The sequence below is a fragment of the Myotis daubentonii genome, chromosome 16 (genome assembly GCF_963259705.1).
Source record: "Myotis daubentonii chromosome 16, mMyoDau2.1, whole genome shotgun sequence".
NCBI classification, from domain to species: domain Eukaryota; kingdom Metazoa; phylum Chordata; class Mammalia; order Chiroptera; family Vespertilionidae; genus Myotis; species Myotis daubentonii.
Window position 1 is genome coordinate 26,906,181 of NC_081855.1, and position 286,729 is coordinate 27,192,909.

General features: G+C 43.4%; 10 protein-coding genes, 3 long non-coding RNA genes and 1 pseudogene across 26 annotated transcripts; 7 read left to right on the forward strand and 7 right to left on the reverse strand.

Moving 5' to 3' along the window:
* Positions 1-17,826: 17,826 nt before the first annotated feature.
* On the forward strand, positions 17,827-64,562 carry SUZ12 (SUZ12 polycomb repressive complex 2 subunit). Of its 5 annotated transcripts, none has more exons than XM_059669487.1 (16): positions 17,828-18,357; positions 20,965-21,011; positions 21,099-21,163; positions 28,067-28,135; positions 39,122-39,171; positions 42,809-42,894; positions 44,901-45,132; positions 46,477-46,570; positions 51,428-51,533; positions 55,220-55,397; positions 57,449-57,540; positions 57,739-57,882; positions 58,762-58,919; positions 59,250-59,448; positions 59,903-59,982; positions 61,999-64,562. In XM_059669487.1, the coding sequence occupies exons 1-16, from the start codon at positions 18,075-18,077 to the stop codon at positions 62,342-62,344; spliced, it is 2,229 nt and encodes a 742-aa protein (XP_059525470.1). In that variant the 5' UTR covers positions 17,828-18,074; the 3' UTR covers positions 62,345-64,562. The 5 variants fall into 5 exon arrangements, with proteins under 5 accessions (XP_059525471.1, XP_059525472.1, XP_059525470.1 ...); XM_059669490.1 differs by lacking the exon at positions 17,828-18,357 and adding an exon at positions 25,938-25,968; XM_059669488.1 differs by lacking the exon at positions 28,067-28,135 and having other exon boundaries at positions 17,827-18,357.
* Positions 53,913-55,189, forward strand: LOC132218350 (small nuclear ribonucleoprotein G-like; annotated as a pseudogene).
* A 6,836-nt stretch (positions 64,563-71,398) lies between the features above and the next one.
* On the forward strand, positions 71,399-74,872 carry LOC132218352 (uncharacterized). Its single transcript, XR_009449162.1, has 2 exons — positions 71,399-74,533; positions 74,770-74,872. It is a non-coding gene; the product is annotated as an uncharacterized LOC132218352 (long non-coding RNA).
* Positions 74,543-112,735, reverse strand: CRLF3 (cytokine receptor like factor 3). Its single transcript, XM_059669493.1, has 8 exons — positions 112,526-112,735; positions 99,342-99,549; positions 94,919-95,006; positions 92,303-92,480; positions 90,624-90,846; positions 89,385-89,517; positions 76,156-76,268; positions 74,543-75,316 (listed from the first exon to the last, which is right to left on the reverse strand). The coding sequence occupies exons 1-8, from the start codon at positions 112,640-112,642 to the stop codon at positions 75,060-75,062; spliced, it is 1,317 nt and encodes a 438-aa protein (XP_059525476.1). The 5' UTR covers positions 112,643-112,735; the 3' UTR covers positions 74,543-75,059.
* A 5,040-nt stretch (positions 112,736-117,775) lies between these two features.
* Positions 117,776-160,414, forward strand: ATAD5 (ATPase family AAA domain containing 5). Its single transcript, XM_059669494.1, has 23 exons — positions 117,776-118,244; positions 122,920-124,820; positions 125,434-125,542; positions 130,303-130,467; positions 131,749-131,875; positions 132,452-132,533; positions 135,239-135,423; positions 137,574-137,728; positions 140,506-140,665; positions 141,324-141,653; positions 143,020-143,116; positions 145,004-145,083; positions 145,351-145,490; positions 145,575-145,725; positions 149,296-149,472; positions 150,529-150,662; positions 151,098-151,191; positions 152,187-152,251; positions 154,191-154,371; positions 156,622-156,803; positions 157,506-158,362; positions 158,806-158,964; positions 159,065-160,414. The coding sequence occupies exons 1-23, from the start codon at positions 118,176-118,178 to the stop codon at positions 159,141-159,143; spliced, it is 5,679 nt and encodes a 1,892-aa protein (XP_059525477.1). The 5' UTR covers positions 117,776-118,175; the 3' UTR covers positions 159,144-160,414.
* Positions 160,415-162,233: 1,819 nt separating this feature from the next.
* On the reverse strand, positions 162,234-167,293 carry TEFM (transcription elongation factor, mitochondrial). Its single transcript, XM_059669504.1, has 4 exons — positions 167,196-167,293; positions 166,001-166,464; positions 164,003-164,152; positions 162,234-163,188 (listed from the first exon to the last, which is right to left on the reverse strand). Exons 1-4 carry the CDS (start codon positions 167,224-167,226, stop codon positions 162,751-162,753), a joined length of 1,083 nt encoding a protein of 360 aa, XP_059525487.1. The 5' UTR covers positions 167,227-167,293; the 3' UTR covers positions 162,234-162,750.
* ADAP2 (ArfGAP with dual PH domains 2) lies at positions 167,085-221,557 on the forward strand. 10 transcript variants are annotated; one of them, XR_009449164.1, is made up of 13 exons: positions 178,671-178,931; positions 179,661-179,791; positions 181,463-181,554; positions 185,942-186,021; positions 186,862-186,974; positions 191,178-191,324; positions 194,403-194,486; positions 197,656-197,718; positions 199,451-199,528; positions 200,546-200,774; positions 213,446-213,589; positions 216,410-216,530; positions 219,474-219,551. XR_009449164.1 is itself a non-coding variant. In XM_059669495.1 (13 exons), exons 1-13 carry the CDS (start codon positions 178,838-178,840, stop codon positions 221,024-221,026), a joined length of 1,863 nt encoding a protein of 620 aa, XP_059525478.1. In that variant the 5' UTR covers positions 178,676-178,837; the 3' UTR covers positions 221,027-221,557. The 10 variants fall into 10 exon arrangements, 8 of the variants coding, with proteins under 8 accessions (XP_059525481.1, XP_059525486.1, XP_059525479.1 ...); XR_009449163.1 differs by having other exon boundaries at positions 178,673-178,931; positions 216,368-216,530; XM_059669495.1 differs by lacking the exon at positions 216,410-216,530 and adding an exon at positions 220,497-221,557 and having other exon boundaries at positions 178,676-178,931.
* LOC132218356 (uncharacterized) lies at positions 167,621-170,062 on the forward strand. Its single transcript, XR_009449165.1, has 2 exons — positions 167,621-169,250; positions 169,521-170,062. It is a non-coding gene; the product is annotated as an uncharacterized LOC132218356 (long non-coding RNA).
* On the reverse strand, positions 205,068-209,348 carry LOC132218357 (uncharacterized). Its single transcript, XR_009449166.1, has 3 exons — positions 209,082-209,348; positions 206,659-206,740; positions 205,068-205,971 (listed from the first exon to the last, which is right to left on the reverse strand). It is a non-coding gene; the product is annotated as an uncharacterized LOC132218357 (long non-coding RNA).
* Positions 221,558-222,021: 464 nt separating the features above from the next.
* Positions 222,022-222,967, reverse strand: LOC132219291 (PRAME family member 15-like). Its single transcript, XM_059671663.1, has 2 exons — positions 222,114-222,967; positions 222,022-222,049 (listed from the first exon to the last, which is right to left on the reverse strand). The coding sequence occupies exons 1-2, from the start codon at positions 222,965-222,967 to the stop codon at positions 222,022-222,024; spliced, it is 882 nt and encodes a 293-aa protein (XP_059527646.1).
* A 9,108-nt stretch (positions 222,968-232,075) lies between these two features.
* Positions 232,076-234,586, forward strand: CCL1 (C-C motif chemokine ligand 1). The gene is given in 3 exon segments (XM_059671664.1): positions 232,076-232,210; positions 233,554-233,616; positions 233,619-234,586. Coding segments are annotated over 3 exon segments (195 nt in total). The 5' UTR covers positions 232,076-232,125; the 3' UTR covers positions 233,666-234,586.
* Positions 234,587-235,634: 1,048 nt separating this feature from the next.
* Positions 235,635-237,390, reverse strand: LOC132218358 (C-C motif chemokine 13-like). Its single transcript, XM_059669505.1, has 4 exons — positions 237,292-237,390; positions 237,146-237,256; positions 236,448-236,562; positions 235,635-236,002 (listed from the first exon to the last, which is right to left on the reverse strand). The coding sequence occupies exons 2-4, from the start codon at positions 237,222-237,224 to the stop codon at positions 235,774-235,776; spliced, it is 423 nt and encodes a 140-aa protein (XP_059525488.1). The 5' UTR covers positions 237,225-237,256; positions 237,292-237,390; the 3' UTR covers positions 235,635-235,773.
* Positions 237,391-250,221: 12,831 nt separating this feature from the next.
* Positions 250,222-252,135, reverse strand: LOC132218360 (C-C motif chemokine 8-like). Its single transcript, XM_059669506.1, has 3 exons — positions 252,000-252,135; positions 251,092-251,209; positions 250,222-250,705 (listed from the first exon to the last, which is right to left on the reverse strand). Exons 1-3 carry the CDS (start codon positions 252,073-252,075, stop codon positions 250,600-250,602), a joined length of 300 nt encoding a protein of 99 aa, XP_059525489.1. The 5' UTR covers positions 252,076-252,135; the 3' UTR covers positions 250,222-250,599.
* Positions 252,136-269,735: 17,600 nt separating this feature from the next.
* On the reverse strand, positions 269,736-272,602 carry LOC132218362 (eotaxin-like). Its single transcript, XM_059669508.1, has 3 exons — positions 272,346-272,602; positions 270,833-270,944; positions 269,736-270,443 (listed from the first exon to the last, which is right to left on the reverse strand). Exons 1-3 carry the CDS (start codon positions 272,419-272,421, stop codon positions 270,338-270,340), a joined length of 294 nt encoding a protein of 97 aa, XP_059525491.1. The 5' UTR covers positions 272,422-272,602; the 3' UTR covers positions 269,736-270,337.
* Between the last annotated feature and the right edge of the window lie 14,127 nt (positions 272,603-286,729).

Here is a 286,729-nt window from a genome sequence, read left to right on the forward strand (position 1 = left end):
TTGTACAGTTGTACTGTACTATGTCGTTTGCATAGTAACTTATTTCTTTAATCTATATGTCTATCCTTCATAATGCTGTGACTTCCATGAAAGAGAGAACGAATATTTTCTTTAGTTCTTAGAACCTAACATTAAAAAACACTAGGTACTCAATAAACATTCACTGAAAAAAATCAACTGTATCATGCATGCCACCTATTATAAGAGTCACTCACAATATTTAATATGCTCAAAACCCTTCCTAAAGGAAAATGGTCTACCCACAGCTACTTTTTCTTACCACCTGACCTGGGCAATTTGTCACTACGAATCAGGTCACAGTAAGAAAAATTCTGACTCAAGGACAACCAATCCATTGGCTGGCAAAAAACCTGTAATATACCCTGGCATGAAAAGATAAACTGAAGTGCCCTAGCCAGTTTAGCTCAGTGAATAAAGCATCGGCCTGTGAACCAAAGGGTCCCAGGTTGGATTGCGGTCAAGGGCACATACCTTGGTTGTAGGGTCCTCCCCGGCCCAGGCCCTGGTCAGGGCGCATGCAGGAGGCAACCAATTGATGTGTTTCTCTCACATCGATGTTTCTGTCTTTCTCTCTGTCTTCCACTCTCCCTAAAAAATCAATGGAAAAATATCCTTGGGTGAGGATTAACCAAAAAAAAAAAAAAAAGAAAAGAAAAAAGAAAGAAAGAAAAGGTGAACTGAACTAACATAACTCTCCCTCTTTGGACTCTGTATTAAGAAGAAAGAGAGAATTTCATGATGGGGACATATGAGTTAAAACTAAAGAGAATCCATGAGTTAGAGATATGAGCTTGAAGAGCTTGGCCAGGCAAAATTGTAAGGAAGCAGACATTATGAGTAAGTAGAGATTGAAATATGAAGTATACAGAGTAACGGTGTGGGGGGAGGAACATAGTAGTCAGGAGAAAATGGAGAGTCACTGAGTCACATGAATAAGAGCCCCCTGGAGTAAGGGTCCACAAATTCCTGCAATTAGGTCCCACTTTGAACTGTCTTTGATTCCGTTCTCTTGAAGCTCTGTGCCCCATTCTTGCTCTCTGTGTCAATTTGCAATGATGCCCAATTGCTTGAGTGTCTCAGAAGAGACTGTGTCAGTTCTAACTAAAATACCATTCTTGGTTCATAAAGTTGCCATCACATGGAGAAGAGTGAGGGTATTGCATTCTCTACCAAATGAAACGTTTGAGATGTTCTTCAAAGCCGTAGCCCGTTGACCCTGGGAGCTTTGATCATTTATTAGGAAGCACAGGGAGGAATGTTCTCTTTGGGGCCATTTGGTTTCTCTTAAAGTCACACTCCTCAGGCAAGCTGGAATCCACTTACGGTGTTAAGGATGGTCTTGCTGAAGCAAAATGGAAACTCTGGATTTACAACAACAGATTGTTATTTGGCCACTTTTAACAATCTTCCATTTATTTGTTTTATTACCAAACGAGTGTACTGTTAGAAATTCAAATGTCATGTTCTTTTAAATAGTGAAGCTTTGTGAACCACAAGAGAGCCACAAACCTGAAGTTCCCCCACTACATTTCAGTGAATAACATTGGCTTGAGTTAACACAAAGCACCCAAGAGAAGGAGCTTTCTGCTTCAAAATTTGGTCACAGTCTTTCTCCTTCTCCATTAGTAGCCCTTCCCTATGGGTCCACACAGCTGCCACTAGCACAGAGGAAGCCAACTATTTTATTTTAAATATATTTTTATTGATTTCAGAGAGGAAGGGAGAGGGAGAGAGAGAGAGAAATATCAATGATGAGAGAATCATTGATTGGCTGCCTCCTGCGGGCCCCACACTGTGGATTGAGCCCGCAACCTGGGAATTGAACCATGACGTCCTGGTTCATAGGTCGATGCTCAACCACTGAGCCACACCAGCAGGCCGGGAAGCCAGCTATTTTAAAATGCACTCACTCATTTGCTGGAGGGGCAGTGGGCCATAACGATTAAAACCACCATCTTTATTGTGAGTACATTTTGGCAGTATCTACCAACATTTTAAACCAGTGGTTCTCAACCTTCTGGCCCTTTAAATGCAGTTCCTCATGTTGTGACCCAACCATAAAATTATTTTCGTTGCTACTTCATAACTGTAATGTTGCTACTGTTAGGAATCATAATGTAAATATCTGATATGCAGGATGGTCTTAGGCGACCCCTGTGAAAGGGTCGTTCGACCGCCAAAGGGGTCGCGACCCACAGGTTGAGAACCGCTGTTTTAAACATACATGAGTTAAGGCCCAGTTATTCTGACATATACAAATCTACAGAAATATTAACGAAAGTGCACAAACATATATGTATAAGGATGGTCACTGAAGTGAAGCAATGTTTGTAATAGCAAAACATTGTAAAGATCCTAAATTGTCTATCAAGGAAGTAGTTAAATAAATTAAAGTACATCCAGGCAATGGTATAATATGCAACTATTAAAAAGATGGAGGAGTGTATGTATATGAGATGGAAATAGGCCAACAATATGTTGTTAAATCTAAAAAAGGCAAGTTAGCCCTAGCTGTTTTGGCTCATTAGATAGAGCATCGGCCTGCAGACTGAAGGGTCCCGGGTTCAATTCCAGTCCAAGGCATATGCCCGGGTTACAGGCTCGATCCCCAGTAGGGGTAGTGCAGGAAGCAGCCAATCAGTGATTCTCTTTCATCATTGATGTTTCCATCTCTCTAGCCCTCTCCCTTCCTTTCTGAAATCAATAAAAATATATATTTAAAAAATAAATAAATAAATAAATAAATAAGGTAAGTTATAGAACAGTAGCTACTGTATAATACATTTAAAACATGTATATGTTGCCCTAACCAGTTTGGCTCAGTGGATAGAGCGTCGGCCTGTGGACCAAATGGTCCCAGGTTCGATTCCAGTCAAGGGCATGTACCTTGGTTGCGGGCACATCCCCAGTAGGGGGTTTGCAGGAGGCAGCTGATCGATGTTTCTCTCTCATCGATGTTTCTAACTCTCTATTCCTCTCCCTTCCTCTCTGTAAAAAATCAATAAAATATATATTTAAAAAGAAACATGTATATGTTTGTGTTGTGAGAAAAAAAAAAAAAAGCTTGGAGGATTGCCCACCCAACCATTCACACATTTAGAAGTGAAATAAAAATATTTAAATGAAACATTTTAATAGAAAAGAAAAATGAGAGACTTCAGAATCAAACTCTAGTTCAAATCCCAGCTGCAGCATCTTTTTAGGGTTAGTTGGGCTATTAAAATAAAAATTTGCTTTATCTTAACTTCTGATTGACACTACAGCCAACTGCTGGAAACACCACCGCTTTTATTTAACACGTTGTTGTTTTTAAACACCAGAGAAGACCCTGCCTTAAGAGACTTGTGATCTGTTTTTCCTGTGAAGAACACTTAACTTTGTAAAGTGAATAATTCCACTCCCTAACCTATCTGTTTGCTAATAAGATACTCATAATAAGTAGGACATATTGTCTCTTTCGCACATCCTGCTCCCTTTTCTCCCCATCTTACCCTAAGCCTCCATAACCTGGGAGCTGTCCAGGTACAAATTGACATTTAAAAAGACCTCAAGTTGTTCACACAAGCAGCGCTATTATTGCTCTCTCCTTTACAGCCTCGGTCTGCTCAAGAACCCACGTTCAAATTGGATCACAGCCACTGCAGCCAGCCCTTCAGCACACGGGTATTGTGGGCGAGAGGCTGCTTTGGGCTGCAAAACCCTTTATTCCTCCTGAAATCACTTCATTCATAAGGCTCACTGAACAACTAGTTTGTGCTCATCACAGGCTCTGGCAAAGCGCTTGGCCTTACAGAGGCTCTGCAGGAGGGTGAAGGTTCCTTGAACAAAGGAGCAAGCCCCCTTCCAAAGGGTGAGGTGACTCGCCCAAGGTCCTGCTGGGAAATCTAGGCTTTGGGGTTCCTCGAGGCCGCTAACGGTTCTTTTATTGATTTTAGAAAGAAAGGGAGGGAGAGAGAGAGAGAGAGAGAGAGAGAGAGAGAGAGAGAGAGAGAGAAACCTCAGTGACAGAGGAACATCGATCGGCTGCCTCCTGCACGCCCCCTGCTGGCGGTTGAGCCCACAACCCCGGCATGTGCCTTGATCGGGATTCAAACCGTGACCTCCTGGTTCATGGGACTGGGACAGCACTCAATCCACTGAGCAACACCTGCCGGGCTCTTCTTCCTTTTTTAAAATTAGCTAATTTTAAAAGCCACGCAGTACTCTAAAGCTTGTAAAGGAATACACATTCCGCCCTAGCCGGTTTGGGGTTTGCTCAGTGGATAGAGGTCGACCCTGGCACTGAAGGGTCGCGGGCTCGATGCCGGTCCAGGGGTTGCAGGTTCTATCCCCGGTGCGCGCGGGAGGCAACCGATCCTGTGTCCCATGTGTGACCGGTGTGTTGCGCGGATTGAACCAGGGCACGTCCCAAACGCCACTCTACCGTCAACGCCCTCCGCTCCTTTGTACTTCACTCACCCGCCACCTCCCTGCCCAGGCGGACACTGGGTCGGATGCCCTCCCTTCGCCCACTCCCAGGGAGTCTCCCGCACCGGGCTGCGGCCGCTATCCTGGCCGGGCTGAGAGCGCCCCACGCGGGACTCCGGGACCCGCTCCACCCGGCCTCGGCTCCACCTCGCGGGCTGCAGGTCGGAGAGCGAGAATCCGCCGAGGACGAGGGTCCGGTGGGGGGTCAGGTTTGGGGTCGCCGGCAAGGGTCGGAATCGGGGTGGGTGGTGAGGATTGAGGTCGGGACAAGGGTCAGAGTCGGGGGTCGGAGGCCAGGGTCCGAGGCCGGGCCGGGGTCGGAGCGGCGGTGCGGCGGGTCCTGGGGTAGCCGGGAGACCAGGGCTCGGGGCGGCAGGGCACGGGAGCGGGCGCCCCCCACCCGGCGGCGGTGGCTGGTGGAGGCGCCCCGCGGGCCCTCGACAGGCGGCCGCAGCTCCCGGGGGAAGGGCGCCCACCTCCGCTCCAGCCCCGTCCCCGCCGCAGCTCGGCGCCTGCAGCCCCAGGCCGACTCCTGCAGCCCCCGCCCGACTCCACAGCCTTCCCCTGCCCCCAGCAGCCGCCCGCCTCCCGGGCACGGAGTCCCTGCGGGAAGCAAGCCAGGACGCAGCACCGTCCGAAGGCGGGGGCTGGGGGTAGCAGCCCCTGCCCCTTTCCCCGGGGCGCTCAGCGGGTCGGGGTGGACAAAACTGCAACCTCGCTGCCTAGAGACCGCTCCACCAACCCCCTCCGATTTCCTCTGACCACCTTTTAATGTCCTCTATCAGGCTGAGGATGTTCAGGACTTGAGCAGCCTCAGAGGGAAATGTCCTTTGTTTCGGGGGTGGAAGCCTCTTTCCCACTAAGTGTAGGATCCCATTTTGGCCTTGGATCAACTCTGTCTCCTCCCCTCCACACTCACTCCCCCATCTTCCCCAAACTGTCATCACAGCTGTGGGTTAATCCATTTTTATTTACTTTTAGTTTTTAAAATATATTTTTATTGATTTCAGGGAGGAAGGGAGCAGGAGAGAGAGATAGAAACATCAACGATGAGAGAGAATCATTGACCGGCTGCCTCCTGCAGGCCCCACACTAAGGCAGAGTCCACAACCCGGGCATGTGCCCTGACCTGGGATCAAACCATGACCACCTGGTTCATAGGGCCACACTCAACCCGTGAGCCACACCAGCCTGGCCAATTTTTAATTTATGTTATGAATTTGAAAAGACTTTTCAGGGTGAGTCTGTGTAATATACTATGATCATATTTCCTTTTTATCAGACTTTTCCCTGTGTTAATCATTGTCTCAATTATTAAGCATTCTATAATACTTATTAATTTTTCCCCAAATGTCCTGCCCAAACTGTAAATCTTATTCATTCAAGCTCATCAAGTAACACATCTATTTAGGCGTGTTTTTTTCTCAGAAATATTCCTTCCATTCCCGTCTTAACTGTTGCTCACTAAGCCAATGACACAGCTGTTGTTCTGGGATTTCCCTTCGTCGTCATCATCGTCCTGGGAATTTTCCTTACTTCTTTGTGAGAGTCTGTCCCCTGTGTTCTAGATCCCATGTCTTATTTTTCTTCCTCATTTGGGTACAGTACACCTTCTAGTAGCTTCTCGAGAAAGGGGATAAAGGAGGTAAATATTTCTTGAGATCTTGCATGTCTGAAAATATCTTTATTTGACCGCCTCACTTGATCGATGTGATAATTTGGGTTTGTAATTCTAGGTTGGAATTCACTTTTCCTTAGAATTGTGGATTGTCTTCTACCATTCAATGCTATTCCTGAGAAGTCTAATGAAATTCTTACTTTTGTATATGACCCATACACCTTTGTGTAGTGCCCTATATGTATCATTGTTTCTGGAAGCTTTATCTCCTATCTGTGATGTTTTGAAATGTGCCATAATATACCTCAATGTGCATCTTTTAAAAAATATATGTTTTTATTAAGTTTTTGAGAAAGAGAGAGAGAGTAATAAACATCGACGTGAGAGAGACATGTCAATTGGTTGCCTCCTGAACACACCCCATCCAGGGCTGGAACAGAAATTGCAACCCAGGTATGAGCCCTTGACCAGAATCAGCCTGAGACCCATAGGTGCTCAGGTGAATGCTCTAATCACTGAGAAACACTGGTCAGGGCTATTTATCTATTTTTTATTAATTGACTTGAGAAACATTGATTTGTTATTTCACTTATTGGTTGATACTTGTATAATCCCTGACCAGGGATGGAACCCCCACCCTTGGCATATGGGGACGACATTCTAACCAACTGAGCTACCCTGCTAGGGCCCTTATTTGTTTATCAAACAAATATTGATCTATCGTGCCTTCAGAGACTGGGGATACAAGCATGAATAATATAAATTTCCCTTCTATGAGGTACAGAGTAGTAAGAGAAGCAAAAACTTAATACATACTGTTGAATGTGATAGGTACTGTAAAAAAGGTATGCACAAGGTACTATAAATTCAGTCTGGAGGGTCTGCCAAGGAAAAACTCAGCATGTCTTTCCTTGTTTTTTAGGTCTACTAGTGGGTTAGGTTTTTTGTTTTATTAAGTATTTTATACTTCTCTCATCACAAGCCCTTAAAGGTAAAGTATAATATTTATTTTGAAGACTACTAACCCACCTTTTTTTTTAAGCTACAAGAGATATCCTCAGAATAAACTGCTGCTTCATTCAGTTAAGTGCAAAAACTTTAGACGGAATGAATAAAGGATTTCTTTAAGCTATTAATGTATGGGAAAGGTAGAAATATTAAAGTATTGCAGCTAAGTTTCTGGAGTATATTTACAAGTATGAATAGAAGGCATGTCATGGAAATAATGTAAACGTACATGGAAGTAATAGAATGTGTGACAATGCATAGAATACACTTGAAAGTTGTAAGGATCCCAGAAATCATATTTCATAGGATTAGCAATCACCTTCTCAGAGGATCACAAAGATTTGTCTGACACAAAATATTTGAGCCTATAATTTTATTCCAGACTGAGAATAATTGATCTAATAGAATCTTCTAGTTGTGTAAAGAAATAGGCCCAGAAAGTTGAAGGGACTTTTCTAAGGCCGAGCTGAGATTGGAGAAACTAGGAGGTGTGGCTGCCACTTCAGTGCATCTTTTCCTCTAAATACTCTGTGCATTTACCCAGGAGGAAGCTCAGATATCCACCAAGCAGCATCGCAGCAACTTTATGTAGGTATGTTAAGTCCTTTGTTAATCAATTCAACAAAAATTTATTGAATGTCTATTCTTTAATAGGCTTTAGAGATGCACAGATGAATTAGACATTAGCTAATAGGGTAGACAAGCATATGCACTATGGGTAATTTTTTCTATCTAGGAAAATTGGGGGATATTTTCATGTGAGAGATGACATCTGAGTTAAAGTGATGAATGTGTAAGCCTTTGATGAGGGAATGGGGGAAGGCATTCCAAACATATTAAGAAAGTGCAGCCCTAACCGGTTTGGCTCAGTGGATAGACTAGTGTCGGCCTGCTGACTGAAAGGTCCCAGGTTCAATTCCGGTCAAGGGCGTGTACCTTGCTTGTGGGCACATCCCCAGTAGGAGGTGTGCAGGGGGCAGCTGATCAATGTTTCTCTCTCGTCGATGTTCCTACTCTCTACCCCTTTCCCTTCCTCCCTGTAAAAAATCAATAATATATATATATATATATATATATATATATATATATATATATATATATATATATAAAGAAAGTGCAGAAAAGTTCATAAAATAATGCTGAAATTAGTATGACTGAAGGGCAGGGAGGATGGCCAGGAATACAAAGACATGAACTAAGAAAGTAGAAAAGACTCTGATTTTGCAAGGCTTTTACCTGAAAAATTGGGGATATTTATTAATTTTTCAAAAGGTTCTATCATAGTATTGTTTGAAACAGGAGTCAGCAGCTTAGGCACATAAGAAGTCTTCAAGATTCATGGCTTTCCAAGCTACTTGTTATATGCCATCATTTTCTCTGAAATAATCCTGAATTCACAACGTCAGGAAACACTGAGCCCAGAATAGAACAGGTTCCCCAACTCTGCTTGGGAGTTTCATGGTGAATTCATTTTCTCTGTTCACAATGCATTCTGTTCCCCTTCTTCTGCTGACACGTTAGTAAATTTAAAGATTTCTAAGAAATGGAAAGTAGCTTCTAATGAGAAAAAAGGAACCCTGCTTTAATTGAGTATATAAGCCACATAATTAGAATTATAAAAATAGAATTGATATTACAATTTTCTGTAAGCCCGTGAAGGGAGAAACCTGATTCATGCCCCTTATGAAGGGCGCTCACATTTAAATAGAGGAAGTCCCCCGTCTGGAGAGTGAACTCTGCTAGTCAAGAAGAGGCATCACGGACAAGCAGACCTTCCATTCCTTGGCTACTCCCATCGCCTCTTTCTCTCACCAGCGTTTCCTGGGATGGGCAACAAAGTTTCTCATCATCTCTCTCCTCCCTAACATTTCAAAGTCCCTGTGAAAATAAAATTAGTTCTTTCTCATGAAAATGTGGTGACACTTGGTAAACATATAAGTAATTGTCTGAACAGCACCTACTGGGGCCCCTTGGCGTAAGTGCTCAGGAAAGAGTGAGGTAGATTGAAAAGAGTATGGCTATTCTCATTAGAAAACAAACAAACAAAAAGGATCAGAGGTGGAGACACCAGCATAAACTCGTGTTTAGTTTAACCTAGGTAGAGATTGATAGGCAGCAATAATTATAGGTTTGTGTTTGTGCATGTGTTAATATACATACACATTTCCTAGCTCAGTCCAGAAACAATGACACCTCAGAAGCAGTGAGCACACCCAGCTCCCACATCTTGGTTTCTCTGTCAAAATAAAAGGAACCATAGCGTCTTGGATAAATGGTTGATCTAGGACTAGGGTAAGGAATATACAAGATAGCACTTCTTGTAGTAGGAGAAAGTAAGGAATTGCTAAAAGAAAAGAAAAAAAAAGGCTCCACAATGATGGGGCCATGTCAAGGGGACAGAGGAGCCAACTAAAAGGTCTCCCAATAAATACATAAATAAATAAATAAATAAATAAATAGTCTCCCAATGGCCAAAGCAGGAACAATTTGAACAACAAAATGAAGAAGATAGTATTGAATATAGCTCAACGTATCAAATAAATCTCTATGAATCCATACAAATAAACGATTCAATAAATACAGAAATAAGGGAGAAGAGAAAGATCTCCTGTACAGAAAAATTAGAAATAATTTACGTAGATACTCCCTCATCAAGGAAGTGGAGCTTAATTCACCACCACAATCGCCCATCACCACACCTGAGTGTGGGCTACACTTGGGGACTTGCTTCCAAAAAGTAGTACGAAAAGGGGTGAAACAGTAACTTTACAGCGGAGAAGCCTGCCAAATCTTAAATTTGTCTGGTGATGAAGTTAGCAGTACCAGACACAATCATGTGGATAGCACGTGGATATGATGTGATGAGAATGGCACTTGCCTACTATGATCTTCCTCCCCAAAACCCATAACCCCACTCAACTGTTAGAAAAACAACAGACAAACCCAAATTAAGGAACCTTCTATGATTTTAGAGAGGAAGGGAGGGAGAAAGGGAGGAAGAGAAAAAGTGAGAGAGAGAGAAACATCAATGTGAGAGAGAAGCATCAATTGGCTGCCCTATCTTTGACTTCCATTTCTATCTCTCTAGGTAGATGTGCCTTCAAAATACTGATATGTGGAAGACTGTCTATCTCCATAGATATATATCTACAAAGAACTTTATTTTCAGTCATTGTAGTGTAAAAGCTACAAATAACTATTTTTGCTTTCCAAAAGTAAAATTATAATGTTAAATATGATATTCCAAAGTACACATCACCCACCCTCAACTCCCAGGGATTCTGTTATGGTCAAAAATCGCTGGCCTAAATCCAAACCTTAATTTTATATTTGAGTAAACTCGAGACCAGAGACATTAAATAACTTTCTCAAACTCACACTGTGAGTTAATGACCAAGTCAAGTCTCGATTCATAGAATGACATTCTTCTAAGTCTGTTGCAAAGTGTAACGTGAGGAAAAAATAGATTTTTAAAGTAGAAATAGAGCCAAAAGCATTTGTCTCCTATTAGGAGAACTCTCTTCAAAGAGTGCTCTCTGAAGAGAGCCCCACCAAGCTAAAATTCCTTGGCCAGTGTGTGTTCATTTGATCCTGATACACCAAAAGTACAGTAACTTAATTTATCTTGATATAAAATAGAAGTCCTGCCCTCCAATCATTCTCTCTCTTTACAGTGCCTTTGTGTTAAAAAAGAAAAATGGTTACAGAATTCTGAATTCTATTGTTGAATGCTTTTATAATCTCAAGGAATTCCTTCCAGGCACATAGAGTACAAACTATCCTACCGGCTAGATGTAAGCCCTGTATTGTCCTATCAAAAAACAGATGTTAAGTCATTTTGTGGTCTATTGGGGCCACCTCTCTTATTCAGCTCAACCATGAAGGTGGCGATTTTCTCAAACTAATCAGATGTATAGTTATTGTTAGAAGCTTCTATGCCAAAAATTGTTAGGGTGCTAATAATTGCAGGTAATATGGAATGGCAATGCCTTTTAATGGATTCACAGCAAATTTCAAATCATTGCAGATTTAAGGGAAACTCTTCCTACAGGTTCAAGTTAAGAGAGAGGAAGCCATGAATATGAAGAAAAAAATTGTTCGACCAGGGAATAATAGTTGAGTTTCACAGGAACTAGTGCCACTGACTAGCGTGCAAGCAGAATGAAAATTGTGAGTAGAGTAAGGTGGATGAGAGTATTTTTGTACAAAGTCCATGAAACATCCCAAAGAACACTGTATTTGTAAGTTAAAAGACAATTCTTCAATACACATTCATCCCTACAGATCCTCTCCCAATATATACTTAACCTCCTGTGTCATCTTGGCAAATGACTTAAAACTGTGGAGTTCAGTTTCCTCAGGTGTAAAAAAGAGGCTTAAATTAGATGCTATCTGAGTTTCCTCTAGCTATACAATGTGTTTCCATGTAAAAATCGATTCCTAAACAATAATTGCTAAATATATTCTTCAAACAAAAATCCTATGAGTATCATGGAAATAGGAATCTTTTAAAAACAACTAGCTAAAAAAGGAAGGCCTGAATCTATTAATTTGTTGTGATTAACAGTAGTATTTAGCAATTATTAAGGTGAAATGAAGATGAACTTATAACCTTGAAATGGAAATCTAGTATTATGGAAGTGGTATAATACCGAGTTATGTTGACATGATTTATGTTGACATAGTGATGCTCTTTTTTCCTCAGAAAATGAAGGAAACATTTATTTGGGAAAAATAAGTTCACAAAGATAAGAGGTAATAACATCAAGACTAAATTTTTTTGGGGGGGGGGCAGGGCATGCATGAGATATGTAGAGACTGATTTTTTAATCTATTTTTCATTGCCATGAAACAGTAATTTTCATTACTCTCCGCATAGGTTTATTTTGATCCTCACCTGAGGAGTGAGGATAATTTTATTTTATTTATTTATTTTGGAGGATATTTTCCCATTGATTTTTAGAGAGTGTGGGAGAGACGGGGCCTGGGGGGGGGGCGGGGTGGAGGGAGGAGGGAGGGAGAGAGAAACATTGATGTAAGAGACACACCGATTGGTTGCCTCCCACGGGGACTGGGAAACCTGTAACTAGCTCACCAGCCAGGGCTGGGTTTGCTTTTAATGCAGTCAAATTTGAAGGTGACATGCATGAGGTGTACAGAGACCGACTGCATTTTCAGTGCCATTTCAGCTCCTTATTCCTCATGATCAGACCTGGGAAGGCAGCAGAGTGTAATACATATACAAGTAGAACCATTACCTTCAAGTAGATTATAAAGCAGAAGAGCTCTGACTGAACGGGGATGCAGAGCCCACCACATCGCACCCTCGCCCCTTCCCTTGCGGAAGCTTCTTGAAACTCTGGGGCTTCCAAGATGCCAATCTGGCTATCTTTGTTGCACTGGAAAACACATGGGTATTTGAGCCCCCTGTACCTGCTTCAAATATCAGTTCTGCCCTTTATAAGCTGGGGGATGGTGAGAGAGCTACTTAATCTCTTTGAGATTCAATTACACATGTGTAAGAGGTTAACTAGCATTGCTGTTTATGATTGTTGTGTGGATAGGATGCTCAATCAATTTCAATTCTCTTCTGATTGTGTTTAAAATTAAACAACTTGTCCCACACTTGGAAAAAAATGGGCATGGTAGCTGTCTCCAGATGTAAGCCCCCCAAATTCAGGTTTAGGCATTTTCAATGTCTCAGGTGGTTTTTCCTTCCTCGGGTTATTAGTGTCAAGTTTCTTCCTGTCCCAGGGGTTCTAACTACCATGCTTATTACATCTAGTTAAGTCTAGATAAACACACACATAAATCAGTGGTTGATTTTACCAAAAAAAACCCCAACCATACTACACCGTGAATATTCCATAGGCCTCATGTTTTTCTTTTTAAACAAAGGAGACAAAAATGTGTAAACTTTTTATTTTACATTTCAAATAGAAATGTTAAGATTGTTCCTTCACATAAATATTTATTAGGAAGGTTATTGCTATTTTTACTTTGGAAGCCATTCTTTTTTTTTTATTTAATTGATTATATTTCTTTCAGAACTTACAGTTTCCTCAAAGCAAGACTTAAACATTATTTTTTGATATACTATTCGTTGGCTTTTTTAAATGTTTTCTTTTTAAATTGATTGTTAGAGAGAAAGAAAGGGACAGGGATAGAGAGATAGAAACATTGATGAGAGAGAAACATTGAGCCGGAAACCCAGGCATGTGCCTTCACCAGGAATTGTGACCTCTGGTTCCTGGGTCGATGATCAACCACTGAGACACACCAGCTAGGCTGTTGGGTTATTATTTTTTAAAATGTCTTTTTATTGATTTCAGAGAAGAAGAGAGAAAGAAACATCAATGATGAGAATCATTGATCCTCCTGCACGCCCCCCGCTGGGAATTGAGCCTGCAACCTGGACATGTGCCTTTGACCGGAATCAAATTCGGGGCCCTTGAGTCCATAGGCCAATGCTCTATCCACTGAGCCAAACTGTCTAGGACTTGGTTTATTTTAATAAACTCAGACCTCAATCTCACAGTGATAGCAGTGAGTGGAGGACAGAAAGACACTGTACAAGTGAAAAAGAAAAAATTGTTATCTAGGTTATTTTCAGCAAATGTATTCAATACTGATAATTATTCATTCCAGTGCCTCAGAGGTTGATCTTTCTTGATCTAGAAACAATATGTACAATATCTTATGTCTCTAAACCTCTTTAGTTTCATAGAATCATGGTCAAGAGTGAGAGTTCTAGAGACACATAGTCTGGGTTAGGATATCAGCTTCATTACTTTCCTTGTGCAAGTTACTTAACAAGTCTTGCCTTTGTTTCTTCATCTATGAAATGGGGACAATAAGGTACCTACATCAGAGAGTTGTGTGAGGACGGAATGAGTCAAAAATATTAAAAACCTAAAATACTGCCTGGCACACAGTAAACACCCAATAATTATTATCATTACTTTTACCTAGTATTTGTGCACTGGTTTTCTTATTCTTTTTCAAAATCCATTGGATGAGCCCCTATTCTATGCCAGACATAGTGATATACACCTAAGAAGTAGAAAGTGAAGTAGAAAGAAAAAGACTTGGTGCTATAATGCAGGGGTTGTTAACTTGACTTTGATTCAGGTAGTGCATGAACTTAGATGAGAAAAAAATTAAATCTTTAATTACATGAACTTCCAACTGAAATTTAGCATTTCCTTTAACTATTAATATAGGCAACATATCACAGTAGTGTTAGCAATGCCTATGGCTTTATTTCCAAGAGAAATTACAGATATTTCTATATGAAGTTACAGTTCTTGCAGGTGTCTCAAAATATTACTTGCCCTCCTCACTGCTTTGAAATTATGATAGTTATCAGACTGACCTGCTGGTAGATCACATTTGGAACACTGAAAAAAAAGATGCACCTGTATTACTACATCACAACTTTATCTTTTACTATTTTGTAATGATATTTTATTATAATTGGCTTCCTTTATAATCTGATAAATTTCATTTTTGTGTATGTTTAAAAGAAGGGGTCCATAGTCTTCATTAGATTGCCAAAGGGGTCCATAACACAAGAAACATTAAAAATCTCATCACAGAAGCCTGTGGAAGGCAATGCGGGGGCATTAATAAAAGAGAGCACACTTGGGAGGAGCACAAAATTATTGTTTAAAAAATATATATTTTTAAAAATATATTTTGTTGATTTTTTACAGAGAGGAAGGGAGAGGAATAGAGAGTTAGAAACATTGATGAGAGAGAAACATCGATCAGCTGCCTCCTGCACACCTCCTACTGGGGATGTGCCCACAACCAAGGTACATGCCCTTGACCGGAATTGAACCTGGGACCCTTCAGTCCGAAGGCCAACGCTCTATCCACTGAGCCAAACGGGTTAGGGCTGATTTTCTTTTTCTTTTTTCTTTTTTGTAAGAGAAGCAAGGTGGTCCTCATTTTTTAAAACAAACGTAAAAACAGTCAACTTGAGGTCCTAAGGATAACTTTTTCTGATTGCCAAAGTGCCTAGGAATTGGAGTTTAAAAACCTGGGTCCAAGTCACAGCTCTGCCACCAGATGAGCAAGTCACTTAATCTCTCTGGGGCTATTTTCTCACCTGGCGAATGAAAACAATGCCAGTTTCATAGGATCATTATGACAATGGTAATGTACGTAAAAGCATATTTATCACTGTAAAGGTTAAAATGATTGCTATTCTCTCCTTGAACACATGTCTAGTCCTGTGTGCTAGGAACTAGAAAAGAAATGGACAACTGCCTTTGCCTTTTAGGAGTTTATCAATTCTAGATATGGCAAAAGCAAAAACCCCAGGAAACAATTCAAATTCAGTGTGCGGTAGGGGACTTGTGAGTTGGTGCCACAAAGCTCAAAAGAGTTGCCATGCCACACTTGGAAATAACACAAAATAAAAAAGCTGACCACAGAAGTCACCAACCCTGTGATGATGTCATTGTCTTACTTATAGAGCAAAATCTGATTAAGAAGACTATAAGGTAACCAAGGCAACCCCTCAATTATTTGTCTGAGGCAATAAGGGGTTTTTCTTTGTTGCCCTTTTGTGTGTGTGTGCGCGCGCTCTACATACAGTCTAGACAAAGGAGAATATAAAAAGTGAGAACTGGGACACATCTGTAATACCTTAATCGATAAAGATAATTTTTTTAAAAAGTGAGAATTTGCTTCTATGCCTTCCCATAGCACGGTTGGCTTCCTCGTGCCCAGTCCTGGGGCTGTTTTCATTGATGCCCAGCACGGGGGCTACTGGACATTAAACCGTGCCCACGCTGACACCTAGAAGGCGACCATGGGCTCTTAGAGGACCTCCCTGCTCCCCTCACTCCACTGCTCTGTTCATCAAAGATTTGTCACATGGTCTTCCTTTGCCTATACCTGTCCCCCCACACTCCCTCCAGGGGGAGTGTCCTGCACAAAGGATGAACACCGGTAGTTTTGCCAGTTAGGTTTGCTGTTCATTAATAAATTAGCCTTCGACATATAACTCGGAATTCTGTGGTCTGCTTAGCGTGATGTGACGCTCCAGCCCCTGATGAAATGGGTGAGACTTCATTTTGTAACCCAGTAAAGCTCAAGACCAGCCTTTGCCACCATCTAACACCCCACATGCCCCTGTGGGGTGGCTTTAAATCAGAGAGGGCTTCCCTACCCGCCCCCCCCCCCCCCCCCCCCCAGAAATCTAAAACAGAAATCCTCTTCTGTGGCGGGAAACCTAAAAAAACAAAAACAAAACCAAAAAAAAAAAAAACCCCAGCACAGGTTAATATATACAAATGATCAAACTAAATAGTACTCTGAACTTTTTGCCTGACGGAAAACCAGCAATAGGTCTACCAAATTTCAGACGTGTTCCTGAAATGCCAGATTCCATACTAAATGTTTTATGTGTAGAATTCACGTTCTTATAAGGAGCAAACGCTTTGATAAAAAAAAAAAAATCGGTGTTTTAGATAAGCAGCCGTTCCCAAGATGCTAGTCTTGCAAACCATGCAAACACCCATCCCAAAGACGCTGGCCTTGTAGCGATGGGAAGCCAACTACAGAGACCAGGGCAAAGCCCTGGAAGGTGCGATGGAAGGCGCGGCGTGGCTGTGTGTGCACAGACCCGGGCTTCGGAGGACAGTGTTTCCTCGCAACGTAGGATCAGGCCACAGCATCGGAATGGGGGGAAACACCCTTGGAGGTCACGCCGCCCAACCTAAAATCCACGTCTTTTCGGAGTTTTAGCTCAACTCCAAACCTGCCGGTGTCTGAAGACTGAACGGGGCCTAGGCATCTCTCTTTTTAAGCAAAACCCGCGAAACACAGGGTTCCCCCTCGAGTGTCTGCGGCGCCAGGTTAATGGTTTCTCAAGAAGGTGCACGTCCTTGCAGGAAATCGCCCCCCTGCACACTCCTATGGTGTCTGGGCGGTCGTCGGGGGTGGGCGGGTGGGAATAAAATATCTAGGCTTTGCTTCCAACCTAACGGAGGTTGAGCAGCCACCACCTCTCTCGTGAGCGATCCTGAAGCCGCACGGACCCCACAAAACATCGTTTCCCCGCTTTATAGTTGACAGGACATTCCTGTGGCACATAAATCGCTCCCTTTGGTGGAGCCCAGTCGCACCACCGACCCCTTGGCTGGCCCCCCACCCCCCGTCCTCAAGGGCTTTGCCGGGTGGGACCCGGCCATGGGTGGCCTGAGGCACGTGGTGCCGAGGGGACAGGGGACTCGATCACGCCCGGGGAACCCCTCCAAGGAGGAGCGACCCGACTCCCCGGCAGGCCCCCTCCTATGAAGTTAGAGACTCGATGATCAGTGATGGATCTCGGTTCCTTTCACAGGCCCCTCGCCCCCAGGTCCTCGGAGGCCCGCCTCCCGTCAGGGGTCCTGTCCTCCCGGGGACGGGGACCGACGACGCTCTGAAGGCGAGAAGCCGCTCTCTAAGCCGCTCTCTGGGTCTCTCTCTCTCCCCACAATGCACCGGGGCCAGCAGGAAGGCCGCTCCGACCCCTAATTTTCCCGCGAATTCAGTTCAAAGAGGCGGCCGGGCCCGCGGTCGGCAGCGCGCACGGGCCAACCAAGCCGCGCCTCCGCGAGAAGAGCCTCCGCGTGACTGACGGGGCAATCCGCGGGCCAACGGGCTGGGCGGCCGGGCGGCGCGCGCTCCCGCCGGCCAATCAGAACGCCGGGCGGGGGAAGTGGGCGGGGCCATGCCGGGCTAGGGTGAGCAGCCTCGGGAACGGAGCGGGGCTCTCAGGAGGAGACACTTTTTTTCCTCCCTCCTTCCCTCCTCTCCTCCTCCCTTCCCTTCCCCTCTCCTCCCCTCTCTCCTCCTTCCCCCCTCGGTCCGCCGGAGCCTGCTGGGACGAGCGGTTGGTATCGCCGGCGCTGACTCTCCGGGGCCGCCCGGCGGGTAGCTGGCGGGGGAGGAGGCAGGAACCGCGATGGCGCCTCAGAAGCACGGCGGTGGGGGAGGGGGCGGCTCGGGGCCCAGCGCAGGGTCCGGGGGAGGCGGCTTCGGGGGTTCGGCGGCGGTGGCGGCGGCGACGGCGTCGAGCGGCAAATCCAGCGGCGGGGGCTGTGGAGGCGGCGGCAGTTACTCGGCCTCCTCCTCCTCCGCGGCGGCGGCGGCGGCGGCAGCGGCGGGGGCTGCCGTGTTGCCGGTGAAGAAGCCGAAAATGGAGCACGTCCAGGCTGACCACGAGCTTTTCCTCCAGGCCTTTGAGAGTGAGTGCGTTTGAGCCTTTGAGGGCAGCATTGCCCACTCTGGCGGCATCCGGGGGGTCGGGACGCTCGGGCTGGGGCCCCCTTCCTCGCCGGGAGCCGACTTCATTTGGGAGCGGAGGGCGAGAGGGTGGAGGGAGCTGTTCCGCCTTCAGGGGTGACGGCTCGAGGGGGCCCGAAGTCTGGGGTTTTGGGGGAAAGTGGAGCAGGAAGTCCAGGTGAGGGTCCCGACTCCCCGGAGATGCACACACAGGAGGTGAGGCAGCGGGGCCTCGCGCGGGGAGCTGGCTGCGTGCAGCTGAGGTCGCCGCCGGGCTGTCGGGCTGCCCGGTCTCCATCTGCAGTCGGACCCCAAGACTAGTTCTCGTTCTTCCCCTGCCTTTCGTACTCTCGGAGCACAAGGGAGGTTTCGGTGGGAGGTTTTGGGGAACAGATGAAGTCTGTGAAATCGACAAAATTGCCATTAGTCTGAAATGCCGACGCAGCCCCTTCCCACCACCACTATCCCATCCCAACCCACCACCACCACCATCCCATCCCAACCCACCACCACCACCTAGAAAAAAGAAAGGGGGGGGAAAGAAAAAGAAATACCGGTGCACGCACTCGGTGTGCATAGTAACATGGCACCTTGGGATGCTGGAAAGCTCTCCCATCTGTCCGCCCATTTCATGGATACGCAGACTGAGACCCGAGTGTTGGAGCGTTTCACTCCCCGTGAGACGCTCTCGGGAAGCTGCCCGTCGTCCTGGCCTTAATTCCGGATCGTTTTCTTAGGTCAGTTTCTGCCTTGTGCTCTGTTTCGAGGGCAAGACTGCGACCTAATTTGGAAAGGGGGACAAACAATAGAATTTATTAAAAAGAAGCACACAACTGTAAATATGTTCAGCTGCCCTGCGATTGGTTTCCATTTTGCTTTTGTGTGAATGCTGTAATTTGGGTGATCTGTAACACCGTCTTACAAAACTTGAATAAACTCCGCTGTGCCGCTGAAGGTCTTTATTTACAATTTTTCCGTGGCATATGTTCAGGGCATGGTATCAGCTGTACTTGGAAAGACATGGTACATTGTGTAATACCTTTCATTCTCGCACGAGTGCTTCCTGAAATTCTAGTTGGAATTTAATACAAGGATTGTCAGTTTTTATTGAGACCTATATTGAACCTTAAGGGAGAGTCACATTTTTATTTTCGCTTAATTTCAAAAGCTGGCGAGGATTTAAATTGGAAATACGGTGGAGAACTGAAGCTCAGTAATGACAATAAACATTCCCATTTGTACCCCTTCTAAAATACAATCTTTTAGTTTTTTTAGAACAAAACTAAACAAGATTAAGTGGATATTTGAAAAATTATTTCTAAATGTTGAGAAGATAAGTCCTCCAAGAAAGTGTTAGCTATTTTTTTCTGGTGAGTCTACCGTGGAGAAGTGAACTGCCATTAAGAATAGATTTAGCCACAAAACAACTTGATTCTTCTCTAATATTGTCCTTCGTTTCAGATAAGTTTAAATGCTTTGATGTATTTAATAATGTAGTCATTTAGTCCATTTTGATATTGCTTTATTTAAAGGAACAATACTAATAGATCAATAATGTAACAGATTATGGTATTGTATATGAAATATTTTCTATCTATAGCCTAAGTCCTTATAACAAATTAAATTTTAATTAAACTCAGAATTAAAAAGCTTTTGGTAATCTGTCAATTACTTTAAAAATGTGTTGAGGTAGTATTTATATGTTGAGATAATATTTATATTGAGCAAAATAGATAAAAATGAACTATAACAAGAAATATTCATTGGAAAATTTATAATTTGCTTTTCAGATTTCTTTCAATGTTATTGACTTTCATCATATGTTATTAGGACATGTAGGAAACAGTTTCATTCTGTTTTGGCTGACTACTATAAATTTTTTAAAAGACTGATAAAAAAGTAGAAACTTCATTTTTATTTGGCATCAATAAGTGGGTTTTTTTTGTTGAATCCAAGCTACCTTATTTCAGCTACTTTTGGGAGGGGGAAATGGTTTATAGTTTAAATTAGCTAAATTAAATTAATGTAACTACTTTTCAATTCTGCATACAGATTAGTTTCAAAAGTACCTACCTTAGTCTGGCTGCCATGGCTCTGGTTGAGCGTCCACCTATGAACCAGGGTTAGGGTTAGGTCACTGTTCGATTCCTAGTCAGCGCATATGCCCAGGTTATGGGTTCTATCCTCAGTGGGGGACAAGCAGGAGGCACCAGATGAATGATTTTCATCATTGACATTTCTATCTTTCCCTCTCCCTTCCTCTCTGAAATCAATAAGAAATTATTTTTAAAAAATAAAAAGTACCCACCTTAGAAATGCAAGGCTTAAGAACAAAACTGTGGAGCATCTTAAATTTCAAATAAATATAGTTGAATTTTGTGAATGTATACCAATGCACTGTCTTTTGAGCTACGGTGCATACTAATATTCTTGATGTAAATATTTAGTACATGATTTTCATAACAGGTGACTAGTTTGTACTGATTACATGGGCTGGATTGGTATTTTCTTAACTACTTGAATAATAAGTAAATTTAGATAATGTTTGGGTTTTGTTTTCTGTCACCCAGAACCAACGCAGATCTATAGATTCCTTCGAACTCGAAATCTTATAGCGGTAAGTTATCAATAAAATTCATCAATATTATTTTTTTCTTAGAATTTCATCTATTTAATTTTAATATTTTTAAAACTTTTTTTATAGCCAATATTTTTGCACAGAACTCTTACTTACATGTCTCATCGAAACTCCCGAACAAACATCAAAAGGTACATTTTATGAGTCTTATTTCAAGTTAACCAAACCATGTTAAAGTTTTGTTTTAAAGTACTATTTATAATTAAAATAATATGAAAACTTAGGTAAAAGAGTGGCAGGTTGAATTGTTTGCAAATTGATCATTTTAGTAGTATCATTTTTGTAAATTTCAGTTTATTACCATTTTTTTCCTAATAGAAATGATTTAGTAGTGAAGTGAATGAAATGATTTTACTGATTTACGTTTTCACTCTTTGCAACTAGTTATTTTCAAGTTTGATAGAAGTTGAGGGTTTAAATATTAACCAGAGGGCTCAGGGTAACTATCTTTGATGCATAAACCTAATAGTTAATTTTTTTAACACATTTCGTACCGCTCAGGAGTTTTCTCGTGTTTCGCGTGCCATCTGTTAAGGACCGCTCACGAGTGTTCTCGTTTTTCACACCCATGGAAAAAGGAGCGAATCTAGATACTTAACGTAAATTTTGTTTGGTCCCTCTTCGTAGAGGAAAATGTTTTACGCAGTACCAAACGTTAAAAAAGTACTAGGAACTTCAATTGTTTAATTGTTTTTGTAAATAAAAATGTTATAATTATTGAAAACAACACTGAAAGTGCATTATGATGATTTAAATAACGTGCAATTTGCCCAAAAACGTGCGGTCCCTGGCGTATGTCTTAGAGATATCTACGCGGTACGCAATGTGTTAATATTTCTTATATGTTCTAGCATTAAAGAATTTGCTTCTATATTGATAAGTTTACAAAGTGTCATATCTTTGGTGGTGGTCTTACTAAAGTGGAAATACTTTTTTATTATTCATTGATTAGAGAGAGAGAGAAAGGGAGAGAGAAATTGAGAATCATCGATTTGTTCCACTTAGTTATTCATTCATTCATTCATTTTTGTATGTGCCCCGACTGGATGTTATTAGGACGATGCTCTCTAATAATTAAGCTACCCAGCTAGGGCCAAGAAATACTTTTGATGTCAATGGGATGAGTGTCCTTAAAAAAAAATAAATCTTAATCACTTAGTCTTAAAGTGGAGTCTAGAAGTATCAGAGCTTATATTTGCTTTGTAATATTTAAGTTTTTTTTAAAGATTTGTTTTATTGATTTCAGAGGGGGGGAGAGAGATACCAACATCAATGATGAGAATCATTGGTTGGCTGCCTCCTGCAGTCGCCACACTGGGGATCGAGCCCACAACCTGAGCATGTGCCCCGACAAGGAATCGAACCGCAATCTCCTGGTTCATAGGTCAATGTTCAACCACTGAGCCACACTGGCCAGGCTGTAATATTTAATATTAACCATATATAATTTAATGCTAGTTTCTTGTCCTATATGCAGGGTTACTTATTAAGCATATCAAGTGAAATAACGTTTTTACTAAGCATTTGGTGTCATCTTGGTAAAACAATTAAGCTATCTCAATAGACTTTATTTTTAAATATATTTTATTGATTTTTTACAGAGAGGAAGGGAGAGGGATAGAGAGTTAGAAACATCGATGAGAGAGAAACATCGATCAGCTGCCTCCTGCACGCTCCCCACTGGGGATGTGCCTGCAACCAAGGTACATGTCCTTGACCGCAATCGAACCCAGGACCCTTGAGTCTGCAGACTGATGCTCTATCCACTGAGCCAAACCGGTTAGGGCTCTCAGTAGACTTTAAAGTAAACTTCTTTTAGGTCTCCTTTGGAGACTCCTACTGGTTATTAAGTAAGCATTATGATGTTTTGTTTTGTTTTTTAATATATTTTTATTGATTTCAGAGAGGAAGGGAGAGGGAGAGAGAGAAAGAGAAAGAAACATTAATGATGAGAAAGAATCACTGATCAGCTGCCTCCTGCACACTCCACACTGGGGATCGAGCCCACAACCAGGGCATATGGCCTGACCGGGAATCGAACCATGAATTCTTGGTTCATAGGCTGACGATTAACCACTGAGCCACGCCGGCCGGGCCAAGCATCATGTTTTTTAAAGCAAGACATACTTTAGCTTTGTAGATAAACCTAGGTGGATTTGAAGGATTGAAATGTTAAAATTATTTGTCTTCTGGTAATGTTTCTGAATATATATAGAGCGAGCATTGCATTTAATAGGTGAAACTTAATTAAATAATTAGGAAGAGGGTGGTGGATCAGGCAACAGAATTAAGTCTGTCCACTCTTTACCTGTCAGCTTCATTATTTCTATGCCTGAGTTCAACAAACTTTTTCTGGAAAGGACCCAGATAGTACATAGTTTAGGCTTGTGGTCTATGATACAGAATTGAGGATATTCAGTGGTATGCAGTACTTACACAAAAAGAGAGAAAACAAATGTCTACAGATTTTTAATTGATGAAATTCAAAATACTTGGAGTTGAGTATAGTGTTTTTAAATATAGGCCTACTGGTGGGCAGTATGGGATTCTTTTATTTTTGTGGGGTGGGGAGAGAGAACAGCTTAATTGGGGTTTAGAATTAGTGTTATCTCATCAAATCAATTGCAAATATTTATCTGTAAAAACCACTCTTAGATTGTGGGTTGTGTAAAAACAGTAGGCTGGATTGATTAACACTAGATTGCCCAAGGAAGTCATTTTGACTGCTTTTTAATTTCAATTAGAAAAACAATTATGTATATAAGGACACAATGTCTTAGAATTTTGTGACTTTTTGTACAACATATAAATGCGTTTATTAATAATTGTAGTTACCTCCCCCTCCTTCATTTCCGGTATATATATATATGTGTTATACCTATATTGCCCAAAAGCAGTCATTTTGATTGCTTGGGAAATTATGACTCTTATTATTGAATTGAGTAAATTTCTTATATGACCAGTTCGGCTCTGTATTGAAATAACAGTTTTCATTTTTTTTCGATTACCGTCACATGATAACATACAAGTACATGATAAATTGTCGATACTTGATAAGTTGCAGTTGCTCAATAAGCTAAACTAGTACTTGTTATTCGAATCTTTATGCAGTGATACTTGTTCTAATAAGTTGTTTATTTTATTTCTTTTGCGCCCTAAATTCATGAAAGAAATGTCGAATAGAAGTGAGTTATTGGAAAAGCTAAGGAACATAAGTGAAGAGTGCTCCGATATTATTCTTTCACAATGCAGTCATTTTGACTGCTTTTGGGCAATATAGGTATATACTAAATTTCAGTCTTTCTAGTGTTAGTGGTTAATTTTTCCCTGTATTTTAAAATATATATATTTTTATTAATTTCGGAGAGGAAGGGAGAGAGAGACAGAGATATAGAAACATCAGTGATGAGAGAATCATTGATCAGCTGCCTCCTGCACATCCCCCACTGGGGATTGAGCCCCCAACCCTGGCATGTACCCTGATTAGGAAATCGAACAACACTCAACCTCTGAACCACATTGGCCAGGCTTTCCTGTAGTATTTTTTTTTTTTTAAATATATTCCATTGACCTCTCTACAGAGAGGAAGGGAGAGGGATAGAGAGCCAGAAACATCAATGAGAGGGAAACATCACAAGGTACATGCCCTTGACCGGAATCGAAACCGGGACCCTTCAGTCCGCAGGCCAACGCTCTATCCACTGAGCCAAACCGGTTAGGACCTGTAGTATTTTTAATATGGAAGGTTGGCAGGGTTATCATCTAGGATGTTGCCTAATTTATATTTAAAAGTGATTAACTATTTTCAAAATAAATTAGAATTAATCCATAAATGGATAAAAACTATATTTATTTAAAGCCTAACTTCATAATTTTCTTGTCATGTTTGTTTATTAGACTATTTGATTGTCTCATTATGGGATATGTTTCTGTTATCTGCTAATGGGTGGGGGCAATTTTTTTTTTTTTTTTTTTAAATATATTTTATTGATTTTTTACAGAGAGGAAGGGAGAGAGATAGAGAGTTAGAAACATCGATGAGAGAGAAACATCGATCAGCTGCCTCCTGCACATCTCCCACTGGGGATATGCCCGCAACCCAGGTACATGCCCCCGACCGGAATCGAACCCGGGACCTTTCAGTCCGCAGGCCGACGCTCTATCCACTGAGCCAAACCGGTTTCGGCTGGGGGCAATTTTTAAACTTGCGCTTAATTTATTGCCCTATAGGTAAAACATTACCTTTTGGGGAAGTTTTGAAGCAGTTTGCCAGCCAAGAAACATAAATTCCACTTAGTTATTTCCATATAAAAATTCATTAGCAAAAAAAATGCATTAGGAATCACTTAATTCTTTTGTTATATCCCTGGCCTATATAAGACATTAAGACTAATTTTTTCAAATTTTTATTTTTTTAATCATCATCCCAGGATATTTTCTCTCTCTTTTTTTTTTTTTTTTTTTTTAAGAGAGAGTAGAGGGGAGGGAGGGAGGGAAGGAGAGAGAAAAACATCAGTGTGTGAGAGATACATTGATTGGTTGCATCTCGTTCACACCCCAACCTGGGCAGATCCAGCTTGCAACCCAGGTATATGCCTTTGACCAGGAATCGAACTCGCAACCCTTTGGTCATTGGTTCGATGTTTGTCAACCACTGAGCCATACCGGCCAGAGCATTAAGACTGATTTTTAACAAATTACACTACAACTTATATCTTCAAATGAATGCTGTCTTGTTCAAAGTAGTTGGTATTTAGCTCAGTAATTGTAGTCTTTTTACAAACGGGTTTTTTTTTTTTTTTTAACTCTTTTTATAAAATTGCTTTTAGTATTACCCCTTTGCTCAAAATGTTTTTGGAACTAGCCTTGTACTTTTCACTTCATAGATATATTCAAACTCTATAGGTTAACGCTACACTGACAACGTGGAATACTGGTGAGGAGAAGGACATCTTTTATGGAATTTATTTTACAGTTTTAGGTTAGCTGTTTTTTAATCCTCCCAAGAGATTTCCTAAAACTTCTTGAATTTAAAAATACTTTTCTTGGATGACTTTTTGATAACTATTTCCCCTTTTAAATCTGACCTAAGTAGTGGTATCTTTCTAAAGAACAGAAATATTTGTTGCCCGGGTGTTGGGGCCGCTTTTATATAGTTGCTTATGTTTTTTTCTCCCCCTCAAGGAGGAATGGGTTGTTTTATGATCTTACCTGTTTCAAATGGTTGTTAATATTCAGTTCTCTTTTGTAGAACGCCGTAATTTTGGAAGAGATGAACCTTGTGACTTAGTCTTTTCTTCAACAGACAGAATTTCATCTTAATTATTACATTAACACTATTGTTAAAAAGCTTTTAGTAGTTTTACAACCCTCCTCAGTGGTACATTTCAGTATTTATTAATTATTATTATTTACATTTCAGTCTTTATACTGAAAAGTCTTTGTGAGTAGCCTAGAGAAATCTTACGTTTTTCTTCTTTCTTCTCTCTTATCTGTGGAGATTGAAAATGTATTGCCCTCCTTCATAAAGTACTTCTTTTTTTTTTTTTTAATATATTTTATTGATTTTTTACAGAGAGGAAGGGAGAGAGATAGAGAGTTAGAAACATCGATGAGAGAGAAACATCGATCAGCTGCCTCCTGCACATCTCCCACCGGGGATGTGCCCACAACCCAGGCATATGCCCTTGACCGGAATCAAACCTGGCACCTTTCAGTCCGCAGGCCGACGCTCTATCCACTGAGCCAAACCGGTTTGTGCCATAAAGTACTTCTTACTATACTCTATTGGACAAAACTTTATTATTGAAGTTTTCAGTAACTCTAACGGTAAAGAGAGAAGCTTTTTTTTTTTTTTTTTTTTTTAAAGAAAGGTCTTTTGTAAATGGAGGCTATTCACCTGAACTATACATTCTATCAATTCTGTTCTTCCTATCAGTATTTTGCTGCAACACATTTACATTAACATTTCTCTGTTGATAATTTTTATTATAGCAGTTGTGTACAATAGCTGATTTTGAGGAATGAAGGTATTAGTAGTTTCTAGTATCTGAATTCAAGCTTTACAAAGTAGTTAATGCAGAATACATTAAACTTTTCAAGTCCTAAATTTGAAGAGACTGTATGAGTATAATGACAAATATTTGTTCCAATTAACATGTTATATATCTAGACTTTTAGCCTCTATTTCTAGAACATTTATAGAAAACAAGCTTAAGATGAGGCTTGTTTTAGAATCCATTCTTAAATTGCATTCTTAAGTTCTTGATTTAAGTTCCTAGTTTGTGGAAAAATTACTCTTTTCTCTTAAACTTGTCAAGTTAAAAGCTAGTAATATTTTTATGATTTGATGGGTATGTTCCTTAAACTTCAAAATTTTTTCATGATGACGACAACCATCTCTTTAATATGACATTGTGTAATGTTAGCCATTGATAATAATCTTTGAGGATATTGTTAACTTTATATATTTTTTTATAGAATATTCATTTTTATGTGATAGTGCTAGCACATATTTGTCAGGTTACTTAATAAAAGGATGAATGTTTCAAAGTATACATAATTTGCATTTGTTTGGCTCAGTCCAACAGATGCTTGGATATCTACCAAGTATAAGGCACTATGCCAAGAATTATATGACTTTCCTTGAAAAAAAGCAATCTCTGTCCATCAGGAGCTTATAATATAGCAGGAGAAATAAAATATTTATACAAATTTCACATTTAGGAAACTAAGTGTTAAAATAATTATAAACCTATGTGCCATAGGTAAGGAGAAATAATCCCAATTAAGGTTTGGGAATAATTACAAAAGGTTTCATGGAAAAATTAGCATTTGAGATGGTACTTGAAGGCTTGTCTGCTGTATTACAACATACACTGTCTCAGGAATATGCGTTGTTATGGCTAACCATAATTTACCTTATTAAAAATAATAATCAGATTTCCAACTTGCCTATTATAGTGACAATAAAGTGTAATCTGTTTGTTTTTCCCAGTTGAGAAGTGATTATTTTGTTTATCTGTTTCTTCCAGGAAAACATTTAAAGTTGATGATATGTTATCAAAAGTAGAGAAAATGAAAGGAGAGCAAGAATCTCATAGGTAAGATAACCTACATTAAGTGACATACTTGAGGAAAGAGTAAAATGATAGTGATTTTTTTCCCTAGTGATTACCTCAATATTATAAGGAGTTAAAAGGAACCTTAGAGGTCACTTGGTCCAAATTCTTACACAAATCAGGAATTACTTCCTCTATACCATCCCTGGCAGAGAATCCTTAAGCCTCATCTCGAATACCTCCAATGCTGAGAACTCAATGCTTTCTAAGGCAGCTATGTTCATTATCAGTTATCTTTATTTCCAGTTTCTTAAATTTTGAATCCCAATTTCTGTAACTTCTGCAGTTGGTGTTAATGTTATAATTCATATAAGGAGGGATGGAGACTCACATTTATTTAACTATATGCTAGGTGCTGTGCCAGGTGCCTCACAGCAGCATATCTCTTCTAAGTATCATTTTCACATCTGAGAAAGGCTCTCTTTTTTTCCCATTTTGTCTTTCCCCTTATTTACATCATTCAGGCAAAATATTCCTAACTTCATTTTGTATTCAAAATATGTTTATAACATGGTAGTTTAATAAATTTGACAATTTGGGCAGAATCTACTTATTGTATGTTTTCAGACATGACACCCAGAACTAATTTCCTAAATGTCCTAATAGCTGCCTAGGCTAGACAGTATGTTTCCACTCCTAGATGGTATTATTCTATTTAGTCTTTTATATATAAACTAAAGAAAGTTAAATACTATTCTAAAGAGAAACAGGAACTTAGGTGGTATTCATTCATTGACTCATTTTAGGGAGAATGCAAAACTAAAAATACTAGGTTTAAAAAAAAAATAGAGTTGAAAAAATTGCCACAGTGGATTTTTCTTTTTCTTTTTTGAAACATTTTTATTGATTTCAGAGAGGAAGGGAGAGGGAAAGAGAGATAGAAACAATCAATGATGAGAGAGAATCATTGATTGGCTGCCTCCTGTACACCCCGTACTGGGTTTGGAGCCCGCAACCTGGGCATGTGCCCTTGACTGGAATTGAACCCAGGACCCTTCAGTTCACAGGCCGACGTTCTGCCAACTGAGCCAAACCAGTTAGGCTCTTTTTCTTTTGAAGTTTTAAATCATATCTTACCAATTTGTATAGGCTACGCACTGATTTAATGATGCTTCGTGTATCGTTTCTCATTTTGGTGACTGGTGTAAGATGTCATTTTTGCAGATGCTTATATTTAAAGTTTGGCTTTTGAATTAGAATATTTTGTTACTTGAATTATAAAATCACATTTTTTATTTTATATCCTGCAATCTTATAAGACAAAAGTGTAATTTCTATTTCCATATCTAGGCAATCCTGACTTGTAAATAAGCTTTGATGGTCTGTTCTAGAAACTGAAATCACTGATCTTTACTTAATCTATTCCTGCCTACGAAGCACCTTTCAATGCAGGAATATTCCCAGTGCATGTGCACTCTATTCTTTGCTTGAATTTTTATTCCATATTCTTGTCTGGTCATTTACCCTGGACAAAGCTCTTGGGATCCTCAAGGCCTTTTTTACTTAAAGTGTAAGCTGTGTTCTGACCTCCCTGCTTCTTTTCTCCTGAACACCTTAATAGTTTGCCCTTCAGGTCTTTCAGGGTTCAGGTGAGAAGGAAGAATGAACCAAGAAAAGAACATTTAACCCTTTTCATCTTCTCTTTCAAACTTCTACCTTCATCACTGCTAAACCGTATTACTATCTCTTTGTGACATTGTCTTAGATCAGTGGTTCTCAACCTTCCTAATGCTGCAACCCTTTAATACAGTTCCTCATGTTGTGGTGACCCCCAATTTCATTGTTACAAATTGAACATAATTAAAGCATAGTGATTAATCACAAAAACAATATGTAATTATATATGTGTTTTCCGATGGTCTTAGGCGACCCCTGTGAAAGGGTCGTTCGACCCCCAAAGGGGTCGCGACCTACAGGTTGAGAACCGCTGTCTTAGATAAATATTATAGGGAGTAATATTTAGAGGGAGTAGGGAGTCTTGTGAGGAAGATAGAATGTGCTGGTTAATTATTTTTGAATAATGACAATAATTTTATTCTTTTTGACCCAGTGGGTTCAATAATTAGACCAATAATATAACCAGCTCATAGCAACATTAGAGATTTGTATAGAATTCCTGCTTGTTATTTTGAAAAACAACTTTTTCAGTCTTTAAGATCCAGCTGGGATATTTCATTGAGTTGGATATTTCAACCCCCAAGATTTTCTTTTTTTTAAAAATTGATTTCAGAGAGAGAAAGGGGCTGCCTCCTGCACACCCACCACCAGGGATCAAGCCCGCATCCCAGGCGTGTGCCCTGACCAGGAATTGAATCATGACCTCCTGGTTCATGGGTCGATGCTCAACCATTGAGCTACACCGGCCAGGCGCTATTTTATTTTTTAAAACCTAACTCTGTTGGAGCTGACCATGCTTAATACCCAGCAAAAGCACTTTAGACCAAGGGGAAGTATTGAGTTAATGTGCTAAGTATCTCTTCCATCTATATTTTTATTCTGTACGATTTCAGATGTAGGAATCTTGTTCAGTTTAATTGCCTCCTGGATTTGTTCAACAGCTGTAATATGGGAGTCTTCTATTGTAACTTATGTTCTTTTAGCACTTCCAAAGTTGTAATAGCTCCACTCCCAAACACAATGTATTTCATGCTACTAAGTTCTAGGGGAATATCACAAAAAAGCTCCAAAGTTCCAGAGAAATATCAAAATATACAAAAATAACATAGTACTACAGCCCAAAAGTTAGAATAATGAAATGCCTGGCCTATTTATGACATTTATAGTGACGTATAAACCAAACCAAATTCCCAGCATTATCCGTGCAAAATAAAGTTGCTGTTCCAGGATTTTTTAATGTAATTTCAACTCTAGATAAATAGTTGTCTTACTAGTCACAGATAATTGCAGAAATTTACTAGGGCAGGGGTGAGGAACCTTTTTTCTGCCAAGGGCCATTTGGATATTTATAACTTCATTCTCAGGCCATACAAAATGAGCAACTTAAAAATTAGCCTGCTAGCCGAAACCGGTTTGGCTCAGTGGATAGAGGGTCGGCCTGCGGACCGAGGGGTCCCAGGTTCGATTCCGGTCAAGGGCATGTACCTGGGTTGCGGGCACATCCCCAGTGGCAGATGTGCAGGAGGCAGCTGATCGATGATTCTCTCCCATCGATGTTTCTGACTCTCTATCTCTCTCCCTTTCTCTCTGTAAAAAATCAATAAAATATATTTTAAAAAAAAATTAGCCTGCTATATTTGATCAAACATTTAATTAACTCCTAATGCCTTAGCAGAACCAAACCAACTGTTTTTGCAGGCTTTATGGCCTGCGGGCCAGACGTTCCCCACTCCTGTATTAGGGAAAGGGGCTGATAGAAAAAGAAAAACATTGCCCTGGCAAGTATTAGTCAGTGGTTAGAGCATCAACCCTTGAACCAAAGTATTGTGGGTTCGATTCTGGTCAAGGGCACATACCTTGATTGCAGGTTCCCTGCTCCAGTTGGGGTATGTGCAAGAGGCAGCAATTGATGTGACTCTCTCACATTGATGTTTCCCCCTCTCCCTTTCCCTTACCCTTTCACTTTCTAAAATCAATGGAATAAATATTAAAAAAGAAAAATACAGGTATTTCATGGTTTTTACTTCTTTAAGGTGTTGGTCAATTCATGACAATAGACCAGAATTGTCATCTGTAACTTTAAAACTCAGTTTTAAAGCCTACCATGGATGAATATTGCTTCTTTTCTTGAAATGTAGCTTCTGAAAATTCCACAGCAATGAGCAAATCTTAGAAATTTATAGTTGTCTCACTCTAGTCTCCCAAGTTTATACTGATGTTTCCTCTTACTTTTTTTGGTGTGATTATATTTAAAATATCTTTATTTTCTTTTTAGAATGTCTTATATCCTGTCCTCTCTAGCTCTTGTATCTGGCACTTAAGTTTATTGTGGGCTTTTTGTTTACTTTGGGTTTTGATCAAGCACTATGGCTTATTGGAATAAATCTCTGGTATTTCTGTAGTTTTCTATCCTAGCAGGATCCCTGGGGTCAATTGTATTATTAATCCTACCAATTTTGGAATTACTATAACTCCTGACTTATAAGTGCATCTCCACTAGCAGAAAGGTCAGCATGAAAAGATTTCCAAATTGGAGCTGCTTCCAAAAGTATTTCCTTAGGCGAGATGAGAAGCAGAATGTCTTCTCTCTCTTCCCCTTAACTATCTTTCATTCCTGGTCCACTGTTAGTAGCTGGAGAAGTCCCCTCAAAAGATAACTGAACTACAACTTTTACTAGGGATATTTTCCAACCTCTGGTTTTAGTAGGTTAATAAGGCAAATGTCTTTCATCACGTTCTATAGTTGTTATTACAGCCTAAGCTTTAGAATTAGAAATCTTCCTTTTGTAAGCATCTTTTTGTACTATTACAAGGCCCGGATCTATTTTTTTTTGGGATTCCCATTTACTTAGTGTACCACTTCCCAAACACTATATATACTATCTCCTAGGGCAGTGGTTGGCAAACTCATTAGTCAACAGAGCCAAATATCAACAGTACAACGATTGAAATTTCTTTTGAGAGCCAAATTTTTTAAACTTAAACTATATAGGTAGGTACATTGCTATTAACTTAATTGGGGTACTCCTAAGGCTTAGGAAGAGCCACACTCAAGGGACCAAAGAGCCGCATGTGGCTCGCGAGCGGCAGTTTGCCGACCACGGTCCTAGGGGATATAATGGTGAGCAAAAAAGATGAAGACCCAGCCTTTATGAAAATCATTGGCATTTAGGGGGGAAAAGACATAATCATACAATAAATATAAATAAGTGCTGGGAAAGAAAACTATAGGGAAACTGAGTGTGTAAAGCAAGAGAACCAGGTCTTCTTTAAGATGTTGGCTTTGGAAATAGTGGTCAGGGAGGGCTTTTCTGGAAAAATGAACTGAGATTTGAAAGATAATATAGGACTAAATAGGGCAAGAGGATGAGCAGATAGCTGATTCTAGATAAAGGAAATATTATACATATGTCATTTGAGGCCAGGGTAGCTGTCAGGGAGAGGCATTAAATGAGGCTAAAGCAGATGGCCTTGGCCAGATAATGCAGAACCTTGTAGGCTATTTAAGAATGTTGGTCTTCATCCTAAGAAAGCCATAAATTATTTTAAGTAGATATATTACATTAAAGGTACTTCCCTATCCTCTTTTAGAAATTTAGCTGCATTTTTAAAACTTTAGGCTGCTTCTTAAGTTGACTGTATGTCTTTTCCATCATTGGTAAGATCTGATGTTTTCCTTCTTTGTTTTGACAATTTGGCTGCCTTCAGTGTACATTTTGAAGTTGTTTTCAAATTATCATCTTTTCATGCTTGAGTTTTAGATGTTTTTCAGAACCTGGAACCATGAATTTCTTTTTACATGCCTACTTCTGAAGGTGCCATATCAGTCACTGCTGAGCATATCTGATTCTTAAAATTTAAGTGGTTAAGGGCAAATTTTAAAAATGTTCCTTTGTAAAAAAAAAATGTTCCTTTGTAAAATATGGGTGTTGACAATAATTCCTCTATGTTTGTCCATAGTATTTCTAGAAGGCGATTGATTTATATGTAATGGATTCCTTCCATTCAACTTTATCTTCTCTCACTATAAAGGGCTCCCATTCTTGTGTCTGAACTTCAAAAGAAACTGGGTTCCAAAATAATGGGCTTGGAGCAGTCATCAATTTCTCAGCTTTATACATTACTAGAGGCCCAATGCACAACATTCATGCAAGAGTAGGCCTTCCTTCCCCCGGCTGCCAGCACCGGCTTCCCTCTGGCACCCAGGACCCGGGCTTCCCTCACAGCCCTGGCTTCGTTTGGAACAGGGGTGGGCAAACATTTTGACTCGAGGGCCACAATGGGTCCTTAGGAGGGCCGGAACAAAAGCATGGATGGAGTGTTTGTGTGAACTAATATAAATTCAAAGTAAACATCATTACATAAAAGGGTACGGTCTTTTTTTTTTTTTTTTTTTTTTTAGTTTTATTCATTTCAAATGGGCCGGATCCGGCCCGCGGGCCGTAGTTTGCCCACGGCTGGTTTGGAAGGTTGTCCGGAAGGACATCCGGTCTAATTAGCATATTACGCTTTTATTATTATAGATAGCATGAAATGTATAAGAAGAGTTAGGTAACGAACATCTAACAAAGTAGGTGCCAAATAGTTTACCATGAAACTTGTCCTGTTATGAGGTAATAAAGTTTTGACCCTAGAAATGAAACCTTATACTTGCCACTATCAGATTAATGTGTACCAAACTAGAGGAACTAATGTTGGTCTCTTTCTAGCATGAAAATTTTGGTCTTTCTGTGGTGTTTGGCTATTATTAAAATTTGAGTTTCCTATATGAATCTCATTTCAAAAATGTTAATTCTTTATGAATTTAAATTAACCTCATTCTGCCGACTGCTTTACAATTGTCAGATATTTGTGCTTGGAATCTTATCTCAGAATTTCAAATTCCTCATCTAGTTTCCCATTGCTTTGTTACTTGCTTCCTCAGGAGATAGGATAGGAAACACATAACAAAGATGAACCAAATTCTTATCTGATATCTTACTACTGATCATCTGGACTCTGTACAGCCTAAAACCAAATATGCCTGACTAATCAATCCTACATGTTTCTTTTCCTTCCCCTTTTTCTGACCTAGCTTAATTAATTAAGATGTAAATACAGTAGCCATCAGAGAGGGAAGAGGGTAAATAAGGAAGGGGGAGAAAACTGGCCTTTTTCCTTTGATGAAACCACCTGTGGAAGGGATCAACTAGGCCTCATTGTTACTTTTATTGTAGGTGCAAATCAGTGTTTACTTTTAAGAGGGAGAAGAGGAGGAGAAGATGTGCATAGCAAATTACATTCCCAGAGTTATTTTTTAAGTTGGTAATTGAAATGAGGAATTTATTTTCTCAGAGAAATAATGTTAAAATGATGGCTGAATGTGCTTGCATCTCACTTAACTCTAAATGTACCATTTAAAAACTGTCTCAGACCCTCTGTAGTGAAGGACCTTTCTATTTGTTTTTATTTTCCCATCTTTTTGTAGGTGGATACTTGTGTAAATACACTAATTACATGCTTGTAAATTATGGCAATATTAAATGTCCATAAAAGTTTTTAAAGTCTTGTTCTTAATTTCTTACCTTGTTGTGGAGTGGTAAGTTTTCCCAATGAGACCTCAGTTTGCAGACTACATTTTGAGCGACATTGATTTAAAATATTTTCTGGAGTAGGTCAAGATGTTTCTGGCATTTTAAAATTGGAAGTTAAAAATCACATTTCCTATAAAACCAATGTAAATAATACTGTAAGTACCACAGTGTAATGGCAATTACACTGACCTTAAAAATCTTGCTATTCTTGGGAGGATATCATTATCCTTATAAAAAGAATTTATCAAGGGCCTCTTCTTGATAGAAGTATTTATCAAGATACTGCTAGGTCCTAGGGGTGCTGATACAATAAAATGATTGTTGAAAGATAACCTTTGTGAAAAAAATAGTGACAAAAAATGGTAAATAAAAATGCTTATAAAGGAAATTAAGCTCTCTGATTATAAAGCTCTGGGATGGTTGGGTATTGGTTTTATGCAAGACTCAGTCCTGAAAGGTCATTTTCTCATTTTACAGATCTCGGGTCACAGCTAATAACTAAAGCCAGAATTCAAGCTTGAATTTTCTGTTTCTAATTAATCATTCTCATCTATTTTCCTACTCTGTGTTATCATTGTAATCTATTTTCCTATATAAGGCTTTAGTGGCGATAAAACAAATGGGAGCCATATTATAGACAACAGTAAGACAAAAGATTTGGCAGCTAAGGACTCATTAGAAAATTTGGAGAAAGGAATATTACATGGTGTTTTTAACAAAATTAACCTGGTTTTAGCCTGTAGGTTTTTTAACTGTAGTAACTAAGAATAGGATAGGCTGGTTGTGACTAATGTATTATTTTCCAATATGTGTAAATTCTGTAATTTCCAATCATTACATGCTCCTTAATACTATCTTGCTTCAGTGTCTTTATACAGGGTGTGTCCAAAAAATGGATACACAATGTCTGTAGATTCTACTACACTTTGAAAATGAAATGTATTTTCATTAACACTTCCTTTATAATTATTCAAAGCATGTATATATATTTTTGGGGATACCCTGTATAACTCTTTCCCCCTGCTTATAAGAATGCCTAGATTATCACCATATTTTTTAACCAAAAAAACCCCCATACCCTTTATGGATCCTTATGCCTTTTTCTTTCACTGGTAAATTTTTTTTTTTTTTTAATAAAGGGAGACTTTTTTTTAAAATTAAGTCTTTATTGTTCAGTTTATTACAGTTGTTCCTCTCCCCCCCCCCCCCCATAGCTCTCCTCCACCCAGTTCCCACCCCACCCTCTGCCCTTACCCTTCCCACTGTCCTCATCCATAGGTGTATGATTTTTGTCCAGTCTCTTCCTGTACCCCCACACCCCTTTCCCCCCAAGAATTGTCAGTCCACTCCCTTTCCATGCCCCTGGTTTTATTATATTCACCAGTTTACTCTGTTCATCAGATTTTTTTTTTTAAATATATTTTATTGATTCTTTACAGAGAGGAAGGGAGAGGGACAGAGTTAGAAACATCGATGAGAGAGAAACATCGATCAGTTGCCTCCTGCACACTCCACACCGGGGATGTGCCTGCAACCAAGGTACATGCCCTTGACTGGAATCGAACCTGGGACCTTTCAGTCCGCAGGCCGACGCTCTATCCACTGAGCCAAACCGGTCAGGGCCATCAGATTTTTTATTCACTTGATTTTTAGATTCACTTGTTGATATGTATTTGCTGTTCATAATTTTTATCTTTACCTTTTTCTTCTTCCTCTTCTTAAAGAATACCTTTCAGCATTTCATATAGTGCTGGTTTGGTGGTGATGAACTCCTTTAGCTTTTCCTTATCTGTGAAGCTCTTTATCTGACCTTCAATTCTGAATGATAGCTTTGCTGGATAAAGTAATCTTGGTTATAGGTTCTTGCTATTCATCACTTTGAATATTTCTTGCCACTCCCTTCTGGCCTGCATAGTTTCTGTTGAGAAATCAGCTGACAGTCGTATGGGTACTCCCTTGTAGGTAACTGACTGTCTTTCTCTTGCTGCTTTTAAGATTCTCTCTTTGTCTTTTGCTCTTGGCATTTTAATTATGATGTGTCTTGGTGTGGTCCTCTTTGGATTCCTTTTGTTTGGGATTCTCTGCATTTCCTGGACTTGTAAGCCTAATTCTTTCACCAGGTAGGGGAAGTTTTCTGTCATTATTTCTTCAAATAGGTTTTCAATATCATGCTCTCTTTCTTCTTCTGGCACCCCTGTAATTCGGATGTTGGTATGCTTGAAGCTTTCCCAGAGGCTCCTTACACTATCTTCGTGTTATTTTTTTATTGATTTCAGAGACCAAAGGAGAGGGAGAGGGGGAGAGATAGAAACATCAACGATGAGAGAGAATCATTAATTGGCTGCCTCCTGCACGCCCCCCCACTGGAGACCGAGCCTGCAATCCGGGCATGTGCTCTTGACCGGAGTTGAACGTAGGACCCTTCAGTCCACAGGTAGATGCTCTATCCACTGAGCCAAACCAGCTAGGGCATAGTAAATTTATTCATTTAAAATCTTCATTGTTGAAAGTATTACATATGCCCCGTCCCGTTCCCCCCCCCCCCCCATCTATCCCCTCCAGCCCTTTTTCAAAAAATATTTTTACTGATTTCAGATAGAAAGGTAGAGGGAGAGAGAGATAGAAACATCAATGATGGGAGAGAATCATTGATAGGCTGCCTCCAGCAGGCCCTCAGGCATGTGCCCTTGACCAGAATCAAACCGGGGACCCTTCAGTTTGCAGGCTGACACTCTATACACTGAGCCAGACTGGCTAGGGCTCTTTTTCTTTTTCATTAATCCTCATCCATTGATTTTTAGAGAGAGTGGAAGGGAGGGGGAGAGACAGAGAGAGAAATATTGATGTGATTGGTTGTCTTCCACGCACTGAGGTTACGTGTCCTTGACGAGAATTGAACCCGGGACCCTTCAGTCCACAGGCTGATGCTCTATTCACTGAGCCAAACCAGCTAGGGAGATTACCTTTGTCAATTTCTTGAGTAAGAGATCAGTACTGCTTCCCTTTCTCCAACATCTATTCTCTATAGCCCCCTCCCTGTCTGAGATCTATCACACTACAGAAACTATTCTGGAAAGTTATGAATGGCTTCTGATCAACAAATAGATTGTTTTATTTTGTGGTTTAAATATACTATAAAAGCCTGTTGATGTTTCTATTATTCTATCCCATCTTAATCGTTTTTCATTGTGAGTAGATATTTTCAAAACAAATAGGATCTTTGTAATTTATTCTTTTTCCTTTTCTATTGCTTCTAAAACTACTAGTGGAAATAACATTTTGAAACAGTCATTTGTAATTGTGTATTATACCCACCCCTGATTGAAGTAGAAAGTGATGGTTTTTTATATTTGTTAGAAGGTTGAATTCCCATAGCTTTGGAATATTCAGACACTTTTGTATGGACTCAGCAACCCTTATAAAAAAAAAAAATTTGTGGGGTGGGAAGGGAAACTTGTTCTTATGTTATAGGTATAACACTAAAGCATAGTAAATTATCTTTGCCTCTCATTTGGTGGTCTATTTTTATCTGCCTTAATCCTTTGGTGTTTCCATTTTTGTGTGTGATATTTGTTTGATTTTTAATGTGTAGACACTATTTCAGATGTCATACTTAATGGAAAACATGGAGTCATGGGCTTGAATCGAGTTAAGAATAAGAAAATCAAATACTTATAAATTACCTGAAGTAGCTTTGATCTTAATGTTATATTTTAAAGTCTAGGCTATTTTTATTATAGAGCATTAAAGTGATAAATGTTTTGTTTGTTCTGTTTAGCTTGTCAGCTCATCTGCAGCTTACCTTTACTGGTTTCTTCCACAAAAATGGTATGTACTTTAAACATTGGCATTCTAACAAAACACCATTGTGAATTAAAATATTACTTCATGTGTAAATTTATAAAATGGGAAAGAAGTTGAGTCTGATAAATGTTAAACTTCTCGTTAGTTGACTTCTCCAATGCTTTCCATTATTGCTTTATGTGGTGAATAATGGGATGTGGAAGATGTAACTTGCAACTCTTTAAAATTTAGTGGTTCTCAAGTTTAGTGCTTCTGAAAATATCTTGGCACTTTTTAAAATCCATATAGCTGGGCCCTACAAAGACTCAGATCTACTAGGATGGAGTTTAAGAGGCTACATTTTAATCAAGCACCAAGTGGTGTGTAACTCAGTAGTTCTGAGTGTCAACCCATGTGCCAAGAGGTCGCCAGTTCAATTTCCAGTCAGGGCACATGCCTGGGTTGCAGGATCACTACCTGGTAGGGGCCATGCAGGAGACAGCCAACCAAAGATGTTCCTCTCTCATCCATGTTTCTCCCCCTTTCCTTTCTTCTCTCTCAAAATCAATAAAAACATATTTTTTAAAAAAGAAAGAAGATTGCTGTTCTACTAAAAAACCTCAAATAGTTTAATAAACAAAATGATTATATTAGAACAGTTTGATAGCCAGCTTCTTTTACATAACAATTATGAGCTCTGTTCATATCTCTGTTGGCAGCTAGTGTAACTTCTTTCTAGTTTTGCTTTAGATCTGGTCCATATTTTGTATAGGAGTAACTTGAGTAGCACTTTTGTGGTTTTTTTCCCCCCTAACCCATTTATAATCTTATAGAGTCTTTATTTCTAATCATGATCTAGTTTTCTGTGATACTTTTAAAGTACATGGACTCTAACACTTAAGGAACTTATCATTTGAATTTTGTAGGTTTGTGAACCCTTTGTTCCTAGAGACTTACGTAAAACATACATAAATTCTCCATCACTGAAGTTAGTAATTGATAGTAATTGAATAATATTTACTGATCATTATTATTTTGTTAGTTAATATTAACTTAGTTGAATTAATTTTAGTTGAATTAATTAGTTGAAATTAATTGAAAAGTAGCTTGATTAAACTGTTCTCATGTCTGCATGAAAAAATGTGTAAAGTTCAAAAATTGCTTGAATTCACTTGAATCTTTTATTTTTCCTTGATATCACTTAAGTAAATGAGAAAGTAGACTCTGTTGATACTTCTGTTACAAGAAAATAATTTCCCATTATAATCAAATTAGTGGAATTTGGGAAGAAGCAGATAGATACATTGCCTCTCCTGTCAATTCAAAGTATTGTTATAGGTTGTTGGCTTTTTTAAGAAGTAATTTTTTTAATGTTTTTATTGACTTTTAGAGAGAGAGGAAGGTACAGGGATAGATAGATAGAAACATCCATAGAGAAACTGGATCGAGTCAGCAACCTGGGCATGTGCCCTGATTGAGAATCGAACCAGTGATCTCTTGGTTCCTGGGTAGAGCTCAACCATTGAGCCATGCTGACCAGGGAAGAAATAATATTTCTAAGAAACCAGGATAGAAAACCAACATCCAGGTCTCTAAAATCTGATTATTTTTTCTTTGTTTTTTAAATGAAGACTTTTTGTTTAGCAGTTACTATTTGAAACTGCTTAGAATGAATACACAAAGATTATTAGGGTGCTATTTTTGGAGTAAGTAATGTTTGGAGAGTAATGTTTTGTTACTGGATTTTAGCCATTGGATTATTTTTGCTATATTAAAGTATTTTTATCGTGGATATAACTTTCAAATAGACTAATTCAAATTCATTTTATGCACACTTTTTAAGTGAAAACTTGTCCAGAATCTCAGGACAAAAATTATTTTATTTCTGTATGTTTATAGATTCATTTATTATAATTCTTCCACATAATACTGAAACTTGATCATGAATGAGTAAATATTTAAAATTTTGACCTATTCAGGCTTTAGGTTTTAAAGACAAGCTATGGCCCAGTGTGGCTCAATGGTTGAGCATCGACCCATGAACTGAGAGGTCACTGGTTCAATTCCCAGTCAGGGCACCTACCCAGGTTGTGGGCTCAATCCCCAGTAAAGGGCCTGCAGGAAGCAGCTGATCGATGTTTCTCTCTCATCGATATTTCTGTCTCTCCTTCTCCCTCTCTCTAAAAAAGTCAATGAAAACATTTAAAAAATAAAAATAAAGTCAAATTATGGAAAATAATTTGTTAATTGGTATAGGTAATACAGAATATATTTTAAAATTAAAATACTTAAACCTTTGTGAGCCAAGAGATTCCTTGCAGTGGTTCTCAACCTTCCTAATGCTGCGACTCTTTAATACAGTTCCTCATGTTGTGGTGACCCCCAACCATAAAATTATTTTCGTTGCTACTTCATAACTGTAATTTTGCTACTGTTATGAATCGTAATGTAAATACCTGATATGCTATATGTGTTTTCTGATGGTCGCGACCCACAGGTTGAGAACCGCTGCTAGAGAAATTATGAAAAGGTCAAAAATAGATATTTTAATTTGAAATGATAATATGCTTATGTAACTTTTTTTAAATTCTTTTTTTATCTCTTTGGTCTTGAGTCAAATCAAAGATTTTTTTAGTTTAACATCTCTGTATTCAAAGTGAAACATGTATAATAGTAATTGGTTTAATTTAAATGTAGCTTAAACTACATCATTTTTTAATGATATTGGGAGAAAGGAAAAAAATTTTTAAATATTTATTCTGTGTGTGGTTGCCTTTCCTGAACATTTAGTTGTTTTTTTCTCCTGAACTGTTTTATTGGTGCTTTCTACCAAGAAGCTTTAACTATATATATATATTTTTTACAATTGCAGTTTATTACATTCTTTTATTATTATAATTGTTAAATCTTTATAGCAGAAGTAATCAGAAGTAATCAGTAAGCCTTTTTAGTTTTAATTAAAATAATTGAGCCATTATCTGAATGAAAAGAAAATCACAGGCCCTAGCAGGATAGAGCATGATCCTGATATGCCAAGGTTTCAGTTCAATCCCAGGTCACCCAGTGAATGCATAAATAGGTACAACCAACAGGTCCATGTTCCTGTCTTTCTCTCCCTGGCCCTCCCTCCCTCCTTCCTTCACTCTCCTTTCCTCTCTCTCTTTAAAATCAATAATTAAAACAATTTAGCGGGGGAGAAAAGAAAATCAGTTTATAAGAAGGTAATTACAATTGTCTTGTGAAAGGTTTATTTAAATGACTTTATATGTAAAGGCTTATTAAGAGTTTGCTGCACATTTGAAACTGATTTTGGCCCTAGCTGGTAGCTCAGTGGTTAGAGTTTCGGCCTACAGACGGAAGGGTCCTGGGTTCAATTCTGGTCAAGGGCATGTACCTCAATTGTAGGCTCGATCCCCAGCCCTAGTCAGGGCACGTGTGGAGGCAACCAGTCGATGTGTCTCTCTCACATAGATACTTCTCTCTGTCTCTCCCCCTCGCTTCCACTGTCTCTAAAAAATCAATGGAAAAGGTATCCTCGAGCGAGGATTAACAAAAGGAAGAAAAGAATGAATAAAATTCTGAGAAGTCTTTTTTATTAGAAATTTCTAGACTTCTTAGGAAAATGAGTACTGTATTTATATATTTTTAAAAATACATTTGAAATATTGATTTTTCTATTTAGATAAGCCATCACAAAACTCAGAAAATGAACAAAATTCTGTTACTCTGGAAGTCCTGCTTGTGAAAGTTTGCCACAAAAAAAGAAAGGTAACATATACAATGATATTGGTAGATGAAGTAAGATAATTTTTAAAATTTGACTATGTTCATGTGTATATACTTTGTATTTAAACCTTGAAAGCTTTTAAATATGTTAGTGCCTGAATTGTAAAACTGATAACCTCTTTGCCAACCTCCCAGATCTGTGTGTTTTCCTAGTCTGGCTGTAGGTATATGCATAAAACTTTTTCCTGTAGGAGTCTGACAATGAAGGGAAGAAGCTATCTTTCAACATTTTAAGACATAAATTCCGTTACTTCCCTACTACTTAAGTCTCTTCTTACACCCATTGAAATTTTAAATAAGGGCTAAGAGAGAGTTTTTCCAAAAGGATTCTTTTTTTCAAAAATAATCCTCAGGCTAAGGAATTCTGTTGCCAGCATTATCAGCCATTAACTTGTTAATATATTGCTTCAAGTTTTTATTATAAGACTAGAGGTCTGGTGCACAAAATTCATGCACAGGGGTGGGGTTCCCCTCCCTCAGCCCACCCTGCACCCTCTCCAATCTGGGACCCCTTGGGGGATTTCCGGATGCAGTTGGACATCCCTCTCACATTCCAGGACCGCTGGCTCCTAACTGCTCACCTGCCTGCCTACCTGATCCGTCCCTGCTGGCCCCCCTGATCACCCCTAACCGCCTCTGCCTCCTGGCCTGGTTGCCCCTCACTGCCCCCCTCTGCTGGCCTGGTCATTCCACACTGCCCTCTCTGCTGGCCTGGCTGCCCCTCACTGCCTCCCTCTGCCGGCCTGGTCACCCCACGCAGCCTGATGCTCAGTTGTTTAGTCGTCCCTCACTAACCCCCCTGCCAGCCTTGTCACCCCACTCAGCCTGTTCGGTCGTCCATTTGGTTGTGATGGCCCCTGGCTCTTTATACATATATATGAAAGTATTGTCATGAAAACAAGTGTTATAATGGTTAAATTTCCTGGACAACCCACAAAAGCCAACAGATAGACTTTTAGTAGCCCTTAAGTCAAGTCCTTGGGTATTTTGAAGTTCCTATTGCTGATGTTCTTCCAAAATCATAGTAAGGTGATACAGGACTTGAAAACTGCTAGAGCATTGGTATGGATAGACTAAGGTGACAAGAGATGGCAGAGTAAATATATATTAAAAACTTTGCAGTTAAGAAATACCACTTTCTGTGCCTCCAACTCCCATGCACATATGACATGTAGTGATGTGAAAATTCTTTAATATATATTTTGATTTAGGCAAAAATATGTGAATATACCTATAGTATCCTTTTTATGTTTAAAAAATAATAGGCATAAATATTTTCTTGGAAAGATGGATATACTAATATTAGTCATCTCTGGAGGGTAAGATCTGGGGGGGGGTGAGAAACATTTTCATTTTATACTCTTCTGTGGATTAGACTTTTTTTTAACCATAAACATTCATTTTAAAAAGCTATAATGAAATATGTACTATATTTTCTTGTTTTAAAGGTCTTTTGCATCTTCTAATTTTTCAACTATGCTCTATAATTCTAGTTATATGATTACAGAACGTTACTCGTAAGATGAATAGTGCCTCTGTTAAACAACATATTTAAATGAATTTACTTATGTCATAATGTTGACAGTGAGATTATAATTCTCTCTTCATTTCTAATGGTCTTATCTATCTTTTTGTTAAAAAATATAAAATTTAAGGGATAAGATTAACAAGTTTAATGTTTTAAGCATGATTTTAATTTCATATTTCTAATTTAGAACTTTTAGATTATTAGCTAAATATTGGATATACTGTATCATTATTTTCAACATATTGGAGAAATCCTCATTTGTGTTAATATTTGGAATATACTTGTTCCAAATTTTGTTTTTGCTTCATCACAATTTCACGACTATGGTTAGAATTTTAGTATGTCATTTGGGAATCTTGGCCTATAGCATGTTTCCTATAGCTGTGATTACAAGTTTATTGTAATTCTAATAATTGCATGTATATAAATAAATATAATTTAATAATCTTTACTTTTGCAGGATGTAAGTTGTCCAATAAGGCAAGTTCCTACAGGTAAAAAGCAGGTGCCTTTGAATCCTGACCTCAATCAAACAAAACCTGGAAATTTCCCATCCCTTGCAGTTTCCAGTAATGAATTTGAACCTAGTAACAGCCATATGGTGAAGTCTTACTCATTGCTATTTAGAGTGACTCGTCCAGGAAGAAGAGAGTTTAATGGAATGATGAATGGAGAAACCAATGAAAATATTGGTAATTTTATTTTAATAATATAACGATTTTATCATAGGAGATTACAGTGGTTAATGAAAATTACTGAACCAGTGTATCTTAGAAGTATTCATAATTTTGTACTATTTCTTTTTTAGTTATTGTAATAATTTTTTAAGACTGCCATTCCATGGGAAAAAAATGATGCAGAACTAGAACTGAATTGCACGTTTTCTAATAGCATTGCTTTTATTTGCAAGTCCCTGATAGTCTAATGAGATAATTTTATGGTAGATTGCCCAGGCTCTTGGACTATTGGCTATTGTGCTGTACTAGGTATTTAATTTGTAAAGTTCTCATTATTACATGGCAAAACATACTTCATACAGTAAAATAATAAATTGAACACTGGATGGGAAAAATTGGAATTTCAAATTAGCCTCACAGCAAACAATAAATTCACTACCACCTCAACATTTTATTGTGGAAAATTTCATATATACAGAACAGTCAAAAGAATTTGTGAACACCAATATCCTCACATTCAACACATGGATTGTGCAATTAATATTTTATTATACTTGTTTGTTATGTATATCCCAACAGTTCTGAATCCACCTTTGAGGTAATCATTCAACCAACATATAGGTGCTGGGGATACAAAGTTGATTAAAACACCCAGTTTTATCCTCCATAGGCTCACAACCTAGACTCAGAGTATGGAGATAGACAAATACAAATAAATACAATTGACTGTTGGACCAATGCGGGGGTTAGGGGTGCCTAACCCACCCCACCTCACCCACCTCTGCAGTTGAAAAATCCATGTATTAATCTTTGAGTTTTTTTATTTTTTTAGGTGGTATACAGAATCTTTTTTTAAAACTATGTTTTTATTGATTTCAGAAAGAGGGAGAAAGGGATAGAAACATCAATGATGAGAGAGAATCGTTGATCGGTGCCTCCTGCATGCCCCTTCCTGGGGATTGAACCTGCAACCCAGGCATGTGTCCTGACTGGGAATTGAACTTTGATCTCCTGGTTCATGGGTTGACACTCAACCACGGAGTCACACCAGCTGGGCTAATCTTTGAATCTTTCAGTACCCTTTGAAGTTCTTGAAAAAAAACCATGAATGAGGAGGATTTTTTTTCTTCTTGCCTAGCAAGGTCAAGATTATTCTCAATAGATATGGGGTTACTGTCAATGAATGTCAAAAAGAACATTCATACATATCATAAAAACATTAGAAACATGTAAGTCTGCATATTATACTGCAATTTAGTGTAATTTGTACCTCATTTGGGATAAATAAGGGGTTGTATATCATAAATAGGACATTTGTGCTTAAATATTTTATTCATGAGAAATGTTTATCAAATTCAGATGTCAATGAAGAACTTCCAGCTAGAAGAAAACGAAATCGTGAAGATGGGGAAAAGACATTTGTGGCACAGATGACAGTATTTGATAAAAACAGGTAACGCTGATGGACAAATGAGGTTCCCATAATGTTCTGACCATCTTTTTATCCCAAAGTAGAATGTAGTGGTGATATTATTTCTTTGCCTTTGTTTCTCTTTATTCTTAGGACTGAAAAAAAAAATATTTTCTCTTTATCACATAGAAAACAATAAACACAGATGAGGAACTATTTGAATGGCTCAGTTAAGATTATTTGGCAAGTGTTTTTGAGTGTCTACCCTGTCAGATACTGTTCTAGGTAGTGAAAAGGCAATGAAATCTCTGCCTTCATGGAACTTCTAGTGGAGGAAACATACACCACCCCTTCAAAAAATTATATCAACTGATGTCACTTAGTGGTGAGTGCTGTGAAGAAAAATAAAGAGAATAAATGGTTGTTTTACACAGAAAGCCTCAGAGAGGGTAATACATGAGTAGAGACCTGAATGCAGTGGGTCCTGTGCAAATTTTGAGGTTATGTAATTACTAAAATTAAGGAAGAAAATTGTGTGTAATCATTGTATGGCTCTATGTACATTTGGCACAGGGTAGCAAAGAACACTTGGATTTATAATTATCTCAACAGTTTTCATTTGGGAATAAAGCATCTAATTGCCAGTAAAAGATGATCTAGGAGGCAAATGCAGTTTCTTCTTTTAAAAAATATATATTTTATTGATTTTTACAGAGAGGAAGGGAGAGGGATAGAGAGTAAGAAACATCGATGAGAGAGAAACATCGATCAGCTGCCTCCTGCACACCCCCTACTGGGGGTGTGCCCACAACCAAGGTACATGCCCTTGACTGGAATCGAACCTGGGACTCTTCAGTCCACAGGCCGACTCTCTAGCCACTGAGCCAAACTGGTCAGGGCTGCAGTTTCTTTTTAGACAGGATTGGAGGTGAAACCTATAACATGACATATTTCTGGCTCCAGGCTGCTCACTGGTAGTTCACTGTCAAGTACAGGATAAAGAACTGAGTGAGCAACTAGTACATTCCTTGTATTCTTTAAAAAGTACTAGATTGTTGCTGTAATATTATCACTTACTAGTCATCATGTAAAGAAAGGTATAAGACTTTTAATAGGAAAGCAAAGATGATTAGGAATAATACCACAAAATTTGGGTACCATATTGTCTTAGAATATATCACTTAACATCACAGTATTACTATTGGCAGAACAAATATAGTGTCTTTTTAAAGTCGGAAATTTGAATGTGGATCAAAGATTTAAATGGAAAATAACAATCATGTACTAGGAGATAGTGGTTATGTCTGTGGGAGAAGCAATGAGGATATAGCACACTGGGCTTTATTGATGTTGGTAAATGTTCTATTTTAGGCAGGATGGGGAGGTATGTTGAATTATTTTTAAAATTATTAACATATATTATACCTTACATATATATTAATATTTTTTAACATGTACATGTGAAATACTGCTTTTTATTTAATGATAAAAACTATGAAAAAACCATGGGAGAATTTCCCTTCAACTTACTTTGAAAATTTCCAAACTTACAAAAAAGTTGTGCGAACAATACAGGTAATTAATGCCCATAGAGCCTTCATCTAAATTCATCAGTTTTTAGCATTTTACCACATTTGCTTTATTTGTGAGTGTATACTTTGTTTTTTATGAATGATTTGAAAGTTTGTGGTACTCCATTTCTGCTGAATACTTCAGGATGTGTCTCCTAAGAACAAGAACATTTCCCTCCATATAAGCATAACCAATGGACATAAGACACTGGGGGGTAGGGGAGGCCAGGGGATTGTCAAGGGCGGGGGGAAAAAAAGGAGACATATGTAATACTCTTTGTAATACTTTAAGCAATAAAAAAAAAGAAAAACAAAACAAAACATTTCCCTCCATAATCTCAATACACCTATCATATTAAGGAAATTTAACATAATATAATACTGTCTCCCCAATTAACCAAAATAATGTCATTTATAGCTCTTTACCCTTTACCCCCAATTGAGGACTGTGATCTGTAGTTATTTGTCAGTTGCCATATCTGTTCAGATTCCTTTGAATTGGAATAGTTCTCCAGTTTTGTTTGTTTGCCTTTTGTGACACTTTTTTTTAAAGTATAGGCCTGTAGGTTTGAAGAATTTTCTCAATTTGGACTTTTGTGGTTGGTTTCTTAATGAATATATTCAGGTTAAACATTTGAGCAGGAACTAAATAGTGTTGTTCTTTGCACATCACAAACAGATAATAAAGGTTTGATCACTTGATTAAGGAAGTATCACCATATTTCTTCATTATACAGTACCTTTTACCTTTAATTACTTAATTAATTAATTTATTTTGTAATGCTTACCTGAGGATATTTTCCCATTGATTGCTTTTAGGGAGAGTGGAAGGGATGGGGAGAGATAAAGAGAAATATCAATGTGTGAGAGGGACATCTGTTGGTTACCCTGAGATTGCTCAGGGATTGAACCTACAACCATGTCGCATTGATAAGACACACTAACAGCTGAGCTCTGTAATTAATCAGTATGTAATTTCTGTGGTAATACATGAAACTGGGTAAATGTCTTTTTACCCAGCAGTATGGCATCCATATTTTCTAGGGTAGTAAAATATTTCCAGCTTACATTCTCCTTTTTCTACCTCTGCTCTGGAATTGGCCATTTCTTCAAGGAATCTTGATTCCTTTTAGTAAAGTATTTGCAAGCCAAGATCTGGGGAGTTAGATGTGTAAAGATTCTTTTTATAGCCTCAGAAATTAAAGTCTCCTTAAAGAATAATCAGAATTCAAAAAAACATATAGAAAAAGTATGACATATTGAGCAAAAATATAAAATTACTTCTGAAAGCAGAAAAGTAACAAATGAAAGTCAGGGAAATTAATTTTAACTCATACTATATAGATAGATGTCTTATTCCTCTAATACAAAAAGATCATACTAAGTAAAAAGAAAAATACTACAGCCCTTGAAGAATGGGCAAGAGATATGATAAAGATGTTTACACACAAATATATATACCATATATATATGGTTCTTAAGCAATTAAAAGATATCTGTATATAAAAGTACATTGAGATGCCATTTTTTCCACCAGTTTGGCAGAGATTAAAAAAAAAAAGCACTATTGATCAAGCTTTGGGGGAGAAGGGCTTCATACATTACTGGTAGGAAGGTAAATTTGATCGAACCTATCAAATATACAATCAGAATAGAATATTATATACCTATGTAGATGCATGAGGGAAGCTTCTTTTCAATTTAGAAGTATATGAATATATTACCTATTTAAATGAACTTAGTTTTTTAAAATATTAAGTTAAAATAGCTTTGCATTCTATTGAAGAGGAATAAATTCAAGTACAGCATAAAGACAAAAATTCCTTTTATTTTTTAGAGAGAGGGAGAGGGAGAGGCAGAGAGAAAAACATAGATGTGAAAGAGACACATCGATTGGTTGCTTCCTGCATGCGCCCCGACCAGGGCTGGGGATTGAGTCTGCAACCGAGGTACATGCCTTTGACTGGAATTGAACCCGGGTCCCTTCAGTGCACAAGCTGTTGCTCTAACCACTGAACAAACTGGCTCGGGCAAGACAAAAATTCATTTTTTTTTTTAATATGTTTTATTGATTTTTTACAGAGAGAAAGGGAGAGGGATAGAGAGTTAGAAACATTGATGAGAGAGAAACATCAATCAGCTGCCTCCTGCACACTCCCCACTGGGGATGTGCCCGCAACCAAGGCACATTCCCTTGACTGGAATCGAACCCGGGACCCTTGAGTCCACAGGCCGACACTCTATCCACTGAGCCAAACCGGTCAGGGCAAGACAAAAATTCTCAAAGTCATTTGTGTTAAGAGTCAGTCTTTGGAGACAGATTGTCTGGATTTAATTGCTAGTTCTGGCTACTTACTGTGTCATCTTAAGGCAAGTTACTTAACCTCTCTGTTCCTCATTTTTTTCTTCTGAAAAATGGAGTAATAACATCTTCATAGAACTGTTGGGAAGATTAAATCAACTATGTAAAATCTTTAAAATAGTGCCTGGCACATCGTAAGCACTCGATAAATGTTAGCTGTTATCACCTAACAGATTTTTTCTTAAGACTGATGAAGAGGAGCCAGGTTCTTCTTGCTATATATAATTAATTGTTGAGCATAATTGAAGAATGCTATTTAGTATAGTGTTACCAGTGTTTAAAGATGTAAATTATATATATATATATATATATATATATATATATATATATATATATATATATATATACACACACACACACACACACACACATTAAAACTATACTATGGGTATAATTTAGTTGGTTTTTTTATTCAGCTGGTACTTCATTTACTCATGAAATATTTATTGAGCACCTATATGTGCCAGGTGCCCCCAGGATCTTATAGTTATTAGAGTCATTGTAATCATAATTTTTTTTTTTATTATTGGTCAAGTATAAAAGTCAGGAACTCTATTTCAAATATTTACAGTAGTTAAAAATAACAGAAGCATAATTCTTAGTAGTCCCCTAAGGCAAGTATTGTAACACTATCCCATTTTTACAAGTAAAGCCTGCACACATACTTTATACTTAGTGTTTAAAACTTGCTAAGCTTTGAGGCCATAGGTATATTATACTTTAAATGTTTAAGGTTATATCTGAGTAGCTGCATTAATAAAATAATTCTATAGTAATAGTAGTTAAGAGTGGAAACCATTAAAATTGCTTGTGTCAAGAATGGAGTATAGGTATATTTTAAAATTTTGTTCGGTATATAAGCTAGTTTATAAATTTAATAAATGCTTTATAAATCTAAAGATAGAGAATTTATGTACTTACAATAATAACACAGGTTACTTTAAAGTGTATGTGTTTGTCTAACAGGCGCTTACAGCTTTTAGATGGGGAGTATGAAGTAGCCATGCAGGAAATGGAAGAATGTCCAATAAGCAAGAAAAGAGCAACATGGGAGACTATTCTTGATGGGAAGGTATGGACTGTTTAGAAGGTTGAGCACATTATAGTTATGAACTCCCATTTTTTATTGGTGTTTTTCTCCCTCAAATGCAAATTTATGTTGGAAGTAGAGTCCTTTGTTTTTGTACTTTGGAAAACACAAATAAAATTTACCTACTTAGAGTATTTAATGGAAGGATTCCTCATTGGAGCCAGACCAAGTTCAGATTTTCACTCCTTGCTATGTGGCATCCAGCAAGTTACTTAAGCTTTGTGTTTTGGTTTTCTCATCTATAGAACAAGGCATAGAGTTGATGGATTAAATAATGAAGTTTGTTTAGCACTGTGCCTGGCATAAAATAAGTGCTCAATAAATGTTAACTGCTATTTTAAATCCCATTCATAGTAACAGCAGGTAACATGATGACTAATAAATTTATTAAGAAATCTGCTGGACTTTAATGAAGCACACTTAACATAATTCTTCTAAGAGACTTAATAAATAGGCATCCATACATTTCTTAAATAGGCAGGCTCAACAAAATGTCATTTATTTCTAAATATAAGATCAATGTACCATCACAAGCAAAATCCTCAAAAAGATTTTTTTAAGCCTTAAAATTAGTTTTAAGTAATCCTAGAATAACGTATAATAATACTAAGGAAAATTACGGAAAAGTTTCCAGAGAACCTTTACTTACTAGGGGGTAGAACATACTCTAAACTTAATAGAACTTAAATGATACGGTGTAAGCAGATCAGGAAGCATAGTTCTGAAATGGTTTCAAATACATTTGAAATTTAGTCATGATAAAATTGGTGGTACATCTGTGTGGGAAAGAAAGACTGTTCATTAATTGTGACAGAATTGGTCTCTAGCCATCTGGAAATAAACTTAGACCTAAGAAATTCCAGAAGGCTTATAAATGTAAATGTAGAAATAAATAATGCATAACAAAAAAAATGTAGATGAATATTCATATAATCTTGTTCTGAGGAAAGCTCTTCTAAGTGTGATGCAACAGGTAGAAAGCATAAAAAAAATACTAAAAGTGGGTTGTTTCTACATGCAAATAACTAAATTTAAAATATGGGTTGGGGAAATATTTGTAACTTATAAAAGGCTACTATTACGAATACCTAGGCTTATAACTCAATAACGAAAAGATAAGTAATCAAATTAGAAAAATGGGTAGAGGATAGGTAGTTTTGATGTTTTTAAAAAATGTTTTATTTATTTTAGAGAGAGAGGCAGGAAGAGAGAGATAGAAATATCTACAAGAGAGAAACATCAACATCAAGTGGCTTCCTCCTGCACACTCTACAACTGGGGATTGAGCTCCCAACCCTGCCATGTACCCTGAACAGGAATCGAACCCGTGACCTCTTGGTTCATGGGTCGACACTCAACTACTGATCCACACCAGCTGAGCTCAGGCAGTTCTTAAAGCAACAAATATTGATGGCCAGCAAATTCATTCTTAGTAGTATTAAAAAACATGCAAACAGAATCAGAGATAATTACTTTTGACTGCTCGTATGACAACAGTTTTAAAGATTGATAGTTTATAATTGGATATGTGAGGACACATACTTTCAAATAATGCTTTAAGAATAAGTTGGTAAACCTTACTGGAGGGCAGATGGACAATATGGATAAAAATGATAAAGTTTGTTAGATTTATCCATGAGAAATTAAAGGTTGTATTTATATGAATTGTTAGTTTTTCCCAAGAAATTGTTTGAGGCAATATGAAATGGCATCCTTTTGAGTCAGATCATATGGATTTCTTTCTTTTTCAAAGCTCTGTGGTATTCTGTTCCATAATTTACTAAACCAATGCCATTTTAATATATAATTTGGTTATTATAATTCATGTATCTTTTTGTTTTCAAAAATGTAGTGAATATATTTGTACATGTATCTTTTTGCATTGCAAATCTTATATAATAAAAAGCTAATATGCAAGTTGACCAAACGGTGGAACAACTAGTCGCTATGATGCACACTGACCACCAGGGGGCAGGTGCTCAGTGCAGGAGCTGCCCCCTGGTGGTCAGTGGGAGCACTGCTCCTCCAGAAGCCGAACTCATGGTTGGCGAGTGCGGTGGTGGTGGTGGCGGCGGGAGCCTCTCCCACCTCCGAGGCAGTTGGACATCCCCCGAGGGCTCCTGGACTGCGAGAGAGTGCAAGCCAGACTGAGGGACACCCCCTCACCCCAAGTGCACAAATTTTCATGCACAGGACCTCTAGTATGTTTATAAGATTAGTTCCTAAATATGGACTTACTAGGTCAAAACCAGTTTATCTGACCACATTTTTACCTCTTTCCAGTCTAAAATTATAGCTTTAAGATAATTATTTGTAATAAAGATGTAGAAGGAGTTAAGGCTTGTATGGCAGTGAAATAAACAGGAGCTCATATGTCCAAGAGGTGGTTGGGTTTAGAACTCAAGTATAAACAATGGAGAACCAATTTGGGATCATTGGCCTAATAATAGGTAAATCCTTAAGGATGGGTGAGAGGTGGAGGCACATGGCTAAATGTTACTAGGAGCTAAGAAGTCCAAGAGAAGATATTAAGTAGTTTTATAAGTGATTAGAGGTGGAGGAGGAAAGCCAAGAAAGTAGTCATCAAACTGTGTCTAAAAACTGGCAGGCTTTAGGTACTGTAGTTTACTTGATTTTTTTTTTAATATATATTTTGTTGATTTTTTACAGAGAGGAAGGGAGAGAGATAGAGAGTTAGAAACATCGATGAGAGAGAAACATCGATCAGCTGCCTCCTGCACACTCCCCACAGGGTATGTGGCCACAACTAAGGTACATGCCCTTGACTGGAATCGAACCTGGGACCTTTCAGTCCACAGGCCGACGCTCTATCCAGTGAGCAAACCGGTCAGGGCTTGATGTTTTTTAAAAAAATATTCTAAGGAGGTATATTTGAGCTCACTTAGACACCATGAACAAAGCTCACCCTCTCGAGTTAAAAAAATTTATGGACAAGAAGTTATTGAAATTAAATGGTTGCAGACATGTCCAAGGAATATTGCAGGGATTTGATCCTTTTATGAATCTTGTGATAGATGAAATGTGTGGAGATGGCAACTGGTGGGCAATAGAACAATATTGGGATAGTGGTAATACGAGGGAAAAGTATCGTCATGTTAGAAGTCTTGGAAGAGTATAAAGAATGGATGTAGTCACCAGAGAAATCAACTGCTTCCACATGTCCCCTCTCCACAGCACCTGTTTTACTACAATATAAAAATCGAGTCCTGTTCATTTTCACATTGAACTTTTGTTAAAAAAAACTTTTGTATTGGTCCAGAAGAAAACATTCTAAATTGGTTACCAATATAAAAACGGCAAGATTCCCCATTAGAACTTGGATTTCTGACTTCTTTTGAAAAATCTGAAAATGTGGCTGTGCTGGGCCAATGTTTGTGTGTGGCAATAATTCAGCTACTGCTCATAAGTTGCTGTCTTTTTTAGACAACTTGAACAACAATACTGTGCTCTCTACTGTGCTGTACATTTACATGACTTACCTGGCCATTGATGTAGGCATTTTGGGTTTCAAGAATAAAGTCTGTTGATTTAATTATAATTTAATTAAATTATAAATTAACTTTTAGTAAATATTTAAGTTTCTACAATTTCTTTCAATTTGTTATATGGAATCTTCCTTTATTCTTTTCATGTTTTTTCTTTTTTAGAGGCTGCCTCCATTTGAAACATTTTCTCAGGGACCTACGTTACAGTTCACTCTTCGTTGGACAGGAGAGACCAATGATAAATCTACAGCTCCTATTGCCAAGCCTCTTGCCACTAGAAATTCAGAGAGTCTCCATCAAGAAAACAAGCCTGGTTCAGTTAAACCTACTCAAACTATTGGTAAGAAGACATTGTTGTCAAAATAATGTTTTGCAAAGTTAGTTAGGGTTTAGGCTTTAGATTAATTTTTGGTCATTTGCTCTAAAAATTATTCTTTGGGAAATATTTGACTTATTAGAGAAACAAACTATGAGCCAGGACAGTAAAGTTTTGTGTTAAAGCACATATTAACAGTATTTTAACCAAAATCTTTGTGTAAGATGTGTTTGGGACTTATTTTTTATTTTATTTTATTTTATTAGCATGATATAGTATATATGCCATATATAACACCTCCAAATGAGGTCTATAGATAACCTATGCCAGTTTAGGACAGGTTTTTCCACTAAATTATTTTGCCTCAAATTCGTGAGGGAAACTATTGGTTTTCAGAGCTTTTAGGATTTTGAAATTGCAGGTTGGTAATAGAGCTTTGGGATTGTATGTTTTTTATAATTCATGTAAAATTTTGTATATGTTGTAGAGCTGAATTCAATGTTTCAGAGTGTTTTTATAATATTAGAGCTGGAAGTGGGTCTTTATAACCTGAATTTTGCCAGGTTAAATTTTGAGTCATTTTTTAAGAGGGAAAACGTTTACAAATGTAGTTAGCTCTGCTGAGTTAAGGTCCAAGTTGCACTGATCTGTCATTTTGTGTCTGCCTGATAGGAACACTGCCTTTACCTGAGGTTATCCAAGTCTAAGTCTGTTAAAGAAGGCAGAAGACTTATTAGTTCCCTGTCTTTGACCCCTCATGCCCATTTATTGTGTGCAAGTCATTATAAAAGTCAGATTAAAAAGCTAGAAAAAACGGCTGTGTCAGAGAAACTATTTCTCAGGTAAATTCTGTCACTTCTCAAAATACTTTGTGGCCAGCCAGTCAGATAGGTAAAAGAGTTTAAAAGAAAATGAGAAAAAAAATTTATATAAAATTGTATCTGTAAAATACTTAGTTATGTCAGAGAAAATAAAAACATTTTAAGTATGTAAGTAAATATACCAAAATTATTAATGGTGATTATTTTTTGGATTTGGAATGATATTAATACAATCATTTTTTATGTTTTTAATATATTGATTTCAAAGTGAAAGGGAGAGAGAGAGTCATTAATTGGCTGCCTCCTGCACGCCCCCTACTAGGGGGTCAATCCCACAACCCAGGCATGCGCACCCAACCGGAATCAAACCCGGGACTCTTCAGTCCACAGGCCAATGATCTATTCACTGAGCCGGCTACGGCTTAATACAATCGTTTTTTAAAATACATGTTTTTATGATTTTTCAGAGAGAGAGGAAGAATGGGGGAAGAGAGAGAGAAATATCAATTAGTTGCTTCCTGCACGCCCCCTATTGGGGATCAAGCCTGCTACCCGGGCATGTGCCCAGACTGGGAATCAAACTGGTGACCTCTTGGTGCATGGGATGACACTCAGGGTGCTGAGCCACACTGGCTGGGCAATATACAATCATTTTTTACTTAATTTTTGTTAAACCAACACTTAATGGATATCTGCTCACTAAACCACACTCTGACCTCAAAGTCCTTAAAACATTACAGTGACTATATATAATTACTTGGAGTTACTTTTATAATGATATAGGAGATAAGAGATGATTTTTTAAATACGTTTTATTGATTTTTTTACAGAGAGGAAGGGAGAAGACGAGGGATAGAGAGAGTTAGAAACATCGATGAGAGAGAAACATCGATTCAGCTGCCTCCTGCACACCTCCTACTGGGGATGTGCCCGCAACTAAGGTACATGCCCTTGACCGGAATCGAACCTGGGACCCTTCAGTTCGCAGGCCGACGCTCTATCCACTGAGCCAAACCGGTTAGGGCAAGAGGTTGTTTTTAAAGGAAAAGTATGGCTCTTGCCAATAAAGACCTAAATATATGATTAGGAGTATTGATTAAGTGGGATTGTTCCCCTGAGGATGAGAGTAAAAACTGTACTAAATACCACAAGTAGAATTCTGTGAAACCTTTAATGTTTAATTATTTTCACAAAGATATATTATCTCACTTAGAAGCAAATATTGGCATTAAATATAAAAGTATGTATTTTCAGCTGTTAAAGAATCATTGACTACAGATCTACAAACGAGGAAAGAAAAAGATACTTCAAATGAAAACCGACAAAAATTAAGAATATTTTATCAGGTAAACATAGCTGAACCAGTTACATAAGTAATTATGAAATGCCTTTGTTTTACATATGAAATATTTTGGATATTTAAGTAAAAAGACAATATCTCTGATTTTTCTTTTAATTTGTTTTAACTATTTTTAAAGGGGATATTGAAAAAAAGTTTTGAGATGTGTAAGTTGGAGCTTACCTTTTTTAATTTTATTTTAAAGTTCCTTTATAACAACAATACAAGACAACAGACTGAAGCAAGAGATGACCTACATTGCCCTTGGTGCACTCTGAACTGCCGAAAACTTTATAGTTTACTCAAGCATCTTAAACTGTGCCACAGCAGGTTTATCTTCAATTATGTTGTATGTAATTTTTTTTTTTCTTACTAATATATATAAGACAATTTGACTTTCAAAAATTGTACTTGGTACAAAATACCAAAATTTCTTCTTTTGGGTGGATTGCTATGTGTGTGAATTACAGTGAATGGTTTGGTTTACATATAATGCACCTATATTGACTCACATTAATCCTCACACCAACTTTTTGAATTAAGTGATGATTTCCTTATTCTTGTTCAGATGAGAAGTAATTTGTAAAAAGTTATGAAGCCAATAAATGGCATAACCAGGATGTTAACATAGATCTTTCTGTTGTTTGTTAATCCTCACCCAAGAATATTTTTTCCATTGATTTTTAGAGTGTGGGAGGCGGAAGAGAGAGAGAAACGTCATTGTTGTGAGACACATGGATTGGTTGCCCCCTGCAAGTGCCCCAACCTAGGCTGGGGATTAAACCTGCAACCCAGGTATGTGCCCTTGACCGGGAATCTAACCTGCTACCCTTTACTGCGAGGGCCAATGCTGTAACCAGTAAGCTACACAAGCCAGGGCTTAACACAGATCCCTTCTTGAAAATTTTTTTTATTGCTTTCAGGGAGGAAGGGAGAGATAGAAACATCAATGATGGGAGAGAGTCATTGATTGGCACACCCCTTCCTGGGGATTGAGCCCACAGCCTGAGCATGTGCCTTGATCGGACATTGAACCGTGACCTCCTGGGTCATAGGTTAACGCTCAACAACTGAGCCACATTAGATCTTTTTTGTTCTAGGTTCTCTGACTTCCTGTCCACCATGCTAAAAACTACAGCACTTTTTAAATTAATTAAATTGGAGCGATGGGTATTTAGGGTAGAATAATATTTTCTTTTCCTAAAATCCTTGCCATTTTTGTTAACAGTATCATCCAAAAGGTGCTAGGATAGATGTTTCTATCAACGAGTGTTATGATGGCTCCTATGCAGGAAATCCTCAGGATATTCATCGCCAACCTGGATTTGCTTTTAGTCGCAATGGACCTGTAAAGAGAACGCCTATCACACACATTCTTGTGTGCAGGTAGGTAGAAAGGTCATACAGGTTTATTCTCTGGATTTTATTGATGATGGTGGAAGAACAGATGGGGCAGTAGCTAATTCTCTGAGTGGTATACTCCTTTATCAACCTCCCTGGCTCCTGCTTCTATAAGGGTTTCTCACTTCCTCCTTACAGCTTTTCCCTGTGTTTTAAATGTTAATGTCACTATTGCTGCAGTGGTTGTGGGGATTAAATAATGCTCCTAGTAGATCTAGGTACAAAACCCCTAAGAAAAGTATGTAATCTATTTGGGTGATGTGAAATATAAAGAACCCTATCAATTGATATTACATCAACATTTCTTTTCACTAGGCCAAAACGAACAAAAGCAAGCATGTCTGAATTTCTTGAATCTGAAGATGGAGAAGTAGAACAGCAACGAACATACAGTAGCGGACACAATCGTCTGTATTTCCATAGTGATACTTGTTTACCTCTCCGTCCACAAGAAATGGAAGTAGATAGTGAAGATGAAAAAGATCCTGAATGGCTAAGAGAAAAAACCATTACAGTAATTATTACTGTTATCATTATTGACAATGATTTTAGAATTTTATGATTAAAAGGTTTTTGTTTGAAAACTATTAATTGTTTAATATGAATTAAACTTTTGACTTTGTGAAGGAACTTTTTCTAAATTAAGGAATTCAGGAATGCACATTTTATAACTGTCTCATTTAAACAGTTACCGGGTGAAGAAATACAGATTTTCTTGTGATTCTATAGTGTGTTCATTGTATTTATAGGTAACCAGTACGTAAATTAGGAATTCCTTTTTAAAATTACTGCTTAAACAGAAGTGGTTTTTAAGAAACGTTGCCACTTTGCTGTATAAATAAGTTGTGGTATTTTTAGTTATAAAAACCTGTTTTTGACATTCTCACAATTTTTTCTTAGAAATAATATTTATATTATTTCTCTGCATTTAATAGGTGTTTTCTTTTTTAAATTTTTTTTATTTTTAGCAAATTGAGGAATTTTCTGATGTTAATGAAGGAGAGAAAGAAGTGATGAAACTATGGAATCTCCATGTCATGAAGCATGGGTAGGGTATTTCTAAATTTAAATATTCCATTTCCTTTATATTCTTTTTACTGCTTCACATTCTATAAATCTACTTGTGTTAGAATCTTATATAAAATTCCGTTAATTTAGATACACTGTGTCCTAAATCTTATCCTAATCCAAAGTATTATAATTGCATAGAGAAAAATGGTGATGCTCAGAGAACGTATCAGGAAAGTGCTAGCTCTTCAGCAGATTTTTATTTTTAATATGTCCCTTTTTAATGACCCAATTTTTATTCCTTTTATTGCCAGAGAATACAAAAAGTAAATGCCATGTGCTATATTCCTGGAAATCCTGAAAATTACTTATCACAGTTATTACCACAGTTTTAAAAATTGCTTAATCAGAATAAAATATAAGTAGTTTTTTTGATTTACTACCATTTCATAGGAGGCAAGGTAAAACAATCCTATTTCTCATGCCTTTGTCACTACATGTTCCAAAGCATTATTTCTTCTGCAGATCTGCCTCCTTCCCTGTGTGAACTATTTTCCTGTGACTACACATTTTCTTCTCTGCCTTCATTATTATTAGATCCTCATTTGAGATTTTCTTCTATAGTACAAGCATCCAAAGTTTTTTCATTTATAGATAGTGAAATAAATGGGAGGGAATACTTTTGTTTCCTTACTCTTGGTGAGTGAAGGGTTATTGGTACATAAAGATGTCTGGTTGTATGGCCTGTAGCATTTTTTTATATACTGCCTTCATCTAAGAACCAGAGGCCCAGAGCATGACATTCATGCACTGGGCGGGTTGGGGGGGTGGAGGAAGAGTCCCCCTCAGTCCTGCCTACACCCTCTCACAGGTCCGGGACCCCATGGGGGATGTCTGACTGCTGGTTAGGCCTGCTCCCTCTAAGCCAGCAGTCAGACATCCTCCGAGGGGTCCTTAATGCTGCTATGGACCAGCTGTGAGCCGGGCTTCTGTTTGAGCGGTGCTCCCCCTGTGGGAGTGCACTGACCACCAGGGGGCAGCTCCTGCGTTTAGCACCTGCGCCCTGGTGGTCAGTGTGTGTCATAGCGACTGGTCATTCCGCTGTTCGGTCTATTTGCATATTAGCCTTTTATTATAAAAGATAGTCTTCACATGATTAGTGGGTACTGAAAAAGGAAAAGAGGAAGATGGCAGATCACATATGGCTTATATAGCTTTAAATATTTATATCTAGCTTTTTACAGAAAATGTTTGCCTGGTCCCCCAGTCTAGGGGTACTAAGGAGTAAAGTATGTATGCAGAAGTTTGGGTTAAATGTTTTTCCTTATGTCCTGATAATGCCAGTTTCAAGGTAGAATTTTAGTCACATTACTTTATTGTGTTCTATTTTAATTCTTTGATCTAAATGTGTTAGCACAATTCTTGGGGTTCATTGTATACTGGCATTATAAAGAGGCAAATATTTGGGCAAACTATTTGGGTATTTAAAAACCTACAGGCAGGCCTTTTGGGACTCTGTTGGACACTCAGTTCCTGTGGATAACTGAGAGCCATTCTCCTATTTCTCTCAAATTTTATTCATTGTATATACCCTCAATTCACTTTCCACCAACACAACCACACTGTGCCATATTTATTTGTTGTGATATCTTCATTATTTTTAGAGGTCTACCGTGATCTGAAAATGTAGAAAAACATTGCTTCAGAAATAGGAAAGTATATCAAAATCGAGAAAATAAAGGAGATATTGTGTATATAGAGTTAATGAAAGTGCTACTGGCAAGAGAAAATGTTATACTTTCAATACTGCTGTATGTAATTAGGAAAAACAGAAATGATTCTGTTTAAACTCTGATTTAATCACATCTCTTTAAATATTTTAAATACTAAGCTCATTCAAGTTATTGAATCTCACATTTACTATAGTGTTACTTCTTGCTAAATCATCGCTTACTAGATTTGGATAGTTTTAGTGTTCTATAATGGTTATCACTGTTCCACTTGACAAAAATGCTTTGTATCGTTATTGATGTTTTGTGTTGTTTTTGTTAAATAGGTTTATTGCTGACAATCAAATGAATCACGCCTGTATGCTGTTTGTAGAAAACTATGGACAGAAAATAATTAAGAAGAATTTATGTCGAAACTTCATGCTTCATCTAGTCAGCATGCATGACTTTAATCTTATTAGCATAATGTCAATAGATAAAGCTGTTACCAAGCTCCGTGAAATGCAGCAAAAATTAGAGAAAGGAGAATCTGCTTCACCTGCAAATGAAGATATCACTGAAGAACAAAATGGGACGGCAAATGGATTTAGTGAAATTAACTCAAAAGAGAAAGCTTCGGAAACAGATGGTGTCTCAGGGGTTTCAAAACAGAGCAAAAAGCAAAAACTCTGAGAAGAAACGGCCTAACCCTGTGTCGTGGACAAACACTGAAATTGCATTCTAGGGAGTTCAGCCTCTAGGAAGAGTTTTGTTTTTGTTTTTTAATCATAGATTCCAAACAGGCACTGTTAAGATGAAGTAAATGATTTCAACAAGGATATTTGTATCAGGGTTCTACTTCATTATGCAGCATTACATGTATATCAGTTTTATTGATGTCATTACAACATTCTCTTGTTTGAGCATGAAAAGCAATACTTCAAAGAAAGTATTTTTTAACTTCAATTGTCTTATGAAATAAATTGGTAATATAGAAATTATTTCATATATTTAAATTATAATTGTTTTGCATTTGTGACTGGCTGTTTTTCTGCTTTGTGAAACATTTTCTTGGGGAGGGAAAATTAGTATGTGATTCCCTTTTTTAAAAATTGAAGGTTTTTGTGAAATTATATTGCATTACCATTTGCAATCAAACCTTGATCCTTGATTTTGAAATCAATTTAAAATGAAAAATTACAACACTCAAGATATTTTGCATTGCATAAATTGATTTTACAATTTGAAAAAAGCACTTCTTCATCTTATGCCTGTTTGAGATGTTAATTTTTCACATTCGACAGTGAAATGTTATGTTAAGATTACTTACCATTTATTTTACGTTGATAATTCTAGTGTATTGCTCACCCAGTATATTTTTTAAACTTGAACGTTTTACAGTTTGGTTTTTTTCTTCCCCCAGTTAGGTAAACATGGAAAATTAAACTGTCCACATCTTTTCATCAGGATTGTAAACCAAGGGAAGAATTTGAGATTTTGAAGATGCCACTTTTGAGGGAAGAAATGTTCTATAAAAATGAAACAGAAAACATAACATTTTTTTTCTTTACAAGGATGTTTTTGTAATGTGTTTCACGATTAGAATATCCAGGACAGATAAGCTGACTTGAATTGTTTTTGAGCAATTTTGCCCTGTGTTATGTGTTTTATGCACATATTTGCAGTTGGATTTTCTCCAACAGAAAGTGGTTTCACTACTGGCACATTAACAAGCACCAATAGATTTTTATTCCAACTTCAAGCACTGTGGTTGAGTAACATCACCTCAATTTTTTATTATCCTTAAAGATAATTGCATTTTCATATTCTTTATTTATAAAGGAACAATGCTGCTGTAAATAAAGGTATTTTTAATTTCATTCCACCACCATCAGATGCAGTTCCCTATTTTGTTTAATGAAGGGATATATAAGCTTTCTAATGGTGTCTTCAGAAATTTATAAAATGTAAATACTGATTTGATTGGTCTTTAAGATGTGTTTAACTGTGAGGCTATTTAACTGATAGTGTGGATGTGCTTTGTCATCCAGTATTAAATTCTTAGTTATTAATTTTTGTGTTAAAAAGATAGGAAAGAGGGAAACTGCAGCTTTCATTACAGATGCCTTGATTGGTAAGCTCTCCAAATGAAGAGTTACAGTAAACTCTGATCACACCTATGGGTAGCAGATCTTGAGCATTTCTCTCCGGCTTTAATTTGCTAAAGCTGTGCACATATGTAAAAAAAAAAAAAATAGATTATTTTAGGGGAGATGTAGGTGTAGAAATTTTGCTTATGTCATTTCTTAAGCAGTTATGCTCTTAATGCTTAAAAGAAGGCTAGCATTGTTTGCACAAAAAGTTGGTGATTCCCTCCCCCAAATAGTAATGAAATTACTTCTGTTGAGTAAACTTTTTATGTCATCTTATAAAAGCTGAAAAAATCCCTTTGTTTCTATTTATAAAAAAAAATGCTTTTCTATATGTACCCTTGATAAGAGATTTTGAAGAAATCATGTAAGATGATAAAGCATTTGAAAGGTACAGTAGATGTAAAAAAAATCAGTTTAAAAGAACGTTTGTTTTTACATTAAATGTTTATTTGAAATCAAATGATTTTGTACATAAAGTTCAATAATATAAAAGTTGTATTCTGTTTTGTTATTTTATGCATTGTTAATGTGTGCACTAAGACTTGGACTTGTTTAGGACAGTAAGGATCCAGAAGTACACCTATCAGAGCTGAAATTGAGAAAGGACTTACCAGCCTCCAGAACAATGAGAAATAAATGTCTGTTGTTTAAGCCAAAAAGAGAAAAAATTAATGTGAAACCTGCTTTCAATTTCAGTAACATCAATTTCAACTTGAGTATGTTATTTATGGTAATACCAAAATATATTTTTAAACTTATAGTTCAAAGTAATGTCAATATTAACAGTTATCTATCTTTGGTTGTGGATTCTTTTTAAAAAAAATAAATTTTTATTGATTTCAGAGAGGAAGGAAGAGGGAGAGAGAGATAGAAACATCAGTGATGAGAGAATCATTGATCGGCAGCTGTCTCTTGCATGCTCCACACTGGAGATCGAGCCCACAATCTAGGCATGTGTCCTGGAATCCAACCATGACCTGGTTCATAGGTCAACGCTCAACCACTGAGCCATGCCAGCTGGGCTATTTCCTTTTAAATGAAAAAGAATTTATCTTGGCTCTCAAAAAGTTCAGACTAGAGTGGGATACAAATGATAAGTGATATTGTATAATAAAATTATATACTACAGTCCATGAGGTCAGGAGTTGTAGAAAACTTTAAAAGAGGGAGAACTTTACAGAAGAGTTGACAGTTCAGCTGTTCTTGCTTTATTTATTAACATTTCCCTGTATATGTTGAAATTTACTGCACAGATACAAAAAGCCAATTTATATTTTAGGTGAGCCATAGCTGTAAGAATTTGGGAGGGGAGAATCTACATAGGAAGAAGTACTAGAATGCTATTGTTTTTTAATATATATTTTTTATTGACTTAAGAGAGGAAGGGAGAGAAACTAATGATGAGAGAATCACTGATCAGCTGCCTCCTGCATGCCCCCTACTGGGGATTGAGCCCACAACCCGGGCATGTGCCCACAACCAGAATCAAACCCAGGATGCCTCAGTCCACAAGCCAATGCTCTCACTGAGCCAAACCAGCCAGGTCTAGAATGCTATTGTAATAGTCCAGGTAACACTGGCTGTTGTGAATTAAGTGCCCAAAAACTAATTGTTGAATGGTACTGCAGTATAGAGGAATGAGAGGAGAGTTTCCAAAAAGGCAGTCCCACAACAGAAAATAGTTCCCTTGGCAACTTCAAGGGAGGTGAAGTGATAGCAAACAGGTTTAACGAGTGTATTAAATATCTCCAACTCCTACTTTTCCAATCATAGAGTATATAAAAAATGGGGCCATAGCAAGAGGGAACAGGCAAAGGAATTTGGGGGAGAGTGAATGGGAAGTTTGGGTATAACTGTAGACAGGAAGAGACAAAAAAGACCAAAGATAAAAGTTACTAGAAAAACGTAAGATCAAGAACAGGGATGGAGTCAGCTTGCTAAAAATGAAAGTTTGCTAATGTGGAAATAGGCACTCAAAACATTTTTGGTGGTAATTGAAAAATAAAACTTAAAAACCAATATTAGTACTAACGAGATAAGGAGCAAAAGTAATATTCTATTTTAAAAATATTTTAACTACGATGAATTTTAAAGACATTTTTGGAAGATAAATTGGTACAACCTCTAGAGCAGTGGTTCTCAACCTTGGCTGCACATTAGAATCACCTGGGAATATTTTTAAAATCCTGATTTCTGGGCCTCATCCTCCGGAAATTCTGTTTCTTTGTTATGGGGTGGGGCCACAACATTAGTAACAAAGAAACAGAATTTCCGGAGGATGAGGCCCAGAAATCAGGATTTTAAAAATATTCCCTGCCGAAACCGGTTTGGCTCAGTGGATAGAGCGTCGGCCTGCGGACTAAAAGGTCCCAGGTTCAATTCTGGTCAAGGGCATGTACCTGGGTTGCGGGCACATCCCCAGTAGGAGATGTGAAGGAGGCAGCAGATTGATGTTTCTCTCTCATCGATGCTTCTAACTATCTCTCTCCCTTCCTCTCTGTAAGAAATCAATAAAATATATTTTTTTAAAAAAATATTCCCAGGTGATTCTAATGTGCAGCCAAGGTTGAGAACCACTGCTCTAGGGAGAGCATCACAATAGCCTGGCCAGAGTGACTCGGTTGAGTGCGCTGTGCACCGAAAGATTGCTGGTTCAATTCCTGGTCTAGGTACATACCTGAACCGCAGGTTTAGGATCAGGGCACTATGGAAGGAAACCGATCAATGTTTCTTGGTGAGGATTTAAGGATTTTAAATCACAATGCATTTAATCTTTGCCTTAACTCTATCTAGGACAGCGGTTCTCACCCCTTTGGCAGTCAAATGACCCTTTCACAGGGGTCGCTTAAGACCATCCTGCATATCAAATACTTACATTACGATTCATAACAGTAGCAACATTACAGTTATGAAGTAGCAACGAAAATAATTTTATGGTTGGGTCACAACATGAGGAACTGTATTTAAAGGACCAGAAGGTTGAGAATCACTGATCTAGGAGTTTATCCTACAGGCCAAGTAGGGAAACTGGACTTTTCACCCCACCAGACAATGATGAAGACCCCTACCCCTGTGGTGACAGGAGCCTGGACTTCCATTTCCACTAGCAGTAATGAGGCACCTCTCCCGCTCTGATAGGGTGATTCAGCCTGGTGGAGAGTCAGGACTTTGACCATGGCCTAGATGGGGTAGTAATGAGGCAGTGCCCCTTCCCGCAATCTGCTCAAGTGGTGTCAAAAAGCCAGCTGACAGTCTCATAACAAAAATGTCCACATTTCAATAAAAAATCACTTGTCACAGCAAGAACCAGAAAGATCTCACACTGCATGAAGACAATGGGCATCAACACTAGGCTGACAAATATTAGAGTTGCCTGACAAAGATTTTAAAGCAACCGTATTAGTCTTCTCCAGAAAAAGAAAATCAATACAAGATTATGGAGAAATCCCACAATCTGCCTGCAAGGTGGGAACCCAGGAAAGCCAGTGATGTCATTTGATAGCCTAAAAGCCAGTGGTGTAGATGTCAGTCTGGATCTGAAGGCCCTAAAACCAGGAGTGCCAGAGGCAGAAGATCCACATCCCATCTCAACAGTCAGGCAGAGTGAACTCAACCTTCCTCTGCTTTTTTGTTCTATTCAGGCCTTCAACAGACTGGATGCCACTACTTTCTTCAATCTATCAATTCAGGTGCTAATCTTGTCCAGAAACATCCTCAGATGCGCACCCAGAAATAATGTTTGGCTACCTACCTGGACATCCCTTAGCCCAGTCAAGTAGACATATGACTAACCATCACAACCACCATAATAAAAATGTTTCAGTGAATACACTGAAAAATGAAAAAAATGAATAGCCTCAAGCAAAGAATATAGAACATCTTAGCAAAGAAATAGAAGATACAAAGAAGAGCCACACGGACATTTTAGAACTGAAAAATAATAACAAAAAGCTCATAGGTGGCCCAACAGAATGGCGGGAGGTGACAGAGGAAAGAATCAATAAACTGTAAGACAGACCAACAGAAATAGCCTGAGCTGAACAGACTTAAAAATAAACAAACAGAACCTCAGAAACCAGTGGGATGAAAAAAGGGTAGAACTTGAAATAAAGTACTTGAAATAATGGCTGTAATCTTTCCAAATTTGGCCATAGACATAAGCTAAAAATTCAAGAAGCTGAGGAAAACAAGGAATCTATGCAAAGATAAAACATAATTGAATTTATAAAAACTAAAGAAAAACAAAACAGTGAAAGCAACCAGAGAAAAATGACACTTTACCTACAAGGAAAAACAATAGCAGATTTTTAAAAATCAGAAACCAGGAGAAGTAGCATATCTTTCAAGTACTGAAAGAAAAGATTTCTTACCCCAGAATTCTATACTCAGTGAAAATATCCTTCAGGAATGAAAAAGAAATCAAGACATTCTCGATGAAAGAAAAGAATTTTACACCAGCAAACTTATACTTAAAAGAATGGCTAAACGAAGTTCTCTAAACAGAAAAGAAATGATACAAGAAGGAATATTGGAACATCATGAACAAAGAAATAACATGGTAAAGAGAATATAGGTAAATAGGTGCCGGGGTCCAACCCCAGCAGGTCCAGGGGTTCCCAAAGGCGTAGACGGAGTCGGCGAAGAAGGAATGACACGGAGCTAGTGTTCAGTTGATCAGCAGCCTAGCCAGGATCTCCAGCCAAGTTCTGGTCTGGATCTCCAGAGAGGTTCTGCTTAGGATCTCCAGCCAGGTTCTGTCCAGGTTCTCCAGGCAGGTCCAGTCACCAGGTTCTAGTCAGGCGCTCCTGCCAAACTCCGCAGTCAGGTTCAGTCCAGGATCCCCTGCCATGCTCTCTCGCCAGGCTCCGCCTCCAGGCTCCAAGGCCAGTCCCTGTCCAGGATCCTCCGGCATGCTCTCTCCAGCGAAGTTCTTCTGTCTCTAGAGAACGTTCTGTGTAGGTTCTGTGCCTAGGCTCTGTCTCTCTTGGTCCTGTCTTCCAAGCCCTGTCTGAGTTCTGTCTCTTGCTGTCTTGTTCTGAGTTCTGTCTGTTTTTGTCTTGTTGCATCTGTATTTATACCAGTTGATTCTAATCCTATCAATTTCTATTACAAAGGTTAGGGCGTTTCTTATCTCCATCCCAGGGAGAAAAGATTATGTAGTTTAAGCATGATTGTTTGTAGTTAAAGGGATTAATTACCTGCCTGGCACTTAGTTGAGGGGTTTTATTCCCTCCCTAACTTCAGGGGAAAATCCCTACCTGGGGATTCAACCTTTCTCGGAGAGGTGACCTTGGTTAAAACACAGCACCAAGAAGGTGAGCAAACATATTAAGAACAGTATGTCATATATGCCAGGTCCCTTGAAACAGCAAGGATGGACCGGCTCCCGGCAAATAGGCTTCTCATTTCTCCAGTTTTCTAAAATATTTTATGGTTAAAGCAAAATATCTTGAAAAAAATATTTACTAGTAAGCACGAAAATTATGTTGTAAGTGGGGAAAGAATAAAGAAAGGTAAGGATTCTATGTTTTACTTGAACATAAAATAATGACAACACACTGAAAAGATATATAGATATATAATGGATAAATTATATACAACATACGTATGTAATACATAATACAGATATACTAACGTATATATACATGTATATACATATATAGATGATATGTATATACTAATGCCTACAACTACTAAAGAAACTATATAAAGGGAGACTCTCAAAAACATAGATAAATCACAATGAAATTCTAAAATATGCTCATGTAACCTTACAAGAATGAATAAAAAGGGAAGCAGAGAAATTAAGACCAGAGAGAACAGAAAACAGAAAGAGAAAAATGACAGACTTAAGACCCAACATATCAGTAACAAAATTATATGTAAACTAGAGGCCTGGTGCACAAAAATTTGTGCACTCGGGGGGGGAGGGGGGGGTACCTCTGCCCGGCCTGTGCCCTCTCGAAGTCTGGGATCCCTCGCGAGATAACGACCTGCTGGCTTAGGCCTGCTCCCGGGTGGCAGAGGGCAGGCCCAATCCCTAGGTGCAGCCCCTGGTCGGGCTCAGAGCAGGGCCGATTGGGGAGTTGGGGCGCCGCCCCGTCATGCACAGAGCAGGGCTGATTGGGAGGTTGCGATGCCACCCTCAGTCACGCTCAGGGTAGGGCCGATTGGGGGGTTGGGGCACCGCCCCGTCACACTCAAGGCAGGGTCGATGGGGAGGTTGCGGCGCCACCCCCGTCACGCACAGAGCAGAACCAATCAGGGGGTTGGGGCGCTGCCCCCTGTCACGCACAGAGCAGAACCAATCAGGGGGTTGGGGCGCTGCCCCCTGTCACGCACAGAGCAGGGCCCATCAGGGGGGTTGGGGCTCCGTACCCTGTCATGCACAGAGCAGGGCCCATCAGGGGGTTGAGGAGCTCCCCCCTGTCACACACAGAGCAGGGCCCATCAGGGGGTTGAGGAGCTCCCCCCTGTCACTCACAGAGTAGGGCCAATAGGGGAGTTGTGGCACCGTCCCCTGTCACACACAGAGCAGGGCTGATGTGGAGGTTATGGCTCTACCCCATCACACACAGAGCAGGGCCTGTGGGGGGGCGGGGGGGGGGGTTGGGGCACCGCCCCCTGTCACACTCAGGGCAGGGCGGATTAGGGGGTTGGGGCGCCGCCCTCTATCACCCACAGAGCAGGGCCGATCAGGGAGTTGGGGCGCTGCCACTGTCACACTCAGGGCAGGGCTGATGGGAGGTTATGGCTCTACCCCGTCACACACAGAGCAGAGCCCGTGGAGGGGGGTGTTTGGGGTGCCGCACCCTGTCACACACAGAGCAGGGCCGATCAGGGGGTTTGGGCGCTGCCCCCTGTCACGCTGATCCCAGTGCCAGGAGGCCTCACGGCTCCGCTGATCCCGGTGCTGGGAGGCATATTACCCTTTTACTATATAGCATAGAGGCCTGGTGCATGGGTGGGGGCCGGTGGTTTGCCCTGAAGGGTGTCCTGGATCAGGGTGGGGGTCCCCACTGGGGTGCCTGGCCAGCCTGGGTGAGGGGATGATGGCTGTTTGCAGCTGGTCACACACCCTTCAGGGTGGGGGTCCCCACTGGGGTGCCTGGCCAGTCTGGGTGAGGGGCTGAGGGCTGTTTTCAGGTTGTCGGGTGACTGAAGCTCCCAACCGCTCCTTTTTTTCTTTTTATTTTTTTTTAATTCTGGGCCGGCTTTAGCTGTGGCTCCAGCTCTGCGGCCTCTGCTGCTGGGAAAGCGGAAACCCTCGGGCCCAGACTTGTTTGTGTCTTTAACTGAAACTCTCTATCAACTCCAGCTCTGAGATCCCAGCTCGCTGAAAGCAGGTTTCTGGAGTTTTTTTTAGCTTCTCTATGTTACTATGTTTCAAACTGCCCGCTCAGAGGCCTGCAGCAGCAGGCGGGAACGTTGGAGTCCGCCGTCACTGAAGCAAGCAAGCCTCATGTTCAGATTAAGCTGCCTGGCTGCCAGTCGCCATCTTGGCTGTCAGTTAATTTGCATATCTCGCTGATTAGCCAATGGGAAGGGTAGCGGTCATACGCCAATTACCATGTTTCTCTTTTATTAGTGTAGATGGTCTAAAACCAAATAAAATAGATTGACAGAGTAAACAAAGAAACAAACCATAACCCAACTATATGGTATCTATAAGAAACTATATAGACAAGTTGAAAGTAAAAGGATAGAAAATATATATCATGCAAACATTAATCAGCAGAAAGCTAGAGAGGCTATATTAATATCAAGTAAACTAAGAAGCCAAGAAATTTACCAGAAAGATAGAGGGACATTTTGATAAAATGGTCAATCCACCAAGAACATATAGAAATCCTAGGTAGGTATGCAGAAAACAAAAGAGCTGGAAAAACTGAGTCAAAAATTGACAGAACGCAAGGAAAAAGAGACAAATCCACAATTAGAATTTGAGACTTCTACATGCCCCTCTGAAAATTGACAGAGCAACTAGACAGAAAATTAGGAGTAGAACTTTACAACATCAGTCAACAGAATTCTGATCTACATTTATAAAACATTCCACCCATTAACAGCAGACTAGTCTTTTCAAGTACCCAAAGAACATATACCAAGATTGACCATATCCTGGGGCATGACATAAACCTCACAAATTTAAAATAATTGAAATCATACAGAATGTTCTCCAACCACAATATAATTAAGCTAGAAAGATAACAGGAAAATCTCCAAACACACTCGGAAACTAAAAAGATCTTTCTAGAAAATCCTTGGATCAAAGACAAAATCTCAAGAGGGAAGGAGGGCTAAGCTTATCAATTTGGCAGGATACAAGATAAACATATAAAGATCAATTCTATATATATTCAGAATTAGCATGTGAAAACCAAAATAAAAAATACAATGTCATTTATAGTCACTAAAAACAAACAAACTTAGGTGTCAATGTAACAAAATATGTACAGAACTTGTATGTTGGGAACTATAAAATGCTGATTTAGCCCTAACCGGTTTGGCTCAGTGGATAGAGCGTCAGCCTGCAGACTCAAGGGTCCCAGGTTCGATTCCGGTCAAGGGCATGTATCTTGGTTGCGGGCACATCCGCAGTGGGGAGTGTGCAGGAGGCAGCTGTTCGATGTTTCTCTCTCATCAATGTTTCTAACTCTCTATCCCTCTCCCTTCCTCTCTGTAAAAAAATCAATAAAATATATTTTAAAAATAAATAAATAAAATGCTGATTTAAAGAAATCAAAGATCTATATAGAAGGAACATATTGTGTTCATGAACTGGAAAATTCAACATAGTAAAGATGTCAACTCTTCCCAAATTGATACACAGGTTTAACACAATTTTCTATCAAAATTCCAGCAATATATATATATATATATATATATATATATATATATATATATATATATATATATATATATTTATTTTGCAGGTAAAGATTACTCTAAAAGCTGCATGGGAAGACAACAGGACTGGAATAGCTAAAACAATTTGGAAAAAGATGAATTAGAAAGGAATCAGACTACTACCTGATTTTAAAACATTATATAGCTCAGTGATCATACTGTGTGGTACTGGCAGAGGGATAGACCCATAGATCGATAGAACAGGACAGAGAACCCAGGAATAAAGCCAACAAAAACTTCTGTTGACAAAGGTGCAAAAGTCATTCAATGGAAATGGAGGAAAGACAGCATTTGCAACAAATGGTGCTGGAGCAATTAGACATCTACATGAACAGATATGTTCCCAAATGAACTTTAACCTAAGTCTCACACCTTATACAAAAATTAAATCAAAATGGAGCACAGACTTAAATGTAAAATGTTAAACTATAATACTTTTAGGAAAAAACATAGGAGAAAATCTTTGGGATCTCGAACTAGACAGAGTTCTTAGACCTGACACCAAAAGCCTAACCCCAATATTTAAATTAGTTTCAGATTTCAAAATATTAAATGAAATCCACACCTGTCTAAAATTAAGTTAGGTTTAAGTCACTTCTATAAATAGGTAGATTCTAGAAGTATAAGACGCCATTCTCCAGTGGAGGATAAGAAATAAAGATGTTCAATAAATGTTTGCTGAATGAGGCAATAAGATGACATTCTGGAGAAAATAACTCATCTATATTCATTCAATCAAACATTTATTGTGCATGTGTTATGTGTCAGGCACTGTGCTCAGTATCAGAGAATATAGTATAAGTAAACTTATATACAGAATATAAGTATACGTAACTTTTCACAAGACGCTCTTTAGTCCCTCTTCTTAAAAGATTAAAATTGGATTTGAGTATCAATGCAAGAAAAAAAAAATACACTCATTTAACTTTCAGGTTTTTATTTTTTTTAGACAGCTGGATGAGGCATCTACATTCTAGCACATCTTTAGTGAAAGATGACTTACTTATATATAAGGCAAGGGAAAAAAGGTCATGATTGTCCAACAGGGAATCTGAATCCCCAAATAAATTATCTTACAAAAATATCAAACTTGCTTTTCTACTTTTCTACTGTTAAAAATGAAAAAAAAAATTCACATTAAAAAATTCTGTAGGCTGGTATATAGCAAGTTAAGATAATCATTTTACACACTCAGTATGTCCTTCAAATAAATATTTTACACAAATTTAAGTTGTCAAAAATAGGTCAAGTATTTATCCTATATTTGGTCCGCCAAAAGACCATTTATAAACTGACATTAAACTGGACTGCAGTTCATACCTTTAAAATGTTAATATGCATATCACTGTGGCTGGATATGCATATGTACATGTTCCATACATGTGACGTGGCTAACACTGCTGTGCATACTACTTCCACAAGTAGTTTTACCCTGTAAAAGTCCTCTAGCCTATCATGAATCAAACTGTAAGAAAAGAACGAAAGAAAATACATTGCCTATTATAGACATTTGCTCAGTAATTACAAAAACTGAAAAAATTATCATGTTTGGGGGACTTTAAGAATACTGAATATGTGATAAAATTCAATACTGCTTACAAATGCCTGATTATGAAGAACATATTCAACACTTAAGTGGAGAACACACAAGTGAATGTATATTACAGACTCAGGCTTCTATCTGGCCTAGTCCTGTTGTTTTATACTAAAGTCTTACATGGCCCTGGTTCATAAAAGATGGAGATTTAATAAAATAATGATACATTAAGTTTTTCTGTTCTAATGGCCAACTTTTAAAAGTACAGTGGAGCCCTGACTGGTTTGGCTCAGTGGATAGAGCATCGGCCTGCGGACTCAAGGGTCCCCGGTTCAATTCCAGTCAAGGGCATGTACCTTGGTTGCAGGCACATCCATAGTAGGGGTGTGCAGGAGGCAGCTGATCGATGTTTCTCTCTCATCGATGTTTCAAACTCTCTTTCCCTTTCCCTTCCTCTCTGTAAAAAATCAATAAAATATATATTTTTTAAAAATAAAAGTACAGTGGAAAGGTATAAGGCTTTCTGTATCTCCTCATATTTTAAAAGCCAATTTGTTTTATTCATTTTATTGTGATGTGACATTTTAATTAACACTATACTAAAAATAAAAATGCATTACGCTTTTGTCCATAATATTCAAGTTTCTTATTGCTAAAATATTCCAAAATAAATCCAGTAAACAATTTCCATTTCCAATGGCTTAACTGAGAGATGAATCTAACATGTCTTTTTAAATAAATTACAACTAAATTGGGCTGAGGACAGCTACATTAAAACCCTGCAAACCAAAGCCAATCATCCAAAAGTTTAGAACACCAACACTTTCCATCCAGGATAGAAAAATGAGCATCCAAAGTAAAGAGAACCACAAGATTGATCAAGTACCCAGTCAAAAACCACTTCTCTGTTATTTGAGCTAATAGTTACTCGAAGCTTGAAGTTTCCGCCTTCGTTATTATTGGTGGATCCTAGAGTCACAGCTTCAATGTCAAATGTGACAGTGGACCCAGAAGTAACGGCGGGCAATTGATTAGTCATTTCTTTTCCATTTACAAAAACTGCACCTAAAATGTTAAGGTAAAAAGTCATTTACCTGAGAGCAATAACTAAGAATTGAAATAGAGTATAGATTATTCAGAACACAGCTAATTTCCTAATTCAAATAAAGAAAACATTTTGGAATGCCAACTGGTCAAAGATAATGCATTTAATTAATCCCCATCCTCATGGCAGAAAGGAAAGTTAAAGCTTTCATTACATTTTAGAATTCTGGTCTAGGTAGAGTTCTACTCTTTTAGAACAGAGACTATGAATTTTCCATATGGATGGTATCAACAGAAGCTTGACTCCGTTATACAATATCCTGTGGAATAACAAGATTGTTTCACATGGAATGAACAAGAATCTCGTTCTACTTGCTGCTTAACCCACACCACAAAATATGAACATATCTTGATAGTGACTTTTGAAAGTGTGATTACTGTGAAGTAAGGGACCAAACAACATTAGAGATATATAACAAGTTAAACCCTCTCCCTCGTTCCCTAATCTACGTTTAGTTGAGACGACCCATGCAAGCAGGATGCAGAGGCAGACTCCCTGGAGCAGTCCCAGCCCACCCAACTCCAGTCACTTACCCGCCCTGTGGCTCAGCCTGCATCATCTATAAAATGGATGGAATACTACTCCCCACTTCAAAAAGTTGTTAAAAGGATTAAATAATTTATATTTATAAAGGGTACAGAACAATGCCTGGTACACAGTAGCCATTTGGATATGTCATTAAGACCTATATTGTCTCATCTCCTGCTATAAATGTGTGATATTGGGACAGATTCATATCTTACTATAGCAATTAACATATAGAGATATGTCAAAGGACAGACAGTGACTTATCTCTTACCGTTTGTACTAATGCACACTGCTTGGTCCCGCTGCAGAGAGTCATATCCATTCTGCCTTTCCGCACACACTCCGATACTGTCTCTTCTGTCTGGTTGGCCCACAGTTTCAACTCTGTAAATGAGGGAGAAAGAACACCCAATTTTTTTTTTCCAAACACGATCTGTAACAGTTATTAAGCTTTAAAGGAATAATCTCATCACAACTGCTCTTAACAGCTAATAAGAATCTAGAACTTCCTAAATTTCAGGCACTGTTCTAAAAATTTATCTATAAATCACTTCATTCAATTCACAGAACAACCCATGAGGTAGGTAGTATTATTATCATCATATCCATTTTATACATGAGGAAACGGAGGCACAAAAGAAAAAACAAGGTTGACTAGGCTGACCCCCATCACTTGGCTCAGTGGTGGAACTAGGACTCGATCGCCCGCATTGTGACTGAAGAGTCTGTGTTAACTATTTACAGCTATTAACAGCACCTTTCTATTTTATGTTCTGGTACTGGACACATAGAAAACTTGTTATACTTGCCATTATAATAAGTCTGACTATTACCATCATCAATATGAGAGTCTAGCAATGATTTGATTACTGTTTATCAAGTACTTAAAGCCTTTAAAATAGACATACAGTCTTTTAACAAGGATAATATGGCCTGGCTGGCATGGCTCAGTGGTTGAGCATTGACCTATGAACCAGGAGGTCATGGTTTGATACTGGTCAGGGCACATGCCCGGGTTGGGAGCTCAATCGCCAATCAGGGCGTGCAGGAAGCAGCCGGTCAATGATTCTCTTTTTATCATTGATATTTCTATCTCTCTCTTTCTCTCCCTTCTTCTGTGAAATCAATAAAAATATTTAAAAAATAAAAAGGATAATATGATTACAAACCTATTTTGCTTGTAGAACTTCCTATGTGGAAAGTTTAAGCACTTCCTCTTGTGTTTTAGTCTCAAATAATGCATCATCATGTACTCTAGACATTAAGAAACCTAAATATAAAGGCCAACCTATATTGCTATTACCAGGCTCATTTTTCCCACCATTCCAAAATGGCAAACTTTGCTAGGATAGAAAAAGAAAAGTGAATAAGGAACAGAATGTAGCTTTACCAAGGGCAGACTGTGATTATTTATACACAGTGTGGCTTCAAAGTCTTTCGTGGTGAAGTGGGAAACATACAGGGTCATAGTAAATATGTGAGCGAGTTTCTGAAGTCACTGCACTTCTAAGCCAGCCGTCTAAAGACATATGGGGAGGAGGGAGTGACATCAGTGCTATGGCAGAATAAAGTGCCAGTCCTCACTCTGCCACAGAAACCCTGCTTTAACAAGGACATGCAGCCTGAAAGAGCTGTATGAGGGTTCCAGAATCTAGTTGAGAAGCTGTTAACACTCTAAGGGAGCACAGAGCTGAAAACAGCTGCACTGAAACGGAGAGGAAGAACAAGTTCACTTTCCCCGTGCCAGCCTCTCCTAAGCCACCACAGCTCAGTGCCAGGCAAGAACACCTGGCCTCTGGCTTTTCCTTCAGGCGGGAGAGAGTAGAGAGTGCATCCAGCACTCCAACTCCATGGGGGGTTCCCGAAGACTTGGCTTCTGTCGTGCCTCACTTGCAGCACTGTAGGAACTAGCACAGTATGAACGTCTGAATGCTGCTGAGACCAAAGATAAAGAAGAGTGGCATCCTGTAGCCCACGCGACTTGGCATGACTGGGAGAAGGCACATACATAACTCAAGGCTTCTCTCCTTTAGGAGAGAGGGAGAAGAGTAGAAAGTGATTCTGGTGCACCAGAAGATTTTCATGGGGCCACACAAAGGGATGGTATCTGTCTCACCTGATGTGGGGCGTTGATGAGGAGCCACATCCTCTGGATGGCTGGTGGCATTTGAGTACAAGAGGGCATGGAAGCCTTACTGCTCTGGCACCAGAGAACTTGCAGTGCCACAAACAGGCACCAGAGGGAGCCAGCAAGGCCCTCTGAGAAATTGCACACACAAGCCCAGGGAAATCACCCACACAAGCCCCAACCAAAGGATTTCAGAGGCCCCCTAGGATCTCTAGTAGGCTCATTTGTGAGAGTCCTCTCCTGTACAAAACCAGGCAGTAAAGATAGGAAAGGGAGCTGTTTCTATGTGTGTAGATTCCAACACAAAATTACAAAACATGAAGAAAAAGGGAAATATGGCCCAAACAAAAAAATAAAATAGATCTCCAGAAAATTATCCTAATGAAATGGAGGTATATGAATTATCTGACAATTCAAAATAACCATCATAAAGATGCTCCACATGCTCTAGAAAATGAATCAAAAACAACAAAGAGACAAAAACATATTTTAAACACTAAGTAATTTTGTAGCTGAAGAATATGATAAACTGAAAATTTCACAAGAGGAATTCAATACCATGTTCAATCAGGCAGAGGAAAGAAACATCAAACTTGAAGACAGGTTACTAGAAATTATCCAGTCAAAGGAACAAAGAAAAAGAGTAAAGAAAGTCTAAGAGACTTCTGGGAGAAGAGAGAAAGGGATAGAATATCTATTTTAAAAAAATAATGGCTAAAAACGTGCGCACGTGTGTGCACGCGCGCGCACAGACACACACATACACACACACACACACAAAGAAATAATGGCTGGCCTGACTAGTGTGGCTCAGTGGTTGAACCAGGAAGTCACAGTTCAGGTACATGCCTGGGTTGCAGGCTTGATCCCCAGTGTGGGGCGTGCAGGAGGCAGCTGATCAATGATTCCCTCTCATCACTGATGTTTCTATCTCTCTCTCCCTCTCCCTTCCTCTATGAAATCAATAAAGATATATATATGTATTTAAAAAAAGAATCAAGCAATGAACACATAAATAAGTGGAACAACAAGTCGATGTTTTACTCTCCCTTCCTCTTTCTCTAAAATCAATTAAAAATTTTTTTAAAAAACTAATAATTGTTTTTTTGAAATTATCAACAAAATTGACAAACTTTTTAGTATATGAACTAAGAAAAAGAAGAAGATGCAAATAAAGTCAAAAATGAAAAAGGAGTCATTACAACTGATGCCACAGAAATGAAAAGGATTCCTGAGACTTCTATGAACATACACCAAAGTTGGATAATCTAGAAAAAAATGGATAAATTCCTACAAACATAACTTACCAAGACTGACATGAAGAAAGAAAAAATAGATTTATAAATAGAAAGTAGATTAAATCAGTAATCAGAAATCTACACACACACACAGCCCAGGACCAGTGGCTTCACTGGTGAATTCCACCAAACATTTAAAGAACAATTAATGACAGTCCTTCTCAAACTCTTCCAAACAACTGTTGATGAGGGAGTACTTCCAAACACATTTTATGAGGCTCATTTTATCCTGAAACCAAAATCAGAAAAAGACACTACAAGAAAAGAAAACTACAGGCCCGTAACTCTGATGACTACAGATGCAAAAATCCTAACCAAGTACTGCCCTGTTGATGGGGGTCTACAATGCTGCAGCTGCTACGTAAAACAGTATGGAGGTTCCTCACAAAAAGAATAGAAGAACCACCACATGATTGGGCAATTTCACTTCTGGGTACACATCCTAAAGAATTCAATTCAGTGAGAAGAACACAATATTACTTCTATATCATTCCTGCCAAAGATGCATAACCTGAACCAAATCATTAAGAAACATTAAACAAACTTAAATTGAGGGATCCTATCTACTAAAAGAGAAACATGGTAATTAGCATACGACCGCTACCCTTCCCATTGTCTAATCAGGGCAATATGCAAATTAACTGCCAGCCAAGATGGCGGCCGGCAGCCAGGCAGCTTAAACTGAACATGAGGCTTCCTTGCTTCAGTGATGGAGGACTCCAACGTTCTCTGCCTGTCCCTGCAGGCCTCTGAGCTGCAACTCTAAGCAACTATGTTACAAATATAGAAGCTAAACAAAACTCCAGAAAACTGCTTTAGTCTGTAGGGCTTCAGCCAGCAGGATTGCAACATTGTTTCAAATACAGAAGGTAAACAAAGGCCAGAAACCTGCTTTCAGCAGCGGAGGCCTAAGAGCTGGAGCCAAGCCTCAAAGCTAAAGCTGGCCCAGAATAAAAAAAAAAGAAAAAAAGGAGCGGTTGGGAGCTTCAGTCACCCACCAGCCAGAAAACAGCCCTCAGCCCCTCACCCAGACTGGCCAGGCACCTCAATGGGGACCCCCACCCTGATTCAGGCAGCACCCCAACCCCCACCCCACGGGCCCTGCTCTGTGTGTGATGGGGTAGAGCCATAACCTCCCCATCAGCCCTGCCCTGAGTGTGACAGTGGCGGCGCCCCAACCTCCTGATCGGCCCTGCTCTGTGGGTGATAGAGGGCGGCGCCCCAACCCCCTGATCCGCTCTGCTCTGTGTGTGACAGGCGGCAGTGCCCCAACTCCCCTATCGGCCCTACTCTGTGAGTGACAGGGGGGAGCTCCTCAACCCCCTGAACAGCCCTGCTCTGTGCGTGACAGGGGGGAGCTCCCCAACCCCCTGATGGGCCCTGCTCTGTGCGTGACAGGGTACGGAGCCCCAACCCCCCTGATGGGCCCTGCTCTGTGTGTGACAGGGGACGGTTCCCCAACCCCCCAATCGGCCCTACCCTGAGCGTGACTGAGGGTGTCATCGCAACCTCCCAATCTGCCCTGCTCTGTGCATGACAGGAGGCGGCGCCCCAACTCCCCAATCGGCCCTGCTCTGAGCCCGACCAGGGGCTGCATCTAGGGATTGGGCCTGCCCTCTGCCACCCGGGAGCAGGCCTAAGCCAGCAGGTCGTTATCTCCCGAGGAGTCCCAGACTGCGAGAGGGCACAGGCAGGCTGAGGGCCCCCCCCCCCCCGAGTGCACAAATTTTTGTGCACCGGGCCTCTAGTATTCTATAATTGGTCTGTATGCTTCAAAATTGTCCAATGTCATAAAAGTTAAAAGATTCAGAAATGGAAAAACTGTCCCAGATTAAAAGAGACTAAAGAGATAACTATTATAACACGTGATGCAAGATTATCTTTTCTATAAAGAACATTAATTGGAACAACTAAGTCTGATAAGGTCTGCAGGGTGGGCCCCTCGATAGTTGACACTAACAGCATGATTCAGCATGGGAGCAGGTCACCCCAGAGAGACCAGTCACGTGATTAGAGGTTTGAGGCTTTGAGCTACAGAATATCAGCCCAGTCTCCTGGGAGGGCAGGGAAGGTGAATGCTGAGTCAAGCAGGAAATGATTTAAGCAACCATAAAAAATCCCCAATAAAAACTGGACACCTTGGTTCGCAATACTCCTTGCCTACGGTCATGCTGAGAACAACAAAAGCTTCATGTTTGGAACCTTCCCAGACCTGCCCCTATGCATCTCTCCCTTCGGTGGATTCTGATTTGTATCTTCTTGCTATAATAAAACTGTAATCATAAGTGCAGGACTTTCCTGAGTTCTGTGAGTCATTCTAGTGAATTATAGAACCGGAAGGTGGTTGTGGGACTCTCAGAAATTTGAAGCCACCTGTGACCCATCTGAAGAAAGGGTGATCTTTTGGAGGACTGTGCTCTTAACCTTCAGTTTGGCCAACTCATTCAACTCTTTTTACAATTAATATTAGAATGCTGAATATGGTTTATTCCTCATTTCTGGTAATATTTTTGCTGGCGTGTTTTCCTCCACTGTAGAAAAGATTCACTGCTCTTTATTTTGTTTTGTTTTTAATTTTAAATATATGTTTATTGATTTCAGAGAGGAAGGGAAAAGGAGAGAGCCTGGGTTGTAGGCTCAGTCTCCAGTGGGAGGCATGCAGGAGGCAGCTGATCAATGTTTCTCTCTCATCAATGCTTCGATTTCTCTCTCCCTCTACTTTCCTCTCTCTGAAATCAATAAAAACATTAAAAAACAACAACATGTGACTGATGATGTCCTTCCTTTACTCAATATCCTCCAGTGGCCTCCTACCTTACTCTAAGGCAACACAGAGTCCTACAGGGCTAGACTGTCAGTATTTGAATCTCAGCATCACTATTAATGATCTGTACGACCTCAGCAGGTTGCTTAATCTTTCCACATCCATAAAATGTATCTCTACCTTGTGAGGATGTAATGAGCATTTATAGAAATTAACTCATTAAGAACTAATATATAGTAGGGCTCAACCAATGCTAACTGGCTATTATAATTTTGTACTAGAGGCCCGGTGCATGGATTCGTGCACATTGAAAGGAAATTAGTTAGAAGGTGGTCAACGGGGCGGGACTGGGAGAGACAGGCCAGACACTCCCTGGGGCCAACCTCCCGTGATCCCTCCCTGGCCAGCCACACCTGGGGCCCACGGTGGGGCTCAAAGGGCATCTGCAGAGTGAGCAGAGTCCCTCTGGCAGATGGGGTCCCTCGGCCTGGCCTGCAGGAATTGGGCCGAAACTGGCAGTCCGACATCACCCGAGGAGTCCCGGAGTGCGAGTGGGCACTCTGCAAAGTTGCTGTCACTCGGCAGCTCCTGCATTGAGCGTCTGTCCCCTGGTGGTCACTGCGCATCATAGCTACCGGCCAGTTGGCCAGTCAGCCAGTCACTTAGGCTTTTATATATATAGATAGTCTAGGTCAGTGGTCGCCAACCTTTTGGACCTCACAGACCACCTATTGGCAACTGTTGGTCTAGCTTACTTGTAAATTCATGAACCCTAAGATTATATATATACTAGAGGCCCAGTGCACGAAATTCATGCATGGGTAGGGTCCCTAGGTCTGGCCGGCGATCAGGGCCCATCTGTGGGGTGACTGGCGATTGGGGCCGCCCGCTCACACCGCCTTGGCCTGGCACAGCCCACTCACCGGCCCTGTTCCCCGCCGCCATCTTTGGGGCAACCGGCAGGGCGATCAGGGCCCCCACTTGCCTTGCCTTGGCACCGCCCATTCACCTGCACCACCATCCTGCCGTGGTCCCACTATCATCAGGGCCCACCGGGGCCAGCAGTGCCTCCACTGCCACCCGCTGCCGACGCCCACCATGTACCGTGCCGCCCCCTGGTGGTCAGCCCACGTCTAACTCCCGCCCGGGGGGACAATTTGCATGTTAGCCTTTTATTAGATAGGATGGCTAATATGCTAGGTGTCCCTCCAACTCTCCAACCGGTCCTATGATGCACACTGACCACCAGGGGGCAGACACTCAATGCAGGAGCTGCCAAGCTGCAGTGACTTGGCAGCAGCAGTTCTCGGGTGATGCACCCCAAAACCAGAGAGGAGGGAGCCCAATTCCTTGCTGGGCTGCGCGACTCCACCTTTGGTCATGAGTTATGTTGTTGCTGGGGCACTGTCGGCCCAGAATCTGGTTTACTGCACACTTGCGTTTGTGTCCCACACCCTGTACATCAGCAAATTTACAGAGTGACCTCTCGCACCCCAGGACCCCTTGGGGGATGTCGGACTGCCGGTTTAGGCCCGATACCCACAGACTAGGCTAAGGGATTCTAACTGCCAGAGGGACCCTGCTCACTCTGTAGACACCAAGGAGGGACCGAGGGAGGTTGGCTCCAGGGCGTATCTGGCCCATCTCGCCCAGCCTCGCCCTGTCAGCCACCTTCTAATTAATTTCCTTTCAATGTGCACAAATCTGTGCACTGAGTCACTAGTAGAATATAAACCTGATTTGGTTTTACTTGCAGAAGCCTTTTGTTGGCGGGGAGCTCTGTATGCAGTATCAAATGTCCTCCTTGTCAATGAGTACAGGTGACCTCCAAAAGAAGTATTTCTTTGAGAAATTAAAGAAAAATCATACAAAGCCTGTCCAAAAGAATATGCTACCTTCCTGGGGTTCTTTCTAACTTCCCATCTCTGTTAACCCAGACATACTCTTTATTTGCTGTTCTTTGTATTTTTTCTAGTCTATATTTTGTCTTGCTTTGTTTCCCTGAACTGTCCTTTCCAGCTCTGCCTGAGAAAAAGCCTTTACCAACCCTCACCTAGAAGTAACTTTTCCCTCCTCTAGATTCCTTGGAGTCTGGATAATTCTTATACTAATTTATAAGCTGCCTGCTCTACGTGGAGCCAAAGTTTCTGGTTTTCTGTTTCTTAAACTTGGTACTCCTGCCAATATCATGTACTGTAAATACCATCGGAGTGGAATAAGGGTTGATGAAACAATCAGCCTCATTTAAAAGACTGGAGTTTATTCGAACTGTCCTTAGAGTTTAGAAAAGTAGTTTTAAGACAGAAAGAAAATAGACAGTAAAAAGCCCAAGAAACAGTCCTTGTAGTTACAAAACCGTCACGGGGATGTGAAGTACAGCCTAAGGAATACAGTCAATACATATGGTGCCAGGTAGGTACTTGAAATATCGGGGGTGGGGGGGTGGGTAGGACACTTGAGCAGAGATGCCTGCACTTGCCAAGCTCTGCAAATTACAGTTTCCTGAGCAAACAAATGACTGTTGCTGTTTTAAGCCTCTAAGTTTTGGGGTGGTTTGCTACACAACAATAGAAAAACGGAACAATGATTTTGTATGTTCTTTGAAGGGAAAGGTTATTATTAAAAATAGCTAGCTTATTGCCCCTGATTAACTGCCTCACGTTACTTGCCACAGGCAGGGTATGCAGTGGTTAAAAACACAGACTTTGACCGAAACCGGTTTGGCTCAGTGGATAGAGCGTCGGCCTGCGGACTGAAGGGTCCCGGGTTCGATTCCGGTCAAGGGCATGTACCTGGGTTGCGGGCACATCCCCAGTGGGAGATGTGCAGGAGGCAGCTGATCGATGTTTCTCTCTCATCGATGTTTCTGAGTCTCTGTCTCTCTCCCTTCCTCTCTGTAAAAAATCAATAAAATATATTTTTTAAAAAATCCAAAAAAAAAACCCCACAGACTTTGGGACTAGATGGCCAGCATTTAAATACTGACAAGTCAGTCTCTGTGCTTTAGTTTCTTTATCTATAAAAGGAAGACGACAACTTCTGAGGCTATTAGGATTAAGGAAGGCTGTTTGAAAGGAAGCTATTTTAAAGAAAAGAGGTAGTAGAGAAGAGAAAGTAAAAATACGGCTTAAAAATAGTAAGATAGGAAATCTTAGGAGCAAGGAAAGGGAAAGCAGGAATGCTCCAACAGGAAATCGGGGAGAGGCCTGGAAGGAGCGGTTGCTAGCAGACCTGGGCACCAAATGAAACTGGGCTGTAGAGACGGTTAAGAGCCAGCCAGTGACTGGTTTCTTTGGCTTCAGCAGCTCGAAGCATTGCAGAAACTGCAGCAGGAAGTAGACTGGACTGAGCAACAGGGCAGTGCCTAAGGAATACAATCTCCCTTCAAAGAGACCCTCAAACACCCTAAAAAAACTGAGTAAAGTTTACCTTTATTAAGTAGGCCTATGGTTTCCTACCTCCTACATGGAGGTGCCCCCCCCCCCGCCCCAACTCACATCTTCTGACTTAATTGCTGATGCCTGAAATTCTTTTAAACAAGGAGAGAAAACATTTTCATTTCCCATTCAGAGAAAAAAAAATGACAAAAATGTAAAGGTCTGGCTAAGATAATACTGAGCTTAACTAAGATTCAGATAATTACCCTGCCAAGAGGGGCCCAGTCTGGCATCTATGGAGGAGGAGGCAGGAACTAACGAATGGTTTATTGAGCCCTACAGTCCACAGACAGTAAGAGAATTTAAATTAAATCAACAGATATTCATTGAATGACTTAAGAAAGAAACCTAAGTGTGCCATCCATCAGACCTTTTCTGTGTTCAAAGAGAAAGGATTTAAAAGCAGGACACCATCAACCACAGATCATGGTCATTGAAGAGGAAAAAGAACTAAGGCTACTGTAACAGGAAAACTATAGATTTCAGCACTAATTAGAATCATGTTTACTCTCCCAGGAAGACAAACAAGAAGCAATAGAGACCAGCCATTAAATCACAGACTCTGGAGCCAGACTGCCTGGATTTAAACCCTAACTCTGCCATTTACTAGCTACGTAACAGTGGGTGAGTGACTTCTCCATGCCTTAGCACCCTCATCCTTAATATGAGTAACTGCACATATTTCACTGGGTTATTGTGAGAATCAAATGAGTTAATACTGAGGCAGGATAGTAAGAAGCTAGGAACATTCCTGGGCAAGTGGAATAGAGAAACTGAGACACAGTAATTAAACAAGGCCAAACAGCTTAGACAACTTACAGACAGCTAGTGATTCGCAAGACCTTATCTTCCCTAACCAAGGGCACTTGAGAGCAGATGGTTTATACCTCACCTCCCTACCAGAGAATAAATAGCTTAAATCACACTGGTCAGGGAGATAGAGGACAGAGACCCAATTAATGCCACTTGTGCCAGCCAAACCCAAGGACAGATAAACTCAGGGAACAAATAACAAAACCCCGATTAGAGCCAGACAGACCCAAGATAAAAGTAAAACAGTAAAGTAGACCAAAGAATAATCCCAAACTCCCCTACACACTCATTGTGAGGCATCAGCATATTATAATCACACTTGGCAAGCTGATGAATATTCTGATGAAACCCTCCCCTAAAATTCTCACAAGCACAAGAGAGATAAACCCTCAAGACAAAAAACACCAGTGCCAGCTCGCTCTAGAGCACACCCATGCCTCTTCGCGGGCATGAACTTTTTACTTCCTCCTAAAGACTAAGGGTCCCCACGACACTTGCAACCAGGGAAGTGGTCGGCAGGGACAGCTCGTCCTGGGCTCCCCCGATCCTGTCTCCAAGGTCCCCTTTTCTCTAACTTTCCAGTGAGCTAACAACAGCTCTGCTCCGCCTCACTTCTATCACTGCGACCTTCACTTCCCAGTGAGCTAACAGAGCCCTGTGCTAGCTCACCTCTTTGCCATAATGCTTCTAGGGAGCCAAAGCCAAGCACTGCCTAGGCCAGCCGTGGGCAAACTACGGCCCGCGGGCCGGATCCCGCCCATTTGAAATGAATAAAACTAAAAAAAAAAAAAAGACCGTACCCTTTTATGTAATGATGTTTACTTTGAATTTATATTAGTTCACACAAACACTCCATCCATGCTTTTGTTCCGGCCCTCCGGTCCAGTTTAAGAACCCATTGTGGCCCTCGAGTCAAAAAGTTTGCCCACCCCTGGCCTAGGCTCTCTCCTGCTGCTTCTTCTACCCTAAGCCCTTCCTTTGTTTCACGGTCCCCAGCTTTAATATACAAACCCTCAGAATCACCTGGACTCATATTATGAAATCTTTCCTGCACAAAGTCAAGAACCCACACACCACAGGCCAGCCTGAGGCAGACCCATTCCAGGCCCAGTCCCTATCTGGTGACAATACAAGTAAAATGTTTAGAAAAGTACCTGGCACATAGTAAATGCTATTGAAATATTAACTACAATCATTATTTCTATGATTATTTTTCTTATTATGGTCTGAGACATCTGGCTTAAATCTATCAACTCAGGAAGCCATACCATTACATAGAAGTACCTATTCTCAAGTGAGTCCCTAATGCAAGTATTTTTGTAAAAGAAGAGAAATAAACAGAGAGGGGGTATGTTAGTACAGAAATCTCATGATTACCTGGGGAATAATTAAATAGACTTGAGGCACTAGACTCCTTATTTCTCTCTCTTTGATACTTCATCTCACCCCTTACATTATAAAGAAAGGATGACTTACTAACAACTTGATATAAGTGGTGAGAGGAGGTATAAAAAATGAGAGGACGCATAACTAGTACATTCTGATAACTGCTGACAGTTCGAATGACTTGGCTGGTGAAGAACATGGCAACATTGGCTTAGATAATATTTCAGATACTGCCCTGTTTGGGTTCAGCGTCCGGGAGGCGGTGGGGAGTCCTGAGGGCCATGTAAGTGGGCGCTGGGTGGGGTTCGGTCCTCGATGGGTCTCCCAACCATGGCCACGAGGTCACCCTCATGGGGTCCCTGGGGCAGCCCCTCCGTGGGAATGGCTTGCTGCTCAGCCTCACCTTCCAGGTCCTGCCTCTGGAGCCTTGGGCACAGCCCGGCAGGACTCAGTGATTGTGGAGAAAGTGCAATAAAATGTGAATGGTCTTGGCAAAAAAAAAAAAAAAATATTTCAGATACTGTCCATGCCTTACAGGACAAGGCACAGAACAGGAGGAACTTGAACAAGCAATCACAATGAAATCGCATGATCTCAAGAGTTAAAACTCAGCCCGGCTGGTGTGGCTCAGTGGTTGAGCATGAACCAGGTCACGGTTTAATTCCCGGTCAGGGCACATGCCTGGGTTTTGGGCTTGATCCCCAGTAGGGGGCATGCAGGAGGCAGCCGATCAATGATTATCTCTCATCAGAGATGTTTCCATCTTTCTCTCCCTCTCTATCCCTTTCTCTGAAATCAATAAAAACATATTTTTTAAAAAAAGAGGTAAAACTGCCCTGACCGGTTTGGCTCAGTGGATGGAGCGTCGGCCTGCGGACTGAGGGGTCCCGGGTTCAGTTCCGGTCAAGGGCATGTACCTTGGTTGCTGGCACATCCCCAGTGGGGGGTGTGCATGAGGCAGCTGATCAATGTTTCTCTCTCATTGATGTTTCTAACTTTCTCTCACTCTTCCTTCTTCTCTGTAAAAAATCAATAAAAATATATTTTTTTTAAAAAAGAGGTAAAACATAGAAGAGAGTCTGCTACCCTGTGAGTATGGTGAACATCAGGCAAGCTTTACTTTTCTAAATCAAAACTGAGCTTTGGTTTCTAGGAAGAGCTATTTAGAAACATGACCACATAGACAGTACTTCTAAAATAACATAAAAACACACAAAAAAAACATTTTCTAATACAGGAAGAAATAGGTAAAGAAATAGAAAATTAATTGGTAGTAGCAGTTTACACAGATAGGCTGTCTCTCATAGAGACCTGGTCTGATTGATTCAAAACTACAAAAAGAAAATTCTGTGCCTCTAAATTTTTTTAAGGTTGACTTTTGAGAGGTATTCTACTTACCTCTATTTACCAAGAAGAAAAGAGACCTAAACATAATATGTACATACTATGTATCAAACATAAACAATGCATTTTATGTTCAGTTAATCTTCATAATAACCCTATGAATACATGAGAAAGTGGAAGCAAAGAGAAATAAAGAAATCTCCTCAAAGTACCACTGCCTATAAATGATGGGACAACCTCAGGACAATTTTGTCGGAAGCTTATATATGTTCTGTGCACTTCATTACCCTGCCTCAGTCACAACAGACAGGTATTATCATATCTACTTGCCTGAATGTTAACGTCTGCCCACAGAAGTAGGTTGGAGCGCTGGAGTAGAGAACACCTGAGGATTCCGAATCATTCCGGAGTGCTATATTTCTTCGACTGCTCAGACTGTACCCCTCAAAGCCAGCTGTCCATTCTTTTTAAAAAGCAAAGACATTGGAAATTATTAGGATCTGTTCAGGACTAGCTTCAGTACAGACACATTAAAAAAGACGTGGAAGTAGAAGAGGCTACTCTTAGAGGTCATGAGCAAGTTTAATAAAAGATTCTTCCATGATAGGGTATTATGGTTCATCCTACAAACCATAAAAACACTTTCAGTCTATTCTTTTGGCATGGAAGATAAAAGTGTTATAGCCTATCTCAGTGGTCGGCAAACTCATTAGTCAACAGAGCCAAATATCAACAGTAGAATTGAAATTTCTTTTGAGAGCCAAATTTTTTAAACTTAAACTATATAGGTAGGTACATTGCTATTAACTTAATTAGGGTACTCCTAAGGCTTAGGAAGAGCCACACTCAAGGGGCCAAAGAGCCGCAGTTTGCCGACCACGGGCCTATCTGATAAAATCATATTTGAGCTTACTCCAACCTGATTAAGAACTAATTAACAAATGAGTTTGAATCTGGTAAACTAGTAATATAGAAGAGATCAACGTCAACCATACAGCTTTTGAGAAAAAGCCTCTACTCAGATATACACTGAAGGTTTGGATCAAACACTGCAGTTTCCATGCCCTAGCCAGTTTGGTTCAGTGAATAGAGCACTGGCCTGCAGACTAAAGGGTCCTGGGTTCAATTCTAGTCAAGGGCACATGCCTGGGTTTTGGACTCGATCCCCAGTGGGGGGCATGCAGGAGGCAGCCAATCAATGATCTCTCTCATCATTGATGTTTCTATCTGTCTCTCCCTCTCCCTTCCCCTCTGAAATCAATAAAAATATATTTTAAAAAAACCCCAAAAACCCTGAAGTTTCCTGATGCAATATTTAAAATCTGTGGTTTTAGGGAATGCTACCAATCCTGGGTGGCACTATTTTAGACTCTGGAGATAAGAACTGTTGAATTCTTTGTAAAAGTCACACGAAGTAATGTGAGCAAGAAGTAAAAGACACATCCAGTGCTGTTCTCATCAATCCAGGGTTAGCCTCAAAAACAAGGGTGGGCAGCGTGCGGCCTTGAGCACAGAAGACAAGTGTTCCTACACACAGTTGAGCTCAGGAGTGAGAAGGCAAGGGCATACCATGCGGCACCAACGTGGAATGACCTATCTGGGGGACGCTCCAAGGACTCCACTCCTGTCGGCCATCTCCTCGGGCGCAGACTCGGAACTGATAATCAACATTGGGGTCTATGTGTAACACTATGAATTCAGTTTCAGAGCCTACATATACATCCTCAAAATGATTTGAAGTACATTTACGAAACTGGAGTCTGTAATCTTGGGCTGTAAAGTCGTCATCCACCTAAAGAGAAAGACTTTGTGTTAGGTAAAAGTCAGAGAATAATTTCTCTCCGCATCACTGTATAAGAACTTTGAATGCGGCCCTCGACGGTTTGGCTCAGTGGATAGAGCGTCAGCCTGTGGACTGAAGGGCCCCAGGTTCAATTCTGGTAAAGGGCCCATGCCCAGGTTGCATGCTCAATCCCCAATAAGGGGTGTGCAGGAGGCAGCTGATCAATGATTCTCTCATCATTGATGTTTCTCTCTCTCTCCCTCTCCCTTCCTCTCTGAAATAAAAATAAATAAATAAAAATTAAAAAAGAACCTAGAATGTGGCATTTTGGGCCAAGCATACAAGCCCAAGTGCTGAATATACTCAATACAGGCTCTTCTCAGGAAAGTCATGGGAAATATTCCATCATTGTGTCCCTTCTTTTCTTTACTGAACCATGTGTTTAGACCTCCCAATCTGATATGAAAAAATCTGCTTTCTTGGATGAAATGGCATGATTTCTACACAATAATGCCAAGGATAAAACATTAAAAATTCAAGGATAAGAATCCCACAACTAGCCCAGCCAGCGTGGCTCAGTGGTTGAGCGTCGACCTATGAACCAGGAGGTCACAGTTCCATTCCCAGTCACATGCCCTGGTTGTGGGCTCCATCCCCAGCCCTGGTCAAGGCTCGTGTGGGAGGTGACCAATTGATGTGTCTCCCTCACATCGATGTGTCTCTCCCCCTCCCTTCCACACTCTCTAAAAATCAAAGGAAAATATCCAGTGAGGATTAATAAAATAAAATAAAAATAAAATATGGTAGCTCATCTATATAACCAATTTAACACACAAAATCTCAGCAATGCTGAGATGTGAAGAAATCATTCTTTAGACATTTTATTTCAGAGATATTAGTTGAGTGTTGACCAGGAAGCTATCAGACACCCAATATTCACTATCATCATTTGACTCTCCTATAAAACAGAAATGGGAGCAGTCCTTAACTCAGGAAGTTACAACTGAGAAACAATGTAGTGATTCAGGGATTCTAAAAAGTACCTTCAAAACTGTTTATCTCAAACTGGAAGAGCTACCTCAGTTCAAGATCCCTGTGACTTTAATTGTAAGGCAAAAGGGATTTTTGTTTATGAAGAGAAGAAAATATTCAAAGGTAGTTTATCAAAAAAGTAATCTGCCCAGCCTGTGTGGCTCAGTGGTGAGCGTCGACCCATGAACCAAGAAGTCATGGTTCAATTTCCGGTCAAGGGCACATGCCTGGGTATAGGGTTTGATTCCTAGTGGGAGGTGTGTGGGAGGCAGCCAATCAATGATTCTCTCTCATCACTGATGTTTCTATCCCCTTCTCCCTCTCCCTTACTCTCTCTGAAATCAATAAAAACAAATTTAAGAGAAAAAATTTAAGGCCCCCAAATCTCAAATCCATGATGTTGAAGCCACTTCTATAATTCTGAATTACTGACCTTACACCATCGCACAATGATGCCTCCAGGCTTCTCTATTAGTTCTTCTATCTGTACTGGTGGGCGAGATGCTACAGTTCCATGCTTAAAAATGTGGTCTTTCACTATGTTAAGAATTGAGTCATCCAACTGAGCAGATAAACAAGGCACATCGACCAGTAAAGGCACTTCTGGTAAGCTGAGGAAACAAAGCTCATGTGTTTATGAGTCTTTAACTGAGACTTAAACATATAAGGGGTGGCCCTGGCCAGTGTTTCTCAATGGTTAGAGCACTGGCCAGAGCACCGCAGGGTCTTGAGTTTGATTCCCAGTCAAGGGCATGTACTTGGGTTGCAGGTTCGATTCCCAGCCCAGTTGGAGCGTGTGCAGGAGGCAACTAATCGATGTCTCTCTCTCACATTAATGTTTCTTTCTTTCTCTCTCTCTCTCTCTCTCTCTCTCCCCCCCCCCCCATTCCCTCCCTCCTTTCCACTCTCTAAAATCAATGGAAAAAATTCCTTGAAGGAGAATTAACTCCCCCAGCCCCCCCCCACAAACCCCCGCCAAAAAAAATCCCAAGGGTTGGCTCTCACTCTGGAGCACAACACACCTTCCCCACTCCCACCCCCGCCCCCCATCTTGTCCTTCTCTCTCTCTCCTAAGCTCCAAGGGCCCTTCTTTTGCCTCTGTAACTTGTTTTCTAAGCCCACTGATTCTATAGTTCACTTCTACCTCTGTGACTTTCTCAATAAACTTTCTCTTATTAAAAAAAATAATAATAATACAGCCCTGGCTGGTGTGGCTCAGTTGGTTAGAGCATTGTCCAGAATACCAAAAGGTGGCAGGTCCGATTCCCAGTTAGGGCACAGACCCAGGTTTTGGGTTCAATCCCCGGGTAGTACAGGAGGCAACTGATCGATGTTTCTCTCTCACATGGATCTCTCTCTCTCTCTCCCTCTCTCACTAAAATCAATAAACATATCCTTGGGTGAGGATTCAAAAAAAACAACAACAATAAGGAATACTTTAGATCAGTCACATACTATAAGGATGCAGAAGCTCCCGGTAAATAATGCTCATGGCAGTGGGGGCTTTGCAAAACATTACATAAAGATTCTATTCCCAAATAAGTATGAGCAAGAAGATAAAAAAGTTGGTAGAATCACAGTTGTCAAGTTTATGCCAAAAGATCTGTTTTACTGAGATATGACCTAGTTTCAATATTATGTTCAAATTGTTAAAAATTTAACAATTCTATTACACATTAGAATTGAAGAAAATCTGGGAAGAGAGGAGGAGAAGAGGGTCCTAATATATATAATAGGGTCCTAATATATTTTGACAGGAGAAGATCTGACTTTGGGTGGTGAGTACATGATACAATACACAGATCTTGCAACATAGAAACCCACACCTGAATCTGTATGTTCATGTTGACCAATGTCACCCCAATAAATTTAATTTTTAAAAAAATCGAAGAAAATCTGTAACGATACTATACCAAAAATTGCAACCACAACTATTTTATATTAGTAATACTGGTAATGAGCAGTGAAACCTTGAAAAATATATTCTCTTTCACCTTTAATCAGAATCTTTAACAGGGAGGGGATGAATAAAAAGGCATAGTTTAGATCAAGCATGTCAAACCCGCAGCCCACAACAAATATATTTGTGGCCTAGCCAATATAACAGCATGTAAGTAACGTTTTAATAAAAAATTCGCGCTGAAACCAGTTTGGCTCAGTGGATAGAGCGTTGGCCTGGGGACTGAAGGGTCCCAGGTTCGATTCCGGTCAAGGGCATGTGCCTGGGTTGCGGGCACATCCCCAGTGGGAGATGTGCAGGAGGCAGCTGATCGATGTTTCTCTCTCATCGATGTTTCTGACTCTCTCTCTCTCTCCCTTCCTCTCTGTAAAAAATCAATAAAATATATTTAAAAAAAAAATTCGTGACTTAGTTTTTACAATATCCTATTATACATAATTATTAATAACAAACTACAACGTTCACTAATGACTGATTACTACACTTCTCTCTAATAATACTAGCAGTGAATATTTTAGCAGCTGATTGCCACATCATTAGTCTTGGACTGACTTGTTTGGTGTGTGCAACAGGAAATATTTCACTTTTGGAGAACTAGAAAAGTAGGTTTATTTGTGTTACACTTATTAATTTGTGCAGTTATTCAGTGTCTGGTAATTAATGTTCAAGAAAAAAGATTAATTTTTATTAAAGTGTTCTATTATTTTATGTTAACGATTACTCATTTATTTCAGCCCTTTGTATTCAGCATGTCTCTATTGAAATAAACCTACTGGATGGTCAGTAGGTTTCTATTTGGCCCATGTTAGCCTTTGAGTTTGACAGGCTTGGTTTTCAGTAGTTCTCAACATTCTGGCCCTTTAAATACAGTTCCTCACGTTGTGACCCAAACATAAAATTATTTTTGTTGCTACTTCATAACTGTAATGTTGCTACTGTTATGAATCATAATGTAAATATCTGATATGCAGGATGGCCTTAGGAAACCCCTGTGAAAGGGTCGTTCGACCGCCAAAGGGGTCACGACCCACAGGTTGAGAACCACTGGTTCAGATGCTTAAATGTAAGCCCCAAGGCATTAACTCTTACCTGTCCAACTGAATGTGTGACGCCTTTTTGGTAAAGCTCCACAGTTTTTCATTCTGTTCTCCTACACCACCAAGAATGGCAATTTCACCTAGAATCAGAAATAAGAGATCTAGTACAGTGAAAAATAGTCACACTCTCAAGTAATCAATACAACCCATGTCCAGGTAGGTCTCTGGTTTTCTTGCAAACAATTCTTAAGTGATGCCACAATCAAATTCCCAAAAGAGGCCTGGCGTAGCTCAGTGGCTGAGCATCGACCTATGAACCAGGAGATCATGTTTCGGTTCCCTCAGGGCACATGCCCAGGTTGCGGGCTCAATCCAGGTTGTAGTGTGGGGCGTGCAGGAGGCAGCTAATCAATGATCCTCTCTCATCATTGATGTTTCTATCTCTCTCTCCCTCTCCCTTCCTCTCTGCAATCAAAAAAATCTTTATAAAAATATTCCCGCCCTAACCGGTTTGGCTCAGTGGATAGAGCGTCCACCTGTGGACTGAAGGGTCCCAGATTCGATTCCGGTCAAGGGCATGTACCTTGGTTGCAGGCACATCCCCAGTAGGGGGTGTGCAGGAGGCAGCTAATCGATGTTTCTCTCTCATCGATGTTTCTAACTCTCTATCCCTTTCCCTTCCTCTCTGTAAAAATCAATAAAATATATTTTAAAAAAATTTCCCAAAAGTGGTGAAGGAATTAAGAAGTATGGGTTGTTTGGGTGGTAGGCACATGGTGCAATATACAGATCTTCTAACATAGAAACCGACACCTGAAACCTATATGATGATGTTAACCAATATCACCCCAATAAATTTAATAAAAATTTAAATTAAAATTTAAAAAAGAAGTACAGGTTAGTAGTTACAAAATAGTCATGGGGATATAAAGTACAGCATAGGAAACCTATATATATAAAAGCCTAATATGCAAAGTGTCCCCTCAGGAGGTCAACCAGGAGACCGGGAATTCGATCACTCACTATGATGTGCACTGATCACCAGGGGGTGGTGTGGAATAAAGGGAGGCCCTGGCAGGCAGCCAGCAGCCTCTAAGGACCCGACCCGTGCATGAATTTTGTGCACTAGGTCTCTAGTATAGTCAATAATATTGTAATACCTGTATGGTGCTAGGTGGGTACTGGAAATATTGGGGGAGAAGGGAAATACTTTGATTATCTAACCACTATGCTGAATAGATTATCTAACCACTATGCTGTATAACTGAAACTAATACATAATATTGAATGTAAACTCTAACTGAAAAATAAAATTTAAAGTAGCTTTAATTCCCAAAAAGTAAAAGCAGACACTATTTTAGAAGTGACACTAAGGTTAAGTTCAAGAGGAAAAGGGGTCCACAATGGCAACATCCCACCAGAAATGTCTGTTCTGTTCTAACCAAGGAAATCTGGTTGTCAATCAACTTTATGCAAAGCAGAAGACCCAGGGACTTTTTCCATCTCTCCTACAGAAACTTTCATCAACACCAATAGGAGCCAGAAGGAATAGGGCACACGGATGTTATAAACCAAATGGGGGGAGGAGGAACATGTGTAATACTCTCAACAGTAAAGATTAAAAAAACAACAACAAAAAACAACAAATCATAATGTTTTTCTAAAAGATTATCATCTACTAGATTAGAAATTACTCAACAGAATAAAAAGGAAATGCTATATAAAGGCAGTAAATCACAACCACTCCTATAACCTCCCACAGCCCCACCAGAACTCTTTTCTATCTGAATGAACCTTGGAATGACTCAAGTTTCCTTCACCAAAAGGAAAAGAGACACACTGAACACTGCCTTAAAATCCTCCCAATTCCATAAATAAGCTTTTATCCCTTGGGAAAGGAGGAAAGAGTTTGAAATTTAAAGTATTTCTGAAGTACAAAAAAATTGAAGCATCTGAAAAAAATTGAGAGATGCTGTGACAAGCATGTATGTGCCTCGAAGGATTTATTTTCTAAACTAAAAACATCTCTCAGTCTTCAGGGTGATGGGTGTACACTCCTGACCTGTGGTGAACTGCTTCTGGGTTTGTTTCCAAATGCACAGCCTCCAGGGAAAGACATTCTGTAGTCTTGCTAAAAAAATTTTTTCTCAAAGGCACTGTTATGGTGAACAGCAAATAAACACTTCTCACTGAAGATAAGACTAAAATACACTTAGCATGTGAAGGTAACACTGGTACCATATTCCACGTAAGACCAAACAGGGGACTGATTTCCAGTTGGAGTCACAGACTTGTGAGCCATGCACACTTTTTATCCTCTGCCACTGGACTGCACTCGGTCTGCAGAATGGATTCCACCGCCTCCCCTGCCTCTTTTTCCCCCTGGAGTTATTTAAATGTTGCTGTCCCTAAGAGTTCTACCATCTCTGCCTTCTCATCTCATATTGTAGACTATCTCTTTTTATTTTTAAATATATTTTATTGATTTATTACAGAGAGGAAGGGAGAGGGATAGAGAGTTAGAAACATCGATGAGAGAGAAACATCGATCAGCTGCCTCCTGCACACCCCCTACTGGGGATGTGCCTGCAACTAAGGTACATGCCCTTGACCGGAATCAAACCTGGGACCCTTCACTCCGCAGGCCGATGCTCTATCCACTGAGTCAAACTGGTTAGGGCTGTAGACTATCTCTTGATGATATTTCTTATTCCCATTGATTCAGATCTGATATATATGCCATTAATTGCCATATTAACATCTCCAAATATTATCTCTCGCCTAAGCATCACTCCCAACTCCCTCTTTCATCTTAAGCACTTCAAAGTCAACATGCTCAAACCAAATGCCTAAGTACCCACCAGAGCCCAACCCTACTCCTTCATTTCCTATGTCAGTAAAAAGCACAATTTACCGACACCCAAAATCAGGCTGGTTTTGGTCATCCTAAATCCTTCGCTTTCTCCTCCAACCTATATCCAGTCAATCACCAGTAATCAACTCTTATTGATCAGTAAAATCATCAATAATTCTATATGAAAAATCTTAAAACCAGCTCTACCTTATCCTCTCGTCTCTGCCGTCATTCTTTCCTATCTGGATTACTGCTGCAACTTTCTAATTAGTCTCTTTATCTCTAGTCTTACAACTTTGAACCCAGTCTCCAAACTGTAGGCTGTGCCAATTTTTTAAATGCAACTTTGTGTAACTCTGCTGCCTAAATTACTTCAAAAAGATCCCCGATATGCCCCTCCCTTCACTCGTGATGTTCCTTCTGCTTCCACTCGGGCTGTTAGCTCCCTTTGCAAAACTCCTACAGAAAACTCTCCTACACTCTTCCAGTTAAGCATCTCCCTTCTGTGCTCCCGTAAGGCCTCAGATCTCTCTCAGCATATATGCCTCGCTCACATGTGAACCCCAAAGGACAGAATTTTAATTTAATGTACCTGACAAAGGCTTATGGGGAGGGAGGGAGGAAGGGAGGAAGGGAGGAAGGGAGGAAGGGAGGAAGGGAGGAAGGGAGGAAGGGAGGAAGGAAGGAAGGAAGGAAGGAAGGAAGGGAGGGAGGCAGGCTAGATCTGGGCATGTTTCCACCAAAATAATTGGCTAAAGACAAAAATATAACAACTACAATTTCAGGAGTAAACACTAATCATATTTGTTAACCTATTTTTTTAAAAATATATTTTATTGATTTTTTACAGATAGGAAGGGAGGGAGATAGAGAGTCAGAAACATCGATGAGAGAGAAACATCGATCAGCTGCCTCCTGCACATCTCCTACTGGGGATGTGCTCGCAACCCAGGTACATGCCCTTGATCGGAATCGAACCTGGTACCTTTCAGTCCGCAGGCCAATGCTCTATCGACTGAGCCAAACCGGTTTCGGCTTGTTAACCTATTAAAAAGAACAATGGAATTGCCCAGCCAGTGTGCCTCAGCAACTGAGCGTTGACCCAGGAACCAAAAGGTCACCGGTTGATTCCTGGTCAGGGCACATGCCTCGGTTGCAGGCTTGATCCCCAGTAAGGGGCGTGCAGGAGGCAGCCGATCGATGATGTTCCTCTCTTACAGATGTTTCTACCTCTCTATCCCTCTCTCTTACTCTCTCTCTAACAATCAATAAAAAATATATATATAAAGAACAAGGGAATTAAACTCTATAATCCACAAACACTCTGAAAAAGATCTGAAGACTCAAAGTGACCTTAAAATTGCTCTGTTAACAGTGAATGTGATAATATCATGGAACTGTTTGAGAAAAATCATTTACTCCTTGTTTTGTAAATGATTATAATTAACACTTTAATTGCACTTATGCTGGGATACCTCACTGTGTACCTGTCATCCTATATTATAAACTGTCCCATGGTAGGAACTTCGTAAGCACCCCACAGATGGCAATAAGCCTGCTGGCATCCTGAGAAATGAGCATTGTCGATCTGAATTTGCCACATTTAATAGGAGAAGCCCACCTTCTTGGACCAAGTCCTCTGCAGTGTTAACTCCGTGCTCTATGAGCTTCTGGCAGTCATCAAGCGGTTTAATGGTCTCTTGCTCAATGGTATCCACTTCTTGCAAAAGGGTCACCAGTCGCTCATCCAGGAGCTTCCCAAGGGTTCCCTTTAAATCATTAAAATGCTGTTTGAGGACATCTCTGGTCTGTGATGCACTCTCTTTGATCTGAAAAGAAATAACAAAACTCAGAATCAGAATCACTAAAAAAGGCTAATCCAGAAGCAACACCTATGATAATTTCAAGGTTCTATACAATCATCATCTTCTATTCACTGGAAAACCAAATGTGATTCATCTGCACAAACTTGCAGACTTGCACACAACTGGCCTTCAGGTGAGACAGAATGGGCTCAAACCCTGGTTCCATCATTCACAAACTGTGTCAATGTGGTCAAGGAAATTAAGCACTCCATACCTCAATTTCCTTATGCTTACCTCACTGGGTTGATGCTAGGGTTAAATAAAAATATATGTTGCACTTAGTAAAACAATTGGCACACTGTTGTTCTCAATAAATAAGTGTTAGAAAATATTATCTGTACAAAGTAATTCGTGGCAATAGTACATTTCATTAAAAAATAATTTTAAACTAGGAGGGCATTAAAATTCATTTGCTTAAAGAATAAAGAAATGGTACATTAGAAAGCTACAATACCAAAAAATCCACTCGTGGATAAAATGCCCTCATTATGCAAAAAAAAAAACTAAGAATTTATTTAAAATCCTAAGAAGCTCATAAGAAGAAAATGTTCATTAAAAAAACACACTTCTGGGCCTGGCTGGTGTGGCTCAGTAGTTGAGCGTCAACCCATGAACCAAGAGGTCCCCATTTCGATTCCTGGTCAGGGCACATGCCTAGGTTGCGGGCTTGATCCCCAGTGGTGCGTGTGCAGGAGGGAGCCGATCAGTGTCTCTCTCTCATCAATGTTTCTATCCCTCGCCCTTCCTCTCTGAAATCAATAAAAATATATTATTTTTAAAACACACTTCTGGGACAATGACTTAATCTTTTTTGAGTCATGGTCCTCTTTGTGAATCTCACTGAGAGATTTATAGATCCTCTTCCCAGAAAAATGAATACCCTACTTAATCAATTTCAGGGGTTACAAATTCCCTTAGACCCCAACCACGGCTTGCTGGGAACAGTAAATCTGAAAGGTGGTTTGCAGAAGAATCCAACAGGCTGCCTGTTATAATTCAGATTTCAGGGCTCCATCCCAGACCTACCCCACTAGAAGCTTGGAGGAGGGGGCCAAGAGGAGTGTATGGAGTTCTTGTTTTCCACAAGCACACCTGTGATTCTGCAGCCCATACTCTGAGAAATACTGCTCTACGTCCACACAGCCAGATTAAGGACCGCTGCTCTAAGACAGCGGTCACCAACTGGTGGTCCACAGACCACTGGTGGTCTGTGAGGTCCAAAAGGTTGGTGACCGCTGCCCTAAGACATAAAACAAGAAAATCTTTACATTGCACACATATTACGGAAATGTGTGAATATATTTCACACATATTCTTTTTTCTTTTTAAGAATACATATAACATGGCCCTGGCTGGGTGGATCAGTTGGGTTAGATCGTCAACCCAAGCACTGAAGGGTTGAGGGTCGAAGGGTCGATTCCCAGTCAAGGGGATGTACCTGGATTGCAGGTTTGCTCCCTGTCCTGTTCAGGGCATGTGCAGGAGGCAATCAGTTGATGTTTCTTTCTCTCTCTCTCTCTCTCTCTCTCTCTCTCTCTCCCTCCCTCCCTCCCTCCCTCCCTCCCTCCCTCCCTTCCTTCTCCCCTTCCACTCTGTCTTAAAAGCAATGGAAAAAATATCTCTGGTGAGGATTAACAACAAAAAAGGAAATTCTAACTATAAACCAAAACTCTTAGTTGAATTAATTTGCTAACATTATCATATTAGTTTCATATGACATATTATGTTTACTGCCCTAACCCTTTTGCTAACTTGATCTTAGCAAGAATGTTTGAAGTCCAAGAAAACCACCTAGAAAAAATATATCAAAATATGGAGAAAGCACTATATTTATTTTTTTTTTTTTATTTCAGAGAGGAAGGAAGAGAATGATAGAAACATCAATAATGAAAATCAGTGATCGCATGACTGCTACTGGGGATCAAGCCCACAACTGGAGCATGTGCTCAGACCGGGAATCCAACCGTGACCTCCTGGTTCATAGGTCGACACTCAACCACTGAGCCACGCCGGCCAGGCTACAGTACTATATTTTAATAGCTAATAGAGCAATTTAGAACAATTTCTATTTATTCTCTAATACTAAATTTAAAAAGCAGACATACAAAATTGTTTTGCAGAAATGTTCACAACCACATAAAAACAAAAGATGCCCCTGCCCAAGGACAACAAAGAAATGCCCCCCCAAAAAAAGAACTAACAGTTTGATTGGCTGGGTGGACAGATCATGGATGCAACTTTTTCTTTTTTTCACCTTATTGGGAGTTACAGTGGCTGGTACATGTGCAGTAATAGAATTCCTTAAATCATAAAGTAAAGGAGAAATCCTAATTTAAATTTAATGGTTAATCTCTGTAAAGTTACTAAAGAACTTCTATAAAATAAACCAAAGTCAAAGTTGTTTTGTTGATTTTTTTTTAAAAAGAGCCAAACTCGCCCTAATCTGTTTGGCTCAGTGGAGAGAGCGTCAGCTGCAGACTGAAGGTTCCCAGGTTCGATTCTAGTCAAGGGCATGTATGTTGGTTGTGGGCACATCCCCAGTTGGGGGTGTGCAGGAGGCAGCTGATCGAAGTTTCTCTCTCATCGATGTTTCTAGCTCTCTATCCCTCTCCCTTTCTCTCTGTAAAAAAATCAATAATTTTTTTTTTTTTAAAGAGCCAAACTAAAAATGTACTTGATTTGGTTCATCACTCAGCTGTGGGATCCTTGGGAATAAGCCCCTAACATACCAGCACTAAGCAAATAAATGTTACTGAATAAAAATAAAGTTAATCAAGTGTGCTTTTAAGACCTTACTAAAAGAACCAAGGGAGACACATCACCTGGAATATTGTCAGAAATGCAAAAATTTTCAGGCCTCACCCAGAGCTACTAAATCAGAACCTGCATTTTTAACAAGATCCCCAGGTGACTCAGACAGACCTTACACATGTGGGAACACTGTAATACAGTTTGCACCCCTACCACCAAGAGGAAATTCTGCAGCTGAACACTGTACCAACCAGGCCTGCCTCTCTCTCTAACGGATGCGGCACACACGGGAACGGCACACACAGGAAGTGCACTGGTTAGGTAAAGTCAATTTCCTCTTTAGAAAGAATTCAAAAGCTCCTTGCAGGGCCTATGTTTTGTTTCTGTTTTAGAGCCTCAGAAGAAAAAAGGAAGTATGTGAACACAAAGCAGTGAGAGGGCCAGGGAAGGGAGACTCCATTTCTAAATCCATCTCCTGGACTTTCATTGTAAATGTGTTTCCTTTTACTCACAGAATGCCAACCACTGCTTTTCAAACTTGATACTACCTCGGCATCATTTCTTCTCTCCGTTCATAATTTAAAGCCTCAGGCACCTTTAAGCCAATTATGTAACCAAGTACATTCGCTTTGCTTTTGAAACTTTAAAAAATGTGGGCTTCGCTGCTGAGTGAGTTGTCCCTATCTGATGTGGCACCATGGTCCAGTGTGTTCACGATTAGCTCGTTAATCTTCACAACTCTGAGAGGTGGGTCTGCATTGTTTATATTGAGCAAAGTGAAGCTCAAAGTCAAAAAAATTCCGCAAGGCTTCCCAGTGCCTGAAACAGTCTCACTCCAAGGACCATGGTCTTTCCCCTCACCAGGCTGTTTAGTACTTATGGATCCCATGTGAAAGAATCCCCAGGTCAACCTATAAATTATGTATTGCCTGATGTAAGATGCATTTCTTGTCCTTGCAGGAAGAATCCTGTCATGGTCAACCAGTCAGCCCCAGATGCTAACTAGCCATTCTAGGGCAAAACAACTGTGATGGTTTGTAACAAAGTAGATTTAAGAATACAAATGACACACAACTCAAGGTTTCTAAGAGGAAACTAATATACCTTGTTTATAGTTATTAATAATATTCTAGCCCTGGGTGGTTTGGCTCAGTGTATAGTGTCGCCTGCGGACTGAAGGGTCCCGGGTTTGATTCTAGTCAAGGGCATATGCCCAGGTTTTGGGCTTGATCCCCAGTAGGGGGCATGCAGGAGGCAGCCGATCAATAATTCTCTCATCATTGATGTTTCTATCTCTCTCTACCTCTTCTTTCCTCTCTAAAATCAATAAAAATGTATTTTTAAAAATACTGTAAAAGATGGCCTAGATAAGAGTTTAAAAAAAAAATAATATTCTGAACCAATTTTTCACTAAAACCTCTACTGTAACCGACCATTAAAACTAATTCACAGCTCTGGACAGTGTGGCTCAGTTGGCTGGAGTGTCATTCCATGCACTGAGAGATGGTGGTTTAACTCCCGCTGGGCACATACCCAGGTTTCGGGTTCAATCCTGGTTGGGTCTTTCACATCAATGTCTCTGTCTCTGTCTCCTCCCCTCCTCTCTCTAAAATCAATTTTTAAAAATTAAAAAAAATAATAATAACTTGCCCTGGCCAGCACTGCTTAGTGGTTAGAGCGTCACCCTTCACACTGAAGGGTCTCAGGTTCGATTCCTGGTCAAGGGCACATACCTGGTTGCAGGTTCATCCAGTCCAGGCACGACTGGGAGGCAACCAATCAATGTGTCTCTCTCACATGGATGTTTCTCTCTCTCTTTCTCCTCTCTCCTCTCCCACTCCTTTCAACTCTGAAAATCAATGGGAAAAACTATCCTCGGATGAGTATTAAAAAAATATAGTAATAATCACTTATTTACAAAGTTTACACAGCAGTTGATTAATCCCAAAGCTATATCAAGAAAAAGGATTGTTGCCCTAACCGGTTTGGCTCAGTGGATAGAGCGTCGGCCTGCGGACTCAAGGGTCCCGGGTTCGATTCCGGTCAAGGGCATGTACCTTGGTTGCGGGCACGTCCCCAGTGGGGGGTGTGCACGAGGCAGCTGATCAATGTTTCTAACTTTCTGTCCCTCTCCCTTCCTCTCTGTAAAAAATCAATAAAATATACTTTAAAAAAAAAAGGATTGTCAAGGGTAGGGGGGAAAAGGAGACATATGTAATACCCTTTATAATACTTTAAGCAATAAAAAAAAGAAAGAAGGAAGGAAGGAAGGAAGGAAGGAAGGAAAGAAGGAGAGAGAGAGAGAGAGAGAGAGAGAGAGAGAGAGAGAGAGAGAGAGAGAGAGAAAGAAAGAAGGAAAGAGAAAGAAAGAAAGAAAGAAAGAAAGAAAGAAAGAAAGAAAGAAAGAAAGAAAGAAAGAAAGAAAGAAAGAAAGAAAGAAAGAGGGACAGGATAGGAAAGGACAGAAGAGAACAGAATAGAATGTGTATTTCAGGAAATTAAGTAACTGGAATCTTCTCTATCTCCTCTAAAACATGCGTCTTCATGACTTCATAGAAGTAAAGAATTTTTATCTTCTAATTTTAATCTATGAGTTTATTTTCCCAATTATTTTACGAGTAGGAAACTAAAACTATATAAAATTAGAGACTGACTTTAAACACCATCAGCCAACAAGGACATAGAGATAAAAAATAAAAGACAAAGATATAAAATAGTCAACTGAAATTGAAAAAACTAACCAAAATGCTTCTTCTCAATTCATATGAAATGTACTGCATTGGCTATTGCCTTTGTGCTGACACCAAGACATTAGTCATTAGAAATAACAATGATAGCAATAATAACAGTACAGTAATAGCTATCATCTACTGAATACCTACTGTGTGCCAGGTACTAACATCCACGGTCTTATTTAAATTCTATCACCCTCCCTATGAAAAAAGCATCTGTAGATGAGTAACATATGAATCAGAGACATGAACTTGCCTACATTACAAAGCTACTAAAGTGGCAGAGAATTTGAATTGTCTGATTCATGTATGGACTCATAAGTGTTGCTACATTTCCTTCTTATCTCTCTTACAATTAGGCTATTTTGTTATGCTTATTTGAAAACATCCAAAAAGAAAATCTTTATTATATGAATTGCTAGTCTGTTACATTCGTGGCCCTCAGTGAATCACAACTCTTGGTACTCATATCCTCCCTCCCTTAGAATATAGGCTGGGCCTGTATTCTAATGCAGTCAATGTGCATAGCTATAGGCTAGAACTGATGCTCTGCCAGTTCCAGGCCTCAGCCTTAAGAAAACCTGGCAACTTGTGCTTTGCACTTAGGGGGGTCCTGAGTCACCATTTAAGAAGTATGTCTACCTTTCTGGAGAGAACAAGTGGAAGAAGGAGTAAAGTGGGAAGGGTAGGAGGGAGGAAGAGAGGAAGGAAAAGAGATATACTGGCACTGAGGCCCAACCATAAATCCCAACTGACTCCTACTACCACTAAGGCTCCAACAGGTTAAGTGAACATTCTGCCTCGAACATGCCAGCCTTAGCTGCCATCTGATTGCAATTATGTGAATGTTGCCAGCAAACTCAGGTATGGCCAAATGAACCCCAGAATAGCAAATAAAATGATTGCTTTTAAGCCATTATGCTTTGGCACAGTTTGTGTAGGAACAAATAGCCAAATCATATGATAAAACAAATGTTTAATTCTTGATTATCTGCATTAATGAATAGGGTGCATTTAATCAAGACAATGAATATTATTTAAAAAATCTGCAAAACTACACCCAAAACATTCATAAAGGCACTCATTCAGTATTTAATGAGGTCTAGTTATGTTCCACAAACCAGGGTTATAAAAATAAATAAGGTATGGTCCTGACCTCAAAAAACTATCATTTTGGTAAAGGAGACAGTTGCATGCACACGTAACTATAATAAAAGGTAGCACTACATTCTTATATAAGTGGGATAGCCACAAACTGTCATCAGAGCTCAGAGCATTCTGCTGGGCAAGAGAATAGGAGAGAAGTAAGGGACATCACTTTGAATAACAATAATATTTAGTGGTATTATTACAGTTAATATTTATTAAGCACTTCGTATGTCCCAGACATTGTGTTAAGCATTTTTAATAAATTTCTCATTAAACAAATATAAGTAAGAAATAAATTTCTCATTTAAATTCCCACATTGGCCAGGTAAAGTAGGTACAATCCTTATCCTCATGGTTCAGATAAGGAAAGCGAGGTTCAGGAACGTTAACTTTGTCATCTCCTGGCTAACATGGGCAAGTACTGACGAAGGAAAATAACTGCAAATATAAGTGATTCGCTGATACTTCTCAATAATAAAAGCCCGTCCTACATCTGTGTGGCTTTTTTAGATCACAAAGTAGCGATATTATTTACCAGACTTATAGTAGCAAGAATAGCTCTTTATCAAAATTATACGTACATTACAAATTTACATTGGCAAAAAAATCTATACAGAAAAACTGACATTCACACATTTTTCCATTAACATCACTGATTGTAACAGTATGGATTCAAATGCTTGCTTTAATTCTTATTTATATTATTCTATATTTCAAGTGAGTGCTGGATTCAACAAGCAGCTTTCAGAGTGTCATGTTTAAAGACAATTTGTGAAAAGACAAATTCAAGAAAAGATGACTGAACAGCCAATGTAAATATGTGGTCTTCTGCACACAAACATGTGTGCAGCTTTGTTTTTCTTGGTTGTGGGTCGTTTAGCATTGCTTCTAGAGCTTTGCTTCTAATATTTGGTGTACCTGAGTCAACACACTGCAGCCTGCCACCAACCAATGCTCCATAGCTATCCTATCTAACAGACTATTCAGATATCTTGGCGTTCAAAATTAGATTGCAGGTAGGAAAGTTTTCGTAATAAATGCTTATGATATGATGTTAACCAAAAGAAAAAAATGAATACAAAGTTGCATATACAGTAGTCTCTCAATTTTACAAGATAATATGTCTAGAAGGAGACACCAAGATGTTAATAATGGCTGAGTTATTATGAGTTATTTTTAAATTATTTAATCCATTCTTGGTTTTCCTCGGCTTAGATATAACCATAGGACACTATAATTGGGACTTTTTAAGTACTACTGCAGTAACAAATTATTTCAAACAGATTTTTGGACTGTTTTGAAAATGGGTAACAGAAGGGGAAGTGGGAGATAAAAGAAGCAATAATAGCTTTCTTTTCTTTGCTGAACTACTAGGACTTCCTGCCCTGGTTCTCTGAAATAACTTGTTTTTTACGCTGAGTTCTATATCTGTCCCAGTCTTTAACTAGTATGCTATGTGTTTTCAAATGCTATGGGATAATAATCTATAGAAAACCTGGCATTGTATATTAGGAATATCAAGATTATGAGTTAAATCTTCAAGAAATTATCTGAAATCAACTATTAAAAATTGAAAACAAAATATTATAAAGACAAAGGGTCACATTACAGATGTTAACAAATTATTTCAAACAGATTTTTGGACTGTTTTGAAAATGGGTAACAGAGGGGAAGTGGGAGATAAAAGAAGTAATAATAGCTTTCTCTAGGACAGCACTGGCTCCAGGCTGTCAATTATTCACTTGAATATCCTTGTATAATTGTCTAAAAGACCTATGATATTCCAAACAATGTTTCATCTTGGGGATAAACCATAGCAATTTATGAGTCACACCTGGGGTTTAGATTACACTACAGAAGTCAATAGAGAGCTGATGAAATGGTAATGATATACTCTAAGGAAGTGTGCCTCTAGTTTTAATGTGCATACATATCATACCTGGCAATCTTGTTAAAGTACAGATTATGATTCAGTAGGTCTGGGTGGGGCCTGATTTGTGCATTCTTCACAAGCTCTCAGGTCATAATGATGCCACTGCCGTGGTCACGGATCCTTGTACTAGCAAGGATCAAAGGGATACCACTGGCATCCCCAGTTGAGCAGGGTCCTCACCAAATAGTCTCTCATTTAGGTACCAGGATCTGGCCCTTTACTCTGAAAGAGCAGAGACTTGTTTTTGTTAATGCCCTGAGCGGCAATGACTCATACCAATTAAAAGGCACATGAAGGCCACCACATTCATTTTATAGAGTGAAATATAACTGTACACATACTAGAATATTGGTATTTCTCACTGTAGGCACCTCCAGTACCTCCAACGAATCCCCCTTTGATAATATACAAAGATGACGTTTCTAAACCTGCAAAACTGAGGATGAGGACCTGGATAGTGGCAATGTCATCAAGTTGATGCCACTCTACCCTAGCCGGTTTGGCTCAGTGTATAGAGTGTCTGCCAGTGGACTGAAGGGTCCCGGATTCGATTCTGGTCAAGGACATGTACCCCTGGTCAGGGTGCCTGCGGGAGGCAACTAATCAATGTCACTCTCACATTGATGCTTCTCTCTCTCTGTCTCTCCCCCTCCCTTCCACTCTCTCTAAAAATCAATGGAAAAATGTCCTCGGGTAAAGATTAACAACAACGAAAAAAGATAGTGTCACTCTGTAAGGCAAATCTGACTGGCCAGCTAATATCACTATGTGACATCTTGATCAGCTATCGACTTACAACAAGCAGAAAAGCCAACTCTGCAGAAATAAACAAGTGATGAAAATGACACTGGAAGTAAAAATCTAAAAATGAACACATAAGAATTTAGGTTCTTCTTATCTGTTTTGCTTTTAGGGGTAGTAGTGTAAAGACCAACCATCAAAGAAAAGAGTAAATCCATTAAGGCAGTGGTCTGTTTCCTCAGCCACAGCTTTTCTAGGACCTAGAAGAATCTCTGGCTTATAGTAGGCACCCAATAAATATTTATTGAGTGAGTGAACAAATGAGTATTTAAGGAGAGTGGGAGTTAATTTCTTTGGTATGTACATTTTAGTACCAAGGATTCCAGGGAGCTATAGAGAACTATTCTCAATAATTTCAACATCAGTTCGGCCAGACTGGCTGTAAACATTATCTGATTTCCTGAAGACAACAAACATCACACTAGCCTTTAACTTATTCAGTTAAAAGTTACAGACTACCCTTGCATTCCTACACAGAACTTCCTTTTCTCATAAGACAGAGGGTAGGGCATAAACTTAACCACAAGAAGAGAAACTGCTACAATGCTGGCAGTTATTTCTACAAAATAACTTTAAAAGAATTGTACTTTTCCTTCTAGACTTTCATAGACATGATTTTTTAACCTGAAACAAATTTCACGAGAGTTTTAAAGGGTAAGAAACAAAAGCAAAGATAAAAAGTATGCCAAGAGGTCTTGAAAAAGTTGAACAAAGAGTTACCATACTACTCGGCATTCCTAAGTATATACGTACTAAAAGAACTGAAAACATGTCCACATAAAAACCTGCACATGAATATTCTTAGCAACATTATTCATAATAGGCAAAAAGCGAAAATAATCCAACTGTCTATCAATTGGTAAATGGATAAATAAAATGTGGTTAGCCACACAATGAATATTATTCATCTTCATCCATAAAAAGGAACTGAAGTACTGATACATGCTACACAAAGGATGAATCTTGAAAACATTATGCTAAGTCAAAGAAGTCTGTCACAAGAGGCTACAGAGTGTATGATTCCATTTATATGAAATGTCCAGAATAAGCAAATCCACGTAGAGACTGAAAGTAGTTTAGTGGTTGCCAGGGCCTGGAGGAGTGACAGCTAACGGGTATGGAATTTCTTTTTGGGGTGATAAAAATATCCTGTAATTAAATAATGGTGATGTATGCACATCTTTATGAATATACTAAAAACTGCTAACTCATACATGTTCAGGCACAAATTTTATGGTATGTGAATTATCTCACTTAAAAAAATCACTCCCCCCAAAAATAAAATCAGCAAGTAAAAAATATACATAAAGGGGAGCATCCCTTCCCTTTCCCCCCCATGCAAAATCTTTGACAAAAAAGCCATATATTTTATGTAGTTATTCTGAAAATGACTGGGACCCTAAAAATATCCTAACCACCAAACAAAAGCAGCTGCTTATTTTGATAACATTTTTGTAACACAGACCTTCCTTAAAATGCAAGTTGACAGAGGGCTTATTCTACAAACCCAAACATACAATCCACTAGAATTAGCTTTGAGGGGAAACGCCGTTGTAACGGGCAGTGGCACAAAACAGATTCCAGTTCACAAAAGAGAACTACAGTCTAATCAGAAGGCAATGTCATCGGAAATCAAACAGTGATGGATGTTCTTAGTGTTTTCTGTCTCAGTCCCCAGAGAATGGGCCTTAGGACAAAACAAAACAAAAACCCATAGTAAACTACACTAAATTACTGGAAAGTATGTCCTGTATTTAAATTGTTGGATATAAAATTTAAAAGAAGAGAGGCTTGGAAAATGAATACTAAACCATTCAGGGTGGGATCATACAGAAACAATTTTTAATCCATTCAGTATCTCACCAGAAATTAATAAATACTATTCCCAGATGCTAAGCTCACTCATTTAGTGTCAACTCTAACTGCTTAATTGCTGACACAGTTAAATAGTCCTGTTTATATATATCTTAACTGGCTGAAACATTAGTCATACAATAAGAGATACTTTACTCTCTTTTTAAACAATGCCCGAGATTTAGAACCTCTACTTCAAAATAGCTGGAGGAATATTGCAGATGTTCTCAAATGGATATCAAGACAAATACACTGGGAGGCATTCACTAAATCAAGATAACCATATCCTAGGTTTTTTTTTAACATACATATTTTTATTGATTTCAAGAGGGAGAGAGAGAGAGAGAGAGAGAGAGAGAGAGAGAGAGAGAAACATCAATGATGAATCATTGATTGGCTGCCTCCTGCACGCCCCCTACTGGGGATCGAGCCAGCAACCGGGGCATGTGTGCTGATCAGGAATCGAACCATGACCTCCTGGTTCATACATCAAGGCTCAATCACTGAGCCAAATCAGCGGGGCCACATCCTAGGTTTTGCTCCTAAATTATGAATGGTGCCTAGCCTACACCAGCTCTACAAGGATTTTAAAATATATAAAACCTAAAGCATATTGAGTATCTTTAACGATGACTCCAACCAGAGGCACTCACAGCACTATTCTGCCAATTTTCAGATTGATGCAGCATGGGAGGTACTGGATGGCAATTTAGATGAATATCAATGTGATGAAATCTCACTAATTCAAATGATTCCCGTCACTCAAAAAGCATTTATTAAGCACCTCTGTTAACAGTAGTTTGAGAATTATCTGTCCTATCACACACTGGGGGTGGGTTACATCTTTTTCTGTATGAGCTCCAGGGTGTGGGGAAACCATGTGGCTTTCCTATATCTTTGATAGCCATGTCCACGGGGAACAGATAACTGCTGTCACCTGGAAGTATATGTATTTGGCTTCTGCTCTCAGAACGCCTCTCTTTAAATCTGTTTTTCCATTTCCCTGCACCTTTGCATTCCACCCCTCAAGCATTTCATTTTCCTTCTCTGACGTTTCAAAACAGCTCCTTCACCTTAAATCCTAGCCCATCTAGGATGGGGTTACGATGGACGGTTTTCTAAAAACGCATTTAAAATAAATAAATAAATAAATAAGATGCATTCAAGATCACATGGGATGTTAAGCAGTATTCTCGGGCACCGGTCCCATTCATTTTAGCGTTAACTCTCCTGCTTCCCCCTCTCTCCCCGCCTCTCTCGGATCCTCCCTCCCCAACATCCATCTTGCCCCCACCTTCAACTCTCCCCAAGTCAGCACCCACGTCCTCCTCAGGCTCCCGTCCCCACGCAGGCTTCCCCCCGAGTCTCCACCGCCCCCAGCTCTCCTGAATCTTCACCACCCTGTGACGTCCCCGTGTTTTCTCGGGTCCCTCCTTCCCCGCCACCGCGGACCCCACCCCTATCCCCGCCGCAGCCGCACGCAATTTAGGGAACGCCCCCTCACACTCTCCCCGGATTCCCCCCAACTTGTCTCTTCCCCTTAAGAGCCCCCCGGCACCCCCCGCACCCCTTCCCAGATCTCCCTGCACCCCCAGAGCCTCTTCCCTTCTCCCCGGAGAGTTCTGGGACGCGGCCACCCCGCGGAGCCCTCCCGGCCCTGCCCACCCCCGGGCACCGCGCGGGCTCCAGGGCCCCAGCCCCTCCGGCGCGGCCCTCCGACCTGCCTCCGCGCCGCCCGCAGCCCCTGCAGCCTCTGGCCCAGCTCCCGCCGGTAGCTCTGCGCCGCCTCCACGTTCTCGCGGGCCTCCTGCAGCAGCAGCTCGGGCTCCAGCTCCATCGCCTCCTCGTCCGGCCGCTCCGCCGGCGGCCCCGGGCGCGGTTCCCGACTGTCCCGAGCGCCGCCGAGCGGCCCGGCGTGGCCCGGCGCAGGCGGAAGCGCCGCCCCGCCCCGCCCCCCGCGGCCTTGACGGACAGGCGCGCGCGGGCGGACCGCGCCGCGGGAGTCCGGATCCCGGCGCCTCCCGCCACTGGGCCCGCGGTGCCCGCTCCCTGTGCCCGAGCCGCGCCCGGCCCGCGGCGTCTCCTCCGGACACGCGTGGCGGCAGGGAAAGGTTGACAGCACCTTCCCAGTGTTTCCCGCCTCTTATTTCATCCCGGCCTCCTTGGAGCTGCTTCCCAGAGGAGGACACGGAGGGACGGGGAGGGCCATAGACGGTGTCGAGCGTGGGGATGTCAACCCACGCGGCTCCTGGATCGCCCTGGTCCTGCCTCCCTGCCCCGCGGGAATCCCAGCCGCGGGGGGATTTTCGGAGGTTACTCTGAAGCAGGCCCCACGCCCAGAGGACCCCACCCCTGGCCCAGTGAGGGCGCCAAGACAGGCCGTCAGCGTCGGCCAGCGGCGGGGACAGCTGTCCGGGCACACGTCCAAGACAGGTGTTTGCAAACTTTTCTCTCAAGGGCCAGCCGGGGCCATGAGGTCTCCGTTGCAGCATCGTAAATAAGTGGGCGTGGCCGTGTGCAAATATTTACATGTACTCACTTCTGAGTACATGTAAAAAGTCAATTCCAGACCAATTGGATGCCACAACGATTAAAAAACAAAAGTAAAATCCCAACTCTGTGGAACCCTGTCTGATGGCCTGCTGGTTTCTGTCATTGCCACCTCCAGATCAGTCTTCCTGTGTTCAATCTTCCTCTGTCTCATCAACCAGACTATTTACTCTTTAGGACCGTGTGCTCTAAAAAGCATGTTTCCAAAATTTCAAGCCTGGGAGAGTGATTTCACAAGATTTCCTTCAGTTTCCTTTGTATTTTTTCTTTTTTCTATAGTGTGGATATATTAGATTCTTTTTTTTTTTTTTTTTGCCTCTCATCAGTTAGTAGACCGAGGAAATAAAGTTTAATGAGACTAAGATTAGTGTCTTGGCTTTATGGAAGTTTTTCTCTTAATTTAAAAAAAAAATTGCATGTAGTAATAAAAAAATAAAAGAAAAAAATTTTTCATGTAATAAAACCCTCCAGGGTAGAATCAATTCTATTCAATTAGCTTTAGAGAGCTCACATAACATGGTTATGTTCAAGAATATTTAATAAACCCTGTTTTTTACTGACTCAATCTGTGCCTTAACCCTTTGTTAACTTGAATTATCTTCTCCCCCACTTCCAGTTTCAGACCTCTGTAAAGGCCAACATCCTAATTCAAGCCTCTCTCATATTACACCTGGACTAATGCCATATGATTTTTCCTTATATACCCACTTCAGCTATCCTATGTATATTCATTTCCCTAAACAAATACTCAAGAGTGTACTGTATGCCAACCCCTACTTTATCTTAAGACAGATTCCAAGACCCACCTCTCTATCATTTATCTTCCTAAAACATGTTTTGCAAATGTCACTGCACTTGCAAAAATCTTTGCTGTCTATTCATTAAAGCCAAAACTTTTAACCTGAACTCCATGGCCCTTACTTTTCTCTTAACTTCATCTCCCTTCTTTTTATTTTTTTAATTCTTAAAAATAACTTAATTTTAAAAATATTTATTTTTCAGTTACAGTTGACATCCTATATAATAAAAGCCTAATATGCAAATCGACCAAACAGCAGAACGACTGGTGGAATGACCGGTTGCTATGATGTGCACTGACCACTAGGGGGCAGAAGCTCAATGCCCGAGCTGCCCCCAGCCTGCAGGCTCCAGCCCAGCCAAGGTGGGTTCCAGCAGGGGCCCCTGTCGGTCGCCCCACAGATCAGCCCTGATCACCGGCCAGACCTAGGGACCCTACCTGTGCACGAATTTCATGCACTGGGCCTCTAGTACAATATATTAGTGTTTAAGTGTACAACATAGTAACCAGACATGTTTAAAACTCACCTGGATAAATCTAGTACTCAACTGACATACATAGTTATTACAATATTCTTGACTACATTCCCTATGCTTTAGTTTACATCCCCATGCTCCTTTCTTTCGTAAACAGTCCATTTATATTCCTATCTCCAAGACCTTATACCCTTCCCCACTTAGTTTTGTCCTACCTGGGATGCCTTTCCTCACTGCTTTTGTTTAGTTAATAATACCTTAATTCATGTAACAGATATTCTTGAGTACAATAGTGTCTCCTTTTCCAAAGGGAGTATATCCCAAGATTCCCAGTGGATGCCTGAAACCACAGGTAGTACTGCACCCTATTCAGGGTAAGGCAAAAGTAGGCTTACAGTTGTGGGTATGTGAAACAGTTTTTTACTGTATTATTATTTATTAATTATTATATTTCATATGAACAACTGCAAACCGACTTTTACCCCACCCTGTATATAGTATGGTGTTTTTTTTTTCTATATGTATTCACCTTTTCACTGAAAGGAAGCACTTCTCTTTGGCATATCCAAATTGTCAGCATCACTACTCTTGGCACTTTGGGGCCATTATTAAGTAAAATAAGGATAACTTGAACACTGCAACAATCAATCTGATGACTGAGATGTCTAATGACTAATGGGTGGGTATCCTATACAGGGTGAATACACTGGACAAAGGGATGATTCACATCCCAGGCGAAAGACTTCTTCACATTGCTCAGAACTGCATGCATTTTAAAGTGCATGAATTATTTATTTCTGGAACTTTTCATGTAATATTTTTGGACTGAGGTTGGTCAGGTGGATTAGGGGTGAGGTCGACCATTATTGTAAATTCTAAGAGGATAGGAATTTTTGTCTGTTTTGTTTATAGCTGCTTTGTTCATAGCTGACAAATATCAGGCACTCAATAGTATTTATGGATGGATGGATGGATGGATGGATGGATGGATGGATGGATGGATGGATGGATGGCACAGCAGGTAACAGTGAGGTATGGGACTGAAAAAAAGGGGACATCAGTTAAAATTAGAATTAGCTATTCCACATCCATTGCCTTATTCCATGTATTAGGTGATCCCTCCCCATTGCTTCCACACAACTGCATGAGATATAAACCCCCTGCCCCGAAGAGATTGGCGGAGAAACTGAATGGCCTCAGAGAAAAGACCTCCACCTATTAACATTGAGAAGCTCCGCCCAGACCAGTGTATCCACTGGTTAGAGCGTCAGCCAGCGCACTGAAGCACTGGGGTTCCCAGTCAAGGGCACTACCTGGGTTGCAGGTTACATCCCCCGCCTGGTGGAGGCGCCTGTGGCAGGCAACCAATTGTGTCTCGCTAACATCAATGTCTCTCTCTCTCCCTCGCTCTCTCCTTTCAACTCTCTCTCTCTCAAAAAAAAAAAATAATAAATAAAATAAAAACAATAAAAAAAATCAATGGAAAAAATCCTCCAATGAGGATTTACTAATAAAATAAAATGCGTAGTGATTTAGCAGAATAAAAAACTCGAGACATATCCTATTTAGCCCAGCAATTCCACTTCTAAGTGTGTAACCTAGAGAAACATTACAAGGAGGCATGGATAAGAAAGTTCATTGACTCATTAAGTGACAGAAAATTGGAGACATCCTAAATGTTCACCACTAAGGAAATGAATAAATAAAATGTTGTGCATAATTGAATGAAATGCTCAGAAATGAAAAAGGATGAATCAGATATACACATATCATGGATAACTTGAAAAGAACGATGAGTGAAAAAAAGCAAATTGCTGAGAAACATTTACAGTGTTGCCTTTTATGTAAATAAAAGCAAACCAAAGTTTTTTTATGCATACATATATATGTATGTAAACATATAAAAAGGGCTGCAACACTATCTACCAAATAGGTCATATTGGTTACCACTGGGACGAAGAGGAAAAGACTATTTGGGGGCGAATGTCAAGGAGACTCCTTTTTCTCTGTAATTTTTTCATTTTTTTCTCCTCCTTACACCCGGTCTCTCCTTCCCCTAACCCTATCTGCTCCTCCTCCTCTTCCTCATCCTCCTTCTTGGGCAGTGTTCTTATACTACATAAGGTGTTTGTTTTTTTAAAAAAATTAAATTCTGTATTGTTTAAAGTATTACATAAGTCTCTTTTTTCCCCCCATTGACCTCTCCCAGGCCGCCCTCACCCCCAGCTACATAAGGTTTTGTTTGTTTATTTTTAAAGCAAAACAGCAGTCTCCCTTCTTGAAAAACCTTACCCACGGCTAATAATTTTCAAAGAAAAAGCAGTTACCACTAATTTCATCGGATAAATTTGTACCCTTTAAGTTGTCAAGACAATAGCAAATACTATCAAAATGAACACAATTACGTCAATAGTTAATATGAATTTGCATAACCCTACCTAACGAGGTGGCTTCTTGTTATTATTTGAGAAGTCCTTTTCTCTGTCTTATTTTTAGCTCTTACAAACTGTGCAGTTAAAACTATGCCCTCAGACAAAATAAACATATTCTTTATGTGACCGCAATTTAATGTAAAAAAAGTTAAAAAAAATAATTCCAGGAAGACGATGCAAATGAAGTATGAGGTTAGCATCACTACAAACCAGTAAACTGCTAGTTCCTTGCGATGACAGGAAAACGCAAGAACAGCCGAGTCGATGACCTTGGGCTCCTAGCTGCTCGCGAGGACGAAATCCACAGCAAGAAATACCTAAAGGTAAAAAAAAAAAAAAAAAAAAAAAAAAAAAAAAAAATCCAATGTGGGACCCGGAATGGGCGTATCGCGAGGTAGGACGATTGCCAAAATAACATTTTATTCCGCGGGAGAGGAATTGTAATCAATTGTTACTTCGTTTTCTGTATTTTTGCAAAGTTCCACATTTAAATAGGAGACAACGTGGGTCGTCAAAAGTCTAGGGCTTTAATTCTGTCACTATCGGACGTTAGTGAAATCAGGTCCGCATCAGAGAAACCGGGCGTGAGGAGTTCGAATCTTCAAAATCCCCGCTGATTTTACGGTAGGAAAGTCCCGCCTCCTGCGGGTTCGCCAAAGACGTATTTTGGCCCTCGCGTCTCACCGTCCGCGCAGCCTCCAGAAACAATCCTAGGCTCCGCCCCCTGCGCCCCGGAGGGCGCGAAAACCCAATTGACAAGAAGTCCGTCCGAAGCCCGCGGGTCTCCTCTGTGTTCGGCTTGCTTTCTCCGCCGGGGTCCCAGTCCCGAGCACCCAGCCTCGAGTGCCCGACTCGGGGGCGCCCCGCGTTCACCCGCCGCGACCTAGGATCCTGGTTGCCCGCGCTTTTTCACCGTCTCTTCCCGCGTTCGACTCGGCTGAGCTGGGCCCAGCCCCCGCGACCGATCCGGGCGGGTGGGCGCCGGGGAATCCGAGACGGACCCCGCGGCCCAGCGCCTCGTTCCTGCGGGAGCCGGCCGCCCCCATGGCCTCCAGGCATGCCAGGCCGGGCCGTACCAGGTCCTAGGAGCCGGGATTCCGGGAAGCGGGGAGCATGGTGGGGGTCCTGGCCATGGCGGCGGCGGCAGCTGCTCCCCCTCCGGTGAAGGACTACGAGATTGAGGTGAACTTGAGTCTCTCCCTCCGTCTGTGTGGGGCGGGTGAGAGGTGGTCACGACTTTGGATCCTGGGGTGGACAGAGGGGCCTGGGAGGCCCCGCGGTTGTGACCTTGTGTGGGACAGTGGCTGGGGTGTGTCGTTTCTTCGAGCCGCGATCGGTCCTGGTAGGTAAGTGAGGGTTTAGGCCCTAAACTTTAGGGTGACCCGACCAGTTCCCAGCTCCTGAAATGTGGGTGGAACTTGAGGCTTTGGATTGTGAAATGTCACGCAGTATCCTTAAGTCTCGGTTGGTGATGGCGATGATGGAACTTCAGCGTTGAAAGGGATCTTGAAGTCCACCGGGGCCATCCATTCGCCTGTTCTAGGAATGCCCTTAGAATGTCACTACCAGAATCAGACAAGGGGCTTTAAACAATCGTGGGTTTTTTTTGTGTGTGTTTTTCTTTCGCGGCACCAGAGCTTAATATACTGCAGTTAGGAGCCACAGCACGGCATACTGCTCTTCTTTTGTGTGTCAGTGCGATGCGCAGCTTCTCGGTGAAACTTACCGGTGCAACACACCAGCTGTCCTGAGGAAGGGAGGCGGGTGCCTGGCCGCAGGGGAGTAGCCCCTTAGAGGAGACTGTTGCTCTGTGTTTACGCCTTTCCACCCCAAGCCAGCATAGTTCTAACTGACGTATGCATACCGGTGTCCTTGAAGTGAGCCAAGATGTATGCTCACTTATTTAACGGGGGCTCTTATTTTTTCAATTTAGTTTTTAATTTTTATTTGCTGATTTTAGAGAGAGTGCAAGAGAGAGACAGCATTGGTTCGTTCCACTCATTTATGCATTCATTGGTTGATTCTTTTTTAAAAAATATTTTTTTCCACTGCCCTGGCCGGCTTGGCTCAGTGGATAAAGCATCGGCCTGCGGACTGGGGGGTCTCGGGTTGATTCCGGCCAAGGGCACATGCCTGGGTTGCGGGCTCGATCCCCAGTGGGGGGTGTGCGGGAGGCAGCCGATCAATGATTCTCTCTCATCATTGATGTTTCTCTCTCTCTCTCCTTCTCCCTTTCTCTTTGAAATCAATAAAGAAATATATTAAAAAAAATAAAATAAAATATTTTTTCCACTATATGTTTACTTACTGATATTTTATCTTTTTTTTAAAATTTATTTTATTGGCCGAAACCGGTTTGGCTCAGTGGATAGAGCGTCGGCCTGCGGACTGAAGGGTCCCGGGTTCGATTCCGGTCAAGGGCATGTACCTGGGTTGCAGGCACATCCCCAGTGGGGGATGTGCAGGAGGCGGCTGATCTCTCTCATCGATGTTTCTGACTCTCTATCTCTCTCCCTTACTCTCTGTAAAAAATCAATAAAGTATATTTAAAAATACATATTTAAAAAAAATTATTTTATTGATTTTTTACAGAGAGGAAGGGAGAGGGATATAGAGAATTAGAAACATTGACCAGCTGCCTCCTGCACACCCCCCACTGGGGATGTGCCTGCACCAAGGTACCGGAATCGAACCTGGGACCCTTCAGTCCGCAGGTCGACGCTCTACCTACTGAGCCAAACCGGTTAGGGCCATTGGTTGATTCTTACATGTGCCTTGATGGGGGATGGGATCAGGCAACCTCGGTGTTTCTGAATGAACTCTAATCAACTGAGCTACCCCGCAGGGCCTTAAATTTTATTTTTTAATTACAGTTTACATTCAATATTATTTCATATTGGCTTCAGGCATAGTGGTTAGACAACCAGCCTCCCCCCTCTCATAGTTCAAGTACCCACCTGACGCCATACATAGTTATTACACTATTATTGACTATATTTCCTATGCTGTATTCTTTCTTAATTTTTAGAATCAAGTAACTTTTGTCCAGTTACTAATCATTGTTATGCTCATAATTGTTTGTTAAATCGAGGTAATTGCTCAGCTTGTCTCAGGTGTGAAGAAGGACTTGGTACTTGAATTACATAGTTTTTTATTTTTGTGTGGTCAGTTTTATCCATCTTTTTGTTACAGTTTCTGCTTTTGGCACCCTGCTTAGAGAGCCTATTTCATAACAGTGATACTTACTGTTTAGTATTTTAAGGGTAAGGGCCTTATACACATTATTTTACTTAATATCAGCCTTGTGATGAGGTACTGTTATCTGTGTTCTACAGAAGGGAGGTTACAAATTAACTTAAAGTAATTTGCTTAAGGTCCCTCACTAGTAGATGTCAGGGTGAGCACTTAAACTTATATCTGCCAGACTCGAGAGGCTATGGTATTGTGTCACTGATACCATCTCAGGGTAATAATAATAATACAATTAATTAGCATTTTCTTCAAATACACTTACCATTTACATTTTTTTATTTTTTATTTTTTTTAAATATATATTTTATTGATTTTTTACAGAGAGGAAGGGAGAGGGATAGAGAGTTAGAAACATCGATGAGAGAGAAACATCGATCAGCTGCCTCCTGCACATCTCCCACTGGGGATGTGCCCGCAACCCAGGTACATGCCCTCGACCGGAATCGAACCTAGGACCCTTCAGTCCGCAGGCCGACGCTCTATCCACCGAGCCAAACCGGTTTTGGCTACATTTTTTATTTTATTTTATTTTTTTTTATATATTTTATTGATTTTTTACAGAGAGGAAGGGAGAGAGATAGAGAGTTAGAAACATCGATGAGAGAGAAACATCGATCAGCTGCCTCCTGCACATCTCCCACTGGGGATGTGCCCGCAACCCAGGTACATGCCCCCGACCGGAATCGAACCTAGGACCCTTCAGTCCGCAGGCCGACGCTCTATCCACCGAGCCAAACCGGTTTTGGCTACATTTTTTAAAATATATATTTTATTGACTTCAGAGAGGAAGGAAGAGGGAGAGAAAGCTAGAAACATCAATGATGAGAGAGAATCATTGATCAGCTGCCTCCTGCACACCCCACACTGGGGATTGAGCCTGCGATCCGGGCATGTGCCCACTGGCAATGGAACGGTGACCTCCTGGTTCATAGTCGACCCCCAACCATTGAGTCATGCAGGCCAGGCAAATTTTAACATAAAATTTTAAGCCTATAATTTATTTTGCCTCATGCTTATCCAATAGTGAGAGATTTGTCCCAATACCATTTAACTGCTTCGTTGCCCACTAAATTAAATGCTACTGTTATCACATACCAAGTTCTTAAATTTACATGTCTTTTTCTGGTTGTCTTTTCTTTTCCTTTCTTTTCTTTTCTTTTTTTGTAAGAAAACATTTATGCCCTAACCGGTTTGGCTCAGTGGATAGAGCGTCGACCTGCGGACTGAAGGGTCCCAGGTATGATTCTGGTCAAGGGCATCTACCTGGGTTGCGGGCACATCCCCAGTAGGGAGGGTGCAGGAGGCAGCTGATCGATGTTTCTAACTCATCCATGTTTCTCTCTATTCCTCTCACTTCCTCTCTGTAAAAAATCAATAAAATATATATATATATATATATATATATATTTTTTTTTTTTTAAAAAAAGAAAACATTTATTGGGTAAATTACAAAGGTAGAAAAAGTAGTTTCTGGAAGAAATGGGCTTAGGAAACAATTTATAGAGGTAAGAAGGGCCCTTGATCTTGGGAGTGAGTAAGCTAATGGTAACATGCCTGGGAGGTGGGAGGGAAAGGGAAAGGAAGGAGAGCCTTTTTCTGGTTTTCTAACCTATTTCATTAAGTTGCTTGCCTTTGTTCATCGGTACTAAGCTTTTAATCATGATAGCTTTATAATGTGTTTTACTTTTATAGAAGTATAATGCGCCCATTCATTATTTAAAAATTTTTCTTGTTATTCTGGCAAATTTATTCTAACAAATGAACTGAGGGAAGTTAAAATCAAAGAAAAGACTGATGGAGCTTTGTAAGTTGCTAATTTATGACCAACAAAAATATAACTTTTTAGCATTATAGTCATCTTGATATTATGAGGGTAATAAGTAATGGAAGATGCAGGCAGTACTGTTTTAATAGCAAATTAAAATACTGGAAAGTTTTATTTGTGGAAAGTGTCCTTCACCATAATTTTTACTTGATTAGTAAATTTTGGGTTCCTAGGGTTGTTCACTATGTACCCGCTTCTTAGAAGTAGAAATTTTTTGCCCAGCTGGTGTGGTACAGTGGTTGAGCGTTGACCTAAGAACGATGAGGACATGTGCCCCGGCTGTGGGCTGGATCCCCTGCCAATCAATGATTCTCTCTCATCATTGATGTTTCTTTCTATCTCTCCCTCTCCTCTCCTCTCTGAAATTAAAAAAAAAAAAAAAAAATAAGTAGAAATTTTGTTTATTTTTAACTTAAAAAGTGAAAACGGAACAGAATTAATATTTGTAGAGTTCCTACCATGCATCAGACCACATATTTTTATGTAGCATGTTCATTACTTATCTTGTGAGGTGGGTGGTACTATTCAAAAGTTATAGAATAAAAAGAGGCCAATAGAAATGAACACGTTTGTACCTAAATATGGTGGCCTTGAAACTTTTTATTGAAGGATAATATGTCTATAGTAAAGGTATAAGTTGATGTCATGTTGAGATTTGAATTAGGTTTAACTTTAAAGCTCATTTTACATCTAATTACGGATAATATTAGATCATGTTTACAACACATGTTTTGTATTATTTTGTTGAAATAAACCTTTTATCTTTTTTTAAATTGATAGGTATGCAAAAAGCGAAGGAGAGATGATGACAGATCTTCCAGTGAAACAATTACGAAATATTTATCACCAGTAGAGAAGACTGGAGACAGAGTTTTTTCTCCACCAAAATCCAGTAATATTCTGGATTATTTTAGAAAAACTTCACCCACAAATGAGAAGACTCAGTTAGCAGGAGAGTGCAAGATAAAATCATCTGCAGCATCACCTGCTGACATTGGCAAAGACTGTAAAATACCTTTGGAAATGTTCTCAAATATAGAGTTTAAGAAGAGAAGAAAGACAGTTAATTTATCTCATCAACTAAGTAATATTAAACCTGAAAATGAATCTCCAATTGAAATTAATAGTGATGATAGCAAAGAAGACTCTAGTTTAAATAATGATGTTGTGGAGAGTAGTACTTCTGTTTCACTCAAGCAACATGTAGAAATACTTGGAGAAAGTATTCAAGATATCAAAAACCAGTCAGGCATTGTGGCCTCCAAGAAAAGTTCTAAGAAAGTAAAACCTAAACTAGGGACCACAGAAAATGATTGTAAAAATTTGAGAAAAAGGAAACGCCAAGAGATAATAGATCTATCTGAAAGTTTACCCTTGGCAGAGGAGCTAAATCTCCTTAAAAAAGATGGTAAAGATAGTAAACAGATAATTCCTTCCCTAGTTAATGAAATGGAGAGTACTACAAATAATGTAACTAAACCAGCCCAGTTAAATGATGGTACAATAACTGTCTCGTATGAAGAATTTTTAAAAAGTCACAAGGAAAATAAACTGGAACAGATCCCAGACTCTACAATGTCAATTTGTGCTCCTTCTAAAACTGTTGAAGGTAGAGTCACAAGTGGTTGCACAAGTGATACAGAAACCTGTGAAATTTCCCAGCAAGTACCCTTTAAGACAGTTACTGTTCTTGCACAAGTTCACCCTATCCCCCCAAAAAAGATAGGGAAAATACCCTCAATTTTCTTGAAACAAAAGCAGTTGGAAATGGAAAATAGTCTGTCTGATCCCGAGAATGAACAGACAATTCAGAAAAGAAAATCTAACGTTGTCATACGGGAGGAAGAACTAGAATTGGCAGTATTGGAAGCTGCAAGTTCTGAAGCTGTGAAACCAAAATGCACTCTAGAAGAAAGACAGCAATTTATGAAAGCATTTAGGCAGCCAGCATCAGATGCACTTAAAAATGGAGTCAAAAAGTCTTCTGATAAACAGAAAGAGCCTGATGAAAAATCTTTAAATGAGGAAGAAAGAGACAGTAATTCTAAAAAAATCATGGAAAATCCTAATATCCAAATCGTTTCAGATAATGGCAATTCACAGTCACACACTATTAAAGGAAGTTTTCCTAAGGGGAAATGTAAAAAGCTAAAGAAAAAGGATAAGAAAATGTTAGATATTGGTGCTACTTCAGGTGAAAATAGAGAGGGAAATCCTCAAATGAAGGAAACAACTTTTTCCTTTAAAGGTAAACAAAGTAAAAATAGGCTTAGAATGAGTTTAAGACAAAAGAAAACAGGAGTTTTCAAAGACAGCCCGTTATTTAGCAGTGCAAGTTTTATTTGTGAAGATAGAGCAAATGATGACCCTCTAAAGATTTTTTCTCAGTATAAGAAGTCTTCAAGAAAAACTAGCACACCAGTTAAGGATAAGGTAATATATTCTAAAGCTGAAACTGAAGACAGCTTGGTAAATGTTTTTACACCCAAATCAACGAGGAGATCTATAAGAGGTAGCAGGACACCTTCTGCAACAATCATTGGAGGTACGGATTCTGGAGATGCACAAGATATATGTCCTGTGAATGCTTCCACTCCAAGAGCATCCAACTCATCAGAAAAGCATACCTTATATGCAGCGGAATTAATCACAGTATCCTCTGATTCAGAGAGTCCTATTAGGTAAGGCAAAGTTTTGTTTTTGTTCTAAAGTTTTAAGTATTTTGCATATACTGTTAGCTGGGAAGGAAAATGAGCATTAGAAAGTAGTATTTTTTCATAGAATACAGCTGATTTATAAGGAAAATAAAAGAGGGTGTCAAAAATGCTACTTTTCCACATTTAATAAAGTCAGGCATGATTTTAGAAGATTTCTAGATATATTTTAGATGAGCTCTACACTCTTATAACAGTTGCTGAATGAAATAGTCTTCAAATATGAATTCGGTGCATTTAACAAACGAGACTAAAAATAAATCATAGAACTTTATTTCTTGGGTAAACGGCGCCATGCACTATGAGGTCTATACTTGCATACTGGTTTTGGCTAAGGTAAGAGTGATCTTAGGGGTTAACTTTCTGTAAAACTCATGACTTCTAAAATAAGCAACTTATATTGCAAGTTTAACCTTGAGTTTGGCTTACTTTTGAATTAGTAATTTGAAACTAATGGAGTTTTTTTATGTTTTTCTGTTTTAGAACTGTCCAGAAATTGGAGCCCTAGTTGGTTCTTTTCTGTATTGAAATTCTTACACATTATAATCATGAAAATGTTTCTGAATTTTTTTCCCCCCAGAATGAAATTCACTAGAATTAGTATTCCCAAAAAATCTAAGAAGAAATCTAAGAAAAGTTCCAAGAAATCTGAAGCAACTGGTGGAGATTTTACCTATCAAACTAGAAAGGTAATTGAAATATTAGGGATTCCTGTAAGTGATATTCTATTTTCTTATAAGCAAAAATAACAACTACTACTATTAGAAGTAATACACTCTAAGAAGATTCACACATTTCTTGGATTGATTATGTTAACTACAACCCTATGTTATTTTCCACTATTTTTTTATTCCTCTAGTTCAGTGGTTCTCAGCCTTCCTAATGCTGCGACGCTTTAAGACAGTTCCTCATGTTGTGGTGACCCCCAATTTCATTATTACAAATTGAACATAATTAAAGCATAGTGATTAATCACAAAAACAGTATGTAATTATATATGTGTTTTCCGATGGTCTTAGGCGACCCCTGTGAAAGGGTCGTTGGACCCACAAAGGGGTCGCGACCCACAGGTTGAGAACTGCTGCTCTAGTTAGTTATTAAGATATCAAGATAGTTAATTGTGAGATGAAAGCAATTGTGAAGGGCAGTCTAATTTACTTTTTCTAGGTTTTGAGAGTTACATTCCAATTTTTCTCTAAGGTTACTTTTAGGTCATGATCGAATGTTTGGTTTACTAGTATTTCTGTAGATTAGAAATAAAGAGTACCATTTCTGGTACTATTGACATTTTGGGCTGGATAATTCTTTGGTGTGGGGGATTCTCCTGTGCATTATAGGATGTTTAGCAATAACCCAATTAACTGTAGGTTTATTCAACTTTTATTTTAGAAAGACCATGCCTTGTTTGTTTACTGCTTAGAATTATGATTCAGTAATAAAGTTTCCAACAAGACAAATCTCAAAATTTATTATATCCAAATTGGGGCCCTTATCTGAATTTACTTAGATCAGTTATTTTATCACATACTATTAATGTGTCAGTGATCCTCTTACCATATCGCCTTGCTTTTTGAAGCCTTAGCCAGGCTTGTTTACTAGCAATAGGCGAAAATCTTAGTCATTTTCTGGAAGAAATTTTTCATTTATGAGAATAAGAATAGACTGATTTTCTGCTGGGGTCCAGCCCCAGCGGGTCCAGGGGTCCCCAAAGGTGTGGACGGAGTCGGCGAAGAAGGAATGACACGGAGACAGCATTCAGTTGATCAGCAGCCTAGCCAGGATCTCCAGCCAAGTCCTGGTCTCGATCTCCAGAGAAGTTCTGCTTTCATGTTCTCTTGCTAGGTTCTCCAGCCAGGTTCAGTCACCAGGTTCTAGTCAGGCTCTCTTGCCAACCTCTGCAGTCAGGTTCAGTCCAGGATCCCTTGCCATGTTCTCTCCAGCGAAGTTCTTCTGTCTGTAGGTTCTGTGTAGGTTCTGTCTTCTTGGCTCTGTGTTCTAAGTTCTGTCTCTCTCTGTCTTGTTACATCTGTATTTATACCAGTTGATTCAATCCCATCAATCTCTATTCCAAAGGTTAGGGCGTTTCTTATCTCCATTCCAGGGAGTAAAGATTATGTAGCTTAAGCATGATTGTTCATAGTTAAAGTGATTAATTACCCGCCTGGCACTTAGTTAAGGGGTTTTATTCCCTCCCTAACTTCAGGGGAAAATCCCTACCTGGGGAAACAACCTTTCTCAGAGGTGACCTTGGTTAAAACACATAGTGCCAAGAAGGTGAGCAAACATATTAAGAAAAGTATGCTATATATGCCAGGTCCCTTGAAACAGCAAGCATGGACCGGCTCCCGGCAATTTTCCTAAGAGCTCTATATTCATAACAGCTCTTCCAACAGATATTTACAAAATGGCTTTCAGAATGGTTCTGGCTTCATTTTTTCATGCAATAAATATTTATTTAATGCAATGCTATATGCTATATGCTAGGCATTGGGAGGACAGCTCCATAGAAGATGCACATGGACTAGACTTTCATGGAGCTTAAGGTCTTACGGCGAATTCAGGCACATAAACATGCAATTGAATACATGTGATAAGATTTATAATAAAGTAAGTACTGAAAGCACATAAATGGGATGCCTACCTTCCAGGAACAATAAACAGGGACCCTAAATAATAAAAATTGTCCTTTAAACATAGGGAATGGTGTGTGTAAAGGCCCTGGAGACAAGAGAGAACATTTGTATTTTAGGGAGTGAGAAGTAGGGTCTGGACTATTCAGGAATTTGAACTTTATTCTGAGAGAAGTAGGGAGCCATTTTAAGTAAGGGGACTAACATGATCAGTTTTAGAAAAATTACTCTGTAGTATGGAGAATAATTAAAGTGGGAAGGTTTGAGGCTGGAAGACCATTTAAGAGGCCTTTGGAGTAGTCCACATGAGATATATTGTGTTTTGAATGACAGTAGTGAAAAGTGGACAGTGGTTATTCAGAAGACTTGATGGGCTGAATGTGAAAGAAAGGGAGAAGTGAAGCACGATAGTCAGGCTTCTGGCTTGGGCTTTTGAGCGGATGCTGTTGCATTCCACTGAGAGAGGAAGAAAGCTTGGTGTGGGAGAAAGATGAGGAATTTGGTTTTGGAAGAAATGAATTCTAGGTAACTGTGGGATGTCCACGTGGAACCATTTATAATTACCAGTTGGATCCATGGTCCTAAATCTTTGCAGAGATTTGAACCATAGGGAAAGCTAAAGGAGTCATTAGCATATTGATGGTAAATGAAACTCTGAAAATGGATGAGATGAAACAGCAAACATTTATTTAAAAAACAAACTGCAGAAGTATATAAAATGTACAAGATCTCTTAGCACATCAATGACAGAACCAGGTCTGAAGACCAGAATTATTATCTAGTGCTCTTTTCCACACCTATTACCTTTTCAATCTCTTGCCAAAGAATTCAGCCTAAAGGTATCTAAAATCAAAGAATAAACAGCAGTGTGGTGATTGCCAGAGGGAAGGGAGTAAGTGGAGAAGGGGTCCTAATATATGGTGACAGGAGAAGATTTGACTTTGGGTGGTAGGCACACTGTCCAATATACAGATCTTATGACGTAGAAACTCACACATGAAACCTGTATGTTCATGTTGACCAATGTCACCCCAATAAATAAAGTAAATAAAAAAATTAAAGGACTGTATAAATACTGAGGTATCAGACTTCCTGATTAGATGGTTCTGTCGTAAATAAAAATGAAGTTCAAATAAATGGATAAAATCAAAGAATAGATGGCATGAAGATGGTGGAGAAATAACCGACAATTCTAATCTATACTGCTAACATCTTTCTGGATGTTTTTCACAAATGTAACTATTTATCTGGATAAATTTCAAGTAAGAAATCATGGCAAACCAAGTATAACTAGACATTTTAATTTAATTGCCTTGGCAACATTTGAATAACCATTTCTTTGTCTCTAATGTAATTTATGATTGTATTTTTTTCTATCTATACTAATAAAAGGATAATATGCTAATTAGACTGGGTTTACCGGCCATCTTCTGGACATCCAACTTCATTCTGGACAAAGCCATGGTGGTGGGGGCCGAGGCCAAGGCAGTTAGGGGTGATCAGGCCAGCAGGGGAAGGCAGCTGGAGGTGAGATCAGGCCAACAGGGGAGGGCCGTCGGGGGCAAGATCAAGCTGGCAGGGGAGGGCCTTGCGGGGAGAGATCAGGCCTGTAGGGGAGGGCAGTTAGGGATGACCAGGCAGGCAGGCAGGTGAGCAGTTAGGAGCCAGCAGTTCCAGATTGCAAGAGGGATGTCCGACTACAAGTTTAGGCCCGATTCCTGTGGGATCGAGCCTAAATCGGCAGCTGGACATCCCCCAAGGGGTCCCCAATTAGAGAGGGTGCAGGCTGGGCTGAGGGACACGACCCCCTCCCCGCCGTGCATGAATTTCGTGCACCAGGCTACTAGTTATATATATTTTTAAATAGACATTTTCCTCTTAAGAGCAGTTATAGGTTTACAGCAAAATTGAGCTTAAGGTACAGAGATTTCTCATATATCTCCCGCACCCACACATGCACAACCTCCCCCATTGTCATTACCAGAGTAGTACATTTGTGGTATTTTGTTGTTTTATTTTTATTTTCAGTATTAAGTCAGGGGATAATGAAATGAAAAAAGGGCTTAGGATACCAGAAGCAACAGGAGAGAGCCTAGGCGGGGCTGCTTTGGCTCTCTAGAAAGTCACAGAAAAGAGGACCTTGGGGGGTTGGTCTGGGATGAGCTGCCACTGCCCACTGTTCCCTGGTTGCAAGTCCCCTGGAAACCCTTAGAGTTTGGGAGATGTACTCCCGTAGGGGCAGAAGAGGGCGAAAGGGCCAAGTAGTACATTTGTAGATTGAAGACTATATTGGCATATTATTACCTAGAGTCCATAGTTTGCATTAGGATTCATAGCCCTTAGGCAGCGGTTCTCAACCTGTGGGTCGCGACCCCTTTGGCGGTCAAACGACCCTTTCACAGGGGTCGCCTAAGACCATCCTGCATATCAGATGTTTACATTATGATTCATAACAGTAGCAACATTACAGTTATGAAGTAGCAACGAAAATAATTTTATGGTTGGGTCACAACGTGAGGAACTGTATTTAAAGGGCCAGAAGGTTGAGAACCACTGCCTTAGTGTGTCCTGATATATTCTGTGGGCTTGGACAAATATATAACGACATGTATCCACCATTATAGTATTATATAGACTAGCTCCACTGCCTTAAAACTCTTCTATGCCTTGCCTAGTCATCCCTTCCTGCTGCCCGCCCCCAACCCCTGGCAACCACTGATCTTTTTGCTGTCTCCATGGTTTTGCCTTTTCTATTTTTTCTATTATTAAGTATAATATGTTTGCCAGAATCTAAATGAATGTTTCATATTTTTGTTTAGGCAAGCAATACTTCAAAAAATGTGTCAAAAGCAAAACAATTGATTGAAAAAGCAAAAGCTTTACACATTAGTAGGTCAAAAGCTGCTGAAGAAATAGTGACACCCTTAAGGCGTTCATCTAGACGTCAGATTCTTCCTGAAGGGAAGAAAATGTCAGACACAGAAGTAAGTATTACAAATATTTATTGGTATAAATTATGTCCTAACCCTGACCAGAGTGGCTCAGTTGGTTGGAATGTCATCCCAGATACTGAAAGTTCACAGGTTCGATCCCCCTTCGGGGTGCATACCGGAGGCAACCTATCCATATTTCTCTCTTATTGATGTTTCTTTCCCTTCCCTCCCCCTTTCTCTCTCTCTAAAAAAAATTTTGTCCTATTTTGTTGTTTGGAGTGGGAGAAGGAAATCATTATGAAGTTAAAAAGTAAAATTATAAGGTAGCCTTGAGGTGGTAGAAAGAATGTAATTTTTATTTCTGCTTTAAAAGTCTTTGGCTCTCTGCCCTAGCCAGTTTGGCTTGGTGGATAGAGCGTCAGCCTGTGGACTGAAGGGTCCCAGGTTCGATTCCGGTCAAGGGCATGTACCTTGGTTGTGGGCACATCCCCAGTAGGGGGTGTGCAGGAGGCAGCTGATCGACGTTTCCCTCTTATCGATGTTTCTAGCTCTCTATCTCTCTCCCTTCCTCTCTGTAAAAAAATCAATAAAATATATTAAAAAAAAATAAAAGTCTTTGGCTCTCTTTTGCTACAGCATGTTTGAATCCTTATTGAGTCATTCAAGATTCTTTGTAGACTGCAGTAGGGCTTCCCTTTCTTCAAAACACCAACCTTCCTTTATACAATAAATTATTAATTTCTCCCCAAATGGTGCAGTTTTTAAATTTTTTTCAGTTTGTAGTCTAATGATGGGGAAATGTATGAAGTTGCCAATGTAATTACCTTGTCTATGGCTTCTAGCACTGTAATCCTTTTGAAATTTTAATGACATTTTATTTTAAAAATCTTTATTGTTGAGAGTATTACAGATGTCCCAGTTTTTTACCCCATTGCTCCCCTTCACCCGATTCTCACCCCACCCTAGGCCTTCACCACCCTATTGTCTATGTCCATAGATATGTGTTTATGCATATAAGTTCTTTGATTAATTTCTTCCCACCCTGCCCCCCCTTCCTCTGAGATTCACCAGTCTGTTCCATGTTTCTTTTCTATGTCTCTGATTCTGTTTTTATTGTTCATATTTTTTATCTTTTCTTCTCCTCCTCCTCCCCTTCCTCCTCTTCCTCTTTTTAAAGAATACCCTTCAACATTTCATGTAATACTGGTGGTTTGGTGGTAATGAACTCTACTTTAGCTTTTTCTTGTGTATGATATATTTTAAAGAGTTTTTTCTTATCCTGTCTTAGGACTCTGTAATAATAATAAATTATTTTTTCTTATTTTGTCTTAGGACTCTGTAATAATAATAAATTCAAGTCCTACTTCTTTAAAGCCTCCTGAGACAAATCAGAAGAAACTTCAGTGTCTAAATGATGTGCTAGGAAAAAAACCTACCAAGACTTCTAAAAATGAACCTGGTAATCAGATTTGATAACATTTATGATGAACATTAGAAGGTTTGGGGGGGGGGGTTATATTGTTCTGAATGCTCCCATTTTAATTTAATCTCTTGTTTTATAAATGGTAAACTTTAATTGGATTAAATATTCTGTTTTTATAAGTAAAGTTATAATGTAGTGAGGAGTTTTGCAAAGGGTAACTGACCATATCTTAAGTTATCACATTTCTGTGTATTTATTTATCCTTAGTTAAGTTAGTGGTTCCCAAACCTGACTATTTGTCAAAATAATCTGGGTAAATTTAAAAAAAAATTACATCTTTATTTCCTTTTCTAGGCATATTAACTAAGTATTTCCAGAGCTGGGTTGTAGGAATCTATAGTTTAAAAAAATTTTGTTCTCCAAGAGATTCTGATAATGATATTGCCCAGTTGAGGAACTAGATCCTTATATAGAATTTTTCTTAATTGGAAGAAACTTTTAAGGAATTCATTTTTTAAAAGTTTAAAAAGATAGAGATATAATTTGGAAAGTAGTTGGAAGGAAGTGGAGATGATGAACATTAATACTAACCTAAGTATTTATTTTTCTCAGGAAAAATGAAAATCGCTCCTTTATTTCTTACCAGAAAGGTTCATAAAACAGCTGATCCTGTCCTTGGTTTTGATGAAAGCAGGTCAGTCCAGGACAAATTTTTAAATGCCAAAATGTTTTATGGAATGTGTTTTGTTTTCACTTACTTTGATGAGAAAGCATGTAAATTATCATTTGAAGCTTTAATAAATACATTTTAAAAGATGAACTTAAAATATGACAGTGCTACAAGTGAATTTGAAGATCTTGTTTTTTTGCAAACATTTTGGGGCCATCTCTAGACAAAATAGTGAAAAATAAATAGGCAAACCAAAAAACCAAAAAGCTGATTATGAACTTATTCAATAAACCAGGCACTGATTTTTGGTACGAGAAATATTATGGGAAACAAAATGAGACATTCCCTGTCCTTATGAGGCTTATATTCTAGAAGAAAGACAAGCTATAATTGAACATTAATTGGGCCAACATTTGTACTAAGAAGGAGAGATACAAAGTTCTGTTAAGTTTATATTAAGTAAATTTGGTCTTGTTAAGAAAGGCTTTACTGAGGAAATGACGCCTGAACGGAAGGATAAGCAGGAGGTCATCAGGGGAAGGAACAGCGTTCTAGCCAGAGGGAGCAGTCCCTGTACCTGGATGGAGCATGGTCAGTACAGGAGATGGGAAGATGCCAGTGCGACTTGCGCATAGAGAGCGGGGGAGAGAGGAATGTGAGATTAAGCTGGAGAAGTGGGTGCCAGTCCCACCAAAGGATTTTAAACATGAGTATGGACATTTGGATTTTGAAAGTTTTATCTGACTGCTGGATTAATTCTGCTGTTGTATAAAGAATGGAACAGAGGAGAGCTTATAGTGGATGCAGGAGGCCAGGTGTGAAATGATGGAAGTGTGGACTCAGGTGTTGGAAAAGATTTAGGAGATAAATTAAAAACCCTTAGTGATTAATGAGAGTTGGGGTGGGGAGAAGGTGTAAGGATAACACTTAAGTTCTGGTCTATGTAAGTGGATGGCACAATGGAAGGAGACCAAATTTAGGGACATCATGTATTCAGGTTACTTGTTTTTCCTATTTCAGTTTTATTGATTTACAAATTATATATTGTTAAATGCATAAATCTTAAGCATACAACTGTGATAAACACATTATATTGGGATATAACATTTTTATTTTACTCCAGAAAAGTTACTTACTTTTCCTGTTATCCCCACCACTGCTACAACAAAAAGGTTACCACTATTATGATTTCTGTTACCATAGATTAGTATTGTGTTTTAAAATTTTACATAAACTTTAATTATATATATTCAATTATGTACATTCTTTTGTGTGTAGTTGCTTTTGCTCAGTATATACACACACATGCACATATTATTATTTAAAAAAATTTTAAATAATGTTTTTATTGATTTTTAGAGAGAGAAGAAGGGAGAAGGATAGAGAGATAGAAACATCAATGAAAAACATCATTGATTGGCTGTCTCCTGCCATGCCCCCTACTGGGAATTGAGCCTGAAACCCAGGCATGTGCCCTGACTGGGAATCGAGCCGGTGATCTCTTAGTTCTTGGGTTGATGCTGAGCCACATCAGCCAGGCTTTTTTTTTTTTTTTAATCCTCAACCAAGGAGTGAGAATATTTTTTCCATTGTTTTTCACAGAGAGTAGAAGTGGAGTGGGGAGAGGGAGAGAGAGGAGAGAGAAAGAGAGAAAGGCACATTGATTAGTTGCCTCCCATATACGCCCTGACTGGGGATCAAACCTGCAACGTAGGCAAGTGCCCCCCTGACCGGGCATTGAACCTGTAACCTTTTGGATGATGCTCCAACTGAGCCCCCAGCTAGGGCCAAGAGTGTAGTACTAGAAGGCCCCTCTCCAGTAACCGCTGAGAGAGAATGTGGGAGGACAAAGATATAAAGAAATTTTCCTTCTAAGAATGCGAGAGGCATATCTGGATGGACTCCAACCAACTTTTTGGTTAACAGGTGAATGCACTAACCGATTATGCTAGAGACTTGCTGTTTTCTGATTATTATATGTATAAATGCATTTTTTAAAAAGGAAAACAGAAAACAATGGGTGGAAAACTTACCACCCCTAAATAGCCCCTGTTAACATTTTAATGGGTGTCCTTCATATTTTTTCTTTCTTTTTTTTTTAAAATGCATTTTATTTTATTTTATTTTTTTAAATGCATTTAAAAAAAATGTTTTATTGAGTTTTTACAGAGAGGAAGGGATAGGGATAGAGAGTTAGAAAAATCGATGAGAGAGAAATATCGACCAGCTGCCTTCTGCACAACCCCCACTGGGGATGTGCCCACAACCAAGATACATGCCCTTGACTGGAATTGAACCCAGGACCCTTGAGTCCACAGGCCGATGTTCTATCCACTGAGCAAAACCAGTCAGGGCCATATTTTTTCTATATATATATACTTATTTAACTTCTTAACACTGATAGACTTTTGTTTTTATGATAAGCAAAAAAGAATTTGACCAGCTAACATCTTAGCTGACTAAATCTTTTCAAATTAAATTAAAGGTATTTATTTTAAAGACTAGAGGCCTGATGCACAAAATTTGTCCAAGAGTAGGCCTTCGCAGCCCTGGCTGCCTCGGCCCTCGTAGCCCCGCCCCCCGCCCACTGGTCATTCTGGAAGGTTGCTCCAGAAGGTCGTTCTGCCGTCTAGTCTAATTAGCATATTAGCTCTTTATTATATAGGACAGTTTATATGTTTAAAGTTTTTATAACCTTAGCTTTCCTTTTTACATCATTTTCTTAAAAGTCAAGATACCTCCGAAAGATCTCAGGATTGTGATGTGCGACTTAAAGCAAAGCGTGACTTTTTAATGAGTGGTCTGCCAGATTTGTTGAAACGACAAATTGCAAAGAAATCTGCTGCATTAGATGTGTACAATGCAGTGAGTACCAGTTTCCAGAGAGTAGTTCATGTACAACAAAAAGATGATGGTGAGCTTGTTTATTATTATGGGATATTTGCTTTGAAACTGTTAGAAGTAATATGAAACTAAGGTGGTTTAAGATGAGGCAAAGGTTTAAGTGTAATTCTTAGAATGATTTTAGTGGGAATTTAAAGTCTCTTCCTGAGCCTTAGGCTCACTTTACCAAGGATGACCAGGGGCAAGAAAGCCAAAGTCATCCTCAGCCTTTACCCCTCATGCCGGGGGACAGCAGGCAATGTGTGTGGGACCTTAAGTGCATATTGTTCTCCAGAGAGGCACTGTGCTCTAAAAGGAAGGCCATTCCCTTCTGAAATTATAGCCTGTGTGTGAACAGGTCATGTTTAAGAATTTCTCACAGGAGTTCAAGCTAATGTTCAGGGAAATTTGTTTGCCTCCTTTCCAGAGCAGCTTCTGCTGTTTAGTACCTACCTATTTTGGGGAATATTTTCTGGAATGGGTAACAAGTAGCAGTGCTTCATCGCCCTAGTTCACCCTATTCTCACGTGCACTGTGCACAAGAATGAACTGTTTGCACAAGCCTCTTTCTTATAAGGTGGTTTTAGTATGACCATAAGCTAATTCTATTTGGATTCTAATGCTGTAACAATTACAGTCTTACTTTACTTATATATTTTTTAATTGCTGGTAATGTACAAAACCTTATATCTTTATGTTGTTATTGTTTCTACCTAAGAGTTATTTTTGTCAGCACAAAACCAGTTATATTCCCTCAGCTGGCTTTGTGGTTTGGTTTAGTGCACTCCTTCTATCATGAAGTGTACACGGTGTTCTGTTTTCTTTCTTTTCCTTTTATGCTTTTGACCTTGGTATTTTGTTGTTGTTGTTAATCCTCATCCAAGGACACTTTCTTTCCATTGATTTCTAGAGAAAATGGAATGGAGGGAGGGAGGGAGAAAAAGAGAGAGAGATAGAGGAAACAACGATGAGAGTGATACATCAATTGGCTGACCAGGGCTGGTGATTGAACCCCCATATGTGCCCTTGACTGGAATCGAACCTGTGACCCTTTGGCCTGAGGGTCAATGCTCTAATCACTGGGCAACACCAGTCAGGGCCTGACCTAGATACTTTTTGAGTTTCTTTCGGCTTCTCATTTGTATGGAGAACTTCCCAGCCTGTCTTTGTAATAATATTCTACTTTTCCTTTTTTCCAGCTGCCACTGGTCATTCAGTTGATGAAGCCTTTTCTGTTATTTTTTACTAGTTCAATTTTATATAGTATTTTTTTAATTTAAATTTTTATTGATTGATTTTTTTTTATTATTATTATTTTTTATTGATTTATTTTTAGAGAGAGGAGAGGAAGGGAGAAACATCGATTTGTTGTTCCACTTATTTAGGTATTCCTTAGTTAATTCTTGTATGTGCCCTGACCAGGGATTTAACCTGCAATCTTGGCATATTAGGATGACGCTCTAACCTACTGAACTACCTGGCCAGGGTTTGCATAGTGTTTTCTGAAAGTATATTCAACTATAGAAATTAGTTATGCTCCCCTCCCCCCCCCCCCGATTTTGACAAACCCATTCTCCTAGAAGCATGCTACTATAAAACATTGGAGATGAGCAGATGAGCAGATAAGGCAAACACAGAGAGCACTTCTCTCCCTAGAACCACAAGAGTTAGCAAACACTTAACTGTTGCTTGGCATTTTGCCCAACACTTCATATGAATATCTGGTTTAATTCTCATAACAACTTTAGAAGGTTAAGTATTATAATTGTTGCCCCCACTTTACACATGAAGAAACTAAGGTTTAGGATCTTGCCCACAGTCACCTAGCTAGTAAGAGGCAGAGTCTGGATTTGAATCTAGGCCTGACTTTAGAATTTAAACTTTAAACCAGAATGTTAACTGACACTGACATTTTTATTCTGAGTAGCAAGGTTGATTTAAAAATAGAAGAAAATTTGCAGATATTTGCTTATTTTTAACAATTGGAACGGAAGACTAGGTAATTTTTATTAATTGTATTTGTTGGAGGTGAAGATTTTGTTCCCTTTTGTACTCATCTTAGTTTTGATACTTTTGTGTTAACTATGTAGTTAAGTCTTTTTATGTTTATATACTTGGCATTTGATAAGTGGATAATATGTGAATGAAGGTAATTAAAACAATTTTTCTGTTTTTCTTTAGGATGCTCTTTGTGGCATTTGAAACCACCCACTTGTTCTCGCTTAATTAAACTTAAACAATGGAATACTAAAGTAAATCTTTCTAAATGTGTTATTGCTCTTGGTGAATTTTCAACATTGAATTCAAATTTGAAAAGTAATAATTCTACTGTTGTGGTAAGTATTAGAAAGCTCATTCATTGTAGAGTGTTTCCTTCACATCTTTTAGAGAAAAAACAATTTGGATATCTACTATTGTAGCCTAAAAAATAAATCTCAGCTAAAGTAATATCTCTTTTAAATACTAAAGCTATAAAAACATTTTAAGAATTAATGCTAGCCAGTTTCAAAATATTACCCCTTGGGAGATAACCACCTGCTGGCTTAGGCCCACTCCCCTGGTGGCAGATGGCACACCCAATTATATAGTACATTTAGATACTTTATAAGTCAGCATTTTATTTATTTATTTATTTTTTTAAAATAGATTTTATTGATTTTTTACAGAGAGGAAGGGATAGGGATAGAGAGTTAGAAACATCGATGAGAGAGAAACATCGATCAGCTGCCTCCTGCACACTCCCCACTGGGGATGTGCCCGCAACCAAGGTACATGCCCTAGACCGGAATCGAACCTGGGACCCTTGAGTCCGCAGGCTGACGCTCTATCCACTGAGCCAAACCAGTTAGGGCTATAAGTCAGCATTTTAATCTAGTAAATATGTGAAGTCCAATTACTAGTTGAAACAGAACAATTGTTTTAAGTCCTTAAAAAACTAAGCAAATGCAGCTTTTTGCCATCAAGATTGTTTTTAATAACATTTCCATCAAGCTTACATTTAGTGATGAAAGCTAAGTTTTACTTACTAGAAGTCCGGTGCATGAAATTCATGCCTGGGGGTGGTGGGGAGGGGTTCCTCAGCCTGGCCTGCACCCTCTCCCAGTCTGGGAGCCCTCGGCGGCTGTCTGAATGACGGCTTAGTGCTGCTGTCACTGCACTTGCCAGCCATAAGCCTGGCTTCTGGCTGGAGGAGCACACTGACCACCAGGGGGCAACTCCTGCGTTGAGTGTATTCCCCCTGGTGGTCAGTGCACATCATAGTGACTGGTAGTTCCACCGTTTCATCGATTTGCATATTAGCCTTTTATTATATAGGACTAGAAGCCCCGTGCACAAAAATTTGTGCACTTGCGGGGGGCGGGGGTCCCTCAGCCCAACCTGTCCCTCTCACAGTCTGGGACCCCTTGGGAGATAACCACCTGCTGGCCTAGGCCCGCTCCCCTGGTGGCAGATGGCACGCCCAATCCCACGGTGTCTGCCCCGTCTCCCCCCGTCGCAGATGGCAGGCCCAGATCCCGCGCTGGCTCGGGTGGCTGCTCAGATCGTGCTGCCACCCGCCCCGCCCACCCCGCCCAGCACATCGCAGGCCTGGATCCCTCGCTGGGGCAGGCGGCGGCTAGGGATTGCGCTGAGGTCCCTGTGGATGTTCAGGCTCCAAAAGCATAGTTTTTCTTTCTTGGTTTTGTTTTTACTTCTTGAAATTAAAATGTGTTAAAATAATTTTTTTGAAGAATAGCTCAAGCACCCAGTGAGGCCTTAAAGCCTGGGGTGCTTGCTTGTGTTGTCCGAGTCTAAGCTCGCGGCGCCGGAGCCCCCCCAGGAGACGGGAACCTGGTGCGGCTCTGTCTCCTTCCCGAAACCGCATGCACAGCTGCTGCCAGGTGCCCCGCCATCCTCCTTCACTTTTCGTGCCGAACTTGCCGGTCACTCCTGGTCTCCGTCCGATGTGGGGGGGCGTGTTTCTTTCTGAGGAGCCATCCTGGTCCTGGCCCTGGGCCTCCACTTCCTCAGACCACCCCCCTCCCCCGCGCCGGCCCGCTTTACAGCAGAGTCTCCCGCCCTCCCCTGTGCTCTCCGCTTTCCTGATGCTCCTTTTCGCTTCCAGAGCCGCCCGTCTTGCTGTGTCCCGCGCCCTTTCGCTCTTCCGTGGAGATGCCCAGACCTTTCTTTTCTTTGGGTACTTCCAGGGCTTTCTTCAGGTTTCCTTTCTGAGCTGTTTTTCTGATTTTGGACCTGGGAGCCAGGCCTCCTGCACCCGCAAGCTGCTGCACTTCCTCTAAAGTCATTTCTCCCTTAGGCCCCAGTCCCTCAAACCCCCCTGGAAAGCACTGGTCACTTCCTGTGCCCGTGCGCTTCCTGCTCCTGGCATTTCAGGTAAATGGAGTCAGACAGCTGGGGCCTTTGCTCTGCCTGCTTCCCTCAGCTCCGTGTTTGTCCTCGCCGCCCGCAGCGTGTCAGCCTGCGCTCCTCTTCGCTGTCACCTACTCCCTGTGCGGACATAGTTCTGGGGTCGACACCTATTTTCTTCTTTGTTGTTTGTTTTAAAATAACTTCTCTAATGTATTGGTGCCTAGTTCCAATAAGCATAAGCCTGATGCTCGAGTAGGCAGGTTCAGGTCTCCTGGCTGTACGCCTGGGGCTCCTACCCCTATGGGGGGGTGGTGTGCTGCCAGCCTCTCCCTGTCATGGGGCGGGTGGTGGCTCAGGATCGCGTTGCCACCTGCCCCGCCCCACACAGGACAGGCCTGGATCCCGCGCTGGGGCAGGTGGCGGCTTGGGATCATGCTGCCGCCCGCCCTGCCCGCTCTGCCCTTCACATGGCAGGCCAGGATCTCACACTGGGGTGGCCAGCAGCTGGGGATTGCGCTGCTGCCAGCCCCTGGTGGGGCGGAGCAGTGGGATCTGCCTGTAGTATGCAAATTAGCCACCATCTTTGTTGGCAGTTAATTTGCATATCATGCTGGTTAGCCAATGGGAAGTGTAGTGAAGGTACGGTCAATTACCATGTTTGTCTATTATTAGATTGGATTATTGACAAAGTAATTGGTAGTATTGTGCTTAATGTTAATAGACAGTGTGGGTCAGTTATTGAGTATTTTATTCTCTATTTCAGTTAATGGGGAGAAGAAAAGATTTTACTGAAGAAGTAAGAAATCTTTTGCTGGAGGAAATTACATGGTTAAATCCTGAGTTTTCTTTGAGGAAATATTTTCCATTGCTTCTTAAAAAAAAAGCTGAGCACCAAGTACTCTCTGAATGTCATTGTAAACAAGGTTAGTGATAATTATTATCATTTATGTTAATATTTCACTTTTGAAAGCACTAAGAGGTTATGGCCGGTGTGGTTCAGTTGGTTGAGCATTGTCCCATGCACCTAGAGGTCATAGGTTCAATTCCTGGTCAGGGTCACATGCCCATGTAGCAGGTTTGATCCCAGTGGGGGGAATGCAGGAGATAGCTAATAGATGTTCCTCTCTCATCATCGATGTTTCTGTCTCTCCCTCTCTCTCTAGTATCAATGAAAACATTTTTTAAGAAAAAGAAAAAAAGCACTAAGAGTTAGCCATTGACCCTTGGAAGTGGTCATCATGAAGAGAACATTGCTTATGGTTGGCAGGGAGAATTTATTCAACTGAAGTAAAGCATCTTGTGCAATGCAGTGTTAGCCCCTGCCAGCTTCCAGAGATGCCAGCCCAAGACAGCTATTAATAATTCACTTAAGGAAAGCCTTAAATGAGATAATTTGAACTTATTTGCTTGTACAAAGGCAGTCTAAATAAGATATTCAGCTTGTTTTCAGCATGCCATATTTGATTCTTACCTTTTGTTTTGTAGTAAGTCAATTGGATATTTTGAAGTAATACTAAGATTATTGGGTATTAAAATTTTTTTGATTAGTAAGCATATGCATTTCTATTATTCCCCAAATAGAAAATCCACAACTAGAGCCTGATGTCAGTCTAAAGGAAACCAAAAGGAAACGAGTGGAAACCAAAAATCATAAATCAAAAAGAAGGAAACCAAATGAGTATTCAGAAAATACAGAAAATATAAATGGAAAACCAAAAGAACTGGAAAAAACACACAACTACACTGGGATAAAGCTAGATTCTTCCAAAAGTCTGTATTCTAAAACACGCAGGAAGACACAAACTGCTGTGAGTACAACATGTGAAGTGGAAAGTGAAGCAGTAGAAGATTCTGATGTTCTGATAATAGATGATGAGAAAGCATCTACATCAGAAATATCTTCTGTTCCTGGTAAATTAGTTCTTATCTTTTTTTTAAACCTGTCACTTCCCCTCTCTCAATATGTGCTCATTGCAAATTCAAACAATATATATGTATAAATAAGAAGTGGAAGCCTCACTGACAAGAATCTTATAGATAATCTTAACATTGCTTTTTGATCTTTGATTTTTTTTCACTTCTGTAAATATATATGCTTTTATAAAAAATAGGGATCAGCCCTAGCCGGTTTGGCTCAGTGTATAGAGCACAAGCCTGCAGACTGAAGGGTCCCCAGTTTCGATTCCCTGTCAGGGGCACATGCCTGGGTTGCGGGCTCGATCCCCAGTGGGGGCATGCAGGAGGCAGCTTATCAATGATTCTCTCTCGTCATTGATGTTTCTATCTTTCCCTCTCCCTTTCTCTCTGAAATCAGTAAAAATATATTTTAAAAAATAGGGATCATATTATACATATTATTTTACATGTATTTCTCATATTTCTTACATGTTCCCATTCAGGGTATCTAACTTTTCCCAAGTATCCTATTAAATTAATTCATCTATTTATGTTGCTTTAGAGCAGGGGTGGGGAATGTCCAGCCCGTGGGCTGTATAAAGCCCATGAGATCATTTGGTCTGGCCCTGCAAAGGCATTAGGGGTGAGTTAATGAAATGTTTGACCAAATAGAGCAGGCTAATTTTTAAATTGATAATTTTGTATGGCCCGCAAATGATATTATAAATATCCAAATGGCCCTTGGCAGAAAAAAGCTTCCTCGTCCCTGCTTTAGAGTATGTTTTGATATTTGTATAGCAAGTCTATCATTTTTAAAAGCAATTTTCTTACATCTCTACTATGAACTATAGTTTCCCTTACTCTCATAAATCCCATTGAGGTTTGATTTTGCATTAGTTTATAGATTAGTTTGGAGTGAATTGACATCTTTACAACATTCAGTTTTCTCAACAGGGAGTGTAACATATCTTTCCATTTAAACTGGATGATTTAGTTGGGCATTTTAATGTTTCTTTTCATTGTTCAAAAAAGACTCCACTAAAATTATGCTGTCTTTGTTCTTTAGATATTTTTTTTCTTTTTTAAAAATTTTCTTTAGATACTTTTTATGGTAAAAATTATTTTTTGTTTTCAGCATTATTAAAAATTTGAATGTATACTTTTAAACTTTACTGTCATGAGACTTTATGGTGGTTTTAAAGGGGGAATTTGATGTGAAGAATTTTAAATGTAATATTAAGTTTTGAAATTGCCTTGTTGGCATTTTGTAAATATAAATATTTATACAAATAGTAGTTATTGTTACATAAACTAATATAAATGTCTAAGAATATATGTTTATGTCAAGGAACAATACTTTAATGTATATTTTTGGCTTTAGATTCTGGAACCGAAGACATGCTTTGGACAGAAAAGTATCAACCTCAGAACTCCAGTGAACTCATAGGCAATGAACTTGCTATAAAAAAGTTACATAGGTTGGTAAAATGGAGATACAGTTAATGAATATAGTTTTTAAATTTTTATTTATTCTAAAATCTATAATTGTAAATTATTATAATTATAAAGAACAAACAAACAAAAGAATATTAAGTAAATATCCCTTTATTGTCCCTAGTGGTAAATCACTATTAAAGGTTTCTTGTAAAACCTTTCAGAAAAAATTTTATGCATATATTAGTTCCTTCTTTCATATTACATTAATTCATGCCCATTATCTTTTGTCTACAATTCTAACATTCAAAATGTTCTGAAGACTGAAAGTATATTAACTTTATTACATAAAATTTATTGTAGTCTTTATTGATCTCACTTGTAGGAGTTTATACATTTTTAAAATGAAAATATTAAGTGATTATGGGTGTACTGTCACATACCTCTTTAGAGGTATTATGTAATACTAGGGGCCCAGTGCACGAATTTGTGCACCTTGAAAGGAACTGTGGGCTGTGAGGCTGTGGTGGGCCCAGGGGTGGGTCTCGGCCCATCCTCTGGGCCCCCGCAGGGTCCTCCCGCCATGGCCCCCAGCCCCCTCTCTGCCAGCAGCCCTGCTCCTGCTGCTTCCACATGCTGATGGTGCCGGCCCCACTTGCACCCGCTGACAGCACAGAGCGATTGGGGCCAGCACCAGCAGCAGGTGCGAGAGGCAGCTGCCAGCCCCTATCGCCCGCCCCTCAGGAGCAGGGGGAGGTGGAGAAGCCCTGAGGGGCGATCAGGGCCAGCAGCCACCGCTTGCACTCGCTGATGGCGCCGAGTGATCAGGGCCGGCGCCGAGCGGGTGCAAGTGGGGCGGGCACCAGTAGCAGGTGTGAACACTGGGCAGAACCGGGGCACTGGGGAGCAAAGAATTTTCAGTAATCACCAGAGGCTCGCCCCAGTGACAGTGAGCGGCACTCCATCTTGGTCTGGCACCCCCACTCACATGCTCCACCATCCCGCCGCGGCCGACGCCCACCATGTTCCATGCTCTGCCGCCTGCTGCCGACACCTGCCATGTTCTCCGTATGCCCCCTGGTTGTTCAGTTGTTCCCCCATTTGGTCTATTTGCATATTAGTGTTTTATATATAGGTGTGGTATATACCACATTACCTTTCTAATATCTGAAAAACTGAATTCTAAAACCCACTCGGTCCAGAGGATTTCATGTAAGGAATTGTAGCCCATAATAAGGGTGAACACCTTGAACTTGGTGGTGTTCTAAGTACTTGCATTGTTCTTAGCTCATTTAATCCTTAGAAAAATAGTCTGAGGGTATAAATTATAGTTGTCCTTACGTCATAGATGAGGAATGAGGCCTAGAGAGGTTGAGTATTTATCTAAGTTCACACAGTTAGAAAGTGATAGAGCTAGAATTTAAGCTCAGGTAGTCTAGCTCTAGACCAGTGGTTCTCAACCTTCCTAATGCCGCGACCCTTTAATACAGTTCCTCATGTTGTGGTGACCCCCAATTTCATTGTTACAAATTGAACATAATTAAAGCATAGTGATTCATCACAAAACAATATGTAATTATATATGTGTTTTCCGATGGTCTTAGGCGACCCCTGTGAAAGGGTCGTTGGACCCACAAAGGGGTCGCGACCCACAGGTTGAGAACCGCTGCTCTAGACTAAAACTTAATCTTTATACTTACATTATATATTAGACATCTTTCTTGTTATCACACAATCTACCTAAATTCTATTTAGTTGCTGTGTATTGTTTCTTGTGTGGGTGCAAAAGTATATCTTTTCCCCTACTGATACACTTTCAGGTTTTTCCTTTTAGAAGCTAATATAAACAATGTTGCAATGAATGTCCTTTCATATATAGTCTACCTATATTCTGTGAATTATTTTTATTAACATACATTTTATTATGGTAGTTGGTTGAAAGACTGGAAAAGAAGAGCTGAATTAGAAGAAAGACAGAATTTGAAGGGAAAAAGAGATGAGAAACAAGAAGGTATTTTGAGTCATTTTTTCCCCATTTCACTGAAAATTTTTAGTATTAGATTTATCTAAAAAATTTTATAAAATTTCTTACTCATATTCTATATTTGGTGTTCTAGTTTTTGCACATTAAATTTCCAGCATTTACTGGCAGGAAGTTTGTGGGATTTTATTTTATTTTATTTTTGTTTAAGTTTGTGGGATTTGATCATTGCGTTTGGTGAGGTATAATTGCCGCCTAAGCAATTATCATTTTATATGCATTTGAATCATTTTTCAGATCTGTCGGATAGCATTGACTTTAAAGGCAGTTCAGATGAAGAAGAGAATCGTCTTTGCAATACTGTTCTCATAACAGGGCCAACAGGAGTGGGGAAAACTGCTGCAGTATATGCTTGTGCTCAGGAGCTTGGATTTAAGGTCAGTCACAGCTGCAGTAGAACAATGTTAATGAATTAAAAGAAAACAAACCATTCTGCCTTTTTTCATGTATTCTTCCTTTAGATATTTGAAGTGAATGCCTCATCTCAGCGCAGTGGTAGACAAATTCTGTCTCAACTGAAGGAAGCTACTCAGTCCCATCAAGTAGACAAGCAAGGTGTAAATGCACAAAAACCTTGTTTTTTCAATAGCTACAATATAGGCAAGTCACCAAGTAAGTAAATTATTATTTTTTTGTCATAACCTTTTTTTTGTTGTTAATCCTCACCCGAAGATATTTTTCCATTGATTTTTAGAGAGAGTGGAAGGGAGGGGGAGAGATGGAGGAAAACATAATTTGGTTACCTCCCTGCAAGCATCCCAACCAGGACTGGGGATCGAGCCTCAATGAAATCAAACCTGGGGCCCTTCAGTCGAGGGGCCGACATTCTATTCACTGAGTCAAACTGGCCAGGGCTATTTGGATACTTTGAAATACAGTTTGTACAGGAAAGGTATGAGAAACGCTTCATTCTGCCCTGGCTGGTTGTTACTTCTCTTATTTCATTTTAGATTTTATTTCTTTGGGTTCTCTTTTTTTTTCCTATGAGTCTGGTTAAAGATTTGTTAAATTTGTTTATATTTTCAAAGAACCAGCTCTTGGTTTCATTGATCTTTTGTATTGGTTTTTAGACTCTATTTTATTTATTTCTGCTCTCATCTTTATTTTTTCCTTTCTTCTAATTGGGCTTTGTTAGTTGTTCTTTTTCAAGTTCTTTTAAATGTAAAGTTAGATTGTTAATTTGAGATTTTTCTTGTTTTTCAAGATAGGCCTATCGTGCTATGAATTTACCTCTTAGGACTGCTTTTGCTGTGTTGCATAGATTTTAGGTTGTGTTCTCATTTTCATTTATTTTAAGATATCCTTTTATTTCTTCCTTGATTTCATTGTTTAGTAGCATGTTATTTAGAATCCATGTCTTTGTGTGTTTTTCAGTTTTTTTCTTGTGATTGTTTCTAGTTTCATACCATTATGGTAAGAGAAGATGCTTGATATGATTTCATTCTTATTCAATTTGTTGAGACTTGTGTTCTAACATGTGGTCTATCCTAGAAAACATTCCATGTACACTTGAAACAATGTATTTTCTGCTGCTTTGGGGCAAAGTGCTCTGAATATAACATTAAATCCATCTGAACTGATGTGTCTTGTAAAGCCACTGTTTCCTTGTTGATTTGCTGTCTGGAAGATCCATCCATTGATATCAGTGGGGTGTTAAAATACTCTAGTGTTACTGCATTACTGTCAATTTCTCCCTTTTTGTCCATCAAGATTTGCTTTATATATTTAAGTGCTCTTATTTTGGGTACATACATGTTTATAAGGTTTATATCCTCTTTTTGGATTGCTCCCTTTATCATTATATATTGTCCTTTTTTTCTTAATATAGCCTTTGCTTTAAAGTCTATTTTGTCAAATATAAGTATTGCTACCCCAGTTTTTTTCCCCATTTTAATTTTCATGAAATGTCTTTTTCCAGCCCTTTTTGTCTCTGTGTATCTTTCCTTTTGAGATGGGTCTCTTATAAACAGCATATATATGGGTCTTGTTTTCTCATCTATTCAGCTACCCTATGTCTTTTAATTGGAGCATTTAAGCCATTTACATTTAATCCAAAGTCTTGAAAAGTGTATCATATATTATGTTCAGTTTTTGTTCTTATTTCAGATGTGTGGGTAAGTTAAGTCTGTTTCTTGGCTAGAAGCAGAACCCTATCTATTTTTCTTTTTGTGCTCATATTGTCTCATCTTTGACTAGGAGGAAACATTTTTAATTAGCTTGTGTCCTTTTGACATAGCCCCAGTAATGTTAGATATTTTCTTTGCGCTCTGGCTTGTTAAAATGTCCCAGACCTATAATGAGCTATTTCTCCAAAGAACCGATTCTTTTGGTGGAAATTCCTTTATAAAGAATATATTGATCCCTAGCCGGTTTGGGACTATATTGATAGCCCTGGCTGGTATGGCTTAGTTGGTTGGAGCGTTGTCCCATACACTGAAAGGTCATGGATTTGATTCCTGGTCTAGGCACATACGCAAGTTGAGGGTTCGGTCCCAGGTCGGGGTGTGTACGGGATACAACCGCTCAATGTTTCTCTCTCACATTGATGTTTCTTCTTTTCTTCTCTCCCTTCCTCTCTTTCTAAAATCAATTATAAAAAGCCCTGGCCGGTGTTGTTCAGTGGTTGGAGCATTCACTTGTGTACCAAAGGGTTTTAGGTTTGATTCCCAGTCAAGGGCATGTACCTGAGCTGCAGGTTTGATCTTCGGTCCCAGTTGGGGTGTGTGTCGGTGGCAACCAATCGATTTGTCTCTCTCACATCAGTGTTTCTCTGTTTTCTCTTTCTCTCCCGTTCTCTCTCCCTCTCTTCCATTCTCTCTTAAAAATCAAAGGAAAAAATATCCTTGGGTGAGGATTAATAAAAAAATAAAACCAATTATTTAAAAAAAAACATAAAGAGAATATATTGATAACATTTAACCAAGTATTTCTGAGTACCTTAAAATAAAAATTGGGCCCTAGCCATTTTGGCTCAGTGGTTGGAGTGTCGGCCTGCAGACTGAAGGGTCACGTATTCAATTCCCAGTCAAGAGCGCGTACCTCATACCTTGGTTGCAGGCTTGATCCCCAGCCCTGGTTGGGGCACGTGTAGGAGGCAACTAATTGATGTGTCTCTCTCACATCAATGTTTCTCTCTCTCTGTCTCTTCCCCTCCCTTCCACTCTCTCTAAAAATCAAGGGGGTGGGGGGGAATATCCTTAGATAAGGCTTAAAAGTAATAATAAATAAAATAAATAAAAATCAGCATGTATTTTCTAAAACCAATCTATGGACTGATGCCAGTCCATGATCAAGCAATCCTTGGTCTATGATAAAAGTAGAAAAATAAAGATAAACTAATGAGGTTTTTAAAAAATAAATAGAAAAGTATTCAATATAAAGAAATATTTTTTATTATAAGATTATGCATTTCCTTTTTGTGGTGTTAAAGTGCCCTAATTTTATAAATGATAGTGATGGCTATAATTTTTCAAACTCAAAATTTTCTGTAATTTTTTTGAACACCTGTAAAATGCAAGATAGATGATAAGATCTGTGGAGATAGGGGGTTCAAAAAAAGAGTAGGATACAGTCATGGAATTGTGCCCATATGATGGTGCGTGAAGAATATTCTGCACCAAGGCCATAGGATAATAATTTGGACATGTAGGGACTGAATCAGGGTATTTAGAGGGAAGAGAAGGACATGTCCTGGAATAAAGGCCGAGCCATCAGCTTCTAGTGGAGGAGGGATTAACCATTTATTTTTTTTAACTTGAATCCAATCTCTAAAAAAACATATTCTGTTTTTGAAGTACCAACTTACTGTTAGGTTAAGCTGAAGTTGGGCAACAAAGTTCTGTAATGTGCTCAGCATGTACTGTTACCACTTTTCTTGCAGCCTTTTCTGAACGCACATAGGTATAGAGAAAGTGAATGGAGGGATTATGAACATTATTTGCTTCAAGAATATATATTTCTTTGGAAAAGAGTGTCTTTTCCAAATGACCTGTTTTACCTTCTCTTCTGATAGAATAAGTAATAATATAGAAATATTTGACTATTGAGTATTGGAATGTAAGAATGAAAGAAAATTTCTGTATCTTTATAACTGGTAAGAGTAGAAATATAGACTGTGGATAATTCAATTTTGCTGTTTAATTTTTAGAATGCTTATCTTTAAGTGTAATTTGGTTTTGGCAGAAAAATTAAGTTCTCCTAAGAAAGTTGTTACATCACCAAGGAGACTGCCTCCATCATCACCACAAAGTAGTGGACCAAAGCGAGCACTTCCACCTAAAACACTGGCAAATTATTTTAAAGTGTCTTCCAAGCCAAAAAATAATGAAGAAATAGGAGAACTTCCAGAAAATAATAAAGGTATGTAATTAAATAGACATTTTTTTAATCCTAATGACCCTGGTACATAAAGATATGATCAGCCCTGGCTGGGTAGTTCAGTTGGTTAGACTGTCGTCCCAATAAGCCAAGGTTGTGAGTTTGATACTTGGTCAGGGCACACATAAGAATCATCCAATGAATGGATTAGAAAACTATGGTACATCTACACGATGGAATACTATGCTGCTGTAAAAAGGAAGGAACTCTTACCATTTGCAACGTCATGGATGGAACTGGAGAGCATTATGCTAAGTGAAATAAGCCAGTCAATAAAGGAAAAATACCACATGATCTCACTCATTCATGGACAATAGAGACCATTATAAACTTTTGAACAATAATAGATACAGAGGCAGAGCTGCCTCAAACAGATTGTCAAACTGCAGCGGGAAGGCCGGGGAGGGTTGGGGGGCAGGAGGTAGGGGGGTAAGAGATCAACTAAAGGACTTGTATGCATGCATATAAGCATAACCAATGGACATAAGACACTGGGTGATAGAGGAGGCTAGGGGACTGTCTAGGGCGGGGGGATAAAATGGATACATATGTAATACCCTTTGTAATACTTTAAGCAATAAAAAAAAAAAAAAGAATCATCCAATGAATACATACCTAAGTGGAACAACAAATTGATGGCTCTCTCCCTCTCTTTTAAAATCTATAATAATAAAAGTGTAATATGCTAATTAGACCAGACGTCCTTCCGGACAACCTCCGGACGAACCGGGGCTGTGAGGGAAGCCTGAGTCCCTGGTGCCAGAGGGAAGCCGGTGCTGGCAGCCAGGGGAAGGGAGGCCTACTCTTGCACAAATTTTGTGCATCGGGCCTCTAGTAAATAAATAAATAATGATCATATTTCATGAGTTCCTATTGCTATCTATTAAACTTCAGCTATGTTGAAAGTCCTTCATATAGGAGTTCTGATATTTTATTTCAGTTTTAATAGGTGATTTCAGTTTGAACTTATTCTATAGAAATATCCAGTGTTCTTTAAAAGTTGATTTTATGTAAAATATTAATATTTTATTTATGCAGGAATCAAAAATTTTTTTGAACAGAAACAAACTATTCATACTAAATCTACAAATACAACTAATTCAAATGTCAAAGAATATGGAGCCGAGGAACCCAACAGGAAAAATGCAACATCTCTCATTCTTTTTGAGGAGGTAAGGTTGCAGAGATATACATTGGTGATCTCTCATGATAAAAACTTATTCTAAGGATTACTTACTGTGTTACTGTAAATTATTGTAAAATAGCCAAGAAAGTTCAGAATACTTACTTGAATCTATTTGAAATTAAAGTTAGTGGAATTGTCAACTATAGAAGAATTTTTCATGAAGATAATTAATGTAATACACGGTTATTAATTTTTTTCAATGAATTTAGAAATTATTCAGAGTTATACTTAACCAGTTACAGGTGACTGCATTTCTTTGGTTTTAATGTTTGATAATATTCTTACTCTTTTAATGTAAGATTTTAGGATGAGCTGAATGCACACTGTTCATAAATTCATAAATTTTGTTCCTAACAGACATATATCTACTATGTATACATAACAGCTATTCAGTACATTAATATTAATAAATGATTCTTAGGTTGATGTCATTTTTGAAGAAGATGCTGGGTTTTTGAATGCAATCAAAACATTCATGGCAACAACTAAAAGACCTGTAATCCTTACTACAAGTGGTAGGTAACAGTGATTTTACAATTAATTACTTCTGGTTAAAATATTTTACACAAGCTTCTAATTTTAATTTGAAAAGTTCCTTTTAAAGTCTACTAGTAAATTAACTCCTTTTTTCTAAAATGAGGAGGCTACTAGATAATTTTTTAAATGAAGAATTATTCAAATTAGCAGTTGATTGGCAGCCTTGAGCAGTTATAAAATTAATTTACTACCTTGCAAAAAGCAACGACTTTAAAAATAGGAACTACTTTGAATCACTTTGTTGGGTGTTAGATATTTAGGAATTTGGCAATAGCCTGGAATACTGATAGAAAGATTTATGGACTAGCCAGTGAAGAGGTTTTGGTAGGGAAAATAACAGATTCTTCTCTTTGCCTCTTCCTCACACATGTGATTAGATCACCATTCCTCATTTGTTGGTCAAAATATTTTATGGGACCCAACCTTTTGCAGTTCCTTAATATTGAATTTAGCCATCCTTTAACCCCTGATAACACTTCCATATGGATGGATTATTGCATAGTTTAGCTAAAGTAAACTATCATCAGCTTAATAGAATTACTACACCTTCCTAATAATTAGCATTCAAGGTTTATTTTTAAAACCTACATCATTTCTTTTTTTATTATAAATATTATAATATTGTTCTCTAATATTTTTCATTGCAAATATTCGATATAATATCACTGCTATGGATTTCTATAGGAAAATGTGTTTATGTTAGACTCCACTTACAAATTAATGGCCCATTTGACAATTAGTGATTGTAATCTAAAAATATAAGTAAAAATCATAGTAATCACAAGTCAAATGGTAGTTTAATTAAAAATCATAGCTACTTTAGGCCAAGATAGAAATTCAATTTTTATCATATAGTTTACATGATATTTGATTTCTATTACTGATGAAATACAGAATATTTACATAGAAAAAGTATAACTGGAAAAAGTAATTAATTGGTCTCCATGTTTAAAAAATTTTTTTTTTACTATAGATCCTTCATTTAGTTTAATGTTTGACGGCTGTTTTGAAGAAATTAATTTCAATATGCCTTCGTTGGTAAGTTTTTAATTTTGATGATCATGTATCATAATTATATAAAAGGTGATTTATTATGATAGTTATAATTTTAAAATGTAATTACTAAGGATATGTTAAAATTTTTTAAAAATATATATATTTTATTGATTTTTTACAGAGAAGAAGAGAGAGGGATAGAGAGCCAGAAACATTGATGAGAGAGAAACATCAATTCAGCTGCCTCCTGCACACTCCCTACTGGGGATGTGCCCGCAACCAAGGCACATGCCTCTGACCGGAATCGAACCTGGGACCCTTGAGTCCGCAGGCTGATGCTCTATCCACTGAGCCAAACCAGTTAGAACTGTTTTTTTTTTTTCCATTTTATTGATTTCAGAGAGAGGAAAGGAAAGGGAGAGATAGAAACATCAATGATGAGAGAATCATTGGTTACCTGCTTCCTGCACACCCCCTACTGGGGATGGAGCCCACAACCTGGGCATGTGCCCTGACCAGGAATCAGACTGTGATCTCCTGGTTCATAGGTCCATGCTCAACCACTGAGCCATGCTGGCCGGGCCAAATATTCAAGTTTTTACTAGACTCCAGTGTTCATTAAGTTTTTTTTTAATAGTAACAGTGCTTTATTGAGGTTAAATTAACATGCAGTTAAATGCCCTAAGTGTATGATTTGATAAATATTAACATATGTAATAAACCTTCATGTGACCGTTGCCCATATAAAAATATAGACATTTCCATTCCATCCAAAAAGTTCCCAAAAGCCCTTTTTTAAAAAGTCAGCACCCCTCTCCTCACCAAAAGTAGACATAATATTCTAATATGTTTAACTTTTTAATATTAGTGTTTTTTATTCTGAAATTTCAAATAATAGGAAACATTATGTGTCCTTTTATAACTTTTTAAAAAAATATTTTATCAGGAAGTTCCCTTGCTCCCCATTGTGTTTTTCTGTCACTATAATTTTGCCTGTAGCATTTTATATAAATAGAATCTTATAATATGTATTTTTTATTTAGTTTCTTTTACACAACATAATGCTTTTTCAGATTCATTCATATTACCTGTGGCAGTAGTTCTTTCCTTTTTGTTAATTAGCAGTATCCCATTTTATAGATATACTTCTCATATATGAATGTGTTATCATATTCACCTATTGATAGACATTTGGGTTGTTTACAGCTAAACTATTATAAATAAAGCTGTATGATTAATTACATTATTCTGGACATATATTTCCTTTTTTTTTTTTTCACTTAAGTACTTAAAGGTGGAATCACTGGTCGAATTAACATTATAAGAGCCTGATAAATTGTTTTCTGAAGTTTTCCAATGATTTTCATTCCCACCAGCAATGTATGAGGGTTCAGTTGTATTTTGCATAATCACCAGAATTACCCAATTATTTTATTTTAGCCATAGTAATAATTATATATTGGTATCTCATGGTTTTATTTATTTTTAAAATTTTATTTATTTATTTGTTAATCCTCACCCAAGGATATTTTTTCCATTGCTTTTCAGAGAGAGAGTGGAAGGAATGGAGGGAGGAGAGAGAGAGAGAGAGAAACATTGATGTGAGAGAGACACATCGATTGGTTGCTTCCCACATTGAGCCTGCAACTGAGGTACATGCCCTTGACCGGGATCGAACTCAGGACCCCTCAGTTTGCAGGCTGACACTCTACCCACCCAGCCAAACCAGCTAGGGCAGAGACACACTATTTTTGATTGGTTGCCTCCCGCACATGCCCAACTGGGGTGGGGGGCAAACCCGTAACCCAGGTACATGGCCTTGACTGGGAATCTAACTGAACCTTGAATCCAGCTCATTTTATTCTCAATAAATGCTTAATATGTGAATTTCAGCAAAATTTGTCTTACTTTTTAAAAGACATGTATTCATGTATTTCTATTAACTCTGCAATTGACCATATTTATTTCCTTTTTCTCTCAGCTAAATGTTGCCAGCTACCTACAGACAATCTGCTTAACTGAGAATTTTAGAACTGACGTAAAAGACTTTGTAACATTGTTAACTGCAAATACTTGTGATATTAGGAAAAGTATCCTTTACTTACAATTTTGGATTAGAAGTGGAGGTGGATTTTTAGAAGAAAGGCCATTATCTCTTTGTCGTAAGTTGATCTGTTATAAAAAGAAAATTCTGCAATGGGACCCTATGTTAAAATATATTCTATACCAAAATATTTGAAAGATTATAAAAATTTAGAGCATCCAGGTATCACATTAATCTTAAAAATACATACATATGTCAACTTTGTTGATGAAAAGTTTTATGAACATTAAATGTGGGTAAATAAAATTAAACTAACCTAGAACAGATTGTTACTTCTACATTTATAAACGTATGTTTTTAATAAACAAATAGAATTATATTATTGAACAATTTATTTTTATTACTTTTTAAAAAATATTGGTGATTTTTTCCACATATATAAATTATTTTTATGTGGCCATGTTGTAAGGTCCCTTTTAGCTTCTTTGCTAGTCTGTAATTCTATTTTGTCTAAGAACTTTATCATTTCAGAAATGCTTTATTTTATTATTGATCTTTAGTCATTACCTAATTCAAGTCACAGATACATGTTCTCCATGCTAGGTCCTGTGTTTCCATGAATAAGACATGTTCCTTTCCTGAAGAAGTTCATAGTTCGTGGTTTCCATGCTCCATAGTCACAGTTATATAGTTACAGATTCTGCTCAGGAAAATACACAAATATTTAAATGAAATCAGGGTGACGTTCTGAAATATTAATCCCCTGTCAGTATTTTTTCTTTGATTTGTTCAAAATTTTAATATATATATATTTTTAAAGTAGACAAACATTTAATTCAACATAATTTACTTGTAAGTAAATATGAAAAATAAGACGTGGAAAATAACCTGTTATTAAAAAAAATAGTTAACTGTCAGCATACTACTGGATATAAAATGCTATACCAAGACTTTAGAAGACATGAATTAAGTATGGCATTTTTTCTTTTCTGGAAGATCTTATATGTATTTCATTTCTATAAAAATACACACTCATTGGAAATTCAAACTTTTATGTAAAATAAAAAATAAAAGAACTTCTTAAAGGTAGCCACTGTTAGACCTTTATGCACAAATATTGCTACCTACTTATTTAGCAAAATTAACCAATACTATATATATTGTTAAACAGTTTGCTTTTCACTCAGCAATTTGTCAGTATAGTTCTACCCCATTTTTCACAGCTGCATGCTATTCCATAATTGATTGGATATAACATAATTTAATTAACCATTACCTATTTAGAGACATTTAAGTTATCTTCAGTGTGTTGTTAAATTATGCAGTGGATATCTTTATACACATATCCTTGAGCATGTCTGTGAGTACTTCTGTTGGAGAGAATTCTAGAAGTGTGGTTTCTGGGTCAAAGGCTATACATTTTACATTTATATATGAGTTTATGTTCCACAATGAATATATGATGGCTCTTTTATGTGTACCTTTAACTGAACTAGGTTATCAGTCATTTTATTTATTTATTTTTAATTTATTTTTTAGCATAGTTTTATTGATTTCAGAGAGGAAGGAAAGGAAAGAGAGAGAGAGAGAGACAGAAACATCAATGATGAGAGAGAATCATTGATTAGCTGCCTCCTGCACTCCCCACACTGGGGAACGAGCCCACAACCCAGGTATGTGCCCTGAACAGGAATCAAACCGTGACCTCCTGGTTCATAGGTTGACACTCAACCACTAAGCCACACTGGCTGGGCGGTTATCAGTCATTTTTATTTGCCAATTTAAAGGTGAAAAAATGAACATCTTAATTTGCACCTCCATAGTCACTTAGGGCAGTTGCACATGGTTTTATGAGTTTATTAGATATTTTTATTCTTCTGTGACTTGTCTGTTACTAGTCTTTGCACTTTTTCCCTGTAGGATTGTTTTGTAAGCCCATCACCACCATCTCACTTAACCTATGTATGATAAAAATAATGTTTGTATTGTGCTTTAAAAAATATATATTTTTTTATTGATTTCAGAGAGGAAAGGAGAGGGAGAGAGAGATAGAAACATCAATGATGAGAGAGAATCATTGATCTGCTGCCTCCTGAATGCCCACACAGGGGATCGAGCCTGCAACCCGGGCATGTGCCCTGACTGGGAATCAAACCATGACCTCCTGGTTCATAGGTTGATGCTCAACTACTGAGGCACGCCAGCCGGGCTGCATTGCACTCTTTGTGAATTAAATAAATGTGTGGAGAAGAACAAAATGGAGTGTATAGGATCAAGAGATGCCAAAGGATCTTAGATTTTAAATAATTGTTTGATATAATTTGTTTAAAATATGGATAGGTAAGACTTTCTTTTATTCACTTTGAAGGAGGAAACGGCAGAAATGTACAACTTATTCACTCTGAAGATGGCCGTAATTCCAAAAATAACCCTAAAAATACTAAAAGGAGTCCTACAGACCTTCCCAAATGTGACACTGGCTGTGTTGAGACCTTGTTTGGCCTTAAGAACATTTTATCCCCTTCTGAAGATTTATTTTCATTTTTAAAGGTATTTTCAATGTCTAGTTTGGAATGTTAAATTTGAATGTTAAATTTATGTTTCTTTCATCTTTTCAACACTCCTATCTTTTGAATCTAGAGATTAACTTAAATTTGCTCATACTTTTTATAGGCTTCAGATTTTAACACATTCGAACTCTGACAAATGATGCATTTGCATTGCTCTAAATGCTTATTATAGTATTGAGAAGAGAACTTACAGATAGTTCACATTAAAAATTTTAGAGAATTTTTTTTAAAGATTTTTATTGATTTTAGGGAGGAAGGGAAAGGGGGAGAGAGAGAGAGAGAAACAACAATGATGAGAGACAATCATTGATTGGCTTCCCCCTGCAACCTGGGGATGTGCCCTGACCGGGAATCGAATCGTGACCTCTTGGTTCATAGGTCGACGCTCAACCACTGAGCCACACCTGTTGGGCTAGAGAAGTATTTTTTAAACAAATGAGCTAATTATTGAATTGGGGTATATACTGAATATTAAAGAATTTAATTCTTCAAATTAATAGTCTAGATTAAGTTTTTAGATTCGTAAATACTATTTTGATGAATTAAGGGACTGTGTAGGTTAATAAATTATGAGGGGTAATGACTTCTTTGAAGATAGAAGACAGATGACATATTCATATGGGTAGAAAAATGTTTAAATGTGTATTGTTATAACATTTCTTTACTCAAAATTGTTTTTCAGCACAAAATCCGAACAAAAGAAGAATGGCATAAGCTCATCCAGATTCTTACAGAATTCCAAATGCGGAATGTAGATTTCTTATATAGCAATCTTGAGTTCATCCTACCATTACCTGTTGATATAATTCCAGAAACAGAAAAGCTTTGTGGTTCATCAGTAAGTGTGGACACCAGTGCAGCAACAAAAAATATGAAATGTCTTGCCAGGAAACATTCTGGAGAGAAGCCATTGAAAAAGTCGCAAAAAAAGAAACATAAGAAAAAAATGGTAATTCTAGATGATAGTGACTTATTTGACACGAACTTGGACTTCTCTGATGAATTTCTTTGCCTTCACCCTGAATCTTCTTCCTCAAGTTCAGAAGAAAGCAAAGCCAAAGAAAGCAATTCAGAGACAAAGAAACTAAACAAATGTTTAGCTTCTAACCTTGAATCTAATCCTCATCTTCCTAAAACACCAGCAGAAAAAAAATGTTCTGCCCTTGTTTCTCACTGTTTAAATTCTCTCGCTGAGTTCATGGATAACATGTCCTTCTTAGATGCCCTTTTAACTGATGTAAGGGAACAAAAGGAACTTGGTAAACATGACTTCAGTTGGACAAATGGAAAGGTTAAAAGTGGACTTTGTGATGAGTTTAGTCTTGAAAACAGTGATGGATGGACTTCTCAAAGCTCTGGAGAATTAAAGGCAGCGGTAGAAGCTCTCAGTTTTACTAAGTGTTCTTCTACTATTTCAAAAGCATTGGAAACCTTGAATTCTTGCAAGAAATTAGTCAGAGATCCAATGAAAGACCTTACTTTATCTGTTTCACAAAAGCGCACCAATGTGTACTTTAGTCAGTCCTCGGCTAATTTAGAGTAAGTCTTTAATTTTTTTTACATTTCAGTAGAAAAAGGGTAAAGGGGAAATTGTTAGGTTCTTACCAATTTTGGAATGCTGGGCTTTATTGATCATAATAAGCCCTTGATATTAATGATATAACTTCTAATGAGAGTGAAGGAGATCAGTCTGAATACTGGGAAGAAAAATGAGAGATTAGGGTGGGCTAGATTGAGAAGACTCTTCGAGTGATAGAGAAAGGGTTTTTGATTTGCTGTGGCAGGAAACAGGTAGCCATCAGATGTTTCAGTATGGGAGTGGTTGATGGGTTGAAAATGATACAGAAAATTAATCTGGAATCCAGTTAATCCAGTCTAGATCAGAAATAGGGACAAGCAGACCAAAAGCTGATTGTGTTTGGGATTGTTGCATTTTTGGGGGCATTAAACATAAAAAGTAATGGGTTACTTTTAATTTACAGCTGTGCTTGGAAGAGGATAGCAGTCATTAAAAATGTATTTTCTAGCCGATCTCTTCTCAACCTGGGTAATAGACAAGCTAGTATAATTGAATACTTGCCAACTCTTCGAAACATTTGTAGGACTGAGAAGCTAAAAGAACAAGGAAAAAGTAAAAGAAGGTAAAGGATCGATAGAAATAACATTTTATATAGCTATTTCAAGATTCATATTCTCACCTGATGGAAATATTAATATTATTTTTCTGTGTAATTTTGACAGGTTCCTCCACTATCTTGAAGGAATTCACCTTAACATTGCAAAAGAGACTGTGAACACTTTGGCAGCTGACTTCCCTTAATATTCCACATTAACAGTGCCTTGTACAGATTATTGTGTGGTCCTTAAGATACATTTTTATATTGATTTTTGTGGAAGTTTACATCTCAATGTACATTTAAAACAGAATATTTGTATATTTTTATTAGTGCACAAATATTTAAAATGAAAAAATTTGAGTTGCATTTTGTATTTATGATGTGGTATTTTAAAAAAATTTTTGTATTATCTGATTTAGCTTTGTTGGAGTATTTATGTATGTAACTGAGCTGTTTCTAGGAGCTAGAGTTCACTAAGATATTTCTAAAGAGGGTTCAATGCTACACTACTCCATAATTTTTCCCTTTCCTGGTACCTTTAATTCAACTCTCTCCAACCAAGTGTGAGTACTCTGTCAAGTTGTAAATATGAATCTCTTAAATAAATTTATGCAATCTAGAATACAATATTACATATACGTATGATGCATAAGAAAACTTCCTAAGAAGGAAATTGTTTCATTTTTCAAAAAGTAAAATCTCCCCCCCACAAAAAGAAAATAAAAATAAAATAAAGATCTTCCTGCTCAGGGTCAGCCTGCATACCAAAGGGCCATGGGTTCGATTCCCCATCAAAGGCACGTACCTGGGTTGTAGGTTCAATCCCTGACCCCAGTTGGTGCGCATGCGGTAGGCAACCAATCGGTGTGTCTCTCTCACCAATGTTTCTCTCTGTGTGTGTCTGTCTCCCTCTCCTCCCATTCTTTCTAAAAATCAATGGGAAAAAATACCCTGGGTGAGGATTAACAACAAAAAGTAAGAGCTTCCTGACTTTATTTTTGGTGCACTCCAGCATATTTCACCATTGAATACTGAACGTTGACTAAGTGGAATCAAGATTATGAATTCAAGTTTTCATTAATGTTTTTTAGCAACCGTACATGTGGTATCTTGTATATTTTGCCAAGTCAAATCAGTTACCTTGTATATTTTTTTGAATTTTTGTATAATTTGTGTTTTATTTCATAGATATTAATGATGTTAATATATCTACTTCATTCAAGATTTAATGCTATTTAACAGCCCTGGCCAGTATGGCCTAGTTGGTTGGAGCTTCAGTCCCACACACCAAAAGATCATGGATTCTATTCCCAGCCTGGGCACATGTGGAGGCAAACGATCAGTGTTTCACTCTCATACCAATGTTTTTCTATCTCCCTGTCCCTTCCTCTCTGAAAATCAATAAAAATATACTTAAAAAAACACAGTAAAATCAATAAAACCACGTCCTTAGGTAAGAATTAAAAAAAGAAAACACATACCAAAGGATTCTACTATAGGATTTCTATATAATAGCCATTTCCACTGAAGGTTATGTTTTTGGAGGAAATAATGTATTTTTAATTACAAGATTTAAAAATTCCACAGTTCACTTTAAATAATTTTTGCAATTATATAATCAGGGATACCTGAAAATAGTTTCCTATTTCAAGTGTTTGTATTAATTAGCTTAATATTCAGTTACATTATCTGGTGAATTACATTTTCTCCTCAAAAGATAAGGATCCTAATTTTGCACAGTTGAAAAATATCTTATGTATACCTGCTTTAAATGTGTATTAAAGTGTTTTTATTTAACCTACTTTTTCTTGTATTGATAACATTGACTTAAAGGCTAAAGCTAAAAGGCCTTACCCAGTATTTACATAGGAATTCCAGATATAATCACCTGAGTAAATATTGGATATTGTATAGGTTTGGCTGTAGGCTATAACTTACACAGGTTCAGTCCTGTATAAGAGACTAAGATCTGCCTGAGGCATTTTTTAAAAAGTAGATGGATTTTTTTCTACTGAATACAAGAGTTCACTACCTATAGAGCTCTTACCTGTTAATTTTTGGTGTTTTATTATTAGAAAATTCTGATAATTATAATTGAGGAACCAAAGTAAAACAAATCCATAGAATTTTTTTAATTTTTTTTTTATTGGTTTTTAGAAAGAGAGGGAGAGGAATAGAGATAGAAGCATCGAAGAGAGAAATCTCATCAATGGGCTGCCTCCTGCACACACCCTGCTGGGGAATGAGCTGGCAACCTGGGCATGTGCCCTGACAGCAATTAAACTGGTGACCTCTTGGTTGATGGGTCGATATTCAACCACGGAGTCACACTGGCCGGGCTAGAATTTTTAATATCTTTTTTCTTTTTAGGTTTAACATAATTTGGGGAAATATTTTTCAATTCTTAAAGGTGATAAATTCCTGTTAGATTTAAACTCATTTTTGTGATAAAAATAAGCAAATTTTGAGTACTTTTCAATACTTCATATCCTAGCTTATAAATGTCTAAAACAGTCACATTTTCACTTACAGCTATTTCTAGAAATATGTGGGAAGTAGAATACCACATGTCTGGCATAAACAACTGAATGGATGGTGAGGCCATTTAGCAAAGTATAAAACGGTAGCAAAGGAGATGATCTGGAGGAAAGAGAATAGTTTCAGACATGAATAGTTTGAGATATCTGTAATATTTCCCAAGATGGATATATTTATGTATACAACCATATACTATGTGTAGAGGTTTACACAGGCATAGCAGCAAATCTAGAGTGTATACCAAACTCCTAAGGAGTTATGAGGTGCTGAGAGGACTTCCATTTATTTTACACTAGAGGCCCTGTGCACAAGTTCATTCATTGGTGGGGTCCCTTGGCCTGGCCTGCACCAGTGCACAAAGCCATGCACCAGGCCTCTAGTATGTATATAAAATCTTTGGTTAATCTCTTCCCGCCCTCCCCGCTTCCCTCTGAGATTCATCTGTCTGTTCCATGTTTCCATATCTGTGCATTGAGTGTCTGCCCCCTGGTGGTCAATGTGCATCATAGCTACCAGTTGAACAGTTGCTTAGGCTTTTATATATATACATATTTATGATTATTTGAATTTTCCCCCCAAAGTATATTTCACTTTTAGATTAAAGGAACGGCTTAATGCTTTGACATCAGAGAGTTGGGTTCAGTACAAGTGAGATATAATGACGGTCTGAACTAAGGCAGATAAAATGGAAAATGGAGAGATGTGGAAAAGTGCTACTTTTAAGAAAAGATGGTCTGTCCACTAAAAGATTTCAAAGTAAGATAGTGATCCTATTAGACAAAGCTTGTTTATTCTGGGCTTGAGAGATTGAGCTGATGAAAATCACCTTTTGGAGGTTGTGCATCAAACCACGTTCTATTTACAGAATAAAAAGAGGATTCCACAAGTTGTGTTATCAATTATATTTAGCTTTATTCCCACGACGAGCACCACCCAGAAAAATTCATTCCCTTTTTCAGCAAATTCTTTAATATAGATGATATTTGCTTTTAAAGGAAGATAACTTTGTTTCTTATTTAGACTGTTTAGGAAATATCTTACTGTTTAACACTTAAACCTAAAAGGTAGAAAATCTCACAAAGATATTTATGGACTTGGCCTTGGCTTATTGTATAAACCATCCAATAGCCAAAAATCTGACTTTAAACATTAAATACACTCAAACTATGTTTTCTTTTCCATTAACATGGATGTCAAAACTTTTGTGTGGTTTTTTACAACTTTAAAGCTAATAAATATAACAGAGCAGATCATATGTTAGTGATCAGAATTTTAAGGTTCAGTGTCAAACACTGCCAATTCATAGAAGGCAACAGCTTGTAATAATGAATCATATAACTCTTCTATTCTGTACTGGTCAGTAGCTGAAAACATGTGTCTGTAGTGGACTATCTTATCTGACGGGAAGAATACCCGCGGCTCTTCCTTCAGCGCAGCGTCTAAGAGGAACTGCTTCACTAGTTCTTTTCCACTAGTGCGGCTGTCACCCAGCATCAGCTGGAAGTGCTTCCCCACTGCATTTCGATTCATGCTCAGCACCTGATGCTGGCCACACTGGGCAAAAGTTGTGTTTAATAAGGCATACAGCATGGCTTCCATGATATGCAAGTGTAGCAGTATAGGAAACAGAGTTGAGTTCTGAAGGGAAAGTCCTGTTTTTTCCAGAACATAGAAGTCAGCTTTGGGCATCTTTGAAATGACCGGAGAAATCTTTAAAGAACAAAATAAAATAAGTGAGCAGAAGTAAATCAGTACGTTTTATTGTCTGGGTCCCCTCTGTCCCATTTCTATTTTAAAAATAAAATTACATAACTTACATTATTTTGCTACTGACAATTTTTTAGTAATTGAAAAAGCATTTTATGGGAGAATCAGAATAGCCAAATTCTGGTAATGGTTCTATTGGGCACCAGATAAGCTAAGAGAAACCATTTAGTCCTAAGTACTACTTTCCTCTTTTGTAAAATGGGCTCGTAATTTCTAAAATCTATATTGACTTTAAGATTAGACAAGTTAAAACTGTTTTATTAACCTTTTAAAACTTCTACAGTAAAGCATAGGGTTAGAATAATTAGCCTAAAATCAATCCCCTTTACAATTGACTGATTGCATCGGGTGCTTGATTGAAACAGTTTTCAATGGTGTAATCAGGATGATAATTACTGCCCATCTCACAAACCTTCAAAGACTCAAATCAGATAATGTTAGTATTTAAAAATAAGCTTTCCGAATATAGTGATGAAATTCTATAACATTTAGAATCAACTTTAGCATTGTTTTTTTTTTCAGTATCTGCCTTTGATATAGACATTTCTTGAAATAAATGAAGAATTAAAATTTAAAAAAATATTAAATATTAAATTTTTAAAAAAATCGATGACGGAAAACATAATTGGAATGGGTGAGTAATAAGTACCAAAAGAAAATCTCTCCTTACTATTTTATTAGATTCTTTTCAGGACCAGTAGATTAAACTATACAAGGATCTTTAGCAGGTAGGAATTTGGAGGTGTTACTGCCTTACCTCTTCTAAATAGACAGAGGATGTGTATGTTCCTTTCACCAACTGGCAACATTCTTTATGCTGCCAGTCCAGCACTGCCAATTTGCGATCAAGGTGAGCCCAGGCAATTCTCCGAGTACCAAAAACAATGGATACGATACTGTTAACTGCCTAAAACAAAAAGGCTGGTTTCATTACAAGTGTAAACATTTTAACAGATACAAAATTTAAGTGACAGACTCAGAAAGCCAAATTAGTTAATGTAATAGAAATATATTTATGGTTTATAAACTGAGAATTGTGAAAGACATGCAGGAGTAATTAAAAGATAACTAGTAGCAGTCAGTTCTCAGCACATAGCTCAAAGTAGGCATTCAAATGTTGCTGGGGACTGCTAGAGGCCGGGGAACCAGGAACACAGCCGTACGTGGTAAGAAATATGCCATAACAATATTTACACTGTAGAGAAAAGAAATGGTCAGGAAAGACTTACTGAAGGACTGAGAGAACGAGTAAAATGGTAAGCAGGAAGTTATTTCACCCAGATGTCCACTTAAAAGTTTGACACCTCAGACTCAGCAAGTGGATTAAAGAGTACAAGTTGGAAAAGGGCAGAGGGGTACACAGATTTCTGCAAAAAGTAACTTGCTTTATCCTGAGAGCCACAGAGAGCCAGCAAAGCATATACCATTCAGGAGTAACAGATTTATATTTCAGAAAGATCAGGGACAGCTGTGTGGAAGATGGACCAGAAGAGATAGACTAGAGGTAGGGATTTGTGTTAGGTACCTGTTATATGACAAAGTATTAAGAACCTAAGACAGTGACAATGAGAAGGACAAGAAAGAGATCAGAGATAATGGGAGTAAAATTGTTATGTGAGATGATCAAGGGGCCTAGGATAACTCCAATTGTATCGCAGTAACTATATGGCATCATTAATCAAGATGGTCTTAGGAGGTGGGTCAACTTGGGAAGGTTGGGGGAGATGAGTTTTTTAATGTATTGAGTTCAGGTTGCCTTCGAAGAGGACATGTGTAACAGATAACCGGATGTATGGATTTAGCTCTGTGCCAAGTCTGGGTTCACCTCACTTCCACATGGCTCCTTTAGTTATACAGACAATATACATTAACATGACCTACAGATACAGAGATAAGCAGGAACATTTTGTAATTCTATAGTCATCTCCCTTTTACTGCTAAAGAATGGGTAAATATCCATGAAAGGCAGAATAATTTGGTGAGGATTACAAAATAAATAAAGGCAAAATATGTTGGAAGCCCCAAAAGCTACAAAATACAGGCCTTCTGTCTGGCTGGTGTGGCTCAGTTGGTTGAGCATTGTCCCATACACCAAAAGGTCGCTGGTTCGATTCCTGGTCAGGGCACATGCCTGGGTTGAGGGCTGATCCCCAGTAGGGAGCGTGCATGAGGAAGCCAATTGATGTTTCTCTCTCTCTCTCACTCTCTAAAATCAACAAAAAACATTTTTATTTTTATTTCTTTTAAAGGAGGAAGAAAATAACTTTAAATGCTGCTGGAAAGACGTTCGAGAGTCACTCTTTGGCATAGCTCATCTTTGCATCCTAATTTCTGATTACTCCTAACATAACTGTCAGATACAGCCAGATATCTCAACATCCCTTTTAGTTAAACTTTGCACAGACCTACTTCTACATCGCTGTTTTGCCTCCTAGAATGCCCTCCTCTTCCCACTAGCCTAATTCTCTCCCTCAAAGATACAAGTTGAGTTCTCCCAGTAAACTTTCCCCAACAGTTACAGCCCACAGTTCTCTCCTCTGAAGGAATGGCTCATGTACTATTTGTATATCTCATTCTTTGGTATCGATCACATACTATTTTGTATAGTGGGTTATCTATTAATATATGTATCGCTGAACCCAACTGAATTATAAGCTGCCTGAGAGCCCTTAGTGCCCGGAATAGTTCTTTGCACACTAGGTTCTCAAATATTTAGACAGTATAATCGACATGAATAAAAAAAGGGTATGTATACCTTAAGTCTCTCTCTTTCTATTTCTGGTTTGAGGAGCTTTTTTAAGAGCCGGTTTTCCTGTGACTTTTTCTTTTTCACTTCAGTCTCTGGACAAAGAATGGAGTTACAAATCTGTACGGTAGTTTTATACTGGAACAAGGGCACATTCATTAAACTCTCCAAATTCTGGAATGGCCCAAACTTTTTTCTGTGCTCTACAAGATTGAGGGACTTTCTTCCACGAAGTAATTTGAAAGCTTCGAGTTCATTATTAGATGCTGTATTCAACACATGCAATATGGAAGCCTGTTGTTCCGAAGAGAAGAGCTTGTCAAGTGCCTTCCCAGACTCCTTTGTCGTTTTGTCACAAAAAGCAACGTCGGGAATACTTTTCTTGGATGCGGTGGATTTTTTCCGACAGCAGGAATTATGTAGGGCTTGGAACGAGGACCATCCTAATGGTACTGGAAAAAATCTCCACCTCCCTACAAGGAAAATTTAGCAAAATGTGAGTTGGGATGTTCTAGACCTAGACTTCCCCATAATTTAAGAACCAGTGGACCATCTTAAGTTCTCCTGGAGAATCATTATTAAAATAAGTTGTTTAAAAACCGTATCTACATATAATTCAACATCAGGGCTTTTTGTTGTTTTTACTCACGAGATAGCTTCTGATTTTTATGGCTATGTCCTAAGCTTTACAACCTAGAAATCTTATTTTATGCCCATCAAGAAGCATGGGTTTAAAACAATAATTTCGACTGCTTCACATTTTTGACATTTGTAACTTTAGAGGAATCTCTTTGTAATTAATCTCTCTTGTTATGGACATTTATTTTCCCTCCATTTTGTAAAATTAAAATGTTTTAGCGGAGTGGTAGATAGAAGAGCGAGTTTTATCTTCTTCTGCACACTTCTCAAGATTCCTACCATGCTGACGGGTCTGCAGGCGGAGGGAAACCCGCGTAAGGAAGACTTCTGTAAACCAATGGGAAGCCACTGACACCGCAGCCACAGGAAAGCCATGCAGCCAGGGGCGAGCAAGCGGCTGGGACTCCGCCCCCCGCCCGCCGCCCAGTCGGGGAAGGAGCCGCTCGTGGACCCGTGACCCAGAGGAGCTCGATAGCGCCGTCGGCTCAGCGGGGCTTCCAAGAGGAGACCTGGGTCTGGGACTCGGGGCGGACGGGAAGCGAACCCAGTGCTGCAGGGACCCTACCTCCCGCCATGAGGACACTAGGGACGTTCATTTTCCGAGTCAAACGAGTACGTCCCCACCGTTCGGTCCTCCTCCACTGACTTCCGGTTCCTGCGTGCGTCCCCCAAAAGAGCCCGGCCTTTCCGCAGAACGATTCTGGCCGCAGCGGCGTTCCGGGCCCGCCCAGGTGTGGAGCCCGGAGCGGTGGGGGGGGGGTGCCGCGGCTGGGCTGCGCCGCGCGGTGAGCGCCGGGAGGAGCTCCGCGCCGCGATCCCGAGCCCTGGGTGGCCCGCAGACTTACTCCACTGCCTCCGGGAACGTGGAGGGAAGGAAGGAAGCGGGTGAGGCGCCGAATGTGTTTGAATGCAGGGGCGGGGGGGGGTGGGGCGGCGCCACCAGGTACCCGGAGCCGCCGAGGTGTTCGTGCCGTCGGACTGGAGGTGTCTGTCGATGGCGAACCTTTTGAGCTCGGCGTGTCAGCATTTTGAAAAACCCTAACTTAACTCTGGTGCCGTGTCACATATAGACATTTTTTTGATATTTGCAGCCATAGTAAAACAAAGACATATTTTTGATATTTATTTTATGTATTTAAATGCCATTTAACAGAAAAATCAACCAAAAAAATGAGTTTGCGTGTCACCCCTGACACGCGTGTCATAGGTTCGCCATCACTGGAACAGCTCTAGACTCTAGAGAACCGGCCGGAGGTGGACGGTGAGGCTGGATGAGGTGAGGGGGCCGGAGCCGGGGAGGAGCTGGGGAGCCAGTGTGTCTTCCCCAGCGACTGGCAACCCTAGGAACTGAGCTTGGGAGATAGAAGGAGAATGGCAAGGATTCTTTCTAGGAAATGGGGAGACTACAGTGGTTCTCAAGCTTCCTACTGCCGCGACCCTTTAATACAGTTCCTCATGTTGTGGTGACCCCCAATTTCACTGTTACAAATTGAACAAAAACAATATGTAATTATATATGTGTTTTCCGATGGTCTTAGGTGACCCCTGTGAAAGGGTCGTTCGACCCCAAAGGGTCGCGACCCACAGGTTGAGAACCGCTAGTTTTGTGAAAAACAGGGACGTCAGGAGGAAGGTGGCTTTTGGAGGCAAAGCTGGTGCATTTGTGTTTTTACGAGACGAGACGGCAGTGCGGGGTGGATAGTGTCCAGGGCGCCGTGGGGATGTGAGGGATTGTCAGTGTTCATAAGGAGCACTCATGGGAATTCTACAAAGCCAGCCGGTTTCTGGGGAACTTAGGAATCTAACAAGAAATAAAGTAAACTTTTTGTGCTAAAGCCTCCAAATCAATAGGAAATAGTTTTCTTTTAACTCCAGGGCTTATACCGCGGAATGAGGTATTGGGCGTTGAATTGTATCCCTCAAAAAAGAGATGAGGAAGTCTGACTCCTCAGAATATGACCTCATTTCCAAATAGGGTCATTGCAGATGTAATTAGTTAAACTTAAAAAAGAGGTCACACTGGGGTGTGTGTGTGTGGGAGGGGGGGCTGGCTAATTCAATATGACTGGTGTCCTTATAAGAAGATCAGCCCTAACCCGTTGGGCTCAGTGGATATACTGTTGACCTGTGGACCGAAGGGTCCCGGGTTCGAATTCGGTCAAGGGTACGGGCACGTATCTGGGTTGCAGGCTCCTCCTGGGCCCAGGCCCTGGTCCGGGCTGGTGCAGGAGGCAACCCATCGGTGTGTTTCTCTCACATCGATATTTCTCTGTCTTTCCCTCTCTCTTCCCCTCTCTCTAAAAATCAATGGAAAAATATCCTCGGGTGAGAATTAAAAAAAGAAAAAAGAAGAAGAAGATGAGTGCCATGTGAAGATGGAGCCCAAAATGGAAGTGATGCACATACAAACCACGGAAGGCCAAGGATAGCCAGCACAGGCTGGGAGAGAGGCGTGGAACAGGTTCACTCTCAGAAGGAACCGACCCTGCCAACACCTGCACTTCAGACTTCCGGCCTCCAGAGCTGTGAGAGAATAAATTTCTGTTGTTTTAAGCCACCAGGTTTGTGGTAATGTGTTACAGCAGCCACGGAAGGAGCCTGGTGATGGATGCTTTCGGAGGTGACGTGGTCCCCTCTCAAGGTGCAACAAGTCACTTGCTACCTGCACAACCTCAGATTCTCATCCTCTCCGAGCCTCAGCTTCCTCATTTGTGAAATGGACGTAATGGTATCTGCCTCTCATTTCTACTAAGAGGATGTCTAGTTAGAAACTGGATGTAGAGAACATGACTTATAATAAGGGTTCAAGAAATGTCAGTTCCTCATTAAAGCATTATCTCTTCTGGGGAGCCAATTATTATTTTTAAATATATATTTTTATTGATTTCAGAGAGGAAGGGGAAGGGAGAGAGAGAGAAACATCAAAGATGAGAGAAGCATCGATCAGCGGCCTCCTGCACGCCCCCGGCTGGGGTTTAAGCCTGCAACCCGAGCATGTGCCCGTGACTGGAATTGAACCCAGAGGAGCCCAGTGATTTGCTTCAGTCTGTAGGCCAACGCTCTGTCCACTGAGCTAAACCAGCTAGAGCTGGGGAGCCAATTATTAACGAGCTTGTGGGGAAACCCTCGCTCCCTGGAGCATTCATTCAGAATTGCTTTGACCAGAGGCTGGAGGTGGAAGGGAAAGAGGCAACCACTGTGCCTGATTTACTGTAAACCAGAATCTGGGTTCAAAATGAAAGTCGTCATCTTCCCCAGAAACCAGCTCCTTCTCACTTCCCTGGGTTTGTTGCCCACATGCATACGCCCCTGCTCCTCCCACTTCTTTTGTCATTATGTCTAGCTTGTCATCTACTTACTGTGTTTTTTAAAGGTTTTTGACCATAATGTACATGGGAAACAACTGCTTTATTAAACTTTGGTTTACACATATGATGCACTTTGATATTTTCTATTTCGTGATTTTTAAAAAAACACACCTACACATCCATTTTTGCAAGACATCAGGTGGGAGATGTCTAGTAGATAGAGGTGTAAGTCTGAAACTAAAGGAGAAGACAGTGCTGGGTATAGATTTGGAGGCCATCAGCACATAGAGATGGCACTTTATTCCATAAAAATGTGCGCCCGACCCGTGTGGCTCAGATGGTTGAGCATCAACTTATGAACCAGGAGGTCATGGTTTGATTCTCGGTCAGGACTCATGCCCAGGTTGCAGTCTCGATCCCCGGTAGGGGCTGCATAAGAGGCTGCCGATCGATGATTCTCATCATTGATGTTTCTATCTCTCCCTCTCCCTTCGTCTCTAAAATCAATGAAAATATATTTGAAAAAGAAATGTGTGGGATGAGCCAGGGAGAGGGGTAGTGTGGGAAAAGCACAGTGCCTGAGGGAGAGAACTCAGAGCAGCAGTACTGGGGGTGAGTGGAGGATTCGAATTCCACACCATCTCACCTCTGTCACTTGGCACCTGCTGGTCCTTTACCCTCAAACGCTCTCTCCTCAAAATGGTCTGAATTCTGCTCACTTTTTTTTTTTAATATATATTTTATTGATTTTTTACAGAGAGGAAGGGAGAGAGATAGTCAGAAACATCGATGAGAGAGAAACATCGACCAGCTGCCTCCTGCACATCCCCCACTAGGGATGTGCCCGCAACCAAGGCACATGCCCCCGACCGGAATCGAACCCGGGACCCTCCAGTCCGCAGGCTGACGCTCCATCCACTGAGCCAAACCGGTTTCGGCTGCTCACGTTTTAAGTGCTAACAAGGGTACCTCCTGCCCGGAGACGCCTCCCCGTCTTCAAAGCCAGAAGCATCCTTCCCCCTCATTATATTCCTCATAATACATATTGTCTTGAACTATAGGGCTTTTTGTCTTGTTTTGCTTTTGACTACATGTCTTTGTCCCTGTGTTTAACTATACATTTCCCCCAAAGTGATTTGGAAGCTACCAACTAGAATATATTTTAAAAAATCCATTCCTGGTGTCTCAACATCCCCGCTGGAGACAGAGGAGCCCAGTGGTTTGGGTCGCTCTGTGTTCTAAGCCTGTGTTCCAGCTTCGGAGTGCTAACGGTGTGAACTGGGGCAAGGGATGTCACCTCTCCGAGCCTCTCCAGACCCCTCAGAGTGTACAGTGCATGAGGGAGACAGGGCGAATTATATCCCCTACAACACCCAGCACGTCAGGAGGCTCACTGTTTGTTGGAAAAAATAAATTAATGATTACATATATTACATCCGAAAGGTTAATTTTTGTTTGGGATAAACATTGAAAATTCGTGCTCCACAACTTCATGACCTTGACCTAGTCAGACATTTCTAAAATTTGACATAAAAACATTAACTATAGCCTGGCTGTTTGCTCAGTGGTTAGAGCGTCGGCTGGGACTGAAGGGTTGTGGGTTCCATTCCAGTCAAGGGCATGTGCCTTGAGTTTGGGAAGCAACCAGTCAATGTGTCTATCTCACACTGATGCCCCCCCCCTCTCTCCCCTCCTCCTCTCTTCTCCCTGAAAATCAATGGAAAAAAATATCCTCAGGTGAGGATTAAAAAATACAAAAAACTCTAGTTCAATAGGGTAGCACCCCAATGTTCAAATCAAACTTCCAACAGATGTCACCCTAATCCCTTCCGTTGTGGTTGGGACTAAACCTCTGTGACTGACGTTACTGAGTGCTTCACTTAATGATGTAAAATGTAAATACTTCGTCATCTTGTGTTTCTATCCAAGACATTTCACAACTGGACTTTTCAACTATGTAGATCTCTGTTGGGATGTGTTTTATTCAGAACGCAAGCTCCCATACGTTGGGCTGCCTGTGTAATGAGGCTCTCAAATCCTCATTTCAACCAAAATTGTTGTTTTTTAAAAAAATATATTTTATTGATTTTTCACAGAGAGGGAGGGAGAGGAATAGAGAGTTAGAAACATCAATGAGAGAGAAACATCGATCAGCTGCCTCCTGCACATCTCCTACTGGGGATGTGCCCGCAACCCATGTGCATGCCCTTGACCGGAATCGAACCTGGGACCTTTCAGTCCGCAGACCGACGCTCTATCCACTGAGCCAAACCGGTTTCGGCCCAAAATTGTTTTTAATGTGGCAAAACTCACATAACAGAATACACCATTTTAGCCCTTTTAAAGTATATTTATTCATTGCCATTTAGTACATTCACAGTGTTGTGCAGCAATCAGCACTATCTTGTTTTTAGAACATTTCAACACCCTAAAAGGAAACCTGTACCATTTAGCAGTCACTCTCCAGCCTCCCTCCCCCAGCCCCGGGCAACCACTAATCTGCTGCCTGTCTCTATGGATTTGCCTGTCCTGGGCACAGCACATACATGGGATACGCGACATTTTTCAGGCCTATTGCTTGCACCAACAGTACAAAGATGAATGTGACAATCTGCTCTTAACGAGATCACTGCCAACTGGAATGAAACAGATTAAAAAGATTTTTTTTTTTATTGATTTCAGAGAGGAAGGGAGAGGGGGAGAGAGAGAGAAACATCAATAATGAGAGAGAATCATTGATTGGCTGCCTCCTGCACGCCCCACACTGGTGATCAAGCCCGTAACCTGGGCATGTGCCCTGACTGGAAATTGAACCGTGACCTCCTGGTTCATAGGTTGATGCCCAACCATTGAGCCACACCAGCCAGGCCAAAACAGATTTTAAAAAATCATATTACAATGTGATGATTATCATAATAGAAATATGAACATTGTGAGAACATAGGTGAGGGGCAATAAGGACAAGCTGTAAGAAATAACATTTGAATCTGGGCATGCAGGCGGGGGTTTGACAGACCAATGGGGGCTGGGCAGAAGGGTGGTGTAGAGGAGGAAGGAGCTGAAGTAGGAGAGCAAGGTACAACGATAAGGAGCTGGACAGCTCTGTGCTCAAAGGAGGGGGACAAAGCATACCCAAAGCATGTTACCACCCCAGGGCCTTTGCACTTGCTGTTCCCTTTTCTTGGGACACTTTTCTTTCAGACTGGTGCCTGTTTGGCTGGAACTCTTCCTTCAAATCTTCGCTTCAGTGGGTGGGGGAGGGGAAATTTTCTTTTTTCCTCTTCCTTGGTCTTCTGGCTGGTCAGATAATTAAAACAACATAAGACAGATTAATGGAAGAAAATCACCAAATTTAATTACATATGAACGTGCAGGGCTTCCATAAAACCATGGGGTCCAGGGACAAAGAGGGCAGTTAAGGTTTCTATGCCATCTTGAGCTAAGGAGGAAAGGGGGGTTGTGGTATGAGATTTCAAAGGGGAGGAAGGCAATTCACATGGAGATGGAAAGCAAATGCTTGGTAAGCAAATGTCTTTCATTTAAACTGCAGGACACAGAGAGGACTTTGATCTAATGGGACTTGCCAGGTCAGGCCTAGTTCTCCTTAAACCAGAGTTCTCCGTGCTGGGGGCTCCCTTCCTGGGCAGGCCCTTTCAATTCCTTTAGGCAGTGGAGTCTTCCGTGCCTTAAAAATGACTTAATTTTTACATTAAGATAATGATTAACATTATCTTAACATAATATCCCAAAGAGGCATATTTTGGGGTGGCAAACTCCACTCCCCTTCAGGTGCAGAGAGGGCTCCTTTGACCTCCCTATTAAAATAGCACCTTCCATCCCTCTCTATCCCCTTATTCCGTTTTCCTCTGTAGCATTTACTACTCTGATACCATGTGTGTGGAGGCATATTTGTTTCTCTGTTCGTTTTCTGTCTCCTCCACCTGAGGGTGAGCTGCACCAGGGCTGTCATGGAACGCACATGTGACCAAATGGTCCAACAAGGAAAAGTACATTCTCATGCAATGTTACATAGCCATTCAAATTGTCACGAAGCATCTACTAGTATAATAATATAATTAAGACAACATGAAACAGATTGATATGTAAAGAAAGTAAAAAAAACAACAAGATACAAAATTATATGAAAAATATGGTCCCAATCAGATAAAAAGATGTATAAAAGACCAGAAGGGCCCTGGCCGGTGTGGCTCTCTGCTGGTTGAGCATTGTCCCATGCACCGAGAGGTCACCTGTTAGATTCCCAGTCAGGGCTCATGCCCGGGTTTTGGACTCAATCCCCAGTAGGGAGCGTGCAGGAGGCAGCGGGTAAATGTTTCTCTTCCACCGATATCTCTCTCTTTCTCTCTCTCTCTCTCTCTCTCAAAAAAAACCCACACATATATATATATACTAATATATAATTAAATTTAAAAAAGAGACCAGAAGGAAGTTCATGAGAATGTTCATGAAAATTGATGGTGAGATTATTAAAAGCATAATATTAGGTTGAACTGCATGTTGTTGCCATTACTGTTTTTGTAAGTCAACTTCAGACTGTTCAACCTTATACACTGATGAAAAGAGCCCAAGGCAAATGTGGATTTGAATCCCCGCTGGAACATCATCTCAGTTGGGTAACCTTGGACAAATTTACTAAAATTCTCTCTCAGGGTCTCAGTTGCCTCATCTGTAAAATGGGCATAAAATAGTCTGTACTTCAGGGTTGTATTTAAGATGAAATGGAATAATGTATGTAAGGGGCCTGACATACAGCAATCCCTGAATAAAGGTGGCCATCACTGTGGGCAGTGTTTAATTATGTGTGTTTATTTTAAAATTCGGAAACTATCAGACAAAATTATTTAAATTTTCAAAGGGGTTGTGGTCTAGTCCCTGGGGATCTTGGGCCCGGTCCAGGGCTGGGAATGTGACTGAAGGCTTTCCTCCGGCCCTGTCTCAGCTGGGCTCCTCGCACAGACAGACGGAGATCCTGAGAGCAGGGCTGGATGTTTGTCCTCTGAGGGATCCTGGGAACGTCACTGAGAGAGGACACTCTGTCCCAGGGCCCACTGCCCCCTCACCCCAGCAGCTGCTGAATGCACTGAGCCCAGGAGCGAGGCCGCCTCTGTCCACCTCTCCCCTCCAGCCCTGGCCCCCATCCCAGTCACAGCAGCCTTTGGCCCAGTGCTCAGTGCTCTTCCCTCAGCAGCAGCTTCTGGTTCCGGAACACAGGGCTGAGCTCAGCTTTTTTTTTAATTGAGTGATTTTTAGAGAGAGAGAAACATCAGCTTGTTGCTCCACTTATTGGTACAGTCAAGGTTGTTTCTTGTATGTGCCCTGACTGGGGATTTAACCCACAACCTTGGCATGTTGGGATGATGCTCTATAGTCTATCCCACTGAGCTACCCGGCAAGGGCTGAGCTCAGCTGTGATCATGTCCTCATAAGTAGGTTACAGAGTTTCTCTTTGTGGTGATAAAAAAAAGTTTCGGGCCTGGCTGGCGTGGCTCAGTGGTTGAGTGTTGACCTATGAACTAGGAGGTCACAGTTTGATTGCCGGTCAGGGCACATGCCCTGGTTGTGGGCTCGATACTCAGTGTAGGGCATGCAGGAGGCTGCCAATCAATGATTCTCTCTCATCATTGATGTTTCTCTCTCTCCCTCTCCCTTCCTCTCTGAAATCAATTATATATATTGGAAATATATATATAATTGGAATAATATATATAATTGGAAATAAATGTTTGGAAATAGTGGTGATGGTTGCACAAAATTGTGAATGTAATTAATGCCACTGGATTGTACACTTAAAAGTGGCCAATTTTATGTTATAGAAATTTTACCAAAATACTTTTTAAAATGAAAAAAAAAAAGCCAGTTCTGGCTGGGTGCTTGATATATATATACCAAGGTTGGAGGTTCGATACCCGGTCAGAGCATATACAAGAGGCAGCCAATGAATGCATAAATAAGTGGAACAACAAATTGATGTTTCTCTTTCTCTCTCTCTCTCTCTCTCTCTCTCTCTCTCTCTCTCTCTCTCAAAATCAATTTAAAAAATAAAAGAAATAATACCAAAAAACAATCCAGGAATGGGAAGACTGAAGGGAGAGCAGGCTTGTCCTGTGGGGTTGGGGACATAACCTGGGGCCGACGGAGGCCACATTAGGAGTTCGGGATGTAGGTCCCTGGTCCAGCCCTTATTTGCTCTCTGATGCCGGTAATTTAACTCCTCTGAGGACACCATGCTGTTCTCACACAGCTGGCTCTCCTGGAACTTGTTATTAAATGGTGTGAAACTCTGCCCTGGCTGGTTTGGCTCAGTGGATAGAGCATCAGCCGGTGGCCTGAAGGGTCCCAGGTTCAAAATTTGGTCAAGGGCACGTGCCTGGGTTGCGGGCTTGATCCCCAGTGGTGGGGGCCGTGCAGGAGGCAGCTGACCAATGATTCCCTCTCATCATTGATGTTTCTCTCTCTCTCTCCCTCTCCATTCCTCTCTGAAATCAATAAAAATGTAAAAAAATAAAAATAAATGGTGTGAAACTCCGTAAAACACAGAATAAGAAAGAAGGAAAGAAAGAAACAACAGTAGTACCTTTTCCTGCTTTACGCGAGGCTGCCTGAAACTCCACCGTAAGGCTTGGAATTCAGGACTGGAGAAGGGGAAACGGAAGGCGCCTCTCCATCTCTGGCTCCTTGGCGAGGGAGATGCTCCATTTCCCGGGGTTGACATCCGGGGAGGGGGCTGTGAGGCTCAAGGTCCAAGAAGAGAGCAGCTCAGTGGGACACAGTGCATGGACCCTGGAGGGCTGGGGTGCCCAGGAACCCCCGCCAGCCTCAGTTTTGCCCCGGTGTTTAGCAGCTGAGAAGTGGTGTCCTCGGCCTGTCCCCTCGTTGCCCCCTATGTCCCTCCTCCCCCACCCTTCATACCTTAGAAGGCCTTTCCCATCTTTCTCCTGGGAGATTTATTTCTGTCCCCTTTTTCATCTGAGCAGCGGAAATGAATCATCCTTCGGCCCGTTTGGTAAACAGTCCCGTGCCCTCTGACCCGCGGGGCTCTCACTGCTTCCTCTGGAGCTGCTCCTGGGCTAGACACTCACCCCCAGACCCCCTGTCACGACTCTCCTTTCCCAGGGCCTGGAGCTTGACTTCCCCCACCCTCTGGAAGATGAGAAATGACACAGGGCATTCCAGATGCCGATCCCACGGGCGGACCAGAGGGGCAGGGCAGCAGGGAGCCACCATGTTCTGAGGGCTTTGTGTGCCCTGTCCTGGCACATCTGGGTGACCCTGTGAAGCAGACCTTGCAATCCTCATTTGACAGGTTTGGAGTCGGAGGCTCAGAAAAGCGAAGGCACTTGCCCAGGGCCACACAGTGAGTGATGGAGCCAAGACTCAAAAGCCTGGATTCCTCCCATTGCACCGACTGGCATGTGCATGCAGGTGTGTCAGCTACCACATCAGTTGCTAAGCCACATGTGGACGGCAGGTGGGTGTTTACCTACAGGGGAGATGGCAAGGGTGTGCAGTGTGTGTCTTACCAGACAGAAGCCCGTGGGTCCCTGAGGATGATGTCAAAGAGTGACAGGATGTGGGAGGGGACCAGGGATTCATAAAAAGCCCACATTCAAGGCCACCTAGGCCCTGCCCACACTTCACAAATACAGCTGTTCAGGGGGCCCTGGCCGAGTAGCTCAGTTAGTTAGAGCCTCGTCCAGATGCGCCAGGGTGGTGGGTTTGATCCTGAGTCGGGGTATGTGTGGGAGACAACCCATCGGTGTTCCTCTTCTCTCTCTCCCTCTCCTTCTCCCTCTCCCTCTCCTCTCTCCCCTCTCCCTATCTCTCTCTCAATCATTAAAAACACACACCATACTTCAGGCACGTCCACGCTGGTGAAACCACACTTCCTGGTGATCATGCAACTATTTATTTGACTTCTAAAAATAGTATGTAGGTACTATTTCCAGGAGCTGTGTGAGATGCAGAAATAAAACTACTGACAGCAGACTATCAGGCGTGAGTGGTTGTCAGAGGGAGGAGGGTTTACATAAATATACGAGTCACTGATGCAAGGCAGACAGAGGTGCTGGGGCCCAAAGGGATGGAAAAGCTCTAGAACGGTGTTGGTGTTCTAGGAGGCCCCCTTCGGAGGGATTCCTCGAGGCTGGGAATCAGGGAGGGCTTCCTGAGGAGGTGGCCTTTGCAGGCCTCTAAAGCTCTAAGTCAGTGGTTCTCAACCTTCCTAATGCCGCGACCCTCTAATACAGTTCCTCATGTTGTGGTGACCCCCAATTTCATTGTTACAAATGGAACATAATTAAAGCATAGTGATTAATCCCCAAAACAATATGTAATTATATATGTGTTTTCCGATGGTCTTAGGCGATCCCTGTGAAAGGGTCGTTCGACCCCCAAAGGGGTCGCGACCCACAGGTTGAGAACCGCTGCAAGTAGATGTAAAGTCCGTATCTGCAGACGCTTTAACGGAAGTTAGATCCTGTTTGACTTTCCAAGGAGCCCCAAGACGGCTCATACCTTTATTTCCCTTCTCCGGAGGTGGGCGCGGAGGCGCAGAGGAGTGGACTAGGTGGGCCTAGCTAGCAGGTGGCGGCCAGGATTTGATCTGGAGCCAGTGGGACTCCGAGCCCCGCGCGGGGCTCCCTCCTCGCCTGGTCCCGCCGCGGCGGCAGCGGAGCCCGCGGAGCCCGGAGACACCGCGCCGAGGGAGGAGCGGGACGTCGGGGCGGGACGGGGCGGGGTTGGCGGCGGCGCGCGGAGCTGGAGGCGCGGGGGCCGCGTCCCTCTCCACCTGCCGGCGAGCGCACGGGCCATGGGCGGCCGCGGCTCCGGGGGTCGCCCGGCCGAGCCCCGCTGAGTCCGCCCGCCTGCCGGGCCCGCCATGGGCGACCGCGAGCGCAACAAGAAGCGGCTGCTGGAGCTGCTGCGGGCGGCGGGCACCGGCAACGCGCACTGCGCCGACTGCGGGGCCGCGGGTAAGGGCGCGGCGGGCAGGACCGGACGGGACCCCAGCCGCCAGACCCCCACCCCTCCTGGGCTGGGTCCGCGGGCCCCGCTGGACCCCATGTCACCCTCGGAGCCAGGTTCCCGCAGACGCCGAGCGCGAATCTCCCAAGCGGACCCTGCGCCCTCACCCGCCCCGTCCGGATCCCAACCCCCGATCCCGGACCCGGGGGCCCTGACCCGTCTTCCCGGCCAGACCCCCACCTCTCCGGACCTCGGCCCCTGACGCCACCTTCCACGCACTGGTCTGTGACATCCACACCCCGAGGGGTCCCAGCCCGCGCCCCCTGACCCTGCAGGGCCCGCTCCCCCAGGCGCCCCCGGTCTCCCCACCTTCCTGCCCCCGCAGCCTCTGAAATTGCGGAGGTGGACCGGGTGGGAAGTGTCAGGTTCCCGCAGGAGTGTCCTGACTCAGCCCGGGAGCCAGGCTTCCCCCTGCAGCTCCCCTCGGACCGCGCTCCCCTCTCGGTTCCGGCGTCCCGCGCCGCAGCCTCCTGCCCGATTCCCAGAACTCCTTCCAGATGGTTCTGTTCCAAGGTCTTTACCGCGCGGCGACCCGCGTGCATGCTGGCATTCTCGGTTCCCCCAAGGCGGGGGCACCGGGGAGAAGGCGTCCCAGCACGCGCATCGCCCCGGGAGGCCAGCCCTGGTGTCCTCGCCCAGCTCCCCACCTAGTCCGGCTGCCGCCCTGTCGCCCGCAGACCCCGACTGGGCCTCTTACAAGCTGGGCGTCTTCATCTGCCTGAACTGCTCCGGCGTCCACCGGAACTTCCCAGACATCAGCAAAGTGAAGTCCGTGAGGCTGGACTTCTGGGACGACAGTGTTGTGGAGGTAGCAAGGGGCGCAGGGGGCGGCGGCGGCGGGCAGGGCGCCCCCATTTTACAGGGAAGGACTCAGGCCCAGAGAGAGGCATCACTCGGGAAAGAAAACACAGCCTATCAGACCTGTGGCTGAGACAGAGGCCCCGAGTTCAAATCCTGACGTCCTCACTTGTTTATTTAGGAGGGGGAGGCCCTGAGCTTGTTTTTTTAACCCTAGTTGTGGACCCTCAGTTTCCACGTCTGTGTTATGGGGACACCCCCTCCCCACCCCCCTTCACAGGCTGCTGTAAGGATTAAACGGGGCTCAATGCAGGCACAAAGTACCAGTCAGTTAGGAGCGACTGTTCTCATTAGCTGAAGCCCCGGACTGGAACGGAAGCATCCCAGGTCCAGTATCCTGAGTCTATTCTCTCCCTCCTGCCCCCCTAGCCAGGAAGGGGTCTGCTTGGCCCCGCTGACCTCTGGTGATGGAGGACACCTTCAGCCTGGAGGAAAATGCCAATTTGGCCAGGACACCGTCTGAGAGCAGGCGGTCCTAAACTCTGTTGGTTGGCGGAGGATTTCAGGACTGTTGGGGAAGCAGGCCCACGGTCTCTGTTGGGGAAGAGCGCCCACTGTGTGCCAGGCACTGTGCTAGGCCGCTGGGCTAGATGCTTTACTTATTCGTTCAACACTTGGTTACTGGATGCCCACCATGTGCTGGAGCAGCTAAAGCCAGCAAGGTAAAATCTGTCCACATGGAGCTTACATGCTAGCGTAGAAGGTCAGGAAACCCGCAACCCAGCACCGAAACCCAAAGGTTATTTGTTTGTGCCTCATACTGGTACCTCCCCTGTTATATTTTCTCCAGTGTTGCAGGTGAGCTCCCTGAAGCTCAGGGGTTAAGTATTGCCCGAGGGTCCCTCCGTGACTGAGTGGCACAGCTGGGATGTGAACCCAAGATCCAAAGCCCATGGAAATCCTGTGATACAGCTCAGTGGCCCCTGGGATGGGGGGTGGGGGAGGGGGGAAAGGATAGGGCTCGATCTATGAAAAGCCCGATGTTTCTTCCCACACTGCCCTCACCCCAGATAAGCCACTGCTGTCGCTGCGTGCTGACTCTTGTTCCATGTGTCTCTGGGTCTCTCAGGTGTCAAAGGGCCCCGGTGATAATCCTGATCTAGAACTCTAGGGGATCAGCATTGACTTCCGCCTTCAGCTACCTGTACTGCCTACAGACTTGCGGGCACTGTTGCTGGGGGTCCTGGCCAGCTGTGGGGGTGGTGGTGGGGTAGGAGGAAGAACATGAGCTTTGGAGTTAGACAAGCCTGGGTTCAAATCCCAGCTCTCCATGTACTAGCTGTGTTACCTTGGGTAAATCGCCTAACCTCTCTGAGCCTCTAAAATGGAGATGGTAATATTAAAATGGCTAAGGGGATCAAGTGAACCAGTGTGTGGGAACTGTGGTGCATTCTGCCTCTATGAGGCATAGTTGTTCCAGCACCACATTGCTCTGGCCTTTCTAGCAAACGCTGGTCTTTTATTTTTTGGTTAATTCTGGTGGGCAGTGTGAAATTCCCCTGCAACTGTCTCCTGACTCAGCGGAGGAGCCAGTGAGAACAGTGGCCTTCTGGGTAGACCATGGTTTCATTTCATATTTTGCAAGTTCTAATATTACCATCAAATTGCTGTTGTTTTGCAGTTCATGACCCACAATGGGAACCTCCGTGTGAAGGCCAAGTATGAAGCCAGAGTCCCCGCTTTCTATTACATCCCTCAGGCCAGCGACTGCCTGTGAGTGAGTGCATGATTCCTGGCCCCAACCCCACCTCCGGGTCTTTGCCTGCGGTGGTCTTGTCCATGGGCCCGGTCAGCAGGTGGACCCAGGAAAGGGTTTGGTACTGTTATGGAGAACACATGAGACCTAGTTTAAGCCTTCTCTACCTTTATTGCTTGGGTGGTCAATTCCTCCCTCCGGGACTCAGCTTCCATCGCTCTGAAAGGGGGCATTTTCTCTATTATCTGCCCCATTTGCCTCTGATGTTCTCACAGGTGGTGGCTAACTTGATAGAGAAGAGAAACGCTGGTATTTTATTTTATTGTTCTGTTAATCCTCACCTGAGGATATTTTTTCCCATTGATTTTTAGAGAGAGTGGAAGGGAGGGGGAGAGACAGAAACATTGATGAGAGAGAGACACATTGATTGGTTGCCTCCTGCTTGTGCCCTGACCAGGGCAGGGGATGAAGCCTGCAACCGAGGCACGTGCCCTTGACCGGAATCGAACCCAGGACCCCTGAGCAAAACCAGATAGGTCAAAACACTGGTATTTTAATAGAACAAATGTATTTCAGCTACTTCCTATGGAGTGCTATGCTTAGGACTGTCCCAAAGCAGCTGCTGGGCCCCAGAGCCCTAAATATTAACCATAAAAACAATAGTAGCTACTAGTATTTATTGAGCTTTATCTATATACCAGGCCCTGGGCTAAATAATTATGTGCATTAATTTGTTGAATTCTCTCAACAACCCCATGCGATAAACACTGCCATCGCCCCCATGATGTAGATGAAAAACTTGAGGCTTGTACAGGCAAAGCTGGGACGAGCCCATCTGATACCAGGTCTGGGTGACTGAACCATGACACTGAGAAAATCCAATATCATGAGGGTAGGGGAGGTCGGGGGAGGATCTGTGAAGCAGTAGGAGGGTTCACTTGACCTGGAGGCGAGGGTCCGTGTGACACTGGCCACCTAGTGACCTCAGATCTCTGCAGATTGACTGTCTGAGCCTGACTCTCTCCCAGGGACCCAGCCCCGCCTTCAGGGCTGCTAGATAGCACCTGCGTCAATGGGTGTGTCTGTCCCTCCGAGCAGACGCAACCTCATGGGGACATGGCTTGCAGGAAGCCGCTGCATTTCAGCTACATTGTCCTCTAGCCTCACAGCAGGATGCTTTAGGATAGGGCACAAACGACACAACCATCCCTGGGGGGCCTGCGGTTTCCCTGCGGCCGGGGAGGCACAGCTGTGGACTCGGGAGACCTCCGTTCTGTTTCCAAGTCTACCATGATCTGGCTGTGAGACGGTGGACAAGTTACCAAACCTCTCCAACTTGTGGCATCCTCGCCTCTGAAATCTGGGTAATGGTGCCTACATCAGAGCATCGTGGTGGATTAAATGAGATAATTTATGTAAAAACCTCATAGGCCACCTGAAATGCTAGTTTGTTTTTTAAATATAGTTTTATTGACTTAAAAGAGGAAGGACGAGAGAGAGATAGAACATTGATGATGAGAGAGAATCATTGATTGGCTGCCTCCTGCACACCCCACCCTGGGGATTGAACCAGCAACCCTGGCATATGCCCTGACCGGGAATCAAACCATGACCTCCTGGTTCAGAGGTCGACACTCAACCATTGAGCCACCCCACGCCGGCTGGGCTGAAATGCTAGTTTTAATCCATTTCTCAGTGTCAGCTTCAGAATGCTGCCTAGTGCCTGGCCCCGCAGAGGGATGTGTCAGGCCTGAGGGCCTGATCCTCTTGCCTCATCTCTGCCACTCAGCCCTTGGCTCCAAGGGGAAGGGAACGAGCACTTGGTGAGCACCTACTATGTGCTAGGCCTTCTGCCTGCACTACACAGACACTGCTTGTCATGACTCCAACAACAGGCCTGTGCTTTAAATCCCTTTAGCTGAATACTAATGGCCTCTTCCCTCCTATCCTAAAAGTCCTCTTAACTCCCCACTTGCAGCACCAGGATTGGGGCCTCAGTCCCCATTGCCTCTCCCAGCTCTGATCCTGTGGCTCAGGGTTCCTCAATGTCCTGGTGAGGACTGTGCATTAGGTAGGACTCTTTGTTGTTGTCGTCGTCGTCATATGATCTTTAATTGAAATATTTCCCTGTGTAGTTCTTAACTGGCTAGGCATTCCACGGCACCTCTGTTGATGTCATCTATGATGTCATGAGGGTGGTGGCCAATAGCATTGCAGCCCACAGACAGGGCAGTCCCCAGGATCTCTTTAATGGTTCAAGAGAGCTCTCTAGCTAAAGGTCGGTGCCGCATCTTCGGGCAATGTTGACGGTCTCATCAAAAGTGGTATTTCCACTGTGCTTCCTGTCTCCTTGCTTCCTTCTGTCTCATGGTGGTTCTTTGAGGGCTTTGATGGTCAGGGCAGAGGCCCTGAGCCTGGGCCGGTCTGTTCTGAACGGACAGTTTCACTGTGATCCGCAGACCTTTCCGATCACTGCCCGAGGCTGCTTTGGCAATGCCACCATCAGTCTTTTCTGGAGATGGACGCAGGGGGCTGATCTTGGGGGCCAGGGCGGAGGTGGCACTGACTTTCCCACCGCTGCACCTCAGATAGATGACTTTGACCTCCTTGGGGTCAAACTTGGGCAGCCTGACGGAGGCGGCTGGTGTCTGTCAGGTGACCCCAGTTCCGGAACAACTGAAGAAAGTCGCACCCAAGCCTCCTCCAAGGCAAACGCCGAAAAGCTAGATAGGACTCTTGATGGTAAGTGACAGAAACCCAGTTTAAACCAGCTTAGAAAGAAGATGCTGTGGGTTCTGGGGTCAGGCTGCAGGGAGGACAGAGGTGGAGCCGCCCCAGGAAGGACAAGCCAGGACAAACACCAGCAGCCTCTCAGAGCCTCTCTGGCTCTCAGTGCTGCTTCTCTCTCTCAGCTGGGCTTCTTCATGCAGCTGGAGCCAGACCACGGCTAGGTCCCAGCTCCAGCTCCCAGTGTGATCCCAGAGAGCGCTTCTAACTCACCTCCCTTCTCAGTCTTGCTCCTTTTGGTCCACACGGCTCTGGGCAGAGCTCTGATTGACCAGTTGGGCCAGGTGCCCAGCTCTAGCCCATTCCCTGTGGTTGTGTGGAAAAGGTCACATAAACCTTTGGTGTGGCTCAGTGGTTAAATGTCAACCTATGAACCAGGAGGTCATGGTTTGATTCCCAGTCAGAGTATATGCCTGGGTTGTGGGTTCAATTTCCAGTGTGGGGCGTGCAGGAGGCAGCCGATCAATGATTCTCTCTCATCATTGATGTTTCTGTCTGAGAACCAACTGATGGAATTAAGTCTCCTTTTGGCTGCATGGTTTTTCTGCACAGGTCATGGAAGACAGTACCTGATGGGACTAACATTAAACCACCCACTCTGTGCTGAGCATGGCTCCACGCCCTTTATATACATTTAAAGCTACCCTAAGGGGTTGGTAGGTATAATATTATTGGCATATTCCCCAAGTTCAGAGGCAGTCCTCGGGCTACGTCGGACTCGATGTATGTTGTTTTGTGGTTACGTCGCCATCTCCCATTTATTTATAAAAAAAAAAGTTCCATCATTTTGATGTATGTACATATGTGCTTTATGTTTCTTATTATTTATTTACCACAAGTAAAGGTCAGGAATTGTTATCTTCCTTTTAATTTTTTTTTTTTTTACTGTTTCACTTCATTACTGCTGTGTATGTGCTCCCTGTGAGTGACGTAGGTGCTTATGTAGGTGGGTTCCCACTTATGGCGAAAATTGCGTTACGTCGCTGTGGGAACGGATCTCCGACGTAACCCGAGGACCTACTGTATCTTGTTCTTGATCACACAGTGGATAAATGGTTGAATGGGACCAGATCCCAGATGGTTAGACTCCAAGACCACTGCTCCGTCCGGTGTGCCATGCCCCGAGTTCATGGGCAGGCCCAGGAAGAGGCTGCTGGCCTTCTGGCCTAAGCTGGGAGCATGCAGCGGAGGCGGCAGTGGAGGCGGCAGTGTAGATGATCCAGAGGAGCTGGTGTCGGTCTCGCTGACCTGGAGGGCCAGGCTGGCATCAGAATAGCCCAGAGGTTTTCTAACAGCCCACTGGGGAATATAGTTCCCCCAGGAGACACTGGCAATGTCTGAAGACATTTTTGGGTATCACCGAGGAGGAAGAGCTACTGGCATCCAGGAGGTAGACACCAGAGATGCTGGCAAACATCCTACAGTGCCCAGGACAGTCCCCACAACAGAGCGGTCCAGCTCCACAGGGTAACAGGAGCACGGCTGAGCAGTCCTGGTAGCCTGAGCAGGCAGCGAGGCCGCTGGGTGACACTCCCGCCTGCAGCTGCGGGGCCTCAGACAGTTGCTGTGGGCAGAGCACGTATCAGACACAGCTGACCGGAGGTTCTCTCTTTTTAGGGTCTTAAAGGAACAGTGGATTCGAGCTAAGTATGAGAGACAGGAGTTTATGGCCGATGGGAAAACCATCTCACTCTCAGGTACAGTTAATTTTCATCACCTTTCAACGTCTCTGTTGCAGCGAGTTCTAGAAAACAAAGTGCCTGATTCTTAGAAGCGAGGTCCAGCCGAGAGCTATCTGCTGCCCTCACTCTGGCCACAGAGGCCCAGGCATGGGTTCCTCTGCCTCTGAAATGGCAACACAGCAGTTGGTGGGGTTTGCGGTCTGAATGGACAGGAAGCATGTTTGCACGTCCTTGCGGGCCTCAGGGGTGTAGAGTCCTTCCTGTGAGTTGCAGGGAGGCTCACCCACCAGGAACACACCCCTGCGCCTGGCTCCTGGAGCCCCCGGTGTGGCACAGGCTCGGTAAGGTGCATGGGCCGGAATTCGCCCTCCTTCATAACCTTGTGCAAGGCACAACCTCATCGGTGGCCCTGGACCTGTGGCTGACCCCGACCCGGAGGGCAAAGTGCACAAAACCACTCTTTGAGGATCAGAGGCAGCCAGTGCTCAACGCTCCCAGCTCCCAGGAGCACCTGGCATTCTTCAGCCGCAGGCGCCTAGAGGGCGGCGTTACTCCTGCGCTCTGGAGAGCGCCCCCGGGCTGATGTCCACGGAAATCATCGGTACAGTGTCTCAGTACTTAGCCTACGTAAGGCTGTACTGTGCCTTCTTAAGAAATAGCCAAGGAAGAACATTGAAAATTTGGCCCCAGATAGGACCCCCGTGCCCTGCATCTGAAATAGCCACGTGCGTTAGATGTGAGACAGTTCAGCAGCCAGCGGGAGGTTCATTGTATCCCGAGACCCTGCGAGGATTGTGAGCTGCTTGTTTGTCTTAAGGCGGTGGGTGCTCACTCTTTGTCGTCGTGGTGGCTCAGGTAACCGGGAAGGGTTCCTGTGGAAGCGGGGCAGGGACAACGCGCAGTTCCTAAGGAGGAGATTTGTCCTGTTGGCAAGAGAAGGCCTTCTGAAGTACTACACTAAGGAAGAGGTAAGAGGCCAGCCCCGGGAGGGGTCCCCTCCGACCACTGGGCTCACCCACCGAGGTCTGCTCTTTAATCAATAGTGACTTGTCCTGTGGGTGATTCAGGCCCCACATCCCATGTTCCCTTGGTGATACAGTCAGTCCAGCCCACTAAAACACACCTTCTGCTCACTTAGAGCAGTGGTCCCCAACCTTCTGGCCCTTTAAATACAGTTCCTCATGCTGTGACCCAGCCATAAAATTATTTTCGTTGCTACTTCATAACTGTCATGTTGCTACTGTTATGAATCGTCATGTAAATATCTGATATGCAGGACGGTCTTAGGCGACCCCTGTGAAAGGGTCGTTGGACCGCCAAAGGGGTCGTGACCCACAGGTTGAGAACCGCTGACTTAGAATAAGCTTCGACTGGTCCATGATTAAGCCTTCGATGATCACTTGATTTGACTTCATCTCTTCAGACACGCAAGGGATATTTATTGAGCACCTGCTATATGCTAGACATTATTGTAGGCACTGGGGACACAGCAGTGAACTAAACAAAGTTCCTCTTCTCTCAGAGCTTTCATGCTAGTGGAAGGAGACAGGTGGCGATCAAACAGCATCAACATATGATATAGCAGGTGGCAGGAAGTGCTAAGAAGGGAAATAGATGAGAATGTGAGGGAGTGACCAACAGAAGGCTCTGAGCGTTGGCCTTCACCTTGCTCGGTTTTCTACACGTAGGAATTATTGTGTATTTCCCCTGTTGCTTTCCTAGATGGACCTGTGCGATGCGTGGCCGCAGGCTAGGGCCAAGTGAAAAATGATGAGGGATGAAGAGTATTTATCCTCCAAGTGCGAGTAGGGATTTCTTTTTCTCTTTTTAGATATCTTTTTATTGATTTCAGAGAGGAAGGGAGAGGGAGAGAGAGATAGAAACATCAATAAGAGAGAATCATTGATTGGGTGCCTCCTGCACGCCCCCTACTGGGGATTGAGCTTATAACTGGACATGTGCCCTTGATTGGAATTGAACGTGGGACCCTTCAGTCTGTAGGCCTATGCTCTGTCCACTGAGCCAAACCAGCTAGGGCAAGAGTAGGGATTTCTTATTAGTCTTCAGTTTAAAGACCTGAAAAATGTTGCAGGCACAAGAGGCAGGAAGAGAAAGTGGAGCAGAGTTAGGAGGGGCCACTGAACCCCAGCAGCCGCTGGGGGCTGGTCTCCTGGAGCCTCATTTTTGGTTGGGAAAAGTGGATCCTTCTCTCAGTCTTAAGCCTGTTTAGTCTAAAACAGTCTAAAAATAACACAAGTTGCCTTTGGTCTTTTAAATTTCTTTCCCCCCAAAAGGAAAAATTTTAACTTATAAAGATAGCTCATTTTTATGTAAAAATTTGGGGTAATACAAGAAAGTAAATAAAGTAAAAAGAAAGTGAAACTCAAAAGGTATCTCAGCATAACAAAGTGTTGATACTCAGAACATATTTTTAAAAAAACACAACAACCTACAAATCAAGAAGAAAAAGACAGTCCATTAGAAAAATGGCAAAGCAAATGGACTGGCCTTTTATAGAAAAGGAAACCAAAAGGCCTGATAAGGGTAAGAAGAGACGCTTGCTGTCTCTGGCAGGGAAGTGCAGGCCAAAACCACAATGAGATGCTACACACCCACCATAATGGCGAAAATTAAACAGGCTGACAACACCCAGCATTGGCGAGGATGTGGAGAAACTGAAACCCTCATCCATAAATAATACAGCCTCTTTGGAAAGCAATTTGGCAATTTTATTTTTTTAAAAAAATATATTTTTATTGATTTCAGAGAGGAAGGAAGAGGGAGAGAGATGGAAACATCAATGATGAGAGAGAATCATTGACCGGCTGCCTCCTGCATGCCCCCCACTGGAGATTGAGTCCACAACCTGGGCATGTACCCTAGGCCAGAATTGAACCTGGGACCCTCCAGTCCGCAGGTCGACGCTCTAGCCACTGAGCCAAACTGGCTAGGGCATTGGCAATTTTACATAAAGTTAAATGTATACCTGACCACATAACCCAGCCATTCCACTTCTAGGTGGAACTAAAACATAAGTCCAAAAAAAAAAAAAATGTTCACAGAAGCTTTATTTATAATAGCCCAAACCTGGAAAGAACCCAAATGTCCATCCACAGCTGAATGAATAAACAAATCGTAATACATCCATAGAAGGGAATATTACTCAGCAATAAAGGGGGACAAGCTACTAAAAAATGCAATAAGGTGGATTAATCTAAAAATATTATTCTGAGTAAAAGAAGCCTCATACAAGAGTATGTACTACATAATTCCATGTATAGGAAATTTTACAACAAGCAATAGAAAGTAGGTAAGTGATTGCCTGGTGTTGAGGTGGGGGGGGGGGGATGAGGATAGACTGTAAAGGGGCAGAGGACAGGGAGAGGGAAAGAGAGATAGAAACATCTATGATGAGAGAGAATCATGGATTGGCTGCCTCCTGCACGCCCCCTACTGGGGATTGAGCCAGCAACCCGGGCATGTGCCCTTGACTGGAAATGAACCCGGGACCCTTCAGTCTGTAGGCCGATGCTCTACTATCCACTGAGCCAAACTGGTGAGGGCTAAATTAGTCTTTTAAAATGTTTGCGGTAGCCGAGGCCGGTTTGGCTCAGTGGATGGAGCGTCGGCCTGCGGACTGAGGGGTCCCGGGTTCGATTCCGGCCAAGGGCATGTGCCTGGGTTGCGGGCACATCCCCAGTGGGAGATGTGCAGGAGGCGGCTGATCGATGTTTCTCTCTCATCGATGTTTCTAGCTCTCTGTCTCTCTCCCTTCTTCTCTGTGAAAAATCAATAAAATATATTTTTTAAAAAAATGTTTGCGGTATTTCATTGTGTGGATGTACCATGATTTAATTATTTAATGGACATGTGAAACACTCCTTCTTTTTCTGCTAGTATACCAGTAAGTAACATGGCAATAAGCATCTTTGGCATGCATGTTTGCACAGAAATGCAATTACTTCCTTGGGGTGGATTCTTAGATGCAAAATTGTGAGTCAAAGCAGAACACTCAACATGGTAATAGATATGACCAACTTTCCCTTTAGAGAAGACTATTAATAAGCTTTCTTCAGTTCTATGTCTGCCCTGTTCAATACCCTAGCCATCAGCCCTAGCTGGTTTGGCTCAGTGGATAGATTGTTGGCCTGTGGACTGAAGGGTCCTGGGTTCGATTCCTGGTCAAGGGCACATACCTTGGTTGCAGGCTCTATCTTGGGGCCATGTACAGGAGGCAACCAAACGATGTATCTCTCTCACATTGATGTTTCTCTCTCTCTGTGTCGCTCCCCCTCCCTTCCACTCTCTCTAAATATCAATGGGGAAATGTTCTTGGGTGAGAATTAACAACAACAACAAAATACCCTAGCCACTGGCCTCGGGTGGCTACTTGAGCATTTGAAATGGGGCTGAGTAAAGAACTGAAGTTTTATTTTATTTTTTTCTTGTCCTTTTAAAAAATATTTTTATTGATTTCCGAGAGGAAGGGTAGGGGTGAGAGATAGAAACATCAATGATGAGAATCATTGATCGGCTGCCTCCTGCACGCCCCCTCCTGGGGATCAAGCCCACAACCGGGGCACGTGCCCTTGACCGGAATTGAACCCAGGACCCTTCAGTCCACAGACCAACGCCCTATCCACTGAGCAAACCAGCCAAGGCTATTTTTATTAAAATGCAATAGGCACATGGGTCAATGGCTCCCACAGCTCCCCGGTGTTTGTTATAATTTTTCTCTCTTACCGATTTTGAAGGAAAGCACTCTTTTCTCTTCCCTGCTCAGCATGAATCAGTGACTGCACTGTTTCAGAACCCTGAGACCAGCCAGGACCCCACATCTGCTTTTCTCTGCTTTATTTTATTGGGTGGCTCCCACAGATGACTTGCTTCAGAGAAACTGCCATGGCTAAAATTTTGAAAAGTCCTGCATTAAGGCCTTTCCAAGCCCCATTCCAACCCGAGAGGCCAGGCCGAGTAAGCAGGAATGGTGGGATGGCTGAATACAGGACAGCAGGAGCATCCGTGTGTCCTAATGACAGAGCAAGAACAGGGAAAACCCATGGAAAGTTACAGGTTGGTTACCTGTCTGCTTGAGGCCTTGGTGAAGGAGATAAGACGACTCCCTGCGGACTGTCTGTCGGCATCTTGAGTATCCATTCCCTCTCTTTCAGGGTAAAAGCCCCAAAGCTGTCATCCACATCAAGGACCTGAATGCCACCTTCCAGACGGAGAAGATAGGCAACCCCCACGGGCTGCAGATCACCTACCGGAGAGAGGGCCACATCAGGAACCTGTTTGTGTATCACGAAAGCGGCAAGGTGAGCTGCCTGGCCTCGCCGTGCCGGCCTCCAGCTCGGCACCCCAGGGCTCTGCAGGCCCAGCGACTAACCCTCTTGAGGTCTGCAGCTACTGTTTGCCTAAACCTAGCGTCACTTTCTGGTCAGAGATAGCGGTGTGAGGAAGGCAGAGTGAGATCAGAGAGAGGAACCTGACAGGTAAAGTGGGTGTGTGTGGACGGTTCACGTCCACCAAGGGGAGTCCATCAGCAGAAGGACTGTGCCCGGGGATGGCAAGTCCAGGTGGCACCAGAGACCCTGACTATGGGAGGAGGAACGGAGAGAAGATCAGGCAGCAGTGCACTCTGGGGCCTTGCTTCTCGACGTGTAGGCCCACCCTGGACCTACTGAATTAGAAACTGCATTTTATTTAAAAAATTTTAATATTTTTATTGATTTCAGAGAGGAAGGGAGAGGGAGAGAGAAACATCTATGATGAGAGAGAATCATTGATCAGCTGCCTCCTGCATGCACCACATTGGGAATCAAGCCCACAACCCAAGCAATGTGCCCTGACCAGGAATCAAACCACGACCTCCTGGTTCATAGGTCGACGCTCAACCACTGAGACACGCTGGCCTGGCAGAAATTGCATTTTAATAGGATCCGCAGGTGATCCTTATGCACATTAAAGTTTGAGAAGCACAACTTAAAGGTCCAGGAAATCAGACCCTGGCTCTCATTCAGTCCATGGTGGGCTCTCTGCTGTTGCTCAGACTGGCTGGACACTGGTGGCCACCCCTCCCTCCCCCCCGTGCCAATCACTGCTACGAGGACTTTCGCTGAGGTGCCCAAGGTCTCTGACATTTATGGTACCTGACTCCTTCCCACTTGCCCTATTGTAGAGCATCCGACAACCTAGGTCTGGCCATTCTGCTCTTTCCCTTGATACCCCAGTTTCTCCACAAGATGGGCATAAGCGAGGGGCCGCAAAGTCACGCCAGCAGGAGCCAGACAGGTGATCTGAAAGTGAAGTGGACAGCTGTGAGGCTGTGGCAAACAGGAAACCTGTACAGAGGATTGAAACAAACAAAAATTCAGGAGCCAAACAAACCGAATGCAGGTTGGATTTGGCCCCAAGGTCACCAGCTTGTGATTGGAGAGACCTTCCAAAGTGAAGGCCTAGGCCAGGTCTTTCTGGGACAGGCCCATTCCCTTAGCGCCCGAGACACACAAAGGCTTGTAACTCCCAGGACAAGAGAGCTCAGAACTCGGAACAAACCTAGGAGAGACAAAGGGCAATTATGTTTCATTCTTTCAAAATCATACTCACATGAATTACTCAATCACCCAGTTACATCGAAGTGCGGCACTGCAGCTACCTGAACAAGTCTTTCTGCCCCCCAGTTCCAGATTCCTGGGAGAAAGCATTTCATAAGCCCCGTCCAGCATTGGTCCAGCCCTGGTCCAGCTGCTGTGGCCAAGAAGGGGCGGGATCACCTCAGCAACTGTGGCTGGGCGGTGGGTGGGTGAGAATGGGTGGGGCAGTTCTCATGGAGGCAGCGCTTGGGCTGAGCAAAAATCTGTGTCAACATCTAAACTAACCTTCAGGATGAGTAGAATGTTCTAGGCCAGCGGTTCTCAACCTGTGGGTCGCGACCCCTCTGGGGGTCGAACGACCCTTTCACAGGGGTCGCCTAAGACCATCGGAAAACACGTATATAATTACATATTGTTTTGGGGATTAATCACTATGCTTTAATTATGTTCAATTTGTAACAATGAAAATACATCCTGCATATCAGATATTTACATGACGATTCATAACAGTAGCAAAATTACAGTTATGAAGAAGCAACAAAAATAATTTTATGGTTGGGGGTCACCACAACATGAGGAACTGTATTAAAGGGTCGCGGCGTTAGGAAGGGTGAGAACCACTGTCCTAGGCCATACGTATGCGTGGGTGAGGGGAGCGGGGTGGGTGAGGCATAGAGTTCCAGGAGGAGCGAACAGAATGTGTTGAGATTGCAAATGGCTTTGTATGGAAGGAACTCAGAGGGCAAAGTCCCTCAGACCAAAGAGCGTAGCTTTTCTTCTTGAGGGTTGTGGAGAAAACTCGATCTTGGACTCAAGAGACTTGCAAAGTGCACATCACTCTGGCTGAGGGCGGGGAGGACCAATCGGGGAACAGCAGAGCAGCCGCAGAGCCAGCTGGTGAGCTGTCCACCTGGGGAGAGGTGATGGTGCCCGCATGGCTGAGGAGTGCGTTCTCCCGGAGTGATAGCAGAAGGTCCAAGCCGGCTTCGGCCTACGCTGCCCTCCAAGCAGTGAGCACCCCCCGTGGAGGAGCACCCCCAGGTGCCCATGCCCCCACCTGAAAACCGGTCTTTGACATCCGAGTGAGAACTTTTTTTTTAAATATATTTTTTATTAATTTCAGAGAGGAAGGAAGAGGGAGAGAGAGATAGAAACATCAAAGATAAGAATCATTGATTAGCTGCCTCCTGTACGCTCCCCACTGAGGATCGAGCCTATAACCTGGGCATGGGCCCTTGACTGGAATCGAACCTGGGACCCTTTAGTCCACAGGTCAACGCTCTATCCCCTGAGCCAAACCAGCTAGGGCAGTGAGGACTCTTGCTCCTCAAAGTGTGTCCTACTGACCAGCATCACATTGCTGATTGCTAGGAATGCAGACTCTCAGGCTCTACCCCAACCCACTGAGCCCACAGCTGCCCTGTAACAAGATCCTCAGGTGACTCGTACACCCGTGAGAAAATGTCAAGGACTGTCCTTGGCCATTGCGCAACTCCCATGCAGCTCACTGGGGCCTTTCCCACGGCTCCAGACCTCCCTGCCAGTGGCTCCCACTTGCTCAGGTGAGGCCTGGGCGCCCACCCTCCCCTTCCCCCACCCCCAGGCTCTGGTGTTGTTCCTGCAGCTGCCTGTGATCAGCCCACAGGCCCCGCAGTGGAACTGGGGGAATGAGTGTGTGCGGAGTGCCCGTGCACAGACCTGAAAACCTTGCTAGCTTCCTGCCAGCACTCTCAGCCCAGCCCCCCCCCCCCCCCCCCATCTCACCGGCTGTCCGTTTGTCCTTTGCCTTTTTCTCTGCAGGAGATAGTGGACTGGTTCAATGCCCTCCGCGCAGCCCGTCTGCAATACCTAAAGGCGGCCTTTCCTGAGCTCCCAGAGTCTGAGGTGAGCTAACAGTGGACCCCAACTTCCGAGTCTCCTCTCTGCCACCTCCTCTCCTTGTCTGCCTACCTCGAAGACACTCAGAGGCCAGACTAGGTTGGTTTGTAGGCAAGACCTTGAGGCTTGGGGTTGGGTACCTCCGAGGGCAACCAAAGGCTTCCTCCTGGGGCAGCTGGGGGTAAGGTCCTCACCCGTAGCAAGGCGGCCTCTGAAAGGCAGGCCAGGCTCTCCCCTTCGGGTGTCAGAGGGCTCAGGATTCGGGCATTTCTTCCTGACCCGTTCCCCTCTACAAGGTGCACACAATCCCTGCCACACTGCTTGCAAGGTGCTTTGGAGCCCCCTTTACCTCGTAATTCCTTTTACCTCATAGTCCTGTAGCAGGCAGTGAGGTGGGGGTGGTTATTCCCATTTTGCTGATGAGAAACTGAGTCCCAGGAAGGTCCAGTGGATAATCAGATGTGCTCTTCCCACGCTCACGTCCCCCTTGCCCTTCATGTTTTCTGGAAGGCAATTCCCCATGACAATTCTGGCAGGAAAATCTGCCTTCCATGGCCAAGGAGAGGGGGAGCCCTTGAACTTCATGTTGATTGTCTCCAGCCGTCTGGGGCATCCTGTGCCTCGCTCAGGCTGGGCTGGGGAGGCGGGCTGTGTGGGGCAGAGGCTGCTGCCTGGAGCCAGGAGGCCTGGGCTCGCACGGGTGCTCTGTGGCTGACCTGCTGTGTGATCCCTGCAGGTCACACCACCTCTCTGCACACCTGTTTCCAGATCTGTAAGATGGCACTTCATCTAGATCCATGGTCGGCAAACTGCGGCTCTCGAGCCACATGCGGCTCTTTGACCCCTTGAGTGTGGCTCTTCCTAAGCCTTAGGAGTACCCTAATTAAGTTAATAACAATGTACCTACCTATATAGTTTAAGTTTAAGCAATTTGGCTCTCAAAAGAAATTTCACTCGTTGTACTGTTGATATTTGGCTCTGTTGACTAATGAGTTTGCTGACCATTGAATTCTAGGTCATCTTCAGGGCCCCTCCTAGCTTTGAGGTGCTATGATCAGGTGTTTGGTTTAGGCCAGCCGTGGGCAAACTATGGCCCGCGGGCCGGATTTGGCCCGTTTGAAATGAATAAAACTAAAAAAAAAAAAAGACCGTACCCTTTTATGTAATGATGTTTACTTTGAATTTATATTAGTTCACACAAACACTCCATCCATGCTTTTGTTCCGGCCCTCCGGTCCAGTTGAAGAACCCATTGTGGCCCTCGAGTCAAAAAGTTTGCCCACCCCTGGTTTAGGCCCAACTCTATAAGAGGATTTTGTAAGTGATGGGGCTGTCTTATTCCAAACTGGTAGGTCCTCCTTGAAAGCCTAAACACTCCTTCATTCCAAAGTTTTCAGGGAGCCAAGTGCCTGGGATGGAGGTCCACTTCAGGCCCAGTGATGCACCGAGATGGTGACCCTATGAAAGCGGCCCCAGCCGCCTGGGTCAGGGTGCTCCGGGTCTGCAGACTCAGCACCCAGAACTGGCGAGTGCACGTTCCTGGGGGCAGGGTGCTGGGGTGCTGGCTGCTGACGGGAGAGCAGGGAAGGCAAAGTGCAGATGCTCGGCCGGCCGCCTGGATCTGAGCTGGGGCTCCAACTTTGCTGACCTCTGCAGAGGAAATTGGTCGTTGGCCAACATCCTCAATGTCCTTGCGCCTCCCTCATCTGCCATCATTACCCCTATGTGCCCATCATTACACCTATGTGCCCCTGCCTTTCCTCCTCTATGTCTGTGTGAGGTCCTGGGCAGTCGCTTAGGCATCCAGGAGCCCAGGTGTCCTTGTGGGGTTTTGGTCCTGCGCTGAGGATGCATGGACTGAGGCCAGGGAAGCTGTGTTACTAGGGCAAGTCCCCTTACCTCTCTGAGCCTCAGCCTGCTCACCTGCCACCATGGGGACAACACCTACCTCCCAGGGCTATTGTGAGAATCAGGTGAGCCAAGGCATCGGAGGTACAGTGAACATACTCCGTCCACATGTCTTTCCTCCTGGGAGGTGTTTCCCTTGGCCTAGACTAGCCCTGCCTCTGCTCAGGTTCAGACTGTTGAGCCGAAGGGACTCTGTGTTTTTTTTTTTTTTTTTTTTGCAAATGAAGGGATTAAAGTCTATAGAATATGTTTTAGGGGAAGGGAAGTTGTATAGTTTATATTTTTGGGTTTGGCTCACAATTTTCCCCATTTCAGACTTCCTATTCCTATTCCCCAGACCTCACTTCCTCTTTGCCTCTGCCCTGGAGCTCTGGAAGCCCCCCCCCCTCCCTTGCCCCAGAGGGCTGGGCTGTGGTTGGAAGCCCTAGGCTTGCCAGGTTGACCCCCTGGAGCACAGGAGGTCAGCATCAACCCCTTGAGGCGTCTCTGGGGCAGCAGGGCTAGCTGCAAGGGACCCTGAAGATCACGTCCTCATCCTCCAGTCTCCTGATTGCAGGGAGGGAAACAGGCTGAGAGGAGGCAGGGTTTACCAGGGAACAGGGCTAGTTGAGGTCAGAACTGGAGCTAGAACCCAGGTCTCCTGACTCCTGGTCCAGAGCTTTCTCTACGTTCCCACTCTGCTGTCCCCTCCTTGGGGCCCTGTGTCAGAATCCCCACCCATGACCAGGTCTTGGCCAGGGGCCCGGTGAGAGGCGTGTTTATACTCTAGCATCACAGGAGGACCACGTGTGTCTGTCTAGTGTCCATCAGCCCTAGGTGTGAATCCCAGATCTCCATCCTCCCGGCAGGGTGACTTTGGGAGTGAGTACCCTTGACCGCTGTACCATTGTAGTGATAATTCCTACCACCTCACGGGGTGGCTGGGAATTGCTCCCAGAGCCTGATACACACTAGACCTATAGGGGACCCTGACAGGAGGGTCTCCTCAGAGCCTCGTCTGTGTCCACCTCCTGGGGGGGGGGGCGGTTCGGAGCATTCCTTAAGTTCTTCAACCAAGACTCAGCGGTGTTGGGAAGCCCCGCACACATCTGGCTCTGTTGAAATATTAATATTGCATCCACACCACGTTCCAAATATAACCCCGTGCACACACATCCTTCCCCATTCCAGACTTCCCCTTTGTGGCACAGCCAAGTTCAGTGGGGAGCCTGACCCCCTACCGGCCGGGCTGTGAGTCGGGGGTCAGTGCGTGTCTCTTTTTCCCCAGCTCGTGCCCCTCATCACCAGGAACTACCTCAAACAAGGCTTCATGGAAAAGACGGGCCCAAAGGTACATTCTCCGGGTCCCTGGGGGCTTTCCTGGCCCCTGGCCCAGCAGGCAGGCGGGCAGAAGGTGGGAAGTGGGACAAGGAGGGAAGTAGACCCATGTGTGTGAGTTCCCGGGGCCAAGGACCAAGGGGCCAGCTGGCCAGTGTTGCTGCAGGTGCCTCTCCCTGTCACTGGGCACCCTCCCTCCTTATCAGCACCACCCTCCACTGCTTTCCTCTTAACTCCCCTAAACGACCCTGCTCCTGGGAAAGCATCGCTGCAAGGAACTCCTGGGGGGTCAGCTTCTGCCTTTTCCACAACCGGGCGCTCTGTGCTGGGGCCCTGCTGGGGCGTCCACGTGAGTCAGGGGCTGAGATTAGCCTGAGAAACCACAGCTGTGCACCATGCGTGGCACGTGGGCACTCCCCTCCCAGCACAAGCACCGCCTCTGCTCCCATTTGCCATACCAGCCCTTAACCCCTCAGCGGCTGCTTCTTCCTACTTGCCCGCGAAGGAAAGGGAGCTTCTGCCTCCCAGGAAGGTCCGACCCTCCCTCCCGGTGTGGAGGCTCCTGCTGCCCGAGGGCACCTCAGACCCGGACAGCGTATAGGTGGGGCGAGGCTCAAAGTCAGCAGTCTGGCTGGAGCAGGTGCGGGTGGCGGTGGCATGAGGAGAGAAAGGGGGGATGGAGGAGGAGAAGAGAAAAGGAAGGGAAAGCAGGCGCTCCCTAAAGACACTCCAAAAGCGTTAGCATCCCAGGCTTTCTTTTTTTTTAAGGTGTGATATGTTGCCAGGATGGTTGTTAAAACTACCGGGAAAGCCCTAGCTGGTTTGGCTCAGTGGCTACAGTGTCCGCCTGTCTACTGACGGGTCCTGGTTCGATTCCGGTCAGGAGCACATGCCCGGGTTGTAGGCTCGATCCCCAGTTGGGGGGTGTACAGGAGGCAGCCGATCAATGATTCTCTCTCATCATTGGTATTTCTATCTCTCTCTCCCTCCCTCTCCCTTCCTCTCTGAAATCAATACAAATATATTAAAAACAAACAAAACTCCCGGGAAAGGCGTTAAGCAGTCAGTGTGAAAGGAAGCCTCAGTCAGCTTGAGAGCTAGTCAAAGGGTTGCACACTTTGTTTCCTTCTTTTTTAAAGATAACTTTTTAAATTGATTATATTGATTTCAGAGAGGAAGGGAGAGGGAGAGAGAGGTAGAAACATCAAGGATGAGAGAGAATCATTGATTGGCTGCCTCCTGCACGCCCCCCACTGGGAGTCGAGCCCTGATCAAGCCCCCGACCAGGAATGGAACCGCGACCTCCTGGTTCCTAGGTGGACACTCAACCCTGAGCCAGGCCGGTTGGGCACGTGCCCTTCTTTCAGCAGCCAGTGCACAGCCCGTGGTTCTCGCCCCCGTCCCCTGACCTTGGTCAGGCTTTGGCCAGGGCCAGGGCTCTCCGCATTACTGAGCAGTAGTCATTTCTGATGTCCCCAGCTTCCTCTTTCTGAGACTCCTTGTCCACAGCCCGAGAAAGAGGAAAACGCCTCTTCCAACTCCCAGCCGCACCTGCAGGCAGCGGGGTGACGCTGGCAGGGCTGAGGAGGCGGGCACAGCCTTCCGAGCTCCAGGGCCTCAGGGAGGGGCACCGGGTGACTATGGAGCGGGGACCGGCCTGCTCCCGTGGCCTAGTCCAGCCTGGCCCTCTGACCTCTGCACATCCCCGGCTCGGCCCCCCTGGCACAAGGTTCCCTCTTTTGCAGCACAGAGAGCCTTTCAAGAAAAGGTGGTTTGCCCTGGACCCCCAGGAACGGAGGCTGCTCTATTATAAGAACCCACTGGTAAGAGCCCCTGCCGGCCCTGCCCCAGGTCACCGAGAGGGAGGCGGGGTCAGTGCTGGTGGGGAGGCTGCTGGCTGGGGCAACCTGGCCAGGTCACAGCTCCACGTTGGCTTGTGTCTTAGTCATCTCTGCATGAAGCTGCTCCCCCCTCGCCCGCAGGAAGTCCCTTATGTGGATCCAAAATGCTGCCAATGTAGGCAAATGGGGTGTTTTCCGTCCTCTCGTCTCCAGGGCCCATGTGCGACCAGAAGGCTGGGAAGTGCAGTGATTAGGAGTGAGGGCTCTAGAACTCAGCTGTCTGGGCTCCGGTTTGGCCCTGCTACGTTTAGTGGTGTCCCTGGACAGAGTACTTAGCTCTCTGTGCCTCAGTTTCCTCCTCCGGAAGATAGGCTTAATAGCAGTGCCTTCCTGAGAGGTTGCCATGAGGATTGCAAGAGGCACCATCTGTAAAGCACTGGCATTCCTGGTGCTTAGTTAGCTCTCCATAAACACTAAATGTCACATTCTAAAAAAAATTAATCCTCTTAAAGACTTTTAAAAATTGATTTTAGAGAAAGAGGAAGGGGTAGGGGGGAGAGAGAGAGAGAGAGAGAGAGAGAAAGAAGAAGAAGAAGAAGAAGAAGAAGAAGAAGAAGAAGAAGAAGAAGAAGGAGGGGGAGGGGGAGGGGGAGGGGGAGGGGGAGGGGGAGGGGGAGGAGAAGAAAAGAGAAACATCCATTTGTCCCACTTATTTATGCATCCTAGTGTGTACCCTGACTGGGGATCAAACCCGGAACCTTGGGGTATCAGGACAATGTTCCAACCAGCTGAGCGATACTAAATATCATCTGAACAGATGCTGCGTGTGATTTCTCTTACAGTTTCAGTCGTTCAGATTCTGGGTCGCACCTAGCCAGAGTTCCCAGTAGAGACCTGCCCACCGCCTCTTTCTAAAATAGAGTTTGGGGGCCGTCACGGCTGCAGGGGCCCCTGTGCCCCAGGTGTGACCTCTGATGACCCTGTGGCCTCTATTTCCAGGACGCCTTTGACCTGGGCCAGGTGTTTCTCGGGAGCCGGGAGCAGGGGTACGAGGCGTCCGAAGGCCTGCCCAAGGACGTCCAAGGGAACCGCTGGAAAGCGGGCCTCACCATCGTCACCCCTGAGCGCAGGTTCCTCTTCACCTGCCCCAGCGAGAAGGAGCAGGGCGAGTGGCTGGAGAGTTTCCGGGATGTGCTCTCCCGGCCCTTGACATCCTTCAGCCTCCTCAGTAAGATGCGGGGCCTGGGGATTGTGCTTTTGGCCAAAGGCAGAGGGCAGAGAGCGGCTTCCTTCACGTGGGTTGGCTCTGAGCCCTGAGACCGGGGTCATGGCTCCTGACTGCGCCTTTTCTATTCTCTTTCTGCCAAAGAAAAGAACAGACAGGGGACATGATTCCCAGCAGCCCTCTCTGTCCACGCTAAGGTCCTCCTCCAGGCGCCCTTCTCCGGTAGCATCTGGAGTTTGTCCTGGCAGAACCCGGTTAGACCCCCTTCTCGCCTGTGCTGAGTCCAGGGGCCCAGCAGCCTCCCTCTCTCTTCCTCCGGCTCCCTTCCCTAAGTCCCTTTCCTCGTGAGAAAAGCCCGGCCTGTTATTATCAGCAAAGGTCACACCCTGGGGCAGCTCCCAGGGTTCTCTTTTTATTTTTTTGTTTTTATTTATTGAGGGAGAGAGAGAGAGAGAGAGAGAGAGAGAGAGAGAGAGAGAGAGAGAGAGAGAGAGAGAGAAGCATCCATTTATTGTTCCACGTATTCATGCATTCATAGGTTGATTCTTATTTGTGCCCTGACTGGGGATCGAACCCGCAACCTTGGCATATTGGGCCGACGCGCTAACCAACTGAGCCACCTGGCCAGGGCCCGGCTCCCAGGATTTGGGATTCCTCCCCACTCGCAGAGGGGAGGCTGTTTTCAGTGTCCTTTCCTCTGGGTCCTCCCTCCCGTCTGCCCTTCTCCTGCTCCCCCTGCACCCCAGAGGTGTCACATGCAGGCTTCTCTGTCGGCCAACAGCCCTGTGGATAAAGGGGAGATGTTCTGAGCTAGAGCAGGAACCTTCTGGCCCAGGGCCTGGCTTCTGGGGCGCAAGGAGAAGTTCTGTGTTTGGAAAAGTACGGACTGAGAAAGGGACCCCATATGGCTCCTTGGGAGAAACCCTGGCGCCCTTTGAGTCTGACCAGTGTAAACACAAACTCGCTTCACTTTCCAGACTCTCTGAGCCGAAGTGCCTCCGAAACAGGCGCAGAAGTGGCTGGGGAAGCACCTCGGCGGGTGCTTTCTTGTCGCGTGGCCTGTGCGTCCGAGTCTCCCCGTGTCTGTGTTTCTCACTCTCTGCTTTTCTCCTTCTTCCCGGGGTGCCTGTCCCCTCTGTCTCTCACCTTTCTTTCTTTTTTTTTAAATATATTTTTTATTGTTTCCAGAGAGGAAGAGAGGGAGAGAGAGAGAAACATCACTGATGAGAATCATTGATTGACCACCTCCTGCACGCCCCACACTGGGGATTGAGCCTACAACCCGGGAATGTGCCCTTGACTGGAATCGAACCCGGGACCCTTCAGTCCACAGGCCAGTGCTCTGTCCACTGAGCCAAACTGGCTAGGGTTCCAGCCCTATTTTTAATTCTGGTCCCCCCTGCCCTGCGCGGTTCCTTCCAGCCTGCATGGGCACGGCCACCCCCTCACCCCTCTTCTTTCCCCTTGCAGCTGCATCAACAGAGAGTGGCCACAGCAGCAGGTGACCCGCTGGCCAAGGAACTGGCTGGCCACGGGCCATGGGAGCTCTTGGTGAGAAGGAGACGTTCTCAGCTTGGCCTTGGTTACCCAGCAGGAGTGCCCCGTAGTTGGCAGCCATCACTGGCAGTGAACTCTGCCAAGACTAAAGCTTTGGCCTTTACCCACCGGCTCCCTGGGCCTCACCACGGCCCAGTCTTAAGGCCCAGGACATCTCCAGTGAAGGCACTGCAATGGGAAGGCGCCCACAGCATCACTCAAGTGGCACGCTGGCCCGAAAACAGTTTAATCCGACTCGACCATGAGGAAATAGTCTATTCTGTAAAACAGCTGGCCTGGCCTCCTCAGTGTCAACATCGTGACAGGGAGTGGTGTGCGAACTGTTCCAGTTACAGGCGACTAGAGAGCAACGCCAGGCAATGTGTGATTCTTGATTGGATCCTGGATTTAAAAAAACAGCACAAAGGACGTAAATTTGAACATGGATGTGTATTAGCCAACAGTATGATAAGACTGTGATAATTATGTTGTATTTGTGTAGGAGAATGCTCTTGTTCTTAGGGGATATGCATTGACGTGGCCAGGAGTAAAATATAACAATTTTCAGTCTACAACTGACTCAGCAAAAAATAACTATGTATACATGTATATGTAGAGTATTTACATATATACATATATGTACTATATATATGGAAGAAGACAGGGAGCACACACACACACATATATACAGATATATATAATATCTGGGGAGAGAGACAGAGAGAGCTGCTATGTAAAATGTTAGCAACTGATGAATCTAGATCAGCAGTTTTCAACCTTTTTCCTCTTTTGGCACACATACACTAATTACTAAAATTCTGTGACACACCAAAACATAGATTATTCTTTTTGTCCCAGCTGGCGTGGCTCAGTTGGTTAGACGCCATCATGGGCACCGAGAAGTTGCCAGTTCACTTCCCAGCCAGGGCACGTGCCTGGGCTGTGGGCTTGATCCCCAGTAGGGGGTGTGCAGAAGGTAGTGGATCGATGTTTCACTCTCACATCGATGTTTCTCTCCCTCTCCCTCCCTCTCTCTCTCTCTCTCAAAAAATATCAATTAAAAACCTTTACATATTATACTTTTTACTGATCTGACCAAAACAAGGTATAATTTTGATTCATTCACATCGGAAGACTATTACTGTGTTGGCTGTTGTCATTTTTTTTATTTGACTATCTAAGGGAAAAGAGGTCAGTGCCCCTGACCAAATAGTCAGGTATTGCATGTTTTAAATTTTTTTTTGCAGCACCTGTGTTGAAAGTTGCTGATGTAGATGAAGTATAGATAGGCTTGTATTGCCCCGTTCATGCAAACTTTCTATAGATTTGAGTGTTAGCCCAGCCAGTGTGCCTCAGTGGTTGAGCATTGAGCCATGAATCAAGAAGTCACCAGATTCCCAAATTTCTCTCTCATCAATGTTTTATTTTTTTTATAATATATTTTATTGATTTTTTACAGAGAGTAAGGGAGAGGGATAGAGAGTTAGAAACATCGATGAGAGAGAAACATCGATCAGCCACCTCCTGCACACTCCCCACTGGGGATGTGCCCGCCACCAAGGCACATGCCCTTGACTGGAATCGAACCTGGGACCCTTGAATCCGCAGGCCGACGCTCTATCCACTGAGCCAAACAGGCCAGGGCTCTCATCAATGTTTTTATCTGTCTATCCCCCTCCCTTCTCTCTCTAAAATCAATAAAACCATGTTCAAATTAAAAGCTTAGGGGAACATTTTTTAAAAATATGTTTTTATCGACTTTAGAGAGAGAGAAAGGGAGAGAGAGAAACATCAATTGGCTGCTTCCTACACATCCCCTACTGGGGATTCAGCAGGAAACCTAGGCATGTACCCTGACCGGGAATCTAACCAACCCGGCAACCTTTTGGTATATGGAACGACACACAATGAAGTGGATGTTTTAAAACATAAAAAACAAAACAAAAACCCACATCCACTGTTCACTGCTAAAAAGAGTGTTTTCAGGAATCAACAATGTTCCATCTTTGTGCACATTTTAGAAGACATAAAAGCTTAGATGATACAAAAAAATGATGTCCGCATTGCTCATTACAGCTCTGTAAGGAAAGAAGGCAGCCAGGGAGGCAACTCCGCCAGGAGCCCAGGGCAGAGAGCTATCAACCCACGTGTCAGGTCTCACTTCCCCACCTCCGTGCCCGTTTTTCCCATTCAAATGAGGAAATGGTACTAACTATTGAAATGCAATGGAAGCAACAAGTATTTCTGATCCACCTCCAAGGTGCCGGGCTCTGTGCCGGGCTCTGTGCCAAGCCCTGGGCATAGGCAGGAGCCAGAGGACGTGGGCCCTGCTGTCACCAATCACAGGCTGCTGGAGGCCACCTTACCACAGGGCAGGCCGAGACAGAGGAAGGACAGGCCACTCTGGGCGCACTTGGCAATAGGGTTGGTTTCCCCTAACTGAGGGGGCGTGGGGAGCCTCCTCCTGCTCCCAAAAGTGATGTTGACTCACCTCTTGAGAGGTGAGTCAAAAGGACGAGGGTGAGGAAAACCCTCTAGGCCAGTGGTTCTCAACCTTCCTAACGCTGCGACCCTTTAATACAGCACCTCGTGTTGTGGTGACCCCCAACCATAAAATTATTTTCGTTGCTACTTCATAACTGTAATGTTGCTACTGCGATGAATCGTCATGTAAATATCTGATATGAAGGATGTGTTTTCATTGTTACAAATGGAACATAATTAAAGCATAGTGATTAATCCCCAGAACAATATGTAATTATATATGTGTTTTCCGATGGTCTTAGGCGACCCCTGTGAAAGGGTCGTTTGACCCCCAGAGGGGTCGCGACCCACAGGTTGAGAACCGCTGCTCTAGGCTGAGGCAAGACAATGTTCCAAGACCCGACGAGGGGAAAGAGAACTGGAAGAAAGCTGGAATGGCCGAAGTGAGGCCGAAGTCGACCACCAAGGTCTCTGCCTTACAATTTGTCCCTTCAAGGGATGTGCAGAAAGACACTGGGTGTTCCCTCTTCATTTCGGTGGAGACCTAGAGGGTTGGGAGGCTCTCAAAGAGGTTCTCTGCTGTTTGTGGTATTTTCCTTTGGGGACCCCCCTCCCCCCCCCCGGCCCCGTCAGAGGACAAGCAGCAGCTTCCAGGTGTCATTTCTGAGTCTTCCCGACCGCCCAATAGAGAGGGGCTGCTTCCTCCTCTGGCTCCTAAAACGCCCTGAAAACGCCTGTTTCAGTACCTGCTGGGTTGTATATTAAGGGTCAGGTTACTTGTCGGCCTTTCCCCCCTCCTGTAAGCTCTGTTGGTTGTATTCTGCTAAGTTCTGAGGACGGGAAAATAAAGGCACAGTTCTGCCCTCAAGGAACCTACGGTCTAGAGGGGGAAGAAAGAGGAATAGACAGTAACAAGCTGCTTGAGAGAAATGTGGGTTCTTAGAAGCCCCTCAGAAAGGCAGAGAACAGACACAAGGGATGGAGATAAAGGCCCAATGAAATGGAGTGCCTGGTTTTAGTTGGTCTCTGAGGCCGGGCTGGATCTCGGTCATCGGATTCCCCAACGACTCCTCTGTACTCTTACATTAAATCCTCTTCTCCCTTTTGACTTGTTAGAACAAGGAAGTTTCTTTTACTTGAGTCAGTCCTGCTGAATGAAGAGATACATTTATGCTGAGTCCTAAAGAATGAATAGAAGATACTTGGGTTAGGGTGGGGGAGGAGGGAAAAGAAGTGTGTACAAAGGCCCACAGATAAGAGAGAACATGGCCTGTTCTGGAAACTTCAACTATGGCTGGAGCACAGGTCGTCGGGAAGGGAAAGAGTGAGAACAGGTTAGACTGGAGCAGGGCCTGCTTCCCAGTGGTGGAGTAGCTAATTCAGAACAACCATTTCACAGGTGACAATGAGAAACTCTGCGCAGACTATGACAGAACAATGATCCGAAGGCCCTGGAATATAACCCGAAGCAGGACGAAACTGAGAGAAGTGGCCGCTAGAAAGCAAGGGTGCGTTTTTCATTGTTTCGATGTTCACTTAAGGGCGGGCCCCTGTGAGTGCCTCAGAGGGTCACTAAAACTCTGATGGAAACCTGCTGTCTCACGGATTGAAAAATAGAGGACAGAGTTTATGGTTGCTCAGAGGTCAACTATTCATCTGTCAGGGTCGGCTAGGTTCTGCTGCAGCAACAAGCACCCACTAAACCTCAGTTAACATACCCCGAGTTTATTTCTCTCCTTTACTCCACGTCCTATGTCGGTTGGCAGGGTGTCTGCTCATCTTAGCCACTTAGAGACTCAGGCCACCACACGCGGCTTCATTTCCATAGTCAGGGCAGCTGGCAGAAAGAGATTACAATGATACTCACTAGCTTTTTGAGCTGATGGGAAGTTAAGCAGTATTTCTGTGTGTTTCAAGTGGGCCAGGGAAGTGCCAATCCTACCAGGTGCCTAGAAAGGGAAAGAGTTGGAAACTTTGATGAGCAGCACTAAAAGATATGTTTTATTGACTACTACCTGCAATTTCCAGTATTGGAAATGTAAGGACAGAAAAGTGGGCCTTTCTTTTTTTTTTGCTGTAGCCTTCTACAACTTATGAGAAGCACGTAGTTCTTAAATCCCAAGATTGTTAGCTCCTCTGATTCAAACAGCCCCTCTGTTCAAACTGTAAGACAAGTTAAGTTATGCTCAAGGCTACATTTTTGCATACTCCTCCTCCCTGCTATTTTTACAACTCAGGGATAATTTGCATCAAGAAGTCTCTAGTTAGTAGAAAGTTCCCACCTGCTTCAAACAAGCCTCTTTTTTAAAAATATATTTTATTGATTTTTCACAGAGAGGAAGGGAGAGAGATAGAGAGAGTTAGAAACATCGATGAGATCGATCAGCTGCCTCTTGCACATCCCCCACCGGGGATGTGCCTGCAACCCAGGTACATGCCCTTGACCGGAATCGAACCCGGGACCTCTCAGTCCGCAGGCTGACGCTCTATCCACTGAGCCAAACCGGTTTCGGCTAAACAAGCCTTTTTTGAACTCTTCATAACTTTTACATGTTTTACAGGCTCAGAAAAATACTGATAAGACACCTCTTTAGAACAGCTGCCTAGACTATCTCCTAAAAAAAGCAAACAAACTTTTCAAAGTCAACCCCCTGATATCTGCTTAATTTCAGCCCCCAAAATCCTCTTTCCTTCCTTATCACCTAGCAACTGTAGCAAGGCTTTAAAAGGGGGAGCCACTTTCTGTTTCTTGCCTTGTATTGAATAACAATGCACTGGCCCTTTCCCTTCAGGGAAAGTAAAATAAACTTTCTTTCTGCCTCTCTCTCAATGCTCAGTATGAATTCTTTCACCCTCCCCTCCACCCCCCAAAACAAACAACTAACAGGAAATAGCCACAAATTTGTATTATCTGGTACCGACTTTGAGATCATGTAAGACGGGGGTAAAATATAAGACAGTATTAGTTCATTTCAACAGATCAGAGGGAGGTGGGATCTGGTCTCTGCCACTCAGTTATTGCTACGCAAGCCTGGAGGTTCCTTTGCCTCTGGGTCTTTGGAGAGGACTTGATGCTCTTCCAGCTCCGTTTTCTGGTTGCAATGCGCTTAGAACTGGAATAAGAGAGGAGGAAGAAAGCCAGCCCCGCTGGAACCAGGTGTGCAAGCTGCAAGCAAACAGACTTTCTAGTGCTTTCAACCAGGATGCCTGTTGGGTAATGTGCTTCCAGCCAGCAGAGGGCAGTAAGGAGACAGCGGCACAATCCTGCCTTGTATTAGGGATTTTTAAAGTCTACTCTAGGCTCACTCAGCTTTGCACGTTTGACTTACCGTGTGTGTGTGTGTGTGTGTGTGTGTGTGTGTGTGTGTGTGTGTGTGTTTAAAATACCAGTGCTGGGGCTCCATCTCAGACAATGAAATCAGACTCTGGGAGGGGAGCCCGAACACTGGTATTTTTCTTAAATTAATCTTTATTGTTGGAAGTATTACATATGTCCCCTTTACCCCCCATGAGCCCCCTCCAGCTTGCCCCCCAGTGCCCGCCCCCACCCCAGGCCTTCACCACCGATTATTCATATATGTCCCATATATGCATAAAAGTCCTTTGGTTGATCTCTTCCCACCCACCCACCCACCCAGCCCCGCCTTCTCTCTGAGTTCTACAATCTGTTTAATGCTTTCACGTCTCTAGATCTATTTTGTCCATCAGTTTATTTTGTTCGTTAGATTCCACATATAAGTGAGATCATGTGATACTTATCCTTCTCTGACTGGCTTGCTTATATCGCTTAGCATAATAATCTCCAGGTCTACACTGGTATTTTTAAAAAATATATTTTATTGATTTTTTTTTACAGAGAGGAAGGGAGAGGGATAGTCAGAAACATCAATCAGCTGCCTCCTGCACACCTCCTACTGGGGATGTGCCCACAACCCAGGTACATGCGCTTGACCGGAATGAACCTGGGATCTTTCAGTCCACAGGCCCACGCTCTATCCACTGAGCCAAACCGGTTACGGCTACACTGGTATTTTTAAAGTATGTCACTTACTACCCAGTGGTCCTCAACCTTCTGGCCCTTTAAATAGTTTCTCATGTTGTGACCCAACCATAAAATTATTTTCCTTGCTACTTCATACCTGTAATGTTGCTACTGTTATGAATCGTAATGTAAATATCTGATATGCAGGATGGTCTTAGGCGACCCCTGTGAAAGGGTCGTGCGACCGCCAAAGGGGTCGCGACCCACAGGTTGAGAACCGCTGTTACGGTAGGTACTGTTTTCCTAACCGTGTGCGCTGCGCCTTCTTTAATTCCTTACTGCTTGTTAAGGGGCTGGGTGACACCTAGTGGACACATTCGCTTAAGAGTCTGGAATCGAATCCTCTCTCTTTTCTTCTCCCCAGAGCTGTCGGGGTTGCATTGTAACGGGAGGACATCAAGCAGGAGGGAATCTTTGGGGCATCAGCTGGCTCCTAACGGTTTGGGGCGAGCCGGTTTCCCAGCGCAGGAGCCGGGGTGAGAGTCCGCTTTCTGCAGGAGCGGAGACTGACAGCAGCGCGGCGGGACCGCCACCGGGAGGGGAGGAGGCCGGAGGGGCGGGGAGAGGAGGGGCGAGGGAGGAGCCGGAGGAGACGTCGCAGCGGGCAGCGGCCCGGGGCGGCCCTGCTTCCGGCCGGTGGCCCGGGACCATGGCGAGCCCGGAAGACGGCCTGACGGTGCCCGTGTGGCTGGCGGAGGATGACCTGGGCTGCATCATCTGCCAGGGGCTGCTGGCCTGGCCCGTCACGCTGCCCTGCGGCCACAGCTTCTGCCGGGACTGCCTGCAGGGCCTGTGGGGCGCGGGGCGCCGCTGGTCCTGCCCCACCTGCCGCGAGGGCGCGGCGCAGCCGCTGCGGCTGCGGAAGAACACGCTGCTGCAGGACCTGGCGGACAAGTACAGCCGCGCGCTGGGCGAGCTGGGGGGCGCCCCGGGCGGGACCCCAAGCCCCAGCCCCGGGCCCGCCCCCCGGCCGGTCCCCGGACCCCCGCGCCGCGCCGCGCAGCCGCGGGTAGGGTGGCGGGACCCTGGCTTCCAACCCGCCCGCTCTCCATGGCGCTACCTCCCGCATCCTTTCTGCTTTCAGTTTACTTTTCTCCATTTAAAAGTAGAACCTGCTCTTTTGGAAAGTTTTAGAAAAATATGAAGAAGCAGAAAAAAAAAAATTCAAATCTGAAATTCTTTCAACCTCGCTGCTATACTTCTTGGCATAGAGTTCCGCTTCTTCCCAGTCTTTCCACATCTGTCTCTAACAATGTTTTTGGAGATAACGAAATTTGCCAGGTTAACCATTTTTAAGGGTATAACTTAGGGGCTTTAGTTGTTTTTACAATGTTGTGCAACCATCTCCGCTATTTCCAGAATCTTTTCATCACCACAATCAGAAGCTCCGTGCTCACCAAGCATTAACTTCTCATTCGCTCTCCGCGCCAGCCTCTGGTCCCCTCTAACCTGCTTACTGTCTCCGTGATTTTGCCTACTCTAGATATTTCATATAAAGGGGACCCTACAGGACCTGTCCCTTTGTGTCTAGCTTCCTTCACTTACCATAATGTTTTCAGGGTTCGTTCATGTTGTACCATGTGCCCAGACTTCATTCCTTTCATCATTGCCTTGTATGTATACGCCACATTTTAAAAAATCCGTTCATACATCCATGCGCATCTGGATTGTTTCCACCGTTTGGCTACTGTAAGGGATGTTGTAGTGAACGTTGGTGTGCAAGTATCTATTTTCAAAGTAGGAGGGGTCCGGTTCCCCCAGCTTTTGCTTCTGGCGCTTAGGTGTTTCCACCGTAATCTTTTGCCCCAGACATTGGCATGTTGCGGTTCAGCTTGCAGCATCCGTGAGCCATGCCCATGCTTTTTCCGTCTGAGCTCCGAGTCAGGTGAGACAAAGATGAGTACCCTATGCCACTCCTTGGGGCAGCCGGCAGCCGGGTTAGAACAGACGCACCTGACAGTTTGTGAATACGGTGTGTGCTGCTCTTCCAGAACAGGACCAGAGCCCGGAGCGAGGCGTCTTGATTATATTCCTGAGCCAGCGGGGAGTGGGCAAGGACAAGCAAAAACACCACAGTGCTTTCCTACTGCCAGGTTGCTCTTTTTCTTTCTTTTCTTTTTTATAAAAAAAAATTTTTAAAATTGATTTTAGAGAGGAAGAGAGAGAGAGAAACATCACTGATGGGAGAGAATCATTGATTGGCTGCCTCCTGTATACCCCCCAATGGGGATAGGGCCAGCAACCCAGGAATCGAACCAGGACTTCCTGGTTCATAGGTTAAACGCTCAACCACTGAGCTATGCCCGGTTGCTCTTCTTAGAAACAGTGTTTTCCAGAGTTCTGACAGTTTCTGCTTGTTTTTCGATGTTTCTGTGTGTGGGCTGGGGTGAGAGCTTGGAGCTGCCCACGCCACCCTTTTGTTGTTCTCTTGAGTCCTTTTAAGCAGAGCTAAGGTCTTGTTGTATAACCAGGGTATGTCTTTTTTTTTTTTTAAATGAATTAATAGGCATTATTTTTTTAGAGCAGTTCTAGGTTTACAGAAAATTGAGCAGATAGTACAGGAAGTTCCTATGTACCCCTCACAGTTTCTGCAGTTATTAACAATTTGCATTAATGTGGTACATTTGTCACAATTGATGAACCAATATTAATACATCGTTATTTACTAAAGTCCACAGTTTACATTAGGGTTCACCCTTCGTGTTGTGCAGTTCAATGGCTTTTGATAAATGTCTCAGGTCATGGATCTATAGTTAGTTATGGTTACCATGCAGGGTTACTGCCCGGAACATCCCCTATGCTCCTCCTGTGTGTATCCCCGAGCCAGTCTCTGGCAGCTACTGATCTTTTTACCATCTCTTTGCCTTTTCCAGAATGTCATATAGTTGGAATCATACAGTATCTAGCCTTTTCAGACTGGCTTCTTTCACAAAGCAAAATGAAGGTTTGTGGCTGGATAGCTCATTTTTTGTTATTGCTCAATAATATTTCATTGCATAGATGTACCACAGTTTATCCACTCACCTTTTGATGGACATATAGGTTACTTCCATTTTTCCCCAATTATGAATAAAGCCTGTTCTCTATTTTTAGATTATAAATACAGCATTATCCCACAGCTTCTTAAAACTCTTTGTTAATATAGTGATTGAATATCCTTTCCATTGGCTTTTAAATTAAAAAGATTGTCTTTGGGTGGTAGGCTATTAGATGATTTAAAACATTTCTTCTTTTTCATTCTCTGCATTTTTAAAATTTGCCACAATAAGTGTGTATTTCTCTTACAGATAGAAAAAGCAATGCATGTATTTTTTAAAGTCTTTAATTTGCTCAGGTGCCTGGATAAGGTCTCCTCTACAGAGTTCCTGCTGCTTGAATATTTAGGAGTGCGGCCTGGACCTTTAAGAGCAAACAGTGTTACCAGGGGTCAGCCACCTCCCTCTCTAAAGTAGCCTGCTGACAACTGCCAAAACGCATGCTATTTTGAGGGACATCAGGGCTATTTAAGAGATGAAAAAGGCCCTGAGTCAATCCCAGTTTTTGAGGCTCCAGCAAAATTTAAAATATGACAAATGTCAAAACAAAGTTATAAAAAACTCTGGTTGATTCACAGTTGAGTGATGAACGCCTTCCATTTCTGTGACTCTATGTAGAACCACCCCTTTTGGAGGGGATGCGGAGTTCTCCATTGTGGTCTGTGCCCAGGCTGCCTCTGTTGACTGTCATCAGATCATGAGGTTGTTGCCAAAATATGTTGGCTGCAAAGCTTACGCCCACTCCCAGCTGGGCAGCTGAGCAGATTAAGCTCTTTAAGTGGAGTTGTTTAGCACTCTCTTCTGAATGTTTTCAAAAAATACATATTTTTATTGTTTTCAGAGAGGAAGGGAGAGGGAGAGAGAAATAGAAACATCAATGTTGAGAGAGAATCATTGATCGGCTACCTCCATCACGCCCCACACTGGGGACCGAGCCGGCAACCTGGGTATGTGTCCTCACCGGGAATCAAACCGTGACCTCCTGGTTCATAGGTCAACACTCAACCACTGAGCTACGCTGGCTGGGCTGAATGTTTTATGTAATGTTAAAGATGCCAATAAACAAACAAAAAGGCTTTCATCTGTACATCACTAAAGTCTCCAAGATTCATTCACAGTGAACAGCTAGGTAGATCTTTTTCCCTATGGGAGAGATGTTTCTAACTCTCTATCCCTCTCCCTTCCTCTCTGTAAAAAATCAATAAAAAAAATGAGTGGAGCTTGAGCCTGAGCCACATGCCTTCCACTGCACCACTCACTCTATCAGCTGCCACCGTCCCTGCCAGGTTCACACCCATGTCTTCTCTGACTTCCCCTGTTCATAATGGCCCCTAGGCTTCCCTTCACACTTTACTCCCGTTCCCCCTTCCCCTCCATCCCACGGATGGACTCCGCTTTCCTCTTATGGCCACAGGACGATCAATAAGGGAAAGGGCTTGCAAAAGGCCTGGGGAGCCTCCCTTCTTGTCCTCTGAATGTTTCCGTCGAGTCCGTGCCTGTTCCTGTATCCAGGCTGCACACTCCATGTAGAGCTGATTCCTGGGTCCAGCTTTGGGTTCTGCTTTGCTCTTTTAAAGGCGGCGGCACCGAAGAGCATCCCGGAAGCTGGTCGGGAGCTGGCAGAGCTGGTGGAACGGCTTGTAGACATCGTCAGGAGCCTTCAGAAGCAGAGGCACCTCCCAGAATCTGGGCCAGAGAACAAACTGAACGTCCTGGGCATGGTAGGCTCAAGCTGGGAGAGGAAAGGGTGTGGCAGGAGACAGGGGCGGGGACAGCTCCCAACTGGGGCAGCATGAACGCCTTTGCAGTTGATGGATGCAGTAAGGCTCTGCCTTTTCCCCTTCGCTGGACTACCAAACAGGAAGGCCTGGAGGTGTGATAGGGAAGCTTCAAGAGGCCTAGGTCCCACCCTGTTCACCCCGCCTAACCAGCTCTAAGATCACCAGTGGCCTCTACGTAAATCCTGCAGACATTCTAGTCCTCATCTTTTTTTTTATAACTATATTTTTATTGATTTCAGAGGGAAAGGGAGGAGAGGGAGATAGAAACATCAATGATGAGAGAGAACATTGATCAGCTGCCTCCTGCATGCCCCACACTGAGGATTGTGCCTGCAACACTGGCATGCGCCCTGGCCGGCAATCGAACTGTCATCTCCAGGCGCATAGGTCGATGCTCAACCACTGAGCCACGCCTTCAGTGGCCTTTGGCACGGGTGACCACACCTTCATCCTTGAAGCTTGCCTTTCCCTTAGCTTCTGCCCACAAGCCTTCCCGTTTCTCTCTCGCTGGCTGCTCCTTTCCAGTCTGTTCTGCAGGCTCACTCGCCTCTGCTTAGCAGTGAAATGTTGGGATTCCTCAAGGCTCATCTGTGGGTCCCTTTCTCTTCCCCACACCCATGGCTTTAATCGGCACAAACAGCTCCAGCCCAGCCACTTCTCTGAGCTCTAGGCTGGTGTCTTCCTTCTCACAGTCGCCTCTTAGTATCACAAAGGCACATGACACCTAACATGCCCCAAGCTGTTCCTCTGGGGGAATTCCCCATCTGACTGCTGGTTATTCTTCCAAGGGCACAAGCCAGAAACCTGAGAATCATGCACCTCCTCCCTCACCTGCCAAAACATCTCTTGAATCTGTTTACTATTTTCTTTTTTCAAATATATTTTATGTATTTCAGAGAGGAAAGGAGAGGGAGAGAGAGAGAGAGACAGAAACATCAATAACGAGAGGGAATCATTGATTGGCTGCCTCCTGCACACCCTACACTGGGGATGGAACCCACAACCTGGGCATAGCCCTGACCAGGAATCGAACCATGACCTCCTGGTTCATAGGTCAACGCTCAACCACTGAGTCACCCTGGCCGGGCTCTATTTATTGCTCCTGAGCTCCCTTGAGACTTCTCTAATCCAAGCTTATGATCACGTCTTGCCTGGATTTCTCCAGGAGCCTCCTAATTGCTCCACTCCACCGCCTCTAGTCTGCTGTCCTCGGGGTCATCAGAGTGACCCTCTCAAGTGCAGATCTGATCATGGAACTCAAACGCTTAAAACACTCCAGTGGCATCTGTTGTGCAGGATTCATCCTCACAGAACCAACAAGAGCCCGCAGGATTCTGTCCCTGCCTCCTCTCCCATCTCATTTCACCCAGCTCTTCCTGGCTCTTCAGGTCCCGGCCGCGCTGGCCCACGTCTGCCCTCCAGGGTGTTGCCACACTTTCCCCCACCACAGGGTGCACTCCATGGAATGTTCTTCTTTCGCCCTGTCACCTAGGGAATGCCTGCTCATCCTTCAGACCCCAAGGAGATCATCACTGTCCTGGAAAATCCTTCACTGCTTTCCTTGAACCGGGCACATCCCCCTATTAGAGGCGCTCTCTCTCATGACTCCATGTAACTTCCATGGGCAGCCGTTAGCACAGCCACAATTTACTCACGTCTGCCCTCCCTCTTCTCTAGCCCTGGACTCTAAGCGTCATGAGGGTGGAGACCTTGAGGGCTTTTGTTCTTTTGTTCACCCTTGTATCCCCAGGCCTGGCACAGTGCTAGGCACTGCCCACTGAATGGGTGAATAGGTGGGACTTTAGGGATGTAACATTAGTATTATGAGCTTGGGCAAGTCATTTCATCTCTCTGAATCTCAGGTTTCTACCTGTAAAGTAGGAATAATGAGGCCTGCAGCAGTGAAATGTTGGGATTGAAAGGGATGGTGTATAAAAAAAGTGCTTTAGCAATGAGAAAATGTAGGGCAATACAATGAAGTATGGCAAATTTTAGCTCAACTTCACAAACATTAGCTTTTTCTTTGGCAAAATGGGGATAATAAACCCACCATGGAAGGTTGTTATGCAAATTCGAGGTGAGCAGTGGAAGGAACTCAGTAAGTGGTGCCTGCTACTGTTACGATTGGTGAAAACAGTGGGCGGTGGCTTATGCAAAGTTGGGAAGGAAAGTCCGGTGCTGGTGCTACAGGTGGGAAGTAGCGGATGGGAGGCTGTATTGGGGACTCATAGGACCTGAAGTGCAAGAAAATCCGTGAGCACGTGTTGGAGGCCCCAGAGAGCGGGGCCTGGGTGAGAAGGTATATGCTATCATGATAAGAGTCTGGGGAAGATGAGCCTAGCCTTGTGGCTTAGCTCAGTGGCTATCTGTATTATTTACTTTGTAAATTATATGGGCCTAACAACTTTTGACTTATTTTTTGACTTGTTTTAGTATTACTTAAGAAATTGATATTTATTGTACAAAAGGATGAGAAAATACATAGCCGTTTAAAGAATATAAGTGAAAATCATCCATCACCCCCCCCTCTTTAATACTTCTGCTGTACTATGTATTACTCCAGATTATTTTCAAAGTGTGTATTTTGAGGGCCTAATTATGTTTTAAAAACTCGTTAGGAGGTAAGTGGAAAATTATAGATGGGTTGCAACACTGGAGTATACTATTTGATGCATTCCTGGGAGACTTTCTTTTCTTTTTTAAATGCTTCATCAATAGGCTTTTTCTGGTGGGGTGGACCATTCCTTGATTTCTCCAAAGCTAGCGACTTCCAACACAGCTGAGGACAAAATGAGAGACATTCTGCATGACCTAGAAGACATCCGGGGGAAATTGCAAGAAAACTTCACGGGGAAAGAGCCGCCTGAAGAACAAAAGCAGGGTGAGTTGAGTTTATTTGGAGAGGAGGGTTAAGTAGGGAAGTTGGGGGGAAGGCAAAGTGTTCCATGGTTGTCTGGGGATGTGACCCAGGGCCCCACTGCATGTCACTGTGGTGTATGTGAGGAGAGATGGGGCTGAGGTATTTCGCGGCTGCCTATGTTTTTGGAAGTGACTGGAGTTGTAATAGAACACAGGCCCTTGATGAGATAGAAACTCATTTTCTAAGACCTGTACATCAGTCTGGACCAGACTTTGCTGGCTTACCATTCATCAGTGTTATCTATCGGAGGTGATTCGGAAATAGGCCGCTTTTCATTTTTAACTAGTAAATGCCTTTATTTAATAAAACCTTCAACTTTATGCCCTGGCCAGTGTGGCTCCGTTGGTTGAGCGTCATCCCATGCACCGAAAGGTCGCAGGTTCGATTCCCGATCAGGGCACATGCTGAGGTGGCAGGTTCATTTCCATAAACCCACCATCTTAGCCATTTTTAAGCATACAGTCTGGTCGTGTTAAGTACATTGACTTTCCTGTACAACCAAGCTCCAGATCTTTTTAATTAGGCAAAACTGAAACTCTATACTATTGTTTAAACGGGAACTCCCCACCCCACATTCACTTCCAGTTTCTATGAGTGTGATTGCTCTAGGGACCAGATGTAAGTGGAACCACACAGCTATTGTCTTTTTGTGACTGGCTTGTTTCACTTAGTATAATGTTTTCAAGGGTCATCGCCGTTGTGGCATGTGTCAGAATTCTCTTCTTTCTTAAGGCTGAGCAGTATTCCATTGTATGCATATGGTGCATTTTGCTTATCCATTTAACCAGCAATGGACACTGGGTTGCTCCCACCTCTTGGCTATTGTGAATAACACAGCTGTGAACATGGGTGTGCAAATATCGCTTCAAGATCCTGCTGTCAGTTCTTTTGACTGTATCCCCAGAAGTGGAATGAATGGCTGGATCATATGGTAATTTCTGTTTTAATTTTTTGAGGAATGAAGCATACCTCTTATAGTATTCTTTGAAAATTCAATTTATAACATTTAAGTATGCCTTAGCAAGTACAATATAGTTATTCCTTAGTGATTATGTTGTTTTTGGCTATTTGGACCAGTCCAGAACATTTTTAAAGCAAAGGATCTGATATACCCCCATATTCTGAAACATCATTCCCTGAAGTTGTCACAGGATTTTTAAAAAAAATATTTTTTAAAAAATTCATTTCAAAGAGAGGAAGGAAGGGAGAGGGAGAAGGAGAGAGGGAGGGAAGGAGGGAGGGAGAGAGAGAGAGAGAGAAACATCAATGATGAGAGAGACTCGGATCGGCTGCCTCCTGCATGCCCCTTACTGGGGACTGGCTTACAACCCAGGCATGTGCCCTTGATCAGGAATTGAACCTGGTATCCTTCAGTCTGCAAGCTGATGCTCTAGCCATTGAGCCAAACCAGCTGGGATGTCACAGGATTGTTTTATTTAGGAAGGGAGAGGGAGAGAGAGACAGAAACATCAATGATGAGAGAGAATCATGGATCGGCTGCCTCCTGCACGCCCCACCCTGGGGATCAAGCCTGCAACCCAGGCATGTGCCCTGACCGGGAATCGAACCGTGACCTCCTGGTTCATCAGTCGATGCTCAACCACTGAGCCACGCCAGCCGGGCTCACAGGATCGTTTTAAAGACAATAGATAGTGTTCTTCAAGTCAGTGCTTTAACAGTTGCCACGCCATTTGACTGGCTCATCACAGTGCTTTCCTTTGTCCCTATGTAAGTACTCCATGCGCTGCCATAGAAATCACATTTTATGCCGAACAATTTTACTTACACAGAATAGTGCTATGTTATTATTTTATATTCCCCAGGGATCCTGGCTACGTTTTAAAAAGATAAAGCCTGGCCTTAGCCAGCTTGGCTCAGTGGATAGAGCATCAGCCTGCAGACTGAAGGGTTCCAGGTTCGATTTTGATCAAGGGCATATATCTTGGTGGCAGGCTTGATCCCTGGCCTCGGTAAGGGTGTGTGCTGGAGACAACCAATCAATGTTTCTCTCTCTGTGTCTCTCCCCCTTCCTTCCACTCTCTCTAAATATCAATGGAAAAATATCCTCTGTGGGATTAACAGCAACAAGAAGATACACATGGGGGAAGATTTTACCTTCATAGTCCGCACTGTGACGTCTCCTTTACTTTCTCTTCTTCTACCTACTATGTGGGCATTGGAAGCACACAGTAGCTTTAAGTTAACAGTTAAACTTTAGTACATTGAGAAGGAAGTAGGAGGTGTCAGTGAGTTGAGATGAATCTCACACCAACTCACGTTTCCCAGTTTTTATAACAGTTTAAAGCATTGAGCCCAGCCAGTGTGGCTCAGTGGTTGAGCATCAACCTATGAACCAGGAGGTCATGGTTTGATTCCCGGTCAGGGCCCATGTCCAGGTTGCAAGCTTGATCCCCAGTGTGGGGCCTGCAGGCCGCAGCTGATCCATGATACTCTCTCATCATTGATATTTCTCTCTCCCTCTCCCTCTCCGTTCCTCTCTGAAATCAATAAAAATATTAAAAAATAAAATAAAAATAAACCACTGACACGGGGTTTGTGGATATCCTGGATGTCAGGGCACTGTTGTCTCCTGGAACTGTCTTAGTTAATTTATTTGCTAAATACACTTCCTAGATACCTGACACTAGGCTTGGTTCTTAGACTATAGAGATGAACAAGGAGCCAGCAACGAGTTTAGGGTTCAGGGAGGAAAGGGTGGGAAAAGGCTCAGTGAGAACATGGGGCTGGACGACCCTGAGCTGGCTGCACTGCCTGGTCGCGCCCTGACGCTAAAGGTGCTGCTGCTGCTGCGAAGACAAGCCATTGCTCTGATCGTGAGGCTTAGATACCGTCTACTTGCTTTTATAAAACTTTTCCCCCCTCCCAATTTTTTTTATTTCTTAGTTAAACTCCCGGAAGGTCTGTCTTCTTCCTCATGCCCACGGACTGACCAGAGCCTCCTTGCATCCAGGTTTGTTCAATGTAAGTATGTGGTCTGCTTAAAACTTGCGTTCGGCCGGCTGCAGACGGGAGCTGGGACAGTGTGCTTGTCCATCTCCCTGCCGCTAGGCCCAGCACCTCACACGAGCCCTTCCCGTGGGGAGCTGATTACAAAGACGAAGGGAATGAAAAGCTCCCAAATTCCAGGCTGACCCAGACCCATGGTCACTGGGAGCTCAGGCCACCTGTGGGCATCCATGCTGGTACCACCATAGGCAGCCAACTGCCCACTCCCCCGTCCGCTGTCCCAGTCTGGAGTGGTCACTGAGGGCACGGATCCTGGACCCAGACAGCGTGGGTTTGACTCCTAGCTCCTGCTCACTAGCTCTGTGATCTTGGACAAGTTAGGTAACCTCCCAGCGTCCCGGACCCCTCATCTGTAAGATGGAGAACATAATAGTCCTACTTCCTCCAGGGATTGCCATAAGGGTTAGATGAGTGAATGTGTTTAAATGTGCCTAGAGTAGAAATGCTATGTATGTATTCACATCTTTTTACTCAGCAGGGAACAGTATAAAATATACAAAATGAATAAGACATGATCCTTAATCAGGAAGCTTATGTATTATAACTAGCGAGAGATGGACAGCCGTGGTCATGTCACTGTGCTCCAAGTAGAAGATGGTACATTAGAGAACAGCTAAAACATGGGGGGTATCGAGCAAAGCAAGAGGTGCCTTTTTGCTGGGTGGGACGCAGGGAGGGCTCCCTGGAAGAAGGTTGATGGTAAGTGGAGGCTAAGGAGGGAAAGGGGTATTGTCAGCAAACATCAGAGAGCAGCAAGTGTTTGCCATACCTGTATTAATGCCAGTCCGAGTAGAACTTTATCACACCCAAAGATACAGAGCTGCTTTTGCTCTCTGAGGACCTCTGAGCAGGGACAGTCAGAGCTGGCTGGTTATGTTCTTGTTTTTCTCTTTTCTTCAGGGGCTGTCAGTCCAACCTTTGACCTGGGGAGCCTGCCCTGTAGCCTGGAGCTGTCGGAGGACCGCAGGAAGGTGACTGTATCTCACATCCCACAGCTTTATGCCTGGAGTCACGACAGGTTTACCATCTGCCAGGTCTTATGCTCCCAGGCCTTCTCTTCTGGGCAGCAGTACTGGGAAGTGGACACTCAGCAGTGCAGTCACTGGGCGATTGGCGTGGCTTCCTGGGGGATGAGCCGCGACCAGATGCTGGGAAGGACCAGGGACTCCTGGTGTGTGGAGTGGAAGGGAACCAGCCAGCTCTCGATGTGGCACATGGTCAAGGAAACTGTCCTCGGCTCAGAAAAACCTAGGGTGGTGGGCATCTGGCTGGACCTCGAGCAGGGGAAGCTTGCCTTCTATTCAGTGGCTAATCAGGAGAAACTTCTGGGCGAGTGCCCCGTCTCCGCCTCCTCGCCCCTGCACCCTGCCTTCTGGCTCTATGGTTTACATCCCGGAAACTCTCTGACCATAAGGCCGGTAAAGGTATAAAGGTTGAAACACCTTGGTTTCCTGTCCTCTTTCTCTGCCTTCAAGAATCCCACTCCTGAAGGTAAGGGGTGTGCAGGGAAGGGTTAACTCTGCACTGTCCAAAGAAAGAAAGGCGCTGGAACGTAATCTCTAATCCTTTGGAATATCCTGCCTGATTAGAGCGTCTTCGTTCACCTGGGGGCCTTGGGCCGGGAGGCGTCATCAGCTTGACCTCGGAGAGGCTGGAGACCAAGGTCAGCCACCTGGTTGGTGAGGCCTGTCTACCTGAGCGACCTCCACGGAAAGACCTGGATGCCAAGGCTTGCGTGACTTTCCCTGGCTGACAATACTCCTTGCACATTGTCACACATCGTTGCCGGGAGAATTAAGAATTGTCCATATGACTCCACTGGGAGAGGACAATGGGTGTCTCCTGGCTGCTGCCCTATGTGCCTTCTTTTTACTGCTGATTTTAATATGTATCTTTTCACTGTATAAACTGTATAACAGTTCTGTTGAGTTCTGACAATCCTAGTGAATCACTGAACCTGAGAGTGGTGGTTTTTTTTTTTGCCTTTGAAATTATCTTTATTTCTCATCATCCCTTTACCACCAACCACCCCAGGATTAACTCCCACACATGCACCTTGAACCCAAATCTTGCCTCCTCCCCAAGCAAATCAGATTCATGTTTCTGATTGTAGGACACTTTGCCTTTGAGGTCCCATGAACTCCCCAACTTTTGCCCCTGCAATCCTGTACCCGGGCTGGGTCCTCCCTTTCCCCATGCACACTGAGCATGAACCTGAAACGTGGGTGCCCCCTGCATACTGCACCCTGGTCCGAGGTTTCAGCTTCCAAAGGCCCAGAAAGAAGCCTTTGCTGGTGCACCCAGGGAGCAGGGTCACTACAGGGCACAGCACGGGCTCCATGTCATGGAAATGCCACAACATAAAGCTCACTATCGCCAAAGTGCTCGGTGGCAAGACAGATGGTCCTGGGCTGTCCTAACTCCCTCAGTATCCCCATGAGCTCAGCCCGGATCTGGGCAAGTCTCTCCTGGTTGATGGTCCCCTGGATCCTGTAACACTCCAGGGGGACGGGGTACAGCTCGAACTCTAAACTGCGCAGCCCGGCTGTGTGGTGTAGCAGCTTCTCCACGGTGGCCACGGAGAAGTTGTTCTCAGAGATGGTGAACTCCCTGAGCTGGTGACAATGGCTCAGGACAGGCAGGATGGCCTGGACTTGGGAGTCCACCATCCCACAGTTATCCAGGCCCAGGTCCTGGAGGGTGGGTGCCACTGCCTCCAGCAGAGCTCGGAGGGACTCGGGACTAAAATCCGCGAGGCTGAGGCGAAACAGATGCAGGGACTTCAGCTGCCTGAGGTTCGGGCACTGGAACAGGGGTGTCAGGTCTGAATGCGTCAGCCTCTGGCAATTTTCCATGGGGAGTTTGTCCAAGGGGGTCTGCAGGCACCTGAGCATCTGGTCCAGACGGCCTTGGAGGAAGGAGGGACAATCCATGTTGAGGTCCCGGAGGTGCCGCAGCCTGAGCATCTGAGAGAGGAATTGGGAAAAGGATCGCGGCTCCTCCTGCTGTTTCCTGTCCCAATCCTCTTCCTCCTCCCGGTCCTCCTCCTCAGCCAACACGTCGATGTAGGAGAGAGAGAGTCTCTGCAGGTTACTCATCTGACCCAGGTAGAGACCAAACGTCCCCAGGGTGGGCAGGTCCCAGATGCAGTTCACTTCCACCTCCTGGATGCAGTCCAGCTGCACCCCATCCAGGACCCTCCTGACCCTCTGGAAGGGCACCTCAGAAATCCTCACCGCCTTGCAGCACAGGTGTAGCAACCCTTCCCTCTCCTTGGTCCATTGGATGATGTACATGAGAAACTCATCCCCGTCCCTTGCATTGAAGTTAAGGTCTAGGAACACCTCCAAGGGAGCCAAGGGGTGCTCCATGTTGGGGCTGGAGCTGTGCACAGTCACTGGTCCCCTAGGTGAGCACTTCGGGGTGCTGTCTCCACACCACATTCTCAGAAGTTGGCACCCATGTTCCTTAAATCCAGCACCCGCAGTTTCCACCTCCGGGGCCTCACCTCTTGGGCAAGCAGAACGTCAAGCCCATCCAACACGGCTTTTAGGACTATGACCTCAGGCTGCTTCATCAGGTCCCCAGAGGGAGCACAGTGAAGGGCCAGGCGCGCACCATCGCCTTCAGGGGCTCCCGGATTCTCCTGTGGCAGGCCTGAATGAACAGCGGCGGGAGGAGCTCAGCCGGCAGGTAGTCCAGAGCTGTGACGGCTGAGGCCGGGTCCCTCAGCAGGCTCTCTCCTGCCAGCTGCAGGAGTGTGGGTGGGGTCTTGGTGCTCATCATCAAGGTGCTCAGAACGGAATCCTGCAGAAACGTCTGCTGTGACCGGTAGGCTGGGGCTCGGATCTCAGACCTGCTGGAGAACCACCGCACTGACTGCAGAGCTGGAGGACTCTGAATCTCTCCTCTGGTGTCTGCCGTTTTTATACACCTTCTCAAATGCTAACATCCAATCAGAACCGCCCGTCTCTACCCCTTTATTCTAAAGGGATTATTGCTTTTCTGCTGTGACCAGGTTTGGTGGGGCTCAGATCTGAGATCTGGTGGAGAACCATGGCATTGACTGCGGAGCTGGAGGACTCTCCTGAGAGTGGTTTTAAGGGACCCCCGTCCCCCCAAACACAAGGGGCATGTTATGAACCCCTGTGAAATGTTACCACAAATGGAGTGGTTTCCAACAACACACATTTGTTGTCTCAGTCTGTGAGTGAGGAGTCAGGCCTCCGCTTCAGCGTCTCACAAGCCGCATTCGGGGTGTCAGCTGGGGCCTGGGTGTCATCTGAGGCTCGACTGGGGAAGGACCTGCTTCTGAGCTCACAGGGCTGTTGGCCACATTCAGATTCTCCTGGGTGGTCAGGCTTCGGGCTTCGGTGTCTGCTGAGTATTGGTTTGATATGATTTTAAATCCATTTGTTTATGACTTAAGTGAAGCTGTTTAATCCTGTTTATGCAAAGACAAGAAAATGTTTTAGAAGGGAAGTTGTTTTGCCCAACAGGTGTGGTTGAGGGTTGACCTATGATCCAGGAGTAGATCAAGGTTCATTTCTTGGTCAGGGCACATGCCTGGGTTGTGGGCTCCATCCCCAGTAGCGGGTGGGGGATGCAGGAAGCAACTAATCAATGATTCTCTCTCATCATTGATGTCTCTATCTCCCTCTCCTTCTCCCTTCCTCTCTGAAATCAATAAAAATAATTAATTTTTTTTTAAAAAAAGATAGGAAGTTGTTTTGATATAGAACAATGACGTAAGTTGTGTCAGGATGTTCTTATCTCATCTGTTGTTGATAAGCACTCAGTACCCCAGGGGGCTCACTGATAAGAGGAGAAGCAACTATGGCAAGAGGACGCACTTAGACTAAAAATACTGTACTCGGCTCATCGGCGCTGTCATGGCGGGCTTGCTGAAGAAGACCACCGGCCTTCCGGGGCGGGCTGCATGTGAGAGTCCACATGAGAGGCTAAGCGTATTGTACACAAAGATTCTTGAGCAAATCTAAAAGTGCCGCATATAGGAAGTACACAGAAGAGATTACAAATGAGAAGCTGGATATGGTTAAAGCAAAGCCAGGTGTTAGAAAATTAGAAGACCGACTTCAAGGTGGCCAAATAGAAGAGGCGATTCTTCAGGCTGAAAATGCGCGGAGTCTGGTGAGAACAATGATACGGTGGAAACCATGGGGCCCTTTAGCGCAAGCATGTCAGACTGCTCGCGGCCTGTGGGCCACATGCGGCCCACAACGAATATTTTTGCGGCCCAGCCAATATAAGGGTATGTAAGAAACGTTTTAATAAAAATTTCGTTACTTAATTTTGACAATATCCTGTTATACATAATTATTAATAACGAACTACAATGTTCGCTAGTGACTGACTACCACAGTATAATCATGTTGCATTCATTTCCCTACGCGCCTTACGCGCAGGCGCACCATTTCTCTCCACGAATACTAGCAGCGAATATTTTAGCAGCCGATTGCCACGTCATTAGTCTTGGACTGACTTGTTTGGTGTGCGCAGCAGGAAATATTTCGCTTTCGGAGAACAAGAAAAATAGGTTCATTTGCGTTACGCTTATTAATTTGTGCAGTTATCCAGTGTCTGGTAAGTTAATGTTCAAGAAAAAATATCAATTTTTATTAAAATGTTCTATTTTATGTTAACGATTACTCATTTATTTCAGCCCTTTGTATTCTGCATGTCACTGTTGAAATAATCCTACGTTTCTATGAAAATAGAAGCTTTTGTTTTCTTGCGGCCCACATAAACTTAAACCTTGTTTATTTGGCCTGTGTTAGCCTTTGAGTTTGACATGCTTGATTTAGAAGGCAGAAAATATACCTACTGAATTTATGGCTTTGGGAGAAGTAGTTTTGAAACAGAATATTGTTAGTGCGAGTTAGTTGTTACTAACCGTGGAGAGCGGCTACAGCGTTGGGACAGGTTCAAGCCTGGGACTAGTGAGAGGGCACGATCCTCTCGTGGCAAAGCCACATGCAAGTCCCAGCACAGTTATAGCCAAAGGTTACAGTTGAAAGCTCGACCTTATGGTCCGAACCTGTGTTCCCATGTGGCTGAGTGATACGGGCTGCGGGAGGTGCAGCAAGTAAACAAAGCTTGATCAGGTGCATGTAATTGAGTAGATTGGAAACCCACGAGAATGTTGTCAACATCTTGACCATGCCCTTACTTTGCCTCGAGGAATCTGCCTATAAAATAAGGACTCGGCTTGCAGGCCTGGGTGCTGTCTCGCCATCAGAGAGGGCAGCGTCCCACCTAGCGCCCAGCTTTCTTCTCTTGTCTGTCTTTTCTAAATCCTTCACCACCCCCTCTCAGGTTCACCCATGGCCGTGCCGGCTCGGCCAAACTAACTGTATTTCATTAGAAACAAAGAAGTGATGACAGATAAAAACCGGCTCCTTTGCAAGCCTAGAAACTGGAAGGGAACCGAGAAAGTCTAGAAATCCTGGGGTTTACTGTGTTGAAAGGAACAATCATCTCTCATTTTCAACCTCTATGGGCTGTAAAATATTCTCAAAATAGGCCATAGCTGTAGGGGCAAAGTTCAAAACTAAAGGCATGGCTATGAACACTCAGCTTTAAGGTCAAGACCAAATCAAGGGCATGACCATCACTCCCCTTGTTAAGATCTCTGAGGAGATTAAGACAGTCCCAGGGAATCCTGTTTGTTGGACAAAACGACTCATAGAAAGGAAACTGGATGTCATAAAGCCTAGCAGTGCCAAAGTACTTGAAATTATATGGGGAGAGAGGGAGGGCAGGGGCCACGTCTCAAAGCGAACTGTGAGTTTAGCTACTGACACTTCCTGTTGTCCAAAGTCTAGATGAAATAAGGCTGACTTTTCAGAACATAAAATGATCTTGAGCCCCAGCATCTACAGGCAGGAAGCAGGCTGATGATGTCGGTAAGAAAAACAAAAATAGCCGTAACCGGTTTGGCTCAGTGGATAGAGCGTCGGCCTGTGGACTGAAAGGTCCCGGGTTCGATTCCGGTCAAGGGCCTGTACCTTGGTTGCGGGCACATCCCCAGTAGGAGATGTGCAGGAGGCAGCTGATAGATGTTTCTCTCTCATCGATGTTTCTAACTCTCTATCTCTCTCCATTCCTCTATGTAAAAAATCAATAAAATATATTTTAAAAAAGAATAAAAAAAGAAAAACAAAAATACACGGAAGAAAAATGGCAAAAAACAGGAACAGATATTTCAGAGAAGAGGAAGCCCTATGGCTGGTAGACCAGTGAAGGAATGTTTAGCCTCATTACTGGTCAGGGAAACCCAAATCCAGACGAGGAAGATAATCTTAATTCAAAATAATTTGGTTAGGAAAAAAAAAAGGACACTCGGACAATACCAAGTGTTGGAGGGACTGTGGATAGACAGGGCCTTGTAGCGTTGCTGGTATTTTTATGTAGCTACTTTGGAAAATGAACGGAACTATCTTGTAACAGTGAATATCTCAAACCAGCAATTTCACAGATTTATATATACCTAATAGAAATCTTGCTTATACAAAAATGGTCATAGCTGCACTGTTTACGATGGCAGAAATCTGGAGAAAAACTCAAATGCCCACCAAGAGGGAGTGGATGAATAAATTAGTAGTATACTGCCCTCGCCGGTTTTGCTCAGTGGATAGAGCGTCGGACTGCGGACTCAAGGGTCCCAGGTTCAATTCCGGTCAAGGGCATGTACCTTGGTTGCGGGCACATACCTAGTAGGGAGTGTGCAAGAGGCAGCTGAATCGATGTTTCTTTCTCATTGATGTTTCTGGCTCTCTATCCCTCTCCCGTCCTCTCCGTATAAAATCAATGAAATATATTTTTTAAAAAATTAGTAGTATACTTACCTGATGGAATATCACACAGCAGTTAAAACAATGAATTGCAGTGACGCTCAGTCATATGGATATACGTTAACAAAATACTTATTGGGCAAAACAGTAAGTCCCTACAGTTATAAACAGTATGATGCCCTTTTAATAAAGCAAAAAGATATACATTTTAGTAATACATGAATTCAGGGTGTTGGTTACGTTGGGTTGGAGGAGTCGGGGAGAATGGTGTAGAGGGAAAATAGGTTAGAAGTAGGTGATTGTCCAGGCGCTAGCTTTTGTTTGGAGTGATGGTTCACATGCATTGATGGCATTATTAAAAAGAACTGGAACTTTTAAAAAGAGATAGTTTTGATTGCTTTTTAAAAAAAGTCATGGGCTATGAGCGTTATGAATCGTAGAAGTTGGCTAGTTCCACTCCTTCACGTCTCCTTTACTCCCCCTCACACCTAACCCATGTCAGTCCTGTCGCAGCACAGCCGGGTCTGTCCCCTTTGCACACACCTGTGCCAGTGGAAGCCACCCTCTCATCCGCCAGCACTTCCTCTATGGCAGTGGTTCTCAACCCTCCTAATGCCGCGACCCTTTAATACAGTTCCTCATGTTGTGGTGATCCCCAAGTTCATTATTACAAGTTGAACATAATTAAAGCATAGTGATTCATCACAAAAACAATATGTAATTATATATGTGTTTTCTGATGGTCTTAGGCGGCCCCTGTGAAAGGGGCGTTGGACCCCCAAAGGGTCGCGACCCACAGGCTGAGAACCGCTGCCCTATGGACTCCTCCACGCTCTGCTGCTCTCTGTTTTTCAGCTGTCTTCCCAACGCCCTTAGATTAAAATTTGAGCTCATCGTGGCCTGCCAGGCTTCCCATGAGCTGGTCCCTGCCTTCCTCATAGACGTCATGTGCTACACTCATGCCCACACAGGTTTCATATGCCATTCTCACTGGCTTTCCTTCTGGAACACTCCAGGCTGCTGTCTGCATGCAGCAGATGCTGCCAGTACCCAGCTCACGTACCCCGGCCAGGCCTTCCGTCAACTGGCTTCAGCCATGGAAGACGCCCTGCCCATGAGCAGTGGGCAGCGGTGCTAGGGAGCACCCTGCCCTGCCCAAGGACTGGCGGGCATTGGAGTATAGACACGCCTGTTCCTTTGCTTCTCAGTGGGATAACTCAGGGGTGGGCTCTGCCCTGTTTCCCAGAGTGTCGCTGGGAGATGCCATTTCAGTCACGTGCAATGGAGCTGACTCAATGATCTCTTATTGACATCTCCTTTCTTCAGTCCTTCCCCATCTTGGAATATCACACAGCCTTGCCCCCCTTAACATTAACACTGCTCCCCTGCTCCCTTACTCATCTTTCCTGCACCTGCCAAGTAAACCATTTTCGCTGAAATCCTGGCCTTGCGTCTTATTCAGAGGCGGGTGTAGACTGAGTTGGCGTTTGCACTCACCATTCTCTCTGCCGGGCGTTTTCTCTGGCATTCAGGTCTCAGCTCAGGTGCCGTCTCTTGACTCCCCCCACTAGTCAGACCCCTTTGTTATATCTCCTCATTGACGATTTGAAATGATAGTGTTTATAGAATTAGCTTGAAAACTGTGTCTCTCTCCCAGGTTGTTAGCTCTACAGGGCAAGTGCCTTGTGTATTGTGGTTCCGAACACATTGGAGAGAGCCTGGCCCATAGTTGGCACCCTTTAAACATCCATTTACTTAGTGTTTGTTTTTGCTGGGAGGGATGTCTGACACTTCATTGGGACTAAGATTTACAGCAGCTGTTTGAGTCCACGCATTTCCAATTGGCACGGCAATTGCTGGCGTGTACATGGAGACTGCTATCGTGTTTTTGAGTGGTTGATTCTCTCCAGTGAGGTTGATGTGCTTCCAACGACTTTGAAATGATCACAATTGCTCTGCTAATTACAATCCCAAAAAACTCCCCACGAAAGCCTATCTTGGAAGTACCTCCAGCCCAAGAACACTGTTAGAAGGAGTTATCTATGGTTGAAAGTAAGAAAACCATGTTTATTTCCTAACAGTCTTCAATTCAACTTGCCTTTCCATTGATGTACCTGAATTAGTAAAGCCAGACTGCGTTTACCTGCGTACTTACAGGGGTGAGACGTTGACAAGGCTTGCCCTGGACATACAGATGTGGAGGCCAGAAAGAAAGGCTCCGTGTGCAGTCCTTTGGCGAAAGCTCATGTCTTAGGTGGCCTGGTCCATCCCCTGTTCACCTGGCATGGACCCGCTTCAGCAAGGGACTAGCGGTCTTTTAGACTCAGGGCCATGCAGACCAGAAAGATGGCCCCAGGGGCTGGGACTGCCTACGGGAGCTTCTGAGTCTGGAGAGCGTGTGTGGACCTGTTTGAAGACTTAGTTCTTATGCTGTTTGTTGATATGGGGCAGGTGTGGAATCCCGCCTCAGTGCGCAGAGGGTGTAGATGAAGTTACAGGCGGCATTTGTGTTGGCCAGGTCAGGGGGAATGGTGCAGCATAAGCCCAGCTGCGAAGAGACTAGGAGAGTGACAGCAGCTAGTCATGTCTACTACCCCAGCACTTTGTGGGCGGCAGGCCGCAGAGGGCGGGGTGCATGGGAACTGATGGAGGTGGCAGTTAGGTGTCCAGGTGGCCTGAGTGTCCATAGTCCCATCTCTGCAATGACGTTTCAGTGTGACCCGGGGAAGTCAGTTTCTCCTTTCTGAGACACCATTTCCCCCGCCTGTAATAGGAAGAGAATGTGCTGGATACATGAATCTTATCTTCTGGGGCCTGAATTACAGGTATAGGCACATAAGCTGTTGTTCTTCTTGTTATTTTTAATATATTTTTATTGATTTCAGAGAGTAAGAGAGAGATGGAAACATGAACGATGAGAGAGAATCATTGATCGGCTGCCTCCTGTACGCCCCCTACTGGGGATCGAGCTCTCAACCTGGGCATATGCCCTGACCAGGAATCGAGCTGTGACTTTCTATTTCGTAAGTCGATGCTCAACTGCTGAGCTACACTGGCCCAGGGTGGTACATAAGTTTTGATGCTGGTTCTGAAATGAGGCCAAGGCACCTTTCAAAAGCTCGCCCAGGACACTTTCAGAGCCACTGTGGGCGGATGGTCTTCCAGGCCCGTCCAACTCTGACACCCAGGACGCCCACCTAGGTGTTCCTCTGAAGAATGCAGGGAGCAGAGGGGTGGCAGAGATCCAAGACCTTCATGGGGAGGTCCAGGCAGGGGGTGGGGGCTCTTCAAAGAGGCTGGATGGGAATAGCGGAAGGGTCGTTGAGGAGACAAAGGCATTGGAAATGGGCAGAAAGTTCACAGAGGGAGACAGCGAGGACGGCCCTGCAGGTGGAGGTTACAGCAAAAGCAAAGTCCTAGACACAGAAAATCATGTGGCAAGTTCAGGAATCGCAAATATCGAGACATGCAGGAACCCAGGGAGACATCCAGGAGGAGCCACGAATGACCAGTGAGCAGCTTGAGCTTCGTGCACTTGACGATGGGAAGCCACTGCTGCTTTGTGAGCTAAGAGAGTGCGCGGCCACGCAGATGAGCCCAGCCCACACTCGATGAGCATAGAGCACACGCTGGCCTCACGGTTTTAACCCACAGATTCGGCCCAGCTCCTCTTTCTTGAGCATCTACGACGTCCTACTTATTGTAAGCACTACGCACAGTGGCTTCACGACCTGGCCACTCCGTAGCTGTACCGTCGCATCTCTTACAGCTGTTTCCTCACCCCTGTCATTCTCCTTATCCCCCCACCCCGCCCCACTCCAGCTCCCCCTGGCAACTCTGAATGAAGGTGCTCCGTGGAGCCTCACTGTTCATACACAGCCCCTTCCTGTGTTGGCATGCCCCTTCCTGTGTTGGCATGCCCCTTCCTGTTGGCATGACCCTTCCCATTCTGCCCTCCGTGGGAGACTCTGCTGATGAGCCTTCCCCTGGGAGGTCTCGCTGATGCCTTCGGAGAGCTCCTCCTCACTCTCCGTGTGGCTCATCTACCAGCTGTCCTGGCTCCGGGTGCCTTTTCTGTTTATGTGTGAGTCACTGGGAAACAGCCGGAGGTCAGGCGTGCATTTCATTGGTTTTCCTGGTCCAACTGATGGACTGTTGGAACAGGGCAAGAGGCCAAGTGTCTGGTGATGAAGATCACTGAAATGGGAAATATCTGGGCAGGGCTCAAACGTTGTTAATTATCGCACACCAGTGAGGCATGTGTAACCATTCGCACGTAGCACTGGATAGGTGACTAGGGTGAGTTTATGCAGCTGCTGATTGGCAGAATGGGCATCAAAGGCACATGTATCTTAGTCCTGGTCCAGAGCCCTGTAGCTGGGGACAGTGGGGTCGGAGAAGCCACAAGCGGGCCACTTCCTTTCCCTCTTCTCAGCTTCTCAGAGGGGCAGCTTACATTTTTTCAAGATCCTTATCTGCTCCCACACGAGGGGGCGTTTCCATGCACTTGCACATCCATCCCTTGTCGGGGTGGGGAGGGGCATGGTCAACATGGCCACTGGACCTGAGTACCCACTCTTCTCCCCGTGACTTCCCCACCTGGGAGCACCCAACTCTCTCTCTAAAAGCCCTGGCCCCAGGGGAAGGCTCATCGATAAGAGCACTTGCTTCACCAGACTCGTGAGACCTCTCCAGAGAGACCCGAGCCAGCCGCGATGAAGCTCATCACCCCGGCCCTGGTGTGCCTGCTGCGGGTGGGGACGTGGCTGCAGGATGGGGACGCTGGAGCCGAGAAGTGGGGCTGGCATCCCTTAGCTTCACCTTGGGGAGGGCAGCAACGTGGGCAGGCACCCTCCACTCCCTGCCTGCGTCTCCCCTGCTCCAGGGAGAATTCTTCTGGAAGAGGAGGAATGGGTGGGGGCACAGGGCCCGTAGGAGAACCAGGAGTCTGGGTCGCCACAGGCAGCTGAGCCACTCGCTCCTGCAAAAGGAGGCCCTACCTTGTCCAGACCCTGCAGACTGACGGATGCAGGGGGCTGGGAGGGTATCAGTCCAAGCTGGAGGCCTGAGGTCCGGAGGGGCCCTGGGTCTGGCCTCCACAATGTAACAGATAAAGGGCAGAGGTGAGGACCCGGGGCTGTAAGAGTTGGCTAACCATAGGCAAGTCACTTCACTTCTCAAACTCTGGTTTTTCCATCATTAACGTGGGACTGAGAATGTCTAACACCCAAGGCTGTTTAAGGAATACCGACCCAATGCTAAATACACGAAAGGGGCTTCATACACAGTAAGACCAGGAGGAAGGAGCAGGATTGGAATGCAAGTCTTTGGAGGGCGGGGTGTGGGAGGGGGTGTACAAACGGGCAGGGTCGGGGGGGGGGGGGTCAGGACAGAGCCGAGGGCCGGGAGCAGGGCATTCTGAGAGCCAGCGGGGGAGCTGACCAGTCCCTGGATGCTCTTCCCTTGTCGCTCTATCAGTCTGGGCTCCTTGAAAGGCGTCTAATCCTGCCCCAGGTTCTTGGACCACAGTTGTCCTTCATGGGCCAGGCTCACCAGGCCCCCAGAGCATGAGATCCAGTGCCCTTGAACCCCAATATTGGGGCAGAACCTCACAGGAGTGGTGAGATGTCAGAAGTGGAAGAGCCTTTAGAAACCAGTCTAGAGACAGGTGTATTTACAGATGGGAGGGCTGAGGCCAAGGTGGTCTTGCTCAAGGCCACCCACTGGTTTGTGGGGAGCTAGGATCTGAACCCCAGTGTCCAGACTCTGCATAAACACAGAATGAGGTGGGTGGTGGGACAGTGCTACCCCAGGGTGGTTCCAAAGCCCGAGCCTGTCCTGCGAGGGTTTTTTGTTTGTTATTTTAATCCTCTAATTCCATTGAGAAAAGGAAAGACAGAGAAATATCGATGTGAGAGAAACACATCAATCGGTTGTCTCCTGCATGCACCCTGACCTGGGAAGAGCCCACAACCGATAGGCACCCTTGACCAGAATTGAACCAGGGACCCTTTGGTCTGCAGGCCGAAGCTCTATCCACAGAGCCAAATCTGCTACTGTGTTTTGTTGTTGTTGTTGCTGTTGAAAGTGAAAAGAAATCCAGGTTGACCAGACGCGAGCCATTTTTTGCGTTTCTCTTCTAGTGCACGTGCCGTCTTCCTATGGTTGCTTCACATTTGTGAAGAAAGCGATTTCCCTGAGGAGCATCCGTGTTACAGCAACTCCAGTTCCTCCTGCTCCCACCGGGTGGTCTAATGTGAGTGCCATTCCCTGCTCCGTTCCTGACGTCCTCCTCCGGAGAACAGAAACCGCTACTGGAATTCGAGTAGCGGACGCTAGGTGGCGATGTCCCACCAGATTAAGGTTTCTAAACCCTGGGAGCAAGGCCTTCAAAACCTGGGTGCATAGCTGAGTGTGGGCGCCAGGGGGAGCTCCGCGCGTCCTCGCCTGCGCCAGGAGGCTGCACTGGTGTGTCCTGCAGTGACTAGAGTCTTGGCGCTCCCAGGAGCCAAGTGTTCCATCCTAACACTGTATGTCATGCCCAGGGCAAGGAACTGCTGACACGCTCCCGGTATGACTGCACAGTAGGAAGAGTGAGGGGGTCACGACTAGTTCCTGACTCCAGATTTGCCAACCTCTAGTCTTGGGTGCCCTTGGCCCGTGGCTCTCTGCCCTGCATTCTCCAGGCGCGCCTTTGCACTCCTGCCTGTGAGCTGGAGCAGGTACCATAGCTGCACCCCAGGGTCCTCACAACCTTGACGGAGGTAGTTGACAGTTGAGGTGTATATTGACTTGGTTAACCAACTCGGGGCACATCTTTTCATGATCACAAAAACTGAGGTTCAGGGAGGTGGGAAGAGTTCTTGGAGATCACCCAGATAATGAAGGCAGAATCGGTCTGCTGTTAGGGCCATCGCCAAGCTCAGGAGGTGGGCAGATCAGAAAAGAACCACACACCCACACACATCCTTAGAATGACGGAACGGAGACACGGGAAGAGGTGAGCAGAGGGGCCCTCCAAGATATGCCAGGAGGGGAATGGAATTTTCCATGCTAGCTCATCCTCAGGATGTGTGCAGCCTTCAGCTCCACTCTGACGCGCGGTGAAAATCTCAGGGAAAGGGGTGCAGGAAAGGCCGTTGAACAAGCTCCCTTGCCAACTGCACCCTGCCCCGGCCACAGGCTACTCTTCCTGACAACTCCCCCCCCCCCCCCCGCTTCCCCCTGGCTCCAAAGCCTGGGGCATCACCCGCCTGCCTTCAGATCTAACTCCAAACTCCCCGCCTTCACATTGTGATTCCTCTCTCACCACACCGCAACCTTCCCTTTGACAATCTCTAACGTCTCCATTCTGGAACCAAACTCTGACCTTATGGGGATAGTCCTTCCAGGCCCTCTCCCCTCTTTCCCATCCTGCACCTTCTCTATAGGAATCTCGTGATGACTGTGTTACATCCTCCAAGGCTGATTGTGTCCCATCTTCTCGGGCAAGTTCAGTGCTAACTGGGACTGGTCAGCTGGTTTTCCCCTGGGGGGAGACGGGTCAGGTGCACATCATATGTATATGACTCCAGGATGGAGGACGGCTCCCATTGGGAAGGCATGGGTTCAGGGAGACCAGTTAGAAGCTGATGCTGGGACTGGGGCCATTGTTCTAGACTAGTCTGGGCTGGTAAGCCAGGGCCCCCCTGACCTAGGCTAGCCCACTACATCCACCTGCACTTCAGAGAGCCCCCTACTGGTTGGAAGTTACCCTCAAAGAAAACACCACTGTTAGAGATTTAAAATAAAATTTATTTCCTGCAAAATGTCAGCAGTTCCACGATTGCATTTTCTCCACAGTAACATATTTAGCTAACAACACCTGGCATTCACCAGGCACTTTCCTCCCTAGCTGCCCTGGCCCTTCACCCCTGTGGTTCTCACAGGCATGGCCACCAGCCCCGGGCAGTTAGGCAGGAGAGGGACCCTGCCTGCTGCTTACCACAGGAGGAAGGGCGCCCATGACAGGAACCAACGGGCTCAAGGCCTTCCTTTAAAGAAGAAAGCTCAAGCAAAAACAAACAACAAAACTCATAATCACGGTCAACAGCATGGTGATCACAGCACGGGCGGGGGGCGGGAGTAGGAGAGGGTACAGGGGTTATACCTGAGATGGAAGGAGACTTGACTTGGGGTGGTGAACACACAATACAATATACAGATGCTGGCTTATAGAGCTGTACACCTGAAACTTATATAATTTTATTAACCGTTGTCACCCCAATGAATCCAATTAAAAAATAAAACACACACACACAAAGGTGGCCAATATACAAAATAGACCCCAACCCAGCAAGAATGCAAATAATATTAAACATTACTTAAGACAAAACAGCTCTGCCTCCCGATTGGGAAATGACGGTGCTATGAGTGCAGGGGGGGCTGGAGGGGAATGCATGTTCACGTTCCACACTCTGGCGTGGTGTCCGCGTGGCCGGGGGAGCCCTCATCCTCCAGCTGTGAGACTTTTGGTCCAGGCGCTTCATATGGTCCTGGACCCACTTCTCCTTTGGGTTGGCACAGATGTGCTTGGCCAGCTTGGTTTTGAAGCTGTGGGGTAGAGAAGCGCCCGCACAGTTAGAGGGAGTGCTTGGGGGTTCTACCCAAGAGGTGGGCCTCCTCCCAGGAGGAGGGAAGGGGGTGGCAGGAGGGGGCCTCAGGACCCAGTCGCTGTTTGTGCTCCCCTGGGGGAGGCTGGCCTGGCCACAGAGCCTCCACCAGGGTGTGAGCCGCACCCGTCAGGGAGCCCGGAGCCGGCTGTGGCACCTCACTGGCTCTCTCGGGGCCTTTTGTGATGAATAACAGGAGGATCTGGATGACACAGTCTGGTTAGATCTTATCCTCTGAGTACAAGGTCCTGAATTAGTCTGATGTCTGTGTTCTGGGGCAGAGCTTTGGGTCAGGGGCTTTGGGGACGGGGGTGGGGGATGGGGGGTGGGGGGGAGGGAAGGGCAGGCTGAGGCGGGTGTGGAGGTGAGCAGGGTTTTCTACCCACATGACAGCTTTCTGGGCACAATGGCTGCTGGTGACTCGGTAGCTCCTGAGCTTCTGCAAAGGGATCTTCTTGTCGGTCACTGAGAAGCAGCAGGTGGTCGTGGTAAGGATCGCACCTGGAACACAGCCACAAGGAGAAGCCCTTCAGGAGGTGCGAGGTTTTCTCAGCCTGACTGTGTGGCAGGAAGCGTCAGGGGGAGGCGAGCAGGGAGGCCGACGTGGTCTCACCCCCGCCCCCACCCCCATCCCCCAGGAGGAGGGCAGGGAGGCAGACCTGATCTCTCCCATCCCAGGTCCTGCCCTCCCGCCCTGGGCCCTGAGGTGGGCTTAAGATTTGCAGTCAGTTTTCCTAGCTGCATGGTGGGGACAGGTCACAGCTGACCTTGAGGCCAGAGTGACCCATCCTGGCTATGACCCCCAGACTGCAGAGTTTGGGGAGATCCGCTGGGGCCCGAGAAAAGGCCCTGGATTTGGAGTGGGCAGCGTGGCTTTCATCCTGGCGTGGCCATGGCTGGGAGGGGGTCGGGGTGGGGCTCCTCTTGTCCCCACCTGGGCTCTGCTTTCTGTTTCTAGAACTGGATGTTAACGCGAAGCTCCCCGGGACCCCTGCTGCTCTGATAGGCTGGGAGGTGGGGCATGTTGGCTTAGGACCTCCCAAAAGGAGAGAGAACAGAGAGAAGGAGGGGGCAGGGGGCTTACCTGGCTGAGCGACCACCTGGGCGCTGAGGACAGCCACGGCCACGGTGAGCAGCAGGCACAGCAGCCCTGCGGAGACCATGCTGGAGGCTGCGTGCGGATAAGAGCTTTCCCCTGAGAGTTGTTGTCGTGTGGATAAGAGCTTCCACCTGAGAGTTGTTGGCGCCTGGGCTTATCTCGGCCTCTTCTCCTCCCCTCTTCTCCTCCAGCCGCTCTGCCTGCCTTTTATAGGAAACAGAGAGGGTGGGCACTCCCAGAGCGATGTTGGCCCGGGCAGGGGCATGGTCGTGTCAACATCTGCTGAGCCAGTGGCTGTGCTGCCAAGCGTTTCCCAGGAAATGCAAGAGGGAAGCTGTGGGCCGCAGCAGCGCGGGCACGGCTTCCTTCCCTCCTTCCTGCAGGACATGGTCCAGGTGCCCCATGGCCTTGCTTAGAACAAAAGGCAAAACACTCCCGTGGGGAAGAGCGCGGTGTGCGGGCTTCACGCATCCTCACGCGTTCAGTCTCCGTGCCACCGTCACCGTGCCCACTGCGGGGACCGCTGAGTGGCCGCAGGGATGACATCACCTCCCATGGGAAGTGAGTGGTGCCTGGCAGAGAAAACGAGCCTGTGCACACAGACCCACGTGGCAGCTGTCAGTGCTCACGGAGCTGCGAGGCCCTTTCCCGAGCCGGGTTTATTGTGGGAGTCCCGCACGTGAGACAAATCAAAGCCAGCTTCTGGTGACAGGGCCTCCTCACACCACGACTGGTGCCCTTCTGCACCTCAGACCCGGACGGCTAGGGTTTGACAATCACCGCTGCGTCCAGGCCCCTGTGGTCAGGGATGTCCATTGAGTTTCTGGAGCTGCTGGTGGGAGGGGTGTGCAACTTGCTGGGAGGTAGGGGCAGGCTGCAGTGGGGGTGGGGCCGGGACAGCGCTGGCGCCCATGGAAGCCTGGCCAGGCCTTGGCCAGAGGTTCCCGTTGGCCATGCTCACTCCTGGCTCCCGGATCTTGCTCACTGTTTGTGCCTGCCTGGGATCCTCTCCCCTCTGCTGTCCATTCTTGCAAGTCTTTCCACTCCAGCAAAACAAGCCCAGTGAGAGGAAAAGACAGAAAGACAAAGAGCCAAGATTAATGCGATAGGAAGCGCTGATGTTGTGCTAGGGTGAGGGACTGAGACATGGAAGGGTTACAGAATGTTACAGAATGTGCTGGGAGGGGGGACTGACGTATGGAGGATCGTGTCAGGGTTAGGAACCATGGAAGAAAAATTGCTAGATTGTCTTAGAGAAACAATGTGTTATGATACGCTCCAGCCAGATGTGACTCTGTTTACCCCCACTTTGTGCTTATGAACTTTCTATGAACTTCTAAGGTAACACTGTTGTGCTATAAAGGATCATACTGTACCCTTGATCTCTGCCACATGCTCCGAATCTCCCAGAGGGGGAGATAGGCGCGGTGGTCAGCTGGCCAGCTTAATAAAGGCTCTTAAATTTAAATTCTGAGTTGGTGGTCTATCTCGTTGAGCCAACCCATAACAATGTGACGCAAAGTTGGTTTTCTGATAAGCCTATAATGAAGCTAAAACCCTCCTGAGACTGACCACGAAGAAGGGAAAAAGGGCCCTAGCCGGTTTGGCTAGGTGGGTAGAGTGTCAGCCGTGGGCTGAAAGGTCCTGGGTTGTGCCGGGGTCCAACCCCAGCAGGTCCAGGGGTCCCCAAAGGTGTGGACGGAGTCGGCGAAGAAGGAATGACACGGAGACAGCGTTCAGTTGATCAGCAGCCTAGCCAGGATCTCCAGTCAGGATCTCCAGCCAAGTTCTGGTCTGGATCTCCAGAGAGGTTCTACCTAGGATCTCCAGTCAGGTTCAGTCACCAGGTTCTAGTCAGGCTCTCCTGCCAATCTCCGCAGTCAGGTTCAGTCCAGGATCCCCTGCCATGCTCTCTCGCCAGGCTTTGCCTCCAAGCTCCGAGGCCAGTCCCTGTCCAGGATCCTCCGGCATGCTCTCTCCAGCGAAGTTCTTCTGTTTCTAGAGAACGTTCTGTGTAGGTTCTGTGCCTAGGCTCTGTCTCTCTTGGTCCTGTCTTCCAAGCCCTGTGTTCTCAGTTCTGTCTCTTGCTGTCTTCTGAATTCTGTCTCATGAGTTCTGTGTTCTGAGTTCTGTGTCTTGCTGTCTCTAGATTCTGAGTTCTGAGTGTTTCTGTCTTGTTACAACTGTATTTATACCAGTTGATTCAATCCTATCAATCTCTATTACAAAGGTTAGGGCGTTTCTTATCTCCATTCCAGGAAGATTATGTAGTTTAAGCATGATTGTTCGTAGTTAAAGGGATTAATTACCCGCCTGGCACTTAGTTGAGGGGTTTTATTCCCTCCCTAACTTCAGGGGAAAATCCCTACCTGGGGATTCAACCTTTCTCGGAGAGGTGACTTTGGTTAAAACACAGCGCCAAGAAGGTGAGCAAACATATTAAGAACCGTATGCCATATATGCCAGGTCCCTTGAAACAGCAAGGATGGACCGGCTCCCGGCAAATTCCCCCTTTTTTATTTTTTAAAAGCAAGCATTAAAAAGAAAAACCTGAAACGCTCTCTTGTATCCATTTTAAGAGTAGGATTGGCGCTTTCTGCTATTACCTGAGTCCTGATCTATCATCCCAGGGAGAGCTTGCCAATCCTGCACTTTCCCAGGGTAGAAAGGCTGCAGTGGGGTTAAGGATAAGGCTCCTTGGGCCTACCTTCTCCCATGCCTCTACATTTACCTTTCCGGCACCTTTCCTTCCTCAGAAAAGCATGGACGTATTTCTTGCATAAAATGTTCTGTCTGACTGGGAGTAACCTTAATTCCTCTGCTAGCAAGCATATATGTTAAAAGATCAATACAGAGTCTTATTTCTTTAGACTCAGTATGGCACATCTTCTCAATCTAAGTTCTGTACTATCCACCTTCTTACCCTATTTATCCTCTATAGGGGGGTCTGTAGCACCCTGGTGGAGTCCTATCCGTCCCGAGTGTGGGGGTTCTCAATGGGGGGTGGGGCTTACCTAGGGGAATCCTGTTCCAGGGGTTCCCAAAGGTGTGGACGGAGTCGGCGAAGACTATCCACCCTCTTCCTACGGTGGAGTCCTATCCGTCCCGAGTGTGGGGGGGCTTACTTAAGGGGTCCCTGTTCGGGCGCCATATGCCGGGGTCCAACCCCAGCAGGTCCAGGGGTTCCCCAAAGGTGTGGACGGAGTCAGCGAAGAAGGAATGACACGGAGACAGCATTCAGTTGATCAGCAGCCTAGCCAGGATCTCCAGCCAAGTTCTGGTCTAGATCTCCAGAGAGGTTCTGCTTCAGATCTCCAGCCAGGTTCTGTAGCCATGTTCCTTGCTAGGTTCTCCAGCCAGGTTCTGTCCAGGCTCTCCAGTCAGGTTCAGTGTCCAGGTTCCAGTCAGGTTCTCCTGCCAATCTCTGTAGTCAGGTTCAGTCCAGGATCCCTTGCCATGTTCTCCCGCTAGGCTCTGTCTCTAGGCTCCGAGGCCGGTCCCTCTCCAGGATCCTCCGGCATGCTCTCTCCAGCGAAGTTCTTCTGTCTCTAGAGAACGTTCTGTGTAGGTTCTGTGCCTAGGCTCTGTCTCTCTTGGTCCTGTCTTCCAAGCCCTGTGTCCTTAGTTCTGTGTTCTGAGTTCTGTCTCTTGCTGTCTTGTTACATCTGTATTTATACCAGTTGATTCAATCCTATCAATCTCTATTACAAAGGTTAGGGCGTTTCTTATCTCCATTCCAGGGAGAAAAGATTATGTAGTTTAAGCATGATTGTTCGTAGTTAAAGGGATTAATTACCCGCCTGGCACTTAGTTGAGGGGTTTTATTCCCTCCCTAACTTCAGGGGAAAATCCCTACCTGGGGATTCAACCTTTCTCGGAGAGGTGACCTTGGTTAAAACACAGCGCCAAGAAGGTGAGCAAACATATTAAGAACCGTATGCCATATATGCCAGGTCCCTTGAAACAGCAAGGATGGACCGGCTCCCAGCAGGGTTGGATTCCAGTCAAGGGTTGTAGGCTGGTCAGGGTGAGCGCAGGAGGCAATCAATTGATGTGTCTTTTTCTCATCAATGTTTTTCTCTGTCTCCCCCCCTCCCACTCTCTCTAAAAAAATCAATGGAAAAATATCCTTGGGAGAGGATTAACAAAAAAAAAACAAACAAGAAAAAAAAAAAAAAAGAAAGGAAGGAAAAAAGGCATAAATAGCCAACAGCAGGACATCACCACGGAGCCTGCAGACACCAAGAAGATAAGAACCTATGCCAGTACGTTTAATTCAGGAGAAATGAATGAACTCCCCCCAAAACATAACTTATCAGACGGCAAGAAAAAGCTGAAAAGAAGTAATTCTAAAACTATTAAAGAAATGTAATCAGTAAGTGAAAATCTCCCCACAACATACTCGCGGGCCCCAAGGGCGTTATCAACTGGTTCCTCCAAACCACTCCAGGAACAGTCATTTCGATCTTACACAATTTCTTCCAGAGAATACATAAAAAACAGTGTACACTCTTCAACTCCTTTTATGAGTCTTACATAACTGACGCAAAAACTTGTCAAGAACCAACAAGAGCTGGGCTGGTGTGGTTCAGCGGTTAAGCATTAACCCATGAACCAGGAGGTCATGGTTCAATTCCTGGTCTGGGTACATGCCCAGGTTGCAGGCTCCATCCCTGGTAGGGTGCCTGTAGGACAGGAGGCAGCCAATTGATGATGTTTCTCTCTATCCTTCTCCCTTTCTCTCTCTTTAAAAGTCAATAAAAACTGTGGAGAGCGGCTACAGCGTTTGAACAGGTTCAAGCCTGGGACTAATGAGAGGGCACAATCCTCTCGTGGCAAAGCCACGCGCAAGTCCCAGCACTAGAGTTGTAAGGCTACAGTTGTAAGCTTGTCCTTATGGCCCAAAGCTGTGGTCCCACGTGGCTGAGTGATACGGGCTGCGGGAGGTGCAGCAAGTAAACAAAGCTTGATCAAGTGCATGTAATTGAGTAGACTGGAAACTCTTGAGAAGGTTGTAAACATCTTGACCATGCCCTTACTTTGCCTCGAGGAATCTGGCTATAAAATAAGGACTGGGCTTGCAGGCTGTGGCACAGTGTCTCCATCTAGAGAGGAGCGTCCTACCCAGCCCCAGCTTTATTCTCTTGTCTGTCTTTTCTAATCCGTCACCACCCCCTCTCAGGTTCACCCATGGCCGTGCCGGCACGGCACAAAAGCAATATTAAAAACCCCCCACAAAACCAACAGGAAGATTGCAAGCTTGTCCCTCTAGAGCAGGGGTGGGCAAACTTTTTGACTCAAGGGCCACAATGGGTTCTTAAACGGGACCGGAGGGCCGGAACAAAAGCATGGATGGAGTGTTTGTGTGAACTAATATAAATTCAAAGTAAATATCCTTACATAAAAGGGTACGGTCTTTTTTTTTTTTTTAGTTTTATTCATTTCAAACGGGCCGGATCTGGCCATGGGCCGTAGTTTGCCCACGGCTGCTCTAGAGTCTCTAGATACACATCCCATTCATTTCCACCCTCTTCTGTGGCTGGGGAAGCTCACCTGGTGGATGACAGGAATGGGACTGCAGGTCCTTTGGCTTCAGGTTGGGTCCGGACACCGGGGAGCCCTCGGGCGTTGGGGAGGGAGAAGAGTTAAGGTGGGGTACTTATTTCTCTGCTATCTCCCCGGTGCCTCAGCCTGGGTGCAGCCAGCTCTCCACTGAGGTTTTTCATTTCCCTATCCATGACCCCCTCCATGGCTTGCTCCAGCTTTGGGGAGCCATGCCCTGCCCTTTTCTCTCCAGCTCTAGGGGTGGTCATTGCCCTGTTATTAGCACCCCTGTGGTTTCTCCACACCCAGCCCACCTCTTGGGAAACAGCATTTTTATTAAATCTTCCTCAAATCATTCCAATGTAAGCATCATCTGTTTCTTTCTGGAACCCTGACCGACATAGCTTTGAGTGCCAGAGGGGTCCTTCCAAATAGGGTTCTGGGAGTGGGTTGCTCATATATTTTAGGAGCACAAAAATGACAGCTGTTGACATCCTAACTACTGAAAGCATCACCTGTATTAGTAAGGCAGACGGTTAACAAGCCCTCCAGGTGGTTCTCATGTGCACTGGAGTTTGAGAAGCATGGAATGACAGCTGTCGCGTGCCCATCTCTCAGACACAGTGAAAAGCCACCGGAGGGCTCTTAAGGGTGCTGGCCACCTCTCACGACCTCCTCCAAATATCTCACAGCGCCCCCATAATGGACGTGTCCCCTGGCCTTCCCCGGAGTGCAGTTAGGGGATGGCCGAGCCCTTTGCACAGAACAGATCAGTTTCAACAGATCCACCTCCCTGAGCTGTGTAGACAGACGCCTTCCTGACCTCCCAGGGAAGTTCTAGAATTTCAACCTCACTGACTACAGGCTTCTGTGTAAGTCTACACTCCAATTAGCCAACCTCGCTGAGCATTCACATCACTGCCAGACTGGTGCCAACACATGCAATTCTGAATTCTGGGCAAGCAGGCCCATGTCCATGAATTTGGCCCATTGAACCTTGTATGTCATTCACCGCTCAGAATCCACTCCCCCATGCCCGTCCCAAACTTTCCTCGAAACGGAGTGGGTGAGGACACTCAAACCCTCCCAGCTGTAAGCACTCTGTCTGCCTTTCCCTCGGTGTCAGGACCCAACATCTCAGAGGAGAGTGTGTTTAGGAGCCTGAAGTCTTGAGTCGGCCAGACAGACATGGGTTCAAGTCCTGGGTCTGCCACTTCCTAGTTATGCAATTTGAAGCAAATTAACTCACTAGCTTCTAAGTCTAAGCGGAACTGATAGCTAATTATTGCCTCATTGTGTGTTGTGGGAGTCCCGGCGCAGTGGCAGTGATTCCCATTTCTAACCAGTCCCAGGTGCCCCTGCTGCTGCTGGTCTGAGGACCGCGCTGGGAGAAGGGGAGCAGTGGAGCGGGGTTTAGATCTCAGGGGGAGGAATGGGATCTTGGCCGGGCCGGCACAGGCCAGGCGGTGATGCTGGTTAAACAGAGGTGCAAGGTGGCCACAGTCACCCCAGGAAGCCCAGGGCTGGACTGCTAGCCAGAAAGTTCTGACCCACGGAATCTGTGGCTGTGATTAGGGGATCCCTAGACTGGACACAGATGGGCCACTTACTAAGGTACTGCTTGACTTGAGGCAGAAAATCCTAGCTTTCATGTATGTAGAAGAGATTCATGGCTTCTTGCCCAATGATCAGATCTAAGCCAGTTCCTAGCCCTGAAGTTCCTGGGTGGAGGGGGTCTGGGTCCCTTTCAGGAAGGGCCTTGCCATGCCAAGTCGCCAGGTGGAATACAGGACACCTAGTTAAATCTGAATCTCAGATAAGGAATGAGTCATTTTGTAATAAATATCTCTCTCGCAATATTTTTGCTAAGCCTGGACATCCGTGGGTTTATACTAGAAACGTTCCCCCAAGCCTTGCCCAGAGCAGCCTGCTGCCATGTAACCAGGGTGACTCCGGTTTGGGGAAGGAAATGCTGGGACTCTCTGGTAATGGCCTTACGTGGATGGTATTCTCTGGAGACCTAAAAATTCACCCTGGCCCGCCCGTCAGTGAGGGAGCAACAGACGTCTCCTAGACCGGAGAATTCCGTGATTTCAGAACCATTGTGTTGCTGTAGAGTCTTAGCATCCAAGCGTCCAGCCATCTGGCTCCAGTGTCCTGGGCAATTGTAGTGCTTTGCCATCTCATGTCGTCACGCCATAGGGCTGGCTCCACTGTGCCAACGTGGCAGTTCCCAGAGGTTTGTTTACATGCTAAAGTCTATGCTCAAGGGATAACTTATTGGAAACTCTGTTATATGTCAGGTTAAAACTAAAATTGTTCCGGGAAGCAGAGCGGGGGCCCCCTGTGCTTATCTGTCCCCCTGCCCAACTCATTTTTATTGTTTGAGGCTCGGAGGTATATTGACATAGGGCAGTCTTTCCACGGAACAGATACCCGGCTACGGGGGTGGCTAATGGAAAGGGGAGGGAGTCAGCACTAACTGGAGTTCTCTGTCCCCGAGACTGGGTCTCTCCGGAGAAAGGCAGGCCTGCAGGGGAGAGAACATTGCATTGCGACACTGAAGGGGAAGTCCAGCCACCACCCTGTAAACACTGCAAGACCTTCCTTTCCCCTTCACATCTGCCTGCAGCACTGTCCTTTCCAACGGGCCCACACAGGAATCATTTGAGCCCTGCTTTAAGACGTGTCTTGATAATGAAGGCTTCCCAGCCCTGACGAATTTTCACAGGGGACCAAATCTTGCTCTGAAATGGGTGATGGATGGCCTGCCAGGCAAGCCCTTCTACTTCCATGCTAGGCCATGGAGTCATCTTTCGGGGCATTCTCTGGACCGGCATGCAGTCAAACGTGAATACTTACTGATGATTGAGGGGTCTAAGAAGACTTGGGGGGAGAATTATTGTATAATTTATCTTCCAAACCAGACAGGGTGAGGCAGGATTGTCCCAGGCAAACCGAAGTGTGCAATCTCCCTGGCCCCTGGGAGCGTGGCCTCTTACCATTTGTTCTGTTGCCCATTAAGGTGCCTACAGTTTTTAACTTTGGCTGCTTTCTTTTTTTCTGGAAAATCCCAGGATGCATGCCTGGGACTGCCCCTTCCCATGACTAAATAGGAACAGTCTTGTATTCAGCTCATGCTGGAGCTATGAGAGGGAAAAAAAAGGGTGAGGGGAGGGAAGTTTTTCTGTAGCAGCAGCAATCTTGTAGGAAAACTTTTTACATTTATTGTTTTTTAATATATATGCTGACTTAGAATACTTGGACAGCATTTCTTAAAAAGAATAAAAATATTATACAGCCATTTGCACACTCAGCATTAAGACATAACCACAGAGAAAATATTGTTGGTCTTTATTCTTTCCATGTGAAAATTTCAAGGATTTTACTAGCTCCGAGTTAGTCTCAGGTTTGTTTGTTAATGTTATGTCAAAACCTTGTCAAAATCCTTGTATATCCTTCAATAGCTTAAGTCCTTAATGGCTGAATAAGTTATCTAGACCAGCGGTCGCCAACCTTTCAGACCTCACGGACCACCAGTGGTCTGCAGACCGCCGGTTGGTGACTGCTGATTTAGACCATACCTTGCTATTGGGCATTCAGTCTATTTCCCTGGGATTCCAAGTCATGCTGTCACGTCTTTACCAGCACCACTGTTGATAAACATGGAACTTTTAGAGACATGGCAATTGGGTTGCTGGGTCAATAGTATGAACAGTTTCAGGCTATTAAAACATATTTACAAATGTATTTGAATATTTTTGTATATTTCACATGTAATACAATTCACAAATCTTGTAGGTATAGCTTGATTACTTTTTAATCTATGTCTATAACATGTAACCACCACTCATATCAAGACTGATATTTCCAACACCCCTGAAGGTTCTTTTGTATCTTTTTCAAGTCGATGCTTCATTTCCTAGAGGTAATCATTATTTTGACTTCAGTCAAAATCGATTGCCTGGCCCTGCATCGACCTGTGAACCAGGAGGTCACGGTTCAATTCCTGGTCGGCACATGCCTGGTTGCAGGCTCGATCCCCAGTGTGGGGTGTGCTGGAGGCAGCTGATCAATGATTCTCTCTCATCTTTGATGTTTTTATCTCTCTCTCCCTCTCCCTTCCTCTTTGAAATCAATAAAAAATATATTTTTAAAAATGTTTAAAAAATAATATTAAAAAAATTGGTTGCCCATTCTTGAAATTCATATAAATGGAATTATGTGGAATGCATTTTTTTGGGTCTGAAGTCTTATGCTTAATGCTTTAAAAAAATAAATATATATCAATGCTTTGTTCTTTTCATTGCTAAGTAACATTCTACTGTATAAACACACCACAGTTTGTATCTACTCTCCCGTTGATAGACATTGGGAATACTTCCAGTTTGGGGCTATTATGAACAGATTTATAAACATTCTTGTTCATTCCCTTTTGTGTCTGTATGGGTTCAATTGTCTCAAATATTTACTTACAAGTGGAACTTCTGAGTCATAGAATATGCCTATGTTTAATTTCAACAGAACAGGCTAAAGTGTTTTCTAAACTTCTCACCAGCAATGCTCCATTTGTTCTACATTCCCATCAACACTGGGTTCTATCAATCTTCCCATTTTAATCATCTTGGTGGGTGGATGGCTGTTTTTCATGGCGCAGCCAATTGCATTTCCCTTGCGATTCTTCTAGAAGCTTTACTGTGACCGAGTGCTCCTTCCCACACTCTGAGCCTCCGGTAGAGGTGCGGGCTGAGCCAACTCCCGGCCTGAGATGGCACCCAGGGAGGAACCTGGGGGCAGAAAGCAAGCAGCGAGGAGACACCGAGCACGCACTGAGGGAGTGAAGTGGTGACAGCCTGCGGCCTCCTGTCAGCCTCAGCAGAGGGTGACATCAGAAGGGAGCCCAAGAAGATGCCAGTCAGCTCAAGTGACCTCCCCAGCTCTTTGCCCCCTGTTGGCAAGGGAAGGAATTGCAGCGTACAGATACGAACCAGTTTATGTAAGGACTTGGATTTTCAAAACACAAATATTCAAGTTAGGCACATAAAACATTAATAACGTAAGAGGACGTATCCCTTGGGACATTCTGTTGAATGTCATTGAGTTCGTTGTGATTTGAAATATAACGGCACAATCCCAGAGTGCAGCTGGCTGGGCAATGCTCAGGGCAGACAAGTGGGTTGTCTTCCACAGGGGCCTGGGGGTGCGTTCAGGGTGAGTCTTCATGCCTCTGGCCTTTGGGGTTTGGGGTCCAGGTACTTCAGGCACCCCTGAACCCAGATCTCCGTAGCCAGCTTGGCTAGAGACCGTGGAAGAAAGACGTTAGGATGAGCTGGAACCTTTGTGTCGGGGAAGCACACCTCTTATCTGGCTGCCATGTAGCTGCCTTATTCCTCCTGGAGTTTGGAGGTGCTTACCTTGGACTTGACTGGAAAGCTTATCTCCAGACAGGTGATAGATCTGACTAACAGGTGTTTGCCAATAGGGAGGGCTCCCACCTGGCTTGCTGGTTTGCAATCTAGGCACTTTGCTTCCCCACTCTACCCTGGCCCACAGACAATGCCAAGCTTCCAAAAGGTGTGGCTCCTGGAGCTAGAGGGCGCTGGTGAGGTCATCTGCCCCATCCCCTCATTTCCTGCCTGGGACACAGTGCTAGTTCCACTTTTGAATGGGGTGTCTTAAGACCGGAGAGAGAAGTTGACTTGCCCTAAGTGACGAGGAGAGCCGGGGTCAGCCGTGGGATCAGAAGCTAGGTCTCTGCTTCCAGGGGGACCAGCACTGTGGCACCTCCACACGATGACAATGATGGGCCCTGAGCTGGGGCAGCAGGACGACAACCCTCCCTCCCTTCCTGAGGGATCTGGTCTTTGTGCCTCAGCAGGGGGGCCTCCTGTCTGGAGAAGGAGCCAGCTATGCTCATGAAGTACAGGCAATTTTGCTCTTAAGTGTCTTTTAAGGAAAGGTGATCCCATGCCCTCAAATGGAGGCTTGCAAGTTCTTGGGACCGGGGAACAGTGATGGAGATCTCAGGGCTGCCAACCCTCTAAATACACAGTTGCTTTTCAAGATTATAAGAGAAGGGTCTATGTCCTGGGCCCATTATTCTCCTTCTTCTACAACATCTAGCACATCACTCTGGCCCACCCTCCTAACCTCACCCCAGGACCGTCCTTCCTCAGACCCCCATCTCCTCGGCACCACTCCAGTGGCCTGCTCTCCGGCCTTCCCCTCGCACTCTCTCCTGCACTCAGATACCAGGCTATTCCTCCTGGCGCATGCTTCCGAATGTGACACTGTCCTCTCCCGTCTCAAAACCCTTTGTGTTTCCTGGTAACTCATTGACTTCCCACTTGAAATTCAAGAGCCCTTGAGATCTGGCTCCAACCTTTATTTGTAAAACTCCCAAGTCCTCTGTCTTTCCATAGCTCCCCACCTCCCTCTCCTGTACCAGCTCTGAAGACCCCTTTTTGTTTCCCACCGCATGCTGCCCCTCAAGACCAGGCCTGTGGAAGACCCCCCTTCAATGGAAAGCTTTGAGTGCTCCTCTGGGTAATAAACATCTACTTCCCTCATAGATTAGGGTTCACTTCTGGGGTATTACCCTGGGTTGGAGAGAATTCATTAGATGGTAAAAATTTGGGATTATACAGAAACGTTTGAAGACTGCTGCAAGAGATCAAGAGAGAGAGACTGGCTGGTTTGGCTCAGTGGATAGAGGGTTGGCCTGCAGACCAAAGGGTCCCCGGTTCGATTCCAGTCAAGGACATGTACCTCGGTTGCAGGCTTCTCCCTGGCCCAGGCCCTGGTCAGGACTTATGTGGGAGACAACTAATCGATGTGTTTCCCTCACATTGATGTTTCTGTCTTTCCCTGTCTCTTCCACTCTCCCTAAAAATCAATGGGAAAATATCCTCGGGTGAGGATTAACAACAACAAAGAGAGAAAGAGAGAAAAAGAGAGAGAGAGAGAGAGAGAGAGAGAGAGAGAGAGAGAGAGAGAGAGAGAGACTCGTGAAGTTAGGTGTGGCGAGAACAGATGGGAAGTAAGACCCTATGGGATAAGGGCATGTCATGTTACAGGCTAGAGCCAGAAGGCTGAAACAGCTTGATCTGGCCCTGCTAGGTATTCCCTGACTCTCAGTCGAGTCCAAAAGACTTCTTAGAGCAGTGGTTCTTAACCTTCTGGCCCTTTAAATACAGTTCCTCATGTTGTGACCCAACCACAAAATTATTTTCGTTGTTACTTCATAACTGTAATGTTGCTACTGTTATGAATCATAATGTAAATATCTGATATGCAGGATGGTCTTAGGCGACCCCTGTGAAAGGGTCGTTCGACCACCAAAGGGGTCGCGACCCACAGGTTGAGAGCCGCTGTCTTAGAGGCTGGTCCCTGTACCCCAAATTGCCACCCGTTGCTGCCATTTTCTCCCTCTCAGCTAAATGTTATCCCGTAAAAAATAAGACCAAGTAGTTTAACATTATATATATTTTTATTTGAAAATTCCATAGTTACCTAATAACATTAATTTCATCAACAACATTACATAGCTTACATTTACAAAAGCCCAGAAGTGTTTCACTCTGACGACCCATGGGAGGATTCCCAACACTGAAGGCACGTGAGAGGGAGAATGATCACACCTGGCCGTGAACTTAGCTGGGCTCACAGGAAAGGAAAAGGTCGCCGGGTTTGGCATTTTCCATTCATTAGGATTTACAGGAGATAAAGTCAAACCATCAATAGCTTATATTTAATTAAATATTATCTAAGAAATGTTTCGCTTTACATTATGTACATGGTAATAAAATAATGCCATCTGCACCTGGGGAAGGTTGAGGGGAAATAAATAAGGGTTTCCTCAGGCTCTGACGGTCTCTCCATCCAGGTGTGATGTGTTAAGGCTTCAGAGCTTGGGCCCTGCTGTCCAGGAGGCCCATGGTATCCTGGACCCACTTCTCCTTGGGGTCCGCGCAGATCTCCTTGTCCTTTTTGGTCTTGAAGCTGTGGGCACAATGAGATGCAGCACCTTGAGGATTTTGCCCAGGAGTGTGACCCATTGGCTCCCAGCCTTGCTCCCTTGGTGAGGGGCCTGGATTGGGACAGAGGAGCGGGGCAGATGGGAGGACGGGAAGAGGAGGCCTGAAAAGGGAGCTTGCTCTTGCTGTCCCTGGGGAAGCCCTGCAGGCTCCTGGCTGAAGAAACGGGGGTGATCTGACCAAGCTCCTAGAATGGGAGCCTGGGGGGAGGGTCGGCCCCTTCTCGTGGGCTCAGTTACTCTCTAGGGTAAAAGGCCCATTTGGTTAGATGGTGCATTTCTCTGACTCATGTGGACATGAGTCCTGACCTCAGAGCTTTTGACTCAGAGTGTCAGGATGTGGTTCACTCACATCACAGCTTCCCAGGGACACTGGCTGTTGGTGACTCTCGTGTAGCTCTTCAGCCTCTGGACGCGGATCTCCTTATCGACCACACTATAGCAGCAGGTGATGGGGATGGAAACGGAGTCTGGAAAACATTTTGCGAAGAATGAGACAGTGAGGATGTGTCGTGATCATGCATCTGGAAGGGAAGGAGGGGAAGGTAGGGGAAAACAAAGCAAATACAGGAGACCCAACGAGGACCCACCACTCCCAAGTTCAGTGCCTTAGCCCAGATCCCACAGATAAAATGCTACCCGTGAGTGAGTTTCCTCTAGTGAACTAGGGGGCCCCTCGCTAATGACTGGGAAGGGGGGAAGCTTGAGTATCAAGGCGAATCCTGTGGCGTTATTATAAGGGGCCACTGATCCAAAACTTGCGACACTGGAAAGATACGTTCTAAGACTTTGCATCCAAGCTTTTTGTCCCGTTAGCTCTAGAGCCGACCCATGTCACATGCTGAGATGCCTTCGATGCTTGATGCAGCCGCTCTTCTGGAAACTCCACCGCCCACAATAAAAACGCGAAACCTCCCACAGGCATTTCTTCCTCTCCACTACTTCCCGAAATGCCCTTCACAGCCACAACGAGAAATGGTCCTTTTATTCGGTGCCACATCCCCAAACAGTGAGAGTGTCACTGATGTAGTAGTGACTGCATTTAGTGTCCCAAAGCCGGTCTCAGGAAAGGTCAGAGGGACTGGCCACCAAATTCTGGCTCTGCCTCTGACCAGCTGGGACATGACTGCTCTTCTCATTTCCCCTCCTGGCTTCACTTTCTCCCTCTCAGGCTTTGCAACAAGCCTGGGATGACTCATGCGGAGAGGTTCGTACCTGCAGTCATGAAAACGTTACGTCCTAGGCAGAGAAGGGCCTTACCTGGGTTGGCGAGCACCTGGGCGCTGAAGGCGGCTGCTGTGAGCAGCAGGCACACCAGGGCGGCGGAGACCTTCATGGTGGAGGGTGTGAATGTGAGCTTCGGCCTGAGAGGTGCAGGTTTCAGGATTGGCCTCGACCTCTCTGCTCCTCTGGCTGCTCTGGCCATTCTGTCTGCCTTTTATAGGAGGCGGAGAGCAGGGCCAGCGTCATGATCCAGGAAGGATGAAGTAAGACCCTGAATGTGCTGAGTAGGCACTAGGACCTGGGGACAATTTCCAGACACCGAGAGAAGGAAGCTGTGGGGTTTCCATTGTTTGCTTAGACTGTGTGGAGCAGAGGTGGAGGGGTATGTGGCAGTGCCCAGCAGAGTGTAGGCAGTGATCTCATTAGATCAGGAAGAGTTGCAATTTCTTTGAAATGGAAAGAGATCTGTTCAAAAGGGAGAAGGGAAGCCGAGGTCACAGTGGAGTGAAGAGAATCAAGGGTTTGACCCTCCCCAGGGCCAATAAGGCCTGGGAGGGGGCTCTAGGCTTTGCCTGTATTCTCTATCAGACTCAGGTGCTCGCAGCCTAAATTAGTCAGGCTCCTTTGAAAGCCACACAGGTCGCTCGATAGAACTTGGCAGAATGGTGGAATCGGGAATTTTCAAGTCTTAAGGACCTAGAAACTTAGGTCGTGGAGCCCAAGAACTGGGCAGCACATGCTGTCCTTCTAGGCTGGCGGCTTCCAAATATTTTATTTGGACACTAGGGTTTCTTTTCAAGTAAAGTCATATGAAGAAGCCCAATATTTTATGCAGGTTCAGGTGGAACAGGTCTGCTTGGGGAAGGCCTCCCAGATCCCTTCATTCATTTTTGTTGGGTGAAGTGGTCTACAGATGTCAGTTAGAAAGTTGATGAAATGTCTCCATTCAATTCCATAGTTTAAAAAGTAATAAACCAAAACGTGTGGCCCGGCCGGCATGGTGCAGGGGTTGAGCATCGACCTGTGAACCAGGAGGTCATGGTTCGATTCCCAGTCAGGGCACATGCCCGGGTTGCAGGCTTGATCCCCAGTGTGGGGGCGTGCTGGAGGCAGCCGATCAATGATTCTCTCTCATCATTGATGTGTCTACCTCTATCCCTCTCCCTTCCTCTCTGAAATCAATACAAATATATTTAAAAAATATGTGGGATAGTGGTTTCCTTTGTGATATTGACATCATAAGGGAGCTTTTGAGAGGCAGGAATGTTCTACATCTTAATCAAGGGAGTGGTGCTTAAATAGTTGTCTACATATGTGAAATTTGTGAAGTTGTACACTTGAAATTTCTATACTGCATATGTTATATTTCAATAGAAAGTCAATAAAAAGAAAAAACACAGCTTTATTTTGCTCATATTTCATTTGTTTTTATATGTGTATGTTAACTGCTCTATTTTTTTCCTGGTGATTAAAACATTCAGTTTCTTATATCAGATGGCCTTCTATATGAGCAGGTGACAGAAATAGGGAAATCATAGTCACTAGGGATCAATAAGGATTAGTCAAAGTAAAGGGAATTAAATGTCAAGTAACTTGAACCTAGTCTTGATTTAGCCAAAAAATTGCCAATGACTTGTCCAATGTGACAACGGGCAAATCTTGACTCAGAGATTATCCTCATCTATAAAATTAGGGGTTTTCACAAGTTCAGGGATGACAAATAGTTTTCAGTCATGTATTAGCTTCACAAATTGATGGTGGATGGCCAGAAAGGTCTATTGAAAAAAACAAACAAAAACCAGTAAGGCCTTCCATTGAGTTATTCTATATAATAAAAGTCTAATAGGCAAATCTAGTTGAATATAAAATACTGTGATTGATTAGTGATGTCTGCCATGGGTACAGTTAAAGAAGGTGGTACTACTACCTATGTAACATAGTTGCTATTTCTGGATTAAATCATATTTAAGCTCTTCTACAATTTAAGCCATCTATGATTGTTTTCAAAGGATCTAATCAGAGACCAGAGAAGCTAGGATGTCAAGAACGGCAGGTAATGGTTCTTAGCTCTCAGCCCTGGGAGAGGCAGAACAGATTGAAAGTCTGAATTTGGTTACTAGAAACACAAATTAATATCTGTGTCGGAGAAGGCACAAGATATTTCACTTTTTTATACTGCAAATTCCTTACCTATTCTTTACTTTTCAAATGTGAAAATGGAGTTTATTGCAAATATTAAATTATCTGACACTGATAACTTGCTTTGCAGAGTAAATACATGTGGTAGGTGATCAATAAGCTAGCTGTTAATCAATAGTCAAATAATGTGACTGTACTGTCTAGAACATTGCTAGGAAGAGACCCAGCATGTGATTCTTGGTGTTTTGTAAAAGTTCTCCTTAAAATTGCTTCCAAGTGAAGATATGTGGCAAAAATAGACCTCTGGGAATGTCTGGGTGGTACATGAAGAGGGAAAAAGGGTGTCCCAGAAACAAAAGGGAATAGAGGTCCTGGGACCCTGGCATGAACCACAAGAGTGGAATGTTGTGGGGCCTCAGAGGGACCTGGGTCAGATCCCAGTGTTGACCCACCCAGGGGTCTTAGTTCCACCGAGAGCTCAGAGGTCTCCGTGTGCAAGTCTCTTTGATTATGCAATTTCCCTCCCTCCCTCTCTCTCTCTCTCTCTCTTTTTTTAAACTGAGTTCGAGAAATCCCACAATAAAAAATTAAAATGAAACTTTACGCTATGCTGATTCAGCAGCTGGTCTGTCCAGAAGCCTGGCTGTGCTGTTTAAGGAAGTGGTCCCCATGCCTCTCCTCTATCTCTTCTCCTTGGCGTCTTCCCACTGAGCATCTTCTAAAGTCGGTTGGACAACTCACCTATGGTTCAGTGGCTGGGATGGGGAACTCAAGGTCGGACAGCTGTCTGTGAACAGAAGGCAGGAATGGTACCCCACTGGGGAAACACATCTGGATCCTTACAAGGTTCTCAAAGAATGTGTTGAAATAGTTCTGGAAATCAGGATATTAGATGTTTTGTTTCCAACTCTGTCCCAAGTGTCCTCAATAGCCAGGAACTAATAGAATATGTTGTGAGAGACATTTGCAATTAATTTATTTACATGTTTCCCTTTACAAATGAGGGAAAGAATCATAGAGGCAAAATGATTTGTCATAGGCTGCACACCAGCAGACAGCATAGGGTGAAGCTGTGCCTAGAATTCATACTCCAGCTACTCCGTGGCAAGACAGGACCGGTGAGTGGGGATGGCAGAACCAGAGCCATATGCAATTCCAAGTTAGAAGATAAGAACCAGGCAGAAGACTACAGGGAGGTGCCCAGAAACCCCAGAGGCTGTCCAATGCTTGGGTCCCCAGACTTGCCCGTAATATTAGGGTGCCCTGGGAAATTATTAATAAAATATGCCTTAAACCACAGAGTAACTCAGAACTTTTGAAGATGATGCCTCAAATTTCTGAAGTGGTCCAGGTGACTTTTAACCACGGCCAATTTGGGAGCCATTTGCCTAGTTCAAATGTCTCATTTACAGATATGTAAACTGAGACACAGGGTGGGACAATGATTTGCCCAGAGTCACTTTAAAAATTAAGAACAGATTTAAAACCAGAATGCCTGATTATGTATTGGGCCTCCCTGTTGGGTCTTTGGTATGGACAAGGTCTTCATTCTAATGGAGGCCCCAGAATCTGCAATGTTTTGTGTCTGTAAGTTCATGTTTCAGGAATAACTGAGTGTGGCCCCAGCTGAAATGTAAAATATTTCAAGGAGGATTCCTTGATCTGTCTTCATAAGAGGAGCACAGACAGATTGTATGTGGGCTTGGGAACCTGTAGCTCACCCATCAAGCCCTTGCACCATCATTCCCCACTCACCCCTAACATTTTCTGGGCACAGAAGCCCTCCTGAGACTCAGTGAACGATCTAGTAATGTCTGTTCTTGTCCTTTATAACTCTACGGGCTCAGCTGGAATGTTAGGAAACACTCCTGAATGGTGTTTGGGGATAAGGGTCTTTGAGGAAGAGGGTAGACAGGGTTGTTTGACTTAATGTGAGGGCCTAGGACTTTGTCTTGATGGAGTGAGCTGTTCTGTTGCTCCTGGAGCTTTGGGAGGGGTGGGGGGTGGTTTCACTCTGATGTGGATAGACGTCTCCAGACCTCCTCTGCTGGAGCATTTGCTGTGATCCCGGGTTCCTGGCTGGCTGGGTAGCATGAATTAAAGCATTGCACTATAGCGGGCATGTATATTACTTATGTTTTCACTTTAAAAATAATTTAAATTAACATTATGATGAAAAAGCCAGTTTAAAAATCCTGACGTATAGCTTTATTTCTGCAGCTGTGGAATTCATACATCCGCAATGTATGAAATGTTGTACTTTAATACCTATCACCATATTGCTTTCTAGGAAGTTCACCTTGGACAACATTGATTATTTATGTTAAGCAGGATCATGGGCAACCCCCGAATGTTCACTCCCTAATCCCTGGAATCTCTGATTGTTACCTTACATGGCAAAAGGATCTTTGCAGACGTGACTCAAGGTAAGACCTTGAGAACAGAGTACAGTTATTCTGAGTTATCCAGGTGGGCCCACTCTAATCACAAGAGAGACGAGACAGGAAAAGGCATTAATTTATGTTGCTTAAGGCTTTAAGCCACTAATTTTGTGGTACTTTATTCTGACAGTAGTAGAAAACGAACACATTATTTTTAAGAAATGTTCAATGCTTTGTTAAAAAAATATGATCTTGAAACAGGCAAAACTAACATATCGTGATAGAATTCAGGTGAGAGGTTCCCTTTAGGGGCGATTAACTGGCAGGAGGCAGGAGGGAGATTGCTGGGGTTTGGAAAAGTTCCACAGATGTTGATCAGGGTGGTGGCTATGTGGAATGGAAACACACATAAAATTGACTTAACTTTATTGAAGGAAAGTATTACAAATTAAAAAGTAAGTAGAAACGGCCCTAGGCAGTTTAGCTCAGCAGATAGAGCATCAGCCTGGGGACTGAAGGGTCCTGGGTTTGACTCCAGTCAAGGGCACATGCCTGGGTTGCAGGCTCGATCCCCAGTAGGGGGTGTGCAGGAGGCAGCCGATTAATGATTCTCTCTCATCATTGATGTTTCTATCTCTCCCTCTTCCTCCCTCTCTGAAATCAAGAAAAATATATTTTTTTTAGAAAAAAGAAAGGAAAAAAAAAAAGTAAGTAAGAACAAAACATTTCAGCATCAGTTTGTGTAAATTCTTATTTACCGGTTGGTATTTTCATAATAAAACATTGCAGTTTTAATCTTTTTATCTTGTGAATTATCTGATAATCTCTCTCACCTAGAAATTATTTTTCTTATTTATTTATGAGCATCATTAAAACTCCTACTTCTTTTATATTCCATTTGTTGAAAACACAGTCATCTCTTAACAATACAAAAGTTAAGGAACTCGAAACACATTCCACCCTCAGGATTTCCTCTGCAGGAGGAGGGAACTTCCAGGAAGAGAGCTTTTTTCAGCTTAAGGGGCTGTCCCATCGATTGCATCATAGAGAACCGATACATACAATGCAGTGTGATTTCAGAATTAGGTCTGTATGGACTCCCCAGCTCACACGCAAGGCCCACTGAATAACCCCAGGATGTTTTGGTTCTCCAGTAACATGGCTTGATAGAAAAAGTGCATCTGGAAGCAAAAATAGAAAGAACAGTGAAAGTCTATTTTGAGGATGACAGGTGGGTTAGGCGATGAAGGGATTCATGTCAAGCAGGCATACTCGCGACTTGCCTGCTGAGTAGCTCTGGGACCTAACCAGAGAGGTCCCTCTGCTGCTCCTATAAATGTGAGGATGCATAAGGCCAGGGTGACACACAGGTTTCAGGGTGAGTGTCCACCCAAGAGGCTTGCTGGAGAGATGGCGAGGCCTTATCTGGGGCTATGAGAAGCTGTGGCGTGGTTCTTTCCTGATGTGCTCCAGCAGCACCGGGTCAGGGATGACCCAGCTTTGTGACATGTTGGCCATTTCTGGGCCAGGAGATCCCTATGCTCCCTCTCTTTTACTCTCTGATGATTATCTTCTTTCTTTTATCTTCTTGAAACACTGAGGGCATTAGGAACTGGCTGGGACGAATTCTCTCCTTCTTGTCTCTTGGAGGCAGGATGGCGTTAAGGTCATGAGCTCTGCAGCAGGACTGCCAGATTTGGATGCTTATCAGCTCACTGTAACTCAGTTTCCCAATCAGTAAGATGAGGGTGAATTAAACAAGTCAGTGCAGGAAGAGGGCATTACCAGTGAGCATAGGAAAAACATTTAATAATTTAGTTTTTATGGATATTGATAATGAGGGGCCTGTAATGAGGGGCCTAGAGGGCCAGTGGACTATTGGGCAGAGTGTGGACTATTGGGCAGAGGAGTGTGGACTATTGGACCGATGTCCACTTAGCTGTCTTCATGCTTCCAGACGAAGACCTGTGGCGGAGATGGACCTCCAGGAAGGCCTCTGCTCTACATGAGGAAATGAAGAGAGTCTCCTGGATACAGGGGAGAATGGGGCCCCCGAATTCTCACGTGAACCAAAGGCACAGAGTGCTCTGGGCCCCAGAAGGAAGGGACACCGATCCCAGGTATGAGAGATATGGAGAGGCGCCATGGGCAAGTTCTGTAGGGAGTTCAAAGACTGTGAGTCCCTTTGGTTTTGCAATTTTCCTTCTTTGGTTTTGGTTTTCCTCCTTTGTTTGGGGAAATCGCAGTGTGACAAGCTAAAACGAAACTTGAGACTGCCCAGGTTCTGCTACTGCTCTGTCCAACCCCCAGGGAGGTGGTCATCCTGCCTTCTTCTCTTTCCCCTGGGGACGTCCTCATTAGCAGTTAGCTAAATACACGCAACTAAATGCTTGTAATTTCGGAGCCAGTGAGTGGTGAGCCCGTGGTCTACACTATAAGTTAGTAGGGAACAGGGGTAAGTTAGCATTGGGGAAGAAATGAGTGTCCTGCAATGGAAGCTGATCTCCATCTTCTTAAGCGATTCCTAAGGAATATCAGGGTCAGGCGGATGAATATCCTGGGAATATATATTTTTTAAATCCTCGCCCGAGGTTATTTTTCCATTGATTTTTCAGAGAGAGTGGAAGAGAGAGGGGAAGACAGAGAGAAATATCAATGTGAGAGAAACACATCGATTGGTTGCCTTCTGCAAACGTCCTGACCAAGGCCCAGGCTGGGGAGGAGCCTGCAACTGAGGCACGTGCCCTTGACCAGAATTGAACCCGAGACCTTTCGGTCCACAGGCCAGCGCTCTATCCACAGAGCCGAAACAGCTAGGGCTATCCTGGGAATCTTAAGTCCTGGCTACATTTTACAGCTTCGCCCCAGATTATTCAGGCATCACAAATCATGGAAACAATGGAAAGGGACATTAAAAGAAAGAGGTGAAGCGCTTTCTAGCAGGTCACATAGCCATTCCATGGTGAGCCCGGACTAGAGATGAGCAGTGGCCCGTGGGAGAGTTACACGGGTCATGACAAAGACTACCATGCAAGGTCAAGACACAGGGGGCGGGGGGGGGGTGGGGGGGAGTGGGAGGGCGGAGGGGGCAGACACCAAATGTGAGAGCACATAGGAACCTCAGAGAGCATCCAGTGCCTCGTCCCAGGCTGTGCCTCAGGTCCCCAGGGAAACCTTCAGTGTCTGTCACCTTCAGAATTGAACTCACACTGTCCATCCTCACATTCAAGATCCTCTAAAGTAAGACTCCAAGCTTGCATTCTAAAATATCTATACTTTTCTCCTATTCCTGGACCAAATTCCAGACGGAGGAGATTTCTGCTTCTGGCCCACTCTCCTGTCCATCCTGAACTAACTCTGTAGAACCATCTCCTCTTATCTCACTCCATCTTTTAAGATAGATCCTGCTTCCGTCTCTGACTACTGTCTATTGTCACCTAGCCTTCTCCTGAGGCCTCAGTTCACATAACATGACTAAAGGCTATTGCAACAGACCGGGAGGGAGATGTCCACCGGGGTGGTGGGCAGGTGAGGAAGGGAATGGCTGTGAGCTGGTGCTAGACAGGTGACTCAAGTCCTTGAGTCCCAGAAAGCTGACTTTGGGCACTCACATCCCAGTGCTGGGGCGAGCCTGCCTGTCTTGAACCTGCACGGAGGCCACCCAAGTCAAAAGGACATTGTATGGGAGCACAGCCCCCACTACTTAAACCGTGGAGATTTAGAGTTTGTCTCAGCCTCTCTGCTCCTCTGACTGTTCTGCCTGTTTTTTATAGAGTTATGATTCATTGTTTTATAGGAGGTGGAGAGTTAGGAGGCTGAGAGAGAAGCCTTCCCTTCAGCAGGGTCACGGTCAGGAATGATGAAACGGGATCTGAAACCTGCAGAGTTGGCACTGGGTCCTGGGGAGTTTTAAAGTGAGAAAGGAAACCAGTGAGCTGGGACTAAGCACATTTTCCATCCAGTTCTGAGACCAAAGTGGCTGAGATAGAAATGGGAGGGGCAATTGTAACCACGAAGAAACTCCGTTTCTTTAATCTCACCCTTTATCTCTCTTTCCTTTGATTCACAGTGGCCTTGTCCAGCCTAGGAGCTTCCTGGCTCACTCACCTCCCTCTCCCTTGCATGTCCACTCCTTTGATCATTAAGCCCTCAGGACATTGAGGCTGTTGTCAGCATCAAGCAATCTTAGCAGCAAAGCCCTGAGTCTGTTAACCACAGGAATAGAGTTTTAGTCAAACTGAAGATAGCATCTAGGCCTTAGTTGTGTTTCAGCTCCAGATCCAGAAAAGCAGACCAACCCCACTGACCACACCCTTGCGAAACCAGACAGAGCAGCATCAAGGCTGACATCGGGACCAGATAGGATGATCAACTACCCACTACCCTAGCGCCGACCAATCAATAGAGACCATGATGCTCACTCCACCAGGACTAGAGATTTCTCCTCTGTATAACCCGTTCCTGAGAAGCCATCCGGGAGCCAGGGCTTTGCACAAGCTCACCTGTGATTCCTGGCTTGGCACTATCTTCTTAGCTAATAAACCTTTACTTTCTCTGCTGCAAACTTCTGTTCATGTTTGATTGGGCTGTGATGAGCGCAGGCAAATGAACCCCTTGTGTTCAGCAACACAGTCATGCCCAGTTTAAGAAGAGGAAACGCTCTGATTTGCATTATCCTAGTGCAGTGATGGCGAACCTTTTGAGCTCGGCGTGTCAGCATTTTGAAAAACCCTAACTTAACTCTGGTGCCGTATCACATATAGAAATTTTTTGATATTTGCAACCATAGTAAAAAACAAAGGCTTATATTTTTGATATTTATTTTATATATTTAAATGCCATTTCACAAAGAAAAATCAACCAAAAAAATGAGTTCGCGTGTCACCTCTGATACGCGTGTCATAGGTTCGCCATCACTGACCTAGGGGCTCCACTTTCTCTTCAAGGAAATGCCTCCGTAGAAGAGGGAGGAAGGAAGGAAAGAGTGGTCATAAAAGAGAGGAGCAGACCCAACGTTCCCCTGGCGGTACCCCCAGGAGGGGCTCAGCACTGTGGCTGGGAGCCCAACCAGAGGCCTGCCACAGCTCTGCATTGCTGCATCCTGCTAACTCCGTTAGACCCAGGATGGTATTAACTCAGAACTTGGGTGGAATGAAGGGCTCCAGGAATTCTGCAGTGATAAAGCTCTTAGATCTTAGCATCAGGGGGTGGCAGATAAAGAATCTGGAGTGGCATCAAAACTGGGTGGCAGATAAAGAATCGGGAGTGTGTGGTTTGCACGCCTTGGGTTAGCTGTCAAAGTCTTTCCCCGAGTGAGTTCATAGGGGGAATCCCACGTCAGCCAAGGCAAGTGGAGCCGTCAGTGGGATGCAGAAGCTGGAGGGCCCTGTGCCTTACACCCAGAACTCCAGGGAAAAGCATGCTGTGAGCTGTATTAATCCAGTGAAACTCCTCTCACCCCTTAACACACACATCGAGACACACAGCAAGGTATTGGAGCTGATGCTAATGGACAAGATGATGCTAATGTATGGACACATGGTTTCTACTTGCTGAGGCTGGCTCCCTCTAGTGGACAACTGGTGCAGGGATGAAGAACTGGGCAGTGAGGGCACCAGAGGAAAAACATTGCATGAAACACTGGGTTGGAAGCCTCAGGGACATTTGTCCAGCTCTCCTTGCACTCTGAGCTCACTCCTGCTTCTGCCAAGGCTCTCTCTGCCCTAGCGGACAGTTCTGATGAGACCTGTGAATGACACGTGGCTGTGGAGGAAGGCTCAGGGGCCCTGCCCAGAGGGGACTGGACACCTCTTCTGGATGTCAGATCAGTAGATCAAAGACTATGGCCTTCGAGGGATGCAGCCCCTCCCCTCTAGGAATTTCCTCCCTCGAGGTGAAAGCCCAGAATGTCCCTGTCTCGGGACTCGGGAAAATGCCTGCTTGTGTCCACTAGACAAAAGCCCCATGCTCATCAGCCATGGGGTGTAGGAAAGTGAGGAGTAAGAAGCTGGGCCTCAGTTTCCACTCCTGAAAACGAGGGTGCGACAAGTTGTGAGGGTCAGTTGGATTGAGAAATGGAAAGTGTTTTGAACAGTGCCTACTAGAGCACAGCAAGTTCTCATTAAGTTTAACAGTCATTCCCTTTAGCAGGGGTTCTCAACCTTGGCTGCACATTAGAATCACCTGGGAATCTTTTTAAAATCCTGATTTCTGGGGCTCATCTTCCGGAAATTCTGTTTCTTTGTTACTAATGTCATGGCCTCACCCCATAACAAAGAAACAGAATTTCCATAGGATGAGGCCCAGAAATCAGGATTTTAAAAAGATTCCCAGGTGATTCTAACGTGCAGCCAAGGTTGAGAACCACTGCTTTAGGGACTTTGGAGGAAGTATGGCTTGGAGTCCCTGGGATTCTCACATCCCCCCCACCCCCCACCTCAAAACTGCCTCACGCTTCCAAATAGAGATATATTACATTGGGGATGGTGTTCCAGGAATGGCTGGATTATGGAAAAGGAACCATGAGAAATGTCAGCTAGAGGGCAGAGGTCCCAGTTAAGGGGCAGGGATCAGATGTTTTGAGTGCTCAGGGCCTCAGAGAAATGTGGCTGGTGTGTTCCAGGGCCGACAGCCTGTGGGTGATGCCGGAGCCTCAGCTGGACCAGGTTTCAGTGATGCCTGCCAATTTGTCTGTTGTTTTCATTTTTCATTCCTCCCGTTGGCTTCCGACTTCAGCTTTCTGCTGCCTACGAACTTCATGTGAACTATTAACCCAAACTTACCGACTATGCGGTGCAGTTGGGCAGCTGTTCTGTCCAGCTCAGCTGCCTTCTGCAGGGAGTGGGTGCTCTTCGGTGTCTTTCTCTGATCTCTCTCTTGGTGACTGCCCAGCCAGCTCTTATCTAAAGCTGATTCAATGCAGTCTCTGTTGCTGGCGCATAGGAATTCTGTGGTCAGGAACAGCTCTGATGGGGCAGGAAATGAGTCTCCTGTGGTGGAAACAGATCCTCTGGCTTCTTACTTGGTCCCCAGGGATAGGAATGGCCCAGGGCGACTGCAACCTGTGAATCCAGACGCCAGGCTTTGCTTTACAGTTAGATTGGGATTTCTTCTGAGACCATACTAAAGAGATGTATTCCATCCACTCCTTCCTCAGACTTAAAAAATAAATAAATAAATGAGCCAGGCCAGTGTAGCTCAGTTGACTGAGTGCCGGCCAGTGCATCAGGAGGTCACCGGTTCAATTCCTAGTCAAGGCACATGTCCAGGGTTTTGGGCTCCATCCTCAGTAGAGGGCATGCAGGAGGCAGCCAATTGATGTTTCTCATTGATGTTTCTATCTCTCTCCCTCTCCCTTCTTCTCTCTTAAAAAAAAATCAATTAAAAAAAATATATATCTTTTTTTTTTTTTAAAGAAGAAACTTTCTAAAAAAAGAAAAGAAAAATGAGGCCCAAGGACAGAAATGAAATCCTTAAGGCCATGAAGGGTATTAAAGGCCTAGGAGTCCCAGTGCCAGGTGCCCTGACCTGCCCCTGAACCTTCTACTGTATTGTGCTCTCTCATGCCCGGGGCCTCTCTTCTCCCTTCTACGAAAGAGAACCAGCTGGGACTTGCAAAGTTGCTTGGAACTCTGGGAAGAAACAGTCTAAAAACCCATTTGCATTGCAACTGGCAAGCAGTAAATATCCAATAAATAATGTTGGCCGCTTTTGTTGAATTTGTTCTCCATGCCAGGGACTACAAATTTCCAGGTGTTATCTAGTTCAATCCTCCTGACCAACCTCTGAGATAAGTGCTTTTATGATGCTCATTATAAAGATGAAAGAACGGAGGCTGAGGGAAGCGAAATGCCTTCCTCACTCGGAACAAAGAGCAATGCTTGTAAAAGTGAGAGCTGCCTCTGAGCACACATGCTTTCTAACTAAGCGGAAGACACACCCGCGCTTTTGTTACAGTGCCATTTGCCCCTCATTTCACATAATCCTCTGGTGGCAGGCATCTTTATCCTCACTTCACCACAGCCAATCCAGGGCAAACCAGAGCTGGAGCCTGTCTAGGAGATAGCATAGGGCCCCCTCAGCCCGGTGCCCACTCTGATACATTGAACTTTGGGGTACATAGCTGAGAATCTGTGCTTTTAGACATGCCGCTGGTGATTTTACTGCAGAACTAATTAGAAGCCGTCTGTCTAGTCCAAGCTAGCTGCAGAATAAGCCAGGGCTCAGAGATCATGCCTCAGGCCCAGGCCTGCCTCCTGTTCGTGGATTCTGCCTGGAACCCCATCCACTCTGCAGCCCAAATTGCCCATTATGAGCTGGGTTCAAAGCCACCAAGTTATAATGCCAGGTGGACCCGCCAGCAGTCCATCGTGAGACTAAAGCGATGCATTGGGACTGGGCACTAGCGGGGCTGGAGGCCACAGGAAGCCATGTGAGCAGGCCACCAAGACCCCCATGATGTCCAACTGCTGCGCCTTCCCCTCAGTTCACACCCAGGGCTGCCTGAGAAGTTGCCTATGATCAGCTGATGGAGGAAGTAAAAGGCTGAGCTTGGTTCAGAGATGGTTCAGGTCAGCATGTAGATACAAGCCCAACATGACGGCCGCTGTCCTACAGCTCAGCTCAGGGTTAGCCTTGAAAGACAGGAGTGAAGGGGGAGCAGAGCTTTGGGCAGGGTTACTGGTCATCTACTTGCATAGAGAAAGAGCTCGGCTGGCCTGTGGTTAGAATATGTATACAGGGTGGTGAATGGTCTGGATGGTTGGTCAGGAAGGGGAGGGATTGATTGGGGGGAAATGGGGTCCAGGAGAGGAGCATGTGGATGGACCTATGGAACAAGACACAGCATGAAGACCTCTGTTTAATGTCCGACAGAGAATTTGGAGAACAAGAGAGGTAGTGAATGGCCAAGCAAACAGAATAATGCAGCCGGTTGACATTGGCCAGCTTCTGCCATTGGCCCCTGTGGTGCTGGGGAGTGAACACAGGAGCAGAGTAGCTGTGGAGGAAGGGATCAGTCTACACACGGGCCCCGTAGCATGGGTTCCACTCACCAAGACCAAGGTAGTTGCATGTCCACCCTGCCAGCAACAAAGGCCAAACTTGAGTCCCTGTTATGGCATTATCCATCAAGAAGAATGACCAGCTATTTGGTGGCAAATACACATTTGATTACATTGCATCGTTTCTAATCTGAAAAGGACAGTGATTGATGGTAACTGAAATGAACATGTTTTCCAGGTTGGCCATTTTTGTGCCCAATACCTCAGCCAGCACCATTACCCGAGGCTTATCCATTGGTATGAGACCCTACAGCACACAGTAGACCAAGAGACATCCTTTACAGAAAACGAGGGTCAGCACCGGACATATGGCCATGGCATCCACTGACCCTACCATGTAACTACATTATCCAGAAGCTTTGGCCCGATAGAAAGAAATGGCCTGTTGAAGGCACAGCAGAGGCACCAGCTTGGAAAAAACATCTTGCAAGGACAGAGTACCATCCTCTAGGATTCCATATATATCTCAAATCAATTATTACATGACGCTGGAGCCCCAGTCGGCAGAATCCATGGATCCAAGTATCAAGAGATGGAAGTAGGAGTCACCCCACTTACCATCACTCCCAGCAACCCAGCTGGGGGAGTTGGTGTTTCCTGTCCCCACAACTCAGGGCTCAGGGGGTTTGGAAGTCCTGGTTCTTTGAGGAAGAAGATTCCATTAAATTGGGGATTCTTGTTTGCATTGAATTGGCAACAATGATCACTGGTTGACAATCACAACATCACAGTCTCATGCCCATTGCAGCAGTTGGGGGAAAGGGGAAGTAGTTCACCCCACTAATGTTCCTTTTGCAAATTTCCTGAGAAAAGGGGGCTGATTAGGTCCTGGAGCCGTTTCCTAGGGTGTATTAGATAAACAAGTGAATCTGAACCGCATGATGGGCGGGTCCTGATTCCCTGGCTTGCTGTTTATTTAGCATCTCTCTTCCCAGGGCTCAAGTGCTCTTTCCACAGCTGCTGTGCATGGGTGGCCAACAGCTCTCAGCTGAGTATCCTGTGTGAGACCTGCCCTTGGCGGAGGAGAGCTGCCTTGCCCAGAGTTCAGCCCCTTCCCGGGAGCAGCCCGCCTCCGTGACTGGTTGAGATGGGAATATAAATGCCTGCACCCTCGCCCCAATTTGGGTTGTCCCAGCTCTAAAGCTCCCTGTGGGACTGGCTGAAACCTGCATTGCGACAGTGTTCCCTATACCTTCTCTCCAGGCCCCGTCCTGCTTTCCACACTGTCCAGCACACTTTGAATGACAATTTTCATCTAAGAGTTTGCTTCCCATTTGGTGCCATCTCTGGTTCCTCGTTGGGATCTGTGTGCCATCAGAAGGCTTAAATATCTCCACTGCTCTGTGCCCACGATTTTATATTCCAGGGGCAGATGATGCTGTACCCAGTTACAGGCGAATTGCATTAGGGATTCCTTGAAAGAGAGGAGAGAGAGCTTGGCATAGGGGATGTGAGCGAATTCTCTTTAGTCTTGCACAAGTGAAAGGCATTTCTCCCCCTCTCCTCTCCCTTCCTGATCCTCTCTTCAAGATTTTCTGGCATCAGAGGGTCTGCTGATCCCAGGGAGGTACCCTGTGGCCACCCCACGGGTGTTGCCTGCCTCCTGGACATGCTAACATTTGGAGGTGCATCCCTACTTGGCACTTAGGGCTGAAGTCTGCTAAGCTGCAGAAGAGACAGGGACCCCTGTTGTACCTGGAGTGGGGTGCAGTGATTGTTCTGAGTGGGAGCCATGTGTGGGAGCCACTAGAAGCTCTCTGATGGCTCCTGGGGTCCATGCTTCCACCTGAGGATCTCATGGAGAAGCTTCCCAGAAAGGCTCTGTTTGAGATATAGTTGGTGTGCAATCACCTCGGCCTCTGTCTGACTTGTGAGTGTGAATGCAGAACCATCACCCAACCTTCCCTGCCGCAATGGATGAAGATAGTGATTTAAAAAATAATCCCAATCCTCACCTGGGGATATGTATTTTTATAGATGAGAGAGAGGGAGAGAGAGAGAGAGAGAGAGAGAGAGAGAGAGAGAGAGAGAGAGAGAGAGACATTAATGTGAGAGAGAAACATCACTTGGTTGGCTCCTCTATGCGCCCCAACCAGGAATCAAACTCACAATCTGGATATGTGCCCTGACCAGGACTCGAACCCATAATCCTTCGGTGCTCAGGATGATGCTCCAACCAACTGAGCCACACCGGCCAGGGCAAGATAGTGATGTTTTCTAAGAGCAAGTGTGCTTAGTGCAGGAAATCGTTTGGGGTCATGTGTTAGATTCCTTACTTTCTTTCCTAAAACATGATTATCCTCATATTATGGATGGGACAATCCAGGACCAAAGTAACATATGAGAGAGACTTGATTTAGGGGTAAAACAGAAGCCCCTCGTCTGCCAGGTCAGTGCCTCCCTTATATTGCCTGTGCCAAGGCCACCCCAAATTGTGGGCCAGTGGGACTTTGGTGTGAATGGTGTCCCTGGAGCTACACGATGCAGTGACCCTGCTGGACAGAGTGCGACACAGTGGGCAACTGACCCTCCAGATTGGCAGCCTTAGACCATGTGGAGTTCTACCAGCAGGGCACCTATGATTTTTTCTACCCTTGGGGACATAGTTGGTCTCTGATTTGAGTTTCTTACAGGAAGTGGAGGTCTTGTCCATGTGGTTAGAAGCTCTTGAGCCTGGTGAGGGGAAGAGTGAGGAAGGGAAATGCATTGTCTGGGTCTGTATGGCAGCGTTGTGGAGTTATGGAGGTTTCTGTGTCACCGGTCCTGCCTCTCCAGCCACAACATCCGGCATTTCACTTTCACCTAATGCCATTCTTCTTGCAATCAATCGCCTTCTCCCCTCCCATCTCCCATGCCCTGATTCCGTTCTCCATCACCTCTTGCCTATACTTTGCAATAGCGTGCTAACTGCTCCTCCCTTCCCTCCCAATCCAGCCCTTCGCCACATGGTTATGACTCCCAAAGCCCCTCTGATCATGCCATTCTCCTACCCCGCCAAATCAAAACTTTAAATGCCTATTGTACTCAGGTGGCCAGATGCTCAGGTTTGCCTGGGACTGTGTTCATTTACTAGTATATCTGCTGTCCCAGCATAATTATTAGTGGTGCCTCCTTTTATTCTCAAAAGTCCTGATTTGGGTGATAAAAATGATGCGTTCCTCTTACTCATTACTCACCGAATGGAGCCCAAACTCCCCACCTTCACAGACTGGCCTCACCTTTTCTTCCCAAATTTCCCCACCATTTCACTCAGCCCCTAGCCCTGCCACCTTTCCAATGGGCTTCCACCCAGCTTGAAAAACACACAGTGATAGCCCTGGCTGGTGTGTCTCAATGGTTAGAGTATCCGCCTACCCACCAAGGGGCTGAAGGTTCGATTCCCGGTCAAGGGCACGTACCTGGGTTGCAGGTTCCATCCCCAGCCCTGGTTGGGGCACCTAGAGGAGCAACCAATTGATATGACTTTCTCTCACTGATGTTTCTCTCTTTCCCTCCCTTCCACTCTCTCTCTCTCTCTAAAAAAAAAAAAAGCAATGGAAAAATATCTTTGGGTTTGGGTGAGGATTAACAACAAAAAATAAATAAAATAAAATGAAACACTGTGATCATCTTTACTTCTAAGCATTTCTCAAGCTCTCCCTCTCTCCTTCCGACCTAGCCTGAGATACCGCTACCTGAGCCCCTGCCCTTGTCCACCTATCAAGACCTAGTTAAGTTCCAGGCTTGGGCCTCTTTCAGTGCCTGTAAAGCCTCAGTCTGGCCGACCCTCTTGCCAAGGGTCACCTCGCCTTCCTGTGACTTGTCTGTATAGTCTGTGTATTCTGGGCTGGAGGACACTCAGAGGAGCATGTCAGGCACGGGGAGATATCACAGGCTGCTGCAGTGGGTCACGGTGGAGACTTTGGGCAAGTGCGAGGTTGGCCAGGAAAAAAGTGGTGGGGAGGGTCCTGCTGAATAGTTGTCTGAAGTAGGAGAGGTCTAGGAAGCCACTCTTGGGGACCGGAATCAGAGGCGTACAGAAGGTGTGTCTGGTCCTGTCAGTTTTCTCCTGAATCCCATTGAAAGCCAGCCAAGCCAAAAGGTCATTTCTCAGAAACACAGTTCCACCCCCATAATTATACCTGTCACCCCTACCTTTCTACCTGCCAGCTTAATGTGGATTCCCCAGAATAATACAATTGCTGACTGTAACACAAAATACAGGTTTCTGTATTCCTAAAATAATATTTATTTCCAGTAAACAATATGAGTCACACCTCTTCTTAAAAATACGAAACATGTTCATATCTTTGCCAGGACCCTTACACGTTTCCAGAGAGGGAGGGAGGAGAATAAGAACCTAGCACTTTGCAAGGGATTGAATTGGGGATCACAGAGGAGAAAGGACCTGACATGGTAAAAACAAGCAGTATTCACAGCAGAGAAGTTTAAAAACACCAGTAGCCTGGCGGCATGGCTCAGTGGTTGAGCACTGACCTATGAACCAGGAGGTCACAGTTCGGTTCCTGGTCAAGGCACGTGCCCAGGTTTTGGGCTTGATCCCCAGTGTGGGGCATGCAGAGGGCTCTCTCTCATCATTGATGTTTCTATCTCTCTCTTCCTCTCTGAAATTAAATGTATATTAAAACATCAATAACTTAAATACAATAATTTGTTAATTATTAAATAAAAGCCATTTGTTTGGGGAGGATGATGCGATGATTTCAGGCTGCTTCTTAGGAAGACGGCGGAGGGGGTGGGGAATGAATCAAGCATTTCTCAGGCTCAGGTTTGGTCTCAAAACAGTCAATCTTTATGGCTTTGGAGTTTGGGATTTTTTGTCCAGGTACTTCATGGCATCCTGGACCCACTTATTCTTGGGATCAGCACAGACCTCCTTGTTCAGTTTGGTCTTGAAACTGTGGGAGAGAGGGGAAGCGATTAGAAGGATTCACTTTGAAAATTGTGTCCATTTAACCCCAAATTTCCAGGACCATCTGCCATGGGGTGGAGGGGCTGCCATGGGAGAGCGGGAAGGGGACAGAGGAAGGATGGGACTCTGGGGTTTCCTGCTGCTTCTGATGGCCCAGTCAAGCCACCCTTGCTCCTGACTGGAAGGAACTGGTATGACCTGGACAAGCTTGCAGACAGAGCTAAGTGTGAAAATGCCCTGAAGTGAAAAATCCATGAATTGGATGAGAGAGTCCAACCCTGAGTCTATGATTCCAAGTAACTCAGGAGCAATTCCTGCCCTCTGCCCTCTAGAAATGAATGTTTGGGCGGGGGGAGGGTGAGCTCTGCTACTTACATCACAGCTTTCTGGGGACATCTGCTGTCGGTGAGTTTTGTGTAACTTTGCAGTTTCTGATTTGGGATCTTCTTGCTGGCCACGCTGAAGCAGCAGAGGGTTGGGACCTTCCCTGAATTTGCGGGAAAAATGAAAGAAAGGATGAACCACTAATAATATGTAGCTATTTTATATTTTTATTGATTTCAGAGAGGAAGGGAGAAGGAGAGGGAGATAGAAACATCAATGATGAGAGAGAATCATGGATCGGCTGCCTCCTGCATGGCCCCCCTGCTGGGGATTGAGCCTACAACCCAGGCATGTACCCTTGACTGGAATCGAACCCGGGACCCTTCAGTCTGCAGGCCCATGCTCTATCTGCTGAGCCAAACTGGTTAGGGCTGTAGCTATGGTAAGGCATGCCTTTGGGAGGAAGGAAGGAAATTTAGGAGAAAGCAAGAAAATGCAAGAGAAGGAGGTAGAATTCATCTGCTCTGAGGTCCTATACTTCTGCCTTGACTTGTGGTGGCCGGCTGAAAAGTGAGGACCTGTCCCCACTGGCAAAGTGTAGAAGAAGCTTGGTCAGTGCAGTAAGTTCTAGCTCTGTTGTTACAGGGCTATGGAGCTACGTGCCAACCATAGCACTGTTCACCAGATACCCCCATTCTCTGCTTTCTGGGCGCATGGTAGACTTGCATTTCGTGGCCACTTTTGGTTGGCTGGAGCCATTCACTAGTTTGGACCCATAAGTGAGAAACCAAAGTGACAAGTGCTATTTCTGAGCTGGAGTTAGTGATTTCCAGCGCAAGAACCCCAAGGGCTAGCTTTCCCTTTGTCACGGTAAGCAGCAAGACTTTCGAAGGTGGCTGCTCATCAGCCTAGGATCCTGAGCGTATGAAGCAGAGGGTCTAGCCAATACACGATAGACTTTCAGTAGGAGTAAGAAATTAACCTTTCTAGTTTCAAGTCACTGGCCATTAGGGCTGTTTGTTACCACAGCCTGCATGACCTTATTTGTACGAATAACATGCAGTGCATCTAAGTCATCAGAGCATGAAAAATGCTGATTTCCCCGCCGCCCCAGACTCAAAACATGTCACCTCAAGAGATTCCCCTGGAACCTCATTTCCTTCCTCTATCCACCATTTCTGAAAGCTTCTCGGAGTCCAGTGAAAACTCTGGGCCTCTCATCAAGCAATTGTTTCCCTTCTAGCCCTGCCCCAACTGCCCACGGGGCCCACAGGAAGAGAAGGTCTTCTTTTGTGTGTGTGCCCCATCCCTGAACTCTGCAAAGGCAGCCAGATCATGGATATACTCTGTCTCTCTCAACAGCCATGTCAGAAAGGAACGTGGGACTGGCTTGGGTCTCTCTTCCACTGATTGTGAGGTTGGGCACTACTTGGGTTAGGTTAGGGTTAGGGTCAGGGTCAGGGTTAGATTTAGGGTTAGGGTTAGGTTTCTAACACTACTCATGGGTCCTGTTGTGCTAGGTCAGGAAGTGGTCAGCTGTCCCACAGGGAGGGAGGGGGCTTACCTGGCTGAGCGAGCACCTGGGTGGTGAGGGTGGCCATGGTGAGCAGCAGGCACAGGAGCGCTGCGGAGACCTTCATGCTGGAGGGTGCGGACGCAGCCTCAGTGTGGGAGTTGTCGATGTTTGTGCTTGTCTCAGCCTCTCGTGGGAGTTGCCCGTGTGTGTGCTTGTCTCAGGCTCTCTGCTCCTCTGGCTCTTCTGCCTGCCTTTTAAAGACGATAGAGAAGAGTGGGAGCTTCTAGGGAATCCTTCCTCTTTGCAAAATCATGGCCAAGTCATCAAGGGAGGTCCTACATTGATTACCAAATTCTACTTCCTGGAAAGGACAAACAATGGGCAAAGTAGCGGAAAGAAATTTGGCACATTTTTATCTATCTTGGGGCTCAGCATGGGGGAAGAAGGGAGCTTATGAAGTGACTGAGCAAGGGCTGTAACCCGAGAAGGTCATTCTTATGAGCTCTGCTTTTCCTGAGATAAACATCTGTAGTGGGGAAAGGAGTAAGGGAACCAAAGGCATGGAGAGATGAGGCGGCCTGAGAACCTCCCCTGGTCCCTGTGTTCACATGGTTGTCTTCAGGATTTGGGAGGCCAGGAAGGGACCTCAAATTTCTGCGTGGCTCCCACCCAGATGCAGAGAGATCTCAGCAGCTCTGAACATGGCCGGCTACCTGGGAACCTCACCCCTATTATTTTATCTAATGGTCATAGAATCTAAGTGCCCTGGAATTTTAGTGCCATAGGACATCAGAACTGGGGAGCTCCTATTGGCCTGGACTTTTTGGGCATTTCCCTCCAGCTTTATTGGGGAATAACTGACAAATAAAGATTGTATACATTTAAGGAGTATGATGCATTGGTTTGACATACACATACATTGTGAAATGATTACCACAATCAAGTTAACTTTCATGTCCATCACTTCACATAGTTACCCTCTCCCTCTTTTTTTCGGTGGTGAGAACACGTAAGACCTACTCCCTTGGCAAATTTCAAGTCTAAAATATAGTCACCAGGCAGTACATTAGGTCCCAAGAACGTAGTCATCTGAAACTGCATCTTCAAAGCAAATGAGCCACGACCATCAAGGAGCTATCTGAGGTGAAGGACAGTCCTATCCATGTTCACTACTTTATCCTCTGCACTTATCATAACACTCAAGAAAGAAATGGCTTTCAGAAAAACAAATAAGGAGTAAAATTTCTCTTTAGCAGGCTGTATGTTATGTTTGCACCATTTGACCAACATCTCCCCAGAAATACAAAGAAAAACCACCCCACACCTGTTAGGGTGACACTTCTCTACACCTGGTAGGATGGCTAGTGTCAAATGACAAGGCATGCTATGTTTGCAAGGCTGTGGAGGAAAGCAGAGGGAATGTAAATTAATGCAGCCACTATGGAAAACAGTATGGAGGTTCCTATGCATTTCTTATCTATTTCTTTTAGCCCCTCAAGCATTTTTCCTAAATGGAATTAATAGCAAAAGCCTGTTCATCAAATACACTGTAATGGAGTGGATCTGTTTGAAGCAGAATGGGTGGCTCCCTAAACCCACACATCCCAGGGATTCAAGGAACACATATGAAAACCAAGAGACTTAGTTCACTCTCACTCCTGAGCACACACGGCAGAGGAGGTGCTCAATGGCTAAAAATTGCAAAGGAAAAGAGAAGAGAAGAATAAAGAGCATGTTTCCTCAGTGCATAACACAAGGCCCCATAATAGGAGATGGTGCAAGGGGCGGCAGCCTTTAATGGGGTCTTTAATGAGGTCCTTACTTAAAGTCTCTAATGGGGTCACTGTGGTGAATTGAATACTGGCATTGAAGCACTGCAAGATCCTCTCCTGCCTTTTCCTGCACGCTGGCATTTCAAATTAATTGATTGGTTCAGATTGCTCAGAGAGATGTGTTGAGACTCTGAGGTCTTGCTGAGGGTTAGGGAACTAACCCAAGGTCTCAGTCTCATCTGAATGCTCTTGTCCATTTATGGGCACAGAATTAGGAATTCTTGCTGGCCTAGATGATCTCTAAGCTCCCATCCTATATAATAAAAGGCTAATATGCAAATTGTCCCCTCAACCAGGAGTTCAACCCGGAGTTCAACCAGGGGGCTGGCCCACCAACTGCCCACAGCCCCTCCCCCTGGCCGGCCCTGCCCCCAATCTCCCTCTACCCTCCTGATGGCCTCCAACCTCCTGCCTCCCCTCCCCATGGTTGGCCTAGTCTGATTGGCCCCAATCAGGGTGGGCCAGCTGGACCCACCCATGCATGAATTCGTGCACCGAGCCTCTTGTGTATAAGAATTGATCTCCAATTAGCTGAAAAGGGAGCAAGTAGAGGTCAGAAAATCTGGTCCTGTGTGCTTTCCTGTCCATGGCCAGGTGAAGTGGTCTAGTGTGGATTCTGGAATGAGGCTCCTGAGTTGGAATGAGGGCTCTGCCACTAACTAGCTTTAGTACCATGGATAACTTACTAGCCACTATCTGCTAAGTTAACATGGGGGAACCTTAGAGGATTGTTGTGTGAATTAAATTAGTTAATATATATCTACTACATATATTGCACCGTGTCCAGCATGGCCAGGAGTGAACCTGAGGGGGTGGGGCAGGCAGTGAAGGATTAAAGAAGAAAGACAAGAGAACACAGTTGAGGCTAGTAGGACACTGTTCTTGGATGGAGAGACAGTGCCACAGCCTGTAAGCTGAGTCTTTATTTTATAGTCAGATCCCACGAGGCAAAGTAAGGATGTGGTCAAGATGTTTACAATGTTCTCTTGGGTTTTGAATCTACTCAATTCCATGCACCTGAGAACTCTATTTAGCTTTGTTTTGGCAGCACTCGGGACCACAGGTTCAGACCATATGATCAAGCTTACAACCATAGCCTTTGCCTATAATTGTGCTGGCAGGGCTTTGGTCTCCAAGCTGGGACCTGCACATGGCTTTGCCATGAGAGGACCGTGCCCTCTCATCAGTCCGAGGCTTGAACCTGTCCAAACACTGTAGCCGCTCTCCACAATACATAACATGCTCAGAAGAGTGACCAGATTACTGGTAAAAGTTCATACTTATTAGGAAATGAGACAGGTTTTGAGGGTCAGGGGATGTTGGAAAAGGACTCAGAGTCTGGTCACATTGCTTCTTCCAATCTTCTCCCCAGTTTTCCCACTACTTCCAAATAAGGAGGAGGGAGAGGAGGAAGAGGGTGAGGAGGAGGAGGGAATTTATATTCCAAAAAAAACATGTTACTCTAGGGTGAGTTGCACATGTGGGAGATGTGAAGTCGCAAAAGTGTCAGTATGAGTTCAGGATGCTCTTGACCTTGAAGGTATTTTGCCAACATTCATGGGAAATTATGTTCCCTGAGTAGGAATAATTTCGTAACTCTGCTGGGTTGGAGGGCTCTATCAGTGAGTAACTTTCCATTTTTCAGTTGTCTTCCAAGGGATTTGGGTTATTCTAAATAGTAAAAAAAAACTGTGGGAATAAATAAACTCAATCTTTAGATGTCCAAGGTCAGCAGCTGTCCCGTCCAGCTGCCTGGCTGTCCCTAACATGGGGGAGCAGCTCCACTGGCTACTTTGTCTCTCTTCCTCAGAATTCTCTTCCTTGGCAGTGATGGTGGCTGGATCCACTCCTTACCTTGGTCTGACGCCTGGGAAATGTGGGACCTGGGCCATGAATGACTGTAAGTGATGGGCAGGAAGTAGATCCTTCTCTGTGAGAGCAAAATCCTGAATGAGTAGGAGACGCAGGTTCTGGGAAGTAGGACCCCTGCTTTATTTTGCAGCTCTGCTCCAGATTTCTTCTCATAGTGCAAACTTATACCCAGATGAAAGAGATGTTAACATATGTGGTATTCCAACTCTCTCTTTTTCTCTAAAAAAAACAAAACAAAACAAAACAAAAACCCCAAAAACAACAACAACAAAAACACAGGGACCTAAGACTTGGGAACTAGTAACAGAATCCCTAAGGCAAATAGTATGTTGTAGGCTGAGCTGGTTCTAACCTTTGTCTCTTAACTCCCAATCTAGTGAAACCTTTAATGCGTTGGAGTCCTTGGACTCAGTTTTCCCGTCTGCAAAACAGGACCACGTAGGGGCTGCTATCTCTCTTTCTCAAGGGTCACCGAGACCATGTCTGCGGTTTCTTGTTACTCTCGGAGGAGAATGATCCCAAAGTACATGTGTTTTTTTTTAAAAATATATTTTCTATTGATTTTTTACAGAGAGGAAGGGAGAGAAATAGAGAGTTAGAAACATCGATGAGAGAGAAACATCGATCAGCTGCCTCCTGCATAGCTCCTACTGGGGATGTGCCCGCAACCCAGGTACATGCCCTTGACCGGAATCGAACCTGGGACCTTTCAATCTGCAGGCCGACGCTCTATCCACTGAGCCAAACCGGTTTCGGCGCAAAGTATATGTTAATATACAATTTCTAACAATATGTCTAGTGAACAGCAAGCTCTCAATAGCATGCTAACCTGCACAATCTATGCAAGTCACATTATTATTGCATTTTACATGTGTTGACTTATTTAATCCTCCCAAGAAATCTATGAAATAGGTATCTTAATTAAGTTCATTTTAAAAATGAGAAAACAAGGGTTTAGGGCAGGAGTGGGCAAACTTTTTGACTCGAGGGCCACAATGGGTTCTTAAACTGGATCGGAGGGCCGGAACAAAAGCATGGATGGAGTGTTTGTGTGAACTAATATAAATTCAGAGTAAACATCATTACATAAAAGGGTATGGTCTTTTTTATTTTTAGTTTTATTCATTTCAAACGGGCCGTAGTTTGCCCACGGCTGGTTTAGGGGCATGAAATGACTTTCTCTGCTGTGCAACCATTTATAGAAGTGAAGGCTGCTTCTTGGAGTTGCCATCAGAAAAAACAAAGCCCTGTTGTATAAAATATTCTCACTGGAAGTTACATCATCGCATACAATCCTCTTGGAGTGATTAGCTACAAAGGTGAACACTGAGGCATTGGATGCTGAAATAGTTCCCTGAACCATTGGTCATGGTAATGCATAGCATACGCTTCAACAATAACAACCATGGAAATCTCAGAGACTCTTTGTAACAGATACTTACTTTTTGTTTATGTCATGGCCTCGTCTTGGTCAAGCAGCTTGCTGAAGGTACTCTCTTCTGAGGAGTGACTCAGGGACCAGGCTCTTTGTAAATTACAGCTGTCGTCTGGAACATGTAGCTCCCAAGTCCCCCCAGGCAGAGGGAGAGCGGGTGGGAAATTTCATAGGATGTTTTGAAGAACCACTCATGGAAGTAAGTGGCTTATAACCATTCCATCTACATCCTGTTGGCCTAAACTCATCCTGTGACTCTCATCTAAGTGCAAAGGAGGCTGATAAATGAAGCAGAGCACAGGGATATTTGGTGAGACTAATAGTTTCCATCACACTCTGTTCTTGGCTCACTCTTCTCAACAGAGGTTAACGCAATGAACCCGTCCCTAAGACAGTCCTACGGAGTCATTGCGTCAATCTAAATGGCCAGGACCTCTGGATGGCAGATGGTCCTCTCTGGCGGGTGAGTGGGACATGGATCTCCTTTGTCAAGTCAGCTGTGATCTAAGAAGACAAGTTATTTGCCCATTGTCTGATTTTTAAGTTTGGACAAGACAGCATCCTCATCGATAGAGGGGAGGGTAGGAGACACCAGTGGCCAACACTCTGCAGCCCTTCAGGCAGATGTTGCCTATGTCCCTCACCCTCGGAGTTCCCTCCTTTGACATCGGTCCCCTTGGCCACTCCTCATGTGGAGAGACATTCTTCGGGGAGCTCTGCACCTCTTGAAGACTGCTTGCTGCACCAAAGCTTGGAGTTTGTTTGCAGTTTTGTACTGTCAATGGCTCTTTCTGTTTTCCAGTTCAGGCTCATTCATGGTCTTATTGGCAATGTAATACTGTTCTCTTGATAATAGGTTTCTGATCTCTCCCTACCCAGTCAATTCCACATACCAGCAGCCACAGCCAAAGTTTCTTTCTAAATGTACTTCTTAAATGATCTTCCTGCCTTTTCCTCTCCCCTCTCTCCCTTTCTCTCTCTCTCCTTCCTGTTCTCTCCCCACTTCCATCCCTTCCTCCCTTCTCTTAGTGAAGCTTGGAATGGCAAGGTTACAACGTCAATCTAATTTTTCCCATGCCACTTTATCTAATTGAGTTATTTTTTGAATTTTTATTACTGAAATCTTCTTCTCCCTTAAATACCTTCTATGAAAGTTTGGGATCTAGAGACAGATGACTTATTCAGCAATATTGAATTTGTGGACTTTGTTTCATTTCATTTCTAGCTTAAAGCCAGTCAATTCTTTTCTGAAATCATCACTTTCTTAACAAATGCAGACAAAAACAACCAACATATTGCTAATATATACTTTTAACACTTTTCCTGGGAGAGACAATTTCCAGAGACAAGACCTGATAGCTTTGACACTTTGGAACGTGAATCTCCATCTTTTCGACTTGAGATCTGAGCTTCCTTACTGCCTGCTGTCAGATGTCTCTGGCCAATGCTACATATTTTAGGTTTTTAATGGCAACACATGATCATGGCACCAAGTCCTCTATGAATCAAGGTTAAACTAGTCTCCAAACTTTAATGGCTTAACACAACCAAGGATTGTTCTCCCACGAGACAGATCAGGGTAGACCAGGTGGTTCTCCTCAAGCAGTGACCAGTGACTTGGGGATATGGGCTGCCCTCACCCAGAAACAGCTTGATGGAGCTCACCACCTCCAAGGTCAGCATGACAGAGGAAGACGAGGCTGGAAGGATGGGTTGTTTATAGGGACTAGGTCTGGAAGTGGCTTATGTTATTTTAACCCTCACCCAATTGATTGGAATTCAGTCACAGGGCACCCCAATAAATGACACTTAGGCTGGAAAATGTAGAATAGCACATGAACACGTGGTGGTCATTTGTAGCCTCTGCTACTTCAGCGCTGGTGCACATCCAGCAGCCAAATCTAGGAGGTGAGGAAGCTCAAACAGAAGGCATGGGTCAAGCCCAGAGACCGCGTTGATCTGAAAGAGAGAATATCAGGAAACCTCAAAACACATCCCATCACTAGTCCACAGACATGGCTGCGAACTAGTTAAGAAGGTGGAAGGGGTGCCTTCCCCACCAACACTCTGCATCAGAATCTTTGGCGATGATACCTAGAAATCTAAGGTCTAAGCGACTGTGGGTGCCAATATGAGAGTTATTGATCTGCTGTAAATCCCCTTTGACGGGGGCCCAGTGAACTTGCCCAAACTTTCTAGCCACATGAGTGGTATGACCCGTCGAATCTTTGAATGCCATCCAACACAGTGCCCAGTTATGTAGCAGTTTCTATTGCTGGTCGTGGTTTGGGATTTCTTTTGAATCCTCTGTACCCAAAGGATCAAGGGGTGAGGACAAGGGATTTTAGAATTCCTTGAAACTGAAGAGATGTGGCTTAACAAAGAGAGTGTGAGCAGATTCTGTTTGGGCTTGAGCATGCAGAGCTCATCTCTGCTTAATGGTTGCCTGTACCAGAGTGCTTTTGCTGCACCTCATTACTCTAAAGCAACTACCTGTTTCCCCTCCTACTCCTGGTTGGCCTCCTGTTCTCCCCTAGAATTGGAGATTTCTCTGTTTACTGGTGTTTGGGGATGAGGATGGGAGGAGAGGCAGAAATGGCTGCTGGACCTGGCCTGAGCATCAGCGATGGCAGCAAATTGTCACAGGTGTTCTGTCTGGTTGACCCCAAGGTGTCTAATTTCTCCTGACACCTTGAGATTTCTACTAGGGTTTTGATGCAAATCCTCTGCCTTCAAGAAGCTCAAAGCCTGAAGTGGTCAAGGGCTTGTCAGTATCCTGCCTTGGGTTTAGGATCCTCACCCTCCTTGCTCTTCCTCAAGAAATTTTTAAGACATATGGTTCCCAGATGTGGAGAATAATTTACAAGGTCATCTGTCAGGCCCCTCCCTGATTTCTCAATGCAGGTGATGTGAGGTTTGAATTATTCTGGATTCAAGGCTTCCTCAGTAAGGGGAAAACCAGCCAGCCACAAGGTTGCTGCAATAGATGAGGGGGGAGACTTTTGGGAAGGGAGTGGGATGGTGAGAAAAGAAACAGACTTGGAAAGGAGGAAGGTATCTGGACAAATGGCTGGGGCTGATGTCAGGTCTGGAGCTGCTGAGTTGGCTACACCTGGCCCCAGCCTGCCTGACTCTCCTGTCTTTCAGGTAAGCCAAACCTGTGGGCAAGTCCAAGGCCAGTAATACACTCATTCTTCCAGAACATCCTTTAAAAAGCCACCAAAGTCAAGTTTTATCCAAAAATATGTTATGGGAAAATTAAGAGTCATACATTTGAAAACATTCATTTCTATAATAATATTATGGTTTAATTGGGACATCACCTCCTAAAAATTTTTTAAAAAGCATTGATTTTTGGGAGGATGTTCACAATACCACAGTGAGATAGACAGGGGAGAAGCATCCCACAGTTTTGAAGAAATCCAAAACACTTATTTGTGAAAAGATATATGCACCCCCATGTTCATCATAGTATTACTAACAATAGCCAAGATATGAAAACAACCTACGTGTCCATCGATGGGCGAATGGATAAAGAAGGTGTAGTACATATATACAATGGAATAGCGCTCAACCAATAAAAAAGAATGAAGTCTTGCCATTTATGGGTGAACCTAGAGGCTATCATGCTAAGTGAAAAATGTCAGACAGAGAGAGACAAATGCTATCTGATTTCACTTATAAGTGGAATCGAAAACATAAAATAAACAAACAAAACAGAAACAAACGCATAGAGATACAGAGAACAAACTGATGGTTGTCAGACAGGAGGAGGTTTGGGGGGCTGTGTGAAAAAGGTGAAGAGATTAAGAAATACAAATCGTGCCCTAACTGGTTTGGTTCAGTGGATAGAGCGTCGGCCTGCGGACTGAAAGTTCCCAGGTTCGATTCCGGTCAGGGCCATGTACCTTGGTTGCGGACACATCCCCAGTAGGAGGTGTGCAGGAGGCAGCTGATTGATGTTTCTCTTTCATGGATGTTTCTAACTCTCTATGCCTCTCCCTTCCTCTCTGTAAAAAATCAATAAAATATATTTAAAAAAAGAAGTACAAATCGCTAGTTACAAAGCAGTCACAGGGATGTAAAGTATAGCATAGGGAATATTGTCAACAATATTGTGATAACTAGGTATGGTGTCATATGGGTACTAGACTTATGGGGTGAAAACTTCATAAGTTACACAAAAGTCTAATCACCATGTTGTACATTTGAAACTGATATAATATTGTGTGTCAGCTGTAATCGGAAAAAAAAGATATTTGAAAAATGTACTTTTTACCATAAGAACCCTCAGCCAAGATAAAGGAAGCTGTTGTGGGGGAGTCTATTAAAATATACTTCTTACAAAGCCCCTTATAATCGTGCTTTCTTTTAAATTGCACTTCTTTGGCCGTCGTGTGACTTAAATAACACCATCCAAAATAAACAGCGCTGTGGTAAAAGCCGGGTGACGCGGCGTTGAAAGTGTCCTTGGTTTCTGGGGAAAAGAAAACCTTTCTAGTCTCTGATAATTCATCTTAGAGAAGTCTGAAGTAAAGCACAGATTCCGGTTTGAGGTTCATTATAATTTTAAAAATGATCTTGTAAACATATTCTCAATGATGGTAGAAGAGTTAAGAGAAAAAGCTTTGGAGTCAGACTGCCTGGGTTGAAATCCCAGCTTCTCCTTTCTCCTTCTCTGTGACCTCGAGCAAATCACTCCATCTCTTTGTGCCTCAATTTCCTAACCTGTAAAAGGGAGATACCATCAACCTCTTAGAGTTGCGAGGATTAAGTGAGACAAATATATGTAGGAGGCTTAGAACTCTGTGCCTGGCAGAGTAAGTATTCAGCCAATTCTGTCCTTTATCTCCATTCTGTCAACATGCTGGTCATAATAATGTCTATTGATATTATTGTAGTTGCTAAGACAGCACGGTGTGATAGGAAAGAGTGCTGAGACAGGAGTTGAAATAATTAGCTCCACAAAACCTAGTGTCTCCAATCCTCAGTTTACCTGTTTTTAATGGTTCAGATTCCCACAACTGATCCTGAAGGCCTTTCCCAGGTTGAAAATCCTGTGACTGACTAATCTAGCGTTAGACGGAAAGGAACCTTTCTTGTTTCTGCCATCGTTCACCCAGTTCGTGGGCCGCAAAGCCGGCAAATGCACGGCATTATTTCCCAGGAGGAGGGAAGGAAATAAGTGGCTCGCAATGTTTCCTTCCTCTCACGTACGGGGCCGAGGGAGGCGGTCCGGCGGCCGGACCAGATCATCGATGTATTTGCTCCCCTGTCCGTGGGCCAGGTGTTGACATGGGCATCTCCTGTGATCGGTGGTGGTTTCACTTTTGGATGGAACTTGGTTTCCCTTCTTGCAGAGTTCTTGTTTCTGTCCAGGGTTTACCAGCGAGTTCCCCAGCTGGCTGTAAAATCCCAGCAATAGGCAGGGGGGCATCCTAGAAAGGCCACAGGAGGCTGTGGGCATTCAAGGTAATGCAAACTCGGAGACGGCTTTTGTTTCTTTCTCTCCTTTATATCAATCAGTGAGTGTTCCGTGTCTTCTTTCAAAGTGCTTGTGTCTGAGCATAATCTCAACAGGCGCCAAGGAAACTGGGGTGTTTCTCCACCGAGTCTTGTCACTCATCAGTTGAAGGTTGTTCATAGGGACATTGACCGCTGTGCACGTTCAGCCTGGCTTTATGTCCCTGTGGCTGGGGAAAGGCCCTCCGGCAGAGACGCTGGTACCCGGGAGAGGAAGCCATTGGCGCACACAGGACTGTCAGGGAGGACCTGGCGATGCACTAAATAATCCCCGTGGGCAGTGCGGTCCGCAGGGGCTACTTGTTAAACATGAATATTATTAACTCTCATCTTTAGTCATCATCATCATGCTTATGTTTTGGCCGCAGGTTCAGCGTTTTCACGAGCACTGCTGTTCAGACACACCTTATCTACTTGAAAAGCTTCTTTCCCGGCACAATTCTGCTCTCCAGCAGCACCAGCCCTGAGGTTTGTCAGCATCTTGAGCTGGACTGAGCCCAAGTTGTGCGCCACGGCCGAAAGGGCTATTTCTGGGCTCTTGATCCTGTTCTTTTGGTCTGTGTCCCTTTTTATAACAGTGCAATGCTGGTTTAACTACTATAGCTTAGTTCTGTTGTTGTTTTTGTGTGTGTTTTTAATCCTCACCCGAGGATATTTTCTTCCATTGATTTTTAGAGAGTGGAAGGGAGAGAGAGAGAGACAGAGAGAAACACCGATGTGAGAGAGACACATCCGTCGGTTGCCTCCTGCATGCCCCTGACCAGGGCTGGAAGCCTGCAACTGAGGTACATGCCCTTGACTGGACTCAAACCCGGGACCCTCCAGTCCGCAGGCGGAAGCTCTATCCGCTGAGCAAAACTGGCTAGGACTTAATTACTGCAGCTTTGTAATGTAGCTTGAAATCAGGAACTGTGATGCCTCTAGCTTTGTTCTTCTTTCTCAGGATTGCTTGCTTATTTGGGATCTTTGAGTTTCTATATGAATTTTAGGATTTTTTTTATTATTTCTGTGAAAAATGCCATTGTCATTTTGATGGGGTTTTCATTAATTCCATAGATGGCCTTAAATAATGTGGGCATTTTAACATTAATTTTTTTCTAACCATAAACATGGGATATTTTTCCATTTATTTATTTTTCAATTCCTCATCAAAGTCTTATAGTTTTCAGTGTAAAGATCATTCACCTCTTTGATTTAATTTATTCTTAAGTAGTTTATTGTTTTTGGTGCTCTTGAGAAAGGGTTTGTTTTCTTCATTTTTTTTTTCAGATATTTTGTTATTATTGTATAGAAGCACTACTCATTTCTGTATGATGGTTTTGTATCCTGCAACTTTACTGAATTTGTTGATTACTTCTAACAATTTTTTTGGTGGAGTTTTTAGGATTTCCTATGATTATATCATCTGCAAACAGAAAATTTTACTTCTTCCTTTCTGATTTGAGTGTCATTCGTTTATTTTTCTTGCCTGATTTCTCTGGCTAGGAATTCCAGTGCTATGTTGAGTAGGAGTGGTGAGAATGAGTACCTCTCTTGTTCCTAATCTTAGAGAAACATTTTTTAGCCTGTAAGTTAATGTCAGCTGTGGGTTGTTATATGTGTACTTTATTACTCAATTTGTTAAAAAAGTTTTTATAAGGAAAGGATTTGTATTTTGTCAAATGCTTTTATTTTTTAGTTATTAAAAGGATCGTATGATTTTTTGCCCTAACCAGTTTGGTTCAGTGGATAGAGTGTTGGCCGATGGACTGAAGGGTCCCGGGTTTGATTCTGGTCAAGGGCACATGCCTGGGTTTTGGGCTCCATCCCCAGTAGGAGGCAGCCGATCAATAATTCTCTCTCATCATTGATGTTTCTATCTCTCTCTCCCCCCCTCCCTTCCTCTCTGAAATCAATTTTAAAAGGATCATATGATTTTTATATTTTATTTGATTAACTAGGGGCCCGGTGCACGAAATTCGTGCACTGGGTGTGTGTGGGGGGGGGGGGAGTGTCCCTCAGCCCAGCCTGCCCCCTCTCACATACTGGGAGCCCTCAGGCGTTGACCCCCATCACCCTCCGATCACCTGATCAGCCCCTTGCCTGGCCTGACGCCTCCGCCAGAGGTGTCAGGCTTGGACAGGGGACCCCAATCTCCCCCCCGATCACTGGCTCTGGCCCCCGCCCAGGCCTGAGGCCTCTGGCCCAGGAATCATGCCTGGGCAGGGGACCCCCATCTCCCTCTGATCACTTGCTCCACTCCCCGCCCAAGCCTGACGCCTCTGACCCAGGCTTCAGGCCTGGGCAAGGGGACCATCATATCCCCCCAATCCCCGGCTCAGCCCCCCGCCCAGGCCTGATGCCTCGGCCAGAGGAGTTGACCCTCATCACCCTCCGATCACCAATCACCGGATCGGCCCCTTGACCAGGCCTGAGGCCTCCGGCAGAGGTGTCAGGCCTGGACAGGGGACCCCCAGCTCCCCGTGGTTGCAGGCTCCGCCCCTGCCCAGGCCTAACGCCTCTGGCCTAGGCGTCCGGCCCGGGCAGTGGGGACCCGCAGCTGCAGCAGTCCCGCGATCGTGGGCTTCGCTTTAGGCCCAAGCAAGGGACCCCTAGCTCCTGGGACTGCCAGCTTCGACCGTGCCCAGCTCCCATGGCTGGCTCCACCCCTACTTCCTGCTATCACTGGCCAGGGCGGAAAAGGAACCTGATTCTCCGATCATGGCTGGGGGGCAGGGCAAAGGCGGCCCCAGGGCCGCCTTTGCCCTGCCCCCCAGCTCTTAGCTCCCCCCTGGGTTTCCAATCACTGTCAGTGTCAGGGAGCTTCTTCCTGCTTTCCCTTTCGCCTCCCTGCATTGTGCCTACATATGCAAATTAGCCGCCATCTTGTTGGCAGTTAACTGCCAATCTTAGTTGGCAGTTAATTTGCATATAGCCCTGATTAGCCAATGAAAAGAGTAGCTCGTACGCCAATTACCATTTTTCTCTTTTATTAGTGTTGATTAGAGGCCTGGTGCAAAAAAATTCATGCATGGCGGGGGGGTAGGGGGGTGTCCCTCAGTCTGGCCTGCACCCTTTCACAATCCGACTCCTAACCACTCGCTGGCCCCTAACCACTCACCTGCCTGCTTGATCGCCCCCTAACCGCTCCCCTGCCAGCCTGATTGACTCCTAACTACTCTCCTGCTGGCCTGATTGCCCCCAACTGCCCTCCCCTGCAGGCCTGGTTGCCCCCAACTGTCCCCCTGCTGGCCTGGTTGCCCCAAGCAACCTGCTGTTTGGTTGTTACTGTTACTGTGATGGCATCCTGGACAATTGGCATATTCCTCTATTATTAGTATAGATGTGGTATATTACACTTATCAATTTGTTTATGTTAAACCATTCTTGCATTCCAGGGATAACTCCCACTTGATTATGGTATATGATTCTGTTAATGTGCTGTTGAGAGTGTTCCTTCCTATTCTATTTTTTAGAAGAGTTTATGAAGTATTGGCATTCATTCTTCTTTAAATGTTTGGTAGAATTCACCAGGGTAAACATCTGGTCCTGGTATTTTCTGTGTTGGACAGTTTTTGATTACTGATTCACTATCCTTACTCATTACTGACATATTCAGATTTTCTATTTCTTCATGATTCAGTCTTGGTAGATTGCATGTTTCTAGACTTTATTTTTTCTAGATTACCTAATTTGTTGATGTATAATTGTTCATAATAGTCTCTGTATTTCTGTGGTATTTGTTGTAATGTCTTATTTTTATTTCTGATTTTATTTACTTGAGTCTTCTC

What these genes read in the sequence shown, in the direction of transcription:
- LOC132218358 (XM_059669505.1), bottom strand. Translation starts at nt 237,224, where the DNA reads ATGGTCTCCGCAGGGCTGCTGTGCCTGCTGCTCACCGTGGCCGTGGCT. An exon ending in CCAGGTGGTCGCTCAGCCAG is followed by an intron (nt 236,563 to 237,145) that starts GTAAGCCCCCTG and finishes GCTGTGTTCCAG; the next exon opens with GTGCGATCCTTACCACGACC. An exon ending in TGTGCCCAGAAAGCTGTCAT is followed by an intron (nt 236,003 to 236,447) that starts GTGGGTAGAAAA and finishes TCTACCCCACAG; the next exon opens with CTTCAAAACCAAGCTGGCCA.
- CRLF3 (XM_059669493.1), bottom strand. Translation starts at nt 112,642, where the DNA reads ATGGAGCTGGAGCCCGAGCTGCTGCTGCAGGAGGCCCGCGAGAACGTG. An exon ending in TCACACATTCAGTTGGACAG is followed by an intron (nt 92,481 to 94,918) that starts GTAAGAGTTAAT and finishes TTGTTTCCTCAG; the next exon opens with CTTACCAGAAGTGCCTTTAC. An exon ending in TTCCACGTTGGTGCCGCATG is followed by an intron (nt 89,518 to 90,623) that starts GTATGCCCTTGC and finishes CTTTTTAAAAAG; the next exon opens with AATGGACAGCTGGCTTTGAG.
- LOC132219291 (XM_059671663.1), bottom strand. Translation starts at nt 222,967, where the DNA reads ATGGAGCACCCCTTGGCTCCCTTGGAGGTGTTCCTAGACCTTAACTTC. An exon ending in CGCAGTTTAGAGTTCGAGCT is followed by an intron (nt 222,050 to 222,113) that starts GTACCCCGTCCC and finishes AGACTTGCCCAG; the next exon opens with ATCCGGGCTGAGCTCATGGG.
- LOC132218362 (XM_059669508.1), bottom strand. Translation starts at nt 272,421, where the DNA reads ATGAAGGTCTCCGCAGCGCTCCTGTGCCTGCTGCTCACCATGGCCACC. An exon ending in CCAGGTGCTCGCTCAGCCAG is followed by an intron (nt 270,945 to 272,345) that starts GTAAGCCCCCTC and finishes CCGCAAATTCAG; the next exon opens with GGAAGGTCCCAACCCTCTGC. An exon ending in TGTCCCCAGAAAGCTGTGAT is followed by an intron (nt 270,444 to 270,832) that starts GTAAGTAGCAGA and finishes TCTCTCCCACAG; the next exon opens with TTTCAAGACCAAACTGAACA.
- ATAD5 (XM_059669494.1), top strand. Translation starts at nt 118,176, where the DNA reads ATGGTGGGGGTCCTGGCCATGGCGGCGGCGGCAGCTGCTCCCCCTCCG. An exon ending in AAGAGATGAGAAACAAGAAG is followed by an intron (nt 145,084 to 145,350) that starts GTATTTTGAGTC and finishes ATCATTTTTCAG; the next exon opens with ATCTGTCGGATAGCATTGAC. An exon ending in AAGGCCATTATCTCTTTGTC is followed by an intron (nt 154,372 to 156,621) that starts GTAAGTTGATCT and finishes TTCACTTTGAAG; the next exon opens with GAGGAAACGGCAGAAATGTA.
- SUZ12 (XM_059669487.1), top strand. Translation starts at nt 18,075, where the DNA reads ATGGCGCCTCAGAAGCACGGCGGTGGGGGAGGGGGCGGCTCGGGGCCC. An exon ending in TTTCCTCCAGGCCTTTGAGA is followed by an intron (nt 18,358 to 20,964) that starts GTGAGTGCGTTT and finishes TCTGTCACCCAG; the next exon opens with AACCAACGCAGATCTATAGA. An exon ending in GAACTCGAAATCTTATAGCG is followed by an intron (nt 21,012 to 21,098) that starts GTAAGTTATCAA and finishes CTTTTTTTATAG; the next exon opens with CCAATATTTTTGCACAGAAC.
- TEFM (XM_059669504.1), bottom strand. Translation starts at nt 167,226, where the DNA reads ATGAACGTCCCTAGTGTCCTCATGGCGGGAG. An exon ending in TAGTGTCCTCATGGCGGGAG is followed by an intron (nt 166,465 to 167,195) that starts GTAGGGTCCCTG and finishes TTTTCCTTGTAG; the next exon opens with GGAGGTGGAGATTTTTTCCA. An exon ending in TAGAAAGAGAGAGACTTAAG is followed by an intron (nt 164,153 to 166,000) that starts GTATACATACCC and finishes TTTTTGTTTTAG; the next exon opens with GCAGTTAACAGTATCGTATC.
- ADAP2 (XM_059669495.1), top strand. Translation starts at nt 178,838, where the DNA reads ATGGGCGACCGCGAGCGCAACAAGAAGCGGCTGCTGGAGCTGCTGCGG. An exon ending in GAAAACCATCTCACTCTCAG is followed by an intron (nt 186,022 to 186,861) that starts GTACAGTTAATT and finishes GTGGTGGCTCAG; the next exon opens with GTAACCGGGAAGGGTTCCTG. An exon ending in CTGAGCTCCCAGAGTCTGAG is followed by an intron (nt 194,487 to 197,655) that starts GTGAGCTAACAG and finishes CTTTTTCCCCAG; the next exon opens with CTCGTGCCCCTCATCACCAG.
- LOC132218360 (XM_059669506.1), bottom strand. Translation starts at nt 252,075, where the DNA reads ATGAAGGTCTCCGCCGCCCTGGTGTGCCTGCTGCTCACAGCAGCCGCC. An exon ending in CCAGGTGCTCGCCAACCCAG is followed by an intron (nt 251,210 to 251,999) that starts GTAAGGCCCTTC and finishes AATGTTTTCCAG; the next exon opens with ACTCCGTTTCCATCCCCATC. An exon ending in TGTCCCTGGGAAGCTGTGAT is followed by an intron (nt 250,706 to 251,091) that starts GTGAGTGAACCA and finishes TTGTGCCCACAG; the next exon opens with CTTCAAGACCAAAAAGGACA.